General features: G+C 39.8%; 3 protein-coding genes, 1 non-coding gene and 1 pseudogene across 21 annotated transcripts; 3 read left to right on the forward strand and 2 right to left on the reverse strand.

Moving 5' to 3' along the window:
* The first annotated feature begins 340 nt into the window (after window positions 1-340).
* Mns1 (meiosis specific nuclear structural 1) lies at window positions 341-19,056 on the forward strand. The gene is made up of 10 exons (XM_038324016.1): window positions 341-433; window positions 1,007-1,228; window positions 7,636-7,763; window positions 8,756-8,858; window positions 10,278-10,507; window positions 10,945-11,161; window positions 11,247-11,354; window positions 13,792-14,049; window positions 17,356-17,481; window positions 18,920-19,056. The coding sequence occupies exons 1-10, from the start codon at window positions 431-433 to the stop codon at window positions 19,010-19,012; spliced, it is 1,488 nt and encodes a 495-aa protein (XP_038179944.1). The 5' UTR covers window positions 341-430; the 3' UTR covers window positions 19,013-19,056.
* A 6,704-nt stretch (window positions 19,057-25,760) lies between these two features.
* On the reverse strand, window positions 25,761-103,066 carry Tex9 (testis expressed 9). 16 transcript variants are annotated; one of them, XM_038321433.1, is made up of 12 exons: window positions 68,502-68,577; window positions 68,319-68,398; window positions 64,186-64,249; window positions 62,518-62,597; window positions 55,774-55,822; window positions 53,952-54,034; window positions 52,115-52,293; window positions 49,424-49,506; window positions 47,940-48,113; window positions 40,447-40,581; window positions 26,929-27,063; window positions 25,761-25,953 (listed from the first exon to the last, which is right to left on the reverse strand). In XM_038321433.1, exons 1-12 carry the CDS (start codon window positions 68,526-68,528, stop codon window positions 25,876-25,878), a joined length of 1,167 nt encoding a protein of 388 aa, XP_038177361.1. In that variant the 5' UTR covers window positions 68,529-68,577; the 3' UTR covers window positions 25,761-25,875. The 16 variants fall into 16 exon arrangements, 15 of the variants coding, with proteins under 15 accessions (XP_038177361.1, XP_038177369.1, XP_038177368.1 ...); XR_005284581.1 differs by lacking the exon at window positions 25,761-25,953 and adding an exon at window positions 29,685-30,509 and having other exon boundaries at window positions 26,934-27,063; window positions 68,502-68,578; XM_038321441.1 differs by lacking the exons at window positions 68,319-68,398; window positions 68,502-68,577 and adding an exon at window positions 102,979-103,066.
* LOC119808899 lies at window positions 48,475-48,982 on the forward strand (annotated as a pseudogene).
* On the forward strand, window positions 102,181-198,504 carry Rfx7 (regulatory factor X7). 3 transcript variants are annotated; one of them, XM_038321431.2, is made up of 10 exons: window positions 103,471-103,837; window positions 103,980-104,145; window positions 155,394-155,427; window positions 168,636-168,718; window positions 171,467-171,589; window positions 183,568-183,684; window positions 185,845-185,929; window positions 186,725-186,932; window positions 190,753-191,048; window positions 192,298-198,504. In XM_038321431.2, the coding sequence occupies exons 2-10, from the start codon at window positions 103,985-103,987 to the stop codon at window positions 195,565-195,567; spliced, it is 4,377 nt and encodes a 1,458-aa protein (XP_038177359.1). In that variant the 5' UTR covers window positions 103,471-103,837; window positions 103,980-103,984; the 3' UTR covers window positions 195,568-198,504. The 3 variants fall into 3 exon arrangements, with proteins under 3 accessions (XP_038177360.1, XP_038177359.1, XP_038177358.1); XM_038321430.2 differs by having other exon boundaries at window positions 103,472-103,837; window positions 103,983-104,145; XM_038321432.2 differs by lacking the exons at window positions 103,471-103,837; window positions 103,980-104,145 and adding an exon at window positions 102,181-102,274.
* Window positions 142,460-142,566, reverse strand: LOC119810878. Its single transcript, XR_005284822.1, has one exon. It is a non-coding gene; the product is annotated as a U6 spliceosomal RNA (small nuclear RNA).
* Window positions 198,505-208,667: the final 10,163 nt, after the last annotated feature.

Genomic DNA, 208,667 nt, shown 5'->3' on the forward strand with positions numbered 1-208,667 from the left:
ACCACCTGGGATCGCTCTAGGGAGGACACGCCCTTAGTCCATCGCAATGAGAATTCCGAGGTTTGTTGGTGGTGTTGGTGTTGGTGTCTCTTGAGTTTTCAGCTGGGTTCCAGCCGGCGGAGATCAGCTCCCATCGGATGTAAACAGCTCCTGCTAGGGCGCAGCATCCGAACTTCGCGCTTTCTGGTTTGGTGCTGTGGAAGGCGCGCTCCTGCCTGGCAACGAAGATTCCTCGGGTTGATTGGATATCGTGCCAGCCAATGGGAGGCTGCCTTGCGCTCGGGTGGGCGGCGCGTTTTGGCGGTTGCCGGGACACAGCGTAAACACCCGAGCGCGCGCTTTGAGGCGGCGGCTGCTGCTGCTCGGGAAGACGCGTTTGCCGCCGAGACCGGAGACTCACCCAGCCCAGGGAGGTTTAAAGTCAGCCAGGATGGTGAGCAGCTTGGAGGCCGGGGCAGGGATCGGGGACCTCCAGACTGCATGCGTATATACAGTCTAGAGCTCACTACCTCTGAAATATAATTCGAAGTGCGTAATCCGAGAGGTCAGTGAGAAACTTTGATTGCTTTCTAGAAGGTTCCGGGTTGTTTTATGAGAGTCGCTCTAGGCTTTTCTACACTTTTCCCCTTTCTCACCGAGATAGATATATCTTTAAATATGCTTTTTTGGGGGAGCGGCTCTCAGAATGGTGGTAAAGCTGCCGCTGGAGACCTTCGCTCTCACTGGTACTGAGTTTTGAGTTAAATTACTTCAACTTTTCCCGCTTCCCCTACAAAACAGGGAATGTTATTAGTACCCATTTAATCAGTACGTCATCATTTTACCCTATCACATTTGAACTTTCATCTGGTATACTATGAATTCAGGAAGGGGGCCAAAGACCCTTCAGCCTGTTGCCTATTTTTACATCGTTTGTTATAGGGATTTTCAGTAATGTCTTTTGGAAAAACGGATCGTGGAATATTGAATTATGTGTATTCCTCCCCCCCTCCCCTCCGCATCGTAGGACACCAAAAGGAGAGTTTTGAGTTTTAGTGAAAGACACCAGAAGTTAGTAGATGAAAACTTCCGCAAATCGTTGCATATCCAAATCTTGAATAAGTTGGAGAGGCAAGCCAGGAACCAGGTCGTGCAAAATGAAAACGACGAGAGGGTCGAACGGAAGAGATTCCTCAGGGTGCTGCAGAATGAGCAGTTTGAGCTGGACATGGAAGAAGCCATCCAAAAAGTAAGTTTCAGTGTTCGCTGTTAATTTTCTTCATTTGGAAAATTGGGAAGATGACTGCCAGTTCTGGAGCTAAGGAAATAGAGGAAGCTGGGAAGTGACCGAATCCTTCGGAGTACGGGTTGTTTTAGCTGAAGAACTGGGGTCGGTTCGTCCCTTTTCATGCTTTATCTATGGTACGCCCTTCCTAGGATCGCTTTAATAATGAGCAAATGTGAAACCTTTAGAACAGTCTGTGATAAGAATAAGCATTCTTGATATTAAGCATAAATGAAGTCCACAGTTGCTAACGTCACAGGTTTTCATCTGAGTACAACTGTGCTGCCTTCTATATGTTTCTAATAAAAAATCTTTAAGGATTTCTTTTTAAAAATTCCCAACATTAAGCATAGACATTATTAAGCAGGGGGAGATGAACGTGTATGAGGTATACATATACTCACATTTTTAATTTTTGAAGAATTCAGGCACCATATGCATGTGTTTACGTCCTGATGTACTGGCTAAATGGATCATGGGTATTTCTAAACATTTTTAGGAGATTGTAGTAGAGGAAACAGACGGGAAGTGATAGGTGATTTCTCATAAGTGTGAAAAGAGTGTCCTCGTATTTTGCTAAGTGGGTCAGGGCGTAGCAAAAGAGGGCCTAAGGGTGCTGGCTTCCTTCCGGCCCAAGTCCCAGCGACTTAGACCTGATCCTTCGGCTCTGAGCGGGCAGACCCTGGACATTCCATCTTTTCTGTAAGGAAAATCCCACACCCCCGACTCTGCCTAGCGACTGCCGGTGTGCACCTGCCGAAGCAGGGATGTTTTCTTTCCCATCTGTCATGGCGTCGTCCTCTCACCCTTTAGACAAATTCCAGCACAGTGTCAAGTTCTGCCTTAGGGTTGGCTTCTCATCAGGACCAGGCCAGGTTCATGCAGCGATTGTGGTTTTGATACCCAGGCTCTGTTAGTATAGACAGCTCTTCCTCCATCCTTTGTTGGCTTCATGTTTCTAACCTAATGGAGACATCAGGCCTGTTGACTGTACATTTTAGATCTGTCTCTGCTTCCTTTGGTGTGTGCCTTCATCTTTTCTGTGTTCTGTAAAGAAAGGTCTCCAGGAAAACTTAGGACGCTGCGGAGAAAATATTACTTTTTCATGGATTTGTTTCTGCATACATTGTGATTATTTTAAGGTTTTCTTCTCTTGATTTTTTGGTTTTTCCTTAAAAATATATCTTTATGGGGCTGGTGAGGGCTCATCAGTTAAGAGCACTTGTTACTGTTGCAGAGTGCCCAGGTTCGGTTCTCAGCACCCATGTGGCAGTTCATAACTGCCTGTAACTCCCATTCCAGGGGATACAGCACCCTTTTCTGGTCTCCATGGGCACCAGGTACACACATGGTGCATATACACACATGCAGGCATAACACTGATTTGCATGAAAAGAAGTCTTTTCTAAAAACTCATGTTCATATCTTTATGAAGTCAGGAGTCTTTGTACATGTTTAATCACAGTTAGTGCCCCCCCCCCCCCGGCATTATTTGGCATTGAACCTAGGACTTCATGTATGCAAGGCAAGCACTCTGTCACTGAGCTACAGCCCAGCCTCTATTATTCACTTTAAGGAAATATTTACATTTCTCTCTCTCTCTCTCTCTCTCTCTCTCTCTCTCTCTCTCTCTCTCTCATCCTCTCCTCTCTCTCCCGCTCTCTCTCGTTCTCTCTCCCTCTCTCTTCTCTCTCCCTCCCTCTCCCTCCCTCTCTCTCTCTCTCTCTCTCTCTCTCTCTCTCTCTCTCTCTTTCTCTCTCTCCCCCCTCCATTTCTCTCTCCCTCTCCTCCTATCTCGCCTCTCTCTCTCTTTCTCCCTCTCTGTCTAGTCTCTCTGTGTGTAGAGGGAGAGGGGAAGAGTGAATAAGTGTGCTGAGGTGTGTTTCTTGAGGTCAGAGGACCATTTGCAGGAATCATGGCTCCTATCCTGTGGGTCCTGGGGGTTTAACACAAGTCTTAGTCTTGGCCACAAACCCCTACCCACTGAGCCATCTTCCTAGCTTCTTGTATCTTTGGATCTTTAGAGCATCCTGTCCTTGGCTAGATGGTGCTCTTTTATGTTGCTTCTGTGTTCTTTTGACAAAACACATTTGATCTTTGATATCTTTCTTGCTTTCTGACAGAAAAAAATAGCTTACAATGGTTGGTTTTATTTATTGGTTGACTGGACCCTCAGCCAACCTTATTCTGGGTGTTTTTAGGTAAGAGTAACATTTGAATCAGTAGGTTGAGTAAGCAGTTTGCCCAAAGAGAGCATCTCATCCTGTCAGTTGAAGACTTGACTAGAGGGCAGAGGCAGTTAGTTGCCGAAAGAACTAATTCTGTCTGCTAGCCACCTTCAAGCTGAGACATCTGCTTTGGGGCTTTTGATTTGTTTTTGTTTTTGTTTTTTGCCTTGGACTCTGGTTGTCACATCAGCTCTTCTTGTGTCTTAAGTTCACTGGCGTTAGCTTGAACATGAAGTACAGTATTTCACGTGCTGGTTCTTCAACACAAGACTCGGAGTAGGATGCTACAGGTAGCTCTTCAGCTTGTCAACTTGCCCTCTGGCTTCTGGGCTTGCCGACTCTGGAGCAGCTGCTGGCACAGGGCTCATCTGTTAATGTCCTGTGCCGCACCTGGAATTAGCCGTTGTGCCAAGGTGGGAGTGGTCATCCTTCCCGGATTATCATTCCCTCAAGGACTATTTGGTGAACAGATGTGGGAAATATGCATTTTATAGCTTTCTACTTTGAGGCAAGATTGGATTGATCAAAGAGTTCAAAATTGTATAGAGAATTCATAAATCTCTCTCCTGCCTTTCTTATGCCAGTGTCTTACATAGAAGATGAAAAGCCGTAAAATTATCACCACTGAGAAATTAGCCTTCCTAACGTCCTATTACTGAACTACAGGATTTACTCAGATGTACAGTTTTCTTCTTCTGGTCTTAGATCACAAGTTACGGGTAGTGTCATGTCTCCCGCGTCTCTTCCAGACTGGGAGAGTTCCTTGCCGACTCTGAAGAGTGCAGTTCAGAGTGTGGTTTTCCATGTTGTAGAACATTCTTGCAAAATTAGCTTGCAACAACTGGTGTTTACCACACTGTCGGAGTCACAAACACAGGAGTGCTGGATTCCCCACTGTCTCTCGGGCTGACCCAGGTGCTGGCTGGATGCATTCTCCCCCGGAGTCAAGGTGGAGTTTGCTTCCCTAGAGCCCAGCTGCTTCTGGTCATGGTTAGGGCTTCTAACTAGGTTGGCCTCATTCAAGGCACATTCCCTTCTGATTAATCAAATCAACTGATTGTCAACCTAAATGCCCTTTTGATTCGTGGAATCAAGAGATAGTGTCAATTAAGTGTTTTTGTTAAGATTTTTTTTTAAAATTTGTGTTTTTATGTGCATTTTATTTTTTTATTTTTATGGCTTGTTTTGTTTCTATTACCAAGTAGTGTTCCTTAGTGTGAATGTACCACAGTGTGCTTGGACTCTTCACCTGGTGAGGAATTTCCAATACTGGATATTAGGAATAAATTTGCTGTAAATATTTAAATACAGTTTTTTGTTTGTTTGGTTGGTTGGTTGGTTTTTGGTTTTTCAAGGCAGGATTTCTGTGTGTAACAGCCCTGGCTGTTCTGGAACTCACTCAAGACTCTGTAGGCCTTGAGCTCACAGAGATCCATCTGCCTGCATCTCCCTGAGTGCTGGGATTAAAGGTATGTGCCACCAATGCCTGGCTTAAATACAGATTTAAAAAAAAATCTTTTTGTTTTTTATTGTATTTATTGTGCTATATTAAATATAGGTTTTTAAATAAATGTGTTTTCTTCTCCTGAAACTTTCACTATTTGATATCTGCACTGTCTTTTTTAATGTGTTTGTGTTTTGGGGTTTTTTTTTTTTTTACATATTTATTAATTGCAACACTGCTTGGCCAATAGCTTAGGTGGCCTTTTAGCTAACTCATATATCTTAAATTAACCCATTCCTATTATTTTATATTTTACCACGAGGCTCATGGTTTACCAGTAAGGTTCTGTGGTGTACATCTCCTTCGGCAGGCAGCTACATGGTGTCTCCCTGACTCCACCTTCTTTTCTCCTCTGTCTCTGCTTAGAATTCCCACCTTGCTCTAGTCTGCCCTTCCAGAGGCCCAAAGCAGATTCTTTATTAACCAATGGCAATAAAACATATTTACAGCATACAGAGGGGGAATGCCCAGCACCATGTGACCACAGAGAGGGGAAGAGCTAAAAAGATGATAATTTCTAAAATTGGGTTAGATTACATATTCCTGTGGAGTATGCTGTGTTCTGGTCAGATCAACACACCCTTAGGAGTGAGGTAAGGATGCCAAAACAAATTAGAACACAAGATTAGAAGTTAAAATTGAATATTAGGTAACTAACAAATAATGCTTAAGTATGTACCACGTAGTTACATATTCTTAGATACATAGTCTACTATACATGGGAGACACTTGCAAAGAAGTAATTCATCTAAATTTTGTTCTTTTACTCTGAAATTCAAATTCTAATTATCTGCCTATCTTTTTATTGGATAAGCCTGATGTGTCTGTTTTAAATGGACATTCCAGTCTGTATGCTGTCATGTCCTGGTGTATTTTAATTTGCTTTATAAGATCTCTTATTTTTAATTGTGTAGATTATATTGTGGCTATGTTCATGGGGACGCAGGTGCCCTCAGAGACCAGAGGCATTGCCTCCCTTGGATCTGGAGTGACAGGTAGTGGGAATCACCCGCAGTGGGTGCTGGGAGCCAAACTTTTGAGACAGTCTCAATATGTATCCCTGGCTTGGAACTCAGGATAAGAACCAAGCTATGCTTGGATGTCTGGTGGTTTTCTTGCCTCGGCCTCCTGATTCTAGGTTACAGGCCTGCTCTGCTATGTGTTTCCTAACTCAGGAAGTAATAAAGCCTCCATGTCTGCCCAGCATTTCACAGAAAGTGTAAGAGAAGGTAGTTCAGGGAGCCTCTGAGAGAGCAACCAGAGAACACGGGGATACAATGGGATAGTGTTATGTCAGTCTGACACAAGCTAGCGTCATTTAGGAAGAGGGAACCCCAGTTGAGAAAGTGACCCAGACTGACCCGCAGGCAAGCTTGTGGTACATTTCCTTGGTTGATGGTTGCTGTGGGTGAGCCCAGCTCATGACTGGTGGTCCTGGAGTCTGTGAGAAAGCAGACTGAGCAAGCCATGAGGTGCAAGCCACTAAGAAGCATCCTTTCTCGTCCTCTGCATCAGCCCCTGCCTCCTGGTTCCTGTCCATCACGGACCGTAACGTGGGACTGTATGCTGAAATAAACCCTCTCTTTCCCAAGTTTCTTTGGTTATGTGGTTGATCCCAGCATCAGAAACCCTGACTTAGACAGGCTGTGATTGCCACTCATCAATGGTTTAGGGGATAAAAAATGTGTTTGTATGTGTGGGGTGACCAATGTGTAAAATAGACTAGACTTGAGAAAGACAGCTAGATACAACATGTGGACCCTGTTTGGTTTTGAAAAAGACATCTTTGAGATGGCTGGGAAATGAATGTAAGCAAGACGTTTGACCTCACTGAGAAAATACTGCCAATTTGTGGTGTGGTCATAAAAAGAACTGCTTGTCAGGTAGATCCGGTGTCGCTGTTTCCCTGGTGGGCAGCAGTGGCCAAAGGTATGTTTTATTTTAAAGCTGTATTTATTTGTATGTGAATCTGTGCACTGTGTTCTTGTCTGGTGCCAAGGAAACCAGAAGAGGGCGTCAGAGCCTCTGGAACAGATGGTGTGAGCCACCATGTGGGTGCTGGGAGCCAAACCTGGGTCCTCTGCAAGAGCAGCCAGTGCCTTTAATCTCGGAGCATCTCTCCAGCCCCCTGGAGTTTGACTTGAAATATTGTAGTAGAGATAGCAAGATAATAAGAAAAATGGAATGGAGTACAAGAGTAGAGAAAAAATTGTAAAACCTTGATAAATTTTGAGAAGAATGAAGATACAGGTGTGTTACTATTCCTCACAATATTAGTATTATTTAATTTTTTTCTCTGGTAAGGCATTTGAAATACTATTTTTTGAAATAGTATTTACTTACTTACTTACTTATTTATTTATTTACTTATTTATTATTTTTCAAGACAGCGTTTCTCTGTAGCTCTGGAGCCTGTCCTGGAACTAGCTCTTGTAGATCAGGCTGGCCTCAAACTTACAGAGATCTGTAAGTGCTGGGATTAAAGGCGTGCGCCACCACCCCCCGGCTGAAATATTTTTTGTTTTAAAATACACAGTCGACTGTTGCCGTCAGGGTGGCTAGTTTGCTGTTCTGACACAAGCAGCTTTGACGAGGAGAAGTCTGAGCCGGGGATGGGTAATGCTGCACTTCCTGTTCAGGCAGAAGAGAACAAGATGTTGAGGGATCGACAGCTGGCGCAGGAAGAGAGACTTGCCAACGAGCTGGCCCGACTAAAGCAGGAGAGTCTGAAGGACGAGAAGATGAGGCAGCAAGTGCGAGAGAACAGGTGGCGTGGCTTCTGCTACTTGCATTTGTAGTCCGTCCCCGCGCGCTGACACCCTTAGCGCCTGCAAGTGAGACTCTTTACTTAGATCATCGCTCTTACAGCTAACGTTCTCCCTGGAAACACCACTTTAGCTTAAGATGCTCATTTAAACTGCTCTGTTTGTTACGGTGCCAAATACTGAGGCCAGGGCCTTGCATGTGCTAGACACATGCTCCACTGAATCATGGCTTCAGCCACAGAAAAAGCTGGGAAAATCAGCTGCAGCAGTAGAAGGGAGTGTTAGTGTTGACAGGGAAATCTGAATATTAGTTACTTCAGTCTTTTCCTTTAAGGATGAATGTTAAAATGATTTCTAAGTACAAAAGTCCTGACTTATGGAATCTAGAATACTTGGCTTTTGTTGTTGGTTTTGTTTGAGATGGGGTCTCACTGTTTTGCCCTGGATGGCTTGGAACTCCCTTTGTAGAGCAGGCTAGCCACAGAGTTCTACCTGCTTTTGCTTCCCCAGTTCTGGGTTCTAGGGCATGTGCCACCACTCCTCGCCCTGTAATACATTTCTTAAAGCTGCTTAAGATTGAACTGCTTAAGCCAGCCATGTCTTAATGCTGCTCCAGACTTAGGAGCGCCAGACCTGGAGATACAGTTTCCAGAGAATTGCAAGGACTTTACCAAGACAACCAAAGATAGAGACTACTCTAGGATAGAATAAAATGTGGTAGCCTGGTAGTTTAGTACTGACCTGCTGCCTAGCTTGAAGGCCTGGGTTTGATTTCAGATCCTTAGGGTAGAAGGAAAGGACCCCTGCAAATTAAAATAAATAAATACACGTAAAGGAAGATTAAGTTAGGAAAGAGTAATCCATTAAATCTAATGAGTTAACTGTGAACTTCAAATACCAGTTGTATAGTCTGAGCAAATAAGAATTCGCCAGATTTTCTGTGAAGCTGAATTCTTTTATTGTTCTCAAGTTTAAAGCTGCATTTTTCCCACAGTATTGAACTCAGAGAATTGGAACAGAAATTGAAAGCCGCTTACATGAATAAGGAGAGAGCTGCCCAGATTGCCGAGAGGGACGCCATCAAATACGAGCAAATGGTAAAGCTGCTTCGGGTCTGTGCTCAGCCCAGGTTCTGAGAGCAGGGCCTCTGCAAAGAACCTGCTCGGCCAGGTCCCCCAAATAGAAATGTTCAGACCCTGAGTGATTTCCACTGAGCTTTCAGGCCCAGGTGACCCCCATGTTCACTGTTCTTTAACTTGCTGTGCCAAGCTAACACGGTACAACTGTCTGTATCCTAGCATGTGGCTGCTGTGCTCTCCACAGTTGTATGTTTAAGTGTTACTGCTTGGTGGGTCTGTGCAGAAGCTTTCCTGCTGTAGAAGCCCCGTCCCCTTCTCCAGGCTCCTGTTTCCATCCCCCGTTCTAAGTCTTGTTTTCTAAAGTGACCCTTTTTCCTGGTTTTCTATTTTCATCCTTGTCTAATTCTTGAAGGCAGGGTTGCTCCCAGGAGAGCAAGTTCCAGGGGATACTCCAGCGGCCCTGTCACGTGTGAAAATAAGGTTTTCTGAATTAGCAAACAAAATGAAGGTGCATGGCGTCACCCAGACAATTACATATAAAAGTGTATGTTTATACATGTGGACTGTGAATATCAGCAAACATGTTTATACATATAGGATTATAGATGTGATAACACAGTGTTTAAACCCATGTGGTGCAGCATGAGAACTCTTAAGAATGGTCACAGGCTACTCTAGAAGATTATAGAACAGTGGTTCTCAACCTTCCTAATGTTGTGACCCTTAATTTAAAATTATTTCATTGCTAAGATTCATAACTTTAATTTTATTACTGTTATGAACCATAATGTAAGTATCTCATATGCAGGGTGTCTGATGTCTGACCCTGTGAAAGGGTCAGACAGACAGACAAAGGGTCGTTTTAGTCATTACTCCAGTATGTTTAAACTTCCTGATTGAGTGGTTTGGAGATGCTAAAGAAGAGCAAGGGCTTTACCTTCCCGAGAGGCTCATCTGTAACTCAGTGGGAGGGGCGCTGTGCAGAGAAGGCTGTGTGGCAGGAAAGAGCTTCAGCTGGGGGAGCTTGAATGTTGTTCAGAGCCCTCAAACGGCAGGTGGGCAGGAGGGGTCCTCGGCAGCAGCTGGAAAACAGACTTAGACACCGCATAGCTCAGCTTACAGAGGAAGCCATAGTTTGGTGGCTGAAGTAGTTAGTTACTAATAAAATACTTTGAATTTTACGTTTTATTTTCTGAATGTGGACTTTATTATCCTCGCCAGGTGTTGCCCTAAGCTTCTGGAAAGATAAGAATACTCCTGTAGGGTCTGACTCCTCATTCACATCCTCCAGGTCGCAAAGACTTACTCTTGCTTTTAACCTAATAGATCAAAAATATTTACGTAGCAGGCTTTCCCATGTGCAGCTGTCCGTTTAGAGTGCTGTAATCAGCTGTGTTCACTCCGAAAGTGGAAGGTTCAGTGCTGTTTTCATGCTAGAAGCGTGATGCCGAGATAGCCAGGACCATGATGGAGGAGCACGAGAGGCTCCTGAAGGAAGAGAGCGTCAAGCAAGACCAGCGGAACAGGGAGAAGGCGCAGTACCACCTGGACCTGGGGAAGCAGCTCGGAGAGCAGGAGCGGAAGAAGCAGGAGGCCTATGAGCAGCTGCTGAAAGAGAAACTCATGATTGACGAGATAGTCAGGAAGATCTACGAGGAGGACCAGTTGTAAGTAAACCCCAAAGGTGCCTGGCCCAGTGTGCGTGCTCGGCCAGCACGAGCTGTTCCGTGTGTTGGACAGCTCTTCCTCATCTTTGTCAGCATGAATATTAATAGATGATCTGAAAAATAATCGGTGTGTAAGGGGTAAATGACCTAAACCTTTGTTCTTCTTAAGTGTGTACGTCATGTATGTCAGCACACGTGTTTTCTGATGGCACACAGCTTAAGTGCAGAGCTGTGTGGCTCTGCGGGCAGTGTCACCTTCCTGAAGTGAGGTGCTTTAAATGTCACCATTGGAAGAGAGGCCCGGTAGTGTTCATGGAAAGTCCACCCTTGCAACCCGAAAGTGTGCTGCATTAGTGACTCCAAAACAGCCTACTATTTTTTTTGTTGTTGTTATTTTATTTCTGTAACTATAAAACCATCCCCCGATTGCTTTTTAGGGAAAGACAGCAAAAAATAGAAAAAAAGAACGCAACTCAGAAGTACATTGACGAGTTCCAGAAGGAGCAAGCCCTCTGGAGACAGAAGAAGCGTGAGGAGATGGAGGAGGAGAACAGGAAAATTATAGAGTTTGCCAACATACAGCAGCAGAGAGAAGGCGAACGGATGGCCAGAGTTCAAGAGACTGAGGAAAAGAGGGCCCAGCGCCAGAATCTGGTATGGAAATGGCTGCTTTTTAAAGAGCCCTGAGCCCCTGAATCAGTCTCCCAGTTCACGTCTCCTAACCATGTCTTCTTAACAGCTGATCCAGAAACTGGAAGAGATGTTGCGGCAGCACGAGGACCTGGAGCAGGTGCGGCAGGAGCTGTACCAGGAGGAGCAGGCCGAGATCCTGAAGCAGAAACTGAAGGTGAGGCTCAGGCCAGGAGAGGCTTTTGAGATGAAACCCGGGGAAGATAGCGTGGTCAAGCCCAGCCACGTTAGTGACTGCATTGTTCGTAGGCTTGATACAGTAGAGCATCCTGAAGAACGTGATGCGACTGTGTTGTGCACAATCCACACAGCTTACGTGAGCGCACATGGAAGGACGCTCAGGGCAGTAAGGAGGAAGACTCGATACTGGTGAATGCTAGCTGGCTGGAGTGCGTGTGTTAATAACGTCGGGGCAGGGACGTTTTTAATCAAAATAAATCTATCCAGGTAACTGTGATAACCCTAAAACACATGAATTTTAACAGCACAACTTCATGATACACGAGACAAAACTGACGGGAGGGAGAGGGGAGTAGAAATAGCTCAGCCAGAGTAGGAGACCTCAGCGGTCCTTTGCCATTGGTATGCCCGAGTCCTCAGCAGCAGAGCACACTGCCTACTGAGAGAGTGATCTGGCTGGGCCAGCCCACACTAGAGAAGACTCCACCTAACAAACCACTCCTAGGACACAAAGCAAACCTCTGCACATTCACAAGATCTTGTCATATCCAATCTGTTTTCTCACTACAGTGAAGAATCAGTAATGAGAATGACTGTCTAGTCCTAAAGTAATGAGCCACGTGTTTGTAGAAAAGCAATGAGCAAAGGAAAGATACTTCCCACTGAATGATAATAATTTTTAAAAATGTAGCAAAACACGTGGGACATAGCAGAGGTCGGTGGAAAGTATTAAGTACAGTCTTGGAAAGCGATAGATACAAATCAATGATCTTGTGTACACATGTGTTTATACACAGATGTTCAGAGTAGGATTTCTGATCGCTAAAACACGAAGTAGCCTGCCTGTCCATCATCTGATGTGCATAAACACGGTGCTATCTGTGAGCCTTCGGCGGTGTCAGAGTGCTCAAGAATGCTCTGAATGGATGACATGAGCTCAGCTGCTTTCCGGGGCAGCATTCTCGGAAGTTCATTCACGTTGATGCCGTTCAGGGACAGCTGCGGGGCACCTTTGTAAGAGCTTGGAGTAACCATGCTGGCGCTTCTCCCCTGTGGGGAAGAGTTGTCACCATTCCTCATCAGGTGGACAGTTACTGATGAGTGATCGCTCCTCTGTCCCTGGCAGGGAAGGTCCTGAGAGGACGGCCTCCGTGCCCACGTGACCATCTTCTCTACATGCCCTGTGTTGGCTTTTCTTCTTTCCTGCTACACTCTGTTTCTCACCGCTGTTTCCTGGGACTGTTTCCATAAAACAGTACACAATTTCTACACATGCATCCTTGTTTAGTGCTGTGCTTCTGGCAGAGAACCTAAAGAATCTCTGCGAAGTTGCTGGGGTCAGAGTGACTGCAGCAAATGATTTTTTTTTCCTGGTTTTCTCTTTGTAGCCCTGGAACTCACTTGTAGACCAGGCTGTCCTCAAACTCAGAGATCTACCTGCCTATGCCTCCCAGGTGCTGAGATTAAAGGTGTGTTATGTACAACAAATGATTTGAAGGTTTTTGAGTCCACGTAACAAGGTTTAGACAGGAAGTTTGGCAGCTCATACTGATAACTAGTACAGTCCTTATTACAGACCTAGCAGAGGGTGTGTGGAAATTTTCACAGTAGAACAGTACTTTGACCAAACACCTCCCTCTTTTTTTCTTTCAAGATGTCTTCACTGTTGCATTAAATCAAATTTTGCATAGGTGGTAGAGTCCCAGGACTGCCAATATCATGTGTGTGTGTGTGTGTGTTAGATTTAGTACTATATGGAGCACATTACTGTGTGTAACGGGATGTGATAAACTCAAGACACATTCCAGACTAAATATCACAAACTACACTGTCTTCTTTGAGCCTTTGATGTCTGTGCAATATGTAGCAAGTAAGTGCAAAACATTTAGTATAAACATCGTGTGCCCAGAGCCTCAAAGAGAAGAAAGTATGTCTTTGAGGGGTGGTGGTGTTATTTTCAGAAGGGAGTGGGAAGGCACATATTACATGGAGTGCAGTGGAGGGTGCAGACGGTAAGGGTTTGAACGTACGGCCATTAGGTGACTAGGGTTTGTGCTGGGATTGGGCAAAAATGATCAGGTTAGAAAAGATGAGTTAAAATTTGTGCCAGTTCTAGTTGAATAGACAGATGATAGAACATATATATAAGTAAAAATAACATGACATTTTATCCAGATAGACTTAAGTGGGACAGAGTGTTGTCATGAAAAGGCTCAGTTCTGTTTATATGATGTCATAGTATAATGTGTATCAAACCCAAATCTGCCCTTCTCATTTATCTTGTTTCCTGAGACAAGTTCACCAGCCCAGGCTGGCTTCAAGGCCCTGATCCTCCTGCTTCTGCCCCGTGTGCCGAGATTGCCCTCTCCTGAATGTGCAAGGAAATGCTTAACTCTCGCTCCATCCTTGTGCAGGAAGAAGCAGAGCAGAAACTGCGGAAGCAGAGGGAGATGAAGCAAGACTTTGAAGACCAGATGGCACTGAAGGAAATAATACAACAGGCCGCAAAAGAGGAGGAGGAGACCTTCAGAAAAGCCATGCTGGCTAAGTTCGCTGAAGATGACCGGATAGAGCTCATGAATGCCCAGAAACAGCGCATGAAGCAGCTGGAGCACAAACGGGCCGTGGAGAAACTCATCGAGGAGAGGCGCAGCCAGTTCCTTGCAGACAAAGTAAGGAGAGCACTGGGTTCTTCGGTCCTCACTGAACAGCAGCCAGCTCTTCTGTTCATCAGTAAACTGCTGAGCGCCTGTGTGTGTGAAGAGCAGATGACAGCTCCACGCATGGTTCCTCCTGCAGTTGAGGCAGGGGCTCTAGTTCTCTGCAATGTCCTGGAGGCCAGACAGCCTGCAGCTTCCGGGGATTCTTTTATTGCTGTCTCCACACACCTGCTTTCACCCACATACTAGGGATGTGAGCTCAGGTCCTCATGTTAGTGTGGCAAGCACTTTATCCACTGAGCCATTTATGTGTCATACTATGTTAATATTTGTTTATTAATCATATGATCTATAAATTTACTGAGCGATCATTTATTACAGCATCTAGAAACTGGTTATGAGGCTTTTATGTGGCAACATCTGTGTCATCTATGAATTTACAGTTTTGGTTGAGAAAAACATAAATTATATTTCATGTGTGATGATAATGGCATGGAGGTATTGGTATAGCAAAGAGGAATTCCACATTATGATACCTTTGTATATTAAGATGGATTCCCCTCCCCGCAAGGAGTCACTGAAGAATTAGGAAAACTGCATGTTAAGGTTGGCAAGTGGCGGCATTAAGGGAAGATGTAAAATGGCTGGTGCTGGAGCTAGGGAAACCAGTGGGCAGTGCACTGGACCTCAGTGAGAAGAGGTAGTGTGTGCAAACAGAGAAGGGGCTCCTCAGGCCGGACATGCAGCACTGACAATGGGAGGGGGGAAGTTAAGCCTGGAGGGGTCGCTACGGATCACAAACATAGTCACCTCCCTCCTCAGTGAGAAGGCCGTAACATAAAGATTATGTACAGGGAAAAGTAGATTTTGAAGGAGTAGGTATTTGTTCACATTGATTTTTATGGCCAAAAGAGTTGAATTGTTAGAAACATAGTGTAGGAATTGGACAGGGAACCAGACTGTAACTTTGACATTCCGACTTAAATATTTATGTTCCGTTGACAAAGCGGAAAGAATACTCAAATGGTGTGTGTGACTGAGCGGGTGTTTGAAGCACCTGGCAAAACCATGTGTGAGGGCTTTAAAAAGATGGCGCACTCCGAGTGTGGCAAGTCCAGCTTCCTAGGCACACAGAAGGTGCAGTGAGCAGCAGACGTGCACTGTAAACAGCAGCAGTGGGAGGCCACAGAAAGAGTTTGAATATTCCTTTCTTAAAAAAAGAAAATGAAACTGCATATGATATTTACCCCCTTGTATATAGGGTAGAAGAAAGAAGGAATCAAAATAATCCAAACATCCTAAGTATGTCAAACTCAAGAAACACGTGTGCAGTTACATTTTGGAGGGAAGCTTAGGCTGTTTTTGTTTGTTTGTTTGTTTGAGAAGTGCTTACCTGGAATTAAGTAGCACAGAGATTTATGTGAGACATTGGTGTAATAGCAAGAAAGCATCAGGGGGCTTAGGATTGAGTCTTGGAGAACATTGTAGTTTTAAGATGAGGAGGAAGGAAAGACCAAAACATGTTCAAAACGCTAAAAGACTGTAAATGGCATAATCACAGAAAACAAGAGGCCAGCAGGGTCTCCTGCTCCCTGACATTTCTGCTTGGTCTCCTTGTAACTGGTCAATCTGCCAATCAGTGGCTTTTATAATTATCACATCATTTTCACACTTAAGCCTTAGTGGGCTCTTAATCAGATAAAAGCCTCCATTGCTCAGGCTGGGTGTAAGTCAGTCTCGGCCCGAATCTAGCCATTAGAGGAGATAATGATCTATAAAGTGCAGTTTGCCTGACACGCGGTAAATATTTATAAATGTTGAGTTAGTGAAGGCAGTGACTGTGAGCACAGTAGTGAGCACAGTAATGAAGAAAGCAGAAGAGGAAGACGCTTTGGAATGGCCTGTAAGGCCTTGAATTCTCTCCTGTAAAAGGGTAGGACCAGTGATGGGTCTGGCCTGTCTAGGGGTTACAGAGCCGAGAACACTCATAGGTACACATGGAAGCACGAAAGCCACCCAGTGACACACAGACACAGCTTACATTGTAGAAATGACAACAGTTTGTTTTGATCCTGGGGCAGATGAGGATGTCTTAACAGTTCATGACACTGTATAGCCCTGAAAGCACTAAACTGCCCATCTATATTTTTGAGAGAGCCTAAGCAGGTGTCTGTCATCCTGTCTGCCTCTAAGAATCTGTGTGGTTTAGACAAAATCCTAAACATTCCCCAAGGCCTTTCTTACTGCAATCTTTTCAGACCTTGTCCCACATGCGCTAACTCACTGCAGAATTCGTGACACAGGGATGAACACTTATGTGGGGAGCACGATACAAGAAGGGAAACCTTGTCTTGTGCCCAAGTTAGAGAGGCTGCGTCATCTGATAAAAATGCCGTAAGCTGGGCTGGGCTTTGTCTCAGTGGTAGCGTTCTTAGGTAGCTTATGTGGAACCCCAAGTTCTGTTCCCGCCGCTGCAGACCCTGTTCAGTAGTCTTATTTGGGTAAAGTTCCATGTGTCCCTAGGGCCTTAAGACTATTCAGACAGCATCACATCTGTACTGTATGGCTCAGGGCAGTCAAAGAATTCGGGATTCTCAAGGGAAGCACTAGAGCGCCTCTGCGGGCCTCTGGCCTCTGTAGTGCTCCACACCTACATGTGGAAAATGGACCCTCAGACAAGCCTGGTCTGTTTTATGCACTAGAATATTCTTTTTGGCTCACATACTGTAAACAGTTTTGGGTATTGGGTACCTGGTATATGGTGGGAACTCCATAAATGTTTGCTAAATTTATTAGGGAATTGCTCTTTTGAATACATTTTTTTCTTGAGATTAAAAATTTTCCTAAAAATACACTTGCTTCTTTAAAACTTCCTGTCTAGGATTATAGCTCAGTAATAGAGTGTGTGCCCAGTAGGTGCAGGGCCCAGGGTCCAAACACCAATACTACTAAATAAAGAAAACCAAAAATGTGGGTGGGACATACTTGTTCTTAAAAGTTTAAAGAAATAGCGATGATGAAATACAGGTCCACTGTCCTTCCCTAAGCAGAAAAGAGGAGGAGCGGATTAGGGGACAAGAACGGGGGGGGGGGGGGGGACTATGTGAGGATATACAATAAAAAATAAAAATTAATCTTTTTATTAAGAAATACAGGTATGTATATGTGTATATGTGAAAGTCATACACTATTGTCTTCTAAACTTACAGTGAACCCCTCAGGCTTGTCGTTCAGTGCTCTGTAAGAACAGTGTGATTTGTAAACTCCTAAGAGGTTAGTCTATTTGTGACAGTTCAGACGCCTTTACTTCATTTCCAGAAGCGCGAGCTGGAGGACTTTCAGCTGCAGCAGAGACGGCAAGGCTGCATCAATGAAATCATTGAAGAGGAAAGGCTGAGACTCCTCAAAGAACATGCTGCGAAACTGCTGGGCTATCTCCCCAAAGTGAGTGCGACTTGCTTTAGTGTGTGATCTTCATGACTTGTGATAATGGAGAAAACAACCCGACTCTAGATGTCGGAGGGTGTAACTTTGTGTGCTTTCAAGCTGAAGCCCCGTAGTCCTTTCTAAACACCTCTATAGGAAGAGTTAGTTGGTCTTGGAACATAATTAGCTATTCGAGCCAGAGTTACTGAACTTCTTTTTTTTTATTATTATTTACTTGCCTGCTTACTTTTTGAGACAAGGTCTAGTGCAGGCTGGCCTGGAACTCGCTCTGTAGCTGAGGATGACCTTGAACTTTTGGTCCTCCCTGCTTCTACCTCCTGAGGGCTGGGACTACTGGTAACTTTGCCGAGTTTAATCGGTGCTGGGGATCTAACCCAGAGCCTTGTACACACTGGGCAAGTGCTTTATGCAGTGAGCTACATCCCCAGTCCCTGAGCTAACATTCTTGAGGTTCTTTCTTCTCCTTGTTGCATGGGAAATCTGAAAACTACCCTAGAGCAACTATATAAGGCCAACATTGAAGACGATGATAAACATGGAAGCCTTGTCATTGGTGGCACACATGCTTGACGTGAGACTGTGCTATAAACAGTGGATTTTCATGTGTATCCGAGACGCATAATGACTGTTAGTAACGAACTTCCCAGTTCATATAAACACAGGATTCATAAAGCCATAGTCCTTCGAATACACAAGTCATATTGTTTGAGGCCTTTATTGACTGTGCAGAATCAAGTGTGTGTTTTGTGTTCAGTCCCTAACCAATGAAAGGAGAAGAAAAGTTATTAAAAGTTTCTGGCCACAGGGTCTTACTGTCTAATTAGTTAGGCAGATTTAATGCAGAATAATAGATGCTAAAACCCACTATTACTGCTCTGTTTAATAAAACAGACTATGAATGCTAGGAAGACTTTTGAATTTCAACATTTTAGTAAGAAAATAGTCTGTAGGGCAGTCAGGACCTATTAGCGTTAAACTCAATGTCCCAAAATGAGCTTCGAACTGAGGCATGAAGAACGTAGCCGTGCAGTAATGTAGCCCAGGCCAGCCTTCTCACCCTTACCACCCCACCCATAGACGACGACAGCTCATTTCAACAAGGGTAGAGTACAGTAGGCACAAAGCTCCGCTCCTTCCCGGCGAGGTAGGCAGTTATAGTTGCCGTTAGATGTTCTGGTCTGTGCCGTATGCCCTTTCTACTCTGAAGGTGGCAAATCAGGAAATTGGGGCAGCTCAAGAATATTCAGGATATACTTGAAGACATAGTCTTTGGAAAGTACTAATATTTTTAAATTAAGTTTCATTAACCTGTTGGGTGGATTTTATTATCTTGGATAACTTTTTTAGTTTTGTGTCCCCGCGAGTTAGCCCTAAGAGCATTCAGTGAAATGCTCTCACATTCAAAAGTAACCAACAAAATACTTTTTTTTTGTAGGGAGTGTTTAAAAGAGAGGACGACGTTGACATGCTCGGGGAAGAGTTTAGGAAAGCGTATCAGAAAAGGGGGGAAGCTTGTGAAGAGAAGTGATCAGCACTGGCTGGACGGGTGAAACCTGGATTTCTCAGAGCTACCACTAGATGTCAGTGTAACTGCTCCTTTCCAGTTGGTGACAGTGGTCCCAGTGTCTGCATGTTCTAAAACATCCTCCTCTTTCTCCATTTGTAAACAGTTAGACAAAAATTAAACACATGAGTAGTTTAACTGAAAGATTAGTTACTTTTATTCATTGTGTATTCTGCGATGGCATTGTGTCACAGAATTCCATAGAACCACTGAGGCCAAACAGAGCTGACTACTCAGTGCTCCCACTGTTGCTCAGACATTTTCTGTATATTCATCCGTATGACAGTACAGACATCTCTTCAATACGCTTTTTTAAACTTATAGATTCCTGATATTGGCTGTTTGCTATGTGATGCTCATTACATTCCCGATAACTGGAATGGTTCCTTTTTCTGCATATCCTCTCAAACATTTGTTATCCTTTATCTTTAGTTCATGCCTATGGGGATTTGTCTCCATTTGTATGTACATCATGTGTGTACATTACTGGAGGAGGCCAGAAGAGAGTGTTAGATCTCCTAGAACTGGAGTTAGAGACCCCTGCGAGCTGCCTGCTGGGTGTAGAGGATCTTCAAGAGCAGCCAGTGTTCAGAACTGCTGAGCCACCTCTTCAGTTCCCATTTCATATATGTGATATGTGTGTGTGGTATATATGTGATGTTATGTCATATATGCATATATATGTATAAGCGCGCGCGCGCACACACACACACACACACACACACACACACACACAGTAGCTGTTTTGATTTGCCTTAGGTGCTCGCTCACTAACTGTTTTACTGTTTATTCCCTGAGAGTAATGTTAACAGTTTTTCACATTCTTACTGGTTGGTTGTACATCTTCAAGAAATATCTATTTAGGTCTTTGTGCTCTCATTCTCTCTCGCTCTCTCACTCTTTCCCTCTCCCTCTCTCTCTGCTACTGAGTTAGAGTTCATATGTTTTCTGGTTTTTTGTTTTGCTTTTTTTTTAAGAGACAGGGTTTTTATGTCACCCTTGCCACCCTAGAACTTCCAAAGACCCGCCTGCCTCTGCCTCCTAACACTGAGATTAAAGACCCGCCTGCCTCTGCCTCCTAACACTGAGATTAAAGACCCGCCTGCCTCTGCCTCCTAACACTGAGATTAAAGGTGTGCGCCAGCATGCTAGGCTCATACGTGTTTGGGTTTTAACATTTTTAACCTATTCTGTAGTTTGTTCTCTCTCCGTGTAGTGTGTTTCCTCTCCGTGTAGTGTGTTTCCTCTCCGTGTAGTGTGTTTCCTCTCCGTGTAGTGTGTTTCCTCTCCGTGTAGTGTGTTTCCTTTGTTGTACAGCTTTGTAACAGTTGCTTTTTTGGTCATATCTTAAAAAAACAAAACCACAAAACCTCTGCCTAGGTCAGCATGGTGGAACTTTCTGTTCTCTTCTGCCTCACCCCTCATACCTTGATCAGTGCAGCTTCTGGTAGTTGGCTTTAAACTTAGCTGTTTTACCTGTTGCTTAGTCTCAAGGTCACTTTGGTGATGTACACTCTTGTGGTTCCATGTGAATTACGGAATTAGTTTTCTCTGTTTCTGAAGACTGCTCTGGGTGTTTCTACAGGGATTGCGTTGAATCTACAGACCTCCCTGTAGTAGGTATATGTATATGCAGTATGTGTATAGACACTAGCTATTTATTTCTAGTTTTCTTCATCAATATTTTACAGTTTTCAATACAGACATATTCAGTCTCATTGGTTAAATTTAGTCTTAAATGTTTTTGTTATCTATTAAGGGCGTCATAGCCACTGGAGCTGGAGTTACATTGTTATAGTTGTGAGCCACTATCTGGGTGTTGGAAACCAAACCTGAGTCCTCTGCAAGAACAAGCAGCCAGTGCTCCTAACTGCTTGATTTTAGGTCTTCTAGGTGTGGCCAGCCTGGCATGCGGTCAGGGTAAGTGTGAATGCAGCCCAACACAAACAGCAAACTGAAAACATTATACAAAACGTTTGTGTTTCTTTCCTGGCGCACAGTTCTCAAGTGTGAACTTCAGTAGACACACAAATGTCATGTGAGGATAAGTGTCAGCTTTTCCTGTTCAGTGTGTTGTTAGCTGTGCGTCTGTCATATGTTGAAGTACATTTTTTCTGTAACCTACTTTGTTGGCAGTTTGTATTATAAAATGTTGTTCAGTCTTGTGCTTTTACAAACTCTTTGTTCTGTGGACACGACATGTTTATTGATTTGAGTGCTGACTCCTCTAGGATGAGCCCACTTCATCATGGTGGGCGAGCTTCTTATGCACTGTTGGAGTTGCTTGCTGGGGTCAGGATGAGCATTTCTGCATCTGAGTTGATCAGGGATATTGGACTGTGGGAAGTTGTTGGTTTAACTTGTTTACTTGTTTGTTGCCCTTGCATGATTTTGGAATCAAGGAGATAAAACTCAAATTTGGAAACATCTTATGTCAATGAGTCTTCCAAATGTTTGGTAGAAGTTAGCAGTGAAGCCATCAGGTCCTGGGTTTTTCTTCGAGAAGACTTTTTTTTAAAGTGTTCTTTTTAATGTATTTTTATTTTTTATGTGTGTATCTGTGTACCATGTTTGTGCAGGACTCCATGGAGGCCAGAAAAGGGCCTTGAGTCCCTGGAATTGGTGTTACATAGGTGGTTGTGAGCTGTCATGTGGTGCTGGGAACTGAACTTGGGTCCTCTGCAGTACCAAGAACACTTGACCACTGAGCCTCCTCTTTGGCTTCCAATGGGATTTTTATAAATTTGAGCTCCTTGACCTCCTTTCTCACCATGGGTCTTTTCAGATTTTCTGTCTTTTCACAGTTAATTCTTGGTAGGTTGTATATCTCCAGAAATTAATATATTCTGTGTAACCCCAATTATTCATAGATAATTTAAATTTATAACACTCTTATGATCCTTTGTATATGGTACAATGGGCGTGTCCCTTTCTTCATCTCTAATTAGGCATTTTCCCTTTGGTGGCTAAAGGTTACTTTGATAGCCAACTGTTTCATGTGGGTTGAGTATATGCTGTATTTGCAATTGCTTGGCATAGAAGTTGGTATATTTTGTTGTAGTTGATTTTTGATTTTAGGATATTTAAAATACACATGATGTCTTGAGAAAGGGACCTAACTCTGAGACAGTAACTCACACCCCACACATTGGCACAAGCTCTGTTTAGCAGCACACTGCTGACCCCCATTCCTCAGCCTCCTGGACGCCAGAGTTTCAGGCACGCACCACCATGCCCAGCTAGCATTAATCCTTTTATTTATTTATTTTAGAAATGAAAGTCTTTAATCCTTAATCTTTGTGTTATTTGTGAGTATGGGTGTGACCTGAGCTTGTTGTGGTTGCATTTGGGAGTCAGAGGACAGCTTGCAGGAGTTGGCTCTCTTTCCACCAGGGATCAGGTCCCTCTGAATCAAGGTGGTAGGTTTGGTGGCAGGTGCCCTTTCTACTGAACTATTCCACTGGCCTTTTTTTTATGTATAATAATGTACCTTATACTCATAGCCTGGAGGTGATTTTACACATGACTTTTGGTTAACCTTTGTTTTGCCTGCAACCTGTCGCGTGAAGTCAGATTTGGTATTTTACACCTGTGGTGTCAAACCAGCGACAAAACGACTAGGTTCTCCAGACCCAGGCCAGGCCTACATGACCTCTATTATTTTTGTAATTTATTTCTCTGATCTTTCCTCTTTTTCTTGCACTGACCAGATTGGATTTGGCTCCAGTACATTACTCGGGCATTTCTGCAGTGCTAAGATGACACCTTCTTCTTCTATAGGCATTTTGTTGCATTCCCATTTTATGTAAAAAGTTTTAAATTTGCTTTATTCTCATGAGCCCACTGGTTATTTAGGATCATGTGGTATAATTTGCATGTGTTTGTAAAGTTTTGAAGTTCCTCTTGTTGGTCTATTCTTTTATACCATCAAAGTCCAGAAAGATTCAATGTGTCTTCTTAAATTTGTTAAGACAGGTGGTCTGTTCTGGAGAATGTTCTATACATTGCAGAAGGTATGTATTATGCCGTTGAAGAGAGTGTTTTGTGTCTTTTTAGGCTCATTTAGTCTAAAGTATAAATTCAGTGTGTTTGTGGTTTTTGGACACAAAGTGTTGTGTATCCCAGGCTGGCCTTGAACTTGCTATTTCCTGAGGATGATCTGAACTTCTTACCCTCTTGTGTCTTCTTCTTGCTGAATGGGATCACGGGTGTGGACCACCAAACTAGATTATGAGGTGCTGGAGATTGAACTCTGAGCTTTGTGCATCCAGGCAGGCACTCTTTAACACAGCTAAGTTCAGTGTTTCTTTTGATTTTTCTCTCTGCTCTATTGTTGGCTATGGGGTAATATGTGTTCTGTCGTTGTAATATTGCAGTATGTCTTTCCTTTTTGTAGATGTCTATGTATTTTAGTTCTGTTGTTAGTAGATACATGCTCACCACTGTTACTGTTGATGACTTAATCCTTGTACCATTATGTAAGGTTTTCTTTGCCTCTTTTTATAGCTTTTGACATAATATCTATTTTAAGTACCCATTCTCTCTTGGTTCCTGTTTTTTGTTTTTTTTTTTTAATTTTTGGTTTTTTGAGACAGGGTTTCCCTGAGTAGCCCTAGCTGTCCTTAGACTCACCTCGAACTCTTGAGATCCATCTGCCTCTACCTACTGAGTGCTGGGATTAAAGGTGTGCGCCATTGCTCCTGGCAGTTCCCGTTTTCATAGACTATGTGTTTGCCGTCTCTCCACATTCAGTGTCTGTTCTGTTAAATGAGTCTTTTAGGGGCATCATGAATTTGTTTACTCACCCTATGGACCAGCTGGCTTTGTGTGTCAACACAGGCTGGAGTCATCAGAGAGCAAGGAGCCTCAGTTGAGAGAATGCCTTTTAGCCCCAGCTGTAGGGCAGTTTCTTAATTAGTGATTGATGGAGGAGGGTCCAGCCCATGGTGGGTGATGCCATTCCTGGACTGGTGGTCCTGAGTTCACAATTACATCTTTCAAATTGTATACCCTTGACCAGATTGTTGCCGCTTTAAAAAAAAAAAAAAAAAAAAACACTTCTACCTTATAAAGATGGGAGTGATTTTCATGCCTCTGTCAGTGTTAGCATGCTCTCAGTTTGACTGAATTGAACTTCATACATGCTGACCATCAGCATCCCCTTCTTTCAGCTGGTGGAGCCTTGGTGTTTCTTGTAAGGCAGGTCTGAAGGTGGTGAACTCACGGGCTGGTTTGAGAATGCTACCTGTCCACCTCTGGAGGACGACTGAGCTGGGCTCACTGTCCTTGGCAGGTGTTGTGGTTGTGTCACCCAGAGCTTTGAATTTATCGCTTCATCCTCTTACTGCCTTCTAGGCTTCTGAGAGACATGAGCTGCCTGGTGTCAACCCCAATATATGGGATCCTTTTTAGGATGTGTTGTCTGTCTTTAACAGGCTGATCCTATGCCATGGGTTGGTCTTACTTGGATTAAATCATTTGAGGCCTTTGATCTTCCTGTCCTGAACATTTTATGTTCGAATTGAGAAAGTGTTTCTTTCCTCGCTCACCCTTTTTTCCTACCCCTTTATGAGCCAGTTTCTCCTGTGTTTACTTGTGAGCTGGACTCCTCCTTCCTCTCCTGACTGTATTGCCCATCTCCAGGGTGACAGATCCTTCTGCTGACACTTGATATTCTACTGCATTTTCATTTTTAAATAAAAAGCCAAATCTTTTTTAAAGTAGCTCATTTGAGTTTCTGTATGTCCATCACCTTGGGGTCAGTCTCTGGCACCTTAATTTATTTGGTGATGTCTCCCCCCATTTTAATCCCCATGGGGAGACATCACTACCCATGCACTGAGAAAGCAGGCACTTCCTTCAGGCTTTGCAGTCTGGCTTTGGCCTAGAGTGTCCAAATGCTCTTGTCTCGACCTCAGTTCAATGCAGCCCTGCAGTGCTACAGGGTGCTCAAGGTCAAGGTCAGCATGCTAGTTCAGTGTGGACTACAGCACGGCCATCTGTGCTGCTACAGCACCGGGGGGGGGGGGGGGGGGGGGGGGGGGGGGAAGGCTGGCTGCTGACAGGTACACAGCTGAGGCCTGCCAGCTACACTGTGTCCTAAGTTCATACACAATGCAAGGCTGCTGCAGTCGGCGGCCAGATGAGATAAGGGTTGGAACTTCGGTCTATCTTGCAGGAACCATAGGTTCCATTTTAGCACCAGGGCAGACATATTTATTGGTCTAGGGCCAAGAGTCTGCTGAATTTTACTGTCATGGCCCCAGTGCTGGAGACCAATGAAGTTTCTTTTCCCTAACTGTCTCTCTGTGTATCTCTGGGCTGTGCTAGAGGAAGGGTAAACTGTCTGGCCCTCGTCAACAAAGTTTTCTTTTGCTGTGACCAGGAGCTGTTACATCTTACCTACGTGTTACTCAGCCCTCTTTTCACACTGTCTCTGAATTACTGAACACAGGGTTCCCGCCTGCGTCACTGCTGTTCGGATGCAGCAGCCTCGGGTAACAGGTAACCACATAGCTGAGGTAGAGCATCTCCAGAGTCTTGGCCTGCCGTCTTGTTCTGCCCTATGCCGCGTCTAGTGGGTTATAAAAAAAGAAAAGTCAAAGTCTTGCTTCTTTATGTTACAACTATCAAAGAAAAAGGAAGTAAGGCCAGTAGTGTAGTCTGGCTTTGCCTTAGAATGTCCTCCCAAACACAGTTTATTTCAGCAGGCTAATCCCTGAACTTTTTATTTCACAAACATTTCATTGCTTATGAACAGCAAAGAAGCAATACAATTCAATGTTGGATAAACGCTCACAAACAAGCGTCACGTTGAAGTCGCTCACTCATGAACTGCCCCACTCAAGAGCCTTCATAAACTCTTCCTCGCTGAAAGACAGCATCTTGGCAGCTTCAATGTGCATCTGTTTAAAAAAAATCAATGTCTGATTCAGAGAAAGCCACACAACAGGAAACATAAGTTTGTGATAATATGCTATCAATAAACAAGCCTCATTGTCGGAACACATACTGTAATTATGCAGTTTTTTTTTTTTTTTTTTTGGTTTTGGTTTGGTTTGGTTTTTCGAGACAGGGTTTCTCTGTGTAACAGCTCTGGCTGTCCTGGAACTCACTCTGTAAACCAGCCTGGCCTCAAACTCACAGAGATCCACCTGCCTCTGCTGGGATTAAAGGCATGCGCCACCACACCTAATCCAAGTGTAACATTTTAAATGTGCATTACACTCAAGACCAAACTACTGTTAAAAGAATAATTCACTATTATTTTACCTGATCTTTGAAATAAAGTGAGAACTCTGTGAGTTGTCTTTTGTCACATTTCAAGAATGGTACAGTGTGCTTTGGAATTACTGTTCAAAGTTTGAAGAGGGAAATAATCCACTAAAATGAGTCATTCTCCTGTATGATACTTTCTGAAGTTAGGAAGGACTGTATGTGTGTATGTATGTGCATATATATATATATATACATATATATATAAATATACATTTTTAAAATCAGTGGTCAGTATATTTACACATGTGACTTTACATGTATACAGTATATTACACATATATGACTTTACATGTATACAGTGTATTACATGTGACTTTACATGTATACAGTGTAATAAACACATGTAACGATGTGTATACAGTATTACACACATGTGACTTTAGTGTATACAGTGTATTACACACATGTGACTTTACGTGTATACAGTGTACTACACACATGTGACTTTATGTGTATATAGTGTATTACACACATGTGGCTTTACATGTATATAGTGCATCTTTAGGTACAGTTTTGTGTGCAATATTCCAAAGAAAGCAACCCTAAACTTTATAGCGGGAAGGTCTGCAGCATATTTACATAGCTTCTGCTGTTAGACTTACCTTCTGCCTTTTCAAAATGTCAATTAATTTCAATTGTTTCTTGAACCCTATCAATAATTCTCCTTTTTGTCTTTCTAGCTTCTTGTTTTCTGATTTTAACACTTCAATTTTTTGGTGGTCCTCATTTGCAATATCCTACAAAAGAAATTTTTAGTTGAAATATAATATTGTTCTTTACTAAATAACCACAGCTACTTTCTTAAAATTTTTTTCAAAATTTCTTTTAAAAAATGACTTTGAATTCTAAGGAACATAAACTTGCAGAACTTAAAAATACATGAGAATTTTTAGTAGCAGAATCTGAATATGGTATGGCCCTCTGAGGTAAGAGCTACATATTAAACTAGCTTTCGACAGGACTTTCCAGTGTGTGGTTTTACAGTAGAGTCCTATGGGGTTGAAGACAGAGATCAGGACTGACAAGATACTACAGACTTCAGATGGGAAATCCAAGAAAGAGCCTCAAAGTCTGCACATGCATTTTCACTAAACCACTGGCAGACAAGTATCACATCCAGCGTGAGAGTTCTAGGAGCCTGTGAAAGATTAAAGAGCTAAGCAGAGAACTCATCTACAGCAATGGCAAGGGCAGCAAACCCATAGTCTCAGTAAAATAGGCCAGTAGAAGTTACTAGGTCCAGGAAGGTCTGTACTCGCAGTAAGGAGTACAATGACAGACAAAGCTAGGATTCTACAAATATATTTGTTTAAAAGAAGAAAACAAGGGACACTAGAAAACAGCATAGCGGGTATAAACAGCATGGTGGGTATAAACAGCATGGTGGGTATAAACAGCATGGTGGGTATAAACAGCATGGTGGGTATAAACAGCATAGTGGGTATAAACAGCATGGCGGGTATAAACAGCATGGTGGGTATAAACAGCATGGTGGGTATAAACAGCATGGCGGGTATAAACAGCATGGTGGGTATAAACAGGTGTAAAGAGAAAGGAAAAGTCTGAGCGACGCTCTCAATATGGGCAGCGAGGAAGCTCCAGCCCCACATTCTAGCACTGAAACTCTAGAAACCAAGGAGCCAGCAAGAGAGTTACCCACCAAGCAAAAGCCACACCCAAGCAGGTAGAAACTCCATGGGTACAATCCACAGTACCACAGGCAAACAAGTCAATTGTACAGCTGAGTGAAGGGTGACATCAACAGGGGAAGCAGAACTGTAAGACTATAATTTGCAAATGATGAGGTTAATTTATCACTTAAAATAGATTCCTTTAACTTTACAGCTAGATCATAAAATATTACTAATGACAAAATTGCTATAGAACAAATGAGAGGCAAACAGAAAAACCAGGTAAAGGATACGAGACCAAATCAAGACATTCAGTAAACAACAAAATGTCGATAAAAAGCTTGTCCTTCTCAATAATTAACTATAGGGGCTATACAACTAAAAATGACAAGTTGGAAAAGATGGATTAAAATAGAACAGCACCTGACTGTAGGAATTCTGCCTGTAGGTAACTGACTTTAGCTCTAAAGACATGTACCATGGATGGAAGAAGATAATCCAAAGAAATAGTAGCCAAAAGAAATTAGCCTATTTTTGTCTGATGTCTGTAGAGCCGTTTCCCAGTCAGAATTATGAAGAAAGAGGCATGAACATTACATACTGACAAAAGGGTCCATTCTCTAAGTTGTGACAGGTGCATCAAATATAAGCATGCCTAAAGCTAAGAAGCAAATCATGAACAGTTTCAAAGGGAGAGGTCACTACAGTAAAAGCAGAAACTTCAGTATCTTACTTTCAGTCATGTATAGTCACTAAACAGATCAATAAGAAAATGGGGGACAGATGAATTGGAACTGAGATACAACTCCCAACAATAGAGGAATAAATTCAGTTTTCTCAAATGCAACCAGGTCATTTTCCAGAACAAATCATGGTAGGCCACAAATCTTAACAAATTCAAGAAGACTGAAATCATAAAGTGTCTTCTGTAACAGTGGCTGAAGCTAGAAATTAAATCTGTATGAACTAAGCACAAATGGAGTCAGCTTCCTGGCCCTGGAACAAAATGCCCACAACAACTTGAGGGGCTTGCTCTGCTCAGCTTCAGCACTTTCCACATTTGCCGGCCCAGGTGCCTTGGGCTGTTGGTCAACAGTATGTCACGGTGAAAGCACACAGCAGAGGGCAACACTGGACTGCAAAGAAGTGGAAAATCAAAGAGAGGAAAGAAAGGGCTCAGTTCCCAGTATTCCCATGACAAGTGCACCCCAATGACCTTCTGCCAAGGACCATCTCCTAAAGGTTTTACCACCTCCCAGTTGTACAGACACAGGACCAAACAAGCCTTCAACATAAGTTTCAGGGACATTCAAGAACCAAAATATAGGGGCTAAAGAGATGACTCAGTGGTTAAAAGCACTGGCTGCTCTTCTCGAGGTCCTGAGTTCAGTTCCTGGCAACTAACTTTTCATAGTAGGGAAAGAAACAAACTGAAGCTGACAGAAATGGAAATGATAAATTTGAGAGCACATCTAAGTGAATTAATAGAACAGACAAACATATTTAAAAAGTTTGCTCCCATGACTATCAACAAACCTTTAGGAACACTGACAAAAACCCCCGTAAAACTGATGAGTAAAACCAGAAACCACAGAGGGGCCATTGCAGCTGACTTTACAGAAATAAAAAGGATTGTATGAATGTGGAGGCCAGGAGAGGGTGTCATATCCCCTGGAACTGGAGCTATGGACAGTTGTGAGCCATCGTGTGGATGCTGGAGAACAAACCTGGGTCCTGTGCAAGGGCGAGGGCTCTAACTGTTGATCATCTTCTTGCCCAAAAAGTGGTTTACTAGGCTCACAGTTCTGCAGATTCCAGGGCATGGATCCAGCAATAGCTTGGCTCTGATGAGGGCCTCATGGCATACAGGACAGCAGAGGCAGGAATGTGTTCAGGAGAAAAGCAGATTAAAAACTATGGCCTCAGTCCTTTCTGAGGGCATATCCCCAAATGACCTAAGGACCTCCTAGGTCACACCTCTTAAATGTTCCATACCACCTCCTAAGACCTCCCAGATTGGGACCCATCTTCTAGTAATAATACTCAAGCCACTGAAGAACAAAATCAAGCTATATCCAAACAACAACATCTAAAGCCATTCTCAGGGAAACATTACTCATAAACCAAAGTCAGACTGAAGGCATTACAAGAAAACCTCAGATCCGTATCACTGATAAAATCCAATGCAAAACAAACTCAACAGTACATTAAGGGTATTGCAGATGATGGCCAAGTGAAATCTACTGCCAGAACAGGATGGTTCAACATAAAACTCAATGTTAATATGCTAATATTCTGTATTCACAGAATAAAGGAGAAACACATGGTTATTATCTCTGATGATTCTGAAAAAGTATTTGACAAAAATCAATATTTTTCATGAGAAAATTAAAGTATTAAATATAAGAAAACTACCCCAGATACGAAATTCCATATGTGAAAAGCCCACAGCTCACAAACAGTGGACCGGAAGCCTCGCTGTTGCTCAGGAACCAGACAAAGGCACTGGAAGTTGTAGCTCCGCAATTGGGACAGAACAATTGACATCCACACTGGAGAGGAAGAAGATTCCTTGTAGATGACAAGATCTCAGATATGGAAATCCTAAAGATGTATAAGAAAATCATGATAACGAAGAAATGGATTCAGCAAAGCTGCAGGCTACAAAAGCAACAGAAAAAGGGTTGCTTCTAAATACTAAAGTGAACAGCTCAGAAAAAAAAAAAAAAACTAAGAAAACAATTCCACTTATGAAAGAATCAAAATGAATGAGTGAATGAATACATACAAAAATAATGCTTCCTGACATCAAATCATAATATTTTAAGAATAATTAGAACAGTGTACCATTGATGTACATGTATGTGTACACACACACTAACATACACGCATGCACGGGGCTAGGTTGCAGAGTTTCCTAGCACCATTTTTCAAAAGACTGTTCTATCCTGATTGTTTAACACCTATGTTTAAAAAAATCTTTTGTTCATGTATATGAGGGTTTCTTTCTGAGGTCTATGACATTTACTTGTATTTTTTAAAAGTTTTATTTATGTATATGAATGTTTTGCCTGCATGTAGCCTGTGCACCTCATACAGAAGAAGGTTTCACATCCCCTGGAACTGGAGTCACAGCTGTAAGATTTGGGGCCTCTGCAAAAACAACAAGTGCTCCAGAAACGTGCGCGCGCGTGCGTGCGCGCATGTGTGTGTGTGTGTGTGTGTGTGTGTGTGTGTGTGAAATGGAATAAAGACTTGAGCAAAAAGACTGAAACTAAAACCTTAATGACACTGGATTTTGGCAGAGAAGCACAGGCAACAAAGGAAAAGTAAACTGGACTGTATCAAACAAAGGACATACAGGATACAACAAATGGCGAAAAGGCAGTCTGCTGAATGGGAGAAAATATTTGCAAGCCATACATCTGCATAAGGCCTAACATCCAGAATACACAATAAAATGTAAAATTTAACAAAGGGCTTGACTGGATGTTTCTCTAGAGAAGACAGACAGACAAATGGTTACTAAATACAAGATGCTGAACAATTACTTATAATTAAAGATGCAAAACAATCAAACCCAATAGGATGACTGGAATCAATAAAAATCAAAATAACCAATGTTGACGATATGGGAACACTTAGTTATTTTTTTCTATATCACAAGTAGATATGTAAAATTGCTATGGAAACCAAAACTGAAGAGCACTCGCCTCTGATCCTGCAATTCCACTTCAGAATATATGCCCCAAACAAAAGCAAGATCTCACTCAGATCTGGTGTCTCTGTTCCTAGTGCCACTCCTGAATCTAACCAACAATCCAAAACCTAAGCATCCACCAAGAGATGAACAAACAAAAAGTGCCATGTAAATATGATGGGTTGTAGCCGGGCGGTGGTGGCGCACGCCTTTAATCCCTGCACTCGGGAGGCAGAGGCAGGGGCATCTCTGTGAGTTCCAGGCCAGCCTGGTCTACAAAAGCTACTTTCAGGACAGGCTCCAAAGCTACAGAGAAACCCTGTCATATATATACACATATGACAGGATGTTATTGAGCCTTCTAAAGGAATCAAATTTGAAAAGATGGAACAACCCTGAGTACACTGTATTAAACTAAATAATACTATCAAAAAGATAAATATGTGACTCTACTCCTAGGAGGGAGGCACTACAGAAGTCAGCTTCACAGTTAGAAACAGAATGGTGTTGTTGCCAGGGCCTGGGGAATGGAGCTACTGAGTTTTCTTTTTGTCCATAATAAAAAGTGTTAAGACTGATTGAAAAACCATAATTATTTTATACTTAAAAATGTTTAGGAAAGTAAATTTTATGTGTGCTTTGCCATAAAAATCAATGCAACAGCAAAGAGGGTAGGATAACTGCTTAAAAGGTTCGTAGGTTATCTATGAATTCTGTGTTACCTGAGTATAGTTAAAGCTGTATAGTAAACACTGAAGTGCAAACGAGCCAGTAAAAGGAATACAGTGTTGATATCAGATAAGCCGTCCATATTAGGAATAATATTAGATGTCATATAAACACTTCCAATTAACAAGAGATTGCTAGGCTGGATAGAAAAAAGCCAAACTCAGCTACGTTGTCTACAGTGACACGGGAAAGACAGAAGACACCGCAGTGGTAACTGAGGAGAGCTCAAGCTACTTTAATACCAAAGGCACGGGCTCCAGCCAGGAATAAAAACAGTCATTTTGGAAGTGGCCGATTCATCAAGAAGACACAACAATACTGAATGTTCTGTCTAGTGGCAGCTTTGACAAACAGGATGCAGATGTGGATCAAGCTCAAGAGGAAACGACAGATCCAGTTTCATTTATACGCCTTTTACTCACTGAGATACAGAAAATATGTGAAGGTGCAGACACATGACAACCGTCAAGTAGCTTGACATGGCTAGCACTTGAGGATGACTCCATCCAACAAAGGCAGTAGGCACATGGAGCATCTCTCTTCTTGAGCCATATTTGTGATCATAAAACAAGCCTGCAACAACCTATAAAGATCCAAACATATCACGTATGTCCTATCTGTGATGGGATTAACTTGAAACCCTTAAGAAAGCTATCTGGGGATGCCCTAATGTGTGGAAATAGACTGGCAAACTTCTAAACAGTGCATGGGTCCAAGGTGAAGACAGAAGGAGAATTGGTGCTTTAAAGAGAATGATGAAAACTTTAAAAATAATCAAAATCCAAGTTTATCAGAATTAACCAACAGCATACATACAGTAGAACCCAGCTTGAGCTCTTCTATCAGACAGAAGGAGATTAACCAACAGCATACATACAGTAGAACCCAGCTTGAGCTCTTCTATCAGACAGAAGGAGATTAACCAACAGCATACATACAGTAGAACCCAGCTTGAGCTCTTCTATCAGACAGAAGGAGATTAACCAACAGCATACATACAGTAGAACCCAGCTTGAGCTCTTCTATCAGACAGAAGGAGATTAACCAACAGCATACATACAGTAGAACCCTGCTTGAGCTCTTCTATCAGACAGAAGGAGATTAACCAACAGCATACATACAGTAGAACCCAGCTTGAGCTCTTCTATCAGACAGAAGGAGATTAACCAACAGCATACATACAGTAGAACCCAGCTTGAGCTCTTCTATCAGACAGAAGGAGATTAACCAACAGCATACATACAGTAGAACCCAGCTTGAGCTCTTCTATCAGACAGAAGGAGATTAACCAACAGCATACATACAGTAGAACCCAGCTTGAGCTCTTCTATCAGACAGAAGGAGATTAACCAACAGCATACATACAGTAGAACCCAGCTTGAGCTCTTCTATCAGACAGAAGGAGATTAACCAACAGCATACATACAGTAGAACCCTGCTTGAGCTCTTCTATCAGACAGAAGGAGATTAACCAACAGCATACATACAGTAGAACCCAGCTTGAGCTCTTCTATCAGACAGAAGGAGATTAACCAACAGCATACATACAGTAGAACCCAGCTTGAGCTCTTCTATCAGACAGAAGGAGATTAACCAACAGCATACATACAGTAGAACCCAGCTTGAGCTCTTCTATCAGACAGAAGGAGATTAACCAACAGCATACATACAGTAGAACCCAGCTTGAGCTCTTCTATCAGACAGAAGGAGATTAACCAACAGCATACATACAGTAGAACCCAGCTTGAGCTCTTCTATCAGACAGAAGGAGATTAACCAACAGCATACATACAGTAGAACCCAGCTTGAGCTCTTCTATCAGACAGAAGGAGAGGGCCCGTGCCGCAGTTTCCATGTCCAAGCAGGAAAATTAGCAAAAGAAAAAAATTGAAAAAAAAGAAATTGAACCCAATTCAGAGAATGAAGGAAATAAAAAGACCAGAGTGGATATCATTTAAAGAAATACTTTTTAAATAACTACAGGAAATGAAGCTGGAGAGATGGCTGGGTTTAAGAACTCTTGCTGCTCTTGCAGAGGGCCTAGGTTCAGTTCCCAGCTCCGGTATGTTGGCTCATAACCACCTGTAACTCCAGGCCCAGGGGATCTGACACCCTTTCCTGGCCTCCATGGGCAACTGTACACACACAGTATATATACATATATTCAGGCAAACATATATAAGTAACTTTAATTTTCCTCACAGATCCAGCCATTTGATTCTGAAAGGGGATTCATATCTAAGATCTATAAAGAACTAAAACCTCAAACCATATAATTAATTGGGCAAATTAACTAAATAGACAAATCTCAAAAGAAATACAAATGCAATAAATATAAGGAAAAGTATTTGTCATCTTTAGTCCACTGGGGAAATGCAAATGAAAACTACAATGAGCTCCCTCTCACCCCAGTCAGAGCAGCCATCAAGACACGTGCTGGTGCGGATGTGGGAGAGAGAAGGCCTGACTCACTAGCTGAGGGAATGTAAACTGGGAAGGTAGTATGACAGTTTCTAAACAATAAAAATAGAATTACCGTGTGACCCAGATGTGCCACCCTGGGTATACATGTGAAGGAATCTAAGTCAACATGCCACAGGGATACTTGCACATCCATGTTAATGCAGAATGGTTCAAAATAGCCAGGTTAGGGAACCTCCATAGAGACCCATCAACAGATAAATTGGTAAAGAAGATGTGGGATATAGTATGGAGGAATGAGATCATGTCATTTGCAGGAAAATGGATGCAACTGGAGGTCACTGTAGTAAGTATTAAGCCAGATCAGATAATAATGCTTATTTTCTCATGAAGAGTCTAGATTTATATATGCATCTACATGACATTAAAGCAAAGGGGAAGCTGCTTGAGGGGAAGAAGGTGACTATAAGTAAGCTATAACACATGTGAAAATATATATCCATGAGGATGTCATCGTAAAGCATCATTGTGTGTGCTACTAAGAACACATTGCCTGAATACAGTGACTCATGCCTCTATAATTTGTAATTGCCAAATTTTATGTGTGTGTGTGTGTGTGTGTGTGTGTGTGTGTGTGTGTGTGTGTGTGTATTAAAGAGGCCAAAATTGCTGGGCGTGGTGTGCACACCTTTAATCCCAGCACTCAGGAAGCAGAAACCAGTAGATCTCTAGAATTCGAGGCCAGTCTGGTCTATAAAGAGAGTTCCAGGACAGTCAGGCAGCTAGTTTTAGATAGAGAAAACCTGTCTCGAAAAAACATAGCAAACAAACAAACAGAGAAGCAGGCCAAAAATTGTCAGACAAATGTAGAGCATCACTTTAAAGACAGGTGTAGCTCTAAATGCTTTAGAAAACAAAGTTTAAAATCAGCGATCTAAGGTTCGACTTCAGCTAGAGACAAAAGAGCAAATTAAAACCCAAACAAGAAAGCAGAAGTGAAAGAGATATGTCAGGGAAACAGAGAGCAGACTGAAGTAAAAACAAAAGCTGATTCTCTAGCAAGAGTAGTGATAACTCACTGGTAATATGGAGGAGGGAAAACCCCAGCACAGATCAGTTCTGACTCCTGCACAGTGCATGCATCCAGTCCAAGAGCCCACGCAGAGCACACTCGTGTTTAACTTAGGAGAGGACGGCAGTGCAGTTGCACCTCTGGAAAGGGCCTCGGCAGGACACAAGGATCTTTCTGAGCAGAGAGAATGTTCTGTAGGGAACTGAGCTGTGGTCATGGGAATGCCTAGGAGCCAAGACTCGAACTATACAATAATCAATCTTCACCATATTTAAATGACCTTATTTAAAAATTAGGTCAACTTTGTATTTCCCTCCACGTCTACACTTCACATCCATTTACTCGGTTTCCTTATCTCACCCGGTTTGAATCCCATACAGAGTGAGCGCAGCCTCCTCACCACCCTGTGGAAACATTTCTGAGCCCAGCTCTGCTGTTCACTCAACATTCTCGACACTCCCAGCGGTGGCCACTCCGCCACTCCCTGGCTTCTCTCCCTCCCACTTATCTGCTCTGTGCAGACGCTTACATCTTGCTATCCCCTCCCGGGTTCCTCAGAATAACTTCAGTATTACAATATCTCAAAATAATTCATAGCTTCTTCCCGATCCCTCCTGCCTCATCTTCACTATTTGCCTACTGGCAGGTACTACAACTGTCCTTCCCCAAACCTACTCAAGTCTTTCTTATCTTAGTAACCGCAGTACCTAGTTTAAGGAAAAAAAAAACCTTAAGTAAAAAAAGTTCTGGAGCCAATGGGGTGATTCCATAGCTAAGAATGCATGAGCTGCTCTTACAAAGGATTCAAGTTCAGTTCCCAGCACCCACATCAGGGAGCTCACAACAGCTGTAGTAAAATCCAGCTCCGGGGATCCAACACTCTCTGTTCTGGCCTCCTCAGTCCCCTGAACTCATGTGCACACACCCCACCCCTGCCCACAGACATACACACATGCACTTAATATAAAACTTAAAAAAAATACCACCTAAGGCTTCCCCCTTTCAAAACCCATGCCTAGTCCTTGTGGTTTTCTCTCTTAAATACAATTTTTGATACTCAATTCATTTCTATTTTTGCTGCCATCAGTCAGTCAAACCTACACTGTCTGTCACTCTGCCTATGCTTGAGAGATCCAGCCTGTCTGCCTCCATTTTGGGCCCCCTGCAACAAGTTCCCTACTGGACAGACAGGGGAACCACAGCTGATCTGCACCACTCTGTGAACGAGCTCCAGCTGATACATGGGATAATGAGCCAGGTGAATGACTTCGGGTACTCTCCAATGTCTGTGGCTTGCTTTATGCTCCTACCTTCACATCTATGATGCCTTCCTCTTCTTTCTTGCCACACAGACATTTCTGTTCATAATCTTTCCTTCTGTTCATAATCTTTTCCTTGGCACCTAACTGCTACAAATTATTCCAATTTTAGCTTAGACTACATTTAGAAAACAAATGTCATGGTCTGGCTGCCTGCTCAGAACACCATGTACCCTCCACAGCTTCTGCCCCATGGACTAGCACAAGAGCATGATTAGTTTGCCTGACTGATTACCTAAACACTTCCTTATGCACTCAGTCAGCTTCAGTATATGAATGCAAGGACTACATCTGATCTCAACTCCATCTATCTACAAACTCCCATAAACATCTGGGTGGTACAGTATCTAACAAGACCTCATAAATATTTCTTTTTTTCCCTTTTTTATTTTTTATTTTTTGACTTCCTTTTTTTTCTTTTTTCTTTTTTTTTTTTTTTTGTTTTTTCAAGACAGGGTTTCTCTAATACAGTCCTGTCTGTACTGGAACTTGCTCTGTAGACCAGGCTGGCCTCGAACTCAGAAATCCGCCTGCCTCTGCCTCCCAAGTGCTGGGATTAAAAGCGTGCACCACCACGGCCTGGCAATATTTCTAAATGAATTTAAAAAGAATCAGAAATTATCACTTCTAAATGAAGTAACATGGACTTTGGTCCCATATTTCAAACAGCCATCTATCAAACGCCGTTTCTAAGGAGATGTCCATGCCACCCCTCTCCCCGCAGTGACAGCTCTGCAGCCTTGAGGACACAGTGTGAGACGTGAGGAACGGTAAGAGCCCGGGGGAGGAGGAGAGACAAGAGAAGATGCAGATAATGGGTCACTGGTTAAGTGTGAGGTCAGAGTTTGGATCCCTAGTCCCCATGTAAGTAGTGCTGCCTGTGTGCATTCTGGGAGCCAGCTATTTGGGTCAACTAAGGAAACGGGCCAGTTCTCAGTTCAGAGTGAGACCTCGTCACAAGGAGTAAGGTAGAGTAATTGGGAAGACACCCAGTGTCAACCTCTGACCTTCAACACACATAAACACAAATGTGTGTGTACAAATGTGTGCATGCACACACGCACACACACATACCACAGCCTTACACTAAGATTCCTACACCTTTATATCTGGCTAGGGTGACTGACTTCAGTTCAAAAGGTTATTTTTACTTTAAAGTCATTGTTTTGTTTCCGAGCCTCTGTGGAGACTAGTTTGTCATTATTTTAAAAACAGATCTTTAAGTCTCTGATGACTATGAGGGAATCTTGTTCTATGTTATGCAAACCTTGCTCTTTTCTTGTCACGTTTCAAACATACAGACCGGAAAGTTTTAATTTACCTAATCATATGTCTAAGAGGAGTAAGAAGACACAAAGATGAAATGGGAAAATCCCTCCTCGCCAAAGAAGAGTTACACATAGGTTAGATGCTAAGAGAAAACGCCAAAACTGCGGAGCCTAAGCATGCCCAGAGACAAGCCCTAAAAATACACAAATAAGTAAAAATTCAAAAATATGAGTCATAAATACATAACTTTCTTTTTCTCTGGTTTTTTGAGATGCGGTCTCATTAAAATAGCTTTTGAAACTTTGAAATAATTTGAGTCAACATCCAAGTTTTTGTATTCTGGTGACTTATGGAAGTGTTCACATACCAAGTCTCTTTTTGTTTGTTTGCTTGCTTGTTTTCTGAGACAGGATTTCCCTATGTAGCCCTGGCTGTCCTGAAACTCACTTTGTAGTTCAGGCTGGCCTTGAACTCACAGAGATATGCCTGCCTCTGCCTTCCGAGTGCTCGGGTTAAAGGTATGGCTACCAAGTCTTCATTACTTGAATTTTCAACACTGCTGGATAGAAAGAAAGTACTTACTGAAAAGAAATAGCTTTCCTTTCTATTTTTCTAACATGTGCGGCAAGTCAGAGATCAGATCAACAACCAGAAGGGCAAATCCTGATACAGTTACTCTGCCTTTTGCTTTCTTAAGTTGTAGCAACAGGCTGAGTGCTGGGCTGTGAAGATGACTTATTTCAGTTAAATCACCGCTGATGGCCTTTAAACATGGATCAGCTGGCCATGCTGCAGCAGGTGCCTCAGATGGAATCATTCAAATGTTGTAAACGGTGTCACGTGTTGGCTTCTGCTAATCATTTCAGAAGACCAGTCAAGGTCTCTGTTTCCAGCCAGTGTTACTGAGCCAATTCAGAATCTACCATCAGTTATGAAATAAGGTGGTCCCTAAGTCATTGTTAAGGTACTAAATGTCATAAGGAAGCAATTCCATCAGGTTGATGCGGAACTAACTGTACAGACTATGAAAGGTTCTGACATCAGTATCCGCCTCCATTCAGTCAACAGATACTCAGGGACTGGCTGACACTGGAGGTGTGAGAGCGGCCTTTACACATCTCTAGCAGGTGCTACCACCCATAGTGACGCTGTGATTTTCAGGCCTCCAAGGGTAGGATCCAGTGGTCTGTACTTAACAAAGCCCCCAGAGCTCAAGGCTCAGACCTGTGGCCCTGTAATACATCCCCTCCCTCTGCATAGCAGAGAGAAGAAGGCGACATACAAAAGGTGCTTACTTTTCATGGCTTATCCACAGGGTTCAGGAAAAATCTGACATATAGCCCTCTAAAGATTATGTGAAGAAATGAATGAATTCTCCAAAGGAGTATGCAGTCACCCAATTATAACAGCCAAAACAAAATCCTAATTAGTGGAAAATCCTAACTAGTGGAAAATGTACCTATTATTAAGAAAAATTTTTTTTCTGAAAAGAGAACATTCATCACGACACAAGAAAAAAAATTTTTGGTTTTTCTGTCAAGGTTTCTCTGTGTAACAGCCCTAGCTGTCCTGGATCCTGGAACTTGTACTGTAGACCAGGCTGACCTCAAACTCAGAGATCCACCTGCCTCTGCCTCCTGAGTGCTGGGGTTAGCGGTGTCAGCTACCACTGCCCAGCACACAAGAAATTTAAATTTCACAGGGGCCAGTGAGGTTACTTTCTGGGCTGGTGAGACAGCTCAGTGAGTAAAGGCTTAACATGTAAGCTTCATCACCTAATTTAGACCCCCGACTGCACACAAGAGGGAGAAGGAGGGGACAAACTCAATGAAGCTGTTCTCTGGCCTTCACAGGAGCACCTTGGCCTGTGTGTCCCGCCCCACCCACCACCACAAGAAGCAATAAACCCGGTTTCTGCCTCTTGCCGAGGGAGGGGAATCCCAGGGCGAGCCCTACTGGAGCTACCCGGGTTTGTGCACCTTGTTACTTTGCCTAAGTTTGCTCAGCTCCACTTTGTACTTCTCTGCTTCTTCAAGAGCGCGATTCAGGCGAACTTCTGTGGCACTTTGACTTGTAGCGGCCTGTTTTTGTAATCTTCTTTTATTTTCTAATTCCTGTGTAGTTAAAAAATACAAAATATTGAAATACCATCAGTTCCCTTTTATATTTTGCATTGTTTCATTTCCATGCTTCTTGCTTTTACTCACATGGGGCTGCAGGCCTAGCATCAAGAGACACAGTTCTCAGGAGAGTGTTGCCCAAAACTGGCACTAGAAAGATACCTAAAGATGCAGTTGCAAATGCTTTTGTAGTTTTTTAATTCTATCCTCTAGTTTTTAGCGGGGGAGGGTGGTGTTGTCTGCGTGTGTTATTATTATGCCTGGGTTATTATGCAAAGCAAAGAGCCTTTACTGCAAGCTCAAGTGTGGGCTCTCCATGCGTTCTGACACAGCGGTTGGATTGGGAGAGCCTCCAGCTCGGTTGAGCTAGGGTTTTTAAGGAATAAAGAATGGGGCGGTAGGTGAATTCTGGATTCAGATTGGGGCTGAACTCCGACTTGGGCAGGAGTGGGGCAGCAAGAGTCTTGTCAAACAGGGATTGGCACCAGCATTGCTGGAAGGAAATTGGCAACCTATATACAAGTTAGGTAAACTATTTCTACTGTTCTGGAGCATCTAGTACTAGTTTATCTCAATTCTGATTGGTTCCCACATGGTACACTTTGTAGCTTTTCCTGGTTATTGTAAGGGTAAGACTTAGCCCCAGTGTAGCTAGTCTGAAGCCTTTCATGGCTGCACTGGTGTCAAGTTAGGTCTCTTCAATCATGTCTGTACCACTTGTGTGGCTGGTGCTTTTGGAGTCCAGAAGAAGGCCTCAGACCCCCTGGAGCTGGAGCTACAGATGGTTGTGAGCTACTATGTGGGTACTGGGAACTGAACCTGGGTCCTCTGGAAGGACAGCCAGTGCTCTTAATCACTAAGCCATCTCTCCAACCACAGCAAATGTTGTTCTTTTGTTTAATATTTTCTGCCTCATGTTGATTCAAAACACTGTATAATTATTGTCCATGCTTATTTTAGGAGAAAATATTTTAAAACTAAACTGTTAGGAGACAGGATCTTTCTGTATGTGTAGCCCAGGCTGGGCTGAAACTCTAGACCCTTCTGTGTCTGCTTCTTGAGTGCTGAGTTTATAGGCATATGCCTGAAGCATTAATCTAATTAATCTTATTCTTAATAAAGAATTATTATTCTTTATTAATTATCAACAATTGGGGGGAACTCCGGAAGATCAGACACCCAGGAGCAGCCGCCAGCTGCTTCCTTCCCCTCTCGTTCCTCATCCAAAAGGCACTCAGACCCTGTCTCCACCCCACCTTATCCCTTCCTATCTCCACCCCACCTTATCCCTTCCTGTCTCCACCTCGCAAGCGCTGGGATTAAAGGCTTGTGCCACCACTGCCCAGCTTCTATGGTTCACTAGTGGCTAGCTCTGCTCTCTGATCTCCACGAAAGCTTTACTGTCAGAATACAAACACAATACCACACAACATATGCCTCCAAGCCTAGCTCACTCAAGGTCTTCTGGAAACACCCAAAAGTCCTGGTAAGATACAGCTTGCCCATGAATATTGCTCTTTTGGAGAACTGACAAAGTCTACCACTTGAAGAAACGAAGGATAAACGGAGGGTTGCATATTAACCCCACTAGGAATTATCCAACTTGAGCAGAAACAGCATATCTTGCAAAGTATGAGGGCCTTGTATTTGTGCCAATATTCTACGGCAGTCTGTTGCTGAAAAGGGACAGCTAACAACAATCCATCTCATGAACTGTGAACTCTGTGGTAACCAGGCCCCTCCCCTGCCACACTTGCTCCATCAGGGGCTTCAACAGCACTGCTGGTCTCTCTCCCTGGACTTGGAGTTCTCTGCCTCCAGTCCCCAGTTACCTAATTAGCACCTATGTACGGTGCCCAGGCTCCACCCGGGAGCTCAGTAGGGCTTGAGCTCCTTACAGCAGACATGCCTTTCCTTCAGGACTTCTAGAGTAGCCTGATACAGGCTAGCACACCATTTGCGGCAGGTACCAAAACCATTCACTTGCTTGTTTCTCTCACTGAAATGTAAACTTTTAAAGTTATCAGCTGCTTTCTTTTCCAGCACTGTAGCTGCATGTAAAAGGCACTAATAATATCTTTATAGAGGCTAGAGAGATGCACCAGTGTTTACAGAATTTGCTGCTCTTGCAGAGGAACCAAGTGTGGTTCCCAACCCCTGTATTGGGACTCACAACTGCCTGTAACTCTAGTTCCAGGAAACTGATGCCCTTTTCTGGTCTTGGACATACAGGTAAGCAGGAATATATATATAATAAATTAATATATATACATAATGAATTAACAAATATTTATTATCAATAATAATTAATAATTAAAAATGACTCGGACTTGTCCTGTAGTATTGAATACCCGTACTGTACCCTGTACAACACACAACGGTCTGGCTGGCCCAGAGCCTCCAAAGAGCACTCGGTAAATGTAACAATCACTGTAGAGCCAGAGCTCACTTCAATGCGACGTTTGTCTATTTAAATATTTCTTCCTTGGCTGTATCACATCATCTTTGAAACCCATCTCTGTGGCTTTGAGTAATTAAAGGGAAAACAAAACAAAACACATGCTGCTCCTTATGTCTCTAAACAAACCAAGCTGCGCCTGGCTGCCATCTGCTGTCACAGCCTTCCGCACAGCTTTGTGGGAGGCAGACGGTGGCTCCTCAGCTCTCTCACTGTTCACATGGGGAAAAAAAAGCTACTAGTTTTAAAACCCACAGTGCTTACTGCTTCACACCAGCCTCAATAAGAGGAGTGTGATAAACCTTTGCCCTTCTCTTTTGCTGGTGACTTTGTAACTTCCTTCTCAGAAAGCTGAAAACATCGCCTCCTTCTTGAAAGCATGAAAAGAGCAGCAAGGAGAAAGAAGAGCAGAGTTTCTCCACATCAGTAAATCAACTGTAGAAAGGGAAACCAAGTTTTAAACTTTGAAAGTCTCACTATGTAGACCAGGCTAGCCTCAAACTCACAGAGATCAATCTGCCTCTGTCTCCCAAGTGGGTTATCCGAGCTGGAATAAAAGGTTGGACCATCAAGCCCAATACTACATCCTGGCAACTTTTACAGTATGCAGAGAAGACACACTGCATCCTGCAAACAGATAAAAATTGCTGCTACCAAAAAACAAGCAAACCAGCAACAAACACACTGCCAGAAAAACTTTACAGAAAATCTCAAAACTTCAATTTTGTTGTAAAAGTCTTGAACTGGGCCCCACAGTCAGTGACATGATAATAAAATGAGGAAAATCAGTATTTCCCATGTTATTACCTTCTTGAAAAAAGACATTTATTTCATACTATACATAAAATTAACTTTAAATAGATCACATGTATATGATTCATACAATGCTGATATATATATATAAACTACATGAAATGCTTAGAAGAAAGATTCTTATGGCTTTGGAGCGGGCAAAAGTTTCTGGACAGAATGAAAAACCAGAAATTCCAAGAAAATAATGATATATAAAATTGACCAGTCAGTAGGCTGCCTTTGTGTCTTAGTGACAGTGTCCTTTGCTTTACAGAAGCTGCTCAGCTTCAGGAGGTCCCATTTATTCAATGTTGCCCTTAATATCTGTGCTGCTGGGGTTATACGTAGGAAGCGGTCTCCTGTGCCCAAATGTTGTAGAGTACTTCCCACTTTCTCCTCTAACAGGTTCAGTGTGTTCAGATTGATATTGAGGTCTTTAATCCATTTGGACTTTAGTTTTGTGCAGGGTGATAGATACAGATCTACTTTCATTCTTCTACAGGTTGACATCCAGTTATGCCAGCACCATTTGTTGAAGATGCTTTCTTTCTTCCATTGTGTGCTTTTAGCTCCTTTGTCGAAAATCAGGTGTTCATAGGTTTGTGGGTTAAGATCCGGGTCTTCTATTCGATTCCATTGGTCGACTTCTCTGTTTTTATGCCAGTACCAAGCTGTTTTCAATACTGTAGCTCTGTAATAGAGTTTGAAGTCAGGGATGGTAATGCCTCCAGAAGTTCCTTTATTGTATAAGATTGTTTTGGCTATCCTGGGTTTCTTGTTCTTCCATGTAAAATTGATTATTGTCCTCTCAAGATCTGTGAAGAATTTTGATGGGATCTTTAAGGGGATTGCATTAAATCTATAGATTGCCTTTGGTAGTATTGCCATTTTTACTATGTTGATCCTCCCAATCCAAGAGCAAGGGAGATCCTTCCATTTTCTGGTATCTTCTTCAAAGACTTAAAGTTCTTGTCAAATAGGTCTTTCACTTCCTTGGTTAGAGTTACCCCAAGATATTTTATGGTATTTGTGGCTATCGTGAAAGGTGACGCTTCTCTGATTTCTTTCTCTGCTTCCTTATCCTTTGTATATAGGAGGGCAACTGATTTTTTTGGAGTTGATCTTGTATCCTGCCACGTTACTGAAGGAGTTTATCAGCTGTAGGAGTTCTTTGGTGGAGTTTTTCGGGTCGGTTATGTACACTATCATATCATCTGCAAATAACGAAAGTTTAACTTCTTCCTTTCCAATTCGAATCCCCTTGATCCCCTTGTGTTGTCTTATTGCTATTGCTAGAACTTCAAGCACTATATTGAAGAGATAAGGAGAGAGTGGACAGCCTTGTCGTGTTCCTGAATTTAGTGGGATGGCCTTGATTTTCTCTCCATTTAATTTGATGTTAGCTGTCGGCTTGCTGTAAATAGCCTTTATTGTATTTAGGAATGACCCTTGTATCCCTAATCTCTCCAAGACCTTTATCATTGGGAGTATGGGTGGAAGGGAGAGGAGGGAAGGGGGAGGAGGAGGGGAGGAGATGGAAATCTTTAATAAAAAAAAATGAAAAAAAAGGTAAAAATCCAAAAAAAAAATTTACCAAAAATTTAAAACTTCTGCTTTTGGAAACACATGGTAAAAAACAAAAACAAACAAACAAAAAGAAGCAAATTCAAATGACAAGAGATTATACAGTACGTGAGGGGTTACAGTGTTAGCAGGAAACGCCCTCCAGCCTGGTCTTGTCACATGTGCAGACGGACCACAGAGAAGCACACATAGCACATGAGAACATCAGCACCCACACACACATTCAAGGGCACACGGCTCCCTCTCTAAGAGCTAAGGCAGTGATGCTGGCAGGACCACGTGCTGGGGACATGGTCGGAACACTGGCACGAATTTCAGGTGTGGCAAGCATTTTAGAACACAAGTTAACATGTTTTTTTTGTTGTTGTTGTTGTTTAATTTGGCTGTTTCTTTTTTCATCCCTCCCCCCCAGACAATTCATTAGCCCTGGGTGGCTAATGAGCCCTGCAGGACTCATGCTGGCTTCAAACTTCTGTTAATCCTCCTGACTTTACCTTCTGAGTAAAGGGGTTAATTACAGGTACCACCACACCTGGAAATTTCTTTAAAAGTTTAACATAGACTTTCTCATAAAAATCCAGAAATTCTGTTCATAGCTATTTATCCAACGTCATGGGAACAGATATGTACTCACAAAGACATGTGTCTACGAAAAATGGGAACACAGTGATATCATTTGTAATTACTAATTTTATTTATTTTTTTAAATTTATTTATTTATTATGTATACAATATTCTGTCTGTGTGTATGCCTGCAGGCCAGAAGAGGGCGCCAGACCTCATTATAGATGGTTGTGAGCCACCATGTGGTTGCTGGGAATTGAACTCAGGACCTTGGGAAGAACAGGCAGTGCTCTTAACCGCTGAGCCGTCTCTCCAGCCCTGTGATTACTAATTTTAAAATGTGGTGTATTTGTGAATAAATACAGAGCAATAAACAAACACAAACACGATAAAACAGGTGAACAAAAGTGACCAGACTTAAAAAGTGTACTTTAATGATTACACCTATATGAAATTTTAGAATATTAAAAAAAAAAACTGAAACCAAAAACCCAATGCGCAGTAGAACACTGTGGCTCAGCATATGCCTGGGATGGTGTGGAAAGAATGCAAAGGAAACGGGCAGGGGACAGAAATGTCCTTTACATGAGCTGAATTGGTGGTTAATGTCACACCCATCGTATCCAGGAGATTAGCTTGTCAGAAGACAGCATTACTAGATTAGTCCTCTGTGTGGGAACAAAGGAAATCTTTTCTATGGTATGTGCCAGAGAACACATTACAGAAAGGGAAACAGCATGAATGGTAGAGCAAACTGCCAGTGTGATAGGGTAGTAGCAAGGCAGGAATCAAACTGTTTGCTTGACTCCAAAATCTGAGCCCTCCACGTTGACAAATTAACTCACTAAAGTGTGTATTTAGAACAAATACATTTTATTGTCTTTAAGACATTCCTAAATAAAGTTACTTTTCTGTTGCTGTTTTGTTTTTTGGGACAGGGTCTCTCTATGTCACAGTGGCTGTCCAGAAATGTGCTACGTAGAACAGACCGGCCTTGAACTCAGAGACCCACCTGCCTCTGAATCCCAAGTGCTGGGGTTAAAGGCAGAAGTCATCACACCCAGTCAGTAAAGATAACTTTTATTCAATTTCTTTACTGCATGTATGAAAGTGTATGTTTATATAAGGGGGCACACATGGGTCACAACTCTCATGTGCGCGCGCGCGCGCGCGCGCGCGCGTGTGTGTGTGTGTGTGTGTGTAAGTCAGAGGACAATATTTCTGCAAAAAAGGTACATAAATGGGAACTGAGTACATCATCTGTTACTGGTGAACTGGAGACTGTTCACACCAGTGGGATGCTAACTAAGAGGGGCAGGTGAGGTGCGCAGAGAGCCTGGGCCCTCACGCTGCTTGCAGGGACCAGAGTGAAGCACTAGGAAACAGCTGGCAGCTGTCCCGTGAAAGGCTCGACTTCAACCCCAGCATTCAAGATAAATAAACAATAAATTTAAAAATGTGTTATATTCATGTATATGCCACATATAAAAATATACTTGACAATTAAAGAAGAATTGAACAATTAGTGTTGTAACATGGATGAACAGTAAAGAAAAAAAAGCAAAATTCTTTAAGAAGAGAAGTCAATCACAAAGACTGTATATTATTTGAGTCTATGTACACGGAAATTTCCAGAGCAGGTAGATATCCTGAGACAGAAAGTAGAGAAGTAGTAACCCAGGGCTGGCATGGATGAGGTGTGGGATGTGGAGGCTGAAGGGTAACAGTCATCTTTTGGAGGCTGTGATGATGTTCTACATTTGAGAATGAATTTATGAACATACTAAAAGCCACTGAACTGCATACTTTACTAGGAGGTATTACTGTATATCTACCTCAAAGAGTTGTCAAATATTCTGTTTTAGGGGGATGTTTTCATAATTATTAACCAGAGTGTGGTTCTAACAGCTTCAGTGTGTCCTCAGCGCTGAGTCAGGAGACAAGGGAGACTCACCCTCTCTATCGATGAGAGCTGCTGCTGAAGTCCATCACATCTGTTGTTTGCTTCTTCAAAAAGGTTCTTATACTTCTCTATCTGAGACTGCTGTGAACTAATTGTTCGCTGCTGTTTCACACAGTCTTCTTCAAAGTTTTTCACCTTGGACTTTAAGTCCTGAATTTCATCCTCCTACAATGAGACATTATCAATTATGTAAAAAATACACAAGATCTGACACCAAAACGTATAGCTGAAAATAAAAGAGCCTCAGATGGTCTTTGATATTTACACGAATTCCTGAGAATAAAGCCTGCTTGATATTCACTATTAGAAATGGAAATCAGATATTTTATACTGAATAGCTTATTATCTGGCAAGTTAAAATAGTAAATTCTGACTCCCATCTGGCCACTAGCTCCATGCTTCCCTGTGCACTGCAGGCTGACATTGGGCCCTGGGTTAGCGGAGCAGGTCTGCTAGCTGAGTTGCAGCAGCGTCTGGCAGCAACAAATGAGAGAAGTCTATGCAACAAGGGAGAGGCCCAGGAGAAATGGAATCCAAAGAGGAACAAGGAGGAAAAAAAATCTCAACATGGAAAATGACCATCAGGAAAAGGAGGGAAAGGAAGAAAAGCAGCAAGATGCCAAGAAAAGGGAGCAGCCTGTGGTCCTGTCCTGGAACTAGCTCTTGTAGACCAGGCTGGCCTCGAACTCACAGAGATCCACCCGCCTCTGCCTCCCGAGTGCTGGGATTAAAGGTGTGCGCCACCACCACCCAGCTTGGTCCTGCGTTTTGAAGCAGGTGAATACTCTGTGCCTGGAGGAAGTGGCAGGCGCTTCCGTGTTAGGCAGCCCATCGTGCACTATAGATGGGATCTGATGCATAAGGTCGGAGAGCCCCAGGCAAGGATGAGAGAGGAGAACAGGGAAAGGCTTAGGGAGGATGTGAGACAGCTCATGGAGAAGTTGAGGGAAAGGCAGCTGAGCCATAGTCTGCGGGCAGTTAGCACTGGCCCCCCTCACCATGACCATCATGATGAGTTTTGCTTTATGCCCTGAATCCTGGTTTTCTCTGAAGATAATACAGAGACCCCTGCTTCCAAAACTTAATGTTTGTGATATACTGTTATAAAATTTTTGATGTTACTTATTCTTCATGGGTCTCTACTTAATGCCAGCTTCTAACTGAAACTTGTGTTTTTGATTCAGTCTTAATTTTTTTTCTTGTTAGCAGAATTTATCTAATGCATAGAAAGAATCTCATTATATATTGTGGAGCTAATAAAGCAGATTTAAAAAGCAAAACAAAATAGTAAAGTTTAATGTCAACAAGTTTGATACATTCTTAAGCTTTGTGGTAATACATCATTTCAGAATAAAATTTGGTATTTATATTCAATTTTTAAATCTGATATTTAACTGTGGATTGAAATCTAAAAGTATAATTAAAACTGTCCCTCATGTCTTCGGCAGAGCACGCAAGACGCCATTCCTGCTTACCTTCTTACTGCATTCACACACAACGCTGTCCAGCTCCTCCTGCATCACATGGAGTTTGGCCTTGAGAAATCTGATCTGAGCCTCTGTGGAGTCAAATCATTACATGACTGCTTTTCCCAAGTCTAAGACATTATCAGCCAGGCGACAGATCATACATTGTGAGTAAAACACAGTCACAGTAGACAATCTAACAGGAGACCATGGCAGAAACACCATAAACATCAAACAGCTCCCATGTCAGACAACAGAAGAGAGCATCAACAGGTGTCACCCAGACCATGGAGTCAGTAAAGACAGGAACAAGGACAGAAACCCTTCTTCCTAAGAACCACACCTAAAAGCTGGTGCTTGTACACATTTATAGACTGCACTCACACCTACCACAGTGATCCAAAGATATCTACTAGAATTTATAGTGGTCTCAGGCTAGCAGTGCCCAAGAATTTGACAGAAACAAGCAGACCCTCTCTAGCAAAAATAAAGCTTCAGGTCTTACGATCTGTGATCCAGACTGACTCCAGATCATTCTACCCCACCACAACCCAGCCATTGCAAGTAAGCATCTCGAGTGCAGGGATGTTCTCCCTGGGACAAGACACCAGGCAAGCACACTGAGGAGGGAAGATACGGAGACAGTGGCTGCAGGAAGGAGCAATGTTCATGGTAAAGTCTGTGGCAGGTCCTGAATTTCTGCATCTCTGGCCTGTAACAGGGCAGTGGGTGACTGACTCCAGGAACAAGCATCTGCCCAGCATGTCCTGGAAGGTGGCTGAAGAGTGACAACCTACTTCCTGATTCACTAACTGTCCTTCCCTCTAACGGTCCCAGAGGGTTGATTAGGTCAATAAATGCTACAAATGCATATATGAATTGCTTTCCTCTGTAACTGACTAGGGTGTAGCTCAATCATCATTATACACAACCTGTTAGGTTGATTCTTCAGAATTTCAGAATCAGAATTTCAGAGATAAACTTTATGATCATTTGTAGGGAACACTCAGAACTAAAAAGAAGAAAATAAGATGGAGGCAGTCCTGCTAATCATCGTGACAATCAGAACATGCTGATGGCAGAAGCAAGCACCTGAGTGTAAGCAGCAAAGCCCTGGGAGCAGGCGGTTCACAGCAAGCAGAAGCAGGGGCTAAATGTCTGCAAGGAGGAGACAAGTCACAGAAGAACCAGGCAGCCCAACAGAGGCTGGTCTCCAATGTACCTCAATGCACATAAACTCCAGTGCTAGCAATAAGGGACTCTTTCAGCGACGCTGGTGACCGCTGACTGTCTGGCACCCTGTCTGAATGGCTAAGCGCAACTGAAGCAAGCCTTTCTGGTCTCTGGTCTCTACTGAGCTCAAGTAACAGAGCTTTGAGGATTATCTGCCTCAGAGCTAGCCCCCACTCCCTGTTCTTCCTCCACCAGTGGATGCAGTCAGGGTGGTTTGCTGTGCATTGGGCTATAAGACCTGCAACCTACTTCGTGCTACTACTGCCACTGTCTGAGTGAATCCCATCTCCAGACACCAGCAGCATCACTTAGAGCTAGGTAGTTAAGATTCATTTGCTGTGAGTTTTCTGCCCCTCCCCACTTTTAAGGTGCGAACAATAAACTGTGCATGTGAAAAGTATACACTGTCAGCTCTTGTGAGGCATACATTGTGTTCAAGACAACATTTAACCAACACTGATTCTCAAATGGAGAAACTGCTATCACAGAGGAGTTAGGTAGCCAGACTGGAGTCACAGCTGACTCTACTGCACACCCAAATTCATTATACAGCCAAATGACAGCTCACAGTAACTATGCTCACACATTCCCATTTTTCTGGTTTTTTGTTCCAACAGCACAGGTGGCTCCTTATAATCTCAGTAATTTTAGAGACATTGCTGCTAACGAATACAATTCGTTTAGATGATTAAAACAGTTTTTTTCTAGTTACATGCAGAGTGTAAGTTAACCAGGAAAAATTATATTTATAAAAATTCATTTCATTACTTATCTGTTGTTTTATCAATTCATTTACCCTTTTCAATGTATTGATTTAATATACAATAAACAGAATATAATAAAAATAAATAAAAGGAACTCAGAAACTTTATTTAGTGATAAACTATGAGACATTTTAATTTCAGTTGAAATAAAGTCAAAACAATACTATAGTCATGACTTTTTATAATATAAATTATCAAACAGAGATGAAAGTAGAGGCAAAAGCCGGGCAGTGGTGGCACATGCCTTTATTCCAGTGCTCAGGAGGTAGAGACAGGCAGATCTCTAAGTTTGAGGTCAGCCTGATCTACAGAGCAAGTTCCAGGACAGGCTCCAAAGCTACAGAGATACCCTGTCTCAAAAAAAAATAAGAAAGAAAGAAAGAAAGAGAGAGAGAGAGAGAGAGAGAGAAGAGAAGAGAAGAGAAGAGAAGAGAAGAGAAGAGAAGAGAAGAGAAGAGAAGAGAAGAGCAAAGAAAAAAGAAAAAAGAAAAAGAAAGAAAGTACAGGCAAGTTCAGTGAACTCAAACCACCACCCTTGGTCAACAAGTATTTGGCCAATTTAAATTTACCTAGAATCTTCCTTCTATTCACTACATCTCTCTAGATTATTATAATCTAGACACAAATCCATATTCATAATAAAAATTTAAAGAAATAGTTCTCCCAAATCTCTGAGTATCTGTAATGCTAAAAGAAAACCTACCTGTCCCAATGTCCTTACTGACACCGCAGAAGATGCCGTCATCGGTGTGCCCTGGCGAGCTGTCCTCTTCCAGCTGCCCTTCAATTCTGCTGATTGTCTTGGCAAGGGAGAAGTCTGAGAAATCATCTGGGATGGCCACATCATTGGCAGTCTGCACACTGGGATATTTCAGCTTAACACTAAGAAGCAAAACATGCACACACACACGTGAGCAGAAATGGGATGGTTGGGGAGGGGATGGAGCTTTGCCCAAAAACAAAGCAGATAAACCTGTTATAAAACTGAACTTAAGATGAAATCTACAATGGAATGTTTAAGGACTTTGCTCTAAGAGTCTTAGTAGCCATCAGTCTTTACGAGGGGAAGTCCAGGCCTACCGGTCAGATCCGGCCTACACTTTTCATTTTGCATGCTGCTGGAGAACTGCCCAAGGTAAGGTCCTGACACTGAAAACTGGGAAGAAGTTCATCTCTTAAGAAAGAATTACCAGGTCCTCAATGCCATCAAACTCAACATTTATTTTCCATGTAGGGAAACAAGAATCAAAGTTGACCAAAATACCGGGTTTAACTTTTTAACATTAAAGCTGAGGAAGAATTAGGGAATAAAACTCACTTCCAAAGGCACAGTGGCCTGAATCAGGGCAAACACATTGAATGTCACCAAGACTGATTCTGAAAGCTCAGCTTACTTTTAACATGAAGGCAAATGCTTCTGAATTCTTGTAATAACCACCTTTTATTTAAATAGTGACTGTGAAGCCTGGACAAGGGAATTCTGTAGTGATACATGCAATTTAGCCAATGGTCTCTTCAGGCTCTTTTTGTTAATTTTATCTTCTATCCCTTCAATTCTATTTTTTCCCCTTTTAAGCAATTAAAATACACAATAGTTAGGAAAGATTTCCCCATTATTATAATGTAATTACCAGCTTGTGTAGGTCATAGACATAAAGATTAAATAACTTACTGGTTATTACAACCAAAGTCTTTTCCTTTTATTAAAAAAAAAAATTCACTGAGTCATGGTATTTAATTCCAGCACTCAGGAGGCAGAGGCAGATGGATCTCAGTGAGTCCGAGGCCAGCCTGGCCTACAAAGCAAGTTCCAGGACAGCCAGGACTGTTATGTAGAGAAACCCTGTCTCAAAAAACAAAACAAAACAAAAAATCATAAGCCCGAGCAGAATGTAAATAATAATTATGATATAACCTAATTTACATCTTATCAAACAACTCTCATCTCACAAACGCAATAATGTATGGCATCTGTCAAGCAGTCAAAAGCTAGAAAACAATTTGATCTATTTACAAGAACCTAACCCAGACCCCAGGGGCTAGAAAGATAGTTTAATATTTAAGAGCACTTGTTCTTGCAGAGGACCTAAGTTTGGTTCCCAGCACCTACATGGCAGCTCACAACCACCTGTAACTCCGTGACTCTAGTTCTGAGGACTCTGACACCCTTTTCTGGTCTGGAAGGGCACTTGCACACAGGTAACATAGAGTCACACAAACACATATATACATTTTTAAAAAATCTTTAAACAAAATAAAACCCAGATCTCAGTCCCAGTTCCAATAATGTCTCATTAAAAACAACAGTAAAATTTATGGAAAGGTAGTGCTTTTGTTTTAGAGAACATAAAATGTTTATTAACTGCTGTAAACAGTTCCAAGTGCAATTGCCTTAAATTACTGAGTATGATGGGATACACGCAGTGGCTTTATCCTGGAGGTTTTTTAAAACTCAGGAGAAACAGAAAGTTTATAAGTAAGAGTGCTGATACTGTGGACTGGAAAACTGAGGAGAGTCAGGCTTGCAAACTATACTGTACCTTGAATTTGTTTTCCTTTCTTTCTCTGCAGAGTGGAGTCTGTTTTGAACCTTGTTTACAGGACCAGTGTTTTTGGTCTTTGGCTAGAGAAAAAAAATTGAAACTACCAATTAATTAAGAGTTTCTTCTTGCCGGGCGGTGGTGGCGCACGTCTTTAATCCCAGCACTCGGGAGGCAGAGGCAGGCGGATCTCTGTGAGTTCGAGACCAGCCTGGTCTACAAGAGCTAGTTCCAGGACAGGCTCCAAAGCCACAGAGAAACCCTGTCTCGAAAAACCAAAAAAAAAAAAGAGTTTCTTCTTACAACATTTTTTCCCTGTGCATTATTGTTCTGTGTGAGATCCCCTGGAACTGGAGTTACAGACAGTTGTGAGCTGCCATGTGGGTGCTGGGAATTGAACCCAGGTCCTCTGGAAAAGCAGCCAGTGCTCTAACCACTGAGTCTAATCATTTCTAACAACAGAAATTTTGCTTGGTTTAATTTTGGTTTTTGGTTTTATGTTTTTACGTGTATGAGTATTTTGCCTACATGTATGACTGTGCACCACATGCGTGCCTGGTACCCTGGAGGCTAGAGAAGGGCATCAGATACAGACAGTTGTGAGCTCCCATGTGGGTGCTGGGAATTACACTTGGGTATTCTGGACAAGCAGCCAGAGCTCTTAACCACTGAGCAATTTTTCCAGCCCCAACAATTTTGTAACATATGAAATTGCTATTTTGCTACAAATAAAAATTGGCATTTTTAAATAATTAATTCAATTGCATTTTCAGCAATTCCAGAACTGTGCAGGAAACACATAAAAATTACCTGGACCAAGGGAATCAGGAATACAGAAAATGAATCCCAAAGACGAATGTTTATTCAGCCAGCTAGTGAATGTTTAAATCAGGATGTTTTGATTCACAGAATTCAGTTCTCCTCATTAGCCAGCCATGTGCCAAGCAGCCCTTTCCTGGCCTTCAGGTGTGCAGTTCCCTTGACTTAGAAGAACTTTGTGGATAGAAACTTAGAGATCTCAGAGTGCCCAGTTTGCAAAAGAATGATCTCCATCCTATGCTTTTTAGAAGAGGACCTGCCTTCGTAAGGTTTCTGTTGCTGTGAAGAGACACTGTGACCACGGCACTCTTATAAAGAAAGCATTCAACTGGGTGGCTCGTTTGGTTTCAGTCCATCATCAGCATGGTGGAGATGGCAGCACACAGGCAGATGTGGGCTGGAGCTGGGAGTGCTACATCTTATGGGCAACAGGAAGTCAAATGAGAGCTACATTGAGAGAAGTTTGAGGAAGAGACCTCATTGCCCACCCCACAGAGACACATTTCCTAACAGTGCCACTTCCTTTGGGGCCATTTTCTTTCAGACTACCGCAGGACTTATCTCACTTTACGGGATTATGGTTCACAGAGAAGTGAGGGGCCTAATTCTATAGAGTTGTTCCTTCAGAACTTTGTTCACTATCCTCCAAATAGTGGTTTTACAAGGCAGAAGTTATTCAAGCTCTTTTATAAGCCATGCTGGATGAGCATATCACATCTGAGTTGTACATTCTATCTACTGACTCATACTCTCTTTCCCTAATTTTTTTAAAAACAAAAAACAATCCTAGGGGCAAGGCAGATGGTTAATTAGGTAAAAGTGCTTGCTGCCAAGTATGGTGAGTTCAATTCCCAGAGTCTATATGGCGGATGGGAGAACTGACCCCCACAAGTTGTCCTCTGACTTCCACATGCACGCTGTGGCACAAGTAAATGTTTTTTATTAATTAAAGTCCCAAATTCTATAGAATGTAATTGCATTTACAGAAAGTTTGATTTCATACCTTGGTTTCTGACCATGGATGAGCCATCCCTTCAGATGCCAACAGATCTCTACGAACCAAAAGTAAGCACTACATTAAAATAGATATTAAGCTGAGACACCATGAAAGTCAATAGTAATTATATTCTAAAGAGAAAATATTGTTCTAATTTCAATTAGTCATATACTAACTTGATACTTATATGAATTATAAAGTTGATTTCCACATAAGTTATATCTAGACATATGTATATATTTAATAAGTTTATAAGCACGAAGAATTATATTTCACTTTGATTCTAGTTCCTAGGCATTAATTTAATTTGAATGAAGGCCATTAAAAAATGCTTAGGTTTAAATATTTCACTACAGAGAAGGTAATGCAGTATTTTTTAGGAAATGTAGTACAAATTTTTATTAGTATAAATCATACTGACAATTGATGATGACTGGCTATACAGAGAACTATCAAATTCTTTATTGATTCTTTGGAAATTTCGCATCATGCACCCAATCCTTTTCACTTCCGTCTCTCCACATCTGTCCCTCACCCCTGCAGCATCCCACCAACAAGAGATACCCCCAAAATTAATTTAAAACAAAATAAAACCCACCTCACTCCTCCATCTTTCTTACCTCTTTAATATCTCTTTATCCTTCCTAGTGGCACTGGAACTGCAATGTGTCACACAGTAGACCTTCTGTCCAACCAGCCCTCCCGCAAGTGTTTATTGCAATGAGTCACTGGTCTGGTTCAAAGCCTCTGGCACACCATCATCACTGGACCCTCACTGAAACTCCTCTCAGATATCCTGCTGTTGCCTCGAGTCATGGAGATCCTGTAGCTATCAATCATATAGGACCTCACGCATTCCAGCAGGTCATGGGTAGGTTAGATGTTAGGTAAGCCAACCCAAGACCCAGGATGCTGGCCTGGGTGAACCATCCATTTCTTAAAGGAATCAGAGCTGGTAAGATGGCTCAGCAGGTAAATGCACAAAGCCTGACCATCTGAGTTTGAGCCATAGGACCCACATGGTAGAAGGAGACTAATTCCAACAAGTTGTCCTCTAATCTCCATATATGCATGGTGACAGGCATGAGCATGCATACACACACACACACACATACACACAGTAATAACAAAGCAAATAACCCCTGCATCACTTTTACTTGTAAGCATGTTACACAACCATTCTAATGCACTTGAACACTTGGTCAGAATCTGTCTTCATAACAGTATTACTCATGAAAGTAGGGTCCAACCTGCCTTTCCCATTGTGCAATGCTATGAATCTGACATAGCAATTTACACATAAAATTTTAAACTGACAAAAGTAAATAGACATTGAATGAGTAAATCTAAATCCATTTTATTTCCTGAACCTTTTATCTTAGGTTTACAGAGTATGTCTGTAATTTAAAATGAGGCATATCTGTAGGTGTATGCATACACTGGCTCATCAACAGGCTGGATCTACTCATACCCACTCTCTCTACAACAGCAGAATTGAGTGGTTGTGACAGAGACTATCTAAGCCCACAAATCCTAAAACATTTGTTATCTGTCCCTTTCCATAGAAAGTTCCTGCCCCTGATTCACTGTTTAAAGCATCTGTATTAATATCATGGACTATACTGTGTTATTGTCTATTGCTACTATAGGGAAAATGCCAACATATTCCCTAGGAATGACTGGCCACTGTAGAGAACACACAAAACAAAATGACATTCTATCAGATGTCACCTTCTTGCCTGGCCATCTGCAGGTTTTTTGCTATTTAACTTGAAGGTATATTTAGATCCTATCTACTAAAAAAATCTCTGTGAAAGAAATGTAGCTTTGAAAATATCTTAAATTTATGGAAAATAGCCTTTTCACATGATATAAAAATGTTTCCAAGATTGAACAGAAGTATCTTGAACTATCCTTATTTCAAGCTAAAACCTGCCATTTCATTAGCCCTTAGCATGTTTCCTGAACTTTTCATTTTCTTCCACCCACCACCCACCTCTCCCAAGCTCATGTATATAGCTAAAAATATCTATCAGGGGCTGGAGAGAAGGTTCAGTGGCTTAGAGCACTAGACCAGAGTTCAATTCTTAGCACCCAAGTTGGACAGCTCATAATACCCTGCAACCTTAGGGGACCTGATGCCTCTGGCCTCTCTACAGGCAGTGACATGCATAGATACCCACACCTACACACATTATCAAAAATAATACACATCAAAATAAAGAACTTTAAAAAAAGTCTGCCAGCTGCCTGTCACCATGAGATGTGCATGCCACTTCTCCTGGTGTACTCCCACACAAGACACACTGCAGCACAATGTTCTGACTCACGTTAAACTTCACCAACGGTTTGTCTGAAGCATGACTGAGACGGTCTGGGCAGTAAACACTGCTTTCAGCACACTAGAGGATTTGGATGTTATTCTATGGAAACTAAGTCCTAGTTTCCTTACTGTCTTTCTGACAGAGTAACCACAGATACTGAAGACCTATCATAGAATACACTGCCTGAGTCTTAATAAGATTACTATTGTTCCAACCAGAAATGGATGGTCTCTTTTTAAAACTTATCTCTCATCTTTAATAATCCCAATAAATCAAATGCCATGTTCCATATGATAAAAGCCACCTGTTGAAACAGCTGCATTAAGAAAATATTCCAGAAGCTGGGTGGTGGTGGCACAGACCTTTAATCCCATCAGTAGGGAGGCAGAGGCAGGTGGATCTCTATATTCAAGGCCACCCTGATCTACAGAGTGAGTTCCAGGACAGTCATGGCTACACAGAGAAACACTGTCTTGAAAAAAAGAAAGAAAACATTCCAGGTTTGACAAGATAGCTTACAAGATAAAGGCACATGCTGTTAACCTGATGCCTGGAGTTCAATCCCTGGGGCTCACATAGTGGAAGGAGAGCAGCAAATACCACAGATTGTCATCTGACTTCCACACATGCATACAGACATGTGGGCAGCAAATACCACAGATTGTCATCTGACTTCCACACATGTATACAGACATGTGGGCAGCAAATACCACAGATGTCATCTGACTTCCACACATGCATACAGACATGTGGGCAGCAAATACCACAGATTGTCATCTGACTTCCACACATGCATACAGACATGTGGGCACACAAAGACACAAACAAAAAATAGTAAGTGTTAAAAAAATATCCACTTGTACCAGGTAAACAGAGGTCTCATCACAACTTTGGACATGAGAAAAACTCAGTAAAAGAAAATCAGCAGGTTCATTTTTACACTTGTAAAATCAGTCTTCTGCTTGCTTCATCAGGAAGTAAGGATTAGCTACCAGTACAGCATCTCAGTTCTTTCATTTACTGGATAAAAGCCAGGCCCAATTTTATCTGTAATCCAACCTTTGGAATTTGGGGAGCTATTAAGTATCTTCTTAAATTAACCATCAGATAGACTCACATATGATGCAGATAAATGATTTATCATTATATGAACATATGCACATGGCAAATAATGATACAAGATATACTTTTACTGATTTACTAGAAAGAAAAACTCAAAGTAAGAGGCAGTGACAGTCCTCTAACAGCCCATGCCTTTAAGCTTCTTCTGAGAACTCACAGTTGTTTTGAGAGTTACACAGTGTAATTCTAGCCACACGCAGTTTCTGTGCTGTGTGATTCTCTCTTCCTTGGTTCCAATGAGTACCACACACTATTGCATCCAGAGTTCTTGTATGCCCACTTGGAAAAGTAGTTGAGACCATGCTGGTAGCTCAGCACACCCTCCCCCACCTGGGCAGGTGGCGGGATCAGGACTGCTAGGACTGCACAGGCAGGAAAGCATGGCGGATTCCTGCCACCATACACAGAGATATTTCCAGGCCACACAATGCTCTGCATGGCATATTTAGCTATTTCTCAGATAAAAAGGGTTAAGTGCTGCATGCTCATTCTCAAAGTGCTGGCGGTCCCAGAGCTGGCAGTAATCGTACCTCCATCATTTTCAAAGTAGAGAGAGGAGGAGCTAGCATCCAAAGCAGCTACAACCAAGCTGCTTACCATTTTAAAAGTTCTTCAAGACAGTAAAGTATTTCAGATACACAATAGAACAGATTCAGTCATAAAAGACCTCTAAATGAGTTACAGTGTTGGATAAATATATGAAGGCTTGGGAGAGAGAAGAAAAAGAATATAAACAGTTATAAAAAGAATCAAATAGTTTCAAAAAAGAGATAAAGTCTTTAAAGAGACAGAGTACAGACAGTCATAGATTAAAGGAGTGAAGATAATTAAATAAATATTAAAAAGTAATAGAGAAAGAATAATAAGCCATGTAACAATGGAAAATTCACAGAGAGTCTGGATTGTGTATACTATTGTGTTTTCTTTGAATTTTTTGACTGTGAAGGAGCTAAGTACAGAGAGACACTTCATTGTATGGGCTGCTAAGCTAAACCAGCATGTATATTTTAAAGGTGTATTGATTTCAAAATATGGGTCTAAGAAAATGTTGCTTTGGAAAAGAGGTTCTTCTTTTGTTTCCACAGAGGATGAGAACCTGTGGATTGCTTCCAGACTAATATGGTTTGATGGACCAAGAGCCCCTAAAAGGTTGCCTTAAACACCCCTCAAAAAATTACTTCACCCAATAAACAGCAGGAAGAAGTTTGGACAGAACTACACCCATATTCCCAATATTGTTTATAAATGTTACTTTACATTTAAAGGGGGATATGCTATAAAGATTTTCATCGGTATGGATCTTGGTTTACTGATGCAAATTTAAGGTCAATCTTGTTATATTTCTGCTCTTGATTAAGGTATTGTGATTGTGTAGTTAATTTAAAATGTATAATTAAGAAATACAGGTAAATAGAGAGTCATCTATAATAGTCAAGCTTGTATTCATGTTAGGTTTTCTAGATATATACAGATATATTTCAGTTAGATTATTCTTCAAATCTTTCAGAGACCTTCAGAATATGGCATTTAAAATGTTTTAAGAACTTAGGACTGGCTGGTCCGAAGGTAGTACGTTCTTTCAGTTGATTGTTCACAGTCAGCCATTTATGACAATTGTTAGCATTGTTATATAATTGTAAACAATTGCTAACAATTGATTACCCTGTTCTCACTACTATACTTGACTAGTCTTAAAAAAAAAAAACTTAGGACTTTTCATGACAGTGAGACACATCTGCTCCTGGCAGCACCAATCTACTTCAAGAGGAAGATGGGCATTGAAGAGTCTCCTTATGGAGTTGGTTAGCCATTTGGGCAAGAAACTACTCTTGCTTAGACTGCTTGATGAATTGGATATGCAGGACCCACAGAGAAATGACTGATGAACTTGCCTAAAGGTGAGACAATCCTTCAGGGTTCCTGCTTCATGAAAGAATAGAGTCTGCTAGACATTCTGCAGACACAGAAGAAAGTGACTGCCAACATAGGTGGAACTGTCTTTAAAATTTCCTGCCTCATAGAAAAGTCTATGGATACTATAGCCCCATAGGCTGAAGATGGATGCCCTAACGATACAGAAGAACTTTGAATGACTGTCCAGGTAGCAAGATGTCTCTGTGAATTCTAGAGTTTTGGAAGTTTTACAATGTACCTGTTAACTTAGGTAATATTATATCCTTCTGGAGTCTTTGATGGAGTTGAAGAATTTATATTTGTAATTATAGTTTTCCTTAGATATGATAAGAGATAAAGTAAATATAAATATTGCAACTGTAATTCTTGCTTGATACCTGTTTTGTTATATGTAATTTTATTATGTTAAAATTAAAACCTTTTTAATTTAAACAGAAAATGGAAGGCGATGTGGAATTTCCCTCTGTATGCTGTGAATACCATTGGTTAATAAAGAAACTGCCTTGGCCTGTTGATAGGTCAGAACTTAGGTAGGCAGGGAAAACTAAATGTAATGCTGGAAGAAAAAAGGCAGAGTCAAAGAGAAGCCATGTAGCCCTGCCCGAAATGGACGCTGAAACTTTAGCTGGTAAGCCACAGCGACATGGCAATACACAGATTAATAGAAATGAGTTAAATTAATATGTATGAGTTAGCCAATAAATAGCTAGAACTAATGGGCCAAGCAGTGATTTAATTAATACAGTTTCTGTGTGATTATTTCGGGGATAAGCGGCCTCCACCCACAGGTATGGCTAGAATTTTGTTTTATAATGCTTCAAACAGCTGTTGAGTTCTCAGAAGACAATGCCATAGCATGGGCTGTTTAGTGCCATCACCGCCTCTGCTAAAGTAAAATAATTTTACTCACATAGAACCCATACTTTTGCTAAATGTATTACTAATATTTTATGGTTGCCTAATTTCTTGATTTGCCAAAAATGTACAAGAAGTCTAAAAATGTATCTGTATTAATTTATCACTACCCAGTCTTCACACAGCCCTAAAAGGCAGGCCGTAGAGTATATGAGAAAGGGTCCAGAAATCTCTCACATGGCTGTGGGGTGAACCCCAGGGAAACTACTCTGTTTGACCTTTGCCTAGCACTGACCTTCCCTAAGCTACAATTTTTAAATGAAGACAATACTATTTTCAAATAATACCTGGAGAATTACATGAGATAAAACAGGTAAAAACTTGCCTTGTGCCTGACTAGGAAAGCCCCAATTATAATTTTACATATTATATTCTTCCCTGAATTATACTTTAACATTTTCAAAAAAAATTTATACATTGACGTTTTACAAGGATTACTGAACGGAAGCCATGTTTGAGAACGGAAGTTGCGTACCTTGTACTGGAACCATCTTCTTCCTTGCATGATGTAATTTTTGTTGAAAAAGGCCTAGCTCGTACTTCTTGCTGATCTCTCTGGTTAAACAGGGTAAGTTGTGAATATTCAAGACAACACTCATGGGGTCCAGTTTAACACCTCTCTAAAAGCTCTTCATTTCAGAGCTATCCTAGGTCTCTACGATGTCAGAAAAGCTACACAGTAACAAATAAATACTGACTATGCTTTTGCTTCTCTTTTGCTCAGGTGTAAGAAAATCACTTCAGAGAAACCCTGTCTCGAAAAACCAAAAAAAAAAAAAAAAAAAAAAAAGAAAAGAAAATCACTTCAAAGGTAAAAATTTGAGAGTATTAAGGTCCTTATTCTTCACCTCCCACCCCCACAGTCTATGTGAAGCAGCGATAGTAAAAGCTTCAGTGAAGAGAAGAGTAAATGCAAATTGAAGATGACAAAAGTACATTCCACTAGCTTCTGGGGGAAGAAAGGTGTCTTCCCCCTTCCAAACGCCCTCAGTTTTTGTTCTGTTCTTCCTGGTGTGGAAATAAAGGTTCTCTTTAGGGAACTCCTTAAGCACATACAAAATGCACCTCTCATTCTACCATGACATGCTGTCCTTCTGGACAGAGATTTTCCTTCTTTTCAGATACTGGCAAAACTGTAAAATGAAATTAAAATATTTCCAGTAAAATGCTTAATTGTAAACACAAGTAGAAGATCTGTAATTATTAGGTATTATGTTATAGATGCTACATTTCTTAATCCTCAACTAATAAATAATTATGGATTTTTATGAAGCATCAAAATAAAATATTAAGTGAAGAAATGGCTCAGTGAAGAATTAATGGCACCTACTACTCTCGCAGAGAATCAATGTTTGGTTGCCAGCACCCATGTCGGGAAGATTAGTCAATAACCTGTAAATCCAGATCCAGGGGATCTGACATCTCTGGTCTCTGTGGGTCTCATGTACACACAGACACATGCACACACACACACACACACACACACACACACACACAAAATAAAAACAAATCATAAAAAATAACACATTATTAGAATTTCTTTCCTGCCTCCATCAGCTCCACTTTGGGGAGCAGTGGGATTAAGGAAAGACTGAGTGAGGTCAGGACAGGAGCTGTGAAGTCTGAGGCAGTTACCTGACTCCTCTGGGAAGGCTGTGCGCAAGCATTGGGAACACTGGTGCTGAGGGAGCAATGCTTGAAGAACGGATGCCCAATCTGATATCAGACCGGAGGCTGATATTTAGATACATGGGCTGGTGAGATGACCTTACATTTTTCCTGGGTATGTGATTTATTCTAGCCCTAAGAAGCTCAGTTATATGTAGAAAACAGCTTAGTATTAGCATTATGTGAGCACTGTTACTTTCAACTCTATTGAATTTTTGATGTTAATTTTACTATATAGGAAATCTCAAAAGATGACTAACATTGATATTCTTATTGATGACATGATTGGAGCATCTAAACAGAAACTACTTTTATCACACACATTAGAACGACACCTACGCACACACATTCATGTGTAGCTTGTCACTTCACAAAGTTGATCACTGACGCTTTGGGTATTTTTATATGCATGTTATGCATTAAATTTAAAGTTAAAAAATTAGGACTTACATGGAAAAACTGTACATCTACTTACTATTGCTTCATCAGCTTGTCTAACCAGATCAGCAGTTTTTGCCTCCAATTCTGCATTTAAACGCCTAAAAGCAGAAAATAAAATTTGACAAATAATAACAAAATTCTAACAAAAATAAAAGTAATTAAATTTTGGCCGGGCGGTGGTGGCGCACGCCTTTAATCCCAGCACTCGGGAGGCAGAGGCAGGCGGATCTCTGTGAGTTCGAGACCAGCCTGGTCTACAAGAGCTAGTTCCAGGACAGGCTCCAAAGCCACAGAGAAACCCTGTCTCGAAAAACCAAAAAAAAAAAAAAAAATGTAATTAAATTTTGGCAATTACATTATAATCAATGTTTGCCAAAGCACACACATTTTTAGTTGAAAATGAACAGAGCTACTACAACTCCCTGCCTCTCCCTACCTCTGGCAGGAATGTAAGCGCTGCCCTGCCTTCCCATGGCTCCTTACTCATATCTTCCATGACGTCAGTCATCTCACTAGTAACTAGGCAAGAGCAAACAGCTCCAGGATTATCTTACCTCTGGAGAACACAAGTTCCACCCGTGCATCCTTAGACAGGTGGGTCCTGTCTCCTGACGACTAGAGTGGCCAGGGAGGCCAGCCTGGGCTGGGTGTTACAGTCTGTGGGGAGCCAGCTCAGAATTCAGCCATGCACTGGTACCAATACCACCAGAAATACAGAATTTATTTGGTCTCCATTTGCAATCTAGCAAAAAGTATGACTATTACTTGATCTAATTAAGCAAGAATAATTTTAAGGGAAATGTTTTAAAAGGAAGAAATTCACTATCATCATTCAACCTTTTTATTTTTAATATTTCCCTCCAATCGTCACCTGCAGCACACACACACACACACACACACACACACGCGCACACACATATACACGTCTGTATGCTCCTAGAAGCAGGAAAGAAATACAGTTACCTCCACATGGTCAGATCTTAGCTGGCTTCACAACAGCCTAAGGAGCAGTTAGCCTAGTGTACTAAACTCTGGTCCTGTCTGTTTCTCTTGTAGAGTCACACCACGATACACATCTTTCTCTCCCATTTCCAAACCATACTGGCTTTTCTGAAGTTCTGTCAAAGAGTTGTCAAGGAGACTTACTGAGGGATTTCCCCCACTTTGGTACATGATTCAGAAATAACATGAACACCTACTTCCCTACCCTAATGAGGACTGGGTGGAGGATGGGAAGGACAGACAGCACCACATCCCTTCTTAAAACGGCCTTACCTTTAAGAAATACTTTCATTATTTTAAGATTACTTGGTTAAGAGGAATCTAAGAAATATATTATTATATTTAAAGTGACAAATTTTTCTTAAAAAAATCAGAAGGACTACTTAAATTGAAACTTCAAATTAATGCAGGTCAACCAGGAGAATTAAGCCTAGTTTCCTCCTCTAAATCCATTAAAATGAGAAATAAAATGTGACTACAGAAATAATCAGTGAACTCAAACTCAGGAGAAATGCCCTAGTACTAAGAATGACTCAAAATTCTGAATGAGAGCCACAAAGAGAAAAAGAAACCAAAAGAGCCTGGCACCTAGAAGTGGTTGCACGTGCGAGTCATGAACTACCAAACACAGGCTGCAAAACCTCCACTCACGGCCTCAGGTGAGAGGCCAGTGGTGAGGTAGAGAGCACCTTGTAATCCAAACACATGGAGAGGATCTACATTCATCTCATCCAGAATGGTTCAGAGACTATGCCATCTTTCATAGTGTAGAAGGTAAGCTAAGCTGAAAGAGGGAAATTCAAAGCCAAGTTACAGGGATATCTGCTCATCTAGAATATAAGGACTCTAAAACAAACCCCGCTGGAGACGACTTTAAAAGAATATGAATCATATAAGTCGCCAAGGGAGAACAGGAAGGCACAAAAATGGGAAGGAGAGATTTACACTATAAAAACAATAAAAATTTTAAATCAGAATTCTAATTTGAAAGAGGGGGAAAGAGCAAGAACAGAGACAGTTATGGTCTGAAAATGAACTGTTTGCCACACTTCCCCAGCTGGTGGGGCTGCTTTGGGGAGTGTAGCTTTTAGAGGCAGGCCACTGGGGGGAGGTCTTTTGAGGGTTACAGTCCAGCATCACTTTCTGCCAGAACTCTGTTTCTTGATCCACCAAAATGACCTGTCTGCCATAAACTCCTCTGCCACATACATCGGACCTGAGTTAAATTGTGGAGAAAATATTTTGATAAATATTTTTAAAGTTATATTTAGTGAAATCAGGGCAAATTTTTAAAGCCCGATTTAAAAGGAATCTACGCAAACCCTGGAGCAAACCTGAGAGATAATGATGCATTATTAAAAGTGAGCTCCTCAAAATTACAGCTGCGCTGCGGTGGCTCACGGTTACTTTTGCATTCCACCTCGCGTGGTCATAAACAGGGAAAAGGGGTACAGAGAAAACAAAACCAGAAAAAACTACCATAGCTAGCAGCAGATGGTCTCATCCAGAAATCCAGAGGCTCTACAGTATGAGTTGAGCAGTGCTGAAGATATGCATTTTGTTGTTGCACTAGTAACAAATGAGTTGAGGAGCTTTAGATTTTAACAGGTTGTTGCTGGGTGGTGGTTATCTCTGTCAGTTCAGGGCCAGCCTGGTCTACAGAGCTAGTTACAGGACAGCCAGGGCTACAACAAAGAAACCTGGTCTCGAAAACAAAACAAACAAAGAAACAAAAAAGTTGTTAGAAATATACTTTATTTAGTAAGGGTACATTCAAATGACAAATAATGCAGACATCATCTCTACCCTGGTACCCTGGTGGAGTTTAGAGTTCAGTAGAGGAGGCAGAATATAAGAAAATAAACTTTGGTGGCACACGCCTTTAATCCCAGCACTCTGAAGGCAGAGGCAGAAGGATCTCTGAGTTCAGGGTCTGGTCTACATAGTGAGCTCCAGGACAGCCAGGGCTATGTGGAGAGACCCTGTTTCAGATCTTTCTGTTTTGTTTTTTTTTAAAAAGTAAGCTATCAAGTGAGTTTATATTAACAGAATATGCTAATTGGGAAAAAAATGAAACAACTAGGGATCTGATTAGCATGGTCAAAGTCCCCTCTGGGCTTTACAGTCTAAAGGCAGGTATGATTTCCCTCAAGAACAGAGAGGGTTGGAAAGAAAGACCCATGTCCCTTGTGACTGGAGAAGTGCAACCTGTATATGTGAGAGAGAGGCAGAAAGCTAAATAAAAGAAGCCAGAGCTGTCAAAGCATTGCATATGCAACAACAACAGCAAAATGCAGTTTTAAGCAGTGCAACGAAAAGACAAATTGAAAATGAAAAGGGTTGCTCTGGCTGCGGCAGGCAACCTGGGGAAGGGGGATGGGGTGAGGGTGGGGGCGGAGATAACTGCCAAAGAACAAGGCAAGGAAGGGAAATCATTCTTTCTCCTTCCACTGTAGCCAGGACCTGATTCATTTAGAAAACAAGCCTCTAAGAAATTCGCACAAAGTTAACTCTAGTAATTTGAGAATTCTCAAAATCTTCTACTCTGGGCCGGGCAGTAGTGGCACACGCCTTTAATACCAGCACTGGTCGGTGGGGGGGGGGGGGGGGGAGAAGGAAGGGACAGACAAGGGATGGGGTGGAATGACAGAAGCAGGCGGATCTTTGTGAGTTCGAGGCCAGCCTGGTCTACAAAGCGAGTTATAGGACAGCTAGGGCTGTTACACAGAGAAACCCTGTCAAATGAAGAAAAGAAAAGAAAAGAAAAGAAAAGAAAAGAAAAGAAAAGAAAAGAAGAAAGAAAAGGGGAGGGGAGGGGAGGAGAGAAGAGAAGAGAAAAGAAAAAGAAAAAAGAAAGGAAGGAAGGAAGAAAGGAAGAAAGGAAGAAAGAAAGAAAGAAAGAAAGAAAGAAAGAAAGAAGAAATCTACTCTGGGAACTCCACGCTTGCTGGCGATTTGTGGGTTCCAAGGCACTTCTAAGTGAACCCTCCTGATGCCCAACACAGTTTTTGTACGACATTTTTGCCCTTACAAGTGTCTTCTCAGATAGCTCCGGCTAAATAGCCAAGGCTAAAAGCGGATGAGGAGTGGGAGGAGGCCCCCAGATACAACCACTCTACAGGAAAGGAACCCCAGTAACCTCCCTAGGGCACGAGGGACGCTCACTTGTACTCTTGCTCCCGGGCGAGGAGGTCCTGTCCAGCTGCAAGCTGCGCGCGCGACTGAGTACCTGCAGCACCGCATCTCTGCAGACAGAATTGCAGAGCTCAAGTTCAAGGGAGTCTGGGGTCCGTCCCGCCTGCCCGCCCGCAGCCCAGTCACTGGTCAGGAGTTAGGGGCTAAACTCACCGGCCCTCCCACATTTCGCCCCGCCATCTTTCTAAACCGATGTGGTTACCGTGGTAACAACATATCTTCTCGCGAGAGTTCTCAGGTCTCGGGCTGCCTCCCGCCAGAAGGCAAGGTCCTTTCTGTCTCCACCTAGAATAGCGCCTGCGTGGGCTTTGACCTGCAGTTCTGAGGCTCCAGGGTACCCACCTAGACTCGCGGTTTAACCTGTCCTTGGCCTGGAGGTGAGGTTGAGACAGCAAGCACGCATAAGCCTATCGGAGGTGTTTCTCCAGCCCAGTAGGCAATTCGACTCACCGTAGTTTTTTGTTATAATGGATTTTTTTTCAGTACAGTTCTACAGTTCTGGTTGCTAACATTATTCATGCCACGGCTGAGAGCTCGAGCTGTCAGTATCAGCGCAAGTTTGTGTCCAGACATATCATCCATGATCTAAACTACTTCCTCTGCAAGGCGGGACTAAGAATAATGTTAATATCACTGAGTAATTGAGAAGTAAATGAGCTCATGCATAGGATCCTGCCTGCAACACAAGTCAGCAATTCTGATTGTTTGGGGAAAAAAAACTGAGAACCCAGAAATAAGCCTTTCCATTTACAGTCACCTGGTCTAAGGTCGCCAAGGTCATTCAAGGAGAGGAAAGTGTTCGGCAACAATGGAAGGCAACTGCCTATCCACACGCAAAAGAATAACTCCGGCCAGTATTTCACACTAGATAGAAAAAGGAATTCAAAATCATAGCTAAGTGAAAAACTGTCTATAAGCACCATGTGTGTGAGTTGTCAAGACTGAATTAACAGAGTTTTTGCTATGCCCCAGAAGGATAAACAACAAAAGAAAAATAAGCTAGACATCACCAAAAGAAGATACTATAAAACGAAAACCCAAACCACAGTAGAACATTTAGAAATTTTATCTGACATATGTCCACAACATGTAAAGAACTATCAGAAAACAAAAAGAAAAAACCAAAGGCCCTTTTATAGGTGTTTAGCCAAATAAAACACACAAATAACTAAAATATATAAAAAGATAGTCGGTAGTGTTGGTCTTCACATAAAGGGAAACCAAAACTACAATGAGACATCCCCTCATGCCCCCCAGGGCCACTGTCATAGAAAGGAGACAGGAACAAATGAGGGAATATATGGAGATAAATGAGCCTTATACTGTTAATGGTGATGTAAAGATCATGCAGTAGCTGGGTAACCCAAGGAATCTGCCAATTCCCTTTTATGCAGTTATCCCACAATCTAGCAATGTACACCTATATGTGCTGGTTATGATGAGACACTACCACTCCCCACCCCCCACCCCCCACTCCCACCCAGCTGCCACCATAGGCTCACTATTTGAATGCCTGGTCCCTAGTGGAAACTGTTTGGGGGATGTTAGGAATCTTCATGAAGTGTGGCCTTGCTTGAGGAAGTGTGTCATTGGGGGTAGGCTTTGAGAGTTCCTAGCCTCACCACACTTCCAGTCCCTTGTCTGGACTTCATGTTTGCAGTTCAAGATGTGATCTCTCAGCTTCCTGCTCTGACTGCCATGCCCCCTGCCATCAAAGCTTCTCTTTCTGGACCCATTAGTCAAAGTAAACTCTTTCTTCCAAAAGCTGTTTTGGTCATGGTATTTTCTCACAGCAACTAGCTACAAAGATAGCTAGTGCAATATGTGTATACCAAATAATAATAAGAATAAATAATAATAAAAACTACCCAAAAATTATATATAGAAGTGTATAGAAACATTATTTGATAGCCAAAAAGGGAAAAATATCCAAATTATCATAAGTTGATGAACAGATAAATGAAAACCATCTATTTATATAATGGAATATTATAACACAATGAACAAAATATCTGATTCCTGTTACAATATAAAGGAACCTTGACATTAAGCTAAGTGAAAGAAACTATTTTTTTAAATCACACCATCTCATGTAATTACATTTACATAAGTTCACAAATATGTGCTTTCATCCCAATGTAACAATATGACTATAAAGTGGCCAGAATACCCAAATCCATAGAGAGTGAAAGTAGATTAGTGGTTGCTTAGGCTGGCAGATGACAAAGGGTTCAAGGGTTTTGTAGAATTAAAAAAAAATAGTTTAAAATATATTATAGTGGCCAGGGATAGTGGTGCACACCTTTAATGCCAGCATTTGGGCGGCAGAGGCAGGTAGGTCTCTGTGAGTTCAAGGCCAGCCTGGTCTACAAAGTAAGTTCCAGAACAGGCTCCAAAACCATGTCTTGAAAAACACACACACACACACACACACACACACACACACACACACACATTTAGTGTTGGTGGCACATCCCCCTAAATATATGAAAAGTCAGTGAATAGTACTTTATGTGGGGTAAGTGGTAAATATATGTAATAAATCAAGACGTTAAGACATTTTTAAAACAAATTATTTTAAAGATCAGAGGCTAGAGAAAGGCAGACCATGCTAATATTAAGCTGTAGTATCAAATTCATTTTAAACCAAGATGTTTTCAGAATAATTATTAAGAACATAGAGGAATATTGTACAGAGATTAAAAAAAGCTCAATTCTTCAAGGAGATATACTAATCCTTAGCATGCATTTGCCTAACACAGAAGTGTCAAGGTGCAGTTAGCATGACTGCAAACTTCAAGGAGAAACAGTCACACCAGTACTGCAGACAGCGACTTCAACATGCCTCTTTCAGTAACTGACAGGTCACATGACAGAGCACCAGTAAGGGCACGGGTATCCTAATCAGCAAACAGCTCAAGCTAATCAACATTTACAAAAAAACTCCATCCGAAATCAGCAGAATATTCCCTCTTCACAAAGCCGGAGATTCACTGAGATAGAAACATTCTGAGCCAGAAAGCATACTTTAAAGAATAGAAATTCTGGGATACTTAACAAGTGCTACTAATTGGTGGCTGAATACAACACAAATGTAGTCCTAGGAGTAAAACATTCAAAAATCCTGGTGCCTGCAGGGCCATATTCCTTTCTAAGCCTGTAGTGGGGGAAGAATCTTTTTTGCCTCCTTCTGATTTCTATTGGTATCTCTCACTGATTGGTTTTCCTTGACTTGATCTCATCACACCCCTCTCTTCTGCTGGAGACACCTTAGTCCACATCCCTAATCCCAGCTGAGTTCCTTTGAGTAGATGGTTGATTTTTGGAGTTAGAGCAGATGTCCCAGTGCTCATCTGCATGATCTTCCAAACATTTTCAAACCAGGTATGGTAACCAGGTATCTTAGGATTTCTGTTTCTGTGAAGACACACCATGACTACAACAACTCTTAAAAAGAAAACATCTAATTGAGGGGGCACGCTTACAATTTCACAGGTCCAATCCACTACTGTCATAACTGGGAGCATAGCAGTGTGCAGGGAGATGTGCTGGGGTGGGGTAGTAGCTGAGAGTCCTACCTTTTGCCAGCAACAGAAAGTTGACTGTCACATCAGGCAGTATCCTGAGCATAGGAAACCTCAAAGTCCAGCCCACGGTGACACACTTCCTCCAACAAGGCCATACCCCCTCCAACAAAGCCACACCTCCTAACAGTGCCACTCTATCAGATTATTGGGGCTAGATACATTCAAACTGCCACATTCCATTCCTTGGTCCCCATAAGCTTGTAAGAATATCATAATGCAAAATGCATTCAGTTCAACTTCAGAAGTCCCCACAGTCTATCACAGTCTCTACAATGTTTTACAGGCCAAAGTTCCAAGGCTCTTTTGAGATTTGTATAATATCTTAACTGTAGTCACCTGTAAAAATCAAAATCAAAAGGCAGATCACAGACTTCCAACATAATGGTGGCACAGGAGATACATTACCATTCCAAAACAAAGGGAAGGGAGCATAGCCAGGAAATACTGGACAAAAGCATGATGGAAAACCAGCTGGGCACACTCCAAACTTTGCATGTCCGTGTCTGATGTCAAAACACTCTTCAGGTCTCCAGCTCCATTCAGCTTTGTTGACTAGAACACACTTTTCTCTTGGCCTGGTTCCACTCGTGGTTAGCACCTTCCCACAGCTCTAACATCTCTGACATTTCCAAGGCAACCCCACAGCTTTACAAAGTGGCCTCTCTAGGCTGCCATTGGGGACATCTCTGATGCATTGGTTTTCCTTAGGTACAGAGGCAAATTGTATAACCTGTTTCTTTTTTCCTTAACTCTAAAGTCAGAACCACATGTCCAAAGCAGCCAAGTTCTACTGCTTGCAGGGCTTGGAACATGGCCCCCTTGTTCAATTACATCTTTACCACCTTTCTGACTTTCAATGCCTAAGCTTGGCTGTCCTGAAATTTGCTCTGTAGACCAGGCTGGCCTCAGACTCAGAGATCCACCAGCCTCTGCCATCCAGTGCTGAGATAAAAGGTGTGCACCACCACACCCAGTTTTAAACTTTTCTTTGGTTCCTTTTCACAAGTTGGAAACTCAGCTGGGTGGGAGCTTACCTTCGGGTCACCACTCCCTTTATTCCATTTTTATAAATCCATTTATCTTCTTGAACATAAGATTCAGCTCTATTCCACTTCCTGGTTCTCTTTTTTTACTCAAACCTTTACATTTTGTAATTTACTTTGCTCAGCTTGCTCCTTTTCATTATAAATCTTCATTAGAGTTATCACTAATAACCACACAATAGAGTCTATACTAGGTTGTTTTGAGATTTCTTTTGGCAATGGAAATAACCAAACTCTTCACTTTAGCCCCAGACAAACTTTTAAGACAAGGGCAAAAAGTAGCCACTTCCTTCACCAAAATATCACAAAAATGATCTCTAGGCAACATTCTAAAATTCTTCTCCTCTGAACCTCTTGAGCAAGCCCCCATAAGTTCACCAAATCACATTCAATGCCACTGTCTTCCATGCTCCTACTATTATGGCCCATTAAGCAACACTTAAAGTATTCAACTGATTTTCTAATCCACAGTCCCAAGGTCCATATACCTTCAAATAAAAACATGGTCAGGCCTATCACAATATCCCACTCCTGGTATCAACTTTTGTCTTAGTTAGGGTTTTTATTGCTGAGAAGAGACACCATGATCACAGCAATTCTTATAAAGAAAACATTTAATTGGGGTGGCTCACTTAGAGTTTCAGTCTATTATCATGACGGAGAGCATGGCAGCATGCAGGAAGACATGGTACCGGATAGTAGTTGAGAGTCCTACATTTTGTAGGCAATGGGAAGTTGAGTGTCATACGGGACAGTATCCCAAGCATAGGAAACCTCAAAGCCACTCCCATAATGACACACTTCCTCCAACAAGGCCATACCCACTCTAGGAAAGCCACATCTCCTAACAATGCCACTCCCTATGAGATTATGGGGACCAATTTCATTCAAACTACCACATCAGGGTTCTCTTTTCCCATGTTTCCCCATTTCCCCCAATTTTTTGTATGTACATGTGGTATGCATGTGTTTTTATGTTTTCATGTGTGTAGGTACACTTGTGGGTGTCTGTGCACATGGGTACACATATGTAGAGGTCCAAGGCTATCAGGAACCATCACCTTTCTCCTTATTCACTCCCAGTCAATCCCAAAGCATGTTAATATAGCTAACCTTGCTAGTCAACTTGCCCTGGGGATCCTGTCTCTTCTTTCTAAGGCTTTGAGGCTTCCTAAGCTCAGGATACTGCCCAGTGTGACAGTGGAATTCCTGTTACCTGCAAGATGTAGGACTCTCAGCTACTACTCCAGCACCATATCTCCCTACATGTGCCATGCTCTCTGTCATGGTGATAATGGACTGAATCTCTGAAACTATAAGCAAGCCACCCCAGTTAAATAGGCTACCATACCCACCCCACATTTACATGAGTTCTAAGAATCTGAACTTTGGTCTTCAAGCTTCTGGTACCTGTTTTAACCATTGAACAATCTACCCAGCCCTTCAGGGCTTTCTAGAGAAACAGATAAAATAGAAAGGTGGATAAAGAGACAGAGATGGGTGGTGGGGAAAAGGGGGGAGAGTGGGGGAGGAAGAAAGAGATGAGACTGGCTTACTCAGTCAGATTCTGGATGATTTATAGACCAGAGAGCTAGAGAAGCCAGAGAGCCAGTTCAGGCCAAGAAGCTAGAAGGCTCAGAGAAGGAAACCATTGAAACACATGAGATATTAATATGAGTTCAAGTTCATAGTGATGAAGCTGGTCTACTAATAATGCCAACAACCAAGTCTAGGCTGAGTCTTACTCAGAAGGAATCAAACTTGCACTCATTCACTGGCCAGGTAACTCCTCTTTTTTTTCTTTCCTTTCCTTTTCTCTCTCTCTCTATTTTTTTTTTTAGACAGAGTTTCTCCATGTAGCTTTGGAGTCTGTCCTGGAACTCGTTCTTAGACCAGGCTGGCTTCAAATTCATAGAGATCCACTGGCCTCCACCTCCCGAGTGCTGGGATTAAAGGCATGCGCCACCACCACCCAGTTTTACTGCTTTTTTTTAAAAAAAAAAATCCCTACTGCCAGACTACTGCACAGTGCCACCATAACTCAGAGTGAGTTTTAACCTTCCATTTACTGACTTATTTGCCAGATGCCTTTGGAAACACCCTCATGAACTCAATGTGAAAAACTACCCGATTCTACCTAGAGAGTGCTTTTCTTATTCATAGAAACTATTTAAAATGTATTTTTATTTTATGTACTTGCATGTTTTGCCTGCATGTGTGTATATGCACCAGATGTATGTATGTACAGTGCCTACAGAAGCTGGAAGACTGCACTGGGTCACCTGGAGATTCCTGATGTGGATGCTGGGGTTATAGTTGAGCTTCCAGATGTGGATGCCTGGAACAGTCTGTGTGCTTTGAAAGAGCAGCAAGTGCTCTTAAGTGCTGAACATCTTTCTAGCTCTACACCATGAAACTTTTATTAAGAAATGCTTCTAGAAAAAGGAGAGGAGGAGAAAGAAGAGAAGAAAGCTAACAGGCAGAGTGGCTCAGTCACTGTAATAATTTTGGTGCCATCTCAAATATTTTTGTAAAGATACAATACAAGTAAAATAAACCATAATTAGCCATAATTATTTCATACAGCTCACACAATCAACATGAAGGAAGCAAGTTAGTAAGGCCTTAAAATGGCTGAAACGATCAAACAATTATGTGCTTGGTATTCAGGACATCAAAAGAGACCTAGAGATATGCATACATTTGTTTCAATGTACTCTATTCATTTAAAAATAGACTAATATGCAGCAAACATTTTTTTATAGATATGAAGATATGGCACAGTAGCTAGTCTCAGGGCATGTACATTCAAGTTAGAGAAAGTAAACAAGGCATTAATGAATACTGTCTTTCATTTTCAAGTTTTGTGAAAAACTAAATTACACAGGTAGAATGTAAGGCACTTGCAATTAGAAAAATCATTTGTTGTTATGGTCACCATGTGGGTGCCAGGAATCAAACCCAGGTATTTTGAAAGAGCAGTTAGTTCTCTTAACTGCTGAACCATCTCTCCAGCTCCAAAACATGATTTTTTATTACATCAATAGATACCCGTCCACAAGATATGAGCTAATTTTCTTTTTTAAAAATTTTTTAATGAAAAGATTTTTTTTATTTTACATACCAACCATAGTTCCTCCTCCTTCCCCTCCTTTTTCTCTCCCCTTCTTCCCCCCACCCAACCCCCATATACTTCTCAAAAAGGGTAAAGCCTCCCATGGGGGAGTCAACAAAGCCTGACATACCAAGTTGAGGCAGGACCAAGCCCCAGCCCCCTGTATCAGGGTTGAGGAAAGTATTCCTCCATATGGAATGAGCTCCAAAAGGCCAGTTCATGCCCTGGAGATAAATCTTGGTCCCATTGCCAGTGACCCCACAGAACTGCCCAAGCCACAGAACTGTCACCCACGTTTAGAGGGCCTAGTTTGGTCCTATGCAGGCTCCCCCGCTGTTAGTTCAGTCAGTGAGCTCCCACAACTCTGGGTCAGTTGTTTTTGAGGATTTCCCCACCATGAGCTTGACCCCTTTGTTCACATAATCCCTCCTCTCTCTCTTTGATTGGACTCTGGGAACTCGTCCCAGTACTTATCTGTGGATCTCTGCATCTGCTTCCATCAGTTACTGGATAAAGGTTCTATGATAATAATTAGGATGATTATCTATCTTATTATGAGGCCAGTTCAGGCACTCTCTCCACTACAGCTAGAGTCTTAGCTGGAGTCATCCTTGTGGATTTCTGAGGGATTCCCTGGCACCAGATTTCTCCCTAACTCCATAATGGCTCCCTCTATCAAGATATCTCTTTCCTTGGATATGAGCTAATTTTCAAAGATGCTAGTTTTTATTTCAGTAGCTTATTACTCGCTCTTCATCTACATCTTCATCTTTACTTCTACCTCTACAGTGTTAGCATTCAGGCATCTGCACTGGCCTGACCTTGGGGTATACATCCTCAGCTGCAGTTACTAAGAGTGCCTCCTGTGCACCTTCACCATGTTCCCTTTAAAAGCGCCCTGCGCACCTCCCATCTCTCTCTCTTTCTCTGTCTATCTGTCTGTCTGTCCCCCCCCCCCCGCTTCTTGCCTCTTCTGCCATTTCTGTCCCAAGAGGCCAGTCTTCCCTCTCCCCTCCCCCCTTTTCCCATTCACTTTTCCCCAATAAAACAACCTCTTGACTTGTACTCTATTGTATGGCATCTTTCTCTAGCACACCGCTTTTTCTAAATTACAATATATGGCCCATAGTATACAGAACTTGATTGATATATTCCAACCCAGCTTAATTCTTGGGCAGTTTTGCCTCCCTGTTCTTGCTACAGAATTCTTAATGTTTTTTTTTTCTAAACGTTTTTTTCTAGTACATTTTGTTTCCTAATTTCTTCTTTTTATTCTCTTTCCTTACCTTTACCAGATAATCCAATCAAGATCTAGAAATTACTATTTTAACAGCTTTTTACTCTGCTATTGAATTCCTCCCAGACCAGGAACTTAACTTCTGCACATCTCTGTTCAACACACAAATCTACTGAAGACAGATGGAATTCAATTTAGCTTTCTTTCTCAACCTAGGAAAGCAACAAAGGGGGGAGGCAATCTTCTGATTTGAGCTCTTTATAACACAGCTTCATTATTTTGATATGAATTCCCTAGACATTAGACTCAGACATATTCAAATTGAAGGGCAAATGCACTCCAAAGATAAATATAAATTACTTTGCAATTACATTCTGCCTCTTCTAATACAGACAATTGCGCTGACATATTTTACACAGTGAAAAGGGATACAAATTTTGGCTAGCAATTAACTTTTTATATAACTACAAGATATTGTAGCCCAAAGAGATAGGATATAGACTTCTTATTAATAATTCTTTTTAAGTGCTACATTTAAAATTGGGTCATAATTAGTGATTCTTGAAAAAAAACCCTCAGCTAATTTTAATGCCCTAGCTTAAAAATGCTGAAACACAATGGCTTCATCTTGAAAATTTGACACCAAATTGATACTAATTAATAACAAATTGATACTAATTAAAGCAACTTGAGCAATTTTCCCAGGGCGCTAAAACAAAAATGGAATCTGAAGCTCAGTAACAAATTACTGTCTGTCATAAAATCAGGTGATTAGGAGATTTTAAAAGCACACATGTAATGCAGCACAGAGCAGAAGTTCTTCAGGGCATTAAATAGAAGGCCATTTATGGAACTGAAGCTTGTAGGAGCTTTGTCCTGAGCTCTACTGGGAGCTGAGCCCCAGGTGGGTCAGGAGGAGGAACTGACCTAGTTACAGGATTGTGTCATTGGGTAGCAAGCCAAAGTTCATATGGCAAATCTACCAATTCAGACTGGCACTAAATTTCTTCCAGTGGGGCCTGGGTAGACAAAAATGCAGATCAGGAAAGGCCAGCCACTTGGGATTTCAGAAGCAGAAGCCAAACTAAAGTTTGAGTTTGTGGAGCACTAGATTCAGCCCCTCAAGAGCAGGCTGTGAGCAACCTCTTCCACATGCCTTTGATTCACTGTTCCCAATAGGGAACTTTAATTCTGAGCAACGAACTGGTGCAGAAATCCCATGAACAAGGCCTGGGATAATACAGAGGGATTCCTAAGAAGACATGTGAAGAGCCAGGAATCTTAGTCGCTTTCCCCAAAAGAAAGCAGCTCAAGGAAGAAAGGGTTTCTTTTGGCTTATAAGTCAAAGGATAGTCCATCACAGTGGGGAAAGTCAAGCAAGCAGGAGCCTGAGGCAGCTGGTCACAGCTGGAAACAGAGTGATGAGTACCTCATAGTGCTCAGCTTGCTTTCTCCTTCTTATACGGCCCCGGAAGCCTCTGCCTGGTCCTGCCAACAGTCATGATGGGTCTTGGAACATCAATTAATGTCATTAAGATAATCCCACACTGTCCTGCCCAGAGGGCATTCTCCCCAGTGATTCTAGATTCTGTTAAGTTGACAATTAAGCTAACCATCTCCCCAGGCAGGCAAAACTTACTCTTAGATCAGAAAAATTAATCTCACCTCTCAATAGGTTTGGTTTCCACTGATAAAACACTTCCAATTTAGGGAGAAAGACAGAAACAGAAAAGTTGAAAGTCACATAGAGAGTGCCTTTACATAAGCAGGACCGAGAAAAGTGGATACCAGCAAGCAGTTTGGTCCTCAAAAAGTTATCCGTGACATGGGGAGAATGGAGTGCCCAAAAGGGAACAGTTTCTATATCTTAGCACATTCAGATAGAATGCCAGAGAGAGGTGCCCCTTAAGGATACTCAGTGAGCTAAATTTTTAATCTAATTGTGAAAGCTATTAGAATAGATACTTTTACTAAGCACTTCATTTGAGGTAAGCATTTTTTTCATAGATCATGTATAATATTCTCATAACTCTAGAAGATAGTAATAAACACATTTCTATTTTACACATAAGGAAACCAATCTTAAAAGTAGCAAACTGTTCATAGTCACTTGGCTACCCAAAATCTACTTTATGTGAAGTGAGAGCTAATCTTACTTGTCAATTTAACTACATCTGGAATTAGCTAAAATCCAAGCAGTGGCCACATCTGTGAGGGATTTTCCTCGTTGGATTATTTGAAGTGGGAGACCCACCCTAAGTCTGGATCATTTGAGGTCAGAAAACACATACTAAATCACACCTCCTGACAACCACACGTAAGAGGCCACGGAAGAAGGAAGAAAGCTTGTGCATTCTGTCCACCTCCACTCTCGCCGGCAACTTCATCTACCTGGAGTCATTCCTTCACTGGCGTTAGTCCCTGCTTCTTCAGGATTCCAAAGTGGACTGGAAACTGGAACTCTCTCAATCTGTGGATCATGACCCCACACTTTCATAGGGGTCACCTATCAGATAGCCTATATATCAGCTATTTACCATTTCAATTCATAACAGTAGCAAAATTACTGTTATGGAGTAGCAACAAAAATAGCTTTATGGTTGGGGTCACCACAACATGAGGAACTGTATTAAAGGGCCACAGCATTAGGAAAGTTGAGAAGCACTGCTCTAGGACCTCCCTGGGACTCCAGCACCAGAATGGGACTGCTGAGAAGACCTGGACTGAATGACTACCAGATCCTTGGCCTTTCTATCAGGGGACAGTCATTGTTGGACTACTTGAACCATGGCCTGTAAGCCATTCTAATAAGTCCCTTTTATATAAATATATAAATATATATATATATATATATATATATATATATTCATTTCATCAATTCTGTTCCTTAGAGAGCCCTGACTAATACACATGGATTTTGGGGATTTGAGCTTAGGACCTCACACTTACAAAGCAAGCACTTTATCCCCTAAGCCACCTTCCCAGCCTGTCTCAGTTTCTCCATGTCTGCATTTTTACTTTCCAGGTTGGAATATATATTTGTTCAAAGTTCATGTATATGTGTGTGTGTGTGTGTGTGTGTGTGTGTGTATTATGTGTCTGTGTGCATGTTCATGTTGGTTCATGTGCAGATGTGTGTGCATGCCTATGACAGCCAGAGAACATCTCACGTGCCACCCTTGGGAATAAAATTCATCTTCTTTGAAACAGGATCTCTCTTAGCCTGGAGCTTATCAATTAGGGCAGATTGGCTTGTAGTGATATTTTATTTGTATTTTAATAAATAAAGCTTGCCTGAAGATCAGAATTCAAAGCTAAGTCATGAGAGGACAGGGAGTGGTAGCTCACACTAGGGAATAGGAGCGATATGACTGTGTGGAGAGAGGAATGAATATAAAGGAGAAGAGACAGGAACTCACTGGAGTGTGGAGTCTGAGGATTCGTGGAGACGGGATCTCGCCCTTTAGATCTGAAGATTTGGTAGAGGTAAAAGGTCTCTCTAGTGGTTGGCTGCTTTGTTTTTCTGATCTTCAGCTTGAACCCTAATATCTGTCTCCAGGTTTTTATTATTTGGCTATACTGGCTGACCACAGAGCTCCAGGGACCCTCCTGTTTCCACCTCACTGGTCCTGGGTCTACAGTGACATGCTTTTAAACAAAACAAAACAAAACAAAACAAAAACCTAGGATTCTGGGAGTCAAACTCAGGTCCTCTTGCTTGGAAGGCAAACACTTCACCAATTGAGCCATCCTCTCAGTCCCCATCAGTTTTCCTAGTTCTTAATAGAACTGAAAATAGAACATAGAACATAGGTTTGAATTTTCTAGGCTGTGATTGCCATTTTGTCTACATACTGTTAAAACTGAGCATAGGAATAGTAAGTAATGTCCGGTAGTTTCCCTAAATATCAATCCCATTTCTTCATGCTCCTGTATGTATCAATATCCTACCTCTTCATGATGATCAAGATCAATGATTCCTGGCAGTGTGGATGATGATTCAATGAACTAATGACTTATTAGTTCATTGCTCTTTCTATCTAAGAGCTGTTATAGAGGGAGAGAGTGTCCAAAGCGAACAGAAAGCAGCTATAGTCTTAAATTTACAATATATATACCTTCTCATGTAAAAATAACTCATTCTCTGGAAGTATAGGCCTTTCAACCCACAGAATCTAAAACCTACAAAACTGCAGTACTTTCTCCAAACTACTCATTTGGGGTATTCTACCATCGCATAAGGCAAGCAACACACAGAATTATGCTGTGGGCACACGGCTATTCCAATCTTTCATTACCAACCCTGGTATTCTAGTTAAACGGGACACAGCACCGTCCACTAATCATGACCTGAAGATGTATACAACAGTCCTGCTTTCTCTCCTGGGAGTCACCGACAAGCCCCTAGGTAAGGCTCCCAGCAGTCATACCTCTTCAAGCTTGGGCTGACAGCCTTTTGGTTGTGGTTGTGTAACAGGCCCATATAGTTCTATGAAAGCTGCCTCATCTCCTCTGAAGTGAGTCTTTTGTTCTAAGAGGATAGCATATGAGATCTTATGTCAATAAATCAAAAATTCTGGGAACTCACATGCCTGCTCAAGGCACCGTGAGAAATAAAATCTCATCTGTACCCACAGCAGCCACATCAAGAAGGGATCTTTGCTCTACAATGAAATATTTTGGGGATTAGGAAGATGGTATCAAAAAATATAAAAAAAATTGATTATACATTAAGTAAATTCTAGAAATCTACTGTATGTCATGTTGACTACAGTTAATAACTGTATTCTAGATTCTTTTAAATTGCTACAAGAGGGGCTGGAGAGATGGCTCAGTGCTTAAGAGCACTGACTGCTCTTCCAGAGGTCCTGAGTTCAATTCCCAGCAACCACATGGTGGCTCACAACCATCTATAATGAGATCTGGTGCTCTCTTCTGGCCTACAGGGAGGATGCTGTATAAATAAATAAATAAATCTTTAAAAAAATTGCTACAAGAATAGATTTTAAGAGTGTTCTCTACAAAAAAATAAATGTATGGGGCAAAGCATTGCTAATTAGCTTGATTATGCTATCTGTCCATGTTTGTCAAAACATAAATCCACAAAAATTTTGCTTGTCCATATGGTGTGATGGTACATGCCTTTAATCCCAACATCTATGCACATTTCAGGCCGATCTAGCCAACATTGCAAATTCCAGGCCAGCCAGGACCACATAGTCTCTGTCCTAAAAACTTTGTGTGTGTGTGTGTGTGCTTGTCAATTAAAAATACAAATAAAGAAAAAACAGAAGGTAGTGCGGGTAGCCAACTTGCCACAATGTAATTTATTAATCTATTCAAGTAGCATAAAGAACCTCTTAGGTTTTTTGTGAATTTATTTTATTTATTTAGTGACTGTATGGCTTTAATCAACTTAATATTTCTAAGAATCATTTACATATGCTGAACTGTGTTCTTTTACCAACAGTCTTTCTCTTTACTGTAACTCATTTTGATATGTTTAAAGTAAATTCCTGACTGACATTACCATCAATAAATTTAGAGGACAAGAGAGCTTATGGTCTCTTCAGAAGTTTCAGTCTTATACAATCTCTTTGCTCTTTAGAGACAAAAAAAGATTCTCGGCGATAACTTGTATTTCAGAAGTCATTTTCTTTTAATGGGATCACACACAAAAGGTGACACATCATACCTCTTTAACTACCACCATTACCTTGACAGGATTATCTCCTTTATACTCATACATAAAATTATATCCATCCCCAAGAAACATTGTTGTTCTTTTTAAAACGGTTTGATCTGGGGTTGAAGAGATATGGCTCTGGTTACGAGCACAGCTGCCCTTTCCCAGGACCCATGTTCAGTCTTCAGCACCTGCATGGCCGTTGACAACTGTTAACTCCTGCACCTAGAGATCTGATGACCTCTTCTGGTATTTTTAGGTACTGCACACACAGGGCTCACTTATATCATGGAGGTAAACACCCACACAGCCTGGTGGTGGTGGCATATGCCTTTAATCCCAGCAATCAGGAGGCAGAGGCTGCCAAATCTCCGTGAGTTCAAGGCCAGCCTGGTTTACAACAGCTAGTTCCAGGACAGGCTCTAAAGCTACAGAGAAACCTTGTCTCGAAAAAGAAAAAAACAAACTCACAAAACACCCATACATATACAAAAATTTAAAAACGTATAACCTGTTCTGAAATTTTTTTCTTTTCTAGAATTTGTATGACAATCTGTAATTGAATACTAACTAGATGAAATTATTCTGGCATTCAAAGGTGATCTAAACTGGAGAGAAAATGATTTTGTGTTAAGTAATTAAGTCATGAATACTTTTTAATCTATCCATCTCATGATTAAGGACTGAATGAAGAAACATCTCAGGAAAACCAGAAGAACTGGAAAGACGATATGCTCAGGTAACTATGAGTGAACTTATCTGGAGGGCTTGGAAAGAGATGTGTAAGGGTGAAATCTGGACTGGAAACAAGGATTATAGCTAAACTGGGAGATGACACATCATGATGAAGTTAAAAGAAAGACAGAGACAGAGTCTCACCAAGAAAACTGATGTAGGCTTTATTTTAGAAGGTTTTGGAAAGGCAATGAATGAGCAAAACTTGGCGGCAGTGAAGAAATTTTAAAGTTATCCAAGCATGACAGAAAAGAAAAAAAAAGGAAATAATAGATAGAGGGACAACCCATCTCAAAACACCTGATGTTTTTGTCAGTTCTTCAAAATCTAAACATAGGAAATAACCATAGATGACTCAGCAATTCTCCTCCTAGACACACACCCAGAACTGAAAACAGATGTTCAAACAAAAGCTTGTATACAACGTTTCCAGCAATACTGTTCACAACAGCCAAAAGATAGGAACAACTGAGCATAAATAAATAAAATGTGGTAGATCCATACAATCGAATATTACTCAGCCATAAAAAGGACTGGGATACTGATTGATGACATGGCACAACATGGATGAACCTTAAAGACATTGTGCTAAGTGAAGCACAACAGACACGAAAAGCCATATTTTATATATCATTTATTTGAAATATCTATGATAAGCAAATGCATAAAAATAATCGGCAGATTTGTAGTAATCAAATGAGGAAAAGAGATGCTAAGAAGAAACTCCTCATTGGGCATGGAGTTGATTTCCAAGGTAATTTGAAAATTGTGGAAGTAGACAGTGTGATGCTTACATACTGCTGTGAATATCCTCAATGCTATTGATTACTGTAGAATAGCTCGTTACTTTAAAATGGTAAATTTGTATGTTATATGTATGCTTTTTTTGTTTTGTTTTGTTTTGTTTTGTTTTGTTTTTCGAGACAGGGTTTCTCTGCAGCTTTAGAGCCTGTCCTGGAGCTAGCTCTTATAGACCAGGCTGGTCTCGAACTCACAGAGATCCGCCTGCCTCTGCCTCCCGAGTGCTGGGATGTTATATGTATGCTATGTGTCCTCTCAAAGGTATATGTTGAAGGCTAATCCCACTGCAGTGGTACTGAAGGGCCTGTGTGAAATGATTTCTGCTCTCATGGACAATGTTGGGATTCCCACAAAAGAGATTGAGAGGACTTGTTCATTCCTTCCATGCAAGCGCATATGTACGGCACCATCTCTGAAACAGAGTCTCAGTCAGACTCTGGGTTTGCCTGTACCTGGATCTCAGCCCCCAGCACTGGTAGTGATGCAGCATTTCTACTGTTTATAAACTACAATCTAAGACATTTTGTTAAAGAAATCTGAATTGATTTACTATAAAACAAAACAAAAATGTTGAGTTAATTGTCAACTGGCTAAAAACATTAGGCATAAGTGTTTGTGATGCTCATTCAAAGCATAGTTAACTGGGACTCTAGTGGCACGGAGGCCATGCGGACTAAAGGCTGAGATGAATTACAGCAGAACATCATTGTTGAACAAGGGAAAACAAGGAAGCCCAACCAGGGTTGGTACTGATGACATCTAAGAAAACAGGTTAGATGATGGGATCTGGAGTCACATCATTCACAATGGCTTCGATGGAAAGGCCACTATCTCTGTCAGTGAGTGAAGCATCCAGCTTTGCAACTGTAGAAAGCTGTCAACAGGGATAATATATCAATGAAAATAATTATAGGTAGATTGATGTATCTGACAGTATGAGTTTCTATTGCTAATGCTAACCTGGATTGATGCTGTAGATGAGGGTGAAAGCTGAGAGCAACTAACGAGCAGTTAAAAGATGAGGGAAAGCCACAGGGACCCCTTAGCAGCATATAACGTGGCTCTGTTTCCAGTGGCGGGAAGGCAGAGGAAACTTATAACTAAGCCCAAAACTTAACTGTTACTGACATTCTCTCCAAAAACTTTCCAAATTCTCAACAAGAAAACTGTAATCTACTACAGTTGAGTCTCTGTGTGTACTAAATTGGACTGCAACACCTGGAATATCTGGGTTGATATCAATAGGAATCTTGAATTCTGAGACTGAGCTAAATACGTATGAGTCTTCTGGAATAACCAAACCCTCCCTAATGAGAGCTACCACTCTCAACTGCTTTAAGAGTCTGCAGCTCTCCTTTACAAAGCAGTAAACCCACCACTTCCCCGAGCAATGAGGTAAGTACTTCAGGGAGGGTTCCTATGATGGTCAGAGAATAACCAGGGTGGGGACAAGAGAGAAAGAGGAGAAAGTAACAATCATAGCTCCACTAGTGGTCCTGAAGAGCCAGGAAAGCCTGTGAGGGACTGACTCCACAGTGCTTCATCGAAGGGACTAGAACAGAAGATTGGAGATGTATAATTTTTTTAAAACTTAAAATGTAGGATTTACATCTGTAGCAAAAGGCTTAAGAGACTGTGGACTTACTAACTAGGTGTCATAGAGACACAAGGAGAAAGGAAAAAGCAAAGTCAAAATGTCGGGATTCCTGTGGCAAGTGGAAACAGCTCAGGTAATACACACTATGTAAGGCAGCATCAGACAAATTAAAACCCACCACATGATTATGTGCCATGGAAGACCTGGGGTACATGAGGGTAGCCATAAAGGATGAGCCAGCAAAAGAAACCAACCTTGGGAAGAAGCTCTATGCTGGTTCCATTGTAGGTTAGAGCCACTGATGGGAAAGACTACCACAATACTGGCTCACCAGGGAACAGTCTCGACTATCAACTTGTCAACCCATGTTGACAAGCACTAAACGCTCAGGCTGGCAGCAAAACTTCCTGGTCCAAGTTAGTGGTAGAGATGTTAATGTTGCGGCCTGGAATTGTGAACAGTGAAAGAATTCACCCAAGTCTGATCAGTGTAGCAAAGGGGGATTGTTAAGCACAGTGCATGGGAACAGTCTGTGGCAGTTGTTACTGGGAGCTGCTCTCTTTTTTCAGTTCCTTTCATTCAGTGAGGGCAGATGGATGGGTGGAGAGGGGCTGACAGGGTGGCAGCTCTGTGGTAAGAGATCAGAAGTGATTCATTTTGGTTGGTGGAATTCAGCCCTGCTATTCCAATAGTCTTTGGGCTTTTGAGATTTCAGGTCTGAAAACCTGGGGCCAGTGGTCCAAGTTCCAGAAGTCCAAGGATGAAAACGACAGGGAGGAGAGAGGCGAGGAGGGGATATGAATCTAGCTGCTGTGATCTGTCCCCAATGGCTGACTGCATGTTGAAGACTTTCCCACTGCTGGTACCATAGGGAAGCAAGCCGATGAAGGTAAGGTGGGACGTACTACAAAGTCTTTTCTCATTGAGGTATATCATGAAGTGGAAGAACAGGAGCTGGGCGGTGGTGGCACATGCCTTTAATCCTAGCACTCAGGAGGCAAAGGCAGACCGATCTCTGTGAGTCCGAGGCCAGCATGGTCTACAGAGCTAGTTCCAGGACAACTAGGGCTGTTACACAGAGAAACCCTGTCTTGGGGGTGAGAAGGAGAACAGTATCCCACCTGCCAGTATCTTCAGTCTCTTTTTCTTTTCTTTGGTATCCCAGCCATGAGGAGTGCAGCTTTCTTCCACCACTGACTCCACCATGATGTGCTACATACATAACTAACCAAAAGCAATGGGGTCAGCCAAACATGACTTAAAGCCTCCAAAACTATGAGCTAATAAGCCTTTTCCTTTCACAAGTTGAGTATCTCAGGTACTTGTTACAGCAATGAGAAGGCATCAACAAGAGCCGTCAGAGAATCCTAGGCAGGATAAATAAGAGTAACAAAAATAAAGTCACCTGGAAGCATCAAATCCAAACCGCTAAAAATAAAAGATAAAGGCAGCCAGATATAAGAAGAAATTTTATGAAGAGAGAATGCAGATCAAAATTAGACAACTCATCAGCAATTATGTGAGCTATAAACAGTAGAAAGAAAACTGCAGGGTGTTGGAAGGAAAGCTTTGTCAAAGTAGAATTTTATATCTCATGAAGCTGCTTTTCTAAAGAGAAGAAGAAATAAGAACTTTTAGCCAGAAACAACTGAAGAAAAGGCATTACCACTAAACCTGCCCTGCAAAGGTATTCGAGGAACATCTTCATGACTGGTAAATGGATAGATGGTAAGGCACTTGCTGCCAAGCCAGATGACCTGCACTAGATCCCTAGAACCCAGACAAAGAGAGTCAGGCAAGATGGTACTCACTTGTAGCCCCAGCACTGAGAAGACAGAGACAGGCGACTCTCTTAAGACTTACTTGCCAGCCAGTCTGGCCTACTGAGTTCCAGATCAACGAGAAACCCTGTCTCAAAACCAAACACCAAACAAAGAAGACAGAATCAGTGAGATGATGTTGTGGGTAAAGGAACCTGACACCAAGCCAAATAAAGTCATTTAAAAATAATAAATACACGGTAAATAGTACCTGAGAAATGACAGCTGAGATTAACCACTGGCCTTTTACAGGCACACACACACACACACACACACACACACACACACACAAATAAAATATGTTTGTCAAAAGTTAGCATTAAAGAGTATGGTTTCCAGCACCCATATCAAGTGGCTCATAACCATTTGTAAATCCAGCCGCAGGGGATCCCACACTCCTTACCCCTGTGGGCATCTGCACTTGAGTACTCATACTCATATGAATATACATACACCAATATATAATCAAAGGTAATAAAAATAAATATTTTAAAAGACATCATCGAAATAAGAACATAATCTAGTAAAAGATATTTGCTATACAAGTATATATAACATATCTTGTATGTTGTAAGTATCTCCAATAAATAAGCTCACATCTAAAAGTGCCAACAAATCAATATAAGGCAAACAAAATAACAACAGCCAAAAAGGAAAGATGTTTTACAAAGAGAAAACCAATATAAACAAAAGTACATGGATTCTCATGACTAGTCAGCCGGAAGGCATAAGGTAAATGATAGTATCAGTCCCCATCCAAAAGAATGACCTACATGATAAAGATGGACATGAAGTGGTAGCCAGTCCAAGGACTGTATTTCTAGAATTACTAATGCTACTAGCACCCTTCTAAAAGACTCCTAAGGTAGCAAGGTCATCCCTCCTGCTCCATACTGCCAGATTCCTGAGTCAGCTCACTATCTCATAGTTAGAAGGAGAACACCGGAAGGGCAAACGAGCAACTTTAATTGAGAGCAACAGCTGATGAAGCACAGAAAAGATGTGCTTCCAAGTAGCAGTGTAATCAAAGACTGTAATCTAAATGTATTGTTTATTTGTTTGTTTGGTTTGGTTTTTTAAAGAAGAGTCTCCCTGTGTAGCCTTGCTTGGCTGTCCTGGAACTCATTTTGTAGACCAGGTTGTCCTCAAACTCACAGAGATCCGCCTGCCTCTGTCTCCCAAGTGCTGGGATTAAAAGAGTGTACCATCACTTCCCAATGTAAATGATTTCTTATCTAGGACTTTATTAACTTATTCCTTGTGTTTTAACAAGCTGGTTAATGTTTCATATGTGTTTGAAGACACTGGACACTCACTGTTTATTGTGGCCAAAGTCCTTTACTCAAGCAAGCTGCTTTGTTGTGCTGTTCAAACTCAGTCTACTTCAACAGTTCTACCTGATCTGTCAGTCTCTGCGGTATGTGTTAGTTTGCCAAAGTTCTGACGTTTTCTGTTCTTACATTTCTGTAAATTTTTACTGTATGCATGTGATAAACATGATTTTGATGATTTAGTGTGTGATTTATAAAGATTCACTGTTAGTAAAACTTCTTATGGAATTTATTTTCATCAACAGGAATGTCAAATTCTTTATACATTCAATTTGCTTGTTTAGTCTAACACACTGTTACCTTATTTCTTTTCTTCTGGTAGTAACCATATGATATTTCTTTGTATAATGATGTTTTATTTTAAATCACTTTATTGTTATGAATTCACAGATAAAAATATCACACAGCTAAATAGCCACTCAAATGAACATTTGCCCAAATCCTAAACTCTATCCATTTCATTAAACTTCTATAGTTAGAGGACCATTCTGAAGCCATGGGGCTTTTCCTTTACACTTTCTCTATCAGTTACATGCTTAAGCACTTATTCATTACAAGGAAAAAAACGAACTATGACAGAGCTGAAATAGCCTCAAAGACTCCTTTTTAAATTATGTATTTTCTTCTATGTGTCTGAGTAATTTGCCTGCATGTGTGTCTGTACATTTTGTGCATGCTGGTATCCAAAGAATTCAGAAGAGGGTGTTGGATCCCCTGGAACTGGAGTTCCAGAAAGCTGTTAGTTGTCGTAGTTGCTGAAAGCTGAACCCCAGGCCTCTGAAAGAGCAACAAGTGCTCTTAAATCATGGAGCCATCTTTCCAGCCCCTTCATAGCCTATTTATAACATATTCTAAATAACATAGTTAGATATGTTGTCATTTTTAGCCAAATTTTAAATTATTTCCGTTTATTGAAGAAATTTCATCCATTGTCACTGAATGACAGATTGATTGACTTTACCCTGCCTCTTAATTGTGTGTATTTTTATCTTACGTTCAGAACTTCTATCTGATCAACAAGGCTTTATCCTAACACTCTTATGTTCAATCCTATAGAACAGGAGTTGGTCTGTTCCTTCCCTTTGTAAATAAAGTTTTATTAGAACACTGGTACACCATTTAGGAACTAATTTATCTACGACTGCTTTTTCACACTAGAGCAAAAAGATCTAAGTTGTGACAAAAGACCATAGAGATCATAAAGCTGAAATAATTACTGTTTGGCCTTTTACTGAAGCAGATTTTGGAAAATCTAATCTAGATTTTAATTTTAATCACATTGTAGTTAGACAACTATGAATTAATTACTTTTTTCTTCTATCCCATTAACAATTGAACTTTATCTTCAATATTTCTTGGACTCTTACTTTGTTGAAGTTTATCATATAATCATTGTTTCAAAAGATTCTATTGTTGATACATATCTATTAAGATTTTTATTTCAAAAAGAACATTCAAGGGGCTGGAAAAGATCAGCATTTAAGAATACTAGTTATTTTTCCAGAATAGACAAGTTTGGTTACCAGCATCCTTATCTGGCAACTCAAAACTTTCTGGAACTTTTGCTGCAGGGAATCCAATGTCCTTATCTGATCTCTGTGAGCATACTCTCATAGAAATCTACAAATAAAATGAAAAAAAATCACTGTTTTGTTTTATTTTTTGTTTTTTTTTTGTTTTTTTTTTTGAGATGGAGCCTATGTAGCCCTGGCTACCCTAGAAGTTGCTATATAGACCAGGTTGGCCTTGAGCTCACAGAGGTCTGCCTGCCTCTGCATTCTGAGTGCTGAGACCACCATACTAGACAAAAATCACACTTTTACAGGCATGGTGGTACATGCCTATAATACTAGCTCTCAGGAGGATGAGGGAAGAGGGTTGAGAGTTTAAGGCTGGCTTGGCTACATCGGAGGCCCTATCTCACTATAAGAAGGGAAAACAATGGTTTTAAGCTCTAAAAATCACTGTACTAATTCTGAATAACACATCCTAAATGAATAGCTGTTTTGTGTGTAATATAGACACATGATTTACTTACATACTTATGCTTTTCTTAAAATTATAAACTTCTAAAAATAACTTCTTACCCCTTTCTTTCATTTGTCAACTCTGTGTGTGCTGCATCTTCTATTTGTTGAGCTTGGAGCTTCCACAAGCCTCCAGTGTTCTTGTACTGTATTCTTCTACTCTGTAGAAAAGATTCTCTCTAGCTCTCTGCTTCTGCTTGAAACAGGTAGCTGGTGATCACAGGGGAAGGGATGGCGTGAGACAGAAAGTTTTCTTGCAGAGGAACCTCCTCTCCTGGAGTCTCTTGCTACTGCTCTGTTCCTTGCCTTCCAGGGTCAGCAAGCGCACTTTCACTAGATATTACAAGTACATGAAGGTAAGAAGCCAGAAGTATCTTGATCACTTAGTTTGATAGGGAAGGACCTGAGACTCACTAAGCCCACATTCCTTCTACCTTCTCCATAGTCTGGAGCCAATATGTATGGTACAAATGTTCTGGTTTGTTTTTCCAAGCCCTGATACCATCTCCTAAAAAATCTGCACCATTGCTGGCACTTTTTCTTCCCAGATCTGTTACCTATTAGTTGTTCCACACTCCCATCTCTGAGTCTTTTCTCTAACTCCCTGTGTGTAGAGATAAATTTCCTCCACCCTTAAATCTTGATTTAACCTCCCTTCCTACACAGGATCTTCAATTAAACTCTTTCATAAAACTATGAAACATCATTTACAAGTGGCACCTGATTTTGCCATTTTTATTTTTAAACTTTTTTTTAAAGAAACTGCATTTCTCTGACATAGATAGAAAATTTAAGCCCACCCCCCATGATGTTTCTGAGAATACTGAAAGCAACAAGATGACTTTCATCAACATCAGTAAAGGGTATTTAGTCTTGAGTTGTTTGCCTTTCAAACAAATTGGGTAGTCTCTTCAATGACCTTTTTGAAAATATCCTTTCACAGGGACAGGAGACACTGGCTACAGAACTGTGACTTCTAACCACTTCCCTTCTCTAACACTGAGGAGCAATCACTGACATATTTAACATTTTCAGACAGAAAAAAATGAGCTAAGCTTTCCTGTTAGAATTCCACTCCCATCCCTGCCATATCAATCCTTGCCTACTAAGAAGCCTGTTTAGAGTCCACTGGGAGATAACATTAACAGATTGTAACACTTGTAACACTGATTAGGCAAACCCTTCCTAGAAAAGCTAGAAAGAATAGGCCCTTACACCTTATATTTTGTGGACTTTTAAAGACCTTAACATGAATAGTTGGTCTGTCTTCTTAGGAACCTCAGGAGAAATACTGTTTTGGAATTCCTATGAGTAGTCCTTGAAGTTTTCCAACTGATTATAAATACCTTCTTGCTGGGTGGTGGTGGCACACTTCTTTAATTCCAGAACTCAGGAGACATTAGCAAGCAGATAACTGTGAGTTCAAGACCAGCCTGGTCTACAGAGCAAGTTCCAGGACACATAGGGCTCTCTCTCTCTCTCTCTCTCTCTCTCTCTCTCTCTCTCTCTCTCTCTCTCTCTCTCTCTCTCTCTCTCTTTCACACACACAGATACACACACAAACAAATAATAAAAATTAATAATAATGATAAATTAACTACTCATCTCTCTTTGGGACTGGGGTTGTTATTTGGAGAGATTGCTGTTGCATTTCTCTATAGACTCAGAATTCTCTGAGTCTGGGTATTAGTCACTTCTGTATTACTGTGACCTAAATACCTGGTAGAAACAACTTAGGAACTGCTGGGGGATATAGTTCAATGATAAAACACTTGACCTGCATGCGTGAGGTCCTACATTCAATCCTAGGTAAAAGGGCAAAGGTGGTGGGGAGACACACTTATGGGAAGAAAATTTTATCTTGGTTCACAGATTTAAAGTGTTACAGTTTATGATAGCAGGGAAGATGTAGCGGAATGTCTTAGACAATGGAGCATGTAATAGCTGTTCACATGACAGTGAACCAGAAACAAGTCTGAGGACAGAAGCAGGGCTGTATTATACCCAAAGGCCCACTAGAGGCCCACTTCCACTAGGTAGGCCTATGTTGTGAGATATTTGATTACACTATGTAAAGATATGTCACCTAGACTAGTTTAATAAAAAGCTGAATGGCTAATAGCTAGGCAGGCTATCCAGGCACAGAGGATGCTGGGAAGAAGAAGGGCGGAGATGTCACGGGACACAGAGTGAGCAGTATGTGAACTGTGGAGATGAAGCAAAAAAGCTAAGTGGAAGCAAACAGATTAATAGAAATGGGTTAATTTAAGTTATAAGAGCTAGTGAGAAACAAAACAAAGCTATTGGATGAGCTTTCATAATTAATAAGAAGTCTCTGTGTGGTTATTTGGGAGATGGCAGGTGGGACAGAGAAAGAGTAGCTACAGGCCTATCTCCTAAATGGTGCCACCACCTGAGAAACAAGCATTCAAACACAAACCTGGGGCTATGGTTTAGGATGTAAAATACTTGCCACACAAGCCTAATGACCTAAGTTTAATTCTCAGAATCCATGTAAAGGCATAAGAAGAGAATACACTTCACAAAGTTGCCCCTTGACCTCCACACAGGTGATGTGGCACACACAATCCCCTCCCCTACAATACCAAATAAAAATAAATAAATAAAAACACGAGCTGTAGGGGACATGTCAGAGTCAAACAATAACAGATGGTAACTGTTGAATCTCTATGTTCTCCCCTTGGTGTAGGCAAGTCTACCCCTTGCCATCTAGTGCTGGTCTATCTTGCTATCTGTTGGCAGTGTTTGAATGTCATTCCATGCTCTGATCAAGGACTCTCTAGTGGTAGCTACTTAGGAAGTACCTGTACTTCACCAGCTTTTAAGCAGTGACACAATAACCAGGCTGCTGTCACTTTTGTTTCTTGGCTATTTTTTTTCTTTTTGGTTGCTCAGGCTAGATTTGAACTCACTCTGTAGCTCAGGTTGGGCACAAATTCATCATCCTGTTTTAGTGTCTCCTGAGTTCTAGGATAAAAGGATATACTACCATACCTGGGTCCACTTTGCTTTTCAATAGTCCTCTCTTTGTCTTGTCTTCTACCACTACCCTACTCTTCACTTCCTTTCTCTCCCTCCCAGAAGTGGAAAAGAAGGAAAAACCACAAGCATTTATCTCTTACTATACATAAAGCATTGAGAGAGTAACTTCACGAGTGGTTTTCATTAAATCCATAATGTAATTGTATGGGGGAGTTTTTATAATCACCACGTCTACCAGGGGGAGAATAAGTCCAAAGAGGGAAAGAGTAGGGCTGAGGTCAAGTGGAATGCTAGCCTATCACACCTATACAACCCCCTTGAGAGTAAGCTTCAAGCCTGGCCCATCCAAGAGTGTGGATCTGTAGCCACATGAGAAATTGGACATAACTGACCGTTTTCTTTGAGAACAATGGGCTGTCCTGAATGCCTTTAGCACTAGGCTCCAGTCTCAGCACCAGATGTCAGCCTTAACAGATAAAATCAGCTGCTGAGAAAAGTTGTACGGTGTCACAGAGAGAAGAATGGTTAACTACAAATTAAACCCTCAACTTCCTAGTATTATACAAATACGTTATCAAGCTTTCTTGCTAGCCCGTTCCCTTTTCTTTTATTCAAGCTTTTGTTTTTTAACCTAGACTTTTTCTAACTCACTAATCCAGTTCAACAAACACAGACTATCTGGCTACTCTAGTATTGACTACCTTTTATGCTGTAGATACAGAAAATGAAAACACACTTCCTGCCCACATATGATTCACTGTATAGAGTCACAGACATAGGAAGGGCAGAAACAGGAACCAAGAAATAAGCCTATAATGGGGCAGTGTCTGACACAGGCGGTGTAAGGTACTAAGGTACTATAGAAGACACAGAAAAGAGGTGGAAGAGTGGGTGGAGTGGGGAGAGGATAAGGAAACACTCCAGAGAAGATGCAATTCTGAACCAACGAGTGAGTCCCTCAGATGATCAGGAATATCTTTGTACATAGACAACTCTATTGATGGAAGAAAAAGTCATATCAAAACTGTTCCTGAGGTCTGAGAAGACAAATAAGTGTTGCATGAATTCTCACTGGTCTTAATAATAAACACCTGGAGTCAGATATTGGGAGTCAAAGCTGAAAGATCAGAGAAGCAAAGCAGCCAGCCACTAGTTCTTACCTCTACAGAATCCTCAGACCAAATGGGGTATCCTGTCTCTACAAGCCCTCAGACTGAATCCTGAGCTCCTGTCATTTCCTGCCTTATTCTCCTCTCTCCGTCCAGTCATGTCCCTTCCTGTCTCCATCTCCCTAGTGCTGGGATTAAAGGAATGAGCCACCACTACCTAGCCCTGATTCTCTTTTAGACTGAATCAATACTGTGTAGCCCAGGGCAGCCTTGAACTCATAGAGATCCGTCTGAGTGCTGGAATTGAAGGTGTGCGTCACCACTGCCTGGCCTCTATGGCTAACTAGTGGCTTAGCTCTGCACTCTGATCTTCAGGCAAGCTATATTTGTTAGATCATAAACAAAATATCACCACAAATAAGTTGCTAGAGCTGCACTGGTAACTGGATTAGTCATTTTTTCTCATGGCTATCACCAAATACTTGACAAGAAGCAACTTAATGGCTCGGCGGTGGTGGCGCACTTCTTTAATACCAGTACTTGGGAGGCAGAGGCAGGTGGATCTCTGTGAGTTTGAGGCCAGCCTGGTCTACAAGAGCTGGTTCCAGGACAGCCAGGACTGTTATAAAGAGAAACCCTGTCTCAAAAAAAAAACCAAACAACAAAAACAGGAGAGAGAGAGAGAGAGAGAGAGAGAGAGAGAGAGAGAGAGAGAGAGAGAGAGAGAGAGAGAGAGAGAGAAGTACTGGGCCTTGAGAGGTATGAGATGTAGCTTAGTTAGTAGAATGATTCACTAGCATGCATGAAGCCCAGGGTTCAATTCCTAATACCATACAGAAACAGAAGGATCAGCCATTCATTGATATGGTAGCCAGCTTAGGATATATGAGACCTTTTTTAGGGTAAAGAGATTTGTTTTGACACATGGTATAGCTCATCATGGCTGGGAAAACACACTGGCAAAATACATGGTGCAGGTATAGTGGCAGGAATTGCTTCAGACTGAAGCAATAGGGGTGTGAGCCTGCATCTAAATGGATCAGCAAGTGGAGATAGACAAATGCCGGTACTCACCCACTCTGCTCAGTCTTGGAACCCAGCCAATGGGATGGAGCCACCTACATTCAGAGTGAGTCTCCCTGAAGCACACACATATAGTACACCTTAAAAATGGCTTTATTAATGCCCAGGTGTTTTTTTTCATCTAATCGAATTGAAAATGAAAATTAATCACCATAGCATCTAAGTGAACTTTTTTTCCTTAGCTCTCTTTCAGAGTGTATGAGGTCACTTGTGTTATTTTGGGTCTCCCAGTGTCAGGCTACTGATCTTCTTCCTCATTTGTGCCCTTCTTACTTTAGTGCTCCACCTGAAAATTGCTTAAATCCTATCAAGTTTCTATGCTCACTAAGCAACTATCTTATCTTCTGTAAGCTCCTGCTTATTCTCCACCTCCACTGGTAACTGATGTCGAATGATTTTGAAGGAGGCCTTCCTTCTCTTGTGTCTTTCAGCTACCAGTTTTCCTGACAACTGCCTAGCCTTTTCTCATTGTCATGGTCATATTCTATAAGAAAGGGATCAATTAGCTAGTTCATTTCCAACTTTTTGGGGGGTGGGCAAAGCTCTTCTACACTCTATCTTTAAATATAAGATTCTAATATATGTGTGTGTAGTCTCACTATGAGCTGTGTTCCAGTAGACTCCTGATTGTATGGTGTAATGATGAGCTGCGGGCAGGGCTGCTTTTCGTCCTGCCCGGCTCCTGCATGGTTAGCTTTACACGCAAAATAACAACACACAAATTGTATTCTTTTAAACACTGCCTGGCACATTAGTTTCAGCCTCTTACTCACATCTTGACTAACCCATATCTAATAATGTAGGTAACACCACAAGCGGTGTCTTACCAGGAAAGTTTCAGCATGTCTGAACTGGCGGCTAGCTCCATCACATCTGTCTCCCTGAGGAGAGGCATGGCAGTCTGCTTCAGAGAGGAGAGGCATCTGAGCCATCTACCTCACTTCCTTTTTCCTGTTCTGTCTACTCCACCCACCTAAGGGCTGGCCAAGGCAGTTTCTTTATTAACAAATGAAATCAACAGATAGATAGAAGACACACCTACATCAGTATGGCGAATCTGAAAAGACAGAGACCCAAGAAAGAAAGAACAGGCTCTTCACAGCAAGCTCAAGAGGCTTGTATTTTATCTTGTTTTAAGAAAAATCTGGGGCTGGAGAGATGGCTCAGTGGTTAAGAGCATTGCCTGCTCTTCCATAGGTCCTGAGTTCAATTCCCAGCAACCACATGGTGGCTTACAGCCATCTGTAATGAGGTCTTGTGCCCTCTTCTGGCCTGCAGGCATATATGTAGACAAAATATTGTATACATAATATTTTAATAAAAATAAATAAAATTTAAAAAAAGAAAAGAAAAATCTGTATGTGTAGTGCTCCAATTACATTTACAAACCTCTTGAAGATAAGAACAGTATCTTTTTTGACACTTGTGTTTAAATTTTTTCAAGGTCCCAGAATCATAATTTGTATACTGTGTGTACTTTACTTTACCTTGAACTGAAATAGTTTGTGGATTACTTGTTAGTCTCCCTCCAGTTCAGCCTACACCTGCACTGACTTCCTCACTGTACACAGGATTGGCTCTGAAGGTCTATTCATTGTCACTTTTAAAGTTAGGTAAATATACTTTTAGGTCACATGCTTCTGTTCAGAGCTACAGCTGGCCTGAATTTCTGAGGTATTAGATTTCTACTTCGGACCCTTTTGGACACAAGTAAAAGTAAACACTTTCTTTGAAATTCAGACAGTTGATATTAACTTGAACCCTCCTTAATATAAGAGAATTCAGGTCAACATAAACATGTATCTACTACCAAACAAAGGAAATTTTTTGTAAATGAAATCCAAGCAGTATTTGGCATTCATTTTTATACCTTCCACTTGAGCAGCTAAGTATATTATATGAACTTTAACCACAGTCCTTAGAGATAAGCAAAGGGAACTTGAAAGAAGGGCTTGCATAGGTAGGAAGGATCTCCTAGCCAGACAGCACGAACAGCCTTACTCAGCTACGTGGCCTTCATAGGCCATTATTTTAGTCTCAGGATGAAAGGCCTGTGCTCTAACAGGACTCACATCTCCACATTGGGCCTCTTAGTATAGAAGGCATTTAGAACATCTGTCCAAATTTGCCAATGCTCACTTAGTTTTAAACGTTGCAACTTGTCCCTTTTGTAATCGCTTCCTCTTTATCTCCTTCTCTACTTCTCCCCTCTCTTAACACAGTTAAAGCCAAGAACCATGGAACTTGACATAGCACTCCCTCAAGTCCAAAGATATACTCATTAGTTTCTGAAATAAAAATATCAGAAATTGGGCAAGGAAGGGGTGAAGGGGACAGGAGGCCTTCTTTCCTGGTTCTTTTAAATAACATAGGGGACTTCTTACATTTAAGATCCTAGAAGGAAAGGCTTGAGAGGGAAGAAGACAGAGGGTGTTACAACCAGGGGAAAGAAGATATTTATATGTTTAAAGTGAGAGAAAACAGAGAATGGGGTAGAATTTATCATTTCTATGTTAAGCCATCATCGTTAATGGCACTTAATATTATCAGTGATTAAACCAACTTTAGGCCCCATCATCTTTTGACAGAACAATCATAATTAATAACAGAATACTGTTTTGTAAGGTAGACTGATAGACTAGAATTAAAAGTTATACCTTTAAGAAATCTGAAACAAAAAGCATATAGTCAAGTCACCTAAAACTTTGGGTGTAGACTAAAGCCACACCCAGAGACTCCCCACTACCTTTTCCGTGGATTATATTTCATTAAGGATCAGGCCACAGATGACTCAGGACTTCGCATTTTTCTTTCATCACACGAATGCCCATCACAGCTCATGCTGTGTCCTTTACCTGAAATCTGTCTTCCCCTGTGTTTCAGCCAGGCTTGATACTGCTGTGATCAAACACCATGGCCAAAAGCAAGTTGGGGCTTGGTGGTGGCGCACACCTTTAATCCCAGCACTTGGGAGGCAGAGGCAGATCCCAGTGAGTTCAAGGCCAGCCTGGTCTACAAAGCCAGTTCCAGGAAGCCAGGACTTGAAAAACAAACAATAAAAAGAAAAGTAAGTTGGGAAGGAAAGAGTTTATATGGCTTACACTTCCACACCATGGTCCACCACTGAAGGAAGTCGGGGCAGAAACATGGAAGCAGAAGCTGATGCAGAGGCAACTGAGGGCTGCTGCTTACTGGTTTGTTCCTCATGGCTTGCTCAACCTGCCTTAAAGAACCCAGAACTGCCACCTAGAGGTGGCACCACCTCCAATGGGCCGGGCTGTCCCCTATCAATCACTAATTAATAAAATGCCCTACAGGCTTGCCTATAGCCTGATCTTAGAGAGGTATTTTCTCAACTGAAGTTCCCTCTTCTCCAGATGACTATAGGTAAGTATAGTGTAAATATATGTCACACTCTAGACAGTTTCATAAAGGAGATGAGGTTTATATACATAACAGTATTAGAAAAAAGTTAAAGTTAATTACTGAATTCAAATGATATCTACTAATCACCTAAGCGCCAGGAATTATGTCCCAGACTGCTAGCATAAGTTAGTCTACTCCTGGGGTGTTCACAACCCACTTTGCCAGTTCTCTTGCTAGAATACTTCAGTGGTTTACATATCCATCTCCATGCTGCTTCTTACAACAGCCCTATGGAGTGTATCCTTATTTCCATGTTCACAGAGGTGAAATAGCATTTGAATCCCTAGATCTGACTCCAAGACCAGAGCTTTTCTTCCCCATCACACAGATGTTCCTCTGATTGTTTTTTCCAGTGTCACACATACCCTCAAAGGGAAATACACTTATACTCTCTGAGATTGGACTGTGCTCAAAATCAATGCTTTGTTGTTGTTGTTGTTTTGTTTTGTTTTTTGAGACAGGGTTTCTCTGTGTAGTTTTGGCCGTCCTGGAACTCCCTCTGTAGGCCACGCTAATTTTAAACTCAGAGATCCATCTGCCTCTACCTCCCGAGAGCTGGGATTAAAGGTGTGGGCCACCACTGCCCAGCAATCAATGCTATGTTAAAAATCCATACTTACTAAGATGTTTTATGTTACCGCCTATGGGAGTGAACTGAAACTCAGAAAATGAATCACATTTCTAAGTCTAGCCTTTACTGAAGGAATCTGTATTTGGCTTTTAGGTGACTTCACTTTTTTTTTCAGATTTCTTAAAAACATAGTTTTAAAATTCAGTTTCCTATGAAAATTATAACAAAGCCCAGACTTACCTCTCAAATGTCAAGGGTGATTAATGATCTTTCTTTTCCTGGAAGGAGTTTCATTCTGGCTATAGGATCTCCTCAGTTTGTTACTACTCACAAACCTCTCAGGGCTGGCTGGACCTAATGGTTCTGTATGTCTGCTACAAAGGCCTTGCTGTCAGTCCACAAGGTCCCAAATCTGCGCAAACACACTCTGTTCGGAATCGCCGCTAGAGGGCAAATCGGGGCTGTAACTCTGGAGGGCCCTCTAGTGGTGGCTGTGAAATTCGTAGCTCTTTATGGAACCTATTAAAAACTCAGAAGTTGCACTCGGGAAGCCAGCCTGTGTGACACCCGGTAGTGAAGTTATTTTTAAAGACATCTTGGTTCTCGACTTCCCTTTTCTTAAGGTTTTTAGCAGGTATCAGTTATCTTTCTTTGATGAATCTCCCCCTCATGTTATGGTAATGTGAAGCCATTATTCTCTCGTCAAAAAGATACATACTTTTAAAAGGGGTTGGCCACTTTTTCCATTCTTTTTGTTTTGTTTTTTTCGAGACAGGGTTTCTCTGTGTAACAGCCCTGGCGACTGTCCTGGAACTCACTCTGTAGACCAGGCTGGCCTTGATTCACAGAGATCCACCTGCCTCTGCCTCCCGAGTGCTGGGATTAACGGTGAGAGCCACCACCGCCTGGCTTCTCACCGTCTTTTTATATCCCCTTGAACACAGAATTGATAAATATGCATTCAAGATTTTCTGTTACAATCCTAGGTTCAGCAACGGCTTGCGAGTTCTAAAACTAACATTCACAATTTAAACCTTGGCTCTTATATTAAAATGTCATTTAACGTTTCTAAGCTTTTGCTTCATCTGTAAAATACAAGAACTGCTAGTATTAATAGTTTTGTGGAAGCATAACTCTAATCGTGTACATAAGGTGCTAGTATGACACAGTAAGGGTTCAACAAGCATTAGCTACCATTAGCTATTCTTCAGTTATGCCACTGTGAACTGTATCTATCAGTGCCAGAAAAATGCAGTGTGCATAGGAAACACTGCCATATATACAAAATAAATTCCAATAGCCGCCTGCACTTAACCTAAAGCTGTTGTGTCCTTAGATTGTGAAAAGAGGGCTCATTCCTGAGATACAATCCGTTCATTGGGTACTCGGAACCCAACTGTATTCTCACGAAGAAACTGTATGTTGCACACAAGTGTCCTTCCCTCCACCCAGCCAGGTGCACACAATATTCAGGGTGAGTCTGGGCCGGGAGTCTGTGAACCAGGCCTGAGGCCACATGGACAAAAGCAAGAGCTTTTCAGGCCAAGGCAAGGAACAGAGCACTCAAAGGACCACGCAACCCAAGCCAAATCAGATTCCCCACCCACTAGAAGTCTGAAAGGTGGCAGAGCCTCCCAGCTCAAAGTCCACCCAGGAAAGTGGCCAAAAAAAATCGGACAGGTAGAAGTCTGATAGAAACCCTGTCAGAAAAGTTAAGAGCTGGAAGGCTCATGACAGCCACGGGCCCAGAAAAAGGTCAGTGAGAGAGAGCTGCGCAGCTGTTGCATCTGGTGCCAGAGGCTTTGGCTGTTGTCTTCTACACCCAGGCTCTCAGCCTACCAGAACAGCCCCACCTAGAAAAGCCCATCTTTCTACTCCTCTAGGAGGACTGACTTGTGGGGGGCAGTCTCACTCCCAGCCAGCACAGCTCTCTGAGCATGAATGGGAAGAGGGCAAGCGGGTGGGCAGTCTCTGGAGTGGGTGGGTGTAGCTGGCCGCAGAGGAAGAGTTCTTGGCTGGGGCTTCTGCCTCCATGTTGTATTACATGTGTTTCTTTGAGAAACAGGAGGGGCCTTGGCTGCCAGGGACCCTGACAAGCTGCGACTTGAGCTGTGTCTCAGAGCCTGGGCTGATTGGGAATAGAAAGTAGGGAGGGCAGCCCTGGCAAAGGGGTGGGGAGCAGCATGGGCAAAGGCACCAAGGAAGAATGAATCTGCTGCGCCGGGGATGGCATGGAGACTTCCCTGATTGGAGCTGGGAGTTCTTGCAGGGGGGATGGAGGCGGCTGTGATTGGACAGCTAAAGTGGGGCCAGATTTGGAGGGCTTTGAATGCCCGACCAAGGAGCACTTCAACCAGCTCCTCACTTGCCATTTTCCTACCAGACCGAATCACCTCGCGGCGCACGCTCTTCTGGCGGGGGGTGGGGGGGCTTCTGAGAAGTCGCCTCCAAGCTCTCACCTGCTTCAGCGATGTCCGCTGATTGAGGGAGGAAGCCACCCCGACTGATGGGGGGGGGGGGCGCACACACGCGTGTGCGCGCGCTCGTGGGGGCGGGGTCGTGTGGATTCGTTTCACCTTACACGCTAGGAAGCAATACAGTCTCCCTTCCACGCCGCGCGGTCGCACGGGTCCCACCTCCCTCCCACCTCCACCCCGCCCGCCGCAGCCGCCGTCACGCGAGCCCCCCCCCCCCCCCCCCCGCGTGTCCTCCCGGCCGCCGCAGCCACCCGGCCGCTCCCTCCCGGCCCCCGCCGCGGCTTCCTAGGCCCGCGGCCCGCGGCCGCTCCGCCCCGCGCGCTCCGCGCCCCCCTGCGGCCCCCGCGCCGCGCCCGCACACGCGCGTCCACGCCCCCCGGCCGCGCGGTAGGTGTTGTGCCGTCTGCGCCGGGCCGCAGTGCGGCTGCGCGCGCTGGGCTGCTCGGGCTGGCAGGACAGCGGCGGCCGCGGCGGCGGGGCCGGGAGCGAGCGAGCGGCGCGGGGGAGCTCGGAGGCGCCAGGCCCCCGGGGGAGGGCGGCCGGGGAGGCAGGCCCCGGAGAGACCCGTCGGGTTGGATTTGGGGGCGGAGGGGGCGCCTGGCCACGGACCTCGTTTTTCAGACGCCCCCCAGCCCCGGCCGCTGACTGGGGGCTGAGGGGCGCCGCCATGCCTCTGCCGCGGTGACGCGCGGGGCCGTGGAGGAGAACCGGGAGTGGAACCGTGACGAGAACCGCAAGGAAAACGGGGAGAGGAACCGTGAGGAGAGCCGTGAGGAGCCGCTCGGTCTCCCCGGGGATGTCCCTCAGGCGGCCGGCGAAAGCGACTCACTCGAGCCCTGGGGTATAGGCCTAGCTTATCCAGCTTCCTTCCTCCTCCTCCTCTTCCTCCCCTCCCCCTCCTCCTCCCCTCGTCGTCCTCCCCTCCGCGTCTCTTCCCTCACCCTTCCCCGCGCCCCCATCTTCCCTCCCTCCCTCCCCTCCAGCAGCGATGGCAGAGGAACAACAACAGCCGCCACCACAGCAGCCCGATGCCCATCAGCAGTTTCCCCTCAGCGCCCCCAACCCCGGGGTGGCTCTGCCAGCCCTTGTGCCCGGGCTGCCAGGGACCGAGGCCAGCGCTCTGCAACACAAGATCAAGAACTCCATCTGGTAAGAGGATCCTCCATCGCTGGGGTAGAAACCGCCTAGGCACCTTTCTGCTGCAAAGGGGGTGGGGGGCGGCGGCGTCCAGAGCGCAGGCTGATGCATTCATTGAAGGTGGGTTTCCACAGCCGGCTCGGGTGCATGGCTGTGGCACCTCTGGCGGGGTTGGGGGGGGGGGGGGTGGAGGAGGTCTCCTTAGACACACACACGAACACACACCATGCTTCCCTCCCCTCCTCAATTGTAAGCAGATAAACAAGTTATTTGTGCATTTTCCACGTACAGTAAGGGAAATATGGGTCAAGATTAAGTCATTGCACGAGCGTGGCATGAACTGGGAACTTGGCATGGGCAATGTGTTGACTGCTTTTGTAGTCATAGAAGGAGGAAGGAGTGGATTGTGAATTTTGACCGAACGAGACATTTGTACGCAACGACATTAATATGCAGCCTAAAACCTAACGTGCCTTTTCCATTCAGTTGGGATAGCGGCTGTTTCTGGATGGGTTTGCCTCCTTTATCCTCACTTTGAATTTCCCTTCTGGGGAATTTATCTTTTTGCATTGACTGTAAAGGAGATGCTGCTTTATCATAAAGTGTTTTTTTTTTATTTTAACGTGTTAATTTACACAGTAAAGTGAATTTTTTTAATGTAAACTATCTTGCCATTTTGTGTAATTATTAAAAAGAAACTAGATGGAGCATTCTTTCCTAGTTCTGTATTTCTTGTGGGAATTTGCTGTATTTCAGTGTTAGCTGAACTCTTAAAGACTGATAACAGTATTAATAAATACACAGAGATATGTCCATCTTCTATTAGAATCATTGCAAATGTTTGAATGTGAACTTGCATTAATATTTTGTAGGATTCTTTATTATCTGAGTTTTTTTTTAAAGCGTGGTACTATTTTTAAAATGGAAAGCAATATTTGGAATTTGGTCTAAGATTGCTTTTAATAGAAGTTTTAAAATAGAATTAAGTATGATGTGAAAAAAACAGCCTTGATTTTTGAGCGTGTATCTGGCAGGTTCATCATTGAATATAACTATTAAAATAACAAAACTTGCAATTTAAAGACAAAGGTGTCATAAAGCAGCTAGCATTGTATGTAAAGCAGTTGAACATATCAAGACAGTAACCAATTTTAAATACAAAATTAAGAGCTGTTGTATAGTAATTTTCATTATTTTCTTGGCCTGCTTCCATGTCATGATGCTAATATGAAGTAGGTCAGTGCAGACTCTGCTACTTTCCTGCTACACAGTAGTTGACAGCTGAGTAGCTTGCTTTCATTTTTTATTTTAATATGAAACTTAATTATTTGAAAAAGAATTTTTTAAGACTGACACTAGTTATGTGGCACCTCAGATAGGTCATACATGTAAAGTGTGTGTACGCACATGTGTGCATGTGTGTTTATTGCAGGGTGGGGGAGACCTCAGTAAATACTTTCATCCTGCTTTCAAAGCTATAATTTAAATAAAGGTATGATTAATTTCTGGCCTTGGGGGGGGGGTCTAAAAAGCCAGATGTTTTATCACTAGATAATGTAACTTGGGGTCCCTGCAATCACAATTGAATTGAAGTAAAGTGCCCTTGTTTTTTTAGCCTCAAAAGGGGGGCATTTCAGTTAAAGGACTCCTATCTTTTAAGAAAGGTAAATTTTAAAGGTTAAATTAGTAAGACTGTTTTATTATGAAAACAGTAAGGGAGAAGATTTTTTTCTTTAGAGTTCCACAGAAAGAGTGAGTTGATAGGCACTGAGGAGAGTGTTGGAATAATGGTGACCGTAGAATGCCTTTTGTTTGTTTATTTTTGCTAGATCGTAATTTAATTCACTCATTGGTAATGATGTTTGCACATCTATTGCAACTGAGGTATGCTGGCTTTCACATGAAAAAACTTCTCAAGTACAGGGAGTACTCTTCAAATTTTTGATTTGGCACTGAAAAATTAATAAGCAAACATCTTAATATCAAAGTATACTGTTCTATATCTTCATTTTGTAATGACATAGCATTTCATTTCCAATTTTAGTAATTCTATTTGCAAAAATTATTCCTTATTTCTTTATATCGAAAACTTGAGGATAATAAACCACCATGGTGGATAATAAATATTAATGATCATATTTCATAAAGACTTGGAACTCCTTCACAAAAATGGATTCGTATTATTCATCAAATAACTATATAAAATACTGATGTTAAAAAGTGAAAGTTTCATTGTTAATTTTTTTTTTTTTTAAGTGTAGGGCTTACTATGTAACCCTGGCTGGCCTTTACCTTTAACGGAGAAGTCCTGCCTTCCAAGTTCTGGTTTAAGGGCATATACTTTCATGCCTAACTCATTGCTACTGTCTAAAAAATACTATTTTTAAAATACATTAAAACTGGTTTTAATAGATATAACTATAATTCTATATGTATGTTGTTTCATTACTTTTTAGGCAGTACTTTTTCCACCATTTTTAAAAATTATCCGGTAATGTTCTGAGAGATTGTCAGTTTCTGTGTCTTCCTTCAGTACCATTATTAACAGTTAAGATGAGATTCGAAAGAAATGTGGCATTTAAGAATTATCAACTGGGTTTAGCATTAGGTTGATTGTAGTTTCTAAACTATGGGCTTGCAGATCAAAAACAAGCCTGTACTTGTCCTCCCACTCTACAGATATAAATATAGTGTGTCGTGTAGGCCTTTAGCAGGACAGTGAGTTATTTATTATCTCGGCTCACAATTAATTTATTCCATTTATTAAATGCTATTTGATAAAAGTATTCCATTGTATTTCAAGCATTAAATATGTTTCTATTTAATATTTATTCAGCATTGAGATGTAGTATTTAATGAGATTAAAACTATTTCTCAAGAGTTAGAAATAGCGTGGACTTTTAAAGTAATTCTAGAACATATACTTCTAACTTGATAGTGCTATATTTGTATTAATATGTTTGTGAGTATCTTCAAATTATGTCTGTGTTAACAAACCTGACTGTTGTCTGTAGTTTCTTTATTTCTTACCATTCCATAGATAAAGGGTCCAAATTACTTATATGCCTCAGTTAAAATGATTTTTATTTGTGGAGGTCTTTTAATTCTGATTAGGCTATAAGAATGTTATTTATATTTTATAAATAGTATAATATGGAAATAATCTTTTTCTCAAATGAGGGAGAAAGGAAGACAATATTAAAATAGTAGACACACATAGTTTCACTTTTTGGTTTTTTGGATAGTGTTTTGATCTATGACCCTGGCTGGCTTGGCATTCATGATCCTACTGCCTCAGCCCCTCGTGCCATGATACCTGGTACCTTAATCTTTTTTTTTTCTACAAGAAGACTCATACTGACAAGTTAAGACAAAGTTATAGCCAACTAAGTATGAACTTCTTTAATTTATATTGCACTTCCCTTTGGTTACTTATGTTTTCCTTTCTCAGTGACTTCTCCTTTGGAAAAAATATGAAAATTTCTATTTAATTTAAACAACAAAACTTTTGGTACCTACCCCTATTATTTGGGACAGGGTCCCTCTATGTAGTCTTGACTGTCCTGGAGATGGCTATATAGACCAGGCTGTCCTTGAACTCATAGAAAGATCCTCCTGCCTCTGCCTACCTAGTGCTGGGATTCAAGGCATGCACTACCAAACTAGGCTTCCTCTTTTTGTTGTTGTTGTTTTTGTTTTATTGTTTTTTCGAGACAGGATTTCTCTGTAGCTTTGGAGCCTGTTCTGGAACTGTTGTAGACCAGGCTAGCCTCGAATTCACAGATATCTGCCTATCTCTACCTCCCTAGTGCTGGGATTAAAGGTGTGCGCCACCACTGCCTGGCTCCTCTTTTTTTGTTTTTTAAGATGTTTTAATTAGAAACCATTATAACAGTATTTGAGATCTCTTCTGTTTATTTAGTTAGCTTTAAGAATAGATCATGGGCTGCATGTGGTGCACACCTTTAATCCTAGCACTCAGGAGGCTGAAACTGGAAAATACTGTGAGTCCAGAGCTACAAAGAGAGACCCTGTCTCAAAACAAAACAAAAAAGAATAGATCATGGGCCAAGGATGTAGCTCAGGGGTAGAGCACTTACCTAACTTGTATAAGGAAGGCTATGGGTTATCCCCAGATACTTGGCACTGCATCAAAGGGAACGAAGGAAGAAATGTACATGGGGTTGGAGTGACTCGTATTTGCTATTAGATTATAACCTAGATAACTAATTTCCACCTTAAAAAATATCAAAAGAAGTCCTAACATTTTATTGTAGAAAATATTTTAATGCTGTACTCAAAAACCTGAGATTCTAATAGTAATTTTTTCAGTTAAGCCTGACAAGTCTTTAAACAGTAAGATGTATCAGTATTCTTTATTCAGTTCTGGTGTATTTTAGACCAAAATTGTAGTCAAAGAATTATTTTAGGAGTTTTCTAGATTATCATTTATACCCAATTAATTTTGTTTTGGTTTCTTATTGTTATGACAATAAGCATCTCAATATTAAATCTCATTTCCATTTTAATACAATGAGTAGAGCATATGATAGTCTATAACATTTACACAGTAATACCATATTAGTCCTGTTTTCTGTCCTCTGGCACAGATCTCGGTAGCTAGTTTTGTCCTTGAGACATGCAGTTTATTAGCGCTGTAAGAAATAATTGTTATTCATCCAGCGTTAGTGGGAAACATGTGCTATTAAGTAGCTCATATCTTTAGTTTATTTTAAGCCCAGGATCTTTTTTGTCTTGCATGTATTTTAGTTTAGTTGGTTAAATGCTCCCTGCCCTGAAGTCAGCTAGTCTTTGTAATCAGCACGGAAAAGACTTGGCTTGCTTTTGCTTGTCTGTATTGAGGCCAGCTCTGATGTTTGTGTCCCAGCACTAAGTGGCTCTGATTCCAGAAAGAAATTGTCTTCCCTGTTATCCAAAAAGGCAAGTTAAGCAATTTCAAACCTGTCATATTTCTGGTCCTATTTAGTTTAACTAATGATATGTATGTGTTTAAATAATTGACCAATTAGCTCTTCCCCCCTGGAAGATTTCTTGAATGATGGTATATCCAAACTGATTTGACTACTGTCTCTTTACTGGTTTTAGAGATTTAGGGGAGAAATGAGCTGGTAGGAAGAACAGAAATATTGTCATGAAAGGTGTGCTTTGAATAAAAATTACATCAACTTTTCACCTAAAATTTTGAAAACATTAAACATTGTCATTTACTAAAGTTGGAACACTTAAGAAAGAACATCACTCAACTGAGTATCTGATCTATACAAAGTGCTATGCTAAATAAACACTGGTATTTAAAGAATGTTCATTTGCTCTGCTGTTAACCTAGGGAGGAAAATGTGCAGTGAAACTTCTAATGTTCAGTTGGGGACTGACCAGGGAGAGAAATGACATATGTTAAAATATGGATCCTGAAAAAAATTACGCCTTCATTTCCTCATTTATAAAATGAAAGTTATACTGAATGACCTTGCAGGTTCTTTTAGCTTTTAAATTATGAGTCTGCTACTTTATTAATATTGACAGCAGTAATAAAACATAGCATAAGCACAGTGAAAGACTAATATAATTATCATAGGCAGTTAACAGAACATTTTTAGTCAACAAGTTATTAGGATTTGCTAGTGTCTACTTGGGTGTTAGCCCAGGAGGACTATCTGAAGGTGTTGTTCTCTTATCATTGCCTTGTGCAAGTGTTTCATTGCATGAGATTAAGTCTGCAAATATTTATTGAAAATTATAACATTTAAAGTATTCTAAGAGCTGGTTTATTATGTGCAAATATGCTAAACTTTACAATAATCCCAGTTGTTGAGGCTGTGAACTGCTGTTTGAGAGAGCAATAAGGGACTGTGGGGTCCTTTCTTTCTTTCTTTCTTTCTTTCTTTCTTTCTTTCTTTCTTTCTTTCTTTCTTTCTCTTAAAATAAAGTTGTTTAAATCTACAAGCAAGTATTTTAAGGCAGTAGTGAATGCCATTTTCAAAAATTGCTAATGTAAACAAAACAATTGTATATTGTCTTTAGAATAATTTGGTGTAGGGTTGAGCTTCACAATAGACATTTTAATGAGTTGTGTGACAGTGTCTTTTTAAGAACAAGGCAATAAGATGGTTACTCCACAACCCTAACAAAATCACACACTCTTATCCATTGTCTCCATTCTGTTATTCTCTTTGTGTTGGCATTTCTTCCTGGAGGAATTCTAGGAGGTCGGGTTAAAGATGAGCAGTGTTGTCCAATAGGAAAAGACTCTTCCTCTTCTGGACAGGACAGTGAAATAAAGGTCAACACACTCCTGATTGCTAACTGTGAGACTAATATGGCTAGCATTCAACTTTAATCCACATAAATAAAAACCGCCAAACATGATTTAATTGAATCTTTTTGAGATTATAAATAAGCATTTTCTTTGTTTTATGAACTACATGTATTCTATTTTCAAGAGGAAATAAGAATAGTGAGGTTTGATTAAATTTTACAGTGTTTCTGTCAAGCATCTATTATGGTAGATTTTATATAGAGAAAGGTGAGGTTTTATATTTCCTTGTATCTGAGAATAAACGAAATGGTATTCCTTGCTGTTTGAATCTCCATTTGGGGTACTGAACTGGGAGGATGAGGGTTGTATAGTGAAAGACTGCAATCTGTTATGCCATGAACTTTAGGAAGTTAAAGAGTCAGTAGGGTGTGATTTCCCATTTTTCCAAAATAACTTTTTGTAGGAAAAAAATTGTTTGAATTTATTTGTTGTCTTAGGTTTGAGTAGCAAGGGATCGGGTAATATACAATACTTTTATACTCATTTGAACACAGGACTAACAAATTGATTTGAATTTGCATTCTAGGTCTGATTAGTGATGCCTATGAAAAACATGGATAGAGAAAGTGATGGTGTAGATACCTTATATTTGTCTCCTTCTTCCTATCTGAAATCGACTTTCTTAGAATTTGAACTCTGGTATTGATAGTGCATCGTAGATTGGTTTTCTTGGAGGCTGTGGTCATCACTAGGGTTCTTGTGCTTTATTGACCTTTATGATCTTAAGGTATAAAGCTGAGCATGGGGCTAGGGAGATTGCTCAGTCAGTAAAGTGCCTGCCATGCAAGCATGAGAACCTTAGTTTGAATTCCCAGTGTTCATGGTGAAAATGGTGCAGCTGCATGTGTCTGTAACGCTGGCCGTGGGGATGCAGATAGACTGATACTTGAAGCACACTGGCTGGCCACCCTATCTAAATCAGTGAGCTCTAGGTTCACCAAGAGACCCTGTCTCAAATAAAGGCAGTGCGTGATTCAGGAAGATATCCAATGTCAAATCTGGCCTCACATGTGCATGTCCATGTCATTGCATACCTGCATGCTCCTGTGCACACTACGCATGAACACATCCATACCACCCCCCTCAATAGACACACTCAAAACTTGAGCATGACAATCACTTGGGTTCTGATTTTCCTCCTGTTTTTCTTTGACTGTCTTTTTCATACAGCCAGAGGTACAAAATGAGAATAGAGGGTTACTGTACTAAGAGATCTTTTTTTCCTACTCATACACACTGTAATTCATAAACCACTGACTTATGAGCCTCTTAATATTTCTTGATAATTTAGAATTGCCTTACTACCTGAAATATGTCCATTTTAGTGACGTTTAAAGGGCAGTTTAACTCAATGAAACATTTTCATTTTCTAATATGTGAAGTTCATAGGAATTATGGGACTAAGTATGTATGAAGCTAGACCATCACTGCAAAAATCTTGAGTAAATATAGTATACAGTAAAATGTTATTTGTATATAGAGGGCCCAACAGTTTATATTTTTGCTATAGAGATATGAAATTTAGAAATGTAATTGCATAAGACTTCTCTGATATCTTACTTGAAGTAATATTTATGTTTCTGGGAACCAGGAAATGAATTTCAACAAATGATCAGTTAATATAAATTAATCATTTCCCCGATTTGATTGTGGTCATTAGTGCTCTTAAAGGCAAATGTATATAAACATCATGACAGATATTTTCAGTCATATTATAAAGTATATGATCCCCTTTTTCTGAAGCAAAAACTATTGGCAAGCAGCATTTAATCAACTACTGCATCTAAAAGTTTCTAGCAAATAAGAAAGTCAAAGATTAATTCTAAATTCATGAAAGCAAGTAATGATGGAAAGGCAAATTCAGTACATACTGTCATCCTTTCATATGTAAAGCACAGGAAAGTTAAAAATAGGGGACTATCCCAGTCTTTAAAACATTACCCACTTGGATTTTACATATGAAAGTAAGATTTTGTTTAATGCAGTAATGGTATAATAAGTAGTAGATAAGGAAGGGATTCGATGAGGACATTAGGTATTTTTATTCACAAAGTTCAGGGTTGTAGGCTTATTAAAACATCACAAGATAGACTATAGATTTAAACATGCTGCTTAACAGATCCTTACTGTGACTTCTTTATTCTGTCATGAATTATGTTTAGAGCTGTTGATGACAGTGAACCTTACCAATAATGTAGGTAAGTAGAGGAAGATAGTTTGGGAGAAAATGTATTCAGAAAGCTTACTAAGGAGTATAGTTCCCACATATAAATGGTAGTACCAATCAATTATAACCCTGTTGCCTAAGTTTTGATTTATATAGGTAGAAGAAAAATGCAGTACAGGGAAGAAAAGGATGGGAATGGATGACACTAATTAACAGAACTCAAGTACAGGTTGTTACTTTAAGCTTAGCATTTTATTTTACATTTTAAATTTATTTATGTGTATCAATGTTTTTCCTGCATGTATGAAAGTAAGCCATGTGCATGCATGTCTGGTACCCATGTAGGTGAGAAAAGGATGTTGGATCCCTTGGGACTAGAATTACAGGTAATTGTGAGCCACCAAGTAGTCCTGGAACAGAATCTGGGTTCTCTAGAGCAACAAGTGCTCTTAATCCCTGAGTCATTTCTCCAGCCCTAAACTTTTGAAAACAGTCTTTCTTCTGTACCTTGGTATCTTACGGCCTCAATTTGCACTTGTTTTCTGTTCTACTTCTTTTAGTAAATACTACTCTGTCTTTTTCTTTAATCAGTCTAGCAATATTGGTTACACATTTGATTTTTTTCTGACCATGCCTCTGTTCAATATTTGTTACTTAACTCATTGACTAATTTGTAGTTTAACTTAAACCTCTTCCTGTTTTCCTATTTCTACTTCCAAAACCATAGTTCAGTGTTTTAACACTATATCTATATTATTAAGGATAATAGTAGTTCTTTGTCATTATTGGAGTCTAAAATATCTCTCTGGGGTTTATGCATTTGGATGTCAAGTTCACAACTAGTGGTTCTGTTTAAGAGGTTGTGGAACTTGTAGGAAGTAGGGCCTGACTCCAGAGGCCCTTGCTTCAGTCCTGTTCTGTTTCCTGTCTGCAGCTGAGATATAAGGAGTCCCAGACAAACATTCCTACTATCATGAACCCTACCATGATGTAATTAAAACTTCTGAACCCTAAACCAAAACAACCTTCCTCCCTGAATTGTTTTGTCCTAGCATGAGAAAAATAATTCAGAAAATTGATACTGAGAGTGGGATCATCACTGTCATGAATCTGACCATTTGGTTTATAGTTCTTCAGAATTGGTTTTCAAGAGAAATGTGAAAGAACTTTAGAGCTGTGAACAAGAGAAACTGTAGAGAACTGAGGCTGTGTTTAATGTGCCATTCTGTTTGGAAGTGAGAAGGCCACAATGTCTATACAAATGAAGACAGTAAAACTTATGCTTACGAAGTTTCAAGGGGGGACAAAGACACTGGGAATTGGGCTAGAGACCATCTGTGTAACATTTTGCAAAAAAAAAAAAAAAAAAAAAAAAAAAACAAAACCTAACTATTTTTGTCCATGTCCTAAAAATTTGAATGAGACTGAATTCAGAAGTAATGGATTAATCTACTTTGTGGAAGAAATTTCCAGACAGTATTAGTGTCAGGCTGTGACATGTTTTTTGTTCATTGCACTTACCCATATTTATAATGAATAAAAGCAGAAAGGGAAACAGAAGGATACGAAAATGTAAAGTTTTCAAGGAAAGGAAATATATTTAGAGATGAGACACATATAAATGGCAGTGACTGTTTACTGTTTAAAAAGATTAAAACCATTAGAGAAACCAAGTACTTTGCACTGCATAAATAGGAAAAGTACTTTGATGATGAGATCTTAGTAAAGACTCAGGGATGTAATAAAACTGAAAACATAATTGAAAAACTTTTGCTTTAAAAAGAGTGGAGTAGTGGGAGGCCTAGAGAGATGGCTCTGCAGTTAACATACTCCTCTTGCAGAAGACTGGCCTGGCTGGAGTTCAGTTCTAGCATCGACAAAAGATTCACAATGGCCTGTAACTCAAGTCCATGGGATCTAACTTCCTCTTCTGAACTTCATAGACAATGGACACCTGCACTTGTGTACATAACCATACTTAAACATGTAATTTAAATAAATAAATAGTGCCTAAGAAGTTACAGCTTCCAGAGTATACTGTTGAAAACAAAGATGGCAGAAGCGTTTTTCCTGATAGAACCATTCAGGCATTAGAAGATGCTAAGCTACGGTAAATGGAGGCCTGGCCACCTCCCAAGCTGACAACAGAACTTGGAGTTGTCCATGTAGCATTGTTTCACAGATATGCAGAATACAAGGATTAGTTAAGAAGTAAAGAGATTTTTACCAAGATTCCAGAGAAAGTCTTGTAAGGTCAGGCATTGTGGAATTATGTTTGGAGCTTTGGAGATGAAGCCTGATTTGCAGCCGAGATCAGAATGTTGTGAATACCAGGTAACATAGGACATCCACTGAAGAAAGCTGCAGACACCCAAGAGACAGCCACATGTGTTACAGCACTTGTATTGCAAATATCAGGACTATAGGAGCCACCACATTCCCCTGATAGACACTTAGCTCCAAGTTTTGCTATTTGCCCTATTGGGTTTCCATCTTGCATTGATCCAGTCATTCCTTGTTATTCCTTATTCCTTTGCAATAGATTGTTTATTCATTGGCTTTGTATATTTGAAGCATGTAGCATGTGATTTGAATTTGAGGAAGCTCAAAATTAAGTGGCTGTATATAGTCATAAAAGATACTATGGACTTTTGAACTGCGTAAAGACTATGGGTACTCTTAAAGTTGTAATAAATGCATTTTCCATTATGAAATAGCTGAGGTTGGGTGGACAGAGGGAACAGAAGCAGAATATTGGAATTTGAATGTGATGAAGTGTCCTTTATAGGCTCACAAATACAAATACTAGGTCCACAACTGATGGCACTGTTTTGGTACATTGTTGAACCTTAAGGATGTGGGTTGCTAGGGAATGGGCCTGGTTTTCCTGCTTCTTTGATACAGTCCTTATTCATTCTGCCATCTCTTCCCCACACTGCTGGACTAAAGCTTCTGAAACCATGAGCCAAAATAAACCTTTCTTCACTTAGCTGTTGTGTCGTTTTGTCATTAGTGGTGAAAAAGTAATATATTGCTCTTAGCAGTTGTTCCTCACTAAACTACACCATGTACTGCTGTCTGAATAAGTCTTTACAAATGTTAGTTTTTATATGGTTCCTTTCTAAAATTCTGCAGTAGTTGTTCACCATCCTGCAAAAAGATTTTTCAGCTTACAAGGTCTGCAAGCAATGTAACTGCTTATAGTTGGTTCATCCCTATTTTGATGTTCTCTAGTATTTAGCATCTGTTTCAATCCAACAAGTATATTACTATTAGCCTTGTGTGTTGTGATCCTACTTTTGTCCCTGATTTTTTTCATGATGGATGTCTTCCTAGAATCTCCACTTGTATCTCCAAATCCTACCATTCACAGCTTAACACTTAGTTGCAGCCCAAATCATTTGTACTATGAGATAGTTTTACTCTACTACATGTTAGCCTTTTCTTGACTTCATATTGTATAGTGAGTTCTAAATAATTAAATACTTAATCACTTAATTTTTTTCCTACTTCCTATGCTGTAATTATTTGAATCTGGTGACAGCATCTTTTTGCACCTTTTTATTTTATTTGGTTTTTCTAGATGGTTTGTCTGTGTAGCCCTGGCTTACCTGGAACTCTGTAGACCAGGCTGGCCTCAAGCTCAGACAGAGATCTGTCTGCCTCTTCCTTCTGAGTGCTGGAATTAAAGGTGTGTGTCACCATGTCCAGACACCTTTTTAAGTTTTTATCTAGTGGTAAATACTAGTGACTATCTTTTGTATATTGTATTCTCATGAACACTTAGTTTTCCCCCATGTATTAATGTCTGTGCATATGGTATGTTTAATGTGGTCATTTCCTTCCAAACAGGTTATTAAACTTATGTTGCATTTTACATGATAAAGGACTTAAAGCATCTGGTTCTTTTACATTGTATTAGTGAAACTGAAGTATTAGTGAAATACATTGTATTAATGAAACTGTTTAAGGCTTTTAGTTCTATGAGTGCCATTTCTTTCACTGAGTCTGGATTATAAATTAATGTATGCCCTAAGTGAAAACAATTGACCCCTTCTTTAAAATTACTGAGTAAATAAGACTGAAGAAGTGGATCAACAGTTAACACGTGTTACCCTTGTAGAGGACCCAAGGTCAGTTCCGAGCACTTAAATTGAGTGTTTACCGCTGCAGCTATAGTTCCAAGGGATATGATTTCCTTTATTGGTTTCTATGGGCACCCACATACACATAGCATCTATGCACACAGAAACACAAATTTTGTTAAAGCTGGGCATGGTGGCACACACTTTTAATCCCAGAGATTGGGAGGCAGAGTCAAGTGGATCTCTATGAGTTTGTTGCTAGCCTGGTCTACATAGTTTGTTCCAGGACAGTCAGAGCTCATAGTGAGACCTTGTCTCAAAAAAAGAAAAAAAAGAAAAAGAAAAACCTTGTTAAATGTCTTATTAAATTACTGAATAAATGACTAAATCAAGTTCAGTGATCTTTCATACAACAGAATGTAGTTATGGAATGATTATTCAGTGTCCCAGCCTACTTCCCAAGAGATAAACTTGGAATTTTGAAGTTATGTTAACACTGAATTGGAAGATTTGGTTCTGTCGTAGGGTTTGGTCTACTTAGACTACAAGACATTAAACTGAGGCAACTTGTTGTCATGCTTCTCTAGTTGTTTGTTTCATCTCTGTAACAAATACCTGACAGCAGCAATTTATGGGAGACAGTGCAGTCCATCATGGTGGGGAAGGCATGGTGCCTGAAACTGCTGGGTTCTAGTGGCAGGGGCTTACAGCGGCTGCTTGTTATATGATACAAATCAGAAAGAAGTTCAGCCAAAGTTGGACCAGAGTATACCTATCACCTGCTCTCCCAGAAACCTTCCTTTTTCTTCACCTAGCCTCTACCTCCTACAACGTCAGTCACCTCCATAGACAGCACCACAGCTCGTGACCAAGTGTTCAAACACAAGAACCTGTGGGGACATTTCGTATTTCTTAATCTGAAGATGGCATGGGAAATCTGAGTGGTGGCTGACGAGGAAGGAGGTAGATTTATCTGCAAAGTGAGAAGTGAATGATTAAAATAGGAAAAGAATGCTGAGGTACTAAAGTGTTTAATTCATAAAATTGGCCACGTATGCTCTCAAACCTTATTTCTCTTTTTTTTTTTAAAAAAAAAAAAAAAACTCCTGTTTTAAAAGACTTTTTGGAGTTGGAGAAATAGCTCAGCAGGTAAGAGAACCTGTGTTCCTTGCAGAGGAGCCAGGTTCCATTCCTAGCACCCATGTGGTGGTTCACAACCATGCCTGGTTCCAGTTCTAGCTGACCTGGTGCCTTCTTGTTTTGCTGTCACCAAGCATTTGTATTATTGCACATATATACATACATGGAGGCAAAACCACTTATACACATAAAATAAAACATTTAAAATTTATTTTAAAAAGCAATAAAAAGACCCTTTTATAGCTATAATTGTTCTATCTCACTTGGTTTATTAGAGCAGAATTTCTCAAAGTATGGGTATATTACACTACTTGAGAATTTCTGACAAATTTTGAGGTGTGACCCTAGATTTACGTGAATGGAATTTATGTGATGGGGTAAGTAGCAGTCTTTTTAAAATTAGTCCTCCAAGTGATTCAGCATCTCAAGCTTACAAATATGAGAATCATTAGATTAGAAGTTTTATCTGCGGATAAAAATGTTAATCCAAAGTACAGCAAAGTTGTATTCTCAGTCATTCCTAAGTACCTAAGGTGGGCTTAATAATTCCTTTATTTTAATTTTCATGATATTTGAATATAATTCTACTTTATCTTCATTTGTACTGTGTATGTTCAGGTCAAATCAGCAATTAAGACAGACATACTCTAAAAATGGTCTAGTCTGGAAGGCTGGGAGCCACACGATCCTGAATTACACATCCAAGAACTTTAGCTGGTTCTAACAGTGAAGATAAAGAAGAGTCCCTCTGTGCTTCCTGCAGGGGGAAGGGAAAAGTACCTATTCTAAAATATGTTCACAGCTGTCTGTTCTCTTTAACAAGGCCTGCCCTCAGAGGAAACTGTTTTACCGCAGCCTCATCAACTGGATGTTTTAGTTTTGATTTGGTTTTTAGAGACAGGGTTTCTCTCTGTAACATTCATGGCTGTTCTGGACCTCCCCTTGGAGGCCAGGCTGACCTCAACAGAGATCTGCCTACACCTGTCTCTCAAGTGCTGGGATTATGCCACCATTGTTTGGCAATCAGCTGCATTTATACCAAAGACTAAATGGCCTGAAGGGAGAAAAACACCCTTGTCTAGTCTTTGATACAAGAAGAGAGAAACCTCCAGCTCAGACTCTGAAAGACTAAGGCCTTACTGATAGGCGTATACAATCCCCCTCCCTTTACACTTTACCACCCTATTAGTGGGGCTCTTGTATAATTACAGAAGATCATATTTGAAAGAACTTTCGTCTTTACACCCTGTTTAAGGAATCCTAGAGGAAGCCTAAAATAAATGGGAGGCAAAAAGAAGAACAACAAAATATTAGCCTATCACACCATGAGTAACAAATGATAAACACAGTCCAATTCCTGCCAAACAATGCAAAACATTACAGGGACCCTCTGCTTCTGTTGTATATCATTGCTGGGTCTTCAGCAGGTTACAAGACACGCTAAAAGGTAAAAAATAAAATAAGCAAAGTCTGAAGAAGAAAACCAAGCATAGAAATCACGTATTCAAGATCAGTTTGGGTAAAGATTAGAATAGTTTTTTAACTGAGAGTAATATTTTGGGCAACATACAAGAACAGATAAATAGGGGGCTGGAGAGATGGCTCAGCGGTTAAGAGCATTGCCTGTTCTTCCAAAGGTCCTGAGTTCAATTCCCAGCAACCACATGGTGGCTCACAACCATCTGTAATGGGGTCTGGTGCTCTCTTCTGGCCTGCAGACATACACACAGAATATTGTATACATAATGAATAAATAAATATTTTAAAAAAGAACAGATAAATAAGCATAGGAATAGAAAATTCAAAGGAAAAGGTAGAAATAAATACCCTTAGAGTTAGGGATATAGCTAGTGCAGTGGCAATACACTTGAGTGACTAGCATGCCTCAGGCCCTGGATTCAGTACCAGTACCACGGAAACTACTAAATACTATTGTTAGTAATATGAGATTGAACATGACTGAGGCAAGAATCATGGAATATGAAGCTATCCCAAGACATTTCCAACACTGACATATAAAGAAAAAGAATATAAAAGAAATTGCAGTTTTCGAGTAGGCTCAGGAGGCAGAGGTAAGGTGGATCTCTATGAGTCCAAGGCCAGTCTGGTCTACAGAGGGTTCCAGGACAGCTAGGACTGTTACACAGAGAAAACCTGTTTTGAGGAAACGAAAAAAAATAGAAATATATGACATGATAATGTCTTGAAATTTTTCCAAAGTTAATTACTAGATACCAAAATACAGATCCTGGAAGCCCAGAGAAAACCAAACAGAATAAATGCTAAGAACATTATGCCTTGCCATATTCCAACTACAAATGAGCACAGTCAGAAAATCTTGAAAGAATTCAAAGGAGAAAACCCCAAAATAAATGTTTGTCAAACCTTTCTTGAAAAATCATGCAGGGAAAAAAATGAAGTAAAATATTTAGTGTCAAAATCAAAAACACTAGGCTGTGGTGGCACACACCTTTAATCCCAGCATTTGGGAGGCAGAGGCAGGTGAATTTCAGAGATTGAGTCCAGCCTGGTCTACAAAGAAAGTTCCAAAACAGCCAGAGCTGTTACACAGAGAAACCTTGTCTCAAAAATAAATAAAAATAAAACAAATTAAAAAAAAAAAAAAAACAAAAGAACACCAGCACAGAATTCAGCACTTACCAGAATTGTCCTTCAAAAAGATGGAGCGGGTCAGTAAAATGGCTTAAGGTATAAGCATATGCCACCAAGCGAACCTCAGGGCTCGAACCCTGGGATACACATGGTAGAAGGAGAGAACTGAGTCCTAGAAGTTGTCCTCTGATCTGCACATGTGTCGCGTTATGGTACATGATGCCACATACATATGAAATAAATAAGTACAATAAAAAGGAACAAGAAATACTAAGAGAACTTGTCACTGGTATGCTTGATTTGCAAGGACTATGAAGTATACTATAGACTAATAATGATATAGGTCAGAAACTCAGGTTTGCATAAATGAAGAGCAGATAAAAATAAGGAATAAAACTTATTAAGTGGCTCATAAGAGTTCACTCATAATAGCAACATCAATACATTTATGAATAGTTCTTAGATAAGCCCATATTTAGCTCATGAATAAATAAAGTAAATAACAACAGTGTTCAGTAGATGGGACAAAAAAGTTGGAAATGATGCCTTATGGGAGAATATAATGAAAGTGGACTTGGATTAGTTTAATTATGTAGCGAACTATAGGGCTATACTACTAAAAGAGACCAAGTAGAATGAAATGTAGTTGATACTCACTATACTTTGGCTCAAAAATATCCTTTAAAAAAGTCTAGTGATACTATACTTTGGCTCAGAAATATCCTTTAAAGAATCATGGGTGTTTTTTTTGTCTGCAGCTAGTGGCACAGTTGAAAGGTGATGGAACATTTAAAAACTGTAGCCTACTTGGAAGATGTTAGATCACTGGAGGCTTGCCATTGAAGTTGGTATTGGAACCACAGGATTGTTTGAGTCTCTCAGATTAAACCTTTTCTCTTATTAAGCTGATTACCCCACGTATTTTGTTATGGTAATGGAAAGCTTGCTAATACAATACACCAAAAGAATATAGAAAATGGAGTCAGGCTAGTAGATAGCTCAGTTGCTTTACACACCTGAGGTCTGTGTTCAATCCCCAGAACTCATGGAAAGGAAAGGGGAGGTAGGAATGACCAGGTGCAGTGGTGTAAGTTTATATCCATCACTGAAGAGGTACATAAATTTACATCCCTGGATTTGCCTCACCTATTTGGCGAGTTCCAGGCCTTTGAAAAACTCTGTCTTAAAAGAAAAAAAAAACAAAAACAAAAAACAAGGTTTGGGACTGAAAAGGTGACTTGGGGAATTAGCAGTACTGTTCTTCTAGAGGACCTGGGTTTGGTTCTCAGGACCCATAGGCAGCTTCCGCTGTAACTCCAGTTGCAGGGTATCCAGTGCCCTCTTCTGGCCTTTGTGTGCACTAGGCACACATGTGCTGCACAGGCATACTTACAAGCAAACACTCAGACGTATTTGAAGGGAGGAAAAAAAAAAGCTTGGAACTTCCTGAAAACCACCACCACCTGAAGTTGTCCCTGGCTCCCGTAAGCGCCTTCACATAAGGGCACGTGCACACACAAGAAAGTCAGGGCCTCATACAGTGTGCAAATACAGTGAGAAAAGAGTGCTGGAGGTGTAGCTCAGTGGTTAAGTAGTTTATAAAGACCTGATTTTTTTTCACCCCAACATCACAAAAATAGATATGATAGAAATAGACCAAAAAGAAAAAAAGGAAAAGACAACATGGTAAAGAATTAGAAATATGGTACTGAATAGTCTAAATTTGCTGGTAACCTTGTTAATATTTTAAACATAGCAATTAAAAGACAGATTGTTGGACTGGGGAGATTGCTCAGTGGTTAGAGCACTGGCTGCTCTCAAAGAAGACCCAGTTTTGGTTCCCAGCACCCACATGATGGTTCACAACCATCTGTAACTACAGTTCCAGGGGATCTGAGGTCCTTTTCTGACCTCGTGGGCACCAGAAATGCATGCAGGCAAAACATCCACACATATAAAAATAAAAATTTTAAAAGACATATTGTTAGGCTCGGTTTTAAAATAAGATCTTGCCATATGTTGTCTGTAAGAATATCACTTACAGATCATACTACATTATTTAGTAACCTGCTGGCTGTAACATACTTCATACATGTGTTGTCGCTGAATCTGAAAACCTGCATTATACAAGTTGCAAGTAATTGTAGCACAAATTCTAATTGGTTTTAATAATGAAAACCTGGAATCAGATATTGGGGGATAAAAGCTGAAAGATCAGAGAAGCAGAGCTGCCAGCCACTAGAGAGTTCTTACCTCTACCAAGTGCAGACTGAAGGGGTGACCCTGTCTCTATGAATACTCAGACTGCAACTAGACTGCATCTGAGCTCCTGTCTTCTTCCACCTTATATTCCTCTCCACCCAGCCATATCATTCCTGTCTCTACCTCCCTAGTGCTGGGATCACCTTTGTGTGAGCTCTGTTTCTCTTTTAGACAGATTCAGTCTCATGTAGCCCAGGACGGCCTTGAATTCAGAGAGATCCATCTGCCTCTCCTGAGTGCTAGGATTAAAGATGTGTGCCACCACTGCTTGGCTCTATGGCTTACTAGCAGCTTAGCTCTGCACTCTGATCTTCAGGCAAACTTTATTTGTTAGATCACAAGCAAAATATCACTACAAGTTAATAAAATTATGAAAACAGTTCAAGGACAATTTGCCATTTTTAAACCTAGTTTTATGTACAGACCACTTCATTTTTTTTCAAGTGATTGTTGAACACTTCGGTGACCTGTTTTATATTGGTAAAATTTATACCATTAGATTTACTCTTGAGCAGACAATGAAATGATTTTTAATGTGGTTACAAAATCATTGAGTCATTCCGTCTGTTTTAGAACTTTGATTTAAAAATTTATGACATTTATTGTATTTGTGTGTGTATTCATGCATGAATGCACATGTAACCATGCATTGGCACACATGTGGGGTCCAGAAGACAACTTTCAGGAGTTGTTTCTTTTCTTCCATAATATGGGTTTCAGGGACAGAATTCACCTTGGTAGCAAGAGCTTTACTCACTGAACCATTTCACTGGCCCATACATTGATTTTTTTTTAAGTGTTGAAAAGTGTATTGTGTTGCTTGAGTTCTAATAACAATTAGAAGTAAAAGACTATCCATTTATAATTCTAGAGTATCAAAGATAGTAGATTCATGTCCGGTAGCACTTTTATATAACACCTTGATGTGGCTTAATTATAGTACATAGATTTCTATGCTCATAAAGTTCACTTGACTGTTCTTTTTCTTTAAAGTCTTTATCCTCTTAGGTCAGTCTTCTACTGCTTTAGATAGGCCAAAGCTTATTGTTTTTACTATTATAAGAAAAAAGAAAAATGTCAAAATACTACCTTGAATCTCACTGTCACTAGTCTACACTCTCATGTGGTTCTTTTGTGGAGTACATCATTTCTAAACAGTTCTGCCTTTATATATTCATATGCATGGATATTATGTCAGCTGCCAGATTTTTATCTTCAGTGTGTTTTGACACAGTAAGATAATTACATTTCTCTAAATTAATTTTCTCATGATGGGTAGAAAAAATTTAAGAATAAAAACTTTAAATAGTTTCAAAAGTAAAAACTGAGAATTACAAAGAGTCAGCAAGCCTTATCATATATTCTAGAATTGATCTCTAGATTTTCCCACCCAAGTAACCTAACTTTTTGAAGTTGTTTTCTTTTTCATTGTATGCCTTACAGGGTTATAGTACAAATTAAGTGAGATATTTCATGTAAAGCACTTACTATAGAATCTGGCATAAGGTAAGTGCTTGGCAAATTGTCACCTGCTATTTTTTTAATTCCAGTAAAATTCAGAGAATGCACATTAACATTCCATCTGCATATAAGGAATGTTGTTATTTCTGGGTTTTATTTGAATATTAATCATAGTAGTTAAAGGGACTGTGATACGAGAAGGGAGCATATCTAGGAATGCTAAAACAGTGTTCCTTGTATCTGTGGGAGATTGAGTCCAAGGCACTGGAAGGTCCTTAGTTCTTACATGGCACAGTGTTTGCATTCAGCCTATGTGCTTAAGTCATCTTTAGTGTACTGTCTAATTTCTAACACAGTGTGAATACTAGTTAACATGTATTAAGATAGGAAATGGTGACAGAAAAAAAAAGTGTGATTATTATAGAGACTTAAAAAAATCCATGGTTTGTCGAATACATGCATGTGTATTTCACATGTGGAACCTACAGGTATTGAGTGCAGAGGCTGGAAGGAGTCCAAGGGGCAGAAATGGGCTGAGGTCAGTGGAGTGCATTATATTTGCTTGTCTTACATTTAGAATCTGATTAGATAACTGTTTTGTTGTTTGTTTATTTTTAGAAATTAGATTGTTTCGAAGTTTAACTGGAATACTAAAGATGTAAGGAGACTGATCTAAGTATTATGTAAAATCATTGAGTAATGTGCTGAAGAGAAGGTATAAGTCAGCAGGCTAAGAGGAGAGGGTTGTGCTAGATGGATTGCTTGCTTGCTTGCTGTGGTCCCCACACATCAAGCTACCAAGCCCTAACCTGCGGAAGACTCAGAGGAACTAAGATAAAGGGATATTTGGGGTTCATTTATTCTTCTTTGGAGATGAGGTTTTATTGTATATCCCTGGCTTGTCAACTTGCTCTGTAGACCAGGCTGGCCTTGAACTCACAAAGCTTGAATGCTGGGATTAAAGGTATGCAACACTGTGCCTGGCTTATTTATGAATTCTTGTACCTTTTCAAACTTTTTGATATAAATATGTCATATCTTGTTCTAAAAGTTCGTGTGTGTGTGTGTATTCTAAATTGTAGTATTTCCCTAATAGTTTGGAAGTAATAGTTTTTAAAGTAAGCTGAAACATGTGGCAGCTCAATATAGAGGCTGCTTGAACAGTGTGGAGGAAGATAAAGATCTGAAATGTGGGGGGAAATAATCCAGTTTCATGGAAGATTATCTGGGTATGTCAGCGGTGCTGTGTGTTTTTGTTTCTTGAGTTTATAGTTGGGTTGCAAGCATTTAATCTTTGCAAGAACTTAAAATGGCAAATGGACACTAGAGTGATTGTAGCAGATTAAAAATAAATGGTATAGTTTAGACTTATCTGTTACGTTCATTTTAGACTGTAGTTAACCATTATTTATGATCCAAATATAAAGCTGTTAAATTCAGAAACATTTAATGATAAAAATCTTGTTTTGTGCTGCTGTTTACATTCCTTTTCTTTCATTTAAATTCGTAATTAAATTGTATTTACATTATAAATAAATGTTAAAAGACGTGATCAGCAAGAGGGTAAGTAAAATTGTTTGACTACTTGCAAGAGAAAGGGAATTCAGAGCCTTGACATAGCAATAATAACCAGGAGAATTCCAGATGCTTAGATACTTAAATGAAAACAAGTCAGAATAGATTAACAAAAATCTAAAGCATAGCTGGGCGGTGGTGGCGCACGCCTTTAATCCCAGCACTCGGGAGGCAGAGGCAGGCGAATCTCTGTGAGTTCGAGGCCAGCCTGGTCTACAAGAGCTAGTTCCAGGACAGGCTCTAAAAAAGCTGCAGAGAAACCCTGTCTCGAAAAACCAAAAAAAGAAAAAAAAAATCTAAAGCATAATAAAAATTAATGGATGGAATTAAAAATTCTCTCTGTTAAAAGTGGTAGACGATACCTCAAAAAATCCTAGATTTTATTACTTAAAATGAAAAATCAGATAGCTCATATTTTTGCACTTAAACCTAACTCTAATTAAAAAACAGGAAAGTCACGCCTTTAATCCCAGCACTCGGGAGGCAGAGGCAGGCGGATCTCTGTGAGTTCGAGACCAGCCTGGTCTACAAGAGCTAGTTCCAGGACAGGCTCTAAAGCCACAGAGAAACCCTGTCTCGAAAAACCAAAAAAAAAAAAAAAAAAAAAAAAAAAAAAAACAGGAAAGAATAAAATTTGGAAAGTTATACAGCTGTTAAAATGTTTACTGTATTCCAGTTTATGAATACATTCTATAGATAGAATATTAATAGGGTAAAAATGTAATGTAGTTATACAATTTCACACACAAAACTAAACATACATGCACAGTGTGTAGTTTTTGGTAATGTTTGGAGAGTTGATGTCAGTGATTTTTTTCAAAATACTCTTTTTTTAAATATATTTTTTTTACCCATTCTGAAATTAGTGATTTACCTTTAAAATGTTTATTTTAAAGCTGCTTACAAAATCAAATAGTGATAAATTTCTTGACTTGATTTTCCAGCATATCCTCTCTATCCCCCTTTCTCCGACAGTTTTCCACCAAGCATGTGTGACCCACAGTGTGGTATGATTACCTTACTTCTGAAGGAAACTTGCTGGGTGGTTATGGAGTAACTTGGTGTAAGTTTTCCTAAAACTCTGTCCTCTATTCTTTCATTTCTTCTCCTTGTCTTAAGTCAAGTAGCTCCTTTCCCATCTGGACCGTAACCAGAGGCCACTCAGTTTGACCACATGCTTCCCACTGTTCTTCAGCCTGTGTGACCTCACACGTGCAGTATAGCATCTGTCACAGCTTTCATGTATTGTATTTGTAAATGATGTATGTCTTACCTGGTTGATGCTGAGACGATAGGTAGCAACTGTACATTATTTATCTTCGTATCTCTGCTGTATTATGTTAGCAAATATTTATGATTTGATGAATTGTCAGTTACAGAAGGATGTTTTAGTCCATTTTTACTTTTATATATTTCTTGCTTGATAATGTATCATCTTTTGTAAAAGAAGTTTATTTTCCCATAATAAAAAGCATATTAATTAAAAAATTAAAAATGCTAAAGAATTTTCTTTCATGATAACACATTTTTATTTCTTTAATTTGTATACACTTTTGTTCATTTGTTTAGTCAGAATTATGTTATATAGTACATCCTTAATTTTGTTTTTGTTTTGTTGTTGTTGTTGTTTTTCGAGACAGGGTTTCTCTGTGTATCTTTGGCTATTTTGGAACTCAATCTGTAGACCAGACTGGCCTCAAATTTACAGAGATCTTCCTGCCTCTGCCTCATTGAGTGCTGGGGTTAAAGACATGCAACACCACTCCCGGCTCCCTTCCTTAACATTAAAGTCTTTCAACAAGCACTAGCTAAGTATCTGATATTGGAGGTACTCTTTACACAGTGAGACTAAAGCAATAAACAAGATTCTCAAAGGTACCTGATTTCACAAACCTTGTGTCTTTTTTTTTAAAAAAAAAAATAAGATTTATTTTTATTATTTTAATCATGTGTATGGGATGTGTGTGCACATGAATGCAAGTGCACACAGAAGTCAGAGATGTGAGATCCCCCTGCAGCTGGGATTTTTAAGCAGATGTAAGTTACCTAATGTGGATGCTGGGAACTATCTCCAGTCTTTGGGAAGAGCAATATGTGTTCTTAACTACTGATCCATCTTTCCAGCCCAAACCTTGTGTCTTGGTGGAAGGAGACAGGTTTTAAAGAAATACACCAAGAATATTTTCTATAATGAGTATCTACTAACTTCAGTGTATTTTCTTCTGTTTATACACAAATATTTGGATATATACTTGTGTATTAAGATCATTTCAATATTAGGACAAAATCAATTTAATCAATATAAACAATAAACAGTACATACTCAAGTATGGTGGTAAATTCTCTGAGGAAAAGTAAGTAAGAGAATAGAGATTGTGTATGTCAGGAATGGGACTACAATTGTAAACAGATTGCTTGGTCAAGAAGACTTCAAAGTAATAGTTCAATAAAGACCTAAATTATGGAGTCAGCTATGTGGTTTTTGAGAACAAAGCATTAATATATAGTGATAGGGCATCAATGTCTGACAAAGAAGGAATGCTTATTTTAAAATTACTATCAAGATTTTACTGTATAGTAATAAAAGGATCCTATTGTTAAATAATATGTGACAATTTGAGAATATAATCATCATGTAATGTTACATGGGCAAAAACATATAAAATTAATTCTGTCCTAATATCTTTCCTTTTTTTCCAAGACAGTTTCTTTGTGTAGCTTTAGAACCTGTCCCAGAATTTGCTCTGTAGATCAGGCTACCCTTGAAGTTACAGAGAGCCACCTGCCTCTGCCTCCTAAGTGCTAGGCTTAAAGACATGAGCCACTGCTGCCCAGCCTGTTCTAATAATGTACATTTATATAACCAAATATTTGCATATAAGTAGAAGAAAATACATCAAAGTTAGCAGATATTCATTATGGAAAGTGTTCTTGGTTTATCTTTTATATTTTTATTTCTCAATTTTTATTTTTTCTTTATTTTATTTCTCAATGAAATATATAAAATACTATCTTACAAAATACCTAAAATTTTGGTACATATTTACTTTCAGGTCCTACATTAATGGAGTAATGAGTATTGAACTTATCCTCTCTAGAATCAGTTGTAAAGCTGAATAAAAACTACATTACATGTTAAGTTATATTTATTGTTAAATAATAAAGCACGGAGAAGGGAAGTCTAAAAGGTATGTTTTCCTTGACAATTCATAGTATAGTTCAGCTAACCAGACCGTTCTTACACAGAGGTCTACAAGATGGCATAAGCCATTATTTAGCACAGCTGCTAAAGCATCGGACTCTATATGTTCAGATACTAGAGAGAAGGGGGCAGCTTGAGAAATCTGAGACACTATTTTAAAGGTGTCCCTAACTGCCTGAGTACTGAATGTCACATATACAGGACCAGTTCCAGAAAACAGCTTTTGGGACCTGTAGTTTAAAGAGACATATGGTACTGAGAAATAAATTTTCAGACTTAGCTGAACACTGTTGGCATTAATTGAGACTCTATAAATTCTATAGCATAGAGCTAGGTTTACTCTACAAGTATAACTGTTCTGTAAGGATTCTAACAAAATGTGAAGCTAACATTTAAAGATGTCAAGTTGAGCTAATAAATTAACTTCATGCCATACAAAATACATTTTGAAGGAAATTCACACTTTGAACAGCATAACACCCTCAAATGTCCAGCTCTATGAAGTCTTCTACAGACAGAAACAGTGATGTTTAGTATTTATTCTCTCTTATTCTTCTTCTCTCTTCTCCTGACCACAGTTTCCCCCTCCCTCCCCTGCCCCAGTCTTCACTCAGAAAAGAGTAAAACCTCCCAGGGACATCAGCCAAACACAACATAATGTGCTCCTGTAAGACCAGGCACATGCCATCAAATCAAGACTAGATGAGGCAACCCAGTAGGAGGAAAAGGGTCCCATAAGTAAGCAAAAGAGTCAACAACTGCCCCCAGTCCCAGTATTAAAAATCCCACAAGAGGGGCTGTAGAGGTGGCTCAGCGGTTAAGAGTACTGACTGCTCTTCTAAGGGACCTGGGTTCAAGTCCCAGCATCCACATGGCAACTCACAACTATCTGTAACTCCAATTTCAAGGGATCTGGCATCTTCAGATATACATGCAAGCAGAACACCAATGCACATAAAATAAAAATAAATAAATCTTAAGAAAAAAAAAAAGAGGGCTGGAGAGATGGCTCAGCAGTTAAGAGCACTGACTGCTCTTCCAGAGGTCCTGAGTTCAATTCCCAGCAACCACGTGGTGGCTCACAACCATCTGTAATGGGGTCTGGTGCCCTCTTCTGGCCTACAGGCAGGATACTAAATCAATCAATCAATCAATAAATAAATAAATAAATAAAATCTAAAAGGAAAAAAAAGAAACCACACAATGCCAAGCTGCTCAGCCATAAATAACAAAATTTGCTATGGGCTAATCTATATAAAAAGCTCAATGCACAAAAAAGGACTTTTTTCTCTTTCTACCACTGTTGCCCAGCATATATAACTGCCTCTATTATCAACATTCTATATCAGTGATAGATTTATTAAATTTTTTGAAGCTACTTCAACCTATTTTCCCCCCGCAGTGTACATTCACATGGGCTGCACTCTTGATACTGTATAGTACATGAGGACATGTACCCATGATTACATCATGAAGAATAATCTCTCTGCCCTAAACATCCCCTGTGCCCTGCCCGTATATCACTAGTTCTTCCCAAACTTTGGCAACCACTGATCTTTTTACTGTTTTCATAAGGTTACCTCTCCAGATTATTGTTGAGTATGATCATATAATATGTGCTCTCTTCACATTGACTTACTTCACTTACTAATGTGCATTTAGTAGTGTTCCTCCATGTATTTTTGTGGCTTATATAGCTCATTTCTTTTTAGTGCTGAATAATATTCCATTGATGGATTATTTTCCTATTGTTTATTTATTCATTTACCAGCAGAATGACATTTTTATTGCTTTTAATTTTGGGCTATTATGAATCAGTCTGCTATAAACATGTGTGTAGAGTTTTGAGTAAACACGTTTTCACCTCTTTTGGATAAATGCCAAGGAGTACAATTACTGGAACATATGTTAAGAATATGCTTCATTTTGTAAGAAACTTCTTTGAAGAGGCTCTCCCAGCTAATGTTCTCACTAGCAGTAAAATCTTATTGTGCGTGGCTTCAGATTTGGTGTTCCTGCCTTCTGGATTGTGGACATTCTAATGCATAGCAATATTTTACTGTATTTCAGTCAGCATTTCTCTAATGACATGTATATGTGGGGTATCTACGCCCTCTTTGTTTACTTTCTATATCTTTTCTTTGATGACATTTGTATGTAGTTCTTTTTTTTAAATTTTTAATTTTTTGTTTGTTTGTTTGAGACAAGGTCTCTCTGTAGCTTTGGAGCCTGTCTTGGAACTTACTCAGTAGACCAGGCTGGCCTCAAACTCACAGAGATCTGCCTGTACACACACACACACACACACACACACATCGCCCCCTGCCCCCCACCCCGAGTGCTCTGATTAAAGGCATGCACCACCACGGCCTCGTGGTTCTTGTATTCTTAGTATTGAGTTGTAAGCCTATAGCTTTTGAAAAAATAAAAAATTTGGGCTGGAGAGATGGCTCAGAGGTTAAGAGCACTGACTGTTCTTCTAGAGGTCCTGAGTTCAATTCCCAACAACCACATGGTGGCTCACAACCATCTGTAATGAGATCTGGGTGCCCTCCTCTGGCCTGCAGGCATACATGCAGGCAGAATACTGTATGCATAATAAATAAATAAATCATTTAAAAAATGAATAAATAAAAAATAAAAAATTTAAGACCTGCTCTTACAATGCATTTCTAGCTATCCTGGAACTCTCAGACATGCCCGCCTCTCTAATTTTATTTAATGCATCTTCTACAGATTTTGTCACCTAGCTTTTCTTTTTCTTTTCATTCTCTTGACAGAGAATGAAATTCTGTTCATAGAACAGAAGTTTTCATTTAAATAAAGTCCAGCTCAGCAGTCTTACTTTTGTAGATTTTGCCTTTGGTTTTATATCTGAAAAGTCACACCACATTCAGTATATATAAGCCCGCATGAGCACACAAACTTCTAAAGATGTTCTCCTTTGCTAGCATCTAGAAAGTACTTTTCATTTGTATTTACTTCTGTAATCCATTTTGATGTAGTTTTTGTTCGGGGTGCAATGCTTATGTCTATTTAACCTCTTTCTGTTTGTGACTGTCCAGTTGCTCCATAACCATTTATACACTTTTTCATTATATTGCTTGTTTTTTTGTTGACAGTCAGTGAACGCACTAGTTCAGTTTACTAATGAATGCACCTAGATCTTTTGCTTTCTGCTTTGAAAGGCTATTAATTATTTATTTCATTTCTTTAGTGGATCAAGACCTGTTCAGTCTTTGTTTCCTAATTGTGATAGATTTTGTTGACTAAGGAATTTATGTAGGTTTGTAGTGCACCACGCCCGTCTGCGCTGTATGCGCTACCATACAGTTTGTGAGCTGGTCAAGGGGCTGGAGGTTGAAACACATGAAGACTCACAGACAGACACAGGGATCATCCTTGAAACAGGAATGCCCCCCTTATTGTATACCAGAGCCACTTATACAGAGATTCTTAACTGATAGCCACGCCCCAGCCAAACCCACCAGAAACCACTCCCCTGCCATCAGGAACTCCTGAGGGTCTCGTGCTCAGAACAGCTGCAAGCATTACAAGTGTTTTACCAGAAATTCAGGATCTGGAAGGTTCACAGCTCCCAACATAGGTTATGAGATTTGATGGCATAAAGTTGTGCAGTTTTTCTTTATTGACTTTTCAGTGGTCATAATGTCCACTTTTTCATTTCTGATATTAGTAATTTTTAAAACTCTTTTATGTTACTTTTCTCATTGCTGTGGTAAGATCTCTCTTTTTTTCTTTTTCTGTTTTATGTGTGTAGGTATGTATATGTTCAGACTTCTCTCTGTGGATAGTCCCATCAATGTGTGCACATGTGTGGAAACCTGAGGTTGATGTCCTGAGTCATTCTTGATCACTCTTCTATCATATTTATTGAGACAAGGTCAAAGTCAAATTCAGACTTTTTCTATGTGACCAGTCTTGCTGTAGCTAGGCAGCTTACTCCTCTGATTTCCAGGCTCCTGTTTACTTGGCTAGCATTACAGGTGAACCAGCATTTGTGGCATGATGTTTTCCCCTGAGCCTTCTGATACCTGTCTTTTTGGAGCACCTTAAGAAGTCTCAGTTCATCATGACAAAGAAAGTGTGGTGGCAAGAATGACTCTGTCCCCCTTAGTAGAAGTAGAAGTGTAAAAAACAAAATGGGATGGGGGATCCTCAAGGGCTTTCCTCCAGTAGCCTATCTCTGCCAACCATGCCCCCTGCCCCAGGGTTCCACAACCTCCCAGAACAGCACCACTAGCTGGGTGGGGATCAAGTATTCAAACACATGAATGAGCCTGTCCAAGGCAGTGTACATTCACACCATAGCATCTTATTTTCCTGCTTTCGTAAGGTGAAAGCTTAGGTTATTGATTTTGCATTTTCTTTTCTAATGCATATACTCTGAAATAGTTTCTTTTTTTAGCACTGCTTTTATTGCTTCCCACAGGTTTTGATGGATTATGTTTTTTATTTAACATCAAAGTATTTTAAGATTACTCTGGGAGTTGTAGAGCTGTATCAGCAGTTAATAACATTTGTTGCTCTTACAGAGGACCTTGGTTCAATTCCCATCACCCATATGACAGCGCAGCTATCCAGTAACTTCAGTCTCAGAGGATCCAATGCCTTCTTCAGATCTCTGTGGGCATCAGGCATGGTGAATATACATATATGCAATCAAAACACTCATATACATAAAATAATTCTCAAAAATAAATTTAAAAGATTTCTTTTGATCTCTTTTTTAAAAATTATTTATATTTTATGTATGAGTGTTCTACATATGTACTTGCATGCCAGAAGAGAGCATCAGATCCTCTTATAGATGGTTGTGAACCACTATGTGGTTGCTGGGAACTGAACTCAGGACCTCTGGAAGAGCAACCAGTGAGCCATATCTCCAGCCCCCACGGTCTCTTTTAAAAAAAAAAATCATATGTTGTTTACAAGCCTTTTGCTTTATCTCTACATATTTTGAATTTCCAGCTATCTTTTTATTCCTAGTTTATGCCATTGTAAAATGAGAGAAAATTTGTTAAGACATTCTCTCATAACCCAGAATGTAGTCTTGGTGAATGTTCTTTGTGTGCCTTGACAGTTGTTGGATTAAATACTCTGCAAATATCCATTATAGGTGATTGATAGTATTAGGGTCAAGTGTGTCCTGATTTTGTTACAACTGGTTCTGCCAGTTTCTGATAGAGGGATGTTGACATCTCCAGCTGTAACAGTGGGTTTGGTTTTTTTTTTTTTTTTATTACAGTTTAACTGTATTGTTTGACTCTTGTGCCTTATAGGGTAATATGTCTTTTTGGAAAATTCAGCCCTTTTATCATTATGTAATGCTACTCTCTCTCTTGATAGCTTTGCCTGCTTCCAAATCTTCTCTGTCCCACATTGTTACTGGAAAATGTGTTATGAATCATCCACCAGATGGCTGAACTTCTTGAGTCCCAAACCATGTTGGTTACTGTTTTATCCTAGACATACATATCTGTGATTAAGTTTAATTTCTTTTTTTTTCTTTTTTTTTTTCTTTTTTTGTTTTTTTGTTTTTTTGAGACAGGGTTTCCCTGTAGTTTCTAGCGCCTGTCCAGGAACTAGCTCTTATAGACCAGGCTGGCCTCGAACTCAGAGATCCGCCTGCCTCTGCTTCCCGAGTGCTGGGATTAAAGGCGTGCGCCACCACCACCCAGCTTAAGTTTAATTTCTAAACTGCAAATAATTAACAATTAGGACTATTACTAAAATACAGAACTTAAAACTAGTCCATTTGGGGGGCTGGAGAGATGGCTCAGAGGTTAAGAGCACTGCTTGCTCTTCCAAAGGTCCTGAGTTCAATTCCCAGCAACCACATGGTGGCTCACAACCATCTGTAATGGGGTCTGGTGCCCTCTTCTGGCCTGCAGGCACATACACAGACAGAATATTGTATACATAATAAATAAATAAATATTTTAAAAAACTAGTCCATTTGGACCACCAAAAGTTACAGCATTTATTGATCATGTGGAATAATATTGAGCATATTTCTCACTCTTTATTGTCTTTGTTCTTACCTGCCATTCTATTGCTTCCCTTTGGATCTTAATTGAGCATTGTCCCATGATTCTATTTTTTTCTCCTTTGTTAGCTAATTATGTATATTTACTTTCTAAACATTTTCTTAATATTTGCTCCCAAGTCTTCAGTGCGTATACATAACTAACCTGACCCTAATTTCAAAAAAACTGCTGTGGCGCAGATGCTGATGAGTGCCTTAAATAGCAAAGTCGTATGAATTTTTTCTTGTAGTCCCTATTTTATTAGACTTATTTATATAGAAGCAGGGATAAGAAATGTTTGTATAAACATATGCATAACTGAATATATGATTATATTGAATAAGCTAATGTGTTGAATCTGTTAAAAGTGAGGAATTTAACCATCACATTTCTCTGCTCTGATGATCTCCCTTCCTTTTTGTGGACCTGAATTCTAACCTTTGCAAGACTTCTAGTTATTTTCTTTAACATTCATATCTATTTATTTGTTTATTTATTTATTTTTGTATTTTCAAGACAGGCTTTCTCAGTGTAGCCCTGGCTGTCCTGGAACTCCTTTTGTAGACCAGGCTGGCCTTGAACCCAGAGATTCACCTACCTCTGCCTCCAGAGTGCTGATATTAAAGGCATGCACCACTACTGCGTGGCTCATTTTTATTTTTTGTTTGTGTGTATGTCTATCATATGTACTCAGAGAAGCCCCAAAAAGATGTTAGACCCCCTGAATGAAGCAGGAGTTGCAGGCATTTGTGAGTTGCCTGGTGTGAGTGCTGGGAACAGAACTCAGGTCCTCTAAAAATACGTAGCAAGGCATTGTTAACTGCTGAGCCATCTCTGCAGCCCTTACTTTAACATTTCTTGCAAAGCAGAACTACTGTCCCTTAACTCTCTCAGGCTTTGATGAGAAGAGAAGATATTCCACCTTCAGTTTTGAAGGTTTTTTGTTTTTGTTTCAGTTTAATGTTACAGCTTGGGAGGTTCTTTCCTCTCAGTACTTTAGATATTTTTCCTGTATTCTGAACTTGCTTCTGTGATGTCTCATGTGTAGTTGAATATAATTCTCAACTTTGCTGCTGTGTAGATATGTTTTCCTCCCTCTGCCTCTACTTCTGTCAGGACTTCCCCCCCCCCCCCAATCTGACCACTCAAGTCAGAGAATACTGTGGTTTTATTTGTGAAGGGAGTTGCTGGTGTCTGTTGTTCATTTGGAGATTGTTTTCCCTCCTTTTGTTCTCTGGACTTCTTGGATCTCTGGTTTGGGATCTGATATTAATTTGGGAGAATTTTTTTGTCATTATGATTTCAAAGATACCTCCCATTTCTCTTTTTCCCACCCTTCTAGACTTAAGCAGATATTAGGGTATGGTTGTTTGGTTAGTTGGTTGGTTGGTTAGTCAGTTGGTTTTAGTTTTATCTCAGTTCTTCATCTTTTGACTTTTGTCAGGTTATTTTTTCCCCTTCTGTTTTTCTGCTTTGGTTTGTTTTTTTAATTGATAGTCTCTGAGCTCAGATTCATTCTTCAAATTTTGTTGGTCTACCAATAAACTTGTTAAAGTAGGAATCCTTGGTTTCTGTTGTAGTGCTTTTGCTCTCTAGCTTTCCTTCTTGAGATCCTACAGAATTCATCTCTTACTTGTATTGTCCATCCGCCCTTAGAAAGATAGACTTCAGCAACTAAATCATTGCCATCTGATCTTCAGAATCTGTTCCAGCATCCTTGTCCTATCACAGTTTGATTCTGATACTTGCCCTGTTCATGAAACCTGATTTTTGCCCCTTCTATTAATACTAGGTAGAAGGAACTGCTGTGAATAGGCCTTTAACACTGAAGTAGTAGGTGTTTGGGAGAAGAGGCATTGTAGTGTTCTGTAAGTCAGGTTCAGTCTTTAATGAGCCTAACCTACTGGACTATAAATTTTGTTAATATTTCTCATTTCTTTCCTGCCACACACATACTCCACAACAGATTATCTTTAGAAGAGTCCAGAATTAGTTTCTTCTACAGGTTCATTCAACTCAGGTAATGCCCCAGTGGGTTTACTAAGTTTTTTTTTTTTTTTCTTTTTTCTTTTTTTGGTTTTTCAAGACAGGGTTTCTCTGCAGCTTTTTTAGAGCCTGTCCTGGAACTAGCTCTTGTAGACCAGGCTGGCCTCGAACTCACAGAGATCCGCCTGCCTCTGCCTCCCGAGTGCTGGGATTAAAGGCGTGCACCACCACCGCCCGGCCTAAGTTTTGTTTTGAGAGTCGAACTAGTTAAGAAACATCTTTCAAAATAGACCTTTTCCCCCTCTTCCTCCTTAGTCACAAGATTTTTCTTTAGTATTCACTGAGGAAACTTGGTTGAACTCCATAAGATAACTCAGGAAGTGTGGCTGGCTTTCCATTATAAGGCTCTCCTGCAGTTTGTATCTTTTAGCCTTTCTACACTGAGCCTGCAATAATCCATTGGTTAGAGTTCAGTTTCCTGCTGAGGTTTGTGGTAGTGATTCTCTGTCAGTCACTCAGGTTCAAGGAGTTTGTGATCCGTCATGTGACTCCACCCTGAGAGATCTAAGAGGAGATCTAAGATGAGATGCTGGGTTTTTGACTATTTTTCTTGTTGGAGGAGTAGTTGGTAACTTTTTAGTTTTTATATGCTGAACCAGAAACCTGAGGTCTTGTTTATTTTTTAATCCTTTTGTTTCTTTGTTTTTCGAGACAGGATTTCTCTGTGTATCTCTGGCTGTCCTGGAACTCACTTTGTAAACCAGGTTGGTCTTGAACTCACAGAGATCCTCTTACCTCTGCCTCCCTGAGTGCTGGGATTAAAGGTGTGCACCTGGGTACCCAGCTTTTTGGATCTTCTTAACAGAGACCTTTATCAGTTTTTCCTTTTATAGTGATTTGATGTCAAATCTAAGAACTGCCTTACTCTAGACCCGATTTTTCTCATATTTCTCCCTCAGAGATTTTACACTTTTGTTTTGGGTTAAGCCAGGCAATAGTGGCACATGCTTTTAATCACACTTAGAAGGCAGAGGCAGGTGAATCTCTGTGAGTTCAAAGCCAGCCTGGTCTACAGAGCAAGTTCCTGGACAGGCTCCAAAGGTACACAAATAAACCGTGTCTCAAAAACAAACAAACAAACAAAAAAACCCAAAAAATATAGTTAAAACTGAGCTTGGTGGCATAGGCCTTTGTAAGCTCAAGACCAGCTTAGCCTATACAGTTAGTTCCACACCAGCCAGGGCTACAAAGTAAGACCCTATCTCAAAGGAAACAAAAAATACTCTTGTCCCACTTCCATCAGTGCCCACAGTTACTTTTCTCAAGTTTGATTGCACTTAGGGACTCTTTTTTTTAATATTTATTTATTTATTATATATACAATATTCTGTCTGTGTGTCTGCCTGCAGGCCAGAAGGGGGCATCAGATCTCATTTCAGATGGTTGTGAGCCACCATGTGGTTTCTGGGAATCGAACTCAGGACCTTTGGAAGAGCAGGCAATGCTCTTAACCGCTGAGCCATCTCTCCAGCCCCACTTAGGGACTCTTAAGTAGAAAGTGGAGTTATGAAGTTTTTGGTCTTTGGTAAGTGGTGTGTTTCAAATTCAGCTTTCTGTCAGGCTCATGTGTTTGTAGCATGTATCAGAATTTCTTGCTTTTTAAGGCTAAATAATACTCTGTAAATATATCATTTTGTGTTCATTTATTTATCCATTGGTAGATATTAAGGTTGCTTTTACTGATTCTCTTATGAGTAATATTCTCTGCAAATAGGTATATAAGTGTCTGTTTATGTCCTTGTGTCAATTGCAATGGGGTTATGTCTTCTTAGGGTTTCTAAGACACCATGACTCTGGCAACTGTTATAAGGGAAAACATTTAGTGTAGTGGCTTACAGTTTCGGGGTTCAGTCCATCATGGTGGAACATGGCAGCATGCAGGCAGACGTAGTGCTGGAGGAACTGAGAGTTATACATCTTGATATGGAGGCCACAGGAAGTGGTCTGTTCACTGGCTGTGACTTGAGCATATATGAGACCTTAAAGCCTACCTCCACAGTGACACACTTCCTCCAACAAGGCCACACCTATTTGAACAAAGCCATACCTCCTTATAGTGCCACTCCTTTAAATATGTGTTCTAGCAGTGGGGCTGTTAGAGTATGTGGTCATTTATTTTATATTTTGAGGATTCCTAGATTGCTCCCTGTATTGTTGAACTATTTTATTTTCCCCACCAGCTTTGCACAGGGTTCCATCTTCTACACCTCTTCACCCTTGTGTGTATTCTGGTTTTGGTTTGTGTTTTAGTAATAGCCTTCCTAACGAGTATGAGGTTCTCTGTATAGTGTGCAGATGTCCAGTTGCCACTATATCATTTGTTTTAAAGATAACTTATTTATTTTCATTTTATGTGCATTGGTGTTTTGCTGTGTTGCGTGATTAATAAAAACCCAGAGACAGATACTACTTGAAGGTCAGAAAAGCAAAACAGCCAGGCACTGACTATTACCTCTACCTCAGTCTAAAATAGCGATCCTGCCTCCAGGAATTTCAGAATGAGACTGTGTGTGAGAGCTGTCTCCTCCTGTCTTATATTCCTCTCTAGGACTGAGATTAGAGGCATGCACCACTACCTCCCCGTTTCTGTGGCAAATGAGTGTGGCTACTGGGATTAAAGGTGTGTGTCACCACTGCTTCATCTGTAAGGCTGACCAGTGGGGCTGTTTTACTCTCTGATCTTCAGGCAAGCTTTGTTTGTTAAAATAGAAATTAAATATCACTACATACCTATATGTATGTCTATGTATGAAAGTGTTAGATACCCTGGAACTAGGGTTACAGACAGTTCTGAGCTGCCTTGTGTGGGTACTGGAAATTGAACCCAGTTCCTCTGGAAAAAGTCAGTGCTTTTAACTACTGAACCATCTCTCTAGTCCCCACAATATCATTTGTTAACAAAGCTCTCTTTCCTCTATTTAATTGCATATGTACTTTTGTTAGAAATCACTTGAGCATAGTTGAATGGGTTTATTCCCTTTTTGTGGTGGTTTGAAAGAAAATAGCCCCCAAAGTGAGTGGCACTATTAGGAGGTGTGGCCTTTTTTGAGTAGGTGTAGTCTTGTAGGAGGAAGTGTGTCACTATGAGGTGAACTTTGAGGTCTTATATATGGTCAAGCCACACCAGTGTCTCAAACCACTTGCTGTTGCCTACAAGATTGTAGGGCTCCCAGCACCATGTCTACCTGCACACCATCATGTCTCACCATGATGATAATGGACTCAGCCTCTGAACTGTCACTGAACCAATCCAATTAAATGTTCTCTTTAATTAGAGTTGCTATGGCCATGATGTCTCTTCACAGCAATATCAACCCTAAGACACACTTGTTTTCTGTCCTGTTCTGTTGGTATGTATTTCTGTCACCTCTCAGAAGTATAGTGGTAATACTAGCTTTATAAGTGAACTTGAAAGTTTCTCCCATCTTCTATTTTCTGAAAAAAATGTAGAATTGGTGTTAGTTTATAAACATTTGGTAGCTAGCTTCCTTAAGTGAAAATATCTGGGTGTTTACATTTAATTTTGATGTTTTGATGATCAATTTTATGACAACAATGAGTAATATGATAGATCACAGTCCAGAGAAGAGAATTGAAATACAGCTTTAAGATTAGTATATGGGGAGTGGGGCTGGGGCAGGGGAGGGGGGGCTGAAGAGGTGGCTCAGTGGTTAAGAGCACTGACTGCTCTTCCAGAGAACTATGGTTCAATTCCCAGCACCCACATGACTGTCTATAACTGTCTATAACTCAGAGATCTGACACTCACTCTGATATACATTCAGGCAAAATGCCATTTCACATAAAATAAAAATAAATTATTAAAAAAGATTAGTATCTGAAACAAATAGGCGTCCTATAAGTGTCCATCTGCTTATAGCCTCATTGTTCTCTGTCCTTTGATCATATTTAAAAATCATTTTGTCTTATCTTAGGGTTTCTATTGTTGTGACGAGAAACCATGACCACAACTCTTAAAATGGAAAACATTTAATTGGGGCTGACATACAGTTCAGAGTCCGTTATCCTTATGGTGAGAAGCATGGTGTCATGCAGGCATTCATGGTGCTTGAGAAAGAACTGAGAGTCTACATCTGGATCTGTAGGCAGCAAGAAGAGAATACAACACTGGGTATGGCTTGAGCATCTGAGACCTCACAGTCCACCCACAGTAACAGTTTTCCTCCAACAAAGCCACACGTCCTACTAGTGCCAGTCCCTATGGGCCTATGGGAGCATATTTATTTATACCACCACACATCTAGTGTTAGAACTTCGGAAGATCAGAGAGCATCTTTTAGAAGTATTTTTTAACACACTGTCTGTCTGTCTGTTTGTTGACTTAATTGATCCTCTAATAGGCATTTCAGTCCTCTTCCAGAAAATGTTTTATATGTTTTTGTTTACTTATTTGCTTTGATTAGCTTTTATGCATTTACTATGATACTCACAGTGTTCTTAAGATTGCCCAGGTTCAAGTGTGGTAGTTTTAGAGTCAGGTGAGGTTTTGATCCTCATTTATATAGTTGATCTCATAAAGTTCTTTTATCTGGTTTTCAGAAAGTAAAGTGATTATTTGAGGTCAAATTTTAATTTGTTCTGTATTCCATAACCATTTTATTTGAATATCGGTATGATATGGAAGTATAGCTCTGTAGATAGGTCATTATCTTTTGTTCTAAGGGCTTTTTACCTTGGAGAAAATATTCTCTCTCTCTCTCTCTCTCTCTCTCTCTCTCTCTGTGTGTGTGTGTGTGTGTGTGTCTCCTCTCTTCAATCTTCTCTCTTCTCTCTCGGCTTTTTACCTTCTCATTCTCTCTCTGTCTCTCCCTCTCTCCCTCTCCTGGCTAGGGATGTAACTTTTGGTCTATGAATAAATAATCATTATCCCACAATTCTCTCTGAAGTATCCCAAGGAGCAATTACTATCAGACATCACATTTCTTCATAGAATCATGATCTAGGAACAGGGAGAAAAATTAATGACCATATGATATATAAATATGATAAATATCTCTAATACATTTCTATTGGTGACTATTCTGATTTTATAGTGCTGCCAATTGAACTCAGATTGTCAGTCTTTTCCAAATCATGGTTTGAACACAGACTAGTTCTTTGATCTCCGTAGATAGCATTCTACTTTATGAATTGAAACAGTTTGTTTGTGTAGCTTTGGAGCCTGTCCTGGAACTCACTCTGTAGCCCAAGCTGGCCTTGAACTCACATAGATCCACCTGCCTTTGTCTCCCAAGTGCTGGGATTAAAGGCGTGCACCACCAGCGCCCATCTAAATTGGAACATTTTTTTAAGTCAGGCTTTCCTTCTTTGTAGGAGAGAATTATCACATTAACTATCATAATGATTTTCCTTTTTTTTCCTTTTTGTTTTTAATTTTTTCGCTTCATGAATTTGCATGTCATTCTTGCGTAGCAGCCATGCTAATCTTTTCTGTATCATTCCAATTTTAGTGTATGTGCTGCTGAAGCGAACACCATAATGATTTTCTTAAAAGTACTGTGGCTCTTGGATTTAAAGTGGATGACAGTTGGATGTTGAAATTGATGTCTTTGTTTTTTGGGCAGGATATTCAGACACTAAACACTCAACCACTATAATAATAAGTTCTAGTAAAGAGTCTTCTCCCATAAGTATCTTTAAAGATCTTTTTGACTACACTGTTCAGAAGTGTACTTGTATTACTTTACGTGACATGTGAGTATAGTCTATAATCAGCAGGGCATCAGGTGTTGTTGCCTGTTTGTGCCACCATAGAGAAAACTCATTTTAACTTCAGTCTTCTACAGCATTCCCATTCTTGTTTCCTTCTCTTATAGTCTCAAATATCTAATAAATGATAGTGTTTTGTGCTCTTCAGCTACAAAGACTTACACATAGCACTTCACTTCTTCGTCATACCAAAGGTACGATTTGTCTTAGTGTCCGTGCTTGTCTGTGTCAGTTCAGAGATACACCTTATTTCTGATCCAGCTCTCTTATGATGCAACATTAAGATACTAATCTGTGTGGCTTTGTGACTGTTTTCCTCACTGTGTAGTGGGCGAAACAGTTCTTTCCCTTCTGGGTTACTTATTCACATTTCCACCCCAGGTTTTAGTTTGTTTTCAGTTGTTACATATATTATAAAATTTAAGCAGTAATGAAAAGTACAAGAAGCCTTCTAGAAATTTAAAAGATGTTGAAACCTCAAAAAGTCTCATTTTTTAAGAAAAAAAGCTGTTTTTACATTTTTACCTTATGGTTTATTCCATGATTTTTATTGTAAATATTAACATATTCTGTGCACATAATAAATTTTCCTGTGCTTGAAACCTGGAGTTAACGCTGCAGGACCAACCATAAAGAGCGTTGAAGCTTAGCAAAGTGTCAGTGTCTTGGGATATAGCCAGACCTTTCTGCCAGCTCACTCATTGGAATACATAATGGATTTGTGGAAAAAGAAGTTCCAGAATCGTGAGATTAGGACACAAAATGTTCTTTTTTTTTTTCTTTTTTTTTTTTTTCTTTTTTCTTTTTTTTGGTTTTTCGAGACAGGGTTTCTCTGCAGCTTTTTTAGAGCCTGTCCTGGAACTAGCTCTTGTAGACCAGGCTGGCCTCGAACTCACAGAGATCCGCCTGCATCTGCCTCCCGAGTGCTGGGATTAAAGGCGTGCGCCACCACCGCCAGGCACAAAATGTTCTTTTTTTTTTAATATTTATTTATTTATTATGTATACAATATTCTGTCTGTGTATATGCCTGCTGTCCAGAAGAGTGCACCAGACCCCATTACAGATGGTTGGGAGCCACCATGTGGTTGCTGGGAATTGAACTCAGGACCTTTGGAAGAGCAGGCAATGCTCTTAACCTCTGAGCCATCTCTCCAGCCCCACAAAATGTTCTTGATTAAAATCCCAATAGAGGTATGATTATCAGATGTAACAGTAGCAAATAAAAATAAATGTGTGACCTTGCATAAGTCATTTTTGCTTTTTTTCTTCTTTCTTGTTTTTTGTTATTTTTTCTTTTATTGTCATTTTGCTTTTAAATGAATTTATTGTATGTATTTATGAAATGTATGTAAGTATACATACATGTCATAGCATGCATGTCAGAGATTGATCTCCAGAATCCATTTTTTTCCTTTTGCTACTGCTTGCCAGGACTGAACTCAGATCATCATAGCGATCTCACCAGCCCCATTCTATTGTTTTGAGTCTCTTTCAATAACTGAAAATAAAAAGATTAGACTAGATTTAGTTTTATGTAGTGTTTTCTTTTTTATTTTATTTTTTAATTATTTTTATTATTAAAAAATTTCCGCCTCCTCCCTGCCTCCCTTTTCCCTCTCCCTCCCCTTCCCCTCCCCTCCCCCTCCCTCTCCAGTCCGAAGAGCAGTCAGGGTTCCCTGCCCTGTGGGAAGTCCAAGGTCCTCCCCCTTCCATCCAGGTCTAGGAAGGTGAGCATCCAAACAGGCTAGGCTCCCACAAAGCCAGTACATGCAGTAGGATCAAAACCCAGTGCCATTGTCCTTGGCTTCTCAGCAGCCCTCATTGTCTGCCGTGTTCAGAGAGTCCAGTTTTATCCCATGCTTTTTCAGTCCCAGTCCAGCTGGCCTTGGTGAGCTCCCATTAGATCAGCCCCACCGTCTCAGTGGGTGGGTGCACCCCCTCGCGGTCCTGACTTCCTTGCTCATGTTCTCTCTTCTTCTGCTCCTCATTTGGACCTTGGGAGCTCAGTCTGGTGCTCCAGTGTGGGTCTCTGTCTCTAGCTCCATCTACTGCCAGATGAAGGTTCTACGGTGATATGCAAGATATTCATCAGTATGGCTATAGGATTGGGCCATTTCAGGCTTCCTCTCCTCAGCTGTCCAAGTTAGAATTCAACAACAATACTACCCCCAGAAAGCCTACAAACTCATGGAAACTGAACAGTCAACTACTGAACCACACCTGGGTCAATGAAGAAATAAAGAAAGAAATTAAAGTCTTTCTTGAATTTAATGAAAATAAAGACATACTCAACCTATGGGACACTATGAAAGCAATGCTAAGAGGAAAGTTCATAGCACTAAGTGCCCACTTAGAGAAAACGGAGAAAGCACACATTAGAGACTTAACAGCACAGGTGAAAGTTCTAGAGAAAAAAAAAAGAAGCAGACTCACCTAGGAGGAGTAGAAGACTGGAAATAATCAAACTTAGGGCTGAAATCAACAAAATAGAAACACAGAAAACAATCCAAAGAATCAATGAAACAAAAAGCTGGCTCTTAGAGAAAATCAACAAGATTGACATACCCCTATCCAAACTAATCAAATGGCAGAGAGAGAACATGCAAATTAATAAGATCAGAAATGAAAAGGGGGACATAACCACAGACACAGAGGAAATTCAGAGAATCATTAGATCTTACTACAAAAGCCTGTATGCCACAAAATTTGAAAATGTAAAAGAAGTGGACATTTTTTTAGATAAGTACCATATACCAAAGTTAAACCAGGACCAGGTGAGCAATCTAAATAGACCTGTTAATCGCGAAGAATTAGAAGCTGTTATCAAAAACCTCCCTACCAAAAAAAGCCCAGGACCAGATGGTTTCATTGCAGAATTCTACCAGCACTTCCAAGAAGACTTAATACCTATACTTCTTAATGTATTTCACAATATAGAAACAGAAGAGTCTGCCAAATTCCTTTTATGAAGCTACAGTTACCCTGATACCAAAACCACACATAGACTCAACCAAGAAAGAGAATTACAGGCCAATCTCACTCATGAACATCAATGCAAAAATTCTCAATAAAATACTGGCAAACCGAATCCAAGAACACATTAGAAAAATTATCCATTATGATCAAGTAGGCTTCATCCCAGAGATGCAGGGCTGGTTCAACATACAAAAATCAGTCAATGTAATCCATCATATAAATAAACTGAAAGAAAAAAAAACCATATGATCATTTCATTAGATGCTGAAAAGCATTTGACAAAATTCAACACCCCTTTATAATAAAGGTCTTGGAGAGATTAGGGATACAGGAGTCATACCTAAGTATAGTGTTTTCTTTTATTCAATTAAAATTTATTTTATCTAACAGTCAATGAAATTTTAAAGTTGTATTCAAACTCAGTGTACTTTTTCTTACATTAAGTGGTATCAAATGGCATTTAATATGCCTCTATTACATATTTGTAATATAACATGTCATCTTGTTTAATCTTTATGAAAAACTCTATAGGATAATGTTGTCTCAGAAGGAAATAAATGGTTCGTGTAAGTAAAATACGTATAGCTAGTGAAAGATCTCAGACTGGTGTTCTAGATGGACACTGAAACATTTTTTGGTATGGAATTTATTAGAAGAGTTATTAGTGCCATGAACAGATAGACAGCAGCATGACAAGGGCTATTAAGAGAGGAAACTAGGGCCTCTATGGCTGAAGTGGGAGTTTCTGACATCTTTCTGAGGATGGGGATGATTTTACAGCACAAGCCTGCAGCCTGGCTCTCTGATTCTCATGCAGAAGTCAGGGAAGGTGTTAGAAGTAGGATATGTGGCCATCTTTAATGTAAACTCACTTCCCCAAGTGAAAGATCCTGGCACTTAGAGGTCTGTTAGCTAGAGAGTCATAGTCTCCCAGAAGAAGCCTGTCATTATCTCTCAGAGGAGATGGGCTGCTGCAGCTATTGAAGCCTGAGCAACAGCTGGATTCTAGTGTTACATTCTTTTTTTTTTTTTTTTTTGGTTTTTCGAGACAGAGTTTCTCTGTGGCTTTGGAGCCTGTCCTGGAGCTAGCTCTTGTAGACCAGGCTGGTCTCGAACTGATTCTTAAGTAGCTACAGAATCAGATTTTTGTTGTTGTTGTTGTTGTTGTTAAAAAGCAGTGGTTTATTTCTTTCCTACGTTATTGTTATTGGCCTAGGTAGGGTTACTAATGCTGGAATGAAACACCATGGTCAAAAGCAGTTTGGGGGAGTGGATAGTTATTTGACTTAAGCTTCTACTGTTCATCAGCAAAGGAAGTCAAGACAGGAACTCAAACAGGACAAGAACCTAGAGGCAGGAGCTGATGTGTGCTTATTGACTTGTCCCCAAAACTTACTTAGCTTTTGCGTTTTGGTTTTTTGAAGAAAGGTTTCTCTACGTAGCCCTGGCTGTCCAGAAACTTACTATGTAAACCATGTTGGCTTTGAACTCATAGATCGGTCTGCCTCTGCCTCCCAAGTGGTGGGATTAAAGGTATGCACCACCTGGCTTTCTTATAGAACCCAGGATCACCAGCCCAAGGTGCCATCACTCACAATGGACTGCACCTTTCCCCATCAATCACTAATTAATAAAATGTGCTCCAGACTTTCATAAAGTCCGATCTTATGGAAGCATTTTCCCAATAGAGTTTTTCCCTCGTTTCTCTCCTTTTAGATGAGTATAGCTTGTGTCAAGTTGACATAAAACTAGCCAGCACAGTTGTTATATATGTCATGGTTTTTCAAGATAAGATTAGTTGAGGATTTTTTTTTACTTCAAGAAGTGTGACATATATGAATATGTGTGAATAAACATACCGAGTATTATCATGATGCATTTAATGTTCGTAGGTATCTACTGATACTTTGAACTATCATTATTGACTTGAAATTCTGTTTGCATTGAAAGAAATGAGTGAAATTCTCAGATTGAGACTTAAGGCACGTGCATACACACACACACACACACAAATTGTTCAGTATCTAGTCCAGGAGGCCATTGGATCGGAGCCCCTGAAACCAGAGTTACAGATAATTGTGAGCCACCATATGGGTGCTGGGAATTGAACCCAGGTCTTTTGGAAAAGTAGCCAGTGATCTTAACCATCTCTTCAGTTCCACTGAAGTGGTTTCGGTGTTTACATTCCCACTAGAAATGTATGAATGTTGAATGTTCCATATCCTACCAAAATACTGTTTTTTCAGTTTTTACTTTGTTTTTGGTTTTCGTTACATTGATTTATACTCTGTGTGAGATATATGTTTGCATGTGTCTGTATGCGTATGTGCCCAAGTATGTATGGTGGAGAGATCAGAAGACAATTTTGTGAAGTAACTTTTTGCCCTCCACCTTGTAGATTCCAGGATTAAATATGGGTCACAGGTTAAGCGACAAGTGTCCTCCTTACCCTCTTAACTGTCTTGCCAGCCCTTAGTGTTTTTAATTTTTTATATTATGATGGTATGCTGTTAATATATCATTATATCTCCCTCCTTTTCTGAATGCCTAATTATGTGGACCATCGTTTTATGTATTTATTGAACATCTATATATAATTTTTTATGAAATTTCTATTCCTGTTGTTAATATATTTATTAATTGGGTTAATTGTCTTTACTTTTGAGCTACAGGAGTTCTTTATATATTCTGGACATCTTTTGTCAGATAGGTATTGTACATATTCTTTTTTTCCTTCTTTTTTTGTATTTTTTTTTTCAGACAAGGTTTCTCTGTGTGGCTTTGGAATCTTTCCTGGGACTAGCTCTGTAGACCAGGCTGGCCTCAAACTTAGAGATCCATCTGCCTCTGCCTTCCGAGTGCTGGGATTAAAGGTTTAAGCCACCACCGCCCGGCTCCTTTTTTTTTTTTTAAGATTTATTTATTATGTATGCAGTGTCCTGTCTACATACAGGCCTGCCAGAAGAGGGCACCAGATCCCATTACAGATGAATGTGAGTTATGTGGTTGCTGGGAAAATTGAACTCTGGACCTCTAGAAGAGCAGTCGGTGCTCTTAACCTCTGAGCCATCTGTCCACCCACACATAGTCTCTCTCACTCTCTTTCAGTCTCCCTCTCCCTCCCTCCCTTCTCTTCCTCCTCCTCCCCTCTTTATCTCTCTCTCCTTCCCCCCCCCCCGTCTCCCTTCCCCCATCACACACACGATCATGCACGCCCGCACGCACACGCACGCGCGTACACACACATTTATCAAGACAGGGTTTCTCTGTGTAACAGTCCTGGTTGTCCTGGGACTCACTTTGTAGACCCTACTGACCTCAAACTTAGTGAGATCCACCTGCCTCTGCCTCCCAAGTGCTGGCATTAGAGGTGTGCACAACCACTGTCCGGCCTCGCACATATTCTCTTAATTGATACTTTCAACACATAGAGCTTGCTTTTCATTTTTACAGCATCCAAAGCCTCATGTAGCCTAGGCTGGTCCTGAACTCACTACGTAGCTGGAAAATGATCTTGAATTTCTAATCTTCCTGCCTTCACCTCTTGAGTGCCGACATTAAAGATGTATAACAGCACCGTTGGTTTATAATTCATTTCTCTTTCAACAGTTAGTACTCCTACATCCCATGAAAAGTTTTTCTGTCTTTGAAATTGTAGTCATTTCCTATAGTTTTTTTCAAAATACATTATAGTTTCAGCTTTTATTTTTATATTTGTTTGTTTGTTTGAGACAGGGTTTCTCTGTGTAACAGTTAGGGCTTTCCTGGTACTCTCTCTAGACCAGGCTGGCCTAGAACTCAAAGAGATCCACCAGCCTCTGCCTCCTGAGTGTTAGCATTAAAGGCATACACCACCACTGCCTGGCTATTTTTAATTTTTATCTAGCTTTAATTATCCTATAGTATGAGGTGTGTTATTTCTATACAGATGTGTTCAGTTTATGATGTTAATCCTTTAACATCAGTATATGTTAAAGGATTCTTCTAGTTCTCTAAATATCCTTGATTTCTTTACAAATATGTTGACTGTGCTGAAGACAGTCCTCATTCCCACCTCTTTTTTATTGCATGTAGTATTGCTTTTCTCTGGCAGCTTTCATGGAATGCTTTTCATTTGTTTTCATCCTTCTGTGCTGAGATGAATGTATAATTGTATGGCTGAGGGTTTTCAGGCTTCTTGGAATCTGTGAGATTTTGTTTGTCAAAGTTTATTTAAAAAATCTGACCCTTTATTTATTATGTATTTTGTCTCAACTGCCTGGTTTTGTGTTGTAAATTCAGGGGTTATGCACTCTTTCAAGTCTTCTTTTTTAAAAATTTTTCCTTTAGGTTCAGTAAGATCTACCAGGTTTCCATTTGTGATCCTTTTACTATTTGTTGTCCTGTAAAGTCATCCAATGAGTTTTTTATTACATTTTTTATGTTCTAGAATATCAATTTATTTTTTATTTTTATACCTTAAATTTTTTCAATTAAACTACCTCCATGTACACATTTATCATGACTACTCTTTACATACTTGAGCTTGTTTGCATTCTTTTTTATTTTTTGTTTGTTTGTTTGTTTGTTTGTTTGAGACAGGGTTTCTCTGTGTAACAGCCCTAATTGTCCTGGAACTAGCTCTCTAGACTAGTCTGGCCTCGAACTCCCAGAGATCCACCTGTTTCTGCCTCCTAAGAATTGGGATTAAATGTGTGTGCCTCCACCGCCTGGCAATAATTTTTTTTTTTTTTTTTTTTTTTGGTTTTTCGAGACAGGGTTTCTCTGTGGCTTTGGAGCCTGTCCTGGAACTAGCTCTTGTAGACCAGGCTTTAAAGATGTTATTTGCAGCCGGGCGGTGGTGGCGCATGCCTTTAATCCCAGCACTCGGGAGGCAGAGGCAGGCGGATCTCTGAGTTCGAGGCCAGCCTGGTCTACAAGAGCTAGTTCCAGGACAGGCTCCAAAGCTACAGAGAAACCCTGTCTTGAAAAACAAAACAAACAAAAAAAAGATGTTATTTGCTATTTTTGATACTCGGATCATTCAAGATTTGGTTACTATGAGCTGCTTTTTCTCTGAACTCTAGGATAGGCATGCGTGCAGGTACTCTTGCACATTCAGAAGCTAGAGCTCAGCCTGGAGGATTAGCTGGTTGGTTGTTTTTGAGACAAGGTCTCTCACCAACCTTGGACTCTTTGATTAGACTAGGCTGACTGGGCAGAGTAGAGTCCCCGAGATCCACCTGTCTCCCCTTTTCAGCATCAGGATTACAAGCACACCACCACACCTTTTTACATAGGTCCTCATGCTTGTGCAGGGTCATACCTAGATTTTTATGTTAGTGCTAGAATCTGAATTCTGGTGCATAGCAAGCACTCAACTATTTAACCATCTCTCCAGCCTCCCAAATCACCTTAAAAAATGAGGATTTGTAGCCTCAACTTTCCAGTGCTGATCCTTCAGCCTCCATCTCCCCAGTTCTAGAATTAAAGGTCTATATTACTGTGGCCTGCACCATCAAAAGAAACAAGCAAAAGACCAGTAAGATGAAGAAAAAAAAAAGTCAAAACAAATCAAGTTTACAAAAATACCATTAGGTCTGTTTTGTGTTGGCCAACTGCTTCTGAACACCAGGGCCTGCACTGGAGTGTAGTTAATATACCCAGTGACAATCCATTGGCAAAAACTAATTTTTCCCTTTGCTGGTGGCTATCAGTTGCAATAACTTTTTGGTTAGAGGTAATATCCTCTGTCCACTCCTTCCTCTCAGTACTGGGACTCCATCTGACTTGAACCTATCTGCGCAGGCCCTGTGCATTCTGCCACATTCTCTGAATCATGTGTGCATCAGTCCTATTATATTTGGAGTCATCCATCACCTCTGGCTCTTATAATTGTTCTGCCTCTTCTTTTGCACAGATCCCCGAGCCCTAGGGGAGGGATTTAATGAAGACATCCCATTTAGGACTGAGTGCTCCAAAGTCTCTCTCACTCTCTGTGCATTGTCTAATTATGGGTATCTGTGTTAATTCTTATCCACTGCAAGAAGAAGCTACTCTGATACAGGTTGAACAAGGCACTAATCCATGGGTATAGCAATATGCCGTTAGGAGCATTTTATTTCTTAAGTTCCTTTCCCTATTCACAGTATGAAGTTTTCTCCTAGGCTCATACCTATCCAGTCTCATGTTCTTGACCCCGTTAGTGGTGTTTTTACGTGGGCTCTATATCATGGAGTGGGCCTTAAATCCAATTTTAAAAAGTGGTTGGTTACTTCATAAGCCAGCATTATTCATAATTTCAAAAAATTTAGAAGAAAGCTCTTTAATATGGAAATGAAACAGATATCTGCTGTCACTATCCTTCTTCATCATTGTATTGGAGAGTTTTAACTAGAATAATTAGGAAAGAAATATAAATACTGAAAATTATCAAAATATTGTTAATTATTCATGAAATATTTATCTGCAAAAGAATCTAATTCCATTAAAACTAGTAAGAGTACTGAAAGACTAGTGGGGATAAAGGTCAGCCTAGAAAACCAATAATTTGCCCCTATCAAAAGTCAGCTAGAATATGTGATAAGAAATATTATCAGTATGTCATTTCTGAGTTGTTATGGAATTAATCTGCTCCTCCAACTGCAGTTCAATCTCTGTCAGTATCATTTGATGTAATTCTTAGGAGAACTGTGGAATTTGAAAAAAAAGTGGATAAATGAACCTGGCATAGTAATGTACACCTCCCAACACTGGAAAGCAGAGACAGACAGATTTTCGAGTTTGAGGCCAGCCTAGTATACATAGTATACATAATAAGTTCTGTGCCAGACAAGGTTTAGGGTTATGTAAGGAGACCCTGTATCAATTACTTGATTAATTAAATACATATACAAAAATATTATAAAATTCATCTGGAAAAGTGAATGTACATGAATCATTGGTCATATTGAAAATGGACAAGGAGAGTCAATAATAGCTAGACATAATATATTGAAAATGGTACTACTCAGGGTTAAACAATAAGATTAGTAAAAACAAGATAAAATTCAAGAACAGATTGAAGATTACATGAAAACTTGACATAACGGATTAGGGAACAATCAAATTGGGAGAGAAAAATATGTATATTACACATACCATACACAAACATCCCAAGTAGGGATTGAGATTTTAAAAGATGTCAGAATTTTCAAAATAAAATGTATACACTTAGCTGTATAGGGTCTCTTTCTTCTTTGAGGGGGTTGTCATTTTTTGAGTCAGGATTTTTGTGTAGCTTTGGAGCTTGTCCTGGAACTCACTCTGTAGACCAGTCTGGCATTGAACTCAAAGAGATCCTTCTGCCTCTGCCTCCTGAGTGCTGGGATTAAAAGCATGCGCCACCACCGCCCGGCCTTTTTTTCTTCTTAAGATTTACTTTTAAAAAGTGTGGGGGGGGGGAGGGAGGGGGGAGGGAGGGAGAGAGGAATATGAATATGCCATATTTTTGTGCATGCCCACGTAGGCCAGAAGAGGGTACCAGATTCCTTGGAATTGAAGTTAATGGCTATAATAAACTGCTCAGTATGGGTGCTGGAAACCAAACTCAGATCTCTGGAATAACAATAAGCATTTCTTAACTGTTAAACCATCTCTCTAACCTTAGATAGAAGTTCTTAAGACAAAATGCATCATAAAGAGAAGGTTAGCCAGGCAGTCTGCCTTTATGTCACGTATGCCTTTAATCCCAGCACTCAGGAGGCAGATGCAGGCAGATCTCTTTGAGTTCGAGGCCAGACTGGTATATAGGCTCCAAAGCTACATAGAAAAACCCTGTCTCAAAAAAAAGAATGAAAGAGACAGAGAGAGAGAAAGTTAATACATTGGATTAAAAATTTTAACTTTCAGAGGCAGGCGGATCTCTGAGTTCGAGGCCAGCCTGGTCTAAAAGAGCTAGTTCCAGGACAGGCTCTAGAAACTACAGGGAAACCCTGTCTCCAAAAAAAAAAAAAAAAAAAAAAAAAACTTTGACCAGACACAGGTGCTATTAATTAGCAAAGTCAGCTGTATGTAAGGAGTTGGTATCTAAGATATATGACTTCTCGTAATTTAGTATCATTAGTCCGACCTGAGCCAGAGATTTAGCTCAGTTGATAAAGTATTTTTCTCTCAAACATGAAGACCTGAGTTAAGGCCCCAGAAATCACTTTAAAATGCTGGATTCCGTGGTGTGTGTCTACAATCCCAGCACTGGGAAAGAGTCAGGAGGATCCTTGGGGCCAGTCAGACTATTCTGATTCTATTGTTAAGCCCCAGGGCAACAAGACACTGCCTCAAAGGAGGTAGTGTGACAACTGAGGTGGTTCTTTGGTCTCTACATGAGCAAACGCATATGTACATGTACACACACAAACATATAATAGCCAGATCCACATAAAAATAAACAAAGGATGGGAACAATTTAAAAGGAAAAATCTCATGTTCAGTAGGTAACTGAAGAACACACACAGCATTGCTGAAGAAAAATATCAGTTAAAAGGTATACCAACTTATAGCCACTGTAATGATAAGTTTAAGTGTGTGTGTGTGAGAGAGAGAGAGGGAGAGGGAGAGGGAGAGGGGTAAGTAGCTGCACAGTGGTGGCACACACCTTTAGTCCCAGCACTTGGGAGACAGAGGAAGGTGCATCTCTTGAGTTTGAAGCAAGCCTGGTTTTTTTAAAGCCTGTTCTTTAGAGCGAGTTCCAGCACTGCCAGGACTATACAGAGAAACCCTGTGTCAAGAAACAAAACAAACAAAAAATCTTTTGTAGGGTTATTCAAAGAGAATTTTAATCCTACCTACCTAGAGGTACTTGTTACTCTTTCAGTCATTCTGAGCTTTACAGCTAAACATGCCTTGATGTTATTTCCAATCATTGTTTTACAGAATTGAAATATGGATATAAGTACACGATTCTGATGCTATGTATATTAACTGAAATGAAATTTTAATACTGATTTTCACTTTATAATCTATATCATATATCAAATAACTGGATTTTTAAAAGATTTTTTAATTTATATTGTGTGAGTATTTGATTATATCTGAGTATGTATGTATGTGTACCACATGCATGCTCAGAACTGGATTTATAGGTAGTTGTGAGCCTTCATGTGGGTGCTAGGAACAAAAACTGGGTCCTCTGCAAGAGTAGCAAATGCTCATAACCAAGCTAGGTAGTGGTGATGCACACCTTTAATCCCAGCATTAGGGAGGCAGAGACAGGCCTGGTCTACAGAGTAAGTCCCAGGACAGCCAAGGCCACACACAGAGATAACCTGTCTTGAAAAAACAAAAAATAAAAGTGCTCAGAACTGTTGGGTCATCTCCTCTGCTCCATAACTAGGTTTTGTTGCATCTAAGTGGCTCTTAGACTTTTTGTGAAAGGTAATTTAGTTTATGGTATCTTTTAGGACTGTGTAAAGTATCTAAATGTTTTTGCATAATTTGCTTTAATTTATACTTTAATGGGTATTATAACAAAATAGAATACTTAATAAGATGCTTCAGTTTTTCCTTAGTATATATAATTATTGTTTCTGTTTAAGAAGAATTCTTATATTTAATAATGCTCTATTCTTTATTAACTCTAACCTTCTTTTTCTTTTTAGCAAAACTGTACAATCTAAAGTGGACTGCATTTTGGTAAGTGTAATGCCTAACATCCTGCCATACTTAAACTAATAATTGATTCTAAATACCACTAAGTTGAGTGAATAAAATTTTACATTTACAACCCTCTGGGTATGTTCATTATCAACTATCTATTTTCTTGTATGTATCTCGTCAATCCCAAAAATCACAATTGGGAGAAATTGTGGTTTTGAATCTTATTGATCTTTACTAAAAGATTACTTAAACATTTAATTTAAATGAGTCGTTTTTAAAATTCTTAATACTGTGTAATTAATTATTTAAAGAAAACATTTTTAAATGTTTGGATTGATTTATTAGATAACGTTTGTCGTCATTGTTTTGGTGGCTAATGTTTTGGAATTCAGCTACAAAGATAATGTAAATTTAGGTTATAATTATAAGTACTTAAAAACTTTTAGCCGGGCGGTGGTGGCGCAAGCCTTTAATCCCAGCACTCGGGAGGCAGAGGCAGGCGGATCTCTGAGTTCGAGGCCAGCCTGGTGTACAAGAGCTAGTTCCAGGACAGGACAGGCTCTAGAAACTACAGGGAAACCCTGTCTCGAAAAAACCAAAAAAAAAAAAAAAAAAAAAAAACTTTTAATATTCTTGGTGAGTTTGTTTTTGTGAGTTTTTTTTTCATCTTTAGATTACAGTTTTTAAGATTTTTAAGCTACAATAATAGTTTTAAATTGGTAGTTCCTTGCATCTTGAAAAGATTTTATTTTTATTTATATATGTGTGAGTGTCTGTACATGTGTGCAGTTACCTGCAGACCAGAAGAAGCTGTCGGGTTCTCTAGCACTGAAGTTGCAGGGGATTGTGAGCCTCCTGATATGGATATTTCAAGAGCTCATGACTGCTGAGCCATCTCTCTAGCCCTCCTTAGGTCTTTTAAATGTATGGGGGAAAACCAGGCCATCTTTGCATGTAATCCCAGCAGTCATAGAGGTGAAGTCAAAGTGACTACAAGTTTGAAAAACAGCCTAGACTACTTAGTGGGACATACATACTCACTCTCTCTCTCTCTCTCTCTCTCTCTCTCTCTCTCTCTCTCTCTCTCTCTCTCTCCATACACACCATCTTTCTCCCCCCCACACCCTCTCTCACACACACACACATACACTTATTCATACACAGACGCTCATACACAAGCACCAGCTGGGATGACAGTACTACCACTCCCTATGCTTATGAGCATCCTACAGCTTTGCACTGTTAAATTATGAATTATCCTTCTTCTACCCACATTTTGTGGGGTTTGGTTGGTTGGTTTGAGGTATCTGGTGTTGTGATAGGTATATGATAGCTTTCTAGTGTTTTCTGTTATTGTTAGCATAGACAAATGAATAACAGTTGTTCATGGGGGAAATTTCATAAGTTCTGTACATTTCTAATTTAATGGCTGAAGGATGGCTTTGTAGGGGTGTTTTTACCTGTATTTTTCACTTCCTGTTTTCCTCCCTGGCTTCCTTCTTTTACCCCTCTGCTTCTTGTCATTGTCTTAAAATAATTCTCTGAAATAGGTTCTTGCTTCCTTTTTACAAATAAAATAACGGATAATCTTAGATTGTTATATGTATGCCATAAGGCATACGTACTTTGGAAGATTTTCCATGTTTTCTCAACATGGACAAAATAAGATGAGTAACATCAATTAAATACTAAATAAGAAGAAAAGATTTTGTATTAAACAAACAAATGAGCTTGAAATATTAGATATTGATAAGTGCCATCATAAAATTTGAAAAGGGTACATTAAGGCAAATGATGGTGACTAGAGTAAACTTAAGTAGGTGGTCAGGAAAGGCCTCTTTGAGGTCATAATAGCTGAGCAGACCTGGTCTGGCAAGATGGCTCAGTGGATAAAGAAGCACTGGCAGTAGGCTATCAACTGAGTTCCATCTCCAGAACCCAAATAAAAAGAGAAAGAGCTCCACAAATTTATCCTCTGACCTCTGTAAACATGCTGTGACATGCATGTGCACACACACAATAAACAAAAACAAAAAAAATCAAAGTCTTGTAATGACCTGCCAGCAACACATAGTAGACAGAGGGAACACACATTCAAAATTAAGAATGAGTTTTTAATATTTGAAAAATAATAAGGATTTCAGTGAGTTAAAACTCATGGAAGGAAGGGAAAGGTAGGAAGGAATAGTTTATGTCTGGTGTGCTTAGCTATGACAGGAAAGATGCATGCATCCTACACTCATTGAAAGCCAAGTAAAAAACTTAGTAGAACAGAGTGCTCAGACTTTTCAAAAATATTGCTGAGTCGAGCATGGTGGCACATACCTTTAATCCCAGAACTCAGGAGGCAAAGACAGGAAGAATTCTGAGAGTTCAAAGCCAGCCTGGTCCACATTACAAGTTCCAGGGTAGCCAGGCTACACCGAAAGACCCTATCTCAAAATAACAACCCCCACAAAAAATTGTGTTTGTGTGTGTGTGTTTATCTATACATAAGGGAAATAGGATGGAAATAGAAAAGCTAGTTAGACTATTCATTAATCCAGTAGAGCATTAGAGAATTTTGTTCAAGTGATGGAAAATGTTAACTTTTTAAATATTTATTTTTTATTTTTGCAATTACAGAATAATAATTTTTTAAACCAGGGCTGGAGAAATGGTTCAGTGGTAAGAGCACTGACTACTCTTGCAGAGGATCTGGGTTCAAGTCCCAGCACCCACATGTCAGCTCACAACTGTCTGTAACCCCAAGATCTGACACCCTCACATGACATACATGCAAGCAGAACACCAGTGCAAATAAAATAAAAACAATTTTTTTTTAAATTTCTAAATCTAGGAACTCAGGATCTGAAGCAGGAGGATTGTAAGTTCAAGATGACAGGTCTTGGGATCTTTCATGATGCAATGTTCAGTTCTTTGTGTCTAGAAGAATTGAGCAAAACACAGAAAAGCAGTAGTGAAGGCCATTGATTGAGTGACAATGAAAGCCAAGTACACTCCACAAGGCAATGGGCTCCCGAAAGCACATGGTTCAAAAGCGCCTGTGCTTAAAGTGGCTTTTAGTTACAAAAAGGAAATGAAGGGGTTCCCTGAAGGGATTAGATCCTTCTTTGACTGGCATGGATGATTAGCATCTCTGCTTATGTAACATTATATTTACTACACATGATCTAGTCTATAATCTTTATAGCCATCTGCTTGAGATGCAGTCCATATGCTTGAGCTTTTAAGTGGTTTGTGGTATTCCAAAGGTCACCTTGGGAAATCTTGTTTTCTTAGTGCATATGTGTATCTTTGGAGTAGTCTCTTACTGGGTTTTGTTTTCTAGCCAGTCAGATTTTTTTTTTTCTATTGTACAACTAAGGAACTGTCTAGGGCAGTCCAAGGAGTGTTTTCAGTTACTTGATCCTGGAGTTAACCTTCCTGGAGGTACATCTAACCCTACTTCCTGCTTCATTTAGACACAGGCAGCCTCATTTTGTAGCATTACTGTTCAGACAAAGTGAGATGGGGTCATGGTAGCAGTCTCCAGCAAGAATAATAGAGTCCTAATAGTTGTTTACTGAAGTTCAGATGTTTCTAGTAACTTAAGTACCTCTTCATTTATTGTTTTCCCTTAGGCAGCTTCCAGGTGCACACAGCTGCTCTTTTTGACCATTTAGTGTCATTCTGTAAATGTTTTAAAGGAAGCATTTGCCAACATTGTCTGGTTGGTTGATTTTTGTCTTGTTTGGTTTTGCGGGTGGGAGGAGTATTGTTCATTTGTTTGTTTGTTTTGAGACAGGGTTTTGCTGTAGACAAGTCTGAATGCAGACCTTTGTCTCTGCCTCCCAAGTGCTGGGATTAAAGGCATACGCCACAACTGCCCAGCCTTTCCAACATCTTAGCCTTTTCCTAATATTTTAACCTCCCCATGGAAAGTTTAGCATATTTCCTTCTAAAATTTGTATAGCTTAGCCTTTTCTTTTTGATCTTTGAATCATTTTGATATTGAATTTGCTTTTTGTCTTCAGTTGATATTTACCACTTGGATGGGTGTCTAACTGTTCCAGAATCATTTATTGAGAATTGTGTAGCCGAACAAAAATCATAATGTACAGGTCTTTTTCTAGACTGTGTTCCCCTCCACATCAATGACATCACCTCATTGTCTTGTCTGCTATCACTTTGTATGAAGTCTGAATTACAGACCTACAAACAACTCAAATTCTTTTTGCCATTTCCATACAAGTTTTAGAATTACTTTGTCAATTTCTATTTTAGAAAAATTGTTCCATTAATACTTTTATTGGAATTGCAGTGACTTTATCAAAGTCCTCCCCTATGAGACTGGGATGTCACTACTAATTGGTTCTTCCATAATTTCTCTCAATACACTTTTATAGCGTTCTCATAGATTTCATACAAATTTTCTTTTTTTTCTTTGATAATTTTTTATTACTTTATAAATAGTAGGAATCAAAATTTCCACTTCCTCCCCTCCTCCTACTTCCCTCCCACTCCGTGTACAAATTTTCTTAAAACTATTCCTAAATATTAAATTTTTTAAAGTTTGATGCTGTTGTGGTTGGTAATTAAAAATTTTTGTTAGCCAGTGACTATTGCCTATATTTATATTGATCTTTTGTCATGCACCCTCACTACTTATAAACTAAATACAGTGATTATTTTTTTATTTTTTGTTTACAAGATTTTTGCCTGCATATATGTAAAGGCACCTCGTGTATACAATGCCTGCAGAGACCAGAAGATGTTGAATTCCCCTGGAGCTAGAGTTGCAGGGGTTTTAAGCCAACTGTGAGTGCTGGGAAATCCAGGTCCTCTGCAACAGCAGCTAGTGCTTTTAACTCTCTAGCCCTCTAAATATAGTAATTTTATGTAGAGGCTTTAACACTTTATGGCTACTTAATTATATTATTAATGAATAGTACTTTATTCCCCTTCAGTTTATGTCTAATTACTTTTCTTCGTTGTATCAGAATATTGAATTGATTTTTCTATTTCAAATGTGAAAGAGTTCACTGTGGGAATATTGGTCTCTGGCTTCTGGTGAAAATGCAGTACACTAAACCTATCTTCCCACACGCTAGCAGTTGTGCCTGAGTTCTCTTTCAGGAGTGATAGGAATTCTCAACTCTTTTTAATTCCCACCATACTCTACATCCTCAGCAAAGATATTTTACTTAAGTGTTCTCTATTTGTATTACAATGCTTGACATTGGAGTTTGTGTTAGCGTCTTTGTGGGCAAAGTTCTTCCAAGAATCATTCTTTATAGGGTTGGGGAAACCATAATTATCTATATGAGGACAGAAAGGGGGGAGCCTCTATTTTTGTATTGTAATAATGTGTACTACCTCCTATCATTGTTTCTGGCACCATTACAATACTCAGTCAATAGAAAGCAAAATATAACGAAGTTGAATATAACAAAGAATAACAGTATCTTGTAGGAATCTCTGCTATAGGTCAGCCATTGTGCAAAGCATTTGCCTTTTTGCTTTGTGTCAATGCTTTTGTTTTAAACTATGCTTCCCAACATTTTTTTTTGCTTACAGCATTTATCTTTATTATGTACATAAATTTTATTTTTCCATTTTATGTTACTAAAATATAAATAATACCTAGAATGTACTAAATACTTAAATCTGCATGAATGAGTGATTTCATTTAATTTTGAAACTTTCAAGTGTGTTTCATGATTATTTTAAATGGGAAGAGAATTATCTTATTATTCTTAACTGCTAAAGTGATGGATGGACTAAAAGTGGTTGGGAACACTAGAATATAGGATATATGCTTTCTGAGAACCAGACTGATAGTAAAATGAGGCCTTCTAAGAGAGATTATATACTTCCTGCCCTGCCAATGTGTATACTACAATACGTCATTAGAGAGGTTTGTATAAAGCATGGACCATTTGAAAAGTTCCTTTCTTCCTCTGCTAGAGGAAGCATTTTATAGTGAATGCTAAATGCTAACTAAGGTCAGCATACTAACCCAGACTTGACTAAAACTAAAATTACATTTTGGAGTATCTAATTAAAATACACCATGGCTTTTAAATGCTTATAGTTGGAAGATAGGTTTATTTTGTGAGATAGCCTTGGAGTAACTTAGTAAAGATGTTCTAATTATCTGTGTTATTTTTATTTAGTTGAAAAATTTCCATGTTGTTTCTTTCGTATAATTTTCTTTTAATGTATTACTATTAATCCAATTTTTAAGAATTAAGCAGATAAATAAATAAAATTAACATAAAAACCCAAAGTGTATTTGAAACCACATTCCTAAATGCGAGCTTTTCTTAAATACAGAGAATGTTCTTTGATAATCTCTTTAATTTTTTTCTTTCTTATTAAAATCTACTCATACTGTTAGATATAGAACTTTCACAGTATTATAAACATAATCTGCTTAGAATCACATTATAGTCCTATCTTGGTAAATGAATTTGCCAGCATTCACATTGCAGCACCTTGGGATTCTTAGCACTGTAATTTCTCCACACATAATTATGGATGAAGTAAATTGTAAGGAGTTTTTTTGCTTTGTTTTGTTTTGATTTCTAGATAGTCCCTGCTGACAGCAAAGAAAAAGGTGAAAGCTCACATTTTGATCCACAGTGATAAGACAGAGAAAGAGGAAGGCTTGCTGGGAATGAAATGAGTCTTTTGAAACCTCAGAGCCTGCCCTTGATGACATACTTTCTCTAGCCAGGCCACACCTCTTAATCCTTCCCAAATAGTTTCACCAACTGGGGACAAGTATTGAAGTCTATGAATCTATGGGGGCCTTGCTCAAACCACAACACTACAGTTTTCCTGAAGTTTGCTTATTTAACTTAGTTCATTTTTCCTTCCCTGACCCTTAGTAACTCAACGTCTTCCAAGTGTACTTAGATCACATTCCTTATAGCAAAGCAGAGAAATTAAACCATTTTCACTTCATACCTAGTTCAATAGGTTTGTAAGTAGAAGGCCAAATTCTTAAAGTAATCAAATATAATATAAAGTGTCTGCTCTCCTAGTTGCTTGATGTTTCTAGGACTGGAATAGAAAAACAATTTCCTTTTACATCGTTAATGTAGGTACCCTATAAAAGGAAATCATACACGTCTGTAACTCCCCCTAATTTTTATAGAAGTTAGGAAATTAAAAATTAAGACAACAAACATGGAAAATGGAGTTCTCATATCTTTCCCTCTGTCTTATTTAATTCTGTGAAACAAAGTGTTGGGGCTTGGGATTATGAATGAAGAGACTGATGTATTTGACTACCTGGAACATCAGAAAACTTGTGTCATTTGTCTCCAAAAAGAAAATGAATAGATACTTACCACTAAGAGAAAAATCGTCTGAGCACACGTAACTCCTGGGGACTAGTGTACCCTGTCTGTGGTGAAGAGCCCTTGTGTTGAGTGTGTACTCGGCATGAAAGGTCCTTTGACCGCAGAGGCATAATCGCTGAGCAGCGGTCTCAGTAGCACTTGTTAAAAATCCAGGTTTCAGATCTGCCTGTCCTGGAACAACTTCAGAGTCATTGTATTAAAGCTCAGTGTGGCCATACTCATTACTACTTACAAAATGATGGATGAAATAAAGCATTTCACGTCATAAGATTATTTAAAAGAGCCAGGGGTGGTGGTGCACGCCTTTAATCCCAGCACTGAGGCCTGCCAGGGCCAGCCTGGTCGATGAGAGCTAGTTCCAAGATAGCTAGGGCTGTTACACAGAGAAACCCTGTCTTGAAAAAACAAAACAAAGCTAACAAACAAACAAAAAATTATTTAAAATGTAAAATGTAAGTTTTAACAAAAATATGGAAAAATCCTAACATTGTTGCTGGTAATATAAGTTGGCATAACAATTTGGGGGAAGTAATTAGAAATTAATAAAGTTAAAACTGTACAATTGTTGACTATATTTCTACTTTTAGAGACACATGTTGTAAAAACTCACAAGGACACAAGGGACACAAATAATATCATTAGTGTTTAAAATAGTGAATCTTTGTGATAATTTACTCTCAGAATAATGAACATTATGCCTTTTCATTATCCTTTTTTACTAGCATATACTGATTGTGTAAAACAGTAGCTTTTCTTCTGACTTGTTCATAAATGCATTTGACATCTCAATGGTGATCACCCTCCCATCGCTTTCTCTCATCCTCAACCCTCTGTTTCTTTTCCTTTTAAACATCTGTAATAGTCACACTTTTATTTTTATGCCCCCCAAAATGCACATGAAGAAGAAAATACTCAGTATTTATGAGCCTGGCTTATTTGTTTCTATTTATTTTCTTACAAATGAGATGATTTTCTTTGTGGCTGAATAAAATTGCCATTGTAAGTATCACATTTTGTTTATCTTTTATCTATTGATCAGCATTTTAGACTGATTCTATTACATTAATGTTTTAAACAGTGGGTATACAGATATTTTTATTGTATTTGCCACTGAAGGGATGTCAGAAAATTAGAAGCAAATGTAGCATTGTAATGCATGCCTATCTGTTCTCTCTGTACTTTGTGTGATGTTTTATAATTTTAGATCTTTAAAAACAAAATTGAAAGTTTCCTGTTGGACTTTATCTTATCTTTTAGGATTTTACCTCACAAAAGAATTAATTAGAACAAAACAGATAAAGCTTCATGTTTGATGATAGGGAAAGTATAATCTGATAATAGAAAGCATTATTAAGTGAATCCATACATTAAAATTAATTATCTATAAGCTGAACATATTTCTGAATAAATATTAGGATCCAAATCAAGGAACAAACAGGATAGTGTTAGAAGCTTTAATTCAAGTTGAGTTGTTAACAAGGATTTCAGTTGTTTGTTTTGTTTTGTATATATGTTTGAAGTTTAGAGGAAGAGGCCAAGAAAGCTGTGTATTTTTAAACTGTTGCCGCATAGCTGTTTTTTTGTTTTGTTTTGTTTATCAGTTTTCATCCAGTTTATTCAATAAATTAGGTAGTACTTGAGGCTTATCTTAAGCCTCAAACCATTTTTATAACTTTAAGATTGTCTTTTAAAAAGTGAAAACTTAAGTCTTGTGATAAGGGGGTGTTGGTATCTGTCATTGTTTTTAACATGAGGTCTCTGTTATAAACTATAGATGGTGTACTTTGTTTTTAAGATTTTTTTATTTTATTTCATGTTTATGAGTATTTTGCCTACATGTATATATGTGTATGATGTGTGTGCCTATTGCCCATAGAGGTTAGAAAAGAACGGTGGGGCTGGGTAGTGTTGGTGCATGCGGATCCCTGTGAGTTCAAGGGCATCCAGTTCTACAGAGCCAGTTCTAAGAGAGGCTCCAAAGTTACAGAGAAACCCTGTCAAAAAAAAACAAAGCGAAAAGAAAATGTTGGATCCATGTGTGGTGGCACACATCTTTAATCCTAACACTGGAGAGTCAGAGGCAGGAAGACCTCTGAGTTCAAGGCCAGTCTGGTCTACTGAGTGAGTTCCAGGGTAGCAAGGGCCACACAGAGAAACTCAGTCTCATAAAACAAAAGAAAGAAAAAGAAGAGAATGTTGGGTCCCTAGTTGTGAGCTCTGGGAATTTAACCCAATTTCTCTGTAAAAGCAGCAAGTGCATTAACCTCTGAGCCGTCTCTGCCATCCCTAAACTATAAATTTTTCTGATAATATAACATAAATTTTACCATTACTCATATTTACACATATATTCACAGTACAGTGCAAGTAATAATCTAATTCCAAAATGTTTGCATCTAATTGAGAGACAATATTGTGCCCATTAAGCAGTGACTACACTTCCCTTATCATTGCCTGGGGTGAAGTAGGGGGGGTCACTAATATGCCTAGACCTCTTGTGAATGGTTTCTCTCACTTAGAGCAGCAGTTTTCAACCTGTGGGTAATGATCCCTTTAAGGTCATATAGCAGATATTTACATTACAATTCTTAACAGTAGCAAAATATCAGTTATAAAATAGCAACAAAATAATTTTATGGTTGGGGTCACCATACATGAGGTGATATTATATTAGAGGGTCACAGCATTAGGATGGTTGAGAACAGCTAACTTATAATAAGTTTATTATGGCAGAGGTGTAATGATATTTTGTTTGTGTTTTAACAAATGAAGTTTGCTTGAAGCTCAGAGTTAAAACTACTAGAAGCTAGGGAGTGGTGACACACACCTTTAATTCCAGGACTCACGAGACAAAGACAAGAGGGATCTCTGTAGATGGAAGTTTCTGCCTCAGCTGGTCCTGCAGCCATTTAATCCTAAAGAAACACACAGAGACTTATATTAACTATAAACTGGCCTTTTAGCTCAGGCTTATTATTAATTAGCTCTTACAACTTAAATTAACCCACAATTCTTGTCTATGTTTAGCCAGGTGGCTTGGTACATTTTCTCAATAAGTCAGTCTCATCTTGCTTCCTCTGTATCTGACTGGTGACTCAGTCTCTGCCTTTCCTCTTCCCAGAATTCTCATAGTCTGGCTGCTGACCAGTCAGCGTTTTACTAAATTAATATGAGTGACAAATCTTTATAGTGTACAGAAGCATTATCCCTCAGCAGACCTGTTAGTTCAAGGTCACCTTTGGCTATAAGAGTTTGAATCTGATGGAGCATGTGAGCAAACCGGACTCTCTGAACGTGGCTTACATGGAGGGCTGACTGAGAAGCCAAGGACAATGGCACTGGGTTTTGATTCTACTCCATGTACTGGCTTTGTGGGAACCTAGTCTGTTTGGATGCTCACTTTCCTAGACCTGGATGGAGCGGGGAGGACCTTGGACTTCCCACAGGGCAGGGAACGCTGACTGCTCTTTGGACTGGAGAGAGAGGAAGGGGCAGTTAAGGGAGGGAAAGGGAAATGGGAGGAGGGGAGGAGGTGAAAATTTGTAATAATAAGAAGAAGAAGGAGGAGGAGGAGAAGGAGGAGGAGGAGGGAAGGAAGGAAGAAAGGAAGGAAAGAAGGAAGAAAGAAAAGGAGTTTGAATCTGTCTAAAAGAGAAACAGATGTAGAAGGAAGCGGCGGGGGCTGCGTCCCGCCACCCGGCCACCGGCTAGCTTTACACCCAAAATAATTACACGCGCCAATCTGTAGAAGGAGCACCAATCTGTAGAAGGAGCGGCGGGGCTGTGGCCCGCCACCCGCTAGCTTTGCCCAAAATAATTACACGGAAACTGTATTCTTTTAAAACACTGCCTGGCCCATAGTTTCAGCCTCTTACTGGCTAATTCTCACATCTTCCTTTAACCCATATTTAGTAATCTGTGTAGCACCACGAGGTGTGGCTTACCAGGAGAGATCTTAACCTGCGTCCATCTCGGAGAGGAGAAACATGGAGACTCACTATGGCGACTGCCTGAAGTGTCTCCCCACTCCTGCTACCCTGCATTCTGTTCTGTCTACTCCGCCTACCTAATTTTCTGTTCTCTTAAAGGGCCAAGGCAGTTTTCTTTATTAATTAACCAATGAAAATAACATAGACAGATAACTCTCCTCCATCATTTCCCCTTTTTCTGTTTAAACAAAAAAGAAAGGCTTCAACTTTAACATAGCAAAATTACATAAGTTCTTTTCTTTTTTTGTTTTTTTTTTTGTTTTCGGGGTTTTTTTGGTTTTTTTTTTGTCTTAAGTTCTTAAGGACAAAAATATTTGTGGTGTTGATCTTTATTGTGCTGTGTTCAAGTATTTGTACAATATAGAATACATGGTATAGCTATATGATTCTCTTGATTAATTTGTGAACTATAGCAAACCCAAAACGTGTACTGAGTAAATGAACTCTCTTTTGTTGGTAAAGAATGAGCTAAAAGATCTAGACTACTGTGGCAGTGAAAATAAAAAGACTAAAAGACCATGGGGCAAATGTTAATGGCCCAACTGTAAAATTAATCTGGAATACACTGTGAAGAATTAAACAAACTCCAAAACTGCACATTGTAGGAACTAAGAAAAAAAGGTTCATCAATGAAAAATTGAAGAAAGAATGCCTATTTTTTGTTTAGTTTTTCTTTAAGAGATATAGCTCCTTAGGTATTAGAACAAAAACCATTTGGTGATGGGAGTTTTGAGATGTACATTTAGGACCTTTATGGAAATAATAGATTAAATCACTTTGTGAATTGTCTAAAATTAAATTTTTGGGTAAATTTTGTTAATAAGAACAGATTGTTGTGGTCTAAAGATATTGCTCAGTAGGTAAGAGTGTTTTCTGCACAGGCATAAGGAATTGTATTTGGGTCTCCAGCACCCACATAAGAAGCCAGGGCATGAACCTGCACCTATACTCCCAGTGTTGCTGAGGGAGGTGGGGAGAGATGGGAGTATCACTAAGGCTTACCGACCACCAGTCTAGCCAGTAAACGGCCAACTCCAGGTAAAGTGAGAGACATTTCTCAAGGAAATAAAACAGTGCAATGTAGGAAGACATTCAGTATCCTCTTCTGGCCTCTATGTGCCATGTATACATACATGTGTACAATTGTAAATAACACACATAAACAAAATTAATTGACTGTTCAGGGTTGTGGGGTTATTTTCCCTTCAAAATTGAATCTGTGTTTAAACTGTGATTTATTAAGAATAAATTCTGAGCCAGGCAATGGTGGCACTCAGGAGGCAGAGGCAGGTGATCTCTGTGAGTTGGGAGCTAGCATGGTCTACAAGAGCTAGTTCCAGGACAGCTAGGACTGTCAGAGAAACCCTGTCTGAAAAAACAAACAAAAAGAATAAATTCTGAGTTAGGCATGGTGATATCGGTAATACCAGCTTTCAGGAAGCTGAGGCAGGTGGATCTCTTTGAGTTCAAGGCCAGCCTCAAATATGTCAAGAGTTCCAGGACAGCCAGAGCTGTATAATAGAATGATCCTGTCTTGAAAAGACCTCCTCCACCCTCACAACCCCCCCCCCAAAATTCTGTCATCAGAAATAGCACTAACCAGTTTACTTTCCATTACTTTAGTTTTGCTTGAAATAAGTTACCATGGATATCTTCATTAAAAAAGAGTTATAACATGAGTGTAACCCAAATAGAAGCCACTGACGAAATTCAAACTATAATGTCACCTGCATAGTTCAGAGGGTTTGTTGGTTTTATTTCAGTTTTTTAAACTTCCTTTAGCATTAGTCACATTTTAGGTATTTGAAAATTAGAAAAACACAAGTAGCTTTTGGGGAAATACTAATAAGTTTATTTGGGAGGAAATGTTTTAATGGTCTTTCTTTTTACCCTTTGTTTCCAGCAAGAAGTTGAGAAGTTTACAGACCTAGAGAAACTCTACCTCTACCTTCAGCTGCCTTCTGGTCTCAGCAGTGCAGAGAAAAGGTAGCTCTATCCTTGCCTTTGTCACAGCTACCTTGTTTGGAGGATGGTGCTAAGCTGTGTGCATTATGATTGGCTGTTGTTTTAGTAGTCCTAAGCTTTTCAGAACACAGACTGGCAAAAGAATAGATCATTTGGGTCTTTGATAATATTGGGTTAAGTGTAGTGATGAGCTGTGGGCCACGTTCCCGCCACCCTGTTCCCTGGCCACCTGGCTAGCTTATGGCCCAAAATAACAACACACACACTATATTCATTTAAACACTGCCTGGCCCATTAGTTTCAGCCTCTTACTCACATCTTGATTAACCCATAACTAATAAACTTCTACCAGGAAGATTCTAGCATACGTCCATCTTGGGCCAGAGCTTCATCGCGCCTGGCTCAGACAGGAGAGGCATGGCAGTTTATTAACTTCCCTTCCCAGCATTCTGTTCTGTCTACTCTGCCCACCTAAGGGCTGGCCAATCAAATGAGCCAGGCAGTTTCTTTATTAACCAATGAAATCAACTCAAACAGAAGACCCTCCCACATCATTTCCCCTTTTTTCTGTTTAAACAAAAAAGAAGGCTTTAACTTTAACATAGCAAAATTACATATAACAAAACAGTTATCAAGTAAGAATTACAGTTACAGTATTTATATCTACTTTATCTTTTATCATAACTAAGGAAAGCTATATCTATCTTCTTCAACTCCATCAAAGACTCCAGAAGAATATAATATTACCTAAGTAAACAAGAAACAAGCAACTTCCAAACTCTAGAAATGACAGAGACATCTCGCTGCCTAGACAGTCACCCAAAGTTCCTCTGTACCGTTGGGCATCCATCTTCGGCCTTTAGGCAATTTCAGCAGTCCTCTCTCTGGGGGTTCTTTGTGTCCATTTTCTGCAACAGTCCAGGCAAGAGCAGTTTCTTGCGCAAATTGCTATCAAACTCCATAAGGATCCTCTTCGATGCCCATCATCTTCTTGAAGTAGATTGGTGCTGCCAGGAGCAGACATGTCTCACTGTCATGAACAGTCCTAAGTTATTAAATCATTTAAAATGCCATATTCTGTAGTCTTTTGAAGATATGAAGAATGCCTATCTAACTAACTGAAATATATCTATATATCTAGAAAATCTAACTAACATGACTACAAGCTTGACTATTACCGATGATTATTCATTAACAACCTATATTTCCTAATTATACATTACATTTTTAAATGAACTACTCAATCACAATACCTTAATCAAGATCAGAAATGCATATACATATAACAAAATTGACCTTAAATTTAAATCACTAAAGCAAAATCCATATCAATGCAAATTATTCATATCTATGTCAGTTGAGTATTTACCTGCAGTTTTTACTAATTCATTTGTGGAGCTAGCTAAATACTTTGAAATATAAGGTGGATTTTGTTGTATAGATCAGTGGGAGTATTTATACAGTATACAAAATTGTGAAAAAAAGAACAGAAAACCAAAGAATTACCAAATAAGTATTCTTGATGAATAAAGTGTGGGGTTGTTTTAAATGTAGTGATAAGTAAGCACATCATGGGATAAGAGGGGGGAAAAGGAAGTACAGGGTTCAGCATAATTCATGGTAGATATACCTCACTTTAAGTGCTTGAGGTATTGCTTTAGTTTCATCATTAAAAATACTTAAGTGGAAAAAACTGTTCTTCAGATTCTATTCTTAAGTGTTTAATTACCTTTTAGTATTTCTGAGGATTCATTTTTCTCATATGTTATTTCCAATATTGTACTCATTTAAAATTGCCCTTAAAAAGAAATGCAATAAAAATTTTCTTGCTTTTACCTGTCCTGCCTCATACCAAATGTAATAAGTATGTAAATCATTTCCTGACCTAAAAATGTGCTCAATATTTTGGAATCAGATGACTCTTCTAGGAGGCTGAGATGAATGTCAGAGTCAGAATAGCTTGCCTTGTATTGTCAATAATGCCAATTTCATGAGCTCAGTTTATAAAAGTACTACCAAATAATAAATTCATGTTTTGGGGTAGACATGGTAGTCTATGCAAAGAGCCTAGTTGTGAGAAGGGTTGTAGTGGGAGATTGATCCTCTTGAGATCTCTCCCATGAATTTTAGAGATGGGGTGTTTAGTATGATTTCATGGTAGGTACTTCTACATGGCATATTCTTTGAGTGTGCATACCAAATGGAACATAAAGAATTTATCATAATATCAGTTTTAAACATTTAATGGTTTAGTAAGTATAGGCAAATGAATGGGCAAGTAAGTATATTCACACAGAGTTGATTTTGGCTAAAACAAATACCTAATATTTGGGGATATTTGTAATATCCCCACCACCTATCATTCTTTAGGATCCAAACCAGGAATGGGACAGGTCCATAATTGCAGTCTGACACTGATTGTAAAAACTGGCTCACAATCACAAATGAGCAATTTGTATATAGATTCCTGAATATCCACCATATGTCATGAGCTCAATTTGATTAATATTTTTTTCAAAAGAAAAAGATTTTAATTCCAACTACAGCATATAGAAAAGAATTTAACAGTCCATTCACTTCTAACAAGGCTTTGAAGTGGTTAAAGTGAGTGCTTCTCGTTTAAGAGAAACGATTGTGTGTTTCTCACGAAGGCTTCTAAGAAGCTAAATACACTTATGTTTTTAACATAACATTTAGGCTTTGCTTTTAAAAATTATTAATGGAATTGCTATCTAGTTCAGCTAAAATTTGTCTATGTTTTATAATTAGTGATCAGAATGCCATGTCATCTAGTCGGGCACAGCAGATGCATGCTTTTTCCTGGATTCGGAATACCTTAGAGGAGCATCCTGAGACTTCACTTCCCAAACAAGAAGTCTATGACGAATACAAGTAAGTGTTCTGTGTCTTAATACTATGATGTATTAAAGCAGATGAGTACTATGTGGTACAGTGATTGATTTTTGTCATTCCTTACTATCTAGCTTTAGAAAATTCCACGAATCCTTCCAGCTCTAAGCTTTTGTGGTAGAATGAATATAGAGCAAGATTATTAAATGGTTTGTCTAGGGTTCTGAGGGTAAGATGATGGCATAGGAATACCGAATTTAAAAGATTCTTATAGAATTTCTAGAATAGCAAGAATAGTGGGAGGGACTAGAGGGACAGTGGATGGCAATAAGAAATCAGTGTATAAGAAAAAACTAAAACATCTTTTGACACTTTTCATTAATTTAAAACTATTTAATTTTCCCTGCCAACACAAAGAATGTTGTGAATTATTTATTCAAGGATAAGAGATCAGTGACATACAAAAAATGCACACACATAAATAACTGATATGCAAATAATTTCTTTAAATGTAGGAAACAAACGTGTTTTCATTAGAGGGCTTCTAAGACAGAACATGACTAGTAAGTGAGAAATTCAGTCTTGCTTAGTGTGTTTATAATTTATCTGAAAGAAAGAATTTATTCTGGTAGAATAAATAAAGCCAAAATTTTGTGGTTATTGAAACATCAAACTAGCAAGAATTAATTTGTTGTAATTATAGAATTTGTAAGAAAATTGTCAAATAAATGCTATTGTTAATTAAAGTTACGCAGAGAAGCTACAATTATTGAGAAGATTGTTGGTGTCTAAAAAGAAAACTTTGTAGCTTTACTCACACTCCTTAGCAGCGCATGAAAGGGCACTTAGTGGGATTATAGAAAAAACAGAATGCATGCTTGAAATGAGAAAGAGATCAAATTGGAACCAAGAACTTTAGTGTTTTCTCTTAAGAAAAGTTGAAGCTGAAGGTTGTCATTCTTACTATCTGAAATTGTCTATTGAGGGTCTGCTGTATGCTGAGCTCTGCCTGTCTGAGGACTGACACTCCCCCAGGATGTGTGTATGTGTAGTACTTAGGTGTGGGGGTCATATATGTCTGTGACCCACACTGATCCAGGAGGATTGTAAGTATAAAGGCAGCCTGGGCTACAGCAAGAAAGGAAGGAGGAGAAAAGATATATATATTTATGGTAAGCATAGATCCAGTGCAAATAGTAAGGTAATTAAAATAAAGAGAACATTCCAAAACGTCTAAGAAATACATCTGAATTCAATAAAAGAATCCTCGTATGATATGTTGAAGAAACCATGAGTTGAAGGTTAAGAAAATAGATGTTGTCAATAAATTTCTATAACCTGGGCAAGTGTTTAAGTATTCTTCTTATCGTTCGGCACATCTATAAAATGAAAAAAAAATTGAAGACACATACAGTTTCTTTTAGCTCTAAAATTATAAACTTGTCTGAAGTAGGAAAATTTGAGAAATAATCCAAAGATGTCTTGATAGTTTCCTAAAAGAAAAATTGACAAATGATTTTTTTTATTTGTTTGTTTTTACATTTTTTCTCAAGACAGTTTCTCTGTGAAACAGTCCTCACAATTCTGGAACTCACTCTTTACACCAGACTAAACTCAGAGATCCACCTGCCTCTGTCTCCTGATGTGGAGATTAGAAAAACAACCTAGGGGCTGGAGAGATGGCTCAGTGGTTAAGAACATTGCCTGTTCTTCCAAAGGTCTTGAGTTCAATTCCCAGCGACCACATGGTGACTCACAACCATCTGTAATGGGGTCTGGTGCCCTCTTCTGGCCTGCAGGCATACATGTAGACAAAATATTGTATACATAATAAATAAATATTAAAAAAAGAAAAAGAAAAATGACCTATTTGGAAATGGATATTTCATAGTCATTTTCTCTCTACATTTTGACCAGTTGTGATTCTCTGTTTGGGGCTGGAGAGATGGCTCAGAGGTTAAGAGCAGTAACTGCTCTTCCAGAAGTCCTGAGTTTAATTTCCAGCAACCAAATTGTAGCTCATAACCATCTATAATGAGATCTGATGTCCTCTTCTGGTGTGTAGGCAAACATGCAGACAGAACACTGTATATGTAATAAATAAATATTCATTTAAAAAACAAGCTCTGTTTGCTACAAATGAAGCTTCCATGATGAGGGCTGAGAGCTGTACTACTCTATGGGTATAAGTGTTTAGAAGGCAGTTGGAGTCTATGTCAGTTTGGCAAAATGATAGTAGTAGGTGTCTTCTAGAATCTGTGACCTCCAGCCACAGGTTATTGACAAAGTTTACCGTAGCAAATATGAGTTCCTGTTGAGTTGGCCATAAGTATAATCAGATAGAGTTGGTTAGCTTCAAGATATTAGTGCCACTAATGCAGGGCCTGTTGTAATTATAGTTTGTAGGATTTATTATTATACAGTATTATGCTTGCACATATGCTTGCATGCCACATCCCACTATAAATGGTTGTGAGCCACCATGTGGTTGCTGGGAATTGAACCTAGGACCTCTGGAAGAGCAGTCAATGATCTTAACCTCTGAGCCATCTCTGCAGCTCCTATTCCAGCATCTTGTATAACTCCTTTCAACACCATGAGAGCTAGCCATCAGGAAGGAGGCTTCCAGATCATTACCAGCTTGATTTCTCCAATTCCTATGAACAAAGTGTATGATATCTCCAGCTAGAAGGTCTTACCTTCAATCAAGAGTTGTTTTAAAACTGGGCAATGGTGGCACAGGCCTTTAATTCCATACCTCCAGAGACAGATAGATCTCTGTGAATTCAAGGCCACCCTGAATTACACTAGATTAATCCAGCCTGAAAGAGAAGCAAAGGCAGGTGGTGGTGGCGGCTCATACCTTTAATCCCAGCACTAGGGAGGTGGAGAAAAGAATGATATGGCTGGGCAGCAAAAGGACTATAACGCGGGAGGAGACAGGAGCTCTGATGTAGTCGAGAATGAATGCAGTCTGGGGATTCAATCTGAGAATTCGTAGAATCAGGATCACCCCTTTGGTCTGAGTATTGGTAGAGAGGTAAGAACTCTGTAGTGGCTAACAGCTCTGCTTCTCTGATCCTTCAGCTTTTACCCCCTAATAGCTGACTCCAAGTTTTATTTCTAAGACCAATTAGAATTTGTGCTGCATGTCTTATTATGTTTTCCTCTAGTATTGTCAGAGTTTCAGGTCTTACATGATGTCTTTAATTAATTTTAAACTGAGTTTTATACTGGGTGAAAGATAAAGGTTCATTTCATTCTTCTGTTTAGAAATCGATTTTTTTTATCTTTTGCCTAATGTATGTTGAGTGTATCTATGTGGGTTTATTTCTGCATCCTCTGTTCTGTTGTGTGAGTCTGTGTGTCTTGTTTTTGTGCTGGCATCATGTTGCTGTTGTTTCTGTAGTATATTCAGCAGAGCTTTTTGTGCTAAGGATTGTGCTTAACTATTGGAAACCTTTTGTGGTTCCATATGAATTTTGTATCCCTTTTGTTTCTTGACTTAATGCTTTAGCAAAGACTTAAAGCACTATTTTTAATCAATCTGGGGGGAAAGAGACACCATTGTCTTAATCCAGATGTTAGGGAAAATGCTTAGTTTTCCTCATTTAGTATTTTTGTTTTAGGTTTGTCATAACAGCTTTTATTTTGTTGAAATATATTCCTTCTAGCCGGGCGGTGGTGGTGCACGCCTTTAATCCCAGCACTTGGGAGGCAGAAGCAGGCAGATCTCTGAGTTCGAGGCCAGCCTGGTCTACAAGAGCTAGTTCCAGGACAGGCTCTAGAAACTACAGGGAAACCCTGTCTCAAAAAACCAAAAAAGAAAAAAAAAAGAAATATATTCCTTCTAGAACTCATTTCTTTAGATTATTTATGATGGAGAGATGTTTAGCTTTGTCTGGGGCCTGTTCTTTGGTGGAATTCTTCCATTCTGCTGCCATCAAATATGATATTGATTATGGGTTTTCCTTGATAGAGCTTCTTTAGTTTGAAGGGTTTTCATTCTTTTATTAACTTGCTTGCAGTTTGTCAGATTTCTTTTTCTTTGTTTGTTTGTTGTTTTATTGGGTTCTGAGGTAAGATAACCATTTTGGATTATTTTTCTTTATGGAGTCAAACATATTTTACTATTTTTTATTCATCTTGCATTTCTGGGATTAATCACATTTGATAATTGTGTATAATTCATTATGTATATAGTTAAATTTAGTGTATTAGTATTATTCTAAAGATTTTTGCATCTTTATTCACAGGAGATACTAATTTGCAGTTTTCTTGTGGTCCTTTTGTCTGATTTTGGGATCTGGGTAATGATGGCAGTATGAGCTAAACTTGAGAGTTTGTTTTATTTTTTGTTTTTGTTTTTGCTTTGAGACAGGATCTTACTATATAGTTCTGGCTGTCATGGAACTCACCATGTAGAGCAGCCTGGACTTGAACTCAGAGAGCTGCCTGCCTCTGCCTCCAGAGTGCTGGGATTAAAGGTGTGCACCACTATACCCACATTTATTATTATTATTTATTTTATGTATATGGGTGTTTTGCCTGCATGTATTTCTGCATGTCATATGGCTGCATGGTGCCATGGAGACCAGAAGAGTATGTTGTAGCCCCTGGAACTGGAGTTACAGATGGTTGTTAGCCACCATGTGTGTGCTGAGAATCAAACCTGGGTTGTCTACAAGAACAATAAGTGCTCTTAACAGCTAAGCCATCTCTCAGCCCCAGTGTGAGAAGTATCAGTGAAGCCACCTGAAACTGGGGTTTTCTTTGTAAGTACTTTTAAATGACTAATTCAGTCTCTTGTTACAGATCTGATTGTCTTTCAGAGTTCATTTTGGTAGTAGTGTGTTTCTAGGATTTTGATCATTTCACATAGCTTAATTAATTGACATCAAAGTTTTCTCTCATAATTTTATTTCAGTAAGGCCAGTAGCACTGTTCTTTCATCCCTTTTTTACATATTTGAGTGTTTTTCTTTCATCCCTTATTTTATGTAACTTGGATATACGTTTTTTAGTTCTTCTCCCCCATGCCCTTGGTAAGTTTATCAACTTTGTTATCTTTTCAAAGAATCAACTTTGGTTTACTTTTTTTCCCCCTAATATTTTTCTATTCCACGTTTCTTTCCTTTCCACTCCAGTCCTCATATTTTTTCTTTTTGCTTGCTTTTAGTTCTCTCCCCACCTACCCCCTTAGCTTCTTAATGTAGAAGATGGGGTAAGGTTACGCTTTTCTAGTGTAGTCATGTGTGGATACATACTCTGAGCGCTGCCTTGACTACATCACACTTGTTTCAGTATGTTGTGTTTTAATTTTTATTTACCTTAAGTATTTTATAATTTCTCTTGTTATTTCTTCATTAGCCCACTGATTATTTTAAAATATTCTTGGTTAATTTCCATGTATTTATGAATTTTTATTGTTTTAGATATTAACATAGATGCTCCCATTCTCTTTCAGGTTCTCAACATACTGTTCTCTTTCTGGTTGTTCATTATGTTTTATTTTTACTTTTGAACTGCTGTGTCCTTGGATCTATAGATAACCTGATTTGACCATGTTTTATATTAAACATGTTGAACTAATACCTAACTTAATTAGAATGTTACAATCTTTTGCATTTAGTGTGATTTCTGTTGAGGTAGAAATTACATTTACTGGTTTTGCTGGTCATTTTCTGTGTGTTATATACCACATTTTGTTCCTCTTCTTCTATTGCTATTTTTCCATTAAAGGATTATTTTATAGTAAATTTTTTTTCTTTCTACATTTTGGGGCTTTTGTTTGTTTGTTTTTAAGATTTATTTATTTATTTATTACGTACACAGTATTCTGCCTGCATATATTCCTACACTCTAAAAGGGGGCACCAGATCTTATCATAGATGGTTGTGAGCCACCATGTGGTTGTTAGGGATTGAACTGAGGACCTCTGGAAAAGCAAGCAGTGCTCTTAACCTCTGAGCCATCTTTCCAGTCCATTTCAGGTTTTCTAATAGTTGTCCCAGATATATCAACTAGTATTTTAATTTATTTCAGAATCTAATTTGGATTATTACTACAAAAAGTCAAAAATACAAAAATATGTTTCTACATGTATCTCTGTTTCCCTTATTTTTTTTTTATAACATGCCCATCAACACAGATTTGTAACTGGTGTTATATGCAGTTGCCTTTCTGTTCACATAGTAGAATATCAAAAGTCACACATTGAAGATATATTTATTTGTACTTACATTTAGTTGTCTTTACTGGTATTCTTTATTTTTTCATGTGAATGTTTTTCAGAGCTGCTATCTCATCCCTATTTAAGCCTGAATGACTGCCTTTAGCATTTCTTGTATGGCACGTCTGCTAGTATTGAATTTGAATTTTGTACCTCTCTGAGAATGTCTTAATTTATCCTTCACTTTTAAAGGATGGTTTGTTTTGTTGCAAATAGACTTCTTAGGTGACAGTTTCCTCTCACCGCCTTCTGGTCTCATGTTTTCTCATGAGAAATATCTGTATGTCATATTGAAATGAGCATTTGAGCCACATAATGAGCCACTTCTTGCTTCCTTCAAAATACTATCTTTGACTTTGGCCTTTAGCTGTTAATAATACATGTTTCTCCAAGCTTTTAGTGCTTGTTTATTATACTTCTGAGATATATAAATTAATTTTTCTTTAACTTGGGTAATTTTTAGCTATTTTTGGTTATTTAAGACAGGGTTTCTCTGTGTAATAGTCCTGGATGTCTTTGAACTCACTTTGTAAACCAGATTGGCCTTGAACTCACAAAGATCTTTCTGCCTCTTGTGCACTACCATGCCAGCTGCTGTTTGCGGGGAAGGGGGGGAGGGCTGGGGTATTGTTGCTGTTGTTGGAATTGCAGACAGCCATGTGGGTGCTGGGAATTGAACCCAGGTCCTCTGGGAGAGCAGTCAGTGCTCCTAATCACTGAGCCATCTCTCCAGCCCTGCTATTTTTTAAATAGTCTTTTTTTTTTCTTCTCTCTGTTTTAGAACTCTGGTAATATCCAAACAGTTCTCAAGGATTCTGTTTCTTTATCTTCTTTCTTTTCTTCTGGTCTTCAGAGATGGTAATCTTCTTAGAGATCTTATCTTCATAATGCTGATTTCTTGAACTAATCAGATCTGCTCTTGAGACTCTGTTGAGCTTTTCTCACCAGTTATTACAATCTTAAACTCTAAAGTTTTAATACTTATTTTCATCAAAGCAAAATTTAGTGCATATTTTCTAGAACTATAGCTTTTATTAATATGTGTACCTTCTGTCTTTCTACTGATGTTTTCTGTTTTTTGAAATTTGTTTTCCCTTAACTCCAAGTATATTTTAAGTAGCTTGTTTATATACTTTGTATACCAAGTCCATTGGCTATCTAGACTTCCTCAGGCATATCTTCTAATGACTACAATTTTTTTAGGCAAAGTTTTGATTCTTTATATAGCTCATAATTCTTTGTTGCAAGTTAGACATATAATATGGTACTCTGGGAATTAGATTTGGTCCCTATCTAAGTCTTGTGTCTGTTGCTTCTTATAGTTGTTAGTATTTGTTGGCTGCTGGGGGAATGATGTTTTGTTTGTTTGTTTCTTTTGTTTTGTTTGTTTTTTTTCCTCTTGGTTTTTTTAGACAGGGTTTCTCTGTGTAGTCCTGGCCACCTGGAATTTGCTCTTAAGACCATGCTGGCCTCGAACTCAGAGATCCACCTGTCTCTACCTCCTGAGCTCTAGGATTAAAGGTGTGTGCCACCACCGCCCAGCTAAGAAATGATGATTTCTTAAGTGACTGTTTTGAACTATACTGAATTATATCTGCCTCCTGAAGGCTACCTAGATTAATAGTTAGCTAATAAGATAAAGATTTCACTAAGGACCTACAACCAATAAATCTCCCAGTTTTTATTCACTAGGAGTCTCCATGAGTGTGCACTGGGGTTCAGCATCAACAATCAGGCATGCAGTTGTCCTTAGCCCTCACTTTCTGATTTAGGGAGACTTTCTCTTTAGCCCAGTATGGGAACCTCAGCTTTTTCAAGTCTCTTGAGCATGCACAGAACCTCCAAATTCATCTTCTTGAGACTTAGGACCATTCAAATTTTTCACAGCAGCACATCCATCCATCTTATTCCCCAGATTCCCTTTACTCTTTCCAGTTAGTTTACAGTTTACTGCGATTATAGTTTGCTTGCAGTCTCAGGCAACCCACAAAGCAAAATACTTGCTTATAATTACTTTTAACCACTTCTCCGCATTCCATGTCCTCAAGGAGAAGGACTGGCTAAGCTCTAGATCAAGTTAGATATAGACAGCCTTCTAGGTGGTCAAACATGGTAATTATTTATATAAACAATAATTTAACTCTGCTTTAAATCCCTTTTGTTAACTTCCAACAGAGCAGTCTTCCAAGCATACTGATCATTACATAGTTGCCTCAAATAAATCTTTTGATTTTCAAGAGTAATTGTTTGATCTTAATTTGAGCTCTGCTTAATGATACTAATAGTTCTAACCTCATCAAAGCCAAACCTAAAAGACACTATAACACAAGCCTGGGAACCAAATGATTTGGAGACAGCTGTGGTCATCTTCACTATACTATGCATTCTGGCATTCTTTGGTGTCTGTGACAAACTCAAGAACCAGTGTACACAGCCATGCCTTAACTGTGTGTAATTACTCTGCCCCAGAATAGGGAGCAATATGAAAAAAGCAAATTATTTATAAGTAAATATCAGACATTTTCTGAGTTTCTCTACAGTTTTAATATATTATTCCTTAAAAAAGTTGGCATTCCAAGCCAGGCGGTGGTGGTGCATGCCTTTAATTCCAGCAATTTGGAGGCAAAGGCAAGCAGATCTCTGTGAGTTTGAGGCCAGCCTAGTCTAGAAGAGCTAGTTCCAGGACAGGCTCCAAAGCTAAAGAGAAAGTCTGTCAACAAAAAACAAAAAATAAATAAACATCATAAAATAAAAAACTGTTGGCATTCCAATAACCCTTTTTCTTTTACCAAATTTATCTTCCGTATTACCTCAGATGTGTTATTTGATCGACACTGTAGAGGGACCATTATCCAAACATAGCTCTTGGACTTCCCTACATTTTTTTCCCAGAAAGAGTCTAACTATGTAGCCTTGGTGACCTGGAGCTCTCTATGTAGACCCTGCTGGCTTAGAGGTCCACCTCCATCCCCTGCCTCCTAAATTATGGATTTAAAGGCATGTGCCACTATATGCTGTGTAGCTTCCCTCTTTTTGAATTGGTTGTCATCTGTAATACATGAGTGGTAAGACCACTAAAATAACAGTATGGACTTGGTTAAAATATTGTAATACTTAGCCAGGCGGTGGTGGCACACAGCTTTACTCCCAGCACTCAGGGAGGCAGAGGCAGGTGGATCTCTGTGAGTTCGAGGCCAGCCTGGTCTACAGAGTGAGTTCCAGGACAGCCAGAGAGAGGTACACAGAGAAACCCTGTCTTGAAAAAATAAAAAACAAAAAATTGTAATACTTAATTAGAAAAATAATCATCTTAATAAATTATTCTGTATAAATGTTAGAAAAAATTAATAAATTCTTGTCTATAAATTTTCTAATAAAATCCTCTATCTCAAGGGTTTAAGAAAAATGAAATATTGCTTTTGATAAAGAACTAATGATGTAAGGTCTGGTCAGTTATTCTCTTAACTATTTGCACCCATCTTCTCCACTGTTCTTTAGAATATTTTTATAGCATTAAATAATATTTACTTTTACATTATGTAATTAAATTGTAAATGACATGACAAAGTACTAAACTCTGAATTCCATGTGTTTTTTTTTTCTTTTTTTAAATATTTATTTATTATGTATACAATATTCTGTCTGTGTGTATACCTGCAGGCCAGAAGAGGGCACCAGGCCCCATTACAGATGGTTGTGAGCCACCATGTGGTTGCTGGGAATTGAACTTAGGACCTTTGGAAGAGCAGGCAATGCTCTTAACCTCTGAGCCATCACTCCAGCCCCTCCATGTATTTTTTTTAAAGATGTATTTATTTAGTATGTATACAGTATTCTGCCTGCATGTGTCCCTGGAGGCCAGAAGAGGGCACCAGATCTTATTAAAGATGGTTGTGAGTTGAACTCAGGACATCTAAGTTATCTCTCCAGCCCCTCCTAATTCTATGTGTTTTTAGTGACTTTTTCAGTCATATTAAAAGTTAATTGTACTTCCAATTTTTTAAAACTTCTTTATTGAATCTTTGGGGATTTCACGTCATGCACCCCAATTTTGTTTACCTCCCAATCCCTCTATATCTCCCCCCATCCCTCCTGCACCCCCACCTCATGAAAGAAAATAAAGCAAGGTAAGCAAGACGAAAAACAAAAACAAAACAAAACAAAAAAACCCGTAAGCCGAAACAGAACAAACCCATACCAGGAACAGAAAAATCTGTTACTTCTTCTGGCCTGGTTGCATTGGAGGCTTTGGTGTGTCACATAGTATATCTATACCCTTTTGTCCCATCAGCTTGACTGGCAAGTGTTCATTGCAATGAGTCACTGGTCTGGTTCAAGGCCTCTGGTTTTTGATAGACCGGCCTCACTGGGTCCTCACCAGAGTTCCTCTGGTGTATCCGATGGCCACCCCAAGTCTTGGAGATCTTGTAGGTAACATTCCATACATCCAGTCGTTTTATTAGCTCCAGCAGTTTCCAGATGGGGTAAATGCTAGGGTGGACCAACCAAAGGCTCAGTTGTGGACCTGTGTTAGCCAGCCAGGTCAGATCAACCCAGTGGGGCTACCTACCTCAGATGCAGGGGTGGAATCAGATCCCCTACAAGAATGAAAGAAAAAAATCTAATTTTAAGAATGGTGTTAGTTGGGCGGTGATGGTATACTTCTTTAATCCCAGCACTTGGGAGGCAGAGGCAGGCTGATCTCTTTGAGTTTGAGGCCAGCCTGGTTTATAAAGCAAGTTCCAGGACAACCAGAGCTACACAAAGAAACTCTGTCTTGAAAAACAAAGACAAATAAATTAAAAAGAATGGTGTTAGAGTTTGTTATCCTATAAACAGAACATTCTTTTTTCTTTTTTATAAAGTGCCTAAAATACCTTAACTCTATGAATTAGGTAAAGTGCCTAAAAGTAACTTAACCGTATGAGTTAGGTGTTAATTGACACCAAATCTTTGCTTGATGAACCCTGCAGTTTAAGCTGGAAAATGAGATGTAAAATAACTAGCATCTTTACTTGTCCTGGCATGACCCCTAGCTTGTGGTACAGCCCTTATTTCAAACTCAGGACTGGGTGTACCCTACAAATGCTCCATAAACTATACTTTAAGCAGAATCATTGACTACTCAGAATTTTCCAATGGGTAATAATGAAATTCTTTTTCTTTAAAAATTAAAACCACTGAAATCTAGATATACAGGCTACCTCACAGTATAACTGTTCTAATTAGGGGAGAGACTCACATGAGGTAACTCACTGTTTAACAGTATGGCCATTTCTGTGTGTAACGGGAAGTTAAGCTATACAACTGAATTATTTTCTCATTCTAAGCTTTCACAAAACTAAAGGGATACAAAGGGAAAGGGTGACTCTGGTTAGTGTTTAAACCATCTCATGGCATTAACAATTATGTCCAACATTCATGATATGAGTCGAAAGTTATCTCTGTGTGTGAACCTGCCATATGTGTAGAAATTATAGCCCTGCTAGATGAACTTACATGTACTCGTTTAAGACCCTGAGTTTGACCAGAACTGGGAACTTTTTATCAACACAGTGTCTCTGCACACATTTCCCCAGTAGTGTTGAAACAATGCTGTAGACCCTGAGTGTGAGTCCAGCAAATTCAAGCTGAATTTAATGTGTAACTCCCAAGAATAGGAGTTCATATATTGTCGTGAATTACTAGAAGGTCCATTGCTTCACTTTACCAAGGGTGCAATGAAGTAACACCATACTATGTGATGCTGAAATCTGTCACTTTTTATTTGGTCTGTCCTTCTTTTGCAGGAGCTATTGTGACAATCTTGGCTACCATCCATTAAGTGCTGCTGACTTTGGAAAAATCATGAAAAACGTATTTCCAAACATGAAGGCACGCCGTTTGGGCACTAGAGGCAAATCTAAATATCCTTTATCAGAATGCTGTCATTTGGCTCATCTACTGTTGTAATTCAGTTGGCAACTACATTTAGAAATAAATGTAAATCAACAAATAAGTCGCTCAGAATCCTTAAAAGAATAACTGCAAATGTTATTTCCCCAGCTGTTATCAAACTACATGAGAAATAGCAAATGGTGTAAACGGAGACCGCGCCAGCCAAGACCTGAATAATCACACAGAAACTACATTAATTACACACCACTTGGCTAATAACTTAGGAGTATTTCTAGCTAGCTCTTAAATTAATGCATTCCTATTAATCTGTGAATCACCATGAAGCTGTGACCTAGCGGTAAGATTCCAGTGTCCTCCTTAGGCAGCTACATGGTATATCCTGACTCTGCCTACTATATATCTCTGTTCAGATTTCCTGCCTGGCTATATTCTGCCCTGCTGTAGGCCAATGGAGCTTCTTTATTAACCAGTGGTAATAAACATATTTACAGTATACAGACGGGAATCACACATCAAAATGGTTTGTGAGTTTATTAAGACTCTGATAGATTTTATCTTTTATATTTTTATCTATTTTGATTCAAATTTTTATATGCATATGTGTGTACGTACATGTATGTGATCAGGAGAAGGTGTTGTTTTCTCTGGAACTGGAGTTACAGGTAGCTGTAAGCCTCAAAGTGTGGGTTCTGGAAACCAAATCTAAGTTCTCTATAAGAGCTGCAAGTGCTTTAAAGCACCGAGATGTCTTTCCAGCCCTTTATCACTTTTTATCCAATGACCTTTGCTTTAACAATAAAAATTAAGAAATGATGTATTCAGTAACTAAATTATATCAATAAAATGGGGGAAGATGTTAGCTTATCTTTTTTCTCATCTCTAAGAAACATGGTAATCTCTCTGATTTAAAAAAAACAGTAATGTTAATAATACACTCAAAAATGTTCTTGTAATAAAAGGTCCATATTTATAGTATGATTTCTAATTGGTCTTAATAATTAAAAACCTGGAGTCAGATAATATTGGGTGAAAGCTGAAAGATTAGAGAATCAGAGCAGCCAGCCACTAGTTCTTACATCTCTAAAATCCTCAGATTTTATTCCTATTAGTTGGGTATCCTGTCTCTACAAGTAATCAAACTGAATGCCATCTCTTTGAAACCTCAGACTGAATCCTCAGCTCCTGTCTTCTCCCCCTTTATACTTCTTTCTCTGCCCAGCCATATGACTTCCTATCTCAGCCTCCCTAGTGCTGGGATTATAGGTTTGAGCTGCCACTGCCTGGCCTCTATGACTAACTAGTGTGGCTAGCTCCGCACTCTATCTTCAGGCAAGCTTAATTTGTTAAAGCTCAAACAAAATAGCACAAGTATTCACTATTTTTCTGACAGCCATTAAAGCAGGGCATAGGAATGGTCCTTCTTGTGGAAGAGAAATATGCATAAGCAAACAGAAGTAAAGGGGTGAAAATTAAGAATTTATTAAAAGCCTTTCTGCTCCTAGAAGAGTATAAAATAGACTATCTTTTATTAGAAATGCATTAATTTCTTCCTTGCTTAGCTCTTGGCATTTTTAAGACCTTAAATTAGCTACTATGGCAATGAGAGAAAGGGACAAGGAAGAAGACTGCTTTTCTAAAGGAGTCACAGGTGCATTTGAACCACTCTACCCTTGTTTCCTGAATACAGACCGAAAAGGTCTTGATGTGTCTTTGGCATGTTACGGGTGATAATCCTTTATGTTTCAGTGGAAAAAGAAATGTAAAGGTTAAAGCCCTTGTGATACACTTAAGGGTTGTTTTTGTCCCTGTGCCCTGTACTCAAGTTTCTCATCCCTTTGCCAAGTTTCCATCTGTTGGTTCCTTCCCTCTGACCTGCTTGTTACTGGTGGCTGGCACAACATAGTGGGAATGTTTATTCATAATGTTTTAATAGATTAGATTCATTTAAGACAGTATTACTTAAAATTCTACATGAAACACTTAGTTTTGAATGCAAGAAAGTATTCTGAGTTTCTACTAGTAAATTGTGTTTTTATTGATGAATTCAGAAAGCAGATGTTATCGCCTGGTGATTGTATTGTCATTTCATGTAAAGTTCCTTCTCAAATGCTATCTATATAGACAGTCCATTTGATTTAAAGTGGTTTCAACCTTAATATGTTTATCACATATTGCTACAGTGGACTAAGGAAAAAAGCTTTTGTTCATATGCCAACACTGCCCAACCTCGACTTTCATAAAACTGGAGATGGGGTAAGAATTCTACCGTTTCTTCTTAATAAAGAGAAATATATCTTTAGTTGAATGCTTTCTGTATAATGTTCTGGTTAAAATCAGGAACTAGGAACTGTTCTTTATACAAATAAGAGGGAGAGAAAAATCACCCACAATGGCCAAAAGATGCTAGCAAAACTTACCTACATAAACATGAAATTCAGGATAATATAGATCTGTGATTACTAATTTATAGATATGTCCATAATATATATTGATGCCTGTTTGCGTAGGAAGGAAAATCTGTAAGATAGCTATAGTATGCCCTCTCTAGGGCTGCTAATCAATGTTGTTCTTATTGATACTATATAAAGCTTTAGAACTATCAAAAACATTTGTTTGAGTCTATCTGCCATTTTTGTTTGTTTGGATTTTTTTGTTAACGTTTTTTTGTTGTTGTTGTTTTGAGACAGAGACTCTGTATATAGCCCTGTCCTTGAACTCACCATGTGAACTAGAGTGGCTGTGAACTCACAGAGATCTACTTGCCTCTGCCTCTCAAGTGCTGGGATTAAAGTTGTGTGCCACTACACTAGGCTCTAGCTGCCACTTAAAGTGCTGCATTCACCCTACACTTGACTATACTGATTCACTCATATATGCAAAGCTGTTACCTGTCTGCCAACAGCTCCATCATACTGTTTTGACCCAAGAGATGTATGCTGTATCTTCCAATAAGAATACATATCTTCAATGTACTTCAACTTAATTTCTCTGAAATTATATCATTATTGTTATTTTGTAATGTTAACTTTTCCTCTTTCCTTTCTATAGTTGGAAGGAGTTGAACCATCTGGGCAGCTTCAAAATATTGATGATGAAGTTATCTCTTCTGCTTGCCGTCTTGTGTGTGAGTGGGCCCAGAAAGTGTTAAGCCAGCCATTTGACACAGTCTTGGAATTAGCCCACTTCCTTGTTAAGAGTCATTATATAGGCACCAAGTCAATGGCAGCTCTGACTGTGATGGCAGCAGCACCAGCAGGTATGGAAACTGACGACATTGCTATATTTAGAGCTGGTAGCAAGAGGAGAGGTTGGGGCCAGTAAGATGGCACAAGAGGTGAGGGCACTGCTGCCAAGCCCTCTGACCAGAACCGAACCTCCTCCTACAAGTTGTCCTAGGATCTCTACAGGCACTCCGTGGCACAGTGCACTCATGAATAAATGAATGAAATTTAAAGAATTCATTAATGAAGCATTTGACCAAAGAGTTTCATCATTTTACTATCTGTATAAGTTTATTCTTACTCCAGTTCACACTAAATGCATAAAATAAAATAAAAACTATATTGTTAAATTGTAGATCTTAATCCTATCTTTTGTATGATGCTCTGCCAGAGTAAACTATTTGAATTTCCCTACATTTGGGGGGATCTTTTTTGTTATGTTTTGTTCTGTTTTGGGGTGGGGGTTTTGAGACAGGATTTCTCTGTGTAACAGTTCTGGCTGTCCTGACCTCAAACTCACTTCTGCTTCTGCCTCCCGAGTGCTGAGATTAAAGGCGTGCGCCACTACCGCCCGGCTAATACTTTTTTTTAATAAAAAAAAAAATGACTGTTTTTAAATATAAAGAATATTCTCTGTATCTAGTTAGTTGTTAAAAGTAAAATAAGATTAAATTTTAAAATTATGTGCTAGGCTCCTATTCCAGAAATTAAGCTTGTAAATAAAACAATCTTGAGCATTGTGACTGGTTACCTGGTTTTATAAATAAGAAACCTTGTGAAGTGGTACTATAAAATAACAAGAGTTTTGTTTTTGTTTTGTTTGTTGTTTATTTGTTTTTAGACAGGGTCTCTACTGCATTGAGTCCAGGCTGTTATGGGACTTGTAATGTAAATCAGGCTGACCTTGAACTCATAGAAATCCTCCTACCTGTGTCTCCAAGGTGTTCACTACTAGTAGCTGCAAAAGAAAAAAAAAATTTTTTTTTTCGACACAGGGTTTCCCTGTAGTTTCTAGAAAAGAAAAAATTTTTAATTTATTTTTATTTTATGTATTTAGGTGTTTTGCCCTTATGTATTTCTGTGTGAGGGTGTTGGATCTTCTGGATCTGAAGTTAACAGACAGGTGTGAGCTTCCGTATGGGTTCTGGGAATTGAACTGAAATCCTCTGGAAGAGCAGCCAATTCTCTTAACTGCTGAGCCATCACTCCAACCTGAGAAAATTTTTTAAAATGGCAGTTTAAAAGTGAGAATTTTAATTCAAAAAGAAATTTTTAGAACTGACAATTTTAGCAATTAATATTATTATTGAAATATCTAATGCATTCCTAAATTAATAGCTGTGTGTAAGGTATCAATTCTGATGGAAAATTTTATGCTTTATTTCTGTTATACCTGACACTGTAGAGTAAATAAATTACATTACTTTAGAAAATTATTTCTGTGAACAGAGAACAAAACTTGTTTTCCAAGCTAATTCTTCTAAGTTGAATCTAAATATTTTAAAATCTGCAGTACATTTATCCTGCAGAGAATTACTGTTTGTGGTGTGTATGTATGTATATAATGTCTCCTACTCACTTTACCACCATTTGAGAACCAGTATCAGCAAAACAGCCTCCCACACTCACAGTAGCTAATCACAGCTTTTTAAAACTTCATGGGTATAAACTGTATGTGACCAAACCTGAATTTGTACTCAAATTAGGCAGAAGCATGGTGGTGCTTAGTAAGTCTAATGTTTGTAGCTAAGTAGCTCACATATATGTTACCTCCCTTAATTCCTTTAATAGGCCTGTGAGGTAGATTGTTTCATTCTAGGAAACAGATTCTGGGAAGTGAAATCTTCTATACTTGGCCAGATAAGTAATGAAGCTAGGATTTAAATACGGCTTACCTGTCTGTAAAGCCCAGGTACCCTGAGTTATGTCATACTACATTCTTATCTTCTGGAAGAATAAGACTTTGAAGAGTGTGGAGCCTTCAGAACTGGAGGAGGCAGCTCCATCTGTTTCCCATTATTTGCAAGACTGACCAAAAGAGAATGAGGGAATTTTTGAGGAATAAGTGTAAAGTGGAGAGGTGGCTCAGCAGTTAAGAGCACATGTTGCTCTTGCAGATAACCTAGGCTGTGTTCCCAGGACCCATGCAGCAGCTCACAGCCATCTGTAGCTCCTGTCCCAGGGGATCTGAAGCCCTCTTCTGACCTTTTCAGGCACCAGGCATGCACATAATGCACATACAAGAAGGCAAAACATGGGCTGGAGAGATGGCTCAGAGGTTAAGAGCACTGACTGCTCTTCCAGAGGTCCTGAGTTCAATTCCCAGCAACCACATTGTGGCTCACAGCCATCTATAATGAGATCTGGGGCCCTCTTCTGACATGCAAGCAAACATGGAAGGAATGTTGTATACATAATAATAAATTAATCATTTTTTAAAAGGTGGCAAAACATTCATACACATAAAATAATAAATAAATCTTTAAAATGTAGTAAAAAGTACACAGCGAACAGGTAATTTCCATATTTAAAAGAAATTTTTAGGGACACTAAACTCTTTGCCAATTGTATTTACTGAAAACTTTAAATCTCTTGAAATTTTGTTCTTAACTCTTAGAAAATTTTTAAAAGAGTATGGTAAATATTTTCATCCTTTGAAGGTAAACTATTTTTTTTTTTTATAAATATAGTGTCTGTCTTAAGGACAGGTTGTTACAAATGTCCTTTTTGTGAGTCAGCTGCTTGGAACTTAATTCCTGTCCAGAGACTCTGGCAAGAGGACAAGGCAGGAAGATGTGAGCCATTGGCAGAGGCTTTCCTGGGTGCAGGTGCTGGGAAGAAAGCTGAGACAGAGCCAGAGAAAGCAGTGAGGCTGAGTTCAAAGAGAATAAAACAATAATTACATTATTTAAAAGAAAAAGAGAGGATCAAAAATGAAGGATTACCGACCAGAGTTTGCAGAAGAGAATTCCTGTGTCTTTCTCTTCTTCTAGCCTTCCTCCCCCACCTGCACCAAGTTGTGGCTGTAACTAGAGTGATGAAGAGCAGAACCTGGCTGGGGACAGAAGGCAAGGTGCGAGAGCAGGCTATCCTGCTCCTCCTCAGCACACTGGGACTTCCTTACTACCTTAGTGCCACTTCCTAAGTATGAAATGAGCTTTGTAAAAGTACTTTTATTACATACTCAGTTTTCTTAAAATTTATATCTTGCTTTTTTTTTTTGCTGTCTTACTACTCTTTTTAAAAGTTTTCTCAGTAACACTTTTCAAAATGCCTTAACATTAGAAATTCTGCTTCTTAATTTCTCTAGGTCACACTGGAATAATCATAATAACAATTAAAATAATGGTTCATATTTTTGTGAATTTCTGGTAAGATTAAAAACTTGTTTTCCCCACATAAATTTTTTTTAGGCTGTGGAGTGGTTTTAGTGAATATTTATTAGGTTATTATTATGGGCTGAATATTAAAATTATGAAAATTTATTAATTTTATCCTAATTACAGAAAGGGATAGGAAAATTTGCTGGCCTTTTAATACAATGTAAAAATGCTTTGTTGGCATGTATTTTTGTTAGTAGCCCCACATTTGTGATATAGTTAATCCTTAAAAATTGTCTGCCATTGCTTACTTACCTAAAACTGTTCTGGTCAAACCATATTTTAGGATGTCAAAATCTTGCTGACAGATTTATAAACAGAGGTCTGTTACTTTGCTTTGTAAATAAGGTGAGGATTAGAATATCCTTTTTAGTTGTTTTGTCCAGTAGATGGCCACATACTCAAAGAAACTGAGTCATATGGCCTTCCACAAAAGACAGCTTTTATTTTAGCTTTCCTTTCTGTTTATTTTCAGGACTTAAAGGAATTCCCCAGCCTTCTGCTTTTATACCTACAGCTGAAAGTAATTCTTTTCAACCTCAAGTAAAAACTTTGCCATCTCCAATTGATGCTAAGCAACAGTTGCAAAGGAAAATTCAAAAAAAGCAGCAAGAACAGAAACTACAATCCCCATTGCCAGGAGAATCCTCAGCAAAAAAAACAGAAGGCACTACAGCCAACGGAGTGGCTAATCTACCCAATGGAAACCCTGCGATCCTTTCTCCCCAGCCCATTGGGATTGTGGTGGCAGCTGTCCCTAGTCCCATTCCGGTAATGTTATTATTACAGTTTGGCCATACTGAGATAGTGGAAAGTCATTTATTTTATTAAAAGTGAAAGGTGAGAAGAAGGCAACCGTATGTGTAGCTATAATCATAAACTTGAAGACTCACCTTCAGTCATTTGTCTTTCATTTCAAATGTTATTGCTAATGAAAAGCAAACTCTAAACCTAACAGAAGTGAATATATAAAGGATGAAGTGTGCATATAACCACTCAACTTTAGTAAGAAAGTTGTTTTTATCTCTGGCTAATTCAAGAAAATATAACCATAAACTTTTGGGAGCCTAAAGTTGTTCTGAATATTGAAGTAAATTAAATTATAGTGTTAATGATTTTATAATTTAATGGAACCTACTTCTGTGGTTAGTTGGATGGATAGAGGAGTAGAATATTGTTCAGGTCACTGTCATACAACTAACATTATAGTGAAGGGACTCTTCAGATGTAAGTGTTTCTTGCTAAAGTAAAATGATAAACTTATACTCTTATTGGTGTTATTACTAAGGGGATACTTTCTCTTGCTTTTCTTGTTCTTATAAGTACCTTCATCATTGCTATTTCATTAAAACTTCCAATATACGCTGCCAGGCGGTGGTGGCGCACGCCTTTAATCCCAGCACTCGGGAGGCAGAGGCAGGTGGATCTCTGTGAGTTGGAAATCTGGTCTACAAAGCGATTTCCATGCCAGCATCTAACACAAAGAAACCCTGTCTCAAAAAAAAAAAAAAAAACCCACTTCCAATAACTGATGGCCATATTATCCACTGAGGAGCAGACTTCGGGGGACCATAGTTTTGTCTAGGGCCTCTTATCCACATTTTAAAACTCTAAAAGTCTCCCAAGAATGAGCTGTCTTCTTAGAACAGATTCCAGTAGATACTTTAGAGTTTACCTTTCTTCATGATTGTATCTCTTCTCCTTGTAACCTCATTAACCCATTAGTTAGACAAGTATTTATCATAAGTATGAAGTATTTTGTCTTGTTAACTGGGAAGTAACCAAGTTTTTTCCCAGGTATTACTATATTTCATAACTATTTCATTATTGTTACATTTGTTAAAATATTTGAGGGCCTATTGATATACAAAGATACCCAAAAGAACTCTCTTCAAATATTAAAACTACATTATTTCTTTTTAGTTAACACTTAATAAATTCTTTAATATTATACAGATGTATAACATTCTGTTGTATCCTGAACTTATTAGAACGGACTTTTGTTTTCTGTGTTTTGCAGGTCCAGCGGACCAGGCAGTTAGTAACTTCTCCGAGTCCGATGAGTTCTCCTGATGGCAAGGTTCTTCCCCTCAATGTGCAGGTGGTCACTCAGCACATGCAGTCTGTGAAACAGACACCAAAGACTCCTCAGAACGTTCCAGCCAGTCCTGGTGGGGACCGTTCTGCCCGGCACCGCTACCCTCAGATCTTACCCAAGCCAGCAAACACCAGTGCACTCACCATCCGCTCTCCTACAACTGTGCTCTTTACTAGCAGTCCCATCAAGACTGCTGTTGTACCTGCATCACACGTGAGCTCTCTGAATGTGGTGAAAATGACAACAATATCCCTCACACCCAGTAACAATAATGCCCCTCCTAAACATTCTGCCTCAGTCAGCAGTGCTACTGGAACAACAGAGGAATCAAGAAGCATTCCTCAGATCAAGAATGGTTCTGTTGTTTCCCTTCAGTCTCCTGGGTCTAGGGCCAGCAGCACTGGGGGAACTTCCGCTGTGGAAGTCAAAGTGGAACCAGAAGGTTCATCAGATGAGCATCCTCTACAGTGCCAAGAGAACTCTGAGGGGACTAAAGCTCCCCTAACAACACCTAGTGCCCTTTGGGGGCAGAAAAGTAATACAGATGGAGCAGTATCCAAACCTTCCAATGAAGGTGTCGTTGAAGTAAAAGCAACTAAGGTCTGTGACCAGAGGACCAAATGTAAAAGTCGCTGTAATGAAATTCTGCCAGGCATCTCAGCAGGCAATAATCAAAGCACTGTTACTCTCTCGGTTGCTACTCAGAACTTACCTTTCACCAGCACCAGCTCACCATCAAATGGTGACTCAGTAAATAAAGACCCTAAATTATGCACTAAAAGCCCAAGAAAACGACTGTCTGCTACACTGCAAGAGTCTCAGGTGCCTCCTGTAAAGAAACCAATTGTGGAACAGCTTTCTGCAGTTACCATAGAAGGTCAGAAACCAGGCACTGTTAAGAAGGACCAAAAGGTTCCACATTCAGGGACAACAGACAGCTCAACAGCAGGTGCTCAGATCCCTACCAAGGTGTCCATCAGTGTCAGTTCACACACTGTAGAGGGTGAGCCCTTGAACCCTACTCTCGTAGCCAGTGAGCCAGTTCTGGAGCAGCAAACAACGCCATCATCATCTCCAGATGTAAAAGTAAAACTTGAAGAGACTGTCTTTCTCTTGGACCGTGAGGCAAAATCAGATGGCAGCTTTAATCCTAACGAATGGCAACAAGTTACTAAGGATTCTGACTTCATAGCTGCCAACTGTGAACAGCAAGATATTAGTGTTATGACAATGCCCGAACATTCTGATATCCATGATCTAGAGAAATCTGTTTGGGAATTAGAAGGGATACCACAGGACACATACAGCCAGCAGCTACATAGCCGGATTCCAGAATCTTCTTTGAATCAAATACAAGCACAGTCTTCAGATCAGTTACCGTTGCAGTCCGAACTAAAAGAGTTTGAGTCTTCTGTTTCCCAGACAAATGAAAGCTATTTTCCTTTTGATGATGAACTCACACAAGATAGCATTGTGGAAGAGCTGGTGCTTATGGAGCAGCAGATGTCAATGAATAATTCACATTCTTACGGTAACTGCTTGGGAATGACCCTTCAGAATCAGTCCGTAACTTCAGGAGCTCCAATGTCATCTCATGCTTCCAGCACCCACTTCTATCATCCAATCCATAGCAATGGCACTCCAATTCACACACCTACACCCACACCCACTCCTACACCAACCCCAACGCCAACACCAACTCCGACATCTGAAATGATTGCTGGGTCTCAGAGTCTGTCACGGGAGAGCCCTTGCTCCAGGCTTGCCCAGACAACACCTGTGGATAGTGCTTTAGGAAGTAGCCGACACACACCCATTGGTACTCCTCATTCTAATTGCAGCAGTAGTGTCCCTCCAAGCCCTGTTGAATGCAGGAATCCATTTGCATTCACCCCAATAAGCTCCAGTATGGCTTATCACGATGCCAGCATTGTCTCAAGCAGTCCCGTGAAGCCAATGCAGAGACCCATGGCCACGCACCCTGATAAAACCAAGCTTGAATGGATGAATAATGGTTATAGTGGGGTTGGTAGTTCATCAGTTTCTGGCCATGGCATTCTCCCAAGCTATCAGGAGCTAGTAGAAGATCGTTTCAGGAAACCCCATGCCTTTGCTGTGCCCGGACAGTCATATCAGTCTCAGTCCAGACACCATGACACTCATTTTGGTCGTTTGACTCCCGTCTCTCCTGTGCAGCATCAAGGTGCCACTGTAAACACCAACAAGCAAGAAGGGTTTGCAGTCCCCGCTCCTCTTGATAATAAAGGGACTAATTCATCTGCCAGCAACAACTTCAGGTGCCGGAGTGTGAGCCCTGCTGTCCATCGCCAACGGAATCTTAGCGGAAGCACTCTCTATCCTGTGTCTAATATCCCACGGTCTAATGTAACCCCCTTTGGAAGTCCAGTAACCCCAGAAATTCATGTTTTCACAAATGTTCACACAGATGCATGTGCCAACAACATAGCTCAAAGAAGTCAGTCAGTCCCCTTGACAGTCATGATGCAGACAGCTTTCCCAAACGCTCTGCAAAAGCAAACAAACAGTAAAAAAATCACTAATGTTTTGTTGAGTAAACTCGATTCTGACAATGATGATGCAGTGAGAGGTTTGGGAATGAACAACGTGCCCTCCAATTACACAGCCCGGATGAATCTCACTCAAATTTTGGAAACTTCCCCTGTTTTTCCTAGTGCCAATTCACAAAATATGATCGATTCCAGCACTTCAGTTTATGAGTTCCAAACACCATCTTACCTCACCAAAAGTAATAGCACCGATCAGATCAGTTTTTCTCCTGGAGATAATCAAGCACAATCTGAAATTGGAGAACAGCAATTAGATTTTAATAGCACTGTTAAAGACCTGTTGAGTGGAGACAACCTGCAAACCAGCCAGCCCCTGGGAGGTCAGGTCGCATCTGATCTCACCAACACTGCATCTGATTTCCCTAGTGACATCAGGTTGTCTTCTGACCTCTCAGGCAGCATCAATGATTTGAACACCTTAGACCCAAATCTACTGTTTGATCCAGGTCGTCAGCAGGGACAGGATGATGAAGCCACACTGGAAGAATTAAAGAATGATCCACTGTTTCAACAGATTTGCAGTGAGTCAATGAACTCTATGACTTCATCAGGTTTTGAATGGATAGAAAGCAAGGACCATCCTACTGTTGAAATGTTGGGATAAATTGTGTTTTATAATATGTAGCACACTGTATCTAAAGACATATGTATTGTATTTGTCTTAATGGAAGTGCCTCCCGCAGCAGAAACACTATTAATTGTGACATTTTAAAAGCGTTTGCTGCAGAAGTGGTTTCTTCTTCAATAGGAAATGGTTAGACTTGCCTCAGTTCTGGACAGGTTTCTGAAGACAGTAGGCTGTAGAGCAAGTATTAGGTTTTAAATTTTATAATGTTCCCCCATTTAATTTGCTAGTAAAGAATCCAGCTTTTTACAAGAGCAGTCTGGGTCTTTATTTTGTATAAGTTTATTTTAATTCATCAGTTGATCTACGTAGAAACCATCCATTTTTAGTCATAGGCTGTTTTATTGTTGGCATTATCTTTTAGGTATGAAATCATAGCTAAGGTATACTGTAGGCAAGAGAGTCTTCCTTAAAACAGGGATAATATTCAGGTTATTATAAATATTTAAGCTTGAAACATGAAGCTACTGTAGGATGAGAAATCTCTGTAGGACTTTCTGGGGCTTTGTTCCATTTACTCCCACAATGAAGGGCTGATGTAGGAGAAAACAATGGAAAGCAAATGTTAATTTAAGGAAAGTAAAAGCTGCACTAAAAATTTTAAGAGGAAATCTAGTAGCCATTTATTTGTGACATTGCATTAGTCCAGTTTTAAAAGATGACTTTTAAAATGGAGCTCTCCAGCTCACACACTTTGTTTCTCCCTCTCTTCCTGTCCCTCTAGATCCCCCTCTCCTTCCTACTCCGATCTCTCCCATCCCTTTTCTTCTTCCCTCCCCTCCCCATCACTTACACACACACACACACACACACACACACACGAGAGAGAGAGAGAGAGAGAGAGAGAGAGAGAAACTAGACTTTGAAATTTAATAGCAGAAATACAAGTATGTTAGAAAAATGTCTTGTGTTTTATTACTTGCTGTTGAGATTGGAGTGTTAGAAGGGAAATAGAGACTTTTTCTTCGTTTCTTCACCATAGCTCTGTGTACATACCGAAGCTACTAAAGAATTCTTTCTAATGCTTTTCGCCATGGTATCCTTTAGTAATCAGCTTTTTTCCTCAGTTTGCTCGCTCCTTTGCTTCTCTGAATGTAGTGATGCAGTTTGATCATGGATCCTTTGCAAAACACCAAGCAGGAAAGATAATATTAAGAGCCCAGTGAAAAATCATTTCCTCATGTGAGGTGTGAAGCCTCAGATCTTTGTTCTCTGATAAAACAAAGAGGTGATAGTAGTACTTGAAGAGGAGGAGCGTTTTATTACTTGTTTAACTTATTTATTGTGATGGACACATTTGCAAAAGAAGCAAAGCACTCAGGATTTGTTTTAAAGTGTTTCTTATGGCTCCTGTTTTGGTTTATGAATAGTATTTATGAATTTCATGTTAACAAAACTAGTGGGCAGCTTCATTTAAGTGAGTTTCAAGGTAATTTTCAGAGATATATTAAAGTTAAGTTCTTAAATGCTAACATGAAACCATTCACTATACTGTCCTGAACCTAGCCAAGCTTTTCTTTACCTTAATTCAAAAGTAAATCAGAAGACCACAATCCAAATATTTAACAAATATGATGGAAGGGTTAATTTAATAAGGGTCCATTGTTCAACAGATTTGAAAAGTAGGGTATTAACATATTCTAATAAATCAATGGTGCTAGAGTTGGCTCAGAGGTTTATCTATGGATGTGTTGTAGTTACTGGCATATGTGTGTGTTTGCTGTTAATCTGATTTAATGATTTGTTAGATTTTTTTGATACTAGTTATTTCTTCACTGTACATTGAGATACAGCACTACTGCACACCAAAGTATGTAATACCCAAAGGAAACTGTGTGATTTCTTCTAACAAATGACGGGAGCCTTTCTCAGTGAGATACTCTGAAAAGGAGACTTTGAGGCCATTCTAATCCCTGTTTACATGTTAGCTTCCTACTAATGAAAAAATAATGGAAATCTTTTTTGATAAAAAAAAAAAAGTATAGAGACTGGAGGATTTTTACCCCCCCCCCCCATGTACAGTATTGCAGCAAACTCTTTAAATTTGGCTGAATTCGTCCAGCAAACTTTTTGGGGTTCATATATTGCACTAAATTTGTTGAACCTGTGGTAGGCACATCTCTTAGGATAAATGCAACCAGTACAGTCCACAGATTAAAATTTTTAAATGTGTTTCATTATGAAAAGACAAAATATCATCAAAGTGACAGATGAAATTGTCTTATGTAGCAATGTGCACTGATCTCAATGAGATATTTCTATTTCTTATTCTCTTACACGAGAATATTCCAGCAGGAAGAATTAAGTTTAGTTTGCTTCACCATGTTAATACATGATCACAAAATGTGCATGAGTGTTCTTGACTTATCTTGTACAGTACTAGGTAATCCTGTAACCACTTTTTTTCCCCTCTTGGCTGTATTGAAACTGGCTCTGTGTTAACCAGGTGAGCATAGTTATTCACAGGTTATTTTGCTTTTTTAATGTTTACTAATTCTGCTTAGTTGTTGAATATGTTCTTTTCTTGGGGTTTTTTTCATTGTTTTGATGTTTAAAACATTTTGCATACTGTTTTATCATGATAAGACTTCATGAAGTAAATACTTTTGCATATAATTGCAATAAGCACTGACTTTTGAACTGAGCAAGAAGGAGCGTATTTGTGCAGTGCATCTGCGGTTCAGATAACAGTCTTGTACTACAGTGTGCTTACAACACCAGAGGTGATGAAAGCAAGCCCTGTTGTGTGTCTCATTTAGTGCAGAGTCAGACCCCGGTGCTTTGTTGTCTGTTGTACCTGCTGAGATCAGAGTAGTTGAACATCGCAGTAGCATATCAGTTCTTTTTTATTCAAAGTGCTCAAATTGTTTTTTAAATGTTTTCAAAAACAATTAAAAACATTTTATATTATACTGACTGGATGTTAAGATGATTTATGGTATGTGTTTTTATAGACAATTGCCATTTTATAAATATGTACCTGATGCTATATTTCCCTCAAACTGGTGAAACGGTGGGGAGTGGAGGGGGGGGGTGTAAAAATGGTACAAGGCATAGTGTGCCACATCTCTGCAGATCCCAAAGAACTGACAGCTTGTTCTCATGCTTGTGTTCTTTCTCTCCCTCCTTCCCTTCCTCTCCCCCTCCCTGCCTCCCTCCCTTCTCTGGAATTGTGTTGTTCACTTGAGATTTATTGCCATTGGTACATGGCATAGAGTGTATGTTTTGTAAAAGACCATCTTCTCTTTTATTCTTTCACATGGTATTTGCTTTCAGGTGTTAGGTTGAGGACTATCTAGGTTGCTGTGTTTCAGGAACATTAAATACAAAGATGAAGATTTTCAAGTCCCAGATGTGTTAAAATGTACAGAAATTATAAGCCAGAGAACAGGCCATAGGTCTACAAAGAGGCAGAAAATAACAGAAACTTCAGCTTCTACAAAGCCATGGAACCAGGGTCCAAGATGGGATTTGGTCACTTTGATACAGAATCTGCAAGAACCAGTATCTGGGAATATAACATATTATATCCATGTTCTAAATGAAACAGCCTACTTACCTGTATATACATTATATCTGACAGCCCCACTATCAGCCCAGACCTATATCCTGAGTTTAGACAGGTGGAAGCAATCACAAAGTGAATGAAAATTGAGAAAGGAAGGTGGGTAAAATATAGGAAGACTCCCACGTTAGACAGATGGGTAGTCACTCACAAAAGAGAAAGATTGAGAAAGTAGGTGGGTGAACTGTCCAGGAAGGCTCCCACATAGATTGAAACTGCAAACCAAAACTCCAAAGCACTTGAAAATTAACCCTGAAAACGATAACTCTCAAGACAAAAGCAATGAACCTCCTGGGTGTTGCTTTAAGTATGACAGTCTAAGGAAATTTAGCTGTTGTCTTAACAATTTTAGTGTCAAAAGTAGTAGCATGTGCCTGTCGTCCCAGCTACTGAGATGCTAAGGCAGGAAGATTTCCTCAGCCTAGGAGCGTGAGACGAGTTTGACCAATAGATTGAAACTTCACCCCTGGGAAATAAAACTGGAGACAGAAGGTTCAAGGAGTTCGTTCAATGGTTTATTTGCACGGACAGGTCCTGCCTTCTGTTTCTTCGGTTGTTTCATCCCCAGCTTTGGTTTTTGTTACATCATAGTCACTGTGGTTCCCTTAGCATAAGTATGTCCTTCATCCCAAGGATAGGAAGGGCAGTTCTTACTGCCTTTATCAGAGAAAAAGCTTTTTCAGAATCTCCCAGTTACTCAGTGTACACATCCTCCCAGTTTCATTGGACAAGCAAAAATCTAAAAAGTCAGTTTGTTAGATTATTGGTTCATTATTCATAGTTGGTAGAGGAGCCTGCTTTCTGCATGTGGTCATCTTGAGGGCCATTGAGGTGGCTCAACAGGTAAAGGTACCTACCCCCAAATCTTAAGTTCAGTTACCAGGACCCATGTGGTGACAAGAGAATGAGAATGATTTCCACAAGTTGTCCTCTGACCTCCATGGGCACTCTGTGATGGACATGTGCACACACAAAAATAATGTGATTCTAAGTTTCATAACCTAAAAATATCAATGATTTCATCTCTGGGAGGGGACCATTAGTGGTCAAAAGGAAAACAACAGCTGAGTAAGATCAGTTTTAAATATTTTGTGTGTGAGAGAGAGAGAGAAAGAGAGACAGAGAGTGCATGTGTGCTGGTGCCCACAGAACCCAAAAGAGAATGTTGGATCTCCCAGAGCTGGAGTGATATGGTGCTGGAAACTGAACTCAGTACTTCTCTGAGAGCAGTATGTGCTCTTAGCTGCTGAGCCCACCTTTGGAGCTTAGAGCTTGGTAAAGAACTAGTTACAGAGTTGGCTATTAACATGCTGTGTGGAAGAAAAGGAGAGAAGGCAAGAGAAAGGCTAAGAGGGCGTTTGTTTGATTTGGGGTTTTTTTTTGTTTTTGTTTTTTGGGTTTGGTTTTTTTTGTTTTTTGTTTTTTTGCTGTGTTGTTTTCAAGACAAGATTTCTCTGTATAGAGCCCTGAATGTCCTGGAACTCACTCTGTAGACCAGGCTGGCCTCGAACTCTCAGACATCCTCCTGCCTCTGCCTCCCAAGATTAAAGCATTCACCATCACTGCCCTGCACAGCTTTTTTTTTTTTTTTTTTTTTTTTTTTTTTTGGTTGATTGGTTGGTTTTTTGAGAGGCTAAAGGTTTGTTAAGACTTCAGTTAGTTCACTGATATAAACTGCTAACTGGTATCCACCTTTCTCTATAAACTGACAAATTGGGTATTATTCTCATAACTACAAATTGTCTCAATTTCTATTACTACAGCAAACCACATTTTCTTATTAAATGTATATAGTGGATGTTAATGTATTATTAATGAACATTTAAATAACATTACAAGTTTGTTAATTCAATCATAAATAACGTAAAGTCTTTTTTAAGTGTACAGCTGCTCTGGAGTTAATAATCTTACAGGAGAAGGAAGTAAAGACAGAAAGATTGACATTTCAAGAAAGATGGGGGTGGCACACGCCTTTAATCCCAGCATTCAGAGGCAGAGGCAGGCAGAGCTCTGTGAGTTCAAGGACAGCGTAGTCTACAAATTGAGTTCTAGGACAGCCACGGCTGTTACACAGAGAAACCCTTTCTTGAAAAACAAGACTGCCCCTTAAAAGGGCTTTTTCTTGGAAAGAAGGGAAAACAGTTTTATAAATAAAATCTATCATGAGAATGGTCTTGTGGCAATGTATAGAGTATCTGTTTGCTTCAGATCCTATACTAAATCGTTTGTATATGTTCTCATTTCCTGATTGTAACAGTCCTGAGAGAATATTATTTTTCAGATGAGAGAATTGTATTCAGCGATGAGATGATGGAGGTGGTGGTGGTGGGACTAGAGCAGCCTCCATCTCGAAGCCCAGTGCTGTACGTACGCTGTACAGAATCAACTGCTTGCTTACACTACCTACCTACTACAGTGCTCTGACCTGGTTATTTCTTTTTTTTTTTAAGATTTTATTTATTAAGTATACAGTGTTCTGCTAGAAGAGGGCACCAGATCCCATTATAGATGGTTGTGAACCACCATGTGGTTGCTGGGGATTGAACTCAGGACCTCTGGAAGAACAGCCAGTACTCTTAACCTCTGAGCCATCTCTCCAGCCCAAAAACATGGTTGCAAAGAGGATTTCTTTTTAAATATATTTTTATGGTTTATTTAATGTGCATTGGTGTGAAGGTGTCAGATCCCCTGCAACTGGATCTTCAGACATTTGTGAGCTGCCATGTGGGTGCTGGGAATTGAACCCCGGTCCTTTGGAAGAGCAGTCAGTGCTCTTAACCACTGAGCCATCTCTCCAGCCCCCTGGTTATTTCTTTTCCTTCTTCTGTCTTTCAGTCTTTTTATTTTTCCTCATTGCCTTAGATTTTACTTGTGGTTTAGTTTTCTGATTTTTGTTGTTTGTTTAAAATTTTTATGTGTATGAATCTTGCCTGAATGTCTGTTAACACAGACCAGAAGAGAGCACTGGGTCTCCCTAGAACTAGAGGTTCAGGAGGTTGTGAGCTGCCATATAGGTGCTGGGAACCAAACTGGTTAAGTGCTCTTAACTGCTGGCCCATCCCTCAAAAAATAATAATGAAATATTTTAAGGAATATTTTTCCGCCCTCAATCCAGCCTTAGAAAGGCAACAGCAGGTAGATCTCTTGAGTTCCAGTCCAGCTAAAGCTACACATTGGGATCCTGTTTCACAAACAAACAGTAAGACAACTGAGTAATTGAGGAAATTTGAATAAGGACTGGTTACTCATGAATACTGAGGAATTATTGGCTGTACTAAGAGCATTTTGTTTTTATGATAATACCTATCTGTTAGGTATAATGGCACTCACCTTTAATACTAGCACTCTGAGTTTGAGGCCAGCATGGTCTACAGAGTAAATGCCAGGACAGTCAAGGAAACAGGCCCACAGAAACCTTGTTTCAGGGTGGGAGGAACGACACACAATAAATAATATCCACTTTTTTGGGGTAGATTCATGCTGAAATACATAGGGGGAACACAATGCCCTGGGTGTGTTCTGTATTCTGAAATGCCCTGAGGAAGATGAGGTGATGAGGGAAGGGTGGAAGACAGCAAGAATGTTAAATTCGTGACAATCTGCATGTGATTTTGTGCAGGTTCATCATGGATCAAATTTGGTTTTTACTCTAAATGTTTCCATGTAAAACAGTTTTTTTTTTTGTCATCTGCCATTTTCTATCAAATAGATTTAAAGGGCATAACTCAAAATCCAGGCTCCTTTAGAGGTTACTGAGGGTGCTGAGTAATCAGCTCCTTCAAATCTTGAGTTGAGAAGGGGGTAGGACTGAGTACTAAAGAAAGCCAATCACAGTACATACTTAAGGCCATTGTCATCTTTCAAAACTTGCTGTTTCCTGGATAAAGCACACACTCTTGCCTCTGAGTTTACTCAGGCCGGGGATGGAGTTTAATCAGTAGAGTGGTTACCTAGCATGTACAAAGCATGGGTTGGAGCCAGACTGCACATAGTGGTACACACCTATAAACCCAGCAATTAAGGTGGATGCAAGGATATCAGATGTTCAAAGTGATACTTAACTAAGGAGTCTGGGATGTGTAAGACCCTGTCTCAAGAAATGAAAATACGGGGGCTGGAGAGATGGCTCAGAGGTTAAGAGCATGGCCTGCTCTTCCAAAGGTCCTGAGTTCAATTCCCAGCAACCACATGGTGGCTCACAACCATCTGTAATGGGGTCTGGTGCCCTCTTCTGGCCTGCAGGCATACACACAGACAGAATATTGTATACATAAAAGAAATGAAAATACATTTTTTTAAGCTGGGCGTTGGTGCACACTCCTTTAATCCCATCACGGATCTCTGAGTTGGAGGCCAGCCTGGTTTGCAGAGTGAGTTCCAGGACAGCCAGAGAAACCATGTCTAAAATAAAATAAAATAAAATAAAATGACATCAACTGCCATCTGAGGAGAAAGCCTTTGCCAGTCTCTGCCCCTGGCATTAAAAAGACTCTAACAGTATCAGATTTAGGTGTTTATATTTTGCCCTGCATGGGCATATATCATTCTATCCCTATACTTACTCAACTAGAAGCTTTTTTGGCCGGGGGGGGGGGGGGGGAGGGGTTGTTGGTTTGGAGGTTTTGTTTCTTGTTTTATTGAGAATGGGTTTATGTGCATATCAGTCCTGGCTGTCCTGGAACTCACTCTGACCAGCCTGGCCTCGAACCCACAGAGATCTGCCTGTTTGTGCCTCCTAAATGCTGGGATTAAAGGTGTGCACACCACTGCCTGGCAACAAGAAGTGTCTTAAAGTCTTCTTCCCTGGTATACATCAAAACAGGCCTATCAACTCCTGTAGCAAGGGTACAAAGGAGGCTGGAGAGATGACTCGGTGCGTAAGAGTGATTGCTGCTTTTACAGAGGACCTGGTTTAGGTCCCAGCACCCACATGATGGCTCACAAACACCTCAATTTCCAGGGACTCCAACATAGGATTCTATGAACTCCTGAATGTATGTGATGCACATAAACTCACAAAGTCAGAGGGGAAAAAAAGTGAGGGGAAGAGAGAGGGAGGGAGAGAAAGAGAGAAAGGTAGGCAGTTTGAATATGTCCCCCATAAGCTCTTATATTTTAGTGCATGATCCACAGTTGTTAGAACTGTTTGGAAGGATTAGGAAGTATGGCCTTGCTGGATGAGGTGTGTCACTGGGAGTAAGCTTTGAGGTTTCAAAAATCTATTTTAGTTCATTGTTTTTTACTCAGGCTTTCTTGGTGGGCCCACCACCTAGCTCTCAAATAAATCACATGGAGGCTTATTATTACTTATGCCTGGCCTTAGCATGTTTCTTGCCTGCTTTTCTTAACATTATACTGTCTACCTTTTGCCGCTGGGCTTTTACCTTTCTCTTTTTCTGTATATCTTTTCTTCTTATTCTGTGTCTGGCTGTGTGACTGGGTGGCTGGCTCCTTTTCTTGCTCCTTCATCTCCCAGATTTCTCCTATTCTCTCTGACTGCCATTCCCACCTTTCCTTTCTCCTGCTTTGCTATTGGCCGTTCATCTCTTTATTGGACAATCAGGTGTTTTAGACAGGCAAAGTGACACAGCTTCACAGAGTTAAACAAATGCAACATAAAAAATGCAACACGTTTTTGTATCATTAAATATTCCACAGCATAAATAAATGTAACACATCTTTAATACTCTACAGCAGTCTTTGCCATTCCCAGTTAACTCTACCCCTTTCCTCCCTTCCTCCCTCGCTCCCTCTCTCTGCCTTGTGCTTGTGGACCAGACATAAGTTCTCACTCCTACTCCAGCACCACGCTACCTGCTGCCATGCTCGTTGTCACGATGGTCGTGGATGCTAACCTTCTAAAACAGTGAACCCCAAATTAAATGCTTTCTTTTGTAAGTGACTTGGTCATAGTATCTTGTCACAGCAGTAGAAAAGTAACTAAGACTCAGAAGTGGGGAAGGAAGAGTATTACACTAAGAAATTGTTCTCTGTAGTTTTAAATAAATAGAATGAGCATTTTCTGAGATTCCCAGACTAGATATTCAATCCAAATCATCTATAGCCAAGATGCCTGTTTACAGATCTGCAGGGGGAGATTTGGATGTGTTTTGAAATATGTTACTTTCTTTGCCAGCCCCAACAGATGGTCACCCTTATTGCTTTTAACAGAATTTTTAACTGATGTGACAATAGTCATATGGTCGTTCTGGGAGGAGGCTAAATATTTGCGTTAAATTTATCTTTGATTAAGCCACCATTTTACTGTAAAAGTCTAAGAACATCTTCAAACTGAAAGACAATTAAGTGAAAGTATTTTGTGTTTTTAATTTGATGACTGAGTCCACAATATACAGTCACAATTGTGAATTTGTGCTATCCAAATGTATTGTTAATTATTTTTATAAGTGCTTCAGTTTTTCCAAGAAGATTCAATGTAGGCCTGTGTTTGACTTTAACAATCAGATAAACTCCTGTCCTCTCTACCCTCTAAATATGGTGGTCTTATGGATAGAGAAGGTGAACACCTTAGGAGAGGAAAATTAACATTTCTTGAGCACTGTGCAGAATCTTCCATTAACTTAGTACAGAATGCCAAGTTTGAGGCTTTGAATGGGCTCTCAAATTAAGAAACTGTTTCCTCCTGCTTCTTAGTAACCTGTTACCCACCTTAGGGAGCCCAGATTACAACCCACAAGTTGAGAACCAATACTCTAAAAGGACTAGGAAAAGTAGGAATAATATATATTAATTCATAGTTTTAGTAATATTATACCCCACTTCAGGTACTAATTTAGTTTTAGTTATCTATTTCTATGTAAAAACCTACCTCAGTTGCTTTGTCATTTCCCAGCTTGTCAAACTATGTTTTGTTTTTTATGAATGTAAGTGCTAGGCCAGGTATGGGTGGTACCCACCTTTAATCCTTGGAGAAGGAGACAGGTGAATTTCTGTGAGGCAAGATTGGACTACATCGTCCAGACCATCCAGGGCTACATAAAGAGATACTCTCTGTAGAGAAAAATGCTTAGTCTTGGAGATTATGGCAAGAATAAGAAAATCTCTATGAGTTAAACCCAGAATGGATACCTCCCAAGACTTTATCAAGTGAACATCACTAAGGAGGCCATCCCATAATATTGTAGTTGGTTGGTTTTTTTACTCTTTTATTCTTGGCACTTTGGGGGCCCACTACCCAGCACCCAAATAAATCATTCACATGGAGACTTCTTTCTTATGAATGCCCAGCCTTAGCTTGGCTTGTTTTTTGCCAGCTTTTTTTTTTTTTTTTTTTTTGGTTTTTCAAGACAGGGTTTCTCTGTAGCTTTGGAGCCTGTCCTGGAACTAGCTCTGTAGACCAGGCTGGTATCGAACTCACAGAGCTCCGCCTGCCCCTGCCTCCCAAGTGCTGGGATTAAAGTTGCCAGCTTTTCTTAACTTAAAATATCCCAACTACCTTTTGTCTCTGGGCTTTTTCCTTTTCTTTCTTCTGTATGTCTTACTTTCAGTCTTAACTCTGGCTGGCTGGCTGGCTGGCTGGCTGGCCCCGAGCATCTTCCTCTCCTTGTTCTCTTGCTCTTTTTCTTTCCAGATTTCTCCTTCTATTCATCCTCTCTGCTTGCCAGCCCCACCTACCTTTTCCCTTATCTCACTATTGGCCATTCAACTCCTTATTAGACCATCAGGTGTTATAGACAGGCAAAGAATCAACAGCTTCACAGAGCTAAACAAAGGCCACACAAAACACATCTTTACATCATTAAACAAGTGCTACATAGCTTTAAAAATGTAACATCTTAAAATAATATTCTACAACATAATATCCTATAACATGCCCAACCTAACAATGAACAGTTCTCCACATAACAGATAAATGAATTTAAAAAGGCCACACAGGATCTGAACGAGGACAGAACAGGAATCACAAAATGAGAAACTGTAAAGGTCAGATGGGAAAGTTGGTTGGCAGCCTCAATAACAAATTATATCAAGCAGAGGGAAAAAATGTGTGTGGGGGGGTCTCTGCAAACACCACAGCCAGCAGAGTGTTTATTACTAGAGGCAAGAAGGAAGTCCAGCTCAGCATGACTCAGTAGACAGCAGTGGTTTAAACTCTGAGAGCCTGACACCAGCTCAATTATTTTAGGCATATTTAAGCACAGCACAATTTAGAAAAAAGTTTGCTGGTGATAATTAATTCAGTCCCATATGCACAACAAAGTTTAAACCATGATTACGTTGAAACTCTTGTAAAGTACAAGTGACATCTTCCACAAAGATAGGTTCTATAGATTAACAGAGGAAACAGGCTCAAGATAAACAAACTCATGATAAGGGTCTTGGGAAGGATAGTGCCATAGATTGGTTGAGACAACCTCAAGATAAGGGTCTGGGGGAGCTGGTATGGCCTGGCTATACAGATAATGCAAAGGTTACCCAACTTAACGACATCTGTTTCCAGTCCTCTGGGCAGAAAACGGGTTGTATATCTCTCTTTGAAGGGACAGCCCTGTGTGTTTAACATTCCTGGTTTCCCTAGTGCCTATCTGTGAGCACAAGGACCTACAGCCTCCTACAAAAAAATAACAGCCTGAAGACAGATCTTTTGAGTTGTTAGTGTCTGACAGAAAGAACAAAAGAGAGGTTTAAAAAAAAGTATGATGAGAAAATGCAAGAGCTTTGGGATACCCTTTAAAAATTAAAATATTTAAGATCATTGGCATACTTGAGGGAGAAGAAGTAAAGATGGGGGCATAGAAAATAATACTTTACTTTTCAGTAAAATAACAGTAGAAAACTCCCCAAGTTTTTGGCAAGACATGACCATCCAGGTAAAAGAGGCATTTAGACCCTCAAACACACGTTACCATAAAAGTACATCACTATGACATATTATAGTTAAGTTGTTAAAAAAAATACAGGACAAAGAAAGTAATATGATCTATAAGAGGGAAATGTCAAGTAATAAAGCCAAATACATCAGATTAACAGCGGACTTCTTAGAAAGAACTCAAGTACCAAGAAGACATGAAATGATGTATTTTGGGTCCCAGAAGAAAATAACTTCCAACCAAGATTATTGTACCCAGCAAGGTTATACTTCAGTTGAAGGAGAAGTAAAGACCTTCCATTTTAGGAATAAATTAAGGAAATTCATGACCACTAGACTAGAAGTGCAGCAGATCCTTAAAGGAATCCTATTCCCAAAAGAGAAGGAATTTAGTAAGCACTATCATTAAGAATATGAGCCGGGCGGTGGTGGCGCACGCCTTTAATCCCAGCACTCGGGAGGCAGAGGCAGGCGGATCTCTGTGAGTTCGAGACCAGCCTGGTCTACAAGAGCTAGTTCCAGGACAGGCTCCAAAGCCACAGAGAAACCCTGTCTCGAAAAAAAAAAAAAAAAAAAAAAAAAAAAAAAAAAGAATATGAATAAATCCCACTAGGAAAGAGATATGCCAATGAGGAATAAGAAAGAATTATTACTAATACAGTAATTTATGAGATAGATAGGAAA

This window comes from Arvicola amphibius, chromosome 3, assembly GCF_903992535.2.
Source record: "Arvicola amphibius chromosome 3, mArvAmp1.2, whole genome shotgun sequence".
In the NCBI taxonomy this organism is placed as follows: domain Eukaryota; kingdom Metazoa; phylum Chordata; class Mammalia; order Rodentia; family Cricetidae; genus Arvicola; species Arvicola amphibius.

Excerpts from the sequence above, each read along its gene's own strand:
- Mns1 (XM_038324016.1), top strand. Across the intron at positions 7,764-8,755 it reads CAGCAAGTGCGAGAGAACAG|TATTGAACTCAGAGAATTGG; the intron begins GTGGCGTGGCTT and ends TTTTTCCCACAG. Across the intron at positions 8,859-10,277 it reads CCATCAAATACGAGCAAATG|AAGCGTGATGCCGAGATAGC; the intron begins GTAAAGCTGCTT and ends TTTTCATGCTAG.
- Tex9 (XM_038321433.1), bottom strand. The coding sequence starts at position 68,528 with ATGGCGGGGCGAAATGTGGGAGGGCCG. Across the intron at positions 64,250-68,318 it reads GCCCGGGAGCAAGAGTACAA|GCGTTTAAATGCAGAATTGG; the intron begins GTGAGCGTCCCT and ends TTCTGCTTTTAG. Across the intron at positions 25,954-26,928 it reads ACATTTTGAAAAGGCAGAAG|ATGCACATTGAAGCTGCCAA; the intron begins GTAAGTCTAACA and ends TTTTTTAAACAG.
- Rfx7 (XM_038321431.2), top strand. The coding sequence starts at position 103,985 with ATGGCAGAGGAACAACAACAGCCGCCACCACAGCAGCCCGATGCCCAT. Across the intron at positions 104,146-155,393 it reads AAGATCAAGAACTCCATCTG|CAAAACTGTACAATCTAAAG; the intron begins GTAAGAGGATCC and ends TTTTCTTTTTAG. Across the intron at positions 183,685-185,844 it reads GGCACTAGAGGCAAATCTAA|ATATTGCTACAGTGGACTAA; the intron begins ATATCCTTTATC and ends TATGTTTATCAC.